Source organism: Pelecanus crispus, chromosome 6 (genome assembly GCF_030463565.1).
Source record: "Pelecanus crispus isolate bPelCri1 chromosome 6, bPelCri1.pri, whole genome shotgun sequence".
NCBI lineage: Eukaryota > Metazoa > Chordata > Aves > Pelecaniformes > Pelecanidae > Pelecanus > Pelecanus crispus.
In genome coordinates, this window is record NC_134648.1 from 61,546,635 (window position 1) to 61,783,628 (window position 236,994).

Genomic DNA, 236,994 nt, shown 5'->3' on the forward strand with positions numbered 1-236,994 from the left:
ACGCCCCCCCCCCCCAGCTCTGCCAGCGCAGGAACCCACCCACCAGGAGCTGCCCGCTGGGTCATCGTGTCCCCCCCCCCCGCTTTACTCCAGCAACAAGAAAATATAAAAAAAAATATGCGGACTTCGGAGACATGGGCACCTTGCCCCCTCTCAGCCCCAGACTCCCAGACCCAACATCGCTCCGAGCCCCCCGCACCTTTAGCGGGGACCAGAGGAGGAATGGGGGAAGGCACGTCCTGCACCACGCGGTCACCCCGCACCCCCAGCAGCAGCACCACGCGGAGGCACCCACCAACCGCTGGGATCTGAGGGGAAACGGCTCCCTCGGAAGAGCCACCCCTCGCGTACAACCGCCTACCGCCACAGCCGCCTCCACCGCTCACCTTTGCAAGGGTGAAGGGCTGCTGCTCTCCTCACTGAAGCTGCGAACGTACTCTACCCGCACGGCCGTGCCTCCACTAGTGCGCGCTCCCCGCCGCCCGCTCGGCTTATATACCCTCGGCGCCGCCTCCTTCCAGAACCATCGGGAACCTTCACTGACAGGCACGGGGGAGGGGGCGGCGCGGCGGTGGGGGGCGACGGGGGGAATGGGGGCGGAGACGCCCGGCCACGCCGCGAAGGGGCGGGCTCGAGCCTCTCGCAGCCAATAGCCGCCGTCCGCGAACGGTGCCCGTCAGAGCGCGAGTCCCGCGCAGGCGCCCTCCGCGGCCGCCGCGGCCCGGGCGGGGCTGGGCTCTGCGCACGGGCGCCGGCGGCTGAGCGAGCGCGCGCGCGCGCCCCGTCTGTCCAACCGCCGGCTCGGCCGGGGAGTGCGGGGGTGGGGGTGGGGGGAGGGCAGGCGGGCGCATGCGCGCTGGCCGCTCGGGGGTGGCGGTTGGGCGCGCGCGCGGCGCTGAGGAGGAGGGGTCCGGGGGGATTGCGCAAGCGGCGGGTGGCGTCATTAGCTGTCCTGCGCCGCTCAGAACGTCCTAGAAGCGGGCGGGGCCGGGGCGGCTGCCCCCCGCCTACCCCCTCCCCCCGCGCCGGTGCTGAGAAGGGCCTGGAAAGCGGGGGGTGCCCCCCCGCCCCGGAGGGGGGCCCGGCACCGGGGTGCGGGGCGGGAGCCGCCGGGCCTCCTCTCAGCCCCCGGCTCCGCTCCGTGGCCGCAGCGGCCGGGCGGGCCGGGCGGCTCCCTGCGGGCCCGTTGTGCAGGTGGCTGCTTCCACAGCTTCCTCTGCTTCGCCCCCAGGCCCGGGCGGGCTGGGGAGGCTGCGGGAGGGCCGGGCGCCGCGTCCCTGCCCTGCTCGCCGGGCGGGAGCCGTCTGCTCTGCCAGGCGTAGCTGGATGAATCACGGCTCAGGGATGCTGTGGTGAAGTGTTTCGCCTAATCGGGGGAAAACAAAATCGCTTCTCACGCAGCAAGTATCGGTCTGCAAGTTGAACAAAACCATGCATCTTAGTCTATGTGTTTGTTCAGGATGAAAAGAGTCAAGGGATAAAATCCAAGAAGCTCAGAAGACTTACATAGCTCTGCAGTTACTTAAGGATTTAAGTGCTAATAGTAGACATGAGATGGGTGCCAATGCTGTTCAGTTTGTTAACGGCCCAAAGCCTGAAACCTGCTGGGATTCTCGGCCTGAATGTGGCTTTTGCCATCTAATCTGTGGGAAATCTCAGCTGATGTTTAAAGGGCACAGCTACAGACGTCTCCATACATACATTTACACGTCTTGCATAAAGGCTTTGATAAGTACATGTCTCATTATACGCAGTAGCTCTGTGATTACGGCATTTAACAGGGGGGTTATTTTTATATCCTGAACGACCTGATTGGGAGCAGGGAGTTAAATGCAGGTGTTCCATGTCTCAGGAGAATGATCTGCATCACGTGTTCCAGAGCAGGCTTCTGAAACTTTCTTCTTGGAGCTGATCCACTTTTTGGGATATAAATACCAAATGAAGCTACATGTTACAGCTGTACACTGATGTAAGCATGAATCTAGACAATCTCCCTGCTCTAAAGAATAGCTATTTATTTATTTGAGGAATAAAAAGGGTGGTGGTTCTGTAGCAAAAATTCATCCCAGGTGCAACTTCTTGGCATTTTCTGTTGGCTGTTAGACGTACCCCAGACTGCTGTCTCGTTCACTGTCTGACTGACTGGAATCAAATTTTTAATAAGCCTAACCTGCCCTTCTCCCAGTTAAGCATCCTAATTTACACTGGGTAGCGTGCCCTGTGAATTAGATATTACAGTACTTAGGTCCATTAATGCATTAACCAGCGATCCTTATGCTGAATCTAACATTCTTAGCATCCATTATCCTGCAGTTTGACCTAGACAAGCAAATCTGTTTGAATCAGGGCCTACAGACTTGATTTTGTTGCAACATTATGTCTTTCAGGGAGTTTTCAGTACTTGTCAGTATCTAACAAGAAGATACATAAGTATGTGTCTAAGACATCATGTAGGACCCGTCAAGGAATTAAAATTACAGCTTGTTTCATAGAATCATAGAATCATAGAATTGTTTAGGTTGGAAAAGACCTTTAAGATCATCCAGTCCAACCATTAACCTACACTACCAAGTCCACACTAAACCAATCAAGGGTAGACTAGACTAAACCATGTCCCAAAGTGCCACATCTACCCCTTTTTTGAACACTTCCAGGGCTGGTGACTCCACCACCTCTCTGGGCAGCCTGTTCCAATGCTTGACCACTCTTTCCGTAAAGAAATTTTTCCTAATTTCCAACCTAAACCTCCCCTGGCGCAGCTTGAGCCCATTTCCTCTCGTCCTATCGCTAACTACATGGGAGAAGAGCCCAACACCCACCTCACTACAACCTCCTTTCAGGTACTTGTAGAGAGCGATAAGGTCTCCCCTCAGCCTCCTCTTCTCCAGGCTAAATAATCCCAGTTCCCTCAGCCGCTCCTCATAAGGCCTGTGCTCCAGACCCTTCACCAGCTTCGTTGCCCTTCTCTGAACACAGTCCAGCACCTCAATGTCTTTCTTGTACTGAGGGGCCCAAAACTGGACACAGTATTCCAGGTGCGGCCTCACCAGTGCCAAGTACAGGGGGACAATCACCTCCCTGCTCCTGCTGGCCACACTATTCCTGATACAAGCCAGGATGCTGTTGGCCTTCTTGGCCACCTGGGCACACTGCTGGCTCATGTTCAGCCGGCTGTCAACCAGCACCCCCAGATCCTTTTCAGCCAGGCAGCTTTCCAGCCACTCCTCCCCAAGCCTGTAGCGTTGCATGGGGTTGTTGTGCCCGAAGCGCAGGACCCAGCACTTGGCCTTGTTGAACCTCATACAGCTGGCCACGGCCCATGGGTCCAGCCTGTCCAGGTCCCTCTGCAGGGCCATCCTACCCTCCAGCAGATCGACACTCCCGCCCAACTTGGTGTCATCTGCAAACTTACTGAGGGTGCACTCAATCCCCTCATCCAGTTCATCGATAAAGATATTAAACAAGGCTGGACCCAAAATGGAGCCCTGGGGAACACCACTCGTGACCGGCTGCCAACTGGACTTAACTCCATTTACCACAACCCTCTGGGCTCGGCCACCCAACCAGTTTTTTTACCCAGCAAAGACTACGCCCGTCCAAGCCATGAGCTGCCAGCTTCCCAAGGAGAATATTATGGGAGATGGTGTCAAAAGCTTTGCTAAAGTCCAGGTAAATGACATCCACAGCCTTTCCATCATCTACCAGGCGGGTCACCAGGTCATAAAAGGAGATCAGGTTGGTCAAGCAGGACCTGTATCTGGATCGGTATCTGCATTGGTGCAATGATTTACAGGACTCTGCCCTTGTAAATAGCGGTGTTACAGCTCTGACCCAAGCAGTTGGCCAAAATACAGGGTCCTGTGGTTTATTTTAATTAGAAGGAAAAATTAATTGTGGTATCAACAATAACGTAAGAAGGTGTATAGATGAGCCGCTACTCAGCATACGGGAGAAACCAAAGTGTAAGAGTAAGTTATTTGCTCACAGTTCTAAGACCACTGAAAAAGCTGAATTTCAGCCAATGCTCAGCCTAGAAAGTTCTGTGGTTCTGTCTAGGTCACCTTTTTGGTGCTTACTCTGGCTGGTGGTTTTCTGTACCTTCTTCGAGTCTGATTTTATGGTGCTTCGCAATGCATTTCTTTTCCTTTCTCTCAAACACATATGCTTCTGCAAAATAATATGCACCAAAATCCTTTCTTGAGTATGATGTGTTCCTTTCCTTGCATAGTGACTATGATTTCAGTGGTCCTACAGCTGCTTTGGTTGTCTCCTTCTGTAAAGCAGCTTAGTGGCTTTTTACCACTATCCTAAGAAAGTGTGGCAGTTATACCCAAGCATAACAATGTAACTTCCATGTTTTTCTTAGATTAAAAATAGTCCTGGTATAGTATAAATTCTATAGGACGTGCCTTTTAGGCTGAAACCCTCTTACATTCAGATTGCATTAACTGAAATGTTTTCTAACATTTGTTTGGGTCAAAATAACTTCTGTATTTTAGAGAACTGCTAAGCTATTACAATTTATGGAAATCTGTCTAAGCATTTTTTCCCAGTAATATCCTACTAAAATTATTTGTGTGCTCTCCTTTCAAGATGTCCAAAATTTTAAGAGTGCCACTTCTATCAAAATATTCAAGATGTTTTTCTTAAGGAAATCCTTTCCTTTCTAATCTCTTGATTAATGTGGATTCAGTCATTCAGACTTAGGGATAGATGTAATTTTAAGCATGTGAAGACCTACGGAAGGTTTTGCATATGTCTGCAGGATGACGCGCCTTTATACTGTCTAATGTAGCAGTCACATCATTCTGTTTCTCTTTTGTGATCGTGTTATTCAGCTTTCAAAAGCAGTCTTCAAAAGCAGACTGATTTCTTTTGTCAAAATTGTTTTACAAGTGTACTAGGAGAAGGTAATCTCATACCAAACCACCTAAGTTTTCCCAGCTCTGCTTGACCCAAATTCCTGTGTGCCTGTGTAAAGCAAATATTTTCTTCATAACTTGTGAATAATCTATATGCCTTTTGTTCTGTTATGCAGTAAAGGGCTAGGGAAAGTAGACACTTTTTTTCCTATGGCTACCCTGTTTTAACTGATCCACATTTTGTATCGCTTCAGTTTTAGGCTGCAAAGACTGGTTCCAGACTTGGTTTCTGGCAGAGTTAATTTGGGGGGAAAATCTGAGGAAAACAGTTCCATTTTTTCAACCAAGAGATTAATATACTTTCATATTTTAACAAACAGTTCTATTAACGGGGGAAATGCTGAAGCCTGGTATTTTCAAGTCCTACATTCACACACACTTGTTCCCTCCCATATCCCCTGCATGCCCCGACCCCTCTCCTCATCTTCCCAAGACCCATGCATCCTTCATCTGCCTTCCTTCCCTTTTCCGTGTGGGCGAGAAGCAGCACGTACTAGGGCTGGTGCACACAGATGTGCTCAGCGAAGGGCTAGCCATTGTCTCCTAGCAGTTAGGCCAGCCAAGCAGGGAGGATAAAGCTGAATTCTCCCTGCCCCTTCCTTCAAAAGAGGCAACAAGAGCACACGTCTCTGCTGCCCACCTATTGATTTCTGCAGACCTTAATATCTCTGTGATCTCTATTCCTTTGTTAACGTTGATTGAATTGGTTAAATAGGTCAAAATTATTAGGGAGGGACTGATGGACAACAGCCACATTATTGCATGTGCTTCATTTCCTTAGGAAACTAGACTAAAAACATTCTTCCATTTTTTTTAACAACTGTCGTAGCCAGTGTCTGAGGGATGGTTACATGGGATTTCATTTTTTTCTGATGATACAGTATTAAAATAAATAACATGGGGCAACTGCCATTTATTCAGTGAGATTTACTACTTCAAACATTACTGTAAATGCAAAGGTAAAAAAACCCAACAACTATAATATTCAATTCTAATTCCAAATTCGAAGCTGAGGCAGGTAGTTGATTTGCCATTTTCTTGTCAGAATCTGAGCAACTTTTTCTTTCAGAAAATTCAGATTTGAATCAAATGTTGAAGAACAGCTAGGTCTTCTTTAACCAGAAACTGTTCCATACCAACACCACCTGCTAGGAAGTTAGATACATTGCTGCACTAACTGTGTGGGCCTCAGTCTTGCATTTGATGATTTCCTAAGGATGAGTCCCATACTGGTTCCCCATATACATTTGCATTGTAATAGAGTCTTTAATTACACAATTTCATAGAACTCCTTGCAATATGAAAGTTACAAAATTAAAAAAGAACAAAGTAAAAGATGGCTGGAAGAAAGTTACTTAATGTTCAAAGCATTGAAATAACACCCAGGAAAACTGGCTTTTATTCTTGATTCCATCAAAGGCTTCCTCAGTGTTGCTGAATAAGACTTTTTTATTATTATTTTTATAAGCCACGAAGAAATTAAATGGCATTTGCATAGAGAATTCTAATTCCAGCATTTAACTAACTTTCGAGTGCTTGCTGTTGTAGCCTTAATGCTTTTATAATACTGCTTTAAAATTCATCCTGTTGGAGTTCTAACACAGATTTCTTATGTTGTGATCTCAGTGCTTCGGGGTTTACTTAATGAAATCAGAACAGCAGCAACTGAAATTACCTAAACGGCAGATTTCAGAAGACTGACATAAGTAGAAAGATGTGGTAATATGTGTCTAGTTTGCTTTAACACATGGAATTATGCATGTAAAATCCGTGTTATCATAATGAAATGTAAAGCCGGCTGGGGATCTCTGACTGAACAAAGCTTCATGCTTTCTTAAAACTGTTCCTTAGGCGGTCTTGTTTCCTACTTTCTCATGTCTTACTGGAAGGTGACGTGATCATAAGATCTTCCGGTCACAAAAAAAGTGATTCATACTAGAAATGGGATCGATAGTCACTTAAGAGGAATATTTTTGCGGTGAAAAGGTACTTCAACGGCAGAGAACAAAATCGATCTCATAAAATGCAGTTGTACTTTTGAACTGTAGGTGGCAGCAGTAATTGCATGGACCAAGGGCAATATGTATGCATGTATGCATCTTTTTTTCCAAGAGTTTATGGTTCTTGAACTATGTGTTAGGGAGTGTGACAACTGTCGGAGTCATTGCTCTCAGAAGGAATTCTGAAGGGACTTAAACTGTTGAACAAGAATATATTTGTTACAGCAAAAATCACCAATTCTACTACTAACAAATCATAGAATCATAGAATCATAGATGTCAAGTATAATTTATAATAAAAGCTCAGCTGCACAGAAAGGCTGAGAGAACGAGCATGGAGAGGCCTGGATTCATGGAATGTTAACAAGGCCCCAGAATAATTGTTTAATCTTATCATAAATTACTTTATATGCTGTTTGTTACAAAATTAATAGACTAGGTTAAGTTTACAACCAGTACAATTTGGTATTTTAAATTGGTCTTCATCTTAATGTTCCCTTGTGACTGGAACAAGTGATACTGTCTTTATAGTTTTTTACCTTATATCATGATTTACACTTTCCTAGAATAAATGCATAATGGTGCACTTCTTAGCTGAAATTATATGTACAAAGCAAGAATTATACCTACACAGACTTAGCAATGCAGGACACTTAGTCTTCCAAAGAGTTGCAAGTGTTTCTTTCCAATATCTGGTTCTGCTTTTTGCTTTAAGAGCATTGCAAGATGACTGCAGTACCTGCTGAAATGTGTGCTGTCTTTGTCTAGCATGGTACCAATAAAACTGTACATGTGGTTATTTGGTTTGGAGAATGACAGTAGAATAATGTCATGCCCATCAGAACCCTCTTAAATCAGGAATAGTTACATAAAAATGTTAGCGTTGGAGGAAGAACAATAGGTATGGTGGCAGCTGTAACTTTCATTGTCTATAGCTAAGAGCTTTTTTCCATTCATAGGCATAAGTTTCAATAGATCCTAATTCACAAGGAGAAGAAACTTGGAGAAAAAGCTCTTCCAGAGAGCAGGAGGTGTAACTAAAAAGCCCCCAGACAAACAAAATCCTAGATTTCCCATGAAGACGTTAAAAAATTATAGTGATGGTAAAGTTACATTACTAGAAAAATAACTTAATAGAGCCTCAGCATCAATGAGCATGGAAATAAACCTGATACTTTTTTGCCTGATACATGTAACACCTAAACACTGTTGCATATTTACTAGCAGGTATGGGTATGTATGGAGCACTTACATACCTTATTTTGTCACTTACATACCTTATTTTGTGTGCGTGGTAGATTTGGTGACAAAACTATCCTTCAAGCCACCTTCAAAACAGTACAACTAAAGACTCTAAAATCTTAAATTAAATCTAAATTAATTAAAACCAGGAAGCTATATACTATTCGAATTTATGTCACAAAGCATGTATTCTGTACTTCAGTAACTTATTCTTGATACAATAGTATTTATTTTTCAAATTACTGAACACAGATGCCATTTCAGAGTTGAGTTAGATAATTGGGACATGGCAGAAGAGTTGATAGTAGGAAATAAATTTTGGATTTGTTTTAAATAGACACACGGAAGGTAAGTTCTAGTCCTGGATTTTAAGCAGGTAGGCAGATGCTGAGGGAAGTAGTTCATGCAGTCACCTGTACGAGAAAGATAACATTTTTGGATAAAGAAGATTTTATACAAAAAGAAGATATTACTTTATATAAAGAAGACATCTTTGGGATCAAATTGTTCTAGTGCCTTCAGCAAAAGCAAGAAGAAGAATTTTTGGAAAGGCCTTCATACTTCAGGAACACTTCCAAAGTGTCTACTTCTTAATAAGCACAGTTCCTAGACACAAAGAAAAAAACCTTCAAAGAAAGGTTTGCCTTAGAAATCAGAGGATTCAGGGAATGAGTGAGAGCAATCTGATGTGGAGATCACTTACATTCAGATTTAGTTGTGAATGGAATTTTAGTTGTTTAAAGAGTTGAGAAAGTAGGTTTACTAAGCAGCGATGAGTGGAATCAGGGTAAACGAGGTTAAAAAAAATCAATTACACATTTTTTTCGAGGATACTGAGCATGCAATAACCTCGACCATCCCACTTTGAAGAGGGCACAGAAATGGGAAGAACTGAAGAATCTTGCAGAACTTCTTCTTAAATTGGCACAGAAATGAATCTGATAAACGTGGTTCTAGAAAGAATTTGCAGTGAGGACTTTTAGTTAATTATTAAGTTTGAATTACAGCTCAAAACTAGCTCTGATATCATGCAGCCAAGTGACCTTGGATCTGACCACTATGAAAGGAGCAATGTGAGAAAGAGCTGTAAGAAGTCTTGGCTGGGGGTTTCCCATCTTAGCTTAGGAGCTGCATTTAAGCCTAGGCCCTTGGCTTTGATCCTTGCCTCAGCTATGCTCTACCTGTGCCTGGGTTCAGCCTTGTACTTTGCTGATCCCAGCCTTGTCTCGCTGACCTGACTTCTTGGCTTGTCCTTGGACCTACTTCATTATTACAGATTTGTGTGGCAATCATTGAGCTATTGGCTGAAACATCACTGGAGCAATTCTCTTCTTGTTCGGGTTCCGTGGGATTATGACCCTTGTCAGCATGCTCACGGCCCCTGCCTGCCTTGTTTTTACCCTTGGCTCCTGGCTCACCCTCCCTTGTGCAGCAACCTACTCTTTTACACACTGACAGTCCGGTCCCTCCTTCAAAGAGGTGTCCAGGCAGAACACCTCATATTCTGGAAAATTGCTTACAAAACTTGTTATAACTCTTCTTTCCTTCTGATGGTCAAGGAAAACTTTGAAGGATTTTATTATGACAGTTTTTCTTGTCACCTTCGTAATTTTGCTCTCCTGCAATATCTGTGTAGAAATATTTAAAGTCAGCTTTTCAGAATTCAATACATACTGGACTATACTGAGTCTGCTACATGCCGACAAGCTTCAAATTTCATCATGAAGCATGTTTCAACAAATGTTTTAGAAGTCATAGGAATTTAAAAAATCTGCAAGTTCAAATTCCACATTTTTCAGAAAGGGAGATTATTAGCATTTAAAATAGATGTCCATGAAGCTGATTCTTTCTAGTATTTCAAACATAGGATACAGTCTTTTCTTCGGCACTCTATCGTTGTAAGAAAAGGCAAGAAATTAGTTTAAATCTGTCCATATGTTCTGGGTAGACTCTTTAGTACATGGGAGGTAGTTTTTTAATTTTTTTTTTCATATTTCAGACAGTACTTTCATTTTATTAGAGAGATACTGTTAAGGAAAAAGCAAGGTACTAAAATTATAGAGTACTTTCAGATAATCACAGATTAAGGCTTCACAGCTATCCATGATGAACACTGCTTAGGCACAGTTTAATGTTGTTTTCCTGCTGTGTCAGACAGATCATAAGATTCATTTCTTGTGAAAAACCAGGAGAGGCCTGAATCCCAGCTTTCTCTCAAAAAAAGAATGCTGAAAAAAGAATAGTAGCAGTTAGATAATTCTGATTAAAGCTGACTATGAGTAGGTACTTTGAGAAATTTTGTCAAGAGCTACAGAAGTATGTACTTGATTAATCATATACAAATCTATCTGTATTCTTAGCCAGTTAATATGCATATCAGTATAATGCAGCTGTTCTGCAGCACTTTACATTGTAAAAGTAGGCCAGACTAGAGTTACTGGAAGTCACCAGGTTATTTCTTAATCAGAGTGGTCCTGGTTAGTACTTGCCAGGAGATATTTCTGCCTTTTTTCTCGCATCATTGACAAAACAAAAGAGAGAGGAAAAACCTTCCAGAATGGCTCTTTCAGCTGGGTGGGAGTCACATTGACTCCCGTGATTGACAAAACTGTCTCAGACACTGACAGCCCAGGGTATCTGCAGCTCCACTTATTTGTATTAGATACCTCTGGAATAGTGAAAGTACCTGTATTTTGTCAAATTTGAGTTACTTTTAAATGTCTAGTGTTTAAAATAAAAGCAGCAAGTTCACTCTAACCAGAAAAGTTCTTTATTATAAAATAAAACTATAAAAAACTGATGACGGAATGCACTTTCTGTGCCTTGTTCTTTCTGCCATTCACAGTAGATCTACAAAGCTAAGTTGCAGGAAGGGGCAGTAAAGGATTGGGATAGTAAAAGAAGGGATTTTTCAGCTTTTCTTCCTCAGGGCATAGCTGCTCTTTCTAATGACTTACCTAAAATTGTATTTCCTCAGACCATTTGTTCAAAATGAAATATGTCTCTTACCCGTAGTTCTGTAGAACTGTTCCAAGTTTGTTTCATCTGAGAGAAATACAGTTCTGAATTTATGCCAAATATAACCATGATGACTTGGCTTACTTCTCCTTAGTTGTCTGAGACAGAAAATTACAGTGGGCCATTCTTTTCTCTAGTAACCTCTGCGTTCACAGTCCTATTCTTTAATTTGCATGTTATTTCCATCTTCACTGACTTCCCTGCATGTCACTGTTTTTTTAAGAGTAAAGGTCATTATAGGTCAAACGAGAAGTATTTCCAACTCTGCTTTGTAGTTTTGTAGAATTCATTCATAGAATCATTTAGGTTGGAAAAGACATTTAAGATCATCAAGTCCAACTGTAAAAAATTCATGAAATAATACTGATACGTCTGGCATTCAAAGTACCTTTCTAAATTGCCTTCCACTCATCTGCTCTCAGTTTTGGAACTAGAGCCATAATACCTAGCGCCTAAAAGCCAGAATTACTGATTAGTCAGTGCCAACCAGACCTCCTTCAGAAGCATATCTAAATATGTCACGAGATTTCTTTGGCCCCAGGTGTACAACTTTAGGATGTATCAGTATAAAATACACATTCAGAGTTCATTGCTTCACCTGCTTAGCTAGTAAGCTTCAGCTACAAACATGTATTCTCATTGTCAAGTAGTCCACATTTTAACAAAAGCACGAACTGTGCCTTACTACATTCACTAACATAAATGTTAGCTTTATAATAAGTCCTCTGGGTTGGTGAATGAGAAGCTCAGCATCTAGATTTGACTGATGTGTGGTATAACTCTATCCTACATAGATAGTACTCTTAAAGAGATAATTCGGAAAATAAACTGAGAAATTATCACACAACGTAATGCAGAGGCCTTCTCATAAATGTTAATGCTAACAGTACAAAGACAGCTTAGTTAATGTTGTGCTAGCAGCATCTGGGAATGATGCAAGAACATTAGGTATGCAGCTAGTGTTTCAAAGCATGTACTATTAGCATCTCAAACAAGGCACTTACAAAGAGTGTAATTGGATAGCTGATGAATTGAGAATGCTTCTTCACAATTTCTTTGATTTGCCTTTCTTCCAAATATTCTCTTTGGTCTTCCTTCAGATTTAGGATAATCTTTGTTCAACAGCTATGGGGTTCCCCTTGATTGAAACCTGAGAGTTTTAGTGGCTGCAGAAATGGCTAAATAGCAAGCCTTTTCTGAAATTAAGAGTTAATATAATTGTACTAAGAAATTCTTAATCATCATTGACTACCTGATAATGATGAACTGGTGCTTTATACCTATTCTGTGCTCCAGAAAATGCAGGAACTACAGCAATTGTACCATTTCAATGTGTATTTCCCCCAACTTTCAAAACCCTGATGGAGCACAGCAGTACACAGCAACATATGAACTGCAAGAGGGAGTTTATAATGCAGGCATTCATTAAGTTTGACCTTTTTCCTTAAATGTTATACATACTAAAAATGAAATGCAGCAGTGGTGCTGTATTATGTGATACCATCTTTATTCTCTTGCTATACAAAGTTCAGACAATGGTTGTTACCCAGCCAGGGCAAATTTGCTGCTGAAGTTAGAGGTGGTATTATATCAGATTGTGCACCGGTGCTCCTGCTGCTGTTCTGCAATACGTTCACTTGACATTAGCCCAGCTACAAGAGGGAGAACAGCGAATTCCATTCACAAACATACATCATTATCAACAGCAGCAAGAGTTGAATTGAAGATGACATATACACTGCCTGTCTTTTTGCTTTGTGAGTACAGTCACATTTGCAATCGGGTGGGCAGAGAAGAAGCTGACCCCAAACTGACCAATCCTGGAGACACCGTCAGGAGCCATGTTTATTAAAGCTCCACTGCTGGACCTCACCGTAGTAATGGGGTCAGCTTTGGTCATCCTGTGTCTGAATCCATGGTGGTCAGAGTGCAATTGTGCTTGTCGGGTCAGTCATTCCCAGGATCCAGCTTGTTTGGATCAGTCACAGTCTCGAGTCTGATTTTGTCCAGAGACCACACCAGAAGACTTGAGCATTCTCAGGATATACTTAAGAATTCAGGCAGTGTTTTACTGGCTGAGTCACATTAATAGCCAGATTACTTGCAAACTGGCTCCCTCACAAAGGTTTTCTTGCTGGAATAAAAAGTGTTGATAAGCAACTATTTCAGCCTGGAAGGCAAGAGTAGTCTTCTCCTCTGCATCCATGGGCTGACCTTCAGTTTGCCCAGATTCAGTGTTACTAAGGACAAATAGAGCTGAAATCTTACTGCATGTATATTTATATACACACACACTTGACTGTGGCATATGGCTTTTTAAACTGAGTGAAAAAAGACAAATAATTGTGGATATATGTCTTAAGAACAAAGGACAGAGAAATGTAATTATTGTTTCAGATGTATCATTAATACTCCAGTGCATATTTTGGATTTTTACTTCTCTCTGATTTCTGATTTCTTGCTTAAGATGAAGATAGTGTAGGATGAATAGTTGTTTAATCAAGAGAAATTTAGTAGGCTTTTTAATGTAGTTATGTTAGATTGTATTACAAAGCAAGCAAAGTCATCAGAAGATTTGAATTATTATCATTAATTAATTTCCCATTTACATTCTGGGATATCTCAGAGTTTAAATTTTACAGTTAGACAAAATAACAAAGACTGGAGATTCTCACTCTTCTTTAACTGAACCGCTACCTGTATAGGAACATTCTGAGGTAATTATTTAATTTTAAGAATAAGGTTGACATTGCTCTGGGAGAATGAGAGATATTGACTTAGTTGATGTAATGATGAGACTAATATGGACTTGCTCATAATCCATTCAAGTCAGAAGAATACTGCAAAGAAACACATTTTACTGAAGGGACATGTTACAGTGTGAAGTCCCTCCTGTTGATCATTTAATGGTAACCAAGACTGAAACCACCTAAAGATGTAGAGTTCCTATTTAAGATATGCTACTATTTAATGTTCCTATTTAAGTTATGCTTAAACAGCCCCCTTTATTCACCTGTTTTGAATAAAGACCATGAAAGCCTGGTGTCTTGCTACTAGCTGGTTTTATTTTGCCCACCGTTCTCTCCTGGCACAGCTGTGGGAAGGAAAGAAGACAAGAAACAGAATAAATTATAATTTAGACTGACTAGTATGATTTAGAAGATTATGGCAAGATTATGTTTGAATTTTCCAAAGGGAAATGATGGAAAGAAACATACTGTAGCCACATTTCAGCTTACCTTAGCAGAGCAACTAATCTTCATCAGCTAAGTCTGGCAGTAAAAGAATCACCGTCATCACTCATCTTTCTGCAGCATTTACTCTATGTAGGTAACATTCACACCACACTTTTTAAAAAAATCAGCTCATCACGTGGTTTAGACATGCAGCAGGAGGAGAGTAGGGAGAAACTGAGCAAAACTCCTTAGGCATGAAGCAAGTCAAGACAGGCACCGAGAGTGTATTATTCTGACATATCACATATCAAAGGCTGACTGAGTTTGCTAACCCATGTATTAGAGGCAAGCAGCCTCCTCGTTTGTTGTTTAGAAACTATGACCCTGCACTTTGAAAGAGCTTTTATAATAATTTATTCTTACAGAAGGTAAGTAAAAGGCTACCTACTCAAAATAGTGTTGACTTATATTGATATTGCACAAATATAAATAATAAGGGTAAACTCACAGAATCACAGAGCATTTGAGGATGGAAGGAACCTCTGGAGGTCATCTCATCCAACCCCTCTGCTCAAGGGCCACCTAAAGCAGGTTGCCCATGACTATGTCCATTAACAGCTGCTCTGAAACAAACTCATTGATGGGTGACAGCCCTTTGCAATTACACAAAGTGGACCACAGCCATCTCTCAGAAAGAATCTTAAAGCTAAATTTTATACAGGAGCAGCTGATTCCACCCCGTCACACATGGCCTCAGTTCAAAGAGCACTGAAGAACAGAAATGGAGGATATCTCTATTTATGAATGGGGGTGGAGGGGTGGCTGAAGTGCATTAATGGACTGTTCATGTTTCTGAATGCAAATGAAGATAGTGGCACCCTAACTAGTAAGATTAATCCATTAAAGCAAAAGAGAAGCTTAGAAACTATGTTAATAATATACTAATGAGGATTCCTCCTCCGTGCTTGTGCTATTGCTGCAGTGGGCAAAGGGAGGAATATGGGTCTCTGTGTATGCCCTACTACCCATCTAAAAGCTGGGACATTAGAGTTCAGTGTGAAGTCTGTTGAGTTTGCAGTGCTGTTAGAATTCACCAGATGGAGCTAATACAGCAAATATAAATAGTCTCTATAGCAGTCATACTGAACAAATATAGATAGGTAGAGAGAGCAATATATATTTGTATATTTGGCATAGGAATTTTAACCTTCTAAAAGTTGTCTTTTTTTTAAGTTAACTCCCTCAATGAGTCCATTATTTATAATAGATACCTTGTTTCAATAATTTTCTATGAATTATGTGTTTAAACATTCAACCATTCACCACCACCCCACAAACCAATAGCTGTCTCAGGAAATCTGTAGGTTAAATCAGGCTTGCTTATTTTAAATTTTTTAAAAAATCTCTAAACAACTATAAAACCACATATATAAACCCAGAAGGGTGTATGTTGTCTTCCAATTCCTACATATTATGCTTTTTCCAATGTTGAAATAAAAATACAAATAAAATTTGTAAAAACTAGTTTAAGCTTATAAATGTGTATGGCTTTCCCTTTTCATATGGTACACTGATACAGAGACTGATCCTGTCTCCTAAGTCCATACCCCAGATTTAGTTTCATGTAGAGACTCTGAACATATTTAGCCATTGCAGTAGTTTTAGCTCACTGATTTTAAAAAAAGAAAATCCCTGCATGCCAGTGCATCTATCAAATGTCCTTGTCTGTGTCAAATCACTGAATCGGCAAGTTAGCATTTGAAAATTGAAAGTAATTGCCTGTGAAAGATGTCAGACTGACACTCTCTATATTCTACCATGTCTTTAATAAGCAATTCTATCATTACTACTATCAAAGGGGATGAAAATACATTAAAATTTAGTATGTATCTACCCTATATTTGATTTTAGCACATTATACCTACTTATGAAAACAAAACTAACAGTGAACAGACATCAGATGGCATTTAACCAACTGAACAGCTATTGGGAAATAACATCAATCATGTTATACCTAGCACTTGGTCATAGAAAGATGGAGGCAAAAGAGAAGGAATGTCACACTAACGTGCATACTTGATTAAATGATTACTGGTAAGTATATGTTACATAAGAACATAATATTGTATGAGCTGGATAAGGGTGATAGTTTCAGGTAAACCAGAAAAGCAGGGACCCAAGAGCCTACTCTACATAGGTAATCTTCAAACCGCACTTTTCTTTAGTAATCCCATCACTTGTTTTATATATGGAGCAAGAGAAAGAGAGTAGAGAGAAACTGAACAAGTCTCATTAGTCATGGAGGAAGTCACACCTCCAGTTAGACAGGTACTTAGACTGCTGAAAGTCTGAGTGCTGATAATTTTTTATGATGAATTAATTTTTTTTGTGTGATGAAATTATAAGGTGCATATGATAATGATATAAGAATATATGTGTCATAGCAATAAATCCCCATTCTCCTCAGCCAATCTCTCTTTGTCTTGTAGATGACAAGATCCCCATCATAAAAAAAATTGTCCCACTTTGATGGAAAAATTGTGTTGGGAAGTTTTGTCTAAACAGTTACACAGTTTCACTCACCAGTCTTCCAGTTCCTAGATTTGAGTAAGTTCTGGACACCAGATGGCTGGCGAAGACTTGTGAATTTAACTTATGCCCTTCTTGACCTGCAAACAAAAGTCACGAGCATGACCATAATGATGACCATAATGAAGCCAGCACATAATTCAGAGAAATAAGCTCTCCTTTCTTTAAATGTGCAATGATTCAAGTAGAACTGAACAAACAGCCTGTGCTCTGCAGCATCCAAAGCTCCTGTGCTTCAGTGAGCTCATAGAAAAACTCATTAAAAGTCCCATTAGAAGATCATCTATCTAAAAATTCAATGCTTCATCTACCACAGTTTGGAGATGGTCATTCGGGCCATGGAACTGAAATGACGCTTATGACTCTGATGGAGAATCTCCTCCCATGACTAGACAGAAAGCAGGTAGCCATTCTTCTTCTGAAGCTCTCTGCAACATGTTTCAGATAATATTGCCTCATGTGAGAAAGGTGATAAGGGAATGTAGAATGTGTTAACAAGTTTTCAGTCCCTCTTTGAGAAATACACCAAAGCAACAAAGAAAGATCTCACGATCAGTTAGGTAGATGACCTGAGGGAGACTGAGGAACCTACAATAAATTTAAGTCATCCATGCACCTACCTGTCTTAAGTGCAAAATGTTCAGAGGCTCGTGATTCTGGTCACCTTTCAGAACTTTCTCACTTCTTTGGTTTAGGCTGGTAATGCTTCCCTTTCCTTGGCTAGGAAAGAAAGTCCATTCTTTCCAAGGACACCTTTCTCAGCTTTCCTTATTTCCTGTTCTGCTTAGGGAGTCCTAAGTCACACAATGGCAGCCACTTCTCTTATATGATGACTGTTAACTAACTGTTGCTCACACGAACTACAGGTTGCTTGGCTGACCTGCAACACCTATCAATAACGATGAATTATCATAACACGGTAACATGAGCTTCCCAATGAAAACCAGCTGAATGAAATAGCTGATTCTGATGGAAGAGAAAATGATTTTAAAGCATTTATGTACTGAGTCTTTTGTTGCTTAAGTTACAAACACACAAGAGTCTATTGCAGACTGCAGTTTAGGAGTGTTCCTGGCCTTCTCGATGGCACTACATTCTCACACTGCAGCACTGATAAGCATCACCGTCTAGAAATTCCAGTTTTGTAAGAAACTCAGTCATCACTGCTGGCCAACAATCAGACCTTACTTATTCACAGGTTTGTCATTCCTCAGCTGGATTACAGCAACATCGTATGTATGGATGTCTTCCATATTTAGGAATTTTGGGAAGTACATAATGCTGTAGCACATCTTAGAAACACAAGCTATTTGTAGGCATATCAAACCAATCGCTCTGGCTTTCCATAGAATTTAAATTAAATTCATTATCTCCATCTTATCTTCAGAGAACGTAATTTCCAGGACAGCTACGGCTTCAAGATAAGAACTGTTGTTGACAAGAACAGCATTCCTTGCTATGGAGGTAAGGTAGTCTGTTCAGGAGACAGCTTACAGAGAGCTGATTGCAAACAGCAAAATGAAATCTTCCAAAGACACAACAGAGTTCACTGTCATCCAATCCCAACGGCAAAGCAGATTTCTTTTACCTTGCCTTCTTCAATGCAGATGCTTGTTGTTAAAAATAGCCATTTATTTTTAAGTAATAAACCCCTCCAACTATGAAAACAAGATGTTTCACATGCTCTTGCTCTTGAGAAGGGATGAGAGTATGTCGTGGTTTAGCCCCAGCCAGCAACTCAGCACCACGCAGCCGCTCGCTCACTCCCCCTACCCCGATGGGATGGGGGAGAGAATCAGAGGAGTAAGAGTGAGAAAACACTCCTGGGTTGAGATAAGAACAGTTTAATAATTGAAATAAAGTAAAATAGTAATGCTAATAGTAACAGTGTAATAATGATAATAATAATAATGATATACAAAGCAAGTGATGCACAATGCAATTGCTCACCACCCACCGACCGATACCCAGACAGTTCCTGAGCAGTGATCGCTGCTCCCTGGCCAACCCCCCCTCCCCCCAGTTTCTATACTGAGCATGACGTCATATGGTATGGAATAGCCCTTTGGTCAGTTTGGATCAACTATTCTGGCTGTGCCCCCTCCCAGTTTCTTGTGCACCTGGCAGAGCATGGGAAGCTGAAAAGTCCTTGACTAGCATAAGCAGTACTGAGCAACAACTAAAACATCAGCGTGTTATCAACATTCTTCTCCTACTAAATCCAAAACACAGCACTATGCCTGCTACTAGGATGAAAATTAACTCTATTCCAGCCGAAACCAGGACAGAGTACAAACAACATGCAATGTATTCTAGCATAGCAGAAACTTACTTGATAAGACCCTTTCACTTTGTAATACATATCATAATGCATTATCTCATGTATTTAGTGTTAAATGTATGAGTGGTTAGGAAGAGATTCTTAATGCAAATAAGGAGTTATGAAACTATGCCATAAACAGTATTTTCTCATGATGAAAGCAACTTCAAACTCCATGTAAGCCATTGGAAACATATTTCCAACTGTCATTCTTTTTCTTCTCCTCATATTAAATGGAATATGCATGCCATTCTCCTCACCAGCACCAATCTTTTGGCTAGTTCAGATGTGTTGCTTACATATCTCTGTACGCCTCTGTCTGTTAGCAATTCACACACATTCATAATTTGTTAAAGTTTGACACATCACAGAACTTTTGACTCTTAAGCCAGTCACCCACTAAATGCCTAAATTGGTTTTGGCATCAGAAGTCTAAGCAAGACTTGATAGACCTACTATAGTTAACAGACACTGCAGAGATGGTTTCCCGATTCCTGCATCATAATTTGCAGGCAGTGCACGCTAGAATAGATACTGTTTGTATGATGGAATATGGGTGTGCTCACCACCCTCTTTTTTTTTTGTTTGTTTTTTTGGCTCATAAGAGTGGTAAAAGCATTACTAATATCAGTTGTTGCACTTTTAGGGAAGTAACAGATGGCATTCAAATTCAAGCATTGAAGTTTTGTTGATAACTGTACTTGTATTGCATAAGTTTTAAGGCTGCAGTTTCCTCATGGCCAGCAAAAGCACTATTAATACTACATCCTGAAAAGCTGCAGGACCAATTTATGCTCTGCATAAATCAATCTGAAAGGACCATGCTATTTTATTAACGTTAGTGAATTTTGCTCATATCTGTTTTCCAATTTGCCAAAATATTTGCAAGAAGTAAAGGCACGATACAGCAGTGATTCTGACTGATTTCAATTTATTGGTTGTGCAGTGCATACAAAACACCACATTGAAGGGTGTCCTCATGGGATCATTTCAGAACTCTCATCTTTGGTTAGCTTGAAACAGAAGAATTTACAAGTGGTACAGAGAATTTTTTCATAAGGCTTATCTCTGTAATCTCTTTTTTCCCATTTTTTTAACCAAGCATTTGATGAGTATTGTTGATGGAGCTGTACAATAGCGTTCCTGTGACTTGCAGCTGTGTTTTTCAAATGAATATTTGTCTTGGATTCTCTGTGGAATCTCTCAGCAGCTTTCATTGATGTTTCTTGGTAAATGTTAAACACTACATCAATTCTTTGACTTTCTGCACCATCATGCACTGCTGATGACCAGGTACTTGTTAACTTTGTTTATTCTTTGGATGACACTCATTCCATCAGTGACAGACGGCCTGCTGTGCTTTCAGTACAATTTGCATTCCACGTGGTCCCTCTACCAAAGTTGCCTGCTTTGTTCTTCAAAGTGATCTATCCAATGTTGTCAGTGTGTAACAAATAAGACATACTGAGTATGCTTGCTTGCAGCAACTCTTTTTGGTTAAATCCTTGTCTGTTTTGAATATTATTATTATTTAGAGATCCTTGCATTTCCTGCTCTTCTTTTGGTGGCTGAAAACATTCTGACCTTCTCTCTGGAAGTCCATTCATGAAATTTCTGCATGAAAGAACCGCTCTTGAGATGATTCTTAAAATAATTGCAGGTCTGCTCACCTACTTTATGTGCTTTTAGGAGGTCATCAATACCATCTGGCAGGGCTGGCTGATAAGCTGTCAAAATCTATTGGTCATTATTGATTGGCTTTATCGCAAGAATTTCAAGCAAGGCTTCAATACCTGGTCTTTTGGAAGTTTGATTAGCTGCACTTGTTCAGATATTCACTGATACATACTCTGTTCTGCATGAGTTAACCTGGAGATCTTCAGCTGTTTCATGTCTCTCAGCTACCTTCTATTAATATTTTGATGGTGAGCAGCAAGATAGTATTTAGCTGCAAACTAAATCTCTTTGAACTAAATTGATTTGAAGGTAAATCCCTTTAACCCCCTGGAGTCTGAGTGGACTTCTGTGTTTAAGCTGATCTAGTGGAAAGAAAGGGAGGTCCTGCTTCCCTCCAGCTCTGCTGTGCATTCCTGTCCCCTCCCTTGCACAGTCAGTGTTTTTCATTTAACCCTATTAATTTCACATGTGCAGGGAGTTTAATTGTCTATCCATTTATCTTTTATAAATGGCTCATCATGAGGTCAGATGAGCACTGCAGCTGCTGAAGGAAGCAGCACAGTCACAGTCAAGAAACAAGACAGCCCCTTGGTAGCAGCCACATTAGAGCAACACAGCTACAGCATGAAACTATACCTTAAAGTGTGTTTTTTATTGTTACTATAAGATGATCTAACTCTGTGCTGCTAATCTTCCCCTAGCTGCACATTCCCAACGCCCTCCTTATTTTGGCTCTAGCAATTCTGTGATGAGTTCGTTCAGCCTGGTTGCTGATCAACAGTTTGCTTACCTGAGAACCTGTCATTTCTTTGTGTGTGTTAGTTTTCAAGCGGATCTGACTCACCCTTTGGTTGCATGATCGCTAGAACTGATGCAAGGGAGGTAATGGAAATACATACCTGAAGATAGAGCAGAGGTCAAAGCCGTTTTTTTACAGTTGGAGATCAGTCTTAGATTAGTTTGAGTCAATCATGAGGCTGTAGTTAGACAAACTCTTTCGGCAGCAGTTTCAGCTTAAGAAACAGTCCTGCCTCCCTGCCCAGTGAAAACAATCCTTTCCAACCCTATGCCACTTCCTTCTCACATTGATCTGGTTCACTGTGCAACACAGCTGGTTGTATAGCTGCACGATGGTCAGAACAATAAAGGGACTTATCTGACAACCAGTTTTTCAGGTTAACATTTCAGGTCAACTCCCCAGCCTGGCTCTGTGTGCAGCTGACAGCTTAGAGGCTGGCGCAGAGCTGGAGGGATGGTGGTGCCGTCTCCTTCAGAGGCAGCGTGGCCTTGACGCAAAGCGTCAAAGTACAGCTGCACACTTGTATTTGCTGTCTCTTAACCGACTTACCCATGGGACTCTCCCAGCAGGGTTTAGCAACCCCATCTGACCAGGCTTTCAGGGGCTGGCAGCCGCGCCGGCAGTAACCTGCGGACAAAGCTGGCCAGGGCCAAGGCAAACGAGCCTATGAACGTAGCCAGGGTGGGGGCACCCCATTCTGGTTGCCCCGTGGTGGAGGCTCTCGCCTGGGAGCCATGACCCCTACAAAACGGCGCTGCCCCAGCGCACGCCGACACCTGGCCGGCTCCCCTTCGGCGGCTCAGGCGCTGGCGGTTACACATCACCCCACGCGCTGCCAGCGGCAGACACCCACGTACTGAGGCGACGGCTCCCTGCGGGCCCGAAAAGCCTCTCCTCGCACCCACCAGCCGGAGCCCGGCCCCCTTCCCTCCCCATCCCCCGCAGCAGCCGCTCTGCAGCGCGACCCCCTCCGCGCTCCGCCGCCATCTTGAGCGACCCCCGCTGCGGGCCGCCCCCGGTGCCCCGCCCCCACCCGCAGGCCCCGCCCCCTCCCCGAGAGGGCCCGGCCAGGGCAGGCGGCCCGGCGCGTGCGCAGACGCGCAGTAAACAGGCGCCGCCGCTCCGCCCCCTTACGCCGTTTGCGTGGCCGCCTCCGCGCGAGCGCCGGCGGCGGCGGCGGTTGCGCAGTGGCGCTACATCCGGGCACTGGGGCAGGATGAATGCTCCTTTCCAAGATGGCGGCGGAGGGAGGAGGGAAGGAGATGAACGAGATTAAGACCCAGTTCACCACCCGGGAGGGGCTGTACAAGCTGCTGAGCCACTCGGAGTACAGCCGGCCTAACCGGGTGCCCTTCAACTCGCAGGGCTCCAACCCGGTCCGCGTTTCCTTCGTCAACGTCAACGATCAGAGCGGCAACGGGGACCGGCTCTGCTTCAATGTGGGCCGGGAGCTCTACTTCTACATCTACAAGGGGGTCCGCAAGGTACCGGGGATTGGCCGCTGGGCTGCGGGGGAGTGGCGGGGGCTTCGCGTCGGCGCCCGTCGAGGGTCCGCCGGCTGCCAGTGGGGTGTGGGAGCTCTGCCGCGGGGTCTGCGCCGTGGGCGGGGGGCAGAGGCCGCCCCGCCGGGCCGCTTCTCCTTCGCCTCCCCCGCGGCGGCCTTGGGACTGGCAGCTTCTCGGTTGGGGCCTGCTTGTGGCAGGGACTTCAGTCGATTAACTGGTCTGTGGGGTAGCGGTTAGGGTAGGGAGAGCGTAGGCCTGGACTGGAGGGGCTGGGTGAGGGGACCGGCGCTGGCTCGGTACTAGTGGGCTACGTCAAATACGGTGTCACCAGTGGTAGGGGTGTGTGGGGGCCCTGTGGAGGGATGTGATTGCTTGGGCCCTCTTTGGCGTGCAGGAATGAGGGTTGGCTTTTCATTGGCAAGACAACCCTGGGCCTCCTTCACCTGCTGCTTCAGGTCTGAGTTTGCTGGACACTAATGCCTGGTGTCATTATGATGGTGTCAAATCCCTGCTTCCAGGATCTTTCTAGCTTTGACTGAATGGCTAATGTAATTTTAGGCCTTTATCGTGACTTTGAAGCGTGGACTGATTTTAGGATTGTTTCTAAATGGAAGCAGGGTAATGAGCAGAGTTTTAAATATCAGATAATTAACACAGAGAAAGTTGCTTTTACAGGAAAAAAACATTGATGCACTTGAGAAAGACTCCTTACCTGTCATTATTTGATGTAGGACTAACAGTGCATGCATTTGCTCTCTTGGGTCACCATATTTATGGACAAACCCTTTCTACTTGTTTCTTGAGGCCCTTCGTTTTATGGGATTTAGAGAAGGATTCAGGATTTGTCATGCCGAGTGAATGTGTGTCACTCCTAATACATGTAAACACAGATATAATGATTGTCAACTTCCTATTTTATGTTTCAAAAAAGTGGGTGTTTGTTATCTTACATACTTGGGACTCGGCTGCCATAATGTGAGTACCTTGAAATCTTCCTGCTCTTGGCCCACCATTCAACATGGGATGAAGGCACAGAGAACTAGTGACATATGCAAGGCTGTGCAGGAAGCTTGTAGATGAGCAAGGAATTGTACCTGAATCTGCTATGTCCTGAGCTAGTGCCCGTATCACTTCCTCCTCTGTATAAAATGTAAGCACCAACTGGAGAATAAAGCCTGCGTGGTTATCTGTTCACTGTGACTTAACAGATCTGATATGTCCTGTATAATTACATGGAAAAGTGTACGTATGGATTTTAGTTTCACCATTTAATGAATTTTAATAATCTAGTTATGTTTTAAATAATATTTGGACAATATTTTCTTTAAGCATGCGATGAATATTTTGTATCAAACAGTATTTGCTATTTTTAAACAGTTGCTATCTTTACTGTTTACAAGGTATTGTGGGTGGCAATATCTCTGAAAATCTGTATCCTAAATTATTACCATGTTTGGATTCTGATATCTTATGTTCATTTTTTCCATACAAAGTAGCTGCAGAGTTCTCTCACTTAGCCTACAGAGCAGGCCTTTGTGTAGTTTAGTAATGGTACATGTGATTCTTGCAAGTTGTCTTAGTCATCTCTTGCCACACTTCTGAAAAATGAAAATCTAAAGCCTGTAACTTCATTGAGGATAGTGAACTGAATAACTTTTTCAAATTATAAAAATTGTTTTGAGCTGAGTATTTTAATTTTTTTTTTTAGATGCTAAAAGCTGCTGGTGTGCTACACAGTAACTGAGAAAATTTTAGATTGTCGGATTGTTAACGTGAGCTTTGAAGCATACCTGTTACGGTGTTAAGTACTTTTTTCTCAGAGTAGTGTAAAACATACACATTGTTAGAACAGAATTAATTTAAATGACCTTTTACAGTGTTAACAATTTCAAATACACTGTATATTCTACATGTATAATACATTAACTTTAGTAAAGTGAACCTAGAGAAAGAGCTGAAATAGATTGAAACACACTTAAGGAAAATGCTTTATATAAGAATGGGGAAGATGGTCTGTCTTAAACTTTTAATACTTGCTTCTTTGGAATTTATTTTGAAACTATTCAATTGGAAGTCATTGTTTTGTCTATGTCCAGAGTTGACAGAAGAACAGGCTGACTGTCTTTCAACTGATTATTTGAGCTTTTCGTAATTAAAAGTTGTATCTTGTGGCTACGGTAAGAGGGAGAGAGCTGTTGTTACCTAAATTGATAGTATGTAATTCTGGGTTAAACTGGACAAACTATGAAACTCTGCATGCCTTCCTGTTCTTGGGGACAGGAGGGGGAGAGGGGCTGTGTCTGTTGAAGACCAACCTATTTGTGATAATAATACAGATGCTAATAACTTCAATTTTAACTGTTAGGTCATAATTATCTAAGTATCCCTTTAAAAAAATTTCCCTAATTACTTTCAGGCTATAATTTTCATTTTGGCTAAGTCATATTAGAATATTAGAGTATGAGTTGAATTTAGTGAAGCTGTGCTGTGTGTATATATCAGGTAGCTATGATTTTGTCTTTTTTTAAGGTCTGCTTCTTTTCTTGCTAAGAAAATGCTGTATTTTTGCTACAATGAGTGAAAGAACCACCAGGACTTTAAGTACCCATGTCTGTCTGATACTGAGATAATTCTTGCATCAGTAATCCATTGCAGATCAGTACACATCAAGTAAGAGTCACACTTAAGCCGTGAATGATACTTAAGAATAAATAATGTAACATTGAGCCAAAGATACCACTTGAAAGGATATTTCTTGAAATCAATGATGCTAAGCTTTCTTCTTTAGTTTCCCTTAAATCTTAAATACATTGCATCTGCTACATTTAGTTTGTAAGTTACCTTTTTAAGTAGACTGCTAATGTATGTGTTCTGTTTAGGATATTTAACCTATATAAAGAAAAAATGTTTCCAGGGATGTTTCTTGAACTTTGATCCTTCTTCCAAGAAACTTAGTTGGAAAGTTAGGTCTAGTGTCCAGGACAGTGGTGTGGAGATTGGAGTACTAATAGACAATGATAATAGTTTGGTAGAGAGAGTTTTGGACAGCATTTCAAGCTGTCTTAGAGACTTTTTGAAGCAAAAAGGTATTTTCTCCCAACTTTGTTCTTTGCCTCTTTTAAAAGGAAGCCGAGTATTTACTGTTTCATGTTACCATGTTACTGCTAAACTTTATCACTACCATGAAACATGTTACCATGTTTTCTATGTCATAGAAAGCACATTAGTTATGAGCCAGTGCATTGTTGGTTTTATAATGAAACTTATGCAGCTCTCTTTGTGTTAATAAGGCAATGTGGGCTTCCGGAAAAATACTGCTTTCTGATTTGGATTCACTGAAAAGAGAAATAAACCCATAGTTTAGTAAGGAGAAATTAAACTGTGATGGAATGAGATGTCGTTGCTTTACTTATGTAAGTGTGTAGTTATTCTCAAGTGTCTTGAGTGTCAGTGGGCTTTCCCTTTCAGCTCTCCTTAACTTGGGCTTTAAGGTTAGATGTGTATAGTGATCTCTTGTTAAACAGAAGGGGTAAATTTTCATGAAATCAACTGATCTAGTGACAGCTGAAAATGATGGTCTAGCAGTATAGTATCCTCTTGGCAGCATGCTCCTATCTCCTTGCTGTCTGGGCAGTGCTCAACCTCTGGTTGAGCTAGTTCAGCTTGCTAAACCAGCAGCAAAATACTTGCTTTTTTTCTGGGCAGATTTTCTCTTGATTTGGAGAGCTGAACTGTCTCATCTTGGGGTCAGGTATTAGCAGGCACAGTGAGAGCAAAGGAAGGGGGGTGGAGGGGTGGGGAGGAAGGAACAAAGCTACCCCTGTCAGTGGCCTGGGCTGTCAGATTGGATCCACTGCCTTCTGAGGTGTCACCTGAATAAAGCTTCGGCCTTAAGTCAGATTCGGAATGACCTGCTCTTGGGGGATTGTTGACTTAATTTTGATTAAGCAATTTAGAGGTTATTATTTTAGGGGTTTGCTTCTTCATGGAGTAGGGTTGGTTATAAGTTAATAATTCAAAAGTTATTGCTCAAACTATGATGCATTGATGCTTTGGATAGGTTGCCTTTTCCTGCAGCCTCAAATCTGGACTGAGAGCTGTTACTTGATTCTTGCTTATGAGACAGTCTTGGGGTACTTTAAGATGGTTTGTGGTTAGCTTTGCAAAATAATTTATTAGTTGATTTATTCGTCTTGAAAAAGAGAGCACTATTTCATCTTCCTTGCCTTAGGAATGACTGACAAAACAAGGCTTTCTAGATTGTCACTGACATTAACCATCAAATTTGTTTCCCTTCCTACTAGGAAGCTCATGCATTTTCATTTTAAAAAAATGTGTGTATGAAAATTAATGTATTATTCTCTGTATTTTGTAAAGGTTTCTGGGCAAGTTAGTCTGCAACCATCACTACAATACAGTCATACACAGGTACATATTAGCAATAGTGTCACAAGGTACACAGTCTTAGTTTTTACATAATGTATTTGGAAGTTACGAAATTCGAATGTGTAGTTTAACTTATTACATTATATTAAGCTTTTTGCACTGTATTTAAATTCTGACTACCTACTCTCTTTGTTAACTTGTGACAGACTTTTCTAACATTGGTTGTTTTGGGGGGGTGGTTTGTTGTTTTTTTTTTTTTTTTGGAACTTCTTTCTCACAAAAAGCAGCATTGTCTTCAGTTCTACTTTTTTCTGCAGCTACCTAAAGCAGCAGTCTGTCAATAGCTATAGAATATTACAGTATATTGGAATAGAAACAGATGAAGGTGGTAAGCACAGGTTGGTGGAGGCATGGTGGGCAGAATCTGTTTACTATCATTTTAACCTTATGGGGAGCAAGTGGCTTAGAAATAATTATATTTGTACTAAGATGAAAGTAATCTCATATCTCAGCTTCTTTTATTAAGAGTTAGCATACTGACAGTTCCTGGTTGTCAGTAAAAATACTAATGACATGTAGGATTCCTTCCTTTGCAGTTCTCTAAATTACCTTTCTTTATGTCTGGCTTGATACTGGAGTCTTTTTCCAGTTGAGAGATGTTGTCCTTGGTGTGATGGCTTTCATTCTGTAGACTGTTCATCTAGGATCCTGTCTCAACGACAGAATAATAATGGGTGGCATTTGTCACTGTGCTTAATGTATTGCTCTGGGAAGAGTAGGGCAATACAATTCTGGATTGAAAGCTGGAATCTGTGGAGAAAACCAGCAGATTTCCTCAAGATGTGGTGGGAAGGTGAGTTTATATTACTGTATATTTAGAGATCGCTAAGTTGTGTCAGGCCTCCAAAAATACATATGTTTTAATAGCATATATGAGCTATAAACATGCTGAGATTTGTAAAGATCTTTGAAGATACGCTTGCTCTGAAGTAGTGTGAAGTATACCTACATCTTTGCGACCAGTTCTTAAACCTGCAGTAACAAGAATGCCACAGCACCCCTAAAGTACACGTTTTGGTGCTTAGTTTTCTTCCCCATCCCCTGCAATATCTAGCTAAACTTCTTGTTCAAGGAGAAAAAGAAAACAGGCTCAATGCGGTTCTTTACTCTGGACACAGAGAACAGTTGACTATTGCCTTTGGCTTCTACATATTTGAAAACTTGTCAGTTTGTCCTCTCATTTTTCCTAAGGTAAATAAATCTAGTTCTTTTAACCTTTCTTCTCAGATCTTGGGTTCCAAATGTTTGATTGCTCCCCTCTATATTGTCTTCTGTTAGCTTGCATATGTGGTACCTAAACTAGATACAGTACTTCCACTGTGACTTCAGTGCAGAGTGAGGGAGAATTATTGCCTGCTGTGTCTGTCTTCTAATATTCTTGCTAACATACTGAATAATGTTGACATTTTTGAATCCTGCTCATAGTGTTGACCCACTTGGATTGTTTCTTATATTGCTGCTTTTTTTCCATTTTTATCCGTGCTTTGATTTTTTTGTTGTTGTTGTTTATAAATGCTATGTAGCATCTTCATTGAATTTTATTCTAAGTTTATTAGTGAGTGTTTTATTTCCAGTTCTGTGCTGCATACTGAAAAAAATCCTTCCAGTCTTGATGTAATTCACAAGTTTGTGTACTCTCATCCATTAACAAAAGTATCTCATAAAACTTAAAAACCACAAGTTGCATTTGCTGCTGAGCTTTTTCTCTAGTCCAATTATTTTTTCAGAAGACAATTAGATTAGCTTGGTGCTTGCTTTTAGCAAGTTTACCTTGTGTGCTTTTTTTGCTTTTGTCTAGGTGCTTACAGTCTGTTTTGTTTCAGTGGTTTTGATGCTAAAGAAAGGTTTACTGCTATGACTGTCGAATTCTACTACAAAGTGTTCTGCACTTAAATATTTATGTATACCAGAATCAAACATCACTCTTATTGTCAAAGAGATGACAGGCAAAGGTGGCTAATGTAAGTACCACAGTAAAGTCAGCAGAACTTTTCTCACAGGTATCTGCTGCCATCCTGCAACTGGGATGATGCTCTTTTTCTGTGCCGGAGGAATTTGTGTAGTCCACTTTTTTCGGGTGTGGTGTACCTCTTCAAAAGGGTGTTGTAGATTTCTTCTGTTGTAGATTTCTTTTTTTCAAGAAATCCCTTAATTTCTTGCTGAGTTTTTTCTTCTCTGTCTTGTAGAGAGTAGTTGTTATGTTGGGACTGCATTCACCAGTCCTGTGGAGGTATTGTGGCTAGATCAGTAGTACTTTACCTGTCGATCTGTGCTTGTGAAGGTATTTTAAAGTCTCTCGGAAATTTGTTTCAAGTGTTTAATGGATGGATATACTTACCAGCTCAAGTTTTATGATGTAGATAGGTGTTTTCTTTCTTAATTCTAGCTGGGCTGTATTAAGGACTGCCAAGACACGTTACAAAATGTTCCTGTAGAGTTTTCTGAAGGGTGTGGTTTTTTGGTAACCCTTTTCTTTCAGTGGCACTTCTGAAGGAAATAGTGAAGAGCTAATGTGGATTACAGGACCATAGGTATTTAAGTGTTTAACTCCGAGGAAATCTAAAGACTTAAAGGCTGTTTTAAAATGACACTGTTGCAGTGTTAAATGTTTCTTGCTGTGGGAGAGAATGCAATATGTGCACTTGATGGAGCTTGCAAGATGATTATTATCTGGGGGCTACTTCTGAGTTGTAGATAGTAACATTAGTCTGTAGTGCTTTTACCTCTCCTAGTCTGTGCTTCAAGCCTATATCACGTCTGTTTGACTTCAGTAAGCTATTGCAGTATATCCTCTGAAGGATTGCTCTCTGAGGTAATATTCATTTATCTATGGCTGCCTGTTTGGCTGGCGTGTTTGAGAGTGAATACTGGGCTATGCTGGCCAAACCCCCAAATTAGTATGCAGTATTTTATAGGTAGTGAATTATTTTTTTGTGCGTGTGTGGTTGGTTAGGGGCTTTTTGCCACTGCAGGTATAATTTGGTTTTTATTTTGTGTTGAAATATATTTGTAGTAATATTGCACTTACATTAATTTAGTTGGGGGAGTTTAAATTAGTGTAAAACCGTTAATTGTCACATTTATTCTTTGCACACTGACAAAATTTTAGTCATAATGCCTCACAGATGCAAATAATGGTCATTTGTAAAAAACACTTCTGTGTCTGTAGTGAGTTTTGTGGGCCAGCTTTGTCAGAATATTTACAAAAGGGTTGTGCTATATGTTTAAATTACAAGGAGTTTGCATTATGCTTTGACATTTGAGTCTGCAAAACAGGTAACTAGTTAATCATTAATAGTTAAAATGTACATTGAAGATGCTTCAAACTCTATTTAAACATTGCCTAGACCCATCTCTGAGGGTATTGCAAGCCATAATTGTTGTTTGACATTCTAGAATCGCATTTAATGCCCTAGTTTGAAGTATTATTGTAGTTCTCTGGCTAAAGGGAACCATCTGAAATACCTTCTTTTGAAGGACATGTATCCAAAGGCCACTTGCTGTCCAGTTGTCATGACTATAAATTGACACACTTGGACAAATTACTGTTTGAAAACAATACCATTTAGTGCCAATAGTGCCCAATAATGCCGTTGTCCTCTTAGAAAGCTTAAGGACACTAAACAGTAACATTAAATATGCCATACTGTAAGTTAAAGTAATGATATTCTGTTGTGTTCTTTGCAGAAATTGAGTATTTTTCCTTCCTTACCTCACCCCACTTGTAAGTCCAAATGTATATGCAGTCCATGTTCTAGCATCTACATACCCATTTCTTGTCCCCTGCTACTTAAAATAAAGCAGCTGCTTTTGCTTGTTCCAGCTTCTGTTTAGCAGACTGTTGGTAGACTACATGTAGCCCTGTAGTCTTTGTGGGCATGACCACCAGCCGCTACAATTGACATCTTGCCAGTGGCAGTGTCGTAACGTGTGTTGGGATTTTTCTCTTGCATTATTCAGTAAAGCTGTTCATAATGGGATGATAGATCTCTAATAGATGCTTTCTGCAAATTGTTTTCAGTTTGGTTTACCAACTATAATTGGTCTTTAATTTCATGAGTTAATCATAAGGTTCTCATGTGGCTGTAATGGTCAAAGAAATAATACTCTTTTTTTTGTTTCCATTTTTAATTCTGTGTGGATTGGAAGGTGGCTGTACTAAGCAGTTCTTGGTTTAATAATGCCTAATTTTTGTACACCTAGAGAATGTGAAGTGCCATGTTAGACTAAATGCTAGTCTAAGCAAGAACTTTAACTTAAAAATGCCCTGGAGTAGGGAGAAAACATTGGATATTATGAACAAACTTAATTATCCCCAGTCTCCTAGGCATAAAAAAAAAAGTAATTCTTACTATCTTAGAGGAAGTTTACATACATTTTGTCAGGAAAGTGATACCACATAAAACTTTGAGAGGACTCTGGTTTATGGCTTTAATGCTCCCTTTCAGCTAAAGGAAGGGGGAACAGTGACAACAGGAGATGGAATGGATGCCAATAGATATTGAAACTATCTGTTAAAAATCCATGAGTGCCGAAATAAACTATTGGAATGATGCCTTAACGACACTTTAGCCTGCACAGTCACAAGGATAACTCAGTAAATCTGAGTAACGTAAATAAAAAAAGTCTTCTGTTCCTAACTTACAAGTGTAACCATAACAAATATGTAATTCTGTGAGTCATGGTCTTGTCATATTTTAACTGTGACAATTTATTTCTAAGGATATTTTTTTTTTGGTCACAGTTCTTGTAACTGAGACTTCTACAAAAGTTGTGCACGTTTTCTTTAGATTTGAAGTGGATATTGGAACATGACCCTGATACAAGTTTGAAGCTGTCATTGAAATGAAATTTTGGTAGAAGTTGTTGTAAAATATTTTTTTGTTGTTGTCTTGATTTTTCTGGTTTTCTATTAGTTACTGTCCTTAGTATTACAGAAAAATAGTTACACTTTTTTTGATGTTGTTGTTAAATCATGTTAATAAGATTTAAATTATAGTTTAGATGTTTGGATTTATATAATTCAGTGGTCTGAATGGGGAAGACTAGCTTTAAAAGTAAATTTTAATACTTTGTTGTGAAGCCATAGATAGAGGCTTAGTGTGCATTTTCTTTCAAATTTCTACCTTTCCTACTAGGATCTGTATAGCACACAGTTGGATTTATTTTTCGGACTTTCTTTTTAAATGGAAGTATTTTTAGACATTGGGTTTTTTGGTTGTTATGTTTTGTTGTTCGGGGTTTTTTTGAGCCTTTGTAATAGGAGAGTGGGCCAGAGACCTTCAATAGCTACCTTTTTACACGTAGGCTGTCAGGAGGATCTATCTTTAAAAAATAATTTGCGAGTGCAGGAATAGTTGCATGGTTAGGCAATACCACTTTTGAAGTTTGATACCGTGTATACTGCAGAATGCAATATTTCTTACCTGTATTACAGGTATAGCCCATCTTGCATGTGTTGGTATGTGTCAGTTCAAATTACTACTCTATTGCTTATAAATAACAAAAGTTGTTTGGTGGTTTTTTTTGTTTGTTTGTGTCTTGTGTGTGTGTGTTTGCTTGTTTTTTAAAGTGTGGTGTTCAGTGTGATACATTGATCCAGGAGGAGGTTTTTTTTCCCATAGAAGACTTTCAGAAATACAGTGTGGAGCTTGTAAAGGAAAGATGCTTGGGTTGACTAGGGAATTATTGCTGTTTAATAGCATTAGCTATATATCTCAACAGGTGACTTCTAGCAAAATCTTGCTGTTACTACAGAATGTGATCTTATGCTCTATCCCCTCTAAAGGCAGCCATCCAGTTATGTTCGCAACAGTTTACCACATGGGAATGGCTTGCCCTTCTCACAGTGAAACTGTGGTCCCTTGTACAGAGTAACTTCTGTCTCTGTGTCATGTAAACACCTGCAAAGTTTTAAGAGGCTGTTCTAGATGAAGTTTCCAACCTGCTAACAGTGTAGCCAGAATAAACTCTGTGCTAATGAAGTGACTGTTCAAGTGTAGTTCTGTGTTTTACCCAAAATACAGCCTCTATGTCTGTGTAAATGCACTGGGCTGAACTGGGATGGAAGCATGAGCACATGTTACCACTTTTGAATCAGAGAGATGGGGCAAACAACTGTTCTGAACAATTCAGATAGATGCCCAGATGAAGCTGCCTTTAGCGATGCTCAAGATGATTCATACTTTTCCTCATTGTTAGGGTAACAAAGTGCTCGTTGTCAATTAAGTTAGCACAGCAGTCTAGAGGCAGCTTGCTTAGCTGCTCTAACTCTGTGTTGCACTGTAGCAGCATGCATGTCTGTTACCTCTGAACAGGTAACCCCTTTTGCAAAAAAGTATTGGGCTGGCATTGATCTGGTTGATCTGTGTATTGTTTTTTGTTAGTCCTAAATTGGTAAAGGTTTTGCTTGTACGTAAGAGAGAGCCAAAGGGGAATGCTAGTAAGATCAGTGCTCTTCAATCATTTGGGAACTCTTTCTTCACTTGTATGACCTCTGATTAGTAGGCATCTTGCAGCTGTGGCACTTGCAGTGCACATTGATATGACTGAGAATTTAGATTTGGACAGTCTGCTGATACCAGTGCTGGCTAAAGGTATGATTATTTTGGACAGCAGAAATCCCTAGCGTGCATAGTATTAGTATGCCCATATCAATGGGAGGAATGATTTAATAGCTGGGCTGTGTGCTGTCAGTAGCCTGACTGTGTTCAGTTCTGTGCCCTCATATAGGCTTCTGTTAGGACCTTTAGCAAAATGCTTAAGATGTGGGCAGTTTACTCAGTAGCCGGCACTACTGTCTGCAGGAAGATCGGTAGGTGACAATAGATAGACTGATCACTCCTTCCTACTCTTGAGGAAAGCCTGAGGAAAGAGAATGTTATGTGACTATTGGTACATTAAATCCTTTTAGCCTTTTAATTTTTAAAGAAAGTGATTAATAGCAGGCAAAAGGGTTCTTTTTCCACATAATATCTGCACCAGTGAAGCTGTCAGCACTTACTATTACTTAAAGTGTCTTAATACTTTGCTTACTTTAATGCTATTGGGAAAGCTAGTGCTGAAATTGGGAACATGCTGCCTTTTGCTCTAAAACTTCTGAAGCGGGATTCTGGTTTGCAGACTAGGTGATATCCTAGACCTTGTATGTATGGGATTGTGAGAATCTGAGTTCACTGCAGTGTATCTGTGTTAGGGATTTGGTCCTTGATACTTGTTTTCTAGTAGCCTGTGCTCCTATTCTTGTTCTGTAACACTTTTTGCCTAGCTGGGTTGGGTTGTTATGAAATGTCTTCAGCTCCAGAAGGAAGATGCATTGCAAATTAACAACTTCAGGACAAGAGTTAGGGCAAATATGTTATTTCATCTGTCTGTTACTAAATATGACCACAAAAAGCATAAACCAATGGGCCTCATTCTGGTTTTGGAGCGTAGGTTATACATTCGGTCAACAATTTATTCACAAAACTTTCTGTAGGACTGTTCTGGGGCTCTTGGAATAACATCCAGTTACATCTTATTTTTAGTACAAAAGTAATTAGGGCTTTGTTCTAGTAATATTTTGTTAACATGCTGCAACATGATGGAGTTATGGGCTTAATAAAAATACTGTATCAAAACGTCTGGCATTCCTGTAGAGCTTGCAAAATCCAATAGTAGCCAGAAAAGACATGATTCCGACTTGCTGGACAGACATTACTGTGTTGTATTTGACTCTTATGGAGCTTTGTAATGCAAAAAATATAAATTGATTAACAATTAACTGCTACAGTGAAATAAGTTTCTATAGCAACAGGGCAATGCAGGGTACAATTATTCAGGCTGCTTTTCTGTAACAGATAATTTTTTCTTACAAGCAGTGAATTTACACTGTTGGACTAAAACATTGTTTTGTTATAGCAACGGATAATCCTGAGCTCTTTTGCGGCTGTCTTCCCACCCCGCCGAAGAAATAACTTTTCCTCTTATGTGCTGAAAAGGGGATGGGGGAAACTTTCAAAGATAAATACCGGGGTGGCAGACTGGTGGAAACTCAACCTACTACTACTTGCCTACATGTTATTTAGTATAATGGAGTTGTACTGGATATGTTATTATGCAGTATAAATTTATACTTTGCTTCTACCTGTTGACAAGTCTACATGAAACTGAACTTGCTGTATTTTAGTACTAAGGATCACATAGTAGCTTGCAAATTTCAAGTAAATCAATTAATAAAGTTAGGCCTAATGCTGATTCCCTGAATCAGGCTTTTTGGTTATTTGTTCTTTGTATGTTTCAAGTCTCTGTATATTTTGTTTGTTTCAATACTTCTGAACACCCTTAGAGAGGAATGTTCTACTTTAAGCTTTACTGTTAAAATCGGAAAAGATTAGGATATTGTCAAGGGAGTGCAGGTGGTGGGGGTTTTTTTGCCATAAAACACACTTGTAAAGCCAACTACTTAATGTTACTATGTTTTGATCTTTTTAAAGTTAGAAGAAGTGAAATTTGAACAATTTCAGTGATGAAGCTATAGCAACCTTAGTCTTTCAACAGGGAACTTAATTTTCAGTGATGTATTTTAAGGATACTTTGTGGATGTCTGATCACTTGAAAGAAAAAACAAAAGCAGCAATTCTGTGTCTGGCAAGCTGTATATACAGTCAACCTCAAAGGATGCTATTGATAGGTGTGCATGTATTGTTAAAGTGCATTTTTCTGGTATCACAACAAAACCATACCAGTGTATTAGAGAAGAAAAGTCAAAGCTAAAGTGAAAGTAATTGTGTTGAAGGTGTGACTGACTAGAACACTAGTCCAACAGGTCAGGTAACTTTGTGTGTGTGTGCACGGGGAGGAGATGAACAACTCAGAGATGACGCTATCATTAAGTCATGCAATGTTGCCAGTTTGTTCCATGTTTTGGGGGCCATCTAAAAGCAGCCTGCCAGCTCTGATTTTAAATGTGTCACCTTTAACAGGTGTAATTTTCTAACCAGTTTTACTTACAGAGCTGAGCCAATTTAAACCATTTCCCAGTGAAAGTAACTGACTAAATGTTTTATAAGTATCCCAACTGAGCCCGTGAACTGAATGACAACATTTGCTGAATTGTGCCAGAATGTGTGGTTTTACTTGGAATCCGTTTGATATTTACATACCTATGTTCCTTATTTTAATTTGTATCTTATATCTAGCATATGTATCTATCTTTCTTCAGCTCATCTGAATCATGCCTCATTCAGCATTAAAAACAGGTGAGAAAGGACTGATTATAAGTGTAGGCAACAGTGTGACTAGACTGTAGGAGTAGGAGGAAATGAAAGGATCCACTGGAGGATAAGGAACAAGTAGATCAGAAAGATAACTGTTACTTTTTTACTGTACAGCTATGAATCTGTTATAACTTAATAGACTGTAACTATTGGCAAAGGAGTTAGAGTTAACTAAGCATGAATCTTAAGTGAACCTTGTAGAACTTAATTATGAAGTGTAGTTAAGGAAGGAGATACTTCTTATAGTACGCTTCACTTCTGAGGAACTGAGAAAATTAAGAGACTAAAATAGGTGTTTCAGTGTATTCGAAGCTTTACAGAAGATGGTACATTCTTTACGCAATATGTGATAGTCCATAAGGAGTATTGCAGCATGAACTTTATTCAATGCCTGTGAATATTTGGTATGCTCTCTACTATTGTGAAATCAGTTGCTTTTTAATTCACCATATTCCTAACAGTGAAAACTTCTGCTAAAAACCCTTTGGCTGCCTGTGACTTCAGTGACAGGCAGATATTTTCTTAAGGCTTATTCTTGATTGTATTTATGTAGATAAAAACATTCAAGACTACTACTTACCCCCGCTGCCCCCCTCCAAAAAAACCCCCAACAAAACCAAAACAACAAAACACCCCACCACAACAACAAATGAACCCTCAAAGAACTGTGAAGAATTCTCAACTGCTTCAAGTTACTTTCAGTTTTAGCTTTTGAAATTCTGAGGTAGCAGACTTCTGTGTTAGTTTGTTTGGCTTAAAGTAAAACACTGTCTCCCTGTGGTATAGGCTGAAGCAAAATGTTAATGTATTAACATGTATTACATAAACAGCTTTATTTGAAGTTCAGGTGCTCAGCCTTTCTAGTCTAATACTCTGGTAGTAAGGGGAATTAAAACTTAAGTTCACATCCTTGTATGAACTAGCAATTTTAGATTGGTATAATAGATATTTTAACTGAAGGAGTTCTAGAACCTTAAACTCATTCTGTTCTGAAATGGGAAGAGGATTAAAATGCTTAGTTCTTGATATCTTTTTACATATTTTACTGATTACAAGGACTGTGACAACTGTTGAGAAGGGAGCTTCAAGTTGAGGTTTCCTAGGAGTGGTTTTGGAAACAGTTAATATTTTCATTGGTAATGTTAGGACAAAGAATTAAGAGCATGTACATGATGGCGAAGTTCTCATAACAAAGTTGGGAGGCATCACTGTTCATATTCAGAGTATTTTATAACGAGAAACAAGGTGATATCAGAACAGTAACTAAAGTGAAACTTTATTGAAAAAATACATAGTTAGGGAATTTTTGCTTCAGCCATAAAACTTTGAAAAGATGATAACCAGGGTGTAATGTTGATTACAAGCTGAGCCAGCTTGTGATACAGCTGTTGAAGGCAGGAAGAGAGAAATGCAATTCAAAGATGTATCAAATGAGGTTTGCCAATAGAAATAAGGAAGTGTCTTTAGTGCCATTGTACAAGGCATTGAAAAGATGGCTTTAATATTGTATGAAATTCTAGTTGCTTGTGTTGATGAAGGTGATTTTCAACTCCTGCTACTAGGAGAAGATAGTGTCTAATGTAAAACTGGAGAAAGAGTGTGATTTTAATTATCTGAGCAAAGCAATCACTATTTCTTAAAGCTCTAAAGGAGTGTGAAGAAAGAAGGGAGAGAATAAATAAACCAAACCTTTCCTAGATGGATGAGACACATTGCCAGATCCCCCACGAATCCCAATCATGCAAAATTCATGATCAGTTCAGAAGGATCATGCTTTTTGACTAGTCCTGCTATAAGCTATTGCTAATAGTTGAACTGCATAACGAAAATACTGTGGTGTCATAGGCTACAGACTCTATGGGAATGTATTGGGTTTGCATGGCAAGGTTTTGGTAGCAGGGGGGCTACAGGTTTCTCTGAGAAGCTGCTAGAAGCTTCCCCTGTGTCCGATGGAGCCAATGCCAGCTGGCTCCAAGATGGACCTGCCGCTGGCCAAGGCCAAGCCCATTAGTGACAGTGGTGGCACCTCTGGGATGACATATTTAAAAAGGAAGGGAAAGAAAAAAAAAAAAACAACGGGACTCACACTGCAGCTGGAGTGAGGAGTGAGAATATGTGAGAGCAACGACCATGCAGACACCAAGGTCAGTGAAGAAGGAGGGGGAGGAGGTGCTCCTGGCGCCAGAGCAGAGATTCCCCTGCAGCCTGTGGTGTAGACCACGGTGAGGCAGCTGTGCCCCTGCAGCCTGTGGAGGACCCCACAACGGAACAGGGAGATGTGCCCAAAGGAGTCTGTGACCCTGTGGGAAGCCCACGCTGGCGCGCACTCCTGGCAGGACCTGCAGCCCTGTGGAGAGAGGAGTCCAGGCTGGAGCAGGTTTGGTGGCAGGACTTGTGATCCTGTGGGGGACACACGCTGGAGGAGTCTGCTCCTGAAGGATTGCACCCCGTGGGAGGGACCCATGCTGGAGCAGATTGTGAAGAACTGCAGCCTGTGGGATGGACTCAGTTGGATAAGTTCGTGGAGGACTGTCTCCTGTGGGAAGGACCCCGTGCTGGAACAGGGGAAGAGTGTGAGGAGTCCTCCCCTGAGGAGGAAGGAGCAACAGAGACAATGCGTGATGAACTGACCGCAACCCCCATTCTCTGTCCCTCTGCACTGCTCAGGGGGAGGAGGTAGAGCAAATCAGGAGTAAGGTTAAGCCTGGGAGGAAGGGAAGGGTGGGGGGAAGGTGCTTTAAGATTTGGCTTTTATTTGTCATTGCCCTACTCTGATTTGATTGGCAATAAATTAAACTAATTTCCCCAAGTCACGTCAGTTTTGCCCATGATGGTAATTGGTGAACGATCTCCCTGTCCTTATCTTGACCCAGGAGCCTTTCGTTACATTTTCTCTCCCCTGTCCAGCTGAGGAGGGGAGTGATAGAGCAGCTTTGGTGGCACCTGGTGTCCAGCCAGGGTCAACCCACCACAGCGAAGTACAGAACAGGTTTTATGAAGAGGCAGAGCATTTCATCCAGAAACTTCTTAGAGATGAGCCAGATGAACAGAATGAAGATAATGTGTTTATAATGATACGAATCCAACTGTCTGTATGTATGGTACCCAGTGAGGCTACCTTACTGGCTTTTAGATCCAGAAGAGGAAATGAAGTGCACGATATTGAGGAGCTGGAGACACTAAAGTCCAATGAAAGAATGGAAGTACAGCTGACTCAGCATGCTCTTTCCATGATATCTGCAATGTTTTGTGGTAACAGTATCTCAGTAGTTTTGTAAGGAAGCTTCAGGTGGTTTTGTTTTGGGTTTTAGATTTTCTTAGAGATGGTTCTCTGTATTGTAAATCTGCATTTATATAGCAGTCATTGAAGGTCAGAACTATTTCATCCCATCTTTAACCATGAGTGGAGGTAGAGATTTTGTTGAATAATTACGTCGGGTAATAGTGGGTGCATTAATTTATTAGAAAAAGAGGTGACCAGCCAACCTTTACTTCTTTTTTTATCACATGGGGTAGTGAGACTGAAAAAAAAAAAAAAACCTAAGCAGTAAACCTTCTTTTGTTTCAAGTTTTCCAAATCTGTTCTTTATTTACTTTTATATAAATTTGAGTATGCTGAGGTATTTGGTATGTTTTCTGGGAATTAGGAAAGATTCTATGTGCTTAAAACAGATGTTTTCTTATTCATGATCCTGTATTTGAGCTGAATGTTTGAAGAAAGATCTTTCTTCAAAATGGAAACTAAGAAAAGCTAGCAACTGTGGCTTGCCTTTGCCCTGCTAATGTTAATCCTAGAACTTCAAGTAAGTTAGCCCATTACCTGGCCCCTCTTGCACCAGAAGGTTTTCTACCAGGATACAAGCTTTAATGCATGAAACTGTCTTTCTCATTTAAATACACTCTTGGAACAAATTTTCTTTTCTGCTGTGAATGCAAAGTCTTGATTTGCAGGAGAGAACATAGTGTCAAATAGAGACTCTTTGCCATTCTAGTGTAGCTCCTTATATAGTGAATATACCTTGTTCCTCACATCTGAGTGCATTCTCTTTATTTGGTTGCTATTTATGCACGTCTTTGGCAATGAAGTTTCCCCATTACCATCCCATCTTAAACAACAAAAATCCTTTGAGGTTTGTAATAGTTAATAAGGTGATTCCTCCAGTATGAGAATTGCTTGCTTCGCTCTTTGGAATGCATTAGGATGTTAATGTATCTTGGTCAATACACAGCACTAAACAGTTAAACAGAATTTCAAGTAGAGACTCAGGCTGCTTGGTTACCATGGCAAACACAGTAGGAAATTCATGCCAAAGTTTGGAAACTAAGATACACAAAAGAAAACTTGTAAACTGAAATAATCCCTTTGGAGAACAAATGTAGTTGTTTATAATTTATTAGAGTCCCTTTTCCAAAGAATACTGTTTTAAAATCCTATTTTATCTAGCAAATCTTAATTGCCAGTTTAGAGTTTTGCACAAAGCAGGCAATATTCACAAGCAGGGAAGAGTGACATTCTTTGTTGGCTTGCCCTCTTAACTGTACGGGCATTGAGTGAATAGAATAGCCTCTTGGAGATAGATAAATTGCTTAAGTACTGTAGTCAAAGTTGACATTTTCTGTGTGCTATGTCTTGTTTAACTGATGTGATCAGTATAGTGTGTGTGTGTGTGTATATAAAAAATGATTTGTCTATGTTAATAATTATATGTATGTTAGATCATATATCATATATGATCTATATATATTTAATGATTTGTGTATGTTAAAGATCTGGAAGTATTTCATTCACTTTCCTACAGTTGTTTGTCTTAAAGTTTGCTAACTGTGACAAAGATCTATATGTTGGTGTTTTAATGGGGTGATTCTCAGTTTGATGTTTTCCCTGTTTAATCAGTTGTCTTTGAACTGTCTGTGAACACAGTATTTCATGTTGCAGTCCTGTCAGTATATTGTGGCAAAATCCGGTATTATTGCATGTGACTTGCTGTACAGTTTTCCATAGGTGTATTAATGTAAAATGTAATGTAAAATGTGTATTTACATGCATGTTTTCCAAAATCTAATCTGCCAGAGGGGAAGCTATTATGTAGAAAGGTCAGTCTGTGGCTTGAGAGAGGCACTACTTCTAAAAACTTCCTGAAGATCAAGGCTAGAGTCGTAGTTGGACACTGAGATTGTGTGCACCTACCTTGACATGTGACTCAGCCTCATCACTTTATGCATTGCATCATCTGGATTGGAGATTATGTTAGATCGTGGGAGGCTGAGGGAAAGCAGTTTAGATTATTATTGAGAAACTACGATTAATTTACCTCAGCCTTTGTAGCACGTGGTGTCTTGGGAAGGAAGGCTTGATGTCATGATAACTAGGAAGTGGTGTTACTGGAACGTACAGTGTCGGAGCTGGTGAAACAAGCAGTGTAGTATCAGGCTGAAACGGTGTTCAGGAGTTCTCCTGAGTTTTAAGTGTAAAGAGGTTGAGCTTCAGACTTGTTACAAATAGTAACTGTTATATTGAATTACAGGTTAGTCTGTGCTTTTTGCTGACCTCTTGAAAAAGGACTTACTGATCACTTCATAATTAAAACAGAAGTAGAATGTGAAAACATCTGGAAGATTATACTAGGTTTTAATTCAAAGGAAAGTAAGAATTTAGTCACAGGAAGTGAAGAACTGTGCCATTGATTAGCCACAGTGAATAAAACTTTAAATAGCTTTCACCCCACTAAGTTTAACATATGGTAATTTATAGTTCTGTGGTAGAATGTAACTTCAGGAAAAGAAATAAAGGAGAAAAGCCACAGAAATTGAAGGTGGACAAATTTGACTAACTGTCAAGGCAAGAGGCATTTGTAAGAAACTTGGGAGATGCAGTTATGTTAGGTGAATGAGCAGGAGTGTTTGTTCCCACTAATCTTTTGGTAGCACACACTGGAGGAAAAAAGCTTGGGTCAGTTTGGAACCACTACATAAAAAGAGGGGATTGCTATCAATGACTGCCTTAATTGATCAATACTTGAGTCCTAATTTTTCTTTATTGTAAGAAATGGAATGAGGAAGAATATTAGAAACAAGAATGGAGTAAATCATATTGCATTGTATAAATCAGTAGATCCATCTGTAAGTGTTCATACAGGTAAAAAAAAAAAAAAAGATTATTACATAGAGATTCAGAGAAATGGTGAAAATTGTGGTAACTGAAAACTTCCATGGAAAGACTGAAAAGGATGGGACTGCTTATTCTAGGAAGCAGTATAAGTGCTGTGTATATAAGGAATGTTAGACGTCATTGTCTCTTCCTGGGAACAAGAAGGTATTCAGTAAAATCAGAGGGGAACAAAATTCAGAACTCATACTTCTTTCTGCATATTTAACTTTATCAGGATGTCTTACTGCTTGGGAACTGGCTGGGTATCGGTCAGCAGGTGATGAGCAATTGCATCGTGCATCACTTATTTTGTATATTATTGTTATTTTCCCTTCCCTTTTCTGTCCTATTAAACTGTCTTTATCTCAACCCACGAATTTTACTCCCCCCCCCCAACCCCCCTGATTCTCTCCCCATCCCACTGGGGAGGGGGAGAGTGAGTGAATGGCTGTGTGGTGTTTAGCTGCCTGCTAAACACTTGCTTCAACCATCTAATAATGAACAGAAAGTGGGTGTTAAAATCTGGCAATATTTGCAGTTCCATGCAGTAGTTAATGCAAAAAAATCCTGTAAAGGGTTATTAAACTCCCATATTTGCAGTTTAAATGGCTTCCTGAAAGAAATCTAGGATGGACAATAACCCATTAATGCAGCTAACTTCTTGAACTTCAAGAACATGTATCTGCCCACTGTTGAAGAAATGGTATTGGAGTAAAAAGTCTTGGATTGTGGTCCAGTTCTGCATGTGCCAGTATGTGTGTGCCCTGACTTGTTAAATCTGTGTCTTTTTAAGCCAGCGAGGGAGAGACTAGTATAAAAATGTGACCTGTCACCCATGGTTTATTAATAGCCCTGAGAGATCATTGTTTTGAACTTAAAACTGCACAGTGAGATCTCTTTCTTACATATCTCCTTAAAAAGAGCTGAGTAGGGGGAGAAGAGGAGGAAGGTGTCTGCATTGCATGCAGAACATACGTGACTCTGAATTAGGTTTCTGTTGGAGAGGTTTTTATCCAGCAGGCTGAGCTACAGTTGAGCCAAAATTCTGTAGACCAGCCACTGGGAAGAGACAATAATACTGATATCATGTCTTATTTTCCCTTCTTCCTTTTGAAAAGAAAGGGGGGGGGGGGGGGAGGCAACTAATTGCTTAAACCAAAATAGAATATCTAATTCAGTTCATGTCTGTTGGGAGTGTGTGATACAGTGACTATATTCAGAGTTGTTTGAGTTTAACCAGCCTGTTTACAGATTTAGTGTGGCCAAGCACCTAACACTGAAGTCAAAGTCTCAATTTTTATCTGAATTGGTCATGTCATTAGCTGACACCCACAATAAGGTGAACTTTGCAAAAGGAACTGTGAAATACTGCTTTTGTTAGCTGTTCTTCAGTGTGGGTTTCTGAGTAATCACTCAATGCTCAAGATGTTTAGATGCTCAAGAACAACTTAAAGCTCTTGTGCTCTTTCTCTATCATAGTAAAGCAGTATTGTGCAAAGCGTGATGTAAAGGATTGGAGTGCTTCTAGGGAGGAAAGGGACATGTTTTCCTTAACATAATAAAAATTAATGTTAAATGCGTAGAAACAAACACCTTTTGAAACGTTAAGTTACAATGTCATGTCACTTCCCTGAAGTTTTAGTGATTTGATTATAGTGCAGCTGAAGATTGCTTGAGTTACTTGGAGTGCTGCGAGTCAGCTTCCTTGGAGTGAGCAGACTGTTCACTTTCTTTCAGAGATGCTAAGCACTGCTCACAGACCTTTTCAGGACTGACCAGGACTTGCTCTGGAGACCTGTGCTGAGGGTTGTGCTCAGTTCATTAGAACACTTCGGGTCTGACCTGACTCTTTGACCAGCACTGTCACAAGTTGTATGTTTTGGTCCTCCACGCAAAAGGAGCAGTGTCTGCATGGGTGTAAATTTTACCAAAAAAGTAACATGTTGAATTGAAAATGCTTTAAGTTTCTAAAGGAACAATTTCAGTGACTTGAGACCTCTGTTGCATTGCGACAGATGGAGGCAGCAGCAGTGTTCTCTGCTCAGAAGACAGAGGAGGTATTTTTGTGTGGAGGGGTTCAAAACCTTGTTTCAATTTCCCTAAACCTCCCTGGCCTACAGTAGTTCAAATGTGTTAACATTCCTGGCCTACTTTAAAGCCATTTGCCCAGTCTTGTAGAGAAAGAAAGGGTAAGCTGATTCTATATGCACCTGTGAAATGAATGGGGATTTTTTGATGAATATGAAATGAAACTTTTTTTTTTTGATGAAATGAAAAAATGAATATTTGGGGGGGGGGGGGAGGAGTCTACTGTTCTGGGTTTTTGAACTCTTTTTAATGTCTACTTTTTCTACAGTTATTGGTAGACTGGTGCTTCTACCTTAGATAACTTCCAATAGGATGTAATTATCTATACTGTAACCAGATAAATATTTTGATTTATAGCACTACTAAAATGGAGTTAACACTGTTATGGTAAATTGTAAATCAAACAGTCCTTTATGTGTGTTCTTTATGGTGTTCACATCCACTTTCTTGATCTTGCCAATTATATAACTGTTGGTTCAGGTAGTACCACGTAGATTTATCTCAAACCTGTGTGTGTGTGCTCTTTGCTCTGCTTGAGTGCTTAGAATAATTCTTCTGGAAACAGAATATGATTATTTTATCGGATGCTTCAGAAGACTAAACTGATCTTTGCCTAAATATGGATTTATGTCCAGTTGTCTGGACTAGAGCTTTTATCTTAATGTATGTGGTCACAGTTGTCTGCTGTATGAATAAATGCTGAAATCTTGTTAAGTAATGCTTTTCTCCTTTCAAAAGTCATGTATGTCTTGTATGGCTCCAAGTGGAAGTTAAATCTAGAAGGGAGCAGAATATTAAGTAGCTTCCCAAATTTGCAAGCAGCTTTGTACAAAATTAATCTTTAAGACTTTGCTATGGATGAATTGTGTGGAACACTCAAAAAATTAGGTTAAATAAAATTACTTGGTGTCCCTGTTTTACTAGCAGAGCTGTTCTTATACAGTATCCTAGAAACTCTGTCACGTGCCTTAAGTGTTCCTGTTCAGCATTTAATGAAGTGCTTTGTAACTTATAAAAAACCTTCTGCAAAGATACAGGAACCCATTTATGAGGAACAGTGTTGTTCAGGAGAGTAAACATTCCGTTGAGTGGAAATAAATCTCAAAATGTTTTTGTTGGGAGCAGGTATAAATGCAATTTATTTTAAACTTTAAGTGAGATAATTCAAAATATTTATGTATTAGAAAAAGTACATCAGAAGATATGCCACTGAAGCCAAATTAATAATGATCATGTCTTGAAGATCAGAATCTTAAGATTATGAAAGTGAAGCTGGTGCGAATTGGCAGCTACACTTCCTGGAGACTTTCTAGAGAAAGGAAGCTATAGAGAGATGCCTTAATGGAAAGTCATTGAGGCAGTAAGTTAAAAGTAGCAGATTCGTTTTCCTGCCTGCTAATTGTTTTTGTCCCAATTCCTTATTTTTCAATTTTCAAAATTCATGTTGTCCAGTGCAACTTTCATCCCTTTCTCGTAGGTTATCTTATGTTCAATTAGAGAGGAATAAGGGAAAGTGAACGCGTGTGCTTATTTTTAGTGTTAGTTCATACTTGCCCTTATATTAATTGGCAGCAAATCTAGCACTGGTTGCGCTCTTGCGAGTGTTAAGCTATTGGTGCTTCAATTCATAGAGTTGAAAGTTCAGCCAAATTTTAAAAGCAAACTAAAAATGAAATAATAGTTTTCTTGAGGTTTACAAATGTGACTTTTATATTAAGCAGGTGCATTGAATGCAATGTTGCAAAAGAAAGACCTAAAATTTCCCTAGTGTTAATGGCTTTGCAAGGCTTAGGACACACTTAAAACTAGTCTGTGTGTACACACAAAACACTTACTACGCAACCCTTTAAGCTAAGCTTATCACTCAGGTATGGAAAAAGCAGCTCTTACTTATTTAAGAAACTGTCCTTATGTTTAAGAAACCTATTGTAGCTATCTGTAAATAGGGCAGCTTTACAAATGGTAATTGTCTGCTGGCTTTTTATAGAATCCTAAAGAGAATTTATAGTCTTTAGTTTTTAAGTGTTCCCAGAAGCTTTCAAACTGGTTTATAAGTCTTCTGGGGACTTCTGAAGTGGCTCTGAGTGTGTGTTCACCTGTACACTACCTGAAAGGTTTGTGCTGTTGAATGTGAAGAGATCCTGGGACTGATGTGAGTTCTTGGCTCGACTTTAAACTTCCTACCAGGAAAGCTAAGGCATTAGTAAGCGGTCTGTCAGCTTATGTGCAGTTATGTTTGTAGAAGCCAGTTTAATACTGATTGGCTATGGCACTGTCAACTGCACTGAAGAGTGTTTTATTAGGGCTTTATAGTTGCAGGAAGCGTTGCCTGGACTTTCTGTTGTGTATCTTGTATAAATTAAGTACAACTTTTGCTCTACATCAGTGTACTTCATAGGGAAAGACAACTAACTTGTTCCTGTAGTTTTCTTCCAGGGTGAAGTTCCTTTAAGACATAAACCAGACCTGTTAAGTAAGCGGGGAGTGGCCATGTTGCTGCTGCTGGTTTCGTTGATCCTAAGTTTAGGATCTGTTGTGGTTTAACCTGACAGCTAAACACCACACAGCCTTTGGCTCACTCTGTCCCCAGTGGGATGGGGGAGAGAATCGGGGGGGTAGGGGGGGAAGTGTCAAATTTGTGGGATGAGATAAAGGCAGTTTAACAGGACAGAAAAGGAAGGGAAAGTAATAATGGTAATAATGATAAAAGAATATACAAAGCAAGTGATGCACAATGCAATTGCTCACCACCCGCCAACTGATGCCCAGCCAGATCCCAAGCAGCGATTGCTGCCCCCCGGCCAACTCCCCCCAGTTTCTATACTGAGCATGATGTCATATGGTATGGAATAGCCCTTTGGGCAGTTTGGATCAGCTGTCCCGGCTGTGCCCCCTCCCAGCTTCTTGCTGGCAGGGCATGAGAAGCTGAAAAGTCTTTGACTAGTGTAAGCACTACTTAGCAACAATTAAAACATCAGTGTGTTACCAACACTATTCTCATATTAAATCCAAAACACAGCACTATACTAGCTGCTAGGGAAAAAAAAAAAACAAACCAAAACCTATATCCCAGCCGAAACCAGGACAGATCTCAGGGTCATTCAGGTTGGAAGGGACCTCTGAGAGTCTCTAGTCTAACCTCCTGCAACAGTGCAGTAACTACAAATGAGTCTATTACTAATATTGTGAGCTGTATTTGGGCTCTAAAAAAAAAAAAAAAAAATCTGGAAATCTACTGTGATAAAGAAGTAATTAGAGGGATTTCCAGTGTAAAATATTAAAGCTAGTATTTCTGGCAGAAACAGTTGTGTACAAAAACAATGAACAGTGTTTGCTAGAAAAATCTACAAAAGTTCCTTGGATAACTGAGCTTTCTTGCTGTGTTCCTCAACTTTCTCTGTCCTTGAGCTAGCTCTGCGGGAAAGAGAGGGAGACCAGCACAGACACGGAGGAAGAATAAATAAGCTGTAAGGGCCTGCTGGTTTAGTTTTCCCTGTACTTGCTAATACAGTTAGCAAGCCTGTCCTGGAAAACCCTGCCCTGTTTGCTAGGGGATACCGTAAGGCAAAGTGCTGCAGCAAGGGTTAACTTGTCTCTTTTTTTTTTTTTTTTTTTTTTTTTTTTCAGCTAGGATCTAAAGAGCATCTGTGAAGTTCAGTAAACTTAACTTAGTAATAATTCTAAGAGTTGATTTCTCATGTTACTTGTATAGCATTATAACAAGCACAGCTTTCTCAAGTTGTTCTGTTTCTGTTTATAGACCAGGGATCATTAAATCCCTGGATGGCAAGAGATATCAAGCTACAGGTAATAAGCTGTGAATTCCAAGCTCCAGAAATGCTAACGAAATTGTTTTCAAAAGTATAATATCTTGGTTCTTTGTGTCTTCTCTTTTATTTTGCGCTGGAGCTCTGCATACATAGCCAATCTGTAATCTGCCATTCAAGATCAATTAATTCTCTAGACAAGAGAGATTTTTTTAAAGAGGATTTTTGGAAGTAAAATTTTTATTAAATGTTTGTCCTTGCTTTCAAGCTTAAAGACCTAATATTCTGTCTCAATCTCACTTACAGCTATGACCCATTGAAAACCAGTCTCCTGGCAAATGTGATATTAAATACTATTAAGTATCTAAAGGAAGCATTTTGATGACAGTTGAAATTATCTGAGATAAATTAATAAGTAACTCCTTTCTGATCTCGGAGATGTTTTTTACCTTGGAAGGAATTGTAGCATTCATGATACATTTCATTCAGCTAAAATTTGCAGGAAGCTGCAGATGTAAGTTAGGAAAAGAAAAGATACAGGAAGAAATCACATCTGTCAAGGAGCATGATTAAATGCTGACTTGAAATAATGTGATTCACTGTTTGGGAAATCTTAGTATGAAAGCTCTAAGTCTTGGATCAATAGTACATAAAAAGACTGAATCTTGGACAGATATTAAGCTGTCTTTGACCTTAGAATTATATACAGCTACTGAACCAAGGCTGTTGATGCCCATCATAATCAGATATTTCAAACATCAGAATCTGAAAACTTAAATATTTGCTTCAGCCTGAGGTAACTGATTTCCACCACCACCCCCCATTTTCTTCCTAGTGTTTCTTCCTAGTGTTTAGGTACTTAAAGCTGTGGTTAAGATGTTCCACTTGACTGCTTTTCTGCTGGAAGTCATGATTCAGGGTCAATAGGCAACTGCTAGACTGTTAGATTTCCCCCCCAACTCCCCCCACCCCAGCAGAGAGGGGGTAATTTTGCTAAAATAGCATGCTGTGAGAGTTAACTAAATGGGACTAGGAAGTCCCCAAAACAGTTACATGGTCCATATTGTATTTCTAGGGTATGAATTCATCACAAAGAACTAAATGGCAAAGTTGGTCAATTTTTCTTCTGTAAGCGTAAGGTTCTCCAGAGAGTTTTAACCTGTTCAAAGACAGGACTTGGAAGCTGTTGATGCCCAAGGTACACCTGTTTTGTTCAGCTGCATCACTGACTTTAGACAGGTGTAGTGTGAGATTCCTCTCATTCTTGCTGCCTGATAATGATTATTCTTTGTTCCTTTGCGCAAGGGGTACTTGAAATACTGCTGTATGTTGGAAGGAGCAGACTTCTAACGCAGGCATCGGTTGGCCGAGGTGCTAATACCAGAGTCTTGATTAGCAAAGACGTACTTCAATGGCTGGCACAGATTTTTATTCAAAGGGAGGATGGTATTGATTCTTAACCTTGCATTAGATGCCCCAACCTTCTTTTATTTATGATTAGAATTAAGTTTTTAATTACAAAGTGTCACTCTCATCATGAGTCGTCCACAATGGAGTAAGTTTCTAAAAGTGGACAGGCTGGAATAGTGCTGAGTGTCTTCCAGAAGAAAATATTAAAGGAACTGAGACAGGAAGCATGCAAATAGCTTGCTACCAGCTCAAGCAGAGGTGTGGGTACCTTATCCTGTGCTTTTAGCCTCCATGTTTGGTAACATTTAATCCCAAGATCTTTCTGTTCTCTTTCAAAGTACATCACTGTTCTTCTGAGGGGGGCAGTTCACATCACCTTGTTCAGTAAATAGTGTCATGTCCTAGGATTTGGCAGTTGTAAACTCAGATCTCATGTAAAAGCTCTTTTCTGAGAATCAGATCTTCCACAAAATAGCCATAGCAAATGGATTTAGTGGTGAGCTAATGAAATGCTGAGTCCCAGGCGCGATTGAATTTTATGAGTAAGCTCTTTTCTTGTTCTTACCAAAATCCAATACTGACCTTCAACTGTGCAGAAATAAAGAAAATGTCTCCTAGTTCTTATGCTCGTTGATTCTATCCTGTCTTTCAGTTAAGAGAGATCAAGACCAAAAGAGTACTTTTGTGCTTGTAGATTAGACTTATCTCCATGAGACAACTATATTATAACTGAAAACACTAGCTGCATGTAAATAAAAGGCGGGGCATCCCTGTCAGTAGAAGCCTGGTAATTCTGGGTTGAATTAGTTTATTTATATTCCATTTAAGTTCAGACAGATTGTCACTGCCATCTGGTTCCCAGAGAACAGCTAGAACAAGCACAGTGAAGTCTGTGCTTAGATTTAATTTATCAGAATTTCATGTCTTGCTAGATCTGTTATCACATAATTTCAGAAGATGGGGAATTTCAGTCACACCAAATTTGTCAGACAACAAAAACAAAAGCTAGTGATATAAAACCTCAGCCAGGCAAAAGAGCAAGGTATAGTTCAAATCTGAAAATAGCCGCCTCTTGATTCTTTGCTGCTTAAAATGATAGTGAGGATTCAGAAGAAGAACCTGTGAATACCTGTGTTTTCTGCTGGCTGGGAGAGTCTGTGGTTCTCTGATCATTCTGCATGATTCAGGCTGAGTTCTATTTACTTTAAAAGAGATCTTCCTTCTTAGGCATTGGGTCTTGCTGGAACTGTTGTCCAGAGGACACAACCTCAAGTCTCAGAGGAAAGAGATCATAGATGTGGTACCTTGTTAACTCTGCAGTTCTTTGAGGTACGGAGGGATACATCTCCATTTTTCTGTAGAATAGATATAGAAATAGATAGAAATGCTACCTCAATTTTGAGAGTTATCCCTTGATATCACTTATTTTGTAGTGACCCAGGACAAGGGAATCTTGCACAATATAAGGAGATAACTACATGGCCTCTAGGATTTGATCTTTCAGCTTCAAATTACAGATTTACATGTGTCTGTGAATGCTCCTGGTAGGCGTGCGCCTTATCCTATGATCTCCCAGTAGAGCTAGTATTCTATTTAAGTTCTCCTTGAAGAGGTATTGCTAATATTCTTTTTTAGCTTATAATGGATCTCTGGGCTCTGGAGAATAACTTTTTAATCTGCTGACTTTAGAAGTTGGATTACATCGTCTCATTTTTAAATTTTCAACCAAGAGGCCATATGCCTGATTAAACTGGTTTATAGTAGGTGCTCTAAAACATAAGCGTAACTTTAATACTGTTGTGTATATATGCTTATCATGCGTATCCCGTAGTTAAATTTGCCTTGGAAATGGCTCACCTGACATGATTCACTGTGAGGCTGGTTACGATTTTTCCCTACTGACAGGTCTAGTTTCTGTCTCCATGCACACCAAGGATTTGCTGCTCTTTAGACCTCATCCTCAAAGGTTTAATACAGTGGAGCAGTTTTCTTTTATGTGAAGCTTGTCCTCTTCCTCAAGGAAGTTTTATTTCTTACATTGCTGGCCCGATTGACTAAAAATACTTTAAAAGTATATATCAAAATTAGAATCCGAGTCCCAAATCACAGCTACATCTCAGGTCTGTAATATTGTTGAGTATCTGCAGCTTTCTAATTTCTAATTACAGACTCTGAACCTAGTAAATAGGGAGTTTAAAAAAAAAAAAAGTTGAACCTGATGTATGATCTTGCATATTAAATGTGTCGGTTTTAATCTCTGGATGATGAAAGACTGGGTTGTCTGTTCAGAAGTGGTATGGGGATAAACGTGGGTTACACAATTGAGAGGGTATTTTAAATTGCTTTTCTGTTCCTTCTGATTCTTCTGACACTTTAGTGCTACATCTTCAGTTGTTTATATTAAAGTTTCTCAGTTTTGTTAGCACTTATTTTGTCTGAGCTATATTTGAATTCTGTGTTCAGTGTCAGAAGCACAATTACTTTGTAGCTTAATGGCTTAAAATGTATTTTATAATCACAGTATCAGTACCTTGAAAATGCCTCTCCTAGGATCTAGTTGATAATTTTTTTTTAATTATTGAGCCAAATATCATATGCTTTCCTGTTATAAAAGGATAGACTTACAGTATGAGAATCAGGTGATTGAGAATACACTATTTTTAATCCAAAATTTGATGTACTCAATATTGAGAAAGCTGCTACTAGGAAAGTAGAAGATACCTTGTCTCTGTGTGATGGAATGCCTCTTCTGGCAGGAGAAACCTTCTGGGAAGAGGTTGATCTTGAGGACTCACTGGAGCCTTTTTGTTACTGAATGCTTGTCATTGGTTTGTCATGTGGTGTGGTTGCAAAGGCTAGGGTAGGTATAGTGTTCAGCAAAATTGAAAAACACAAGTATTGTATTATATGAAAAGATAAACCTTTTGACAAGATCTTGGATGTCTTTGATAAATACAAAGCTGCTTTTTAAAAGTAGGGTTTTGTGACTGCATAAATTGTTGCTTAGTATAAACATTATTTGCAAATAGAGCTGGTTATATGCGCACATTGTGATAAACTGTCTTAATTCTGTTTGCTCTCTTTGCAGGCTGCGGACTTGAGTAAACCAATAGACAAAAGGATATACAAAGGAACACAACCTACATGCCATGACTTCAATCACTTAACAGCCACAGCAGAAAGTGTGTCTCTTCTAGTGGGCTTCTCTGCAGGCCAGGTCCAACTTATAGACCCTATTAAAAAAGAAACTAGCAAATTATTTAATGAGGAAGTAAGTAGAAATCTTACCATTGTTGCATGCAGTGTATTTGTGATATTAAAGATCCTAGATTCTCAAAGTGCTGTAGATGGCTCCATTTGCCTATATAGTTTATCATTCAGTCGCTACCTTTGTTTTTCAGCTGTTTCATTGGCTTGGCATACCTACACAAGAATGCTATTCATGAAGGAATCTTTCAGGTTTAAGATTAAAAAGTAGGACTTCTAGTTTGGGTAATACTGTAACTACAGTTAATGACAGTTAACTGATGGAAAAGAAGTCTACAAATGTAAATGTTGCTGCATGTGCTCTGCAGTCAGTTGTCTCTGAGGCTTCTGGTTCCAAATGAAGAAGAAAACCTTTAAGCCCCTATTTAACTAATATATTATGGTCCAAATATTAAATAAGGTAAATGACCAATTTTTATGGTCAGGATGTTACAGCAGAAGCTAACTGTATCAAGGATTCCTAAAGGCTTGCTTGGGGAAGACTAGAATATCAAGCTGAATGCTGCATAGAAAAAGCTGAAGGCTTATGAGGTCTTGGCCATGTGATGTTCCAGAAAGAAACTCTACACCTGCATTTTCTGCTGCTGTGCAACAAGGAAAGATAGAAGGGAGTAGTACTATGTGGGGGACTAATGCCAAATTACAAGACCATTGGCTCTGATTATCTGGTAGTATTGGCATTCTTAGAAGATTAAGTGTCTGAATGCTAACAAGGAAAGAAATCTGGTAACTGGTATAACTTTTGACAGCATTTTCTTCAGAGGATAAGCTACAGAAATTTGGGTAGTTTGGGGGGGATGTTTTTTTGCTCCTTTTTGTTTTAATCCAGCTACAGGTGAATTGGGAGGGGTCATAGCGAAGAGCTTTGCAGGTTTTGGGGGGGTGGTTTGGGGTGTTTTGGGTTGTTCTGTTTTGTTTTTGGGGGGGTGGTGTGGGGTCTGTGGTTTGGTTTGGTGCTTTTTTTTTTTTTTTTTTTTTTAGAAATTTCAAATCTGGGTAAGAGCTTTGCAGATGAAGTTAAGCCTTGCTCAGCTTTCAAACTGAGCAAGCATATCTTTCCTGCCTCAGAGATATGCATTGCCTTGCTCTGTCTTTGTGCAAAGAAGATTGAAGTATTGTTCTCAATGGGGATGTTTTATAATTAGAACTAATTCCTCCTCAGCTTTCTAAAAGTAGCTACATCTAGATCAGAAGAAGGGCATTTTTCTTCTTACCTAGCCTTTTCCCACCTGCTCTATCTCTCTGCTTGTGTTGAGTGGGAAACAGTGCTGGAGAATCTCTTAATGTTGCACGGAATACTCTGGTAGAAACCTCTGTGTAAGTAGTTGAAATGTTCATTTTAGCATTATCCTAACACACCTCCCTCTGAATGTTGTCATTGGTGCAACTTCACCACTGGGAATGCTAGTCTGGATGTGAAAAAGTTACTTGCGTAAGTACAGCTCTGATTTAATCTTGTATGATAGTAGTGTAAGTACTACAAATGGTAGTAGAAATACTATAAACAGCTCGAGTTTCATATCACAGAGCAGTTCCTACTCTTATAGCTGAACTATAGTTGTTTTGAGAAAAACTTCTGTTGAAATACTTACATAAAGTATACATAAAGGTCCAATGCATGTTTACATGCCTTGATGTTGTTTACTGTCTAGTGTCTACAGTGCAAAGCTGCATTGCAGGCTGCGTAGTTCTTGTGGTAGTCCACAAATGATGGAAGCACTGACGCCACTTTCCATTAGACAGTGTTGTCTTTTCTCTGTGCTATAACCAGCATTGCTTCACTGTGGTGGGAGTACATTCTTTGACAGTTTGGTGGAAATTAAATGGAATGATCTATTTTCTACAAAGCTAACACAAGGATTTGCTCAGTGCTACCAACACTGTGCACAGTAGGTTAGAGTTAAGTGGCAAATTCTTGTTTCCTACATTGATCTTACCTGTAGTTACAACCAATTCTAAAACTTTTATATATTTTTAATCTGTCAATTACAGTACTGAAGTTTGCCCTGGACGTGTTTGGAAGTTCTGGCTTATATCTAAAAGCCATTTCAGAGAAACATCAGTGAGCATTGATGTCTGAGCCAGTTCGTTTGCTTCAAGATGAAGGTGCCTCTTGGGTTTGAATATGTTTAGATAGTGTTTGAGAATAAACATGTCTTCATAGGCAGAAGGTGGTCTAAATGAGTGTTTACATCTTTTGAGAGATTTAGTGCTAGTGCTAGAGGTAGTAGAATTCACCACCTGTCCTGTTAGTAATTTGGTGATTCAGGTAGCCCAAAGCTCTGTTTTGACTATCACCTGTGATAAAGCAATCAGGATAGCACTTAATCATATGTGATATATGAAATAACTTAACCTGTTATGACACAGAAGGTTATGTTGAGCTTCAAATGCAATAGTCTTAATGCAGTCTAACTTGTTACTCTTCCTTTTTTTTTTTTTTTTCTTTTGTAAATTGATGTAGAAGACAATAGGGACTTGACAGGCTGAGGTGAGTGATACTATGCGGCTTGTGGCTGCCTACCTAAATCAGTCTGTATCAACAGCTTTCTAGCTTTGTCAGAATTAAATTAGTGATACTTTCTTATTCCCCAAAACAAGCAAGTATACCTCACAGGTTCAGCTGTTTCAGGTGATAGTTGGTTATTCTCAAGCTAGATAGATGTTTCTTTCATCTTACTTTTTTTATTCTTTTTTAATTTAAACTAAAGACTTAAGCTGCATTTTTTTTTCTCAATAAACTTTTCCTGTACCTGTGTTGACAAAGCTCTTTGTCAGACATTAATACATATTCCTTGATTGCCTCAGTTTTTTCACTCCTTTGTGGCCTATGCCTATAATCTTGTCCCTTCAAGATTGTTCAAAGCATGGCTACCAAGATAATCTTACTTGGCTTGTCTTCCTGGCTGGTGACTGAAGTTCCTTCTCTTACTATTCTTTCACCAAACTGAACATAAGCTACTTATCCCAGCTACTCCACTGATTTGCATGATACGGCATTCAGTCTGTTCTGGTAATGCATCTGCCAGTCATATTGCCTTCAAGTCTTGTTTTGTTGTGCTGCAGAAGTGTGTGAGCCCAGTTGAAAGTTTTTAAAACTTCAGAGTTGCAACTTCAGAGTTTTTATCTTCCTGCTGAATTTAAAGCTCTGCTGGTTGAGAAGGGGATGAGTTGTAGTCACTTGCTACATATCAGCTTAAAGTCTCTCTGCATCTTGTCTCTTTGAGCTAATCTGTTCTCATTGCAGATTGCAATCCTCTGTTCTGTTTGTAGCCTCCTTGAGGTAAAGATCAGATTTGCAGGATTTCTGTACAGTATTTAAAATCGTGTAGCTCGACATGACTATAGACTTAAAATGCCATTTCTACTATAAAAGTTGAGCAACTGCTCTTATGAGCAGAGGTTGTATGTCAGGTTGAGCTGCTCTAGTAGAGGAGAGCAAGTAATTTTCGCTTTGTCGCCGTATTAGTGGTAGTTTTGTAATGAGAAAACTGTTGCCTATCACAGACCGGCTGGGCTGATGTTCTCTGTCCATGTTCCCTTGGTGTGTACCAGGTAACTTTCTGTCTATTATTTCTGATATCATCATTACTGAGACATGAATGATACATATCAATGAACACATGACACACTGTTTAAAATATCGCAACAGAAGCTAAGAATGTTATTTTAAAGCTACTGTATTTGAGGAGAAGTTCCCAGATTAAGTTACATCTCTTAGCCATTTGGTACTTGAGAGCTAATTTAGCCAATGAGAAATTGCAGAGGAGAGGCTTCCTGGTCTTACACTGAGGTTGACAGCAGCAAAAGTATATGCTAAAGTATAACCTAAAATGACTAGGTGCTGCTTTCCAGTGATAGTTACAGTCCCAGAATGGATAACAGTCAATGTATTATACGTTAGTTTGGGTTTTTTTGTTTGTGATGAACAGTGTAGCAAGTTTTTTTTGGAGGTTTTTTTTGCTGCTTTGTTCTTTAATGCTTTTGTAACTTGTTTGAGTATTTCCTTAGGCTCACTGTATTTGCATTCTTGCTTTTTGTGTAGCTCAGCTCTTCTTTCAGCCTATAATCAGTCTATGCCAAATACAAATCTTGAATGTGCATGTAAAGAATTACTTGTCTCCAAGTTGCAATTGAGTGATGCTGTGGGCGACTTGGTAAGTTTTAGAAGTCCACCAGAACTACACTAGCAAACTCAAGGAGTGAAACTTTATCTCTCAGTTCTTACAGCATTGAAGACTTTATGATCAGGAATGTTTGTTTAATATGTGTGTGTTCATTCTTTTGCAATGATGGACTCTATTAAAATGCTTTTCTTTAAAGGAAACTTCTTAATCAGGTGGTAACTGAGAGTGTTGACAGGTCCTTGGTCACTGTGCATGTAGCTTTTGCTCCCTGAATCAGTAAAAGCTGGTAAAGGTCCTAAAGCCTCTTTTTTTGTTTCTTTCAGAGGATGGATTTTATTTGTGGTTTCAGATAAAACCAGAGTCTATACTTATGTTGTTGATTTTGTAACTTGTTTGCTATGTAGTACAGATGAGTAACTGCCTTTTTTCCCTTTAGCTCATTCTGTGTTTTCTTGATTGTTTCCTTTTTGTGCTCTTCAACCTATACAGTGAAAAATAAACCTAAGACCACTACCTTTAGATTCATAACAACAGATTGGCTTGACTGAAGTATGTTCTTTGTAGAATGTGACTGGACCATAATAATAACAACCTTTGGTAGCACTTTGTCTAAAAATAATTTCTTCTTTACTGCCTGATAAGTTTTTGCAAATACAGTAACATAGCTCCTTTCTAGAAAGTTGAGTTCACTTTGCTTAAGTATCGTTCCCCATCCCCCCAGACAGCTCAGATTTACAGTTAATCATTAAAACTTTAATTTTCAGATTTTCTGATGTGTATCTTCTTTGTTTTTCACAGAGACTAATAGACAAGTCCAGAGTAACCTGTGTAAAATGGGTACCAGGTTCGGAAAGCCTTTTCCTAGTAGCTCATTCCAGTGGCAATATGTACTTGTATAACGTGGAGCACACTTGTGGTACCACAGCCCCGCACTACCAGCTACTTAAACAAGGAGAAAGTTTTGCAGTTCACACTTGCAAGAGTAAATCCACAAGAAACCCTCTGCTTAAATGGACAGTAGGTGAGGGTGCCCTGAATGAATTTGCCTTTTCCCCAGATGGGAAGTTCTTGGCGTGTGTGAGCCAGGATGGTTTTCTTCGTGTGTTTAACTTTGATTCAGTGGAATTGCATGGTACAATGAAAAGCTACTTTGGAGGACTGCTGTGTGTGTGTTGGAGTCCCGATGGGAAATACATAGTGACAGGTGGAGAGGATGACTTGGTAACAGTTTGGTCTTTCGTGGACTGTCGAGTAATAGCGAGAGGCCACGGACATAAATCGTGGGTTAGTGTTGTTGCGTTTGATCCATATACCACTAGTGTAGAAGAGAGTGACCCAATGGAATTTAGCGGAAGTGATGAGGATTTCCAAGATCTTCATTTTGGCAGAGATCGAGCAAATAGTACACAATCTAGGCTGTCCAAAAGGAACTCTACAGACAGTCGTCCAGTAAGTGTTACGTATAGATTTGGTTCAGTAGGCCAGGACACACAGCTCTGTTTGTGGGATCTTACAGAAGATATCCTCTTCCCCCACCAACCTCTCTCAAGAGCAAGGACACATACAAATGTCATGAATGCCACAAGTCCACCTGCTGGAAGTGGTGGAACTAACCCAGGAAGTAATGGAAACAGTATCACAACACCTGGAAACTCTGTACCCCCTCCTCTTCCACGGTCAAACAGCCTTCCACACTCTGCAGTCTCAAATGCTGGCAGTAAAAGCAGTGTCATGGATGGTGCCATTGCTTCTGGTGTTAGTAAATTTGCAACCTTATCGCTACACGATCGGAAGGAAAGACACCATGAAAAAGATCACAAGAGAAATCATAGCATGGGACATATATCTAGCAAGAGCAGTGACAAACTGAACCTAGTTACTAAAACCAAAACGGACCCAGCTAAAACTTTGGGAACACCTCTCTGTCCCCGAATGGAAGATGTTCCCTTGTTAGAGCCTCTTATCTGTAAAAAGATAGCACATGAAAGACTGACTGTGTTAATTTTTCTTGAAGACTGTATAGTCACTGCTTGTCAGGAGGGATTTATTTGCACATGGGCAAGGCCTGGTAAAGTGGTAAGTTTTAATCCTTAATGCTGCATCAAAGAACTAGAACTCTGAATAGGTAGTTTTCTTGAAATATAAATGAATGTTGAATATAAAATTTCTTTATGCTTAATGTAAAAAAAAAAATCCTCAGAGCCATACTTTTGGATACTGCATGCCATATTTCTGAATGACTTGAAGTGTCTTGGATACAATTATTAAGTATAGTTGCCTTCCAGCAGAAGAAATAAATACTGTGCATCTAAACTATTGATCAGTGTTCTTATACTTAAGCATAATCACAATATGGTGAAAGTTATTTATGTAAAAATTGAAGTAAAACCTGTCAATCACTAAAATAATTATAATCCTTCTAATGTTTTCTACAAAATACAGCACTCCCAATGAGACTAGCTTATGAAAAGCTGCTGCTTTTAAGTCTAATGAGAAATGTGAGCCTCTGAAAAAACCAAAGTCTTTTGTTCCTCCATACTTTTCTGTGGTGGCCTGCCATTAATGTAAAACCACTTATTAAAATGTCAGCCATTTTATGCACAGATTTGTGAGCCCTTCACTGGCTGTTAGTTTATGCTCTTGAAATTGTGAATCAGTATTATCAAGGAACTCTAATTTTTGATTTATGTTAAGTTAGGGAAAATCATGCAAGCTTTCTCTAAGTAGTTTCAGTGTTACGTTACTGTCAGTTTTGTTAGGCAATTTGATCATCGACAAGCTCATGCTTTTTGATAGCATCTGTTCTATCAGTTGAACCTTCATTAAAATATATTACTAGTTTTAACTCTTGTTGTTAATGCACTTGAACACAGGTGAAACTTTATTTTTCTTCTGTCCAATGTATAGCAAGCTAAATTTTGAATGAAGCTAAACGTGGTGATTATTTTATTAAAAAGTACGTTGTGCTACAATAGCTTTGTTTGCCACGAACATTTTAAAGGAATACAGCTATGAAAACATTACCAGAGTTGATCTAGCAAAAAGGACCATTATTTTTGTGAAAAATTCTGAAAGGGGATGTAGGTTATCACCTGAAAAAAAAGAAATAATCTGGTAATACCTGAATATTGCCGCATTGGGCAACCTAAATGAAAATCTGATGTTCATTAGGTTTTAACCATTTGGTTCAGAAGTCTGACTTTTGAAGTAGAGGTACTGTATATATTTATATACCACATCTTCATTGCTATAAACTTTTAAGTAAAACTCAATAATTTTTCTTAAAACTGTTTGTATAATGTAAGTTTCTTTGACATGTTAACAAATTTGTCACAACATGGGTATGTATAGAGAGCTATGTCCGCTCTGCATCTTAATGCATATTTAAAGGTTGAATCTAAAACTACAAACTGTAAACCCTTTTCCGGGGAGAAGGGAGGAGAGTGTTACCTAAAAGTATTTTTTGCCTAAAAACTACAGATGCAGCATTAATTAAAAAAAAAAGTGCAACACCCCCCCCCCCCAAACACTAAACTATTTAAAGTGTTTGTCCTAAGTGAAAATACTAAAGCAGTTATCACTTCTGTGACTCAGTGCAATTCACACATCTTACGAATTAACTTTATACACCTACAGCAGTGCCTCAGATTTCTATTGTGACCCATATTTTCTTTTTGTTCTAAAACTCCTTGGCATACTAGTAAACACTACACTTAAATTTATTTTCAGTGGCTGAGGTGGGTTTTGTTAGACTGGGTGTAACTTAAATATTTTTGTGTATTGACTTTGATTTGGAACATGACATTTCAAATATTTCAGAGGTAAAGTATGCAGTACCAAAAAATCAGGATTTATGTATTGGCCAATATGGAAAACTTTAATTACAGGTAAGTAATTTTCATGCTGAAGTTATCACTTTCAAAATTAATATATTGCACACTGATGTAAATGCCATATTGTTTAGGAAGTATTTACTTAGAAATTTTCAGATTAATTTGTTTTCCTGATTTCACTTGCATTTCTAGTGAGCTCACTCTGCTGGTAAAAACTAAATTTTGGTGGCGTGTTTACAGGGCTTTGATAGGAAAATATTTGTGCCAGAAGGACGTTATAAGCATCCTTTTTGTTTATAGGAAAGCACTTAATTTTATTTAATGAAAATTGTCAAAGTATAAAACACTCATGGTAATGTCTTTCTTACTGGGTTATATACTGTTCATTTCTGTTTTGCCAGCTGTTTTATCCTAGGCTATCCCATTACTCTGGGGTTTAAAGCTGCTATTACTAGTCTTCCGTTTTGAAATATGGGTCCCCAAGTGATCTTAAAACTCAGTCACGTTTTTGTCTGCCAACTCTAGAGTGAAAGCCTCTGAATCTTGCTGCTTCTTCCATCATTGCCTCAAAAGGCCTTCATTAAATTCATGCCACTGCCAGCCTAAAGAAAGAATTGAATGGAAGACTGAAGCAGGCTTGCAGTGTCTAACATAATTTCCATTGAGCCAGTGCTACCTTTCCCTCTCATTTTTAATAGTCATCAAAAGACGCGCTGGATAATTGGACCGCGTATGACAAATTCTCTTCATTTTTCTGGTTGGGCTGGTGCTGCCCTTAGAGGAAAAAGAAATCCAGAAATGTCTCTTCGGCTGTGTTCCTTATGATAGCTGATAGGCTGTACAGTGCTTACAGAGTGTCCTGACTGTTTGTTTATAAACTTTCCAAATTACTACTTCACTGTATACATAGTCATACCTTGAGCTTCCTCACTGGATATACCATTCTTGCATTGCACTTCCAGAACTGTTGTACTAACTCCCAGTCAGAGTGAGGTCAAGTGAATGGCAAAATTCAGTAAGAAACAAGTTGAATGAGGCTTAGGATTCATTCATTTCAATTTTTTACTCTCACATTTTATTAGCCTGTTTCTGAGGAAGAAGGTTCAGGGTGGTGAGAAAAATAGGTTGCCTTAACAAGAGTATGAACTTTCTTCTCAACATGGTGACAGTTAGCTGTCTCCTCTCCCTGCCTGTCTTTCCCAGCCCCTGATGGGAAACCGAAATGGGACTATAGAACTGTTGTATTAATCTGAAAATGCAGAAAAAGAATTGTAAAGGAACCAAGGTAAACTTCATGTGTTATCTGTATAGCTATTTCAAATGGAATTATGGGACCTGCAGAAGCCATTTAAAAACAAACAAACAAACAAACAAACCCCGAACCCACCCAACCCAACAAAACCCCCCAAAACCAAAGTGGTACCTGGATATGCAAACCAAGTTTTCTCTGAACTTAGTGGTCAGAGAAACTATATGATTTCTGTGTTTGAATTAACAGTTCGCCATCTTGTACAGTGACTCCATTTTATCTAAGTAAAAGTTGCTGATGAGTTGTTTCCTTTGTAAGAAAGCTCAAGGTAAGATTGGCCAGAAGTATGAACAGGTGAAATGGCAGTGTATAACCTAGCAAGATAAACATGCTACCATTTTGTAAAACAAATGCACATGAACTTTATTTATTTGACTTATTGTACAGGAAAACGTAGACTTAAATTATAACATCCTTGAATTTTCTAGTTAACTACAATTGTAGTACAGTATCATGTTTTAGTATGACTTCTGTTTTAGTGAAAGTACTTAAACATTCATGTACTATATTTGAGTGAGATGAGCAGCTATACATACTAATTCTTCCTCAATGGAAAGGAGCATTTCATCATTACAATTGAAGTTCAATTGCTGGTATTTAAGTACTATCAAATAGATTTCTTTCAACGTGATACGGTATCTGTATAAACTTCAGGGATGATTATAGTAAAACTGAAATACAGCTATATGACTTCAGGTTACCATGCTGAAATTTGAAGCTTTCTGTAATGTGCATAACAGCAAAGTTGCACATAGCATACCCGCGTTATCAGGGTGAATTTAAACCTAGTACACTGGTGTGATATTTATAGCAAGGTATGTGTGTTTGCGCGTGTGCGTGTGTGAGGAGGTTTGACTAGTGGCTCCGGTAAAGCCAGGAGAGATCATAACCCTGTAAAGGCTTTATGATGAGGATGTCTGGATTAGGAAATAACATGACTTTTACTAAACACTTTTTAGAAAACCCATGTTCTGAATTATCACCTCTTAAAATTTGATTATGTACTTGGAATGACTGTATATGTCTGCCCCTTTAACAACATAAAGCTACTAAATTAATATTTAAAACGCTGGCCTGCTTATGTTACAATAATAAAATTTGTGTCAGTTAATTTGCTGTCAATTTACATGTAAAGATTAAAAAATACTTTTTCTGCATTTTATGAATTCTGTATACTGGAGTTTGTTAAAGATTGACATGTTAGGTGATACTGTACAAAATTGTATTGACTACCTTTAGTGAAAATCAAAAGTAAAATTCATATGTATTTCCTTTTTACACTTCCATCTAATTTCTTGACAACTTGAATAAATTTCATAGAGCCTTTCTAACATGAACTATTGTTAATTTAACTGTTGCAATAATTAAGCTTTAAGAAGTATTGTTGGTATATTTATAATTTTAAGAAGATCATGTTTGTTTCATACTGCTTATTTTTAGCTGTTCTGTTGTCACTGTTACAGCTGAAGAACTTTACTAAATACTTGACATTACAAAATAACTTGCTGGGGTTGTCCTCTGTATACTGATGTTAAATAAAAATGTGTGATTGAACTGTAAATGTAGATAACTTTCAATAGTCCTTTCCACATTTGAGTTTTAATTTATCTTGCAGTCCTTAGGTGGTCTTATGCTATCATACTGTGCTAACAAATGGCCACAATGAAAGCTATTAACTTGCCATATTTTAAAGTAAGAAGTTGATCGCATCCTGTAACCTGCTCTGAGTATATGTTTCACTTCATCTCAAGACGATGCATACATTTTGATGTTTAAATCTTGCTGATAAGGTCATGTCTCATGATTTTTTTTTTAGGACTAGAGTAATATGAAATAGAATACTTACCAAACCACTTAACAAACTTGTTTAAACTCAGATTCAGTAAAATCACGGACACGGATATATTTAGATTCTCTCTGCCTACTTGTCAAATAGGAGCTGGGGCAGAGCGTTGTTCCTTCTAGGACTCTACAGGAGCTCTTTCCTCTATGGACTCTGGCACAGGGTATGTTCTTTGTTACAGCTTTAGATCTTGACGTTTGCCTAATGAATGCTGAATTTACAGCCCTGAGGATATGGCTCACTCAGGTGATTCAAGCGTTTTCTCTCTAGAGAAACTGTGGCTAGTCTAGAACTAAACTCGTCTGAACTAGAACTAAACTAGTCTAAAACTTTGGCTGCAGAATTTCTTGGAACCAATTTAGGCAAAGACTTTTAAGATGTTGCCCTTCCATCTGAGCACTAGGGATTGCATCACCCTTTGCAGCAGTGGTTCTGTGTTAACCAGTGAAGGAGACAAACAAATGATTTTTACTAAAGTGTTTCCAAGGCACTTTTGAGAAATTTCAGTGAAAAAGTTAGTCACTTTGGGCCCAGTCTAATTGTGGAAGGACTCTGTCTCTTGGGCAAAAATACTCTGTAGACTAAAGCTGAGGAAATCATCTTACGTGAACTTGAGAACTTTCTGGTACTTTGGAAGATCCTGATTGACCACTGTTGTGGTCTATATACATAACACATATGTATATTTAAGAATGGGTGCCAACGGAGGAACAAAATGAAATCAGTCCTCACAGCTTCTGGGAACATCCAGTTACATCAAATGATGCAAGAACTGTTTGGTCAAACCAGTTTCTCAACAGTCAGTGTGAACATGAAACAAATCTAACTTCCATGAGTTCTGTGGTCATGGAAGATACTTTGGCAAAAGATGTCTTGGAACATGAAAGTGTCGTCTTGCTTGTCTTTATTTAATAATGTTGCGCAAACTTCTCAAGGAAATAACTTGTATGATCGCATTATTTTCTGGTTTTTGAAGTTGGATTTTAGGTAGGTGCTGATCAACCTTACCAAAATAATTTCACTCATTTCTTCTCCTGCTATTTTAACTCCACACATATTTTACAGCTAACCCAAATGGGGTTGCCTGAAGTCATACGCTTTTCCCTGAGGTTTTCCCTTGTTTATCTCAATTTCATTATTTTCTATTTTAAACCTTACAGACTTTTGTAGTTTGAGGAAGCGAAAGAAACAACTGTTCTTTAAGGGCAAGTGAGCCCTTACTACCTAAATGAAGCTTAAGGTCCTATTGCTCGAGCTAAATCAGGTTTCTGCTGGCAAAAGACTTTTGTGCTTTTCCCAGCGCATAAGTAGTTGCATCTTAAATAATTTTTTTTCTCTTGGACATGCATATCTTCCATTTGCCAGTCATATACTAGTCTTGAAGTAATCTTGCCTAATACCACTAGACAGATTTTTAGTTAGTCTTAGTCTGCTGGTTTTCTAGCAGCCTTGACTTCTCTTTTTGTTGACAATGAGTAAAATGGTGATACACCTCTGTTAGGAGAAAAACTTTATGTACACAGAGGAGAAGTTGCAAGTGAAACGTCCTTGATGCTACTACATGCTTTTACAAGATCTGGTGTCAAATGGTTTAAGCGTTTATACTTTTCTGTAATGCTACTAGAACAAAGGAAAAACACAAAAGCAAACTGAAGACAAATAATATATTTAAAGCTCTGTTTAGTGAACATACAGACTGTGTAAAGATAGGTATCAGCTTTGCTGTATCCCCCTAAATCCCATACAAAATATTCCTCTGTAGTATGTTATGTGAATGTTCAGAGTGTGCTTCCTTGAGCATTCTCAGTTAATTAATTTTATGACTCCATTAGAGATTAATATCTGGTTTAGTAAGTATATGCAGTTCAGAGATTTATGCTAATAAATGCTGATTCATTTGGATAAGAAACTGTTGGAGATTTTGTTCATGCAAATCTTAAAACCAGTTCAGCTGATTTGACTACAGAATTTTAAACAAATGTGAAAAATCTCATTCCGCTTTGGCATATTATTATTGCTCAAATACTGTTTTGGACCATGGGCTCTTTTGTCAAGCAAAGGTCTCGGTCCAGATTACTTTTTCAAATTACTCCAGGAATATCACAGTTCTGGACAAGAATAAGCTACCCATGGAATATTCTTCAAATAATAAATTCCGATTATTTCATATACTGGCAGTAGCAGAAAGGGTTTAACAAATCAATAGCATTTTCGAATGGGCATTCATTACTTCAGCCATTTTTTTAATTGGTTCAGTTGCATTAATGAAGTGTACTATGAGACCAATTAAACTATATATGCCCAAAAGGGTTTTGGTTTTGGTTTTTTTTACATTGGTTGGTTGTTACATTGGACCCTTTGCTTTGTTTTTTCTACCTTTCAATTTCAAAACAGAAAGTAGGAAAGACCTGCAGCGTTCTGACACCAGCCACTTACTGAGAGTCAGCTGAGCTGTGACCGAAGGAGCGCGCTCCTGTCCGGGGCGAAGGCTGAGCACAGAGGTTAACTTCCCATGTCCTGCTTATGCATCCAAACTTGCAGTTTATTATCTAGATTAGTGAAACTACGTACAATTGCATCTTTGGCTTCAATTAATCCTGTTCTAATTTACACTGAGTCGCCATCCCTGGAGTTATTTAAAAGACGTGTAGGTGTGGTGCTTAGGGACATGGTTTAGTGGTGGACTTGGCAGTGCTAGATTAATGGTTGGACTCGATGATCTTAAAGGTCTTTTCCAACCTGAGTAATTCTGTTATTCTACATGAAGAAAATATTAACTCAGTAGTTACTGATGGCTTTTTTCCTACTTAGTAGTATCTTCCTGTTTTGGGTTTGGTTTTTTTTTTTATACAGCAATTACATGGTGATCTTTCATAAAATTAGTATCTGTTGTGAAACCTTGTGTTTCATATCTTTGGAAAAAACCCGAACTTTTGGCTGGAGCATATGTGGACTTTTTTTACAAAATACCCTCCCCCCCGCAATCTCATGAATTATGAGGAGGGTTAGTCTAAACAGTGCTGCAGGCCTTTCTGAACAGACCACAGCTATGAGTGCCATGAACCGTGGGTGGAAATGACCTGACTGATCGTATTTGTTACGGCTTTCCGTTCCTACCCATGCAAGCCTATTTTTACCAAATATGCAAAGTCCTCTGTGTTTTGGGGAGTCAGAGAATGCCTAGACAAACATGGAGTAGCCCTAGCGACTAGTGCTGAAACAGTTTGTGCTCAGTACTCTCACATTGCTAATTGACATTAAGAAAAATGACACTGTCCTCTGCAGAAGCAGCCCATTTCGGCCGTACAGTATTCTGTTGAGCTGGCAGATGATGTAGCACCTATTTGGAGGACCCTCTCTGAGCTTGTGATGAAGGTTGTTTTATCAAATTCCTGACTTGGGTCTCAGAACTGTTCCATTTCCCACCCCCTGCTAGACCCACATGCTGACAAAATAATACTACTAATAAAAGACTACATTTATTTTCAAAACTTTTTGAACGGTCTCTTAATTTGTTTCTGCTGCTTGCTCAGTATGATGTTTGGTCTTAAATTTTAAGCTGACGCACTGTACCGCACGGCAGATCTGCACTTGTCATGTCTCAATTCTTCTGTGTTTTCTGTCGCAGCTGTTAAACTCTGCAGCTTTGCTGTTGCCCTAATAAGTGGCTGCAGCTTTGTTCCATCTTTTACCACCTGGTTGACTAGACTGGGTGGTTTAATCACAAAAAGCACTGTGGTCTAATTTCTTTATTCTTTCTTTACAGGCAGGAGATTTCTATTTTTTTTTTTTTTTTTATAACCTTATCCATCGTATTATTCTCAGAGAATGCGATGACGAATATTTTAGTCTTCCAGCATTTGTATTACAGATCAGACTGTTACAGGGTAACTTTTGTATCAAAACTGTAACTACTTTTGAGCCCTCACTTGCTTTTCTAATGTGGCTTTCTAAAGTTGCCTATGCTACACCCAGTGTAACTTCTTAAATGGCCTTGCTTGAAAGGCTCTGATATAATGGCGAAATTCTGTATAATCTTTTTTGTTACTTGGGATCCACTGAGAACACTCACCACTAAAGTAAAACTTCCATGCCTAAAAACCAAATTCTTACTCTTCTTTTCTTGTATGAACATCTACGGTCTAAGATGTCTTCTGAAATTAAGTACCTGGAAGAACTCACAAAATTTCTGATCTCTGTCACAGAAGTGAAGTTCTGGAAATGCCGCCGTAGCCTGGTCAAGTTTTAAGGCAGTACTGCGAAGTTCTTGAAATGTCTGTCTGCAGTAGCACAAGGATATCGATCTTGAGATTCTTTCCACTTTGGCGTTCCTCTGGCTTTCCTACTCAGAGTTGCAGAATTAATTCAGAGCAAGGATTGAAATAATGAGGAGTTCCTAGTATTCACTTACTCAGAGCCACCTGCACTGCACTTCTGCTCTTTAAAGCAGGGACTACTCATGGCCTGGGAGATGAAACCAGGACTGAGTGACTCCTTGTTCCTCGTCTTGGAACTCGAATTCCAGAGTGTCTGGTAGTTCACAGGGAACAAGGCACTGCACTGAATTTCAGTGTGTACCTGTTTCTAGAGGAGTTGTAGGAAAACTAATGACTCTTGATTTTGTTACCCAGTTGCATTACAGTGTAAATCTGATACTAGAATAGAGCTTGTTTCTCTTCCTCTGTATAGCATCATTATGAGCCTGTTGAAAAAGACTTTCTATTATGCCATCCCTAGTACTTTCTATGTGCTTATAAAGCACTTATTTGCATATGAACAGTTTGGATCACTGATTTATTAAAGACTGAAAAATAATACCTTTGGACGTCTTTTTACCGCCGTACTTGCAAGTTGCTTAGTGGATGTAATCTTCTGGCAAGAAAGGCCTTCAGTTGCTGCTGGATTTAATAGACATCTGAAGAATGTTTCAGTAATGAACTATAGAGTTGTGATTCATCTTTGTCACTTTCAAACAAAACTTTCTTGTTAAAAATTTTCAGAAGTGCTTCAGTTGTTTGCTCTAAAATTCTGCCTTTTTTCACTATCTATTCCTTAATTAATAACTAGGAAACCTTTTGTTCTCTTCCTGTGAAATACGCAGTATCTTTGCACATCCTGAATGTCCATCAAGTTTAAAGACCAGCCCACTTCAGTCTACCTCAACGGTGTTTAACTCCGATTACCAGTATGTAAACAAGTAAAAAGGAAGTGTTCTAGTTCCTGCAGGTGTGATCTATGGTGGGCACCAAATGAAGCACCACATAATTTATTATATATAAATGTAATATGTGTGCACGCACATATACACACACACGCGTGCACACGCAGTCTGCCATAAATCCTACCAATGTATCGAGATTGGTGATGTGTCTGAACTGGTAGATCAGACGTTTTTAAAAAGGAAGGGCTATGGTTTAGTAGAAACTTGATGATCTGAATGCAGCCAGTCCAGCCCTCCTTCCACCTCTTCTGCCTACGGTCAGGGTTTTTTCCATCAGTCATCACCTTTCAGTTCTTGGATCCAAGCAAGAAAGAGCTCCTGTAGATTCTGGAGATGTGACCTGATTCTGCATTGGGTGCTAATTGCTGCCTGAGCTTGTCTAGTTTGATGGATCTGAGTCACAGGATCTTTATTTTGAGGTAAGAACCTAAGCTGGTAGCTGTTCCAAGGAATTGCTTTTTAGCAATTTTTGCGTTTATCGTGCCTACGTAGTAAGGAGTTGCACAGCCATACTCCTTGGTGTGCTTCCAGCTTAGCTGCCGTTGTGCTCCTCAGCCTGCTGGCACTTGTTATAACTAAATAACGACCTTGCAAAAAGACTAAGTTGTATTTTGATATTAAGCCTTTCCTAAGTAAGTTTGATATACAGTTACTTTTATGTGGATGATTAAAAAGGGGCTACTCCACATAAATCTGAAGTGGAATCTATCCGTTGAGATCTATCTGTGAGGTGTAGTTGCCTTAATCCGGAACAGTAGCCTCTGTCTAGCAAGGGGTGCCGCGCAGTCGCGGGATTATGGCCGAAGTGAAGTAAGTCTCATTTTATTTGAATAGCGATATAGTTAAACGAGCTGGTAAAAAACGTTTTCTTGAATGCAAGCTTAAATTGTAATGGGAAATCTTTACTGAAATCTTGCTCAGTGTATCATTCTCTTTTAAAATTACCAAAATAAATATTTGGTTAGATAATCTATTTTTCTATTCAAAGCTTGTAATATTCAATAGCATATAAGAGATGGAGCGTTCCCCTGTATCAGGTTAGGTGTCAAACTTGTTAATATTGGAATAGGTTTGTTTGTTGCTACCCTAATAAAATGCTGATCACTTTCTTGGTGTATGATTTTTAAAGTTTCACACAGTTCACAATGGTTCAAAATGCAAGGTAGATTAAACCAAATGCTGGGATCAGATTCATCATGTGTCATAAACGCACACACTTTCTTACTTGCTGAAAGCTCTTCTGTGCGCTGCTTGACTGATACAATAGCGGCTTAGATTCTTTTGTAGGAAAGAAGGTGCTGATGTCTAAAGTAAGCAAGTGGTGGTAAAAATAAATTGTACTCATTTTAGCTTCAGGCTAAGAACTTTATAAAATTAATGTCAGGTTCTCTTGCTGGATTAATGTAAACTGCTTTGTTTGCAGGGTTTATTGTCATCCCAAAACCAGGCCAATTCTCCAAGTGGAACTGTAGTATAGCCATCACACTACTGCTAGCAAATCTCTGAACACAGGACAAGAAGTAATGACAGTGGAACCAGGAGCTGTTCTTCAGGCAAAGAGCATCACAAATTAAAATGTGGCAGAGTGTAAACATGGAATTATGTGAATCACATAGTAATTTGCAAAGGAATAATGTAATGAGTTCTTATTACAGCTAATACTGCTAGGCTGCTCGCCCAAGGAAGAGTTTTCATTTAAAAAAAAAAAAGAAAAGCTTCCTTTGGTGCTGCAGGAAAAAATAGCAACATTTTTGGTTTTCTTTATACTTTTCAAGTCCAGTGTAATTTAATCTCTCTATATAAATATATAAATAAAATATATATATAGTGTAAAATAAAGTATGTTTCTTAAATTCAAGTAAGTTCAATGGTTAAACTAGTACTTCACCATTGTTTATTTTGCACTGATTTTTTTAACCAGAGATGGCTAGAAGACAGCCTGGAATGTACTCATGGGAAATGAAAGGCGTTACTTTCTGGCTTCAAAATGTTATTCAGGAAGATGGATGCTGCAATTGTAGATTTTTAAAACAAAATTGTTTTGCACTTAAATAGTTTAATGCTAATAGAGAATTACTTTAAAGTTGGTGTCCAGGCACCAGAAAAAACTATGTTGTGGAGAAAAGATCCTTTGTATCTATTAAACATTTATTTTAATATTGTTGTTTCCAACTGCAATCGGCTCTGTATTATATGTATAAATAATGTAATTCAGTGATGGGGGAGGGGAGTAATGGATCATTACAGTAGAAATTCTCAATCATTTAAGAAAGTGATATTTCTAATTCAGAAAATACATATTAAACTATATTGAATATGCATTTTTGTTTACTTTCTGTTCAAATTCGATCCCTTTTGATGTAATCAATCCTTTGTTGAATTAAATGTTTGGTACAGAAATATCATCTAAACTTTGTAGAACAAATTCCTTTAAAAAATATCTCATCTAGAGCATTGCTTCATATTTAATATAGTTGAATTTCAATTAGGAACATGAAATAACATTGTTCCATTCTCGTTCTTTATCTCTAAAGACATCATACAGCAGAAATCTTGCAGACAGACAACTTTGCGGGGTAAGGATTTTGTAATCACGTAGTCCCAGGCATTGGTCTTGGGAGCTGTGAAGTGAAAGATCCAGCAGTAGCAGTACACACTTTCTGACTTGGCAATCTAAAATTAGGTCAATATATTGGAGTAGATGCATTTCTGAGACAACTTTTTTGTCTTAAATCAGGCATCTCATTTATAATTCAACACTCGTAAACTGCTAAGTGTTATGGAGGTAGACATATCCATGTACTTGTATAGTTTAATGCTGCTTGTCTCAACACACGTTATTTTTAATCAGTCAGCAACAGAACATTTAAATTGTTTTCAGTAGTTCTTGCAAAGATTAAGCCCCGCCAAGAGATGTTGCCCCACGTCAAGCCCCAGCATGACAGAGGACAGAAGCATCCGCCACATCTTCCCCTTTGTCCGATGTAGCGATATTCACAGTTGGGCTTTTGCCGAATCTTGCAGCCGGGCATCAGGCAGGCAGAGTGGAACGGAGGCCACGAGCCTGGGAATGTGGAGCTGGCCCGAGCGCGCGCGCACTGTACCTGGGGGCACGCGTTAATGCCCTTCCTGCTCTCCCAACAATACAGCTGGGTAGAATTTTTTAAATTGCAAGTAAACGTTGGACATTTTCAGGCCTGATAAGTTAATTTTTTTCAGGAAATGAATGAAGATTCGGGGAGAAACAACTGCAGTAGCTACTGGTAACTAGGTCTTAAATTCTTGTCATACAGCTAGCATGTAGAAAACTGCCAGATACATTTATAAGCTGGCATTTAGATTGTCTGCTTTATTAACGATGGAGCTGTACTTTACAATCCTTACCTACTTATGTTCTTCTAAAATATGAGGAATGGGGAAAATACTGAAACTGAGCAGGATTATTGTTCAGAAGTTTTGTTTTATTAATATAGTGGGTTTAACTGTTAAAATACAGATAAACCTCGTCACTGAAAACTAGTGCAGTTATCTCCCTGTAGACTTCTTTTATACAAGTGCCTCATATGGTCTGAGTCAAAATGAAACAGTTGAGAAAATGTGTAATAACTTTAAGATTTTTTTTTCCTTCAGCTAGAAAAAACACAAAACCAGTACGGGAAGGACTGTAGTACCCGACATTGGGCTAGCAGCTACTTGCATATCCATATGCGGAGTATGTCCCTGCTACAGGTCAGAGTTAAACAGCATACAAGGAGTGAGTGTCTGTGGTTTTTCCTTTTTCAGCCTCTTCTTTACTATTAGGCAATCATCTAGAAGCTTGAACTGCCCATCCCACCCTTCATTCCATATGGAAAAAAAATATTTTAGGAAGAAAAGGGACACTCATAACTTACCTGGAAAGAACTTAGAAGTTTTCTACTATAGATATAGCTCTTAATAAATAACTTTTTCCTACTATGTTAAAAAAAATGTAAAAGTGAGTGGAACACAGATCATCTCAATATGGAATTTTAGCAGGAAGAATGAGGGCAGAAACAATACTTGGCAGTTTGTAGTTTAAAGTTGAGTGTATTTTAACTACAAAGCAGGTGGGAAATCTTGAGTTTGCCTACTAATCCAACAGCCAGAGAAGTTGTCTCCAGAAGTGTAACAGCAAAGAACTTGTTACGAACTAAATACCCACGAAGCGCCGTATGTGCCAAACTGTAAGATCCACTTAAAAGCGTAAAAAAAATGAGGACGATATTCCAATGTGGTCCCTCACTTCAAATTTCCGATTTTCATAGCAAAAACAACCTGCTGAATGGGAAATTGTCTTTTTCATTATAAAAGCCTGACAGCCCCAGATACAGAGTATGTGAGAGAGAGTTACTGGTAACATACAAGATATTGTGCAGAGCAAGATCCCTCAGATACAGTAAGTTACCTATTTTTAGACCATCATTTTTACTGCTGCACACCATGCTCAACTCCAAATATATTAGCACCAAGCAACTCACCGTCTTCCTCTCTGGAAAAAACACTGGATAAGCTCATGGCACCTTTTGCTCAGAGTTCCAAAGGTACGAAGTCAGAGGTTACTGTTAACACTGTGTTGCCTGTAGAGCTGCAGTCCTTAATTCTGTTTCCTAAGCTTAGCCTCACACCTTTCTTTATATATATATCTAAACCTATGCTAGGTATTCAAACAAATACTGGCTTGCCTTACTGTTGAAGTTCTCTCTCTGTTCCATCAGTATGAGCTGCTAACATGACCGCGTGACGAAGTGGGGAGATGATTAACTGTGACAGAGCAGTAAAAGTCAGCCAGTCACTCTGTCTTTATGTACGCCCCACTGCACTTTGAGGTGCCATGGTCAGGGGCGTATTCTCTGCTCAGAACTCAAGGTAAGGCAGCATCCATCCAGTATGAGTTTCAATCAAAGGAGAAAGAGCAGTTAGCTATACCGTTATGTTCTGTTTAATTCTCCCTTTATTATGACGTTCTCGCTCTACTGGTGTAGAACACTTCCTCCATTAAAATTCTGCTTACATGTTTGTTCAATCCTAGTAACAGAAATCTGCTATTCCTCTGGCATACCTGGATGAGTAACAGCAATACAGGTTTCCCTGCAGAGCCTTGTTCATGTGCTATAGCCCTATTTTACAAGAATTCTTGCCAGGGCTGGGATGTTTTTCCATTCTTGCTATTGAGATTCTGAAAGTTTGCTATGAAGAAATGGAATAAAATGAGCAAAGGTACAGCGGGCCATGATGCGGGTGCAAGATATTCAACTTCGAGAGCCAAATTTGAATCAATACCAAAAAATTACTCCCACGGTACACACCACAAACACTTAGCCTGCTAATATTTTCACATTTAAAAAAAAAACCTGCTAGTAAATGTCATGTTGATCCTCAGTACAGTATGTGAAAATAATATCTTCTTCAAACCATGAAGATAAACATAAGATAGACAAGTGCTTTTAAGCAGTAGCTCTCAAAAGGATTCATAAAGAACTTGAGTCTCATGAGCTTCCCCACACTGAAAAGCTACAATGTAAAATTTGGGCATGCTCAAAGTTATCCAGGAGCTGAATGGTAGAACAAGGAAGAGGATTCAGTGCAGCCACAACAGAATCCTTCAAGTGTTGAGGCGCCGATTCTTAAAAGAACAACCAACCAACCAAAGTAACACAACAAAAAAGCCACCTACTGGAAAACCTCTAATTGAGTGAGAAGAATCAGTGTTTCCACAAATGCATAGCCTAATAAAATCTCCAAAGGAGAGCATAATGGTCATAACTTTTATTCTAGATGACTAGTATTTTTACAAAATCTTTATGTTAACATGTATTTTACTGCCTTGGTTGAGCTGCATCTTAACTGATTAGAATAAACAGTTTGTCTGGATTTAGAGCATCAATCTCAAATTGATGCTTAAGGGTTGGCTTAGTAACTTTAACGTGATCTGCTACCCAGCGTGTTTTTTGTAGTGCTTCATGCGCAGCAGTGACTTCTAACACAACATGCCCCTTGCCTGCCCTCTCATTGCTTGGTTTTTTACTTTTTTGTTGCACAGAAAGTTTTGAACAGCAGCAGCAGTCCCAGGAGTGTTTGGTTACTGGAAAAAAAGCTGGTCACTTCCCAATTATTAGAAGAGTAACTTTTAGAGCTATTAAAAAAACCAAAGAAAAAGTTATTTGCAAAACCTGTCTTGCATGCATCCTTGGTAGGCAGAAGATTTTTAAACCCTCAGCTAAGTATGGCTTGCACAAATTCGTTTATTTTTTAAGTAGCAAAATTGTTTTGTAACACATCACCAAATTTAAGGATTGCAAATCGTTGCAAATTTTTAGGAGATCTCGGCAGTTTTAAAATCAATGGTATCAAATCGCAATAACTACTCTTTCCAAGTAAGATATAACTCTTACCTTTTATAGCACTAGGAAACAGTAACATTATATTAAGTTGTTACTAATGATCTGCCTGCAAAATTTCTGAAACATAAGATACATGCCTTGACTGCTCTTTTAAGCAACTAGCTGCAATATCAGTCACTGTTAAAACTCTTGATTAATATTAAAATCAATGGCTTGAAGAAAACTACGACTAAATTTTATTTGCTTTTGAATCAGATAAGAAGTTGCTTTAGCTTTTAGCTAGATTATAGTTATATAAAAGTATTCAGCAGTTACAGAAACTGCATTAAAATCAAGTATCTCATATGATCGCATAATCTGCACATTCTCAGTAAAACTTGAGGTTGAACTTATTGAATACAGGAGGTGAATACTTTCCAGAGTTGACTGAAAAATAAAAATTTTTTACATCTAAAAAATATACAAAGGTTAGCTGTCAATTATAATATAATATGAAAACTTGTATTTTGTAGATAACATTTCATTCCTAATAGTGAAGCTCAAAGAATCCTTTCATGTTATTTTTAACCAACCTCCTCCGCCATCAGGTTCTAAGAGTCAAAAATACTTAGAAAGTTCAATACAGAGTGCTCTCTAAGCATTGCCAGAACAATTTAGTTGAATATTGAAACCCTTCAGGAACAGAATACCAAAATGGGAGGTAAGCAGCCTCTATAACCTTGTGGGGTTTTCCTACAAATTGTCAGAGAAACACAAAATAAGGCACTGCCGTTCTTGTTAGATCTCTAACAACGGAAGTATGGTCGGCTCTCGCACCGCATAGTCGTGCTTTTCCTCACACTCCAAATACTTTACAAGGTGGTCAGTGACCTCCTCTTCGTTCAATAGCAGGTAAGTGGAAATGTTTTGGGGAAGACTTAAGCGCCTTCTGTTTCTCACACTGTTGAGGAAACAACAGAAGTTTGAAACATTCTCTGTAAAACACATTTTACTATTACACTTTAATGAGCAAGTTAGAGTTGATACCCCAATATTTGATCCAATAAATCTAACAGACTGTAACACAGGGGTTTCACCACTTTCCTTAGGTGCCTGGAAAAGGGAAAGCAATGAACGAATAGGACAGGAAGTCAATTTCGCTACTCCAGAAAGATTTAATTTTGGTAATTCTCCACAAAGAGGTCCATGTTGTTTTGTTTTTTTCCTGGACTTCCCTAAGAGAATGCTTTTAAAATAAATAAACAAGATTCAATTTCTTTCTGAAAACATCACAAGGAATAACATTAAAAGAGAAAATCCAAATAATAATAATAAAAAAAACCAGTCAAATACTACTTCAGCTAATTCTCTTTTAAAAATTACCACCTCACTTGATGTTTCTTGCAATTTCTCCTGAAGGAACTTCTTACAAAGCCCACACTGATGAACCCCAGAACTAAACTGGTGGAAAAAGTAGCTGCTCCTATGGAAGGAGAATTCATACTTTCAAGGTTAAATGCACAGCAAAAAATAATTTATAATTTTTTTTTGCTACCATAATTTGGTTTTTTTGAGAAAAACCTGTATTTGAGGTACTTCTATCTCACCTTGCTGATATAACACTCTTAAGAGTGAACATGTTGAGTATTTTTCACATAGCTTGACTATAAACAAAGTTTTAGTTGGCCAGAATTTTTAATCAGATTTTAATTTTTTCAATTTCCAGTGTCAAATATAAGTTTAGGATTTTCCCAGATATCATCTAAATACAGGATAATTAAGGATTAAAAAAAAAAATGTTATTTGTTCAAAATATAGACTGAAGGGCTGAAAAGGCAAAAGCATGCTTTCTGTCTCTGCTACAACTTCATCTGTACAACTTTTTCACTCAAAGGCAAACAGCAAAAGAAGAGGATGAAGATACTTAAAGAAAAAGTGGAACTGACCCTCTAAGTAATAGCAGCTACTACAGCTGTCTACTGAAGGGATTATGTGGTGTCACAGCTTCTAAATTCTAACTCATGATTTTCATGGCTTGTGGGGGGTGGAACTGCATCAGACCCAGTGAAGATCAGTGTTTAGGCAGACTTAATAAACCCAAGTAATCAGCTTAAGTAAAACATTTGTTTCTAGCTAACAAGCTCAGTGTCACAAATTACTTTCTCTAAATGGGCTGACAATTCTGCCACTTAGATATTACCTGTCTTTGACTTTCCTTTGAAATTTGCAACAAATGCAGAGGTACTTGCCCTGCTGTATTTCCTAGTAATTTTAATTTTTTGTGCATGGACAAAGCTTGTGCCCTGAGAAGTTTGGTGAAAAAAGAAAAAAAGAAGAGAAAACCAGCAGTTGTGCTTTAGGTGAAGTTTGACTCAATGCAAAGGTTTATGTTGAATGAATTATGTTCATTGTATTGCAAGCTAAGTGCTAGCACTGTAAGCAAACTTCATTTCAGTCCACTTTAAATAATAAGCACACAGCGCTCTCCCCCCACTTTTTAATTTTAGTCTTCCAGACTGACGTGATTTGAAGGCACTTGCCAGAGTTCTTGAAAATAAGGGTGCTGTAATGCTTGATGGACAGCAATTCTCTCATAAGGATCATATTTTATCATTGCATAAAGGAGAGAGAAGCCTTTGGGAGACAAACTATGCACAAGAGGAGGTTTCCTTTTTTAAAGGGGAAATCAAAACTCGCAATTCTTGACCTGTATTAAGCAAGTTAAGAACAAACAGTTATTCATGCATGTTCAGAGAGAATTACAGTTTACTGAAAAAAATTATTCTCATCTGATTTAGGTAATCATTTATTAGGGACAAGTAAGTAATACCTGGAAAAAAAATGTTTTCTTTCCTAACACGTTATGTCATCGGCCTTAAAGATACTATGGAAATAAAAGGCCAAATAAGATTGATTCTCAGGCTTTCCTGAGACTGATGGCTCAGGTTTCCTCTGCTCTGCCTACAAGGATCGTGAATGCGTGACTATCTCTGGGGATAGGGACAGAAGACACTGCTCTTCGGTCAGCAGCCGTCATAACAGTATTAGATTTTTGTGGTGGTTCCCCAAGCAGAAATTGCACACAGCTGTACAGTTATATTGTGGATATTTAAACAGTGAGATTAGTAACTATGGGAGTGCATACTTACTGCTTGAACTTGTTAAGAGTTTTGTTAGCAGGAATGCCTATAACATCATGGATTTTTGAAATTGGGTCCGACTCATTAGATCCAGGAAAGAGAGGCTGAAAACTGCAAGGTAAGAGACGGTATTAGCACTAGGGAAGACACAATTAAAATTGTTTAAATGGCATAGCTGCTGCTTCCATTAAAAAAAAATTAATTTACAAGGAAGATACATTTTAGAATTATTCATCTGTGGACAGTTTAATATCAACCAACAACTGAAGAATAACATGTGAGGAGCAGATTCATACAACTGCATGTTTGGATGGAAAGAGCAGATTGGGTTATTAAACAGAAACCTGTAGTTGCCCTCTCCTCACAGGTTTGAGGTAAAATACATGAAGATAACATCGCTCCAGGTGAAAGGCAATGGATACAGGATTGTGTTTTCTCCTAGTGAAGTAGCAGATCCCAGAAGACAATGTGTTTTCCTCATTTTAAGACAGCAGAGTCAAGCAGTCCCTCTTGTTGTGCATGCACATAGAAATAAATATTTATAAGAAACATTCCATTCCTAACACACAGGTTCTTTGCAATCAGCGATACTGGAAAGATGGTAATTTGAACTGCATTCCTGAGCTTGATCTTCAGTTAATATAAAACTTGCATAAAGTCCTTGAAAACACTGTTATCAATAGAGCAATCTGACTGAACAAGTTAGGTCCACTAACATTTGTTTCTTGCACGTTGCCTTTTTCCATGTTAGCAGAGCATTTACTTGGGCTTATAATTTAAGAAACACTTCAGTAGCACCACATGATTCTTGAAAGCAATACATTCAACCCTCTTTGTAGAAGGGAGAAACTTCTTTTAACTGTTTGCAAATTCAATCAGACAGCCGGCTGCACACTTCTCTGAATGTCTTTATAAAGCTTTGAGTAGAGGAAGGAGAGAAAAGAGATCTGATTCATGTTGTGCAGCTATATCAAGATGAGCAGTTTGGAGCAGCTTTTGTGTGAACTACAAAAATGTGCTGTCGCTAAATGTAAAGCTGTAACTTAGGGAAGAACAACTGTGCAATCCACAAAAAATGTAATCCAGGAACCATGATTTATAAGGAACAGAAAGAGGGAGAGCAATATTTCAAAGATAAGCATGGCTGAGTAAAAGACTAAAAATTCTTAGACAATATGGCGTAAAGCATAAAGGCTTACACAAATGTTCAACAGCAAAAACTGCAAGATGCACTTAAAAAGAAACAAACCTGTCCATAACCTCCTTTAGCTTGGCAAGGCTGTATCATTTTTAATTCGGTAATTTCCAATAAACATCCCTCATTTCTCTCGGAACACATCTATCAGGTCTCTGAAAATGGGCAGTGGTTGCAAAGAATGAAATTTGTTACATTAAGCTAAAATTATGAGGAAGTGTCTGTAAGGTTTTTTGCCCTAAGAAAACTTACATTTGCAGCATGTAATTTTCTTGCCAAACTTCAAAGCCCACCTGATTGAAATTGAAATGGAAAAATACAGCGTTTTTAAAGCTGTTGGTCCCAATTTACTTTGCAAGAGAATGGCCACATTTGGGATTTTTCTGTTAACAGTTTTCTGACCGAAGTAGAACTGTTTCTACAAGTTAGCAGGCAAAGCATACGGGTTGTCATTTAATGTGATGGTGATGGCAGCAGCTGCACTTGCCATGTGGAGGAGGAGAAAAGAAGCAAAGCAAATGTTATCACTCCTGGTTGCATATCAGACAGCAGTGTGGGAGGAGAATAAAGAAGAACTACTGCTGTTGCTAGGGCACAAAGATATTGGAGAAATACTCATGGTGGTTATTTTTCCATTTTTCTTGAAGACCAGTGATGAATTTTTTGAGTTATAATTTCATCATCATCAAAAAGCTTAAAGGAATTTAATCCGGATTTTCCTGAACTCTTCCTTCATCAGACTTTAAAATATTCCAGGACATAAGGTCCTGGCACAAAGGTCTTACACACTATATTATAAATCAAAGTAGTAAATCAGAGGGAGTGTCTTCTCTAATCTCCTCTGGTTTTGCAGAATAGCAAGTCAAAAAAAAGAGGGAAAAATTTTAACATCAAGTGTATTAACAAGATTGAGGATAGTTAGTGATGCTCATGACAGGAAATGACCCATACTCTATTCAGAGATAAAGCAGAGAAAACACATTTTTACCACACTCAAATATGAAGCCAATGGGAAAAAAAAACCCCAAAACCCAACAAAACAACCAACTGTTCAAAAACATTATTTTACTTGTAAACAATATTTGTTGGTACTGTGTTCTCTTGAACATCCCACTGCTTTATTACTAACCTGCCACAGGGTGAGGGGAGTGCCAGACAAGACAGGATTACTGCCTCATGAACCCTGCAGACTAATCACAGAAGCAGCTTCCACAAAACCATGGAAAGAAAGATCGTATTTCCCATACCATATGCTCCTTATTTGAGTTATTGACCTTTGATTTTCTTGATTAATAATAAGCAAGACCTTCCATTCAACACTGTACCTTGTGATTTCATAGAAAACACAGCCAGCACTCCACATACCAATTTTTTAACTATGGTAGCCATTTCTAAGTAAGCATTCAGGTGCTCGGTACCAGCGTGTAGAGATATATTCTGTATGTGGCTGCTTAGAATAGATACTCCTACAAGATCCAAAATCTCCTAACTTCAGACTATTCTGCTGCAAAAATAAATAAAGGACAAATTAGAAAAACTGAAATATTCAAGCAAAGATTTTCCTTAAACGTGTGAAGTAGTCATCATCAAAGAAATCACAGATTACTTTAAGAATAAACTTTCAGAAATCCCAGGGGTAGTATTACAGCAGTACAACTGCAGTTAAATAGCAAGTAGCTCCAGGCTTGAAGATATCTGTGTCCCATGATATGTGCAAATACTGTTTTGTACATCATTAAAAGAAAGAGCTAAGAGTTAATTGAAAAGCATTTGGACTATTACTGAAGGGAAGACTGCTAAATAGGACATCTGGATTAAGTTATTTCCTTAGAGTTCTTGTGTTTAGCAGTGCTATAATAGGTGGATGTGGCTTCTCTTTGTAATGGCTTCTCCTGTACACTTCTAAGACTTAAAAGAAAAAATTATCTCCAGAAAATAAAATTTCATAAACTGAATTTTGAAATCCTTGCTTTTCAGACATTAGCAAAATAACATTCTGCAACTGTCAGGAGAACAGATTTCAACGAAGAAATCTTCTGAAAGCTAATACCTTCTGCTCTCTTTTGTATGAATGACTTCCACTAAACGTAGGAATTGAATGTAGAAAGGGCTGCAGAACTGAACCCTATAGCGTGTTTCTAGGTTAACACAGAAAGGAAAATATAAATTAACAGAGGATAAAGAACAGATTTTTAGATTGGAACACATGCAGGCTGTAATGCATCTGATTCATTCCAGGTTTTAGTCAATAACAAACTTGCTTGTACATTCCTCTAGATCAGGAATATGGTATTAGAAGTAACTGTCTATATATTTTTTAAAAGCTGTGCTTTTATTCATGAAGAAGCATTACCTTACCAGAGTAAAGAGAAAAATCCTGATATACTTCACTTTCAGTTAAATATTCTCACATAAGCATGAATTACTTTTATTAATATGTTTTCTGGTTTCACATCTCTGTGAAATATCCCATTTCTGTACCAATATAAATGCACCAGAGAAGAGTTCAGTAAAAAGATAAACATTATCAGTTTTTCCAGTTACTTGTAAAAAAAATACTTACAGAAACTAACACTTTTTTCAAACTTATCAACAGCACAGTAAAAAAACCCTGAATTTTGCCACCATGGCGAGACAACTGCTAGAGGTATGGGAATGGGGAAAGGGCAAGTCCAGGAAGGGGAGGCCAGGCTTTCTGCTTTTGCTCTCTCCAGGGTTAGCAAAGGATTGCAAGGGCCACCAGCCCCTCCCCGGAGGGCTTCCCGCAGCAGGTACCAGCGCTCCTTTGGGATGCTGGCCTGCTGCCTGCCAGGGCTCTGCTATAGCCAAAGACGCCTCCGGGCAATGGCCTTTTTTCTCCCTGCAGCAGTCTGCTGCCCCAGACAATTGTATGTCTCTGCTTAGAGATGGCCCTGAAACAAATGTGTCATACATTTACTGTAAAGCTGTTGCTGAACCAGGTCCCTTACCTATGTATGTAATGAAGAGATTTGCATAACTGGTACATGCAGTTCTTAATTTCTTTTTCAGGTAATGGCTTTCTCCTTCCTAGAATTAAATTTCAAGTTGTGCAAGTCCCTTTTAGCAAACAACAGAATATAAAAAAAAAAAATTGCTCTTCAGCTTCCAATAGTGCATTGATACTACCTTTTTCAATTATACTATTTCGGTCATTTATAGCTAGCTTTGTAATCCATTTTCCACTCAGCTTCAGACAATTTTGATTTCAGTATGCACCAGAATAGCTCAGCTAACAACCGTCATTTCAACAGTCTGTAATCTGCCTTAGCTTTTACTGCATGCTTTTCTTGCAGTATCTGTTTCCCCAAGTTCTAACAGAACTGCAATATTTCACTTGTAAACATCTAATTTCCTCTCTAAACAAAGTAACTGTCCTTAAGGTTCAGGATCCGTATCAGTCACCTCAAATTACTGCAACACTTAAATGACTGTGATACACAGCTGACTTGCAAATTAAAGTTTAACCTATGGAGTTTAGCTTGCTATTGCCATTGCGCAATGACAGCTATAACATTTATCTATTTTTCAGAGCCATTCAGTAACTACTCAGCTTTTTTCTTTTATAGGCTCCAAAGGCCTTTTAATCTTGCTGTAATGCCTTTATGTAATGCTGCAATGTCATCAACGGAGGCAGAAATGATCACATTTTTGAAAAACAAAGCAGGTACTGATCTGCCTGATGACAGTAGTATGAGTAATTGGCTGGGGAGGAGGAGGGAGATTATCAGGACACTAACTCATTGAGTTGCTGCAAGTCCTAGCAGCTAGCAGGACTCGTGTTCCCAGCTGATGCCAGCGCTCCTCCAGTCCGCCACATAATCCACTGTGCAGGATTAGATAACAAAGCACTTGAAACAGAGTACCATTTACACTGGGAATTGTAGTAGTATTGCCCCAGTAGACATAAATGGTGTTTTCAACATCAGGATTTTTGTCATTTATAGTGGAAAAGATTTTCTAAAATGCAGCTAACCAACTGCAATTCAAACCAACTCAGATTATTAGCAGTATTTAAAAAAATCAGGCCTTCATAAAAAGAAGTCATGCACAATTGTTTTTTCATTACAGGTCACTAGTAAAATCTGGAGCAGATGCTCTTCTACTTCCCAATTTATCACTAGAGAAACCTTAGCTGGAAGTAATGATGAAGCAAATCATAAGGCAGCAGCACTTGAGGCTACAATTTTTTCGCTTGAGGCATCTTCCCCACCTCTCTCTGAGCCATATTTTTTCCATCACTTCAAATGACCAAACTGTTCCCAATTAAACAAAAGGCAAGACTGTTTTTCAGTTATTAAATGACTTGTGATACCATTATAAATGAATAGCAAGAGTATTATGACTTAGTGTAAAGACAAATAGCCTTGTCTTGATTGAAATAACACAAACCTGTCAGTTTATTAAAGGAAAAAAGAAAATCAACTTTCTACATTAGCAGTATTACAGTGAACTGTTCTTCTAACTACAGAAGTGTCTCCATACACCTTGTTAAGTTAGAAATTAATTTTCAGTCAACCCCTGCTTCAAGTTTTTCTTCATTACAAAATTTCATACAAACCATGCGTGCCTCTAAATTTTTCTAACTTAAAGCTTTTTTACGTTGTTTTGCACCTATATTAAACTTAATTTTGCAAGATTCATAGTCAGAAAATGACAAGAATTTGTATTACTATACACTGTAGAAATTTACAAAAGGCTACAAATCATCTGAAATGTAACTCCTTTTGTACACTCTGCAAAGTGTTTTGTGACAGAGCATCGCTAATGAACACAGTTTAATTGTTCTACAAATTAGTAATGCACTCCTTCAAATCACAACGCTGAAAATCCAAAAGGATCTCCTTCTACTTGCCATTGTTATCTAGATATAGTCAGTCAATAAGTGTTCTGGCTCAGAACTAAGATTAATTTTCCAATTTAATTATGTACTTGGAATTTTTGCCATATTTATTGTTTGAAATGACTGCCACATGTTACATTTCTTGACTGTGGAATAAGCCACAAGCAGAGCTGTTTGGGGGAGAAAACAAACAACTATTTGTGCCCCACAGGAAATTGTGGTATCGACACGTCTACTTTGAAACTCCAAAATTAATTGCTGAAAAATGCAAAATACTTGACACAAATTAAATACTTTAATATTTCAAAATATCAAAATACTTTTTGTTTTATTTATGATAATCTCCATAGGAATCTGTTGTTCCCATTTTATTCTATGATTTGACAAGCTCCACCCCATGTGCCACCACCTTGTACAAGGTGAGAAAAAGACATTGTATCATGGGAAACACAGTCCAGACACAAAATCCAGACCATAAAGAAGAACCAGCAATTCACAGATGATCAGGTGGACCCAGATGAATGTTTAGATAACTCCTAACTGCAGCATTTCAGATTACAATTGAACACAGATTTCATTTTGAACTGATTCACCATGCCATAAAAAAGGAGGTTTTTAAAACTAAGTGGCAGGAAAACAATCTTCTTACAGAAAACCTGAATTTGATAAAAACTGTATTTTAAAATACAAAAACCCATAGCACAACATACTAAAACTATTAGACTAATTTCCATCTGTACACAATGCTTAATATAGCAGACTTTTTCACATGAAAAGAATGACAGAAACACTGAGAACTGTAACCAAATGAAAGCAAATACTCTGAGGTTAAAAAAAAAAAGGCAGTTAAAGAACAAACCTAAACATTCTGATTTTTCATAACTGAAGTACAGTATCTTTCCTGGAAGGAAAAGATGCGGGATTGTTTTTAATGCACTGGACTAACTTACTATCCAATGAAGACTCCTTCCTATATGCTATTACTCTGACTTTACAATTTAACAAATTTGCCCTGGAAAAATAAAATGTCTTATTAAAACCAGCAAATGTTCATGTCTGCTTCAGTGATCAGCAAACAACTGTATTTTATCCTCAAATTCTTATCTAGGTCAGGAACAGGGTTACTCCTTTTGTTAGAGATCTGAATACTCAGTGTCATTAATGTAATGTTTGGGAGCAAGTCTTTTATCTGTTCTATTACACTGAATGACAGTTGCATGCTCAGTTATTTAAATTAATCCCCCACCTGTTAAGACATTACAAATTTTTAATTATTCAGAAAAAAATCCGCTTTTAATATTGACTTATAAGTAAGTGCCCGTTCATTTGCTGTATCCAACTCCTTTGGTGTCTGTATGAGATCTGGTTTTAAATCAGCTTTTCTTCTAAACTTATTTGTAGGAATTCTTCCTTAAGCTTTATGGTCTCCCATCTGCTTCAACAAACAGCTCCAGAATTTTTAAATATAGGAGGTTTCAGGGAACAATGTTATTTTACAGAGAAAACTTGGTAAAAGGCATTTTTACTAGATAAAAAAACTGAAAATCATTATTCATTGATTCAATAGTTTTTGAAACAAATGGGAATAATTTTCTTGTTATATCATTACAAAGAACCTATTTAAGTTGTACTTTTTGTTACATAAAGCAATTATTTTGTGCTTTGCAGTCAAGGTTGTTGTAAAGTTTGACTGTAGAAAGAGATGGCCATTGACCTGACTCATCAGAAATCTTCTGCATGCATCCATGCCTTAAACAAGTGGGTTTACTGCACTGGAAAGAAAGTGTAAAGCAGTATGGCACAAAATTTCCCTATGAATTTTATAATATGTAATGGTGAACAACCCATTGAAAAATAATTAATTCCACTTTGTGATCTATACAAGAAGGGTTTGTGTGTTTCTTAAGCATATGCTACATACCTTTTATCAGCTCATAAATATTCATGTCCATAAGTTCACATATCAGTGAAAGGAGACAGCTTTTTTATCACTGAAGAAACAAGTAAGGAGACTTTAAGCTAGAAATTTTGATTTCTACACAGCACAGAAAAAAGTACTTAGTTTAACAAATATTCAAATGGATATTTTCATGTTTAATTGATACTTTCTCATAGAACTTTTTCAGCTTAGGGTCTGAGGTATCATATTTCTAGTTTATACTATCCAAAGTGTTGCAAAAGTTAACTGATTTACTCTGTTAAGTTATTTGAAGGCACGTTTTCTGGGCATATCACACTGTTCAGTATCAAGAAATTTCCAGTAAATTAACTGATACTTTCTTACAATAGAAGATCGGAAAGCCGTTACGCCATATATGAAAATACTTTCTAGTTAGGTCACCAGTAGTGTTCTATTGCATAGAAATGAGTATCTGACTGGCATCTGTGTTTTGCTGACAACAGCTGTTTTAAGTACTATCACGACATGATAATACATCTGACACTTTATTTTCCATTTCACTGCCCTGCAGAGGCAGACGCCTTTAGGTCTTCAGTTTTTCTTAGAAGATAATTGCATTAAGTACCTCCCCTCTGCAATGTTCCATTAACCCAGACAGCAAAAGGTTGAGGGTACAATCTGCAATTCAGTTTGCAGACAGACTGCGAAAGAGCTAGGCGAGCTGGCTGGCCATCTGGATTACACTTTGTTAACAACACAGCAGCTGAAGCTGAGAATTCCAGAAAGCTAAGCTGCTGACATCATTACCGGCTTTCCATATATTCGTAGAAAACGGGCCTGTCAATAACATTATAGAACCAGAGCCTTGAGCAGAGGAATAAGACAGCCTGAAGAGCAAGAAAAAAGTATTTCAGAGCAGTCAACAAGTTTTGTGTCGAGTATTTGAATAATGAAGTATATGTCTGCTGTTGCATAGTGATGAAGTGTAGCACACAGTAATGGAGTAAATGCTGTTGTAAAATGTGATCCCTTTGTGAGACAGAACATGTCCCCAAAAGACACTTAAGTATCTAACGAGGCTAATGAACCCAACTTCATCACTGATTGATCTCTTTCCAAATTCATAGCTCAGCTGCTGCCTAATTCAGAGGTCTAAACTTCTATTATTTGCAAAGGGTTGTCTGTAAAGTTGCCTATGAAATGATACTGCCAAATAGTTTGCTTGGATCCCTAGTTCAAACTGACAAGTCAAACCAAGATCCTTGAAGTACCAGAGCCTATTCCAGCAGATGAGCTCTGAGTGTGCCTTACCAAAATACTGTCTCCAGTAGACATGATGTTGTGCAGTTAAAGCACTCACTGGATATGGGACATGGGTTGACATCACCAGCAAGTATTACATATTATGATATGAAGTTTAGCTATGCTTAAAATATATCTAGTCTATAATTTTAATACTGATGTTGAAATATTTTTGGTCTGCTGCAAAAGAGCCAGAGAAAGTGAGAGCTACATCAGATTTTCTTAACAAAAAAGGCATGAAGACTTCAGAATTTGACAAATTAGTTGTTTTTCTGTTGGAATAAAAAGTTGGCTAAGTGCCTACAGGTTGCCTCTAGACCCAAAAGTTACTCAATAGCATTCAAATAAAGGAATAAGGAAGAAAGAAATGAATGCACCATACTTACAAAACGACTTAATGTAACAGAAGGATATTAAGATGCAGACTCAGCCTCCTTAGCGCTTGTATTTCTCTCAGATTATTTACTTGTTCCACACTAAAGTTGAATTAAAAAGAAAAGAGGAAGGACCCACTTGCAATCAGGGATTGCATTATAATTGTCTTTCTTCCCTGCCATAAGACTGTGAGAATCTACTCCACTTTAGTCTGTAACTGAAGTTTCAAATGCAGGACCTGATAAACTGTTTGCCTGCCTTGTTTCTTTATAGAGCAAATCAGTAAACAGGAGAATGGCTTTATTCCTTCTTGCAGTCTGGAGTAGCTGGACTTACCCAAACAAGATAAGTAGCAAGGTATTGTGCTCCAGACATCAGTTACCATGCCAAGGAGCTATCTGGGAGGAATTTTGTGCTGCATAATAGCGTGTATGATCCTGTTTATTCTGCGCTGGTGTAGCATACATTCGGCATGATGCTGAAAGTGGCAATCTAGCCTTGCCAAATTTAACATTTAAAATTATATTTGGTAACCTCTTACATGTAAAATAGACACTATTGAACTGTTGTTTAATTGTTATGTTAACAAAACTACATGCTACAGCAACTCTGGGGAGAAAGCAGGAAACAAATGGCTTTGCACACTATTTAATGGATCGGAACAGGACACATATGCCTTTTCACAGCCTGACTTCAAGCGAAACACCAAAATAGTATTTTCCAATTTGAAACTAGGAGAAATACCTTGTGTGGGCAGGTTCTGTTTAAAACACTGTTATCTGTTGCTAAAAGAGTTCATCAAAAGAATTTGTCAGTCAATTTATCAAAGGGTTAAAGGCCTAAAAGATGTTTTAAACATGCTACATGAAAAAAGAGTCTGCTTGTTACGCCCTACACCCTACCACTGAATTGTTTACCATCTGCCCTTGATGTAGTTAAGTTACTTTAAATACTCTTTTGATCATAAATCAAAATGGACAATTTGGTCAGTTGTAGGTCATGTGTAAATGGACCAACAGTTCTTTAACAACACAATAGAGAATCAAAAGCCACATTTCTTGAAGATATTTGAGTTGTCTCTCTCTTTTTTTTAAACTTACAGTAATTTTTTCAGAGCTTCACTTTTCCTTAGTCTTTGAGTTACATTGTGAAATCTCACCTAAGAGCGAAATGTCCCATTTTACTTCGTATGTACAAATGTGCCACTCCCACTGATTTCACTACGAAATTAATATATTTAACTGACAATACACAGTCAGTGACCCAAAAGGCATTGTTTGGCACTTATATATTTGGAGGAGAATGTCAAGTCTATGTCTACTTCCACACAGCCCTCTCCTCTATTTTCCTAACCGATAAAAAGCACCTATTTTGTGACCAAGTAGCATCTTGCCGATAGATGTAATTAAATATAAATGCAAATTTGAAGTAGAACTAATGCTATACATGGACTAAGGATAAATACAGTGTTTTTAAGTTGCATTAAAACAGTATTTAAAGTAAGACGGAAAAAAGTATTGTCTAGGGGGGGGGAAGACAGACACATTTCCTCCTATTATTATTTACAGCAAAAATAAGAACAGCACAAGTATATTCAGTGCATTTGGAAAAGCAGAAATCAACTATTTAGTCCTCATTCTTCTCATTTCACCCTCGACCCAGTGGCCAGGCAGCATTTAGTACAGTGGATGACATCAATGAGAGTACTCAAGGAAATAACCCCAATGCCGAACAGGAAGGCCCTGCATAATCAGCAGCAAAGTTCCCTTTCTGTACTACATACAAACCTTTTTAATACATGTGTATTCAAAAAACGTCACTTAGTCTTAATTTCACATTTCCCCACTGAATTTAAATAAGATTTTCTGTAGAACGATGATTAATTTTGCATACCTTTCAAAACGTTGCTTCATGTGTTTACATGCATAGTACTTTCCATCCCTAAGACTCAAGTGTCTTCAGAACATCAGAAAATGTTCCCTCTCCTATCTTACCAACTGGTTTATATTCTAAAACCAAAAATATACCATTTCAGTATGTTTAAAATAGAAATTGTTACGAAGACTGCATATTAATCCAACTTGATTTGTTAAATTCTAATGGAAAACTTCTAAAGAGAAGTGGGTTTTGTTAACACATAAGTTATTTGAGAGAAAATATAATGAATAACAGCAAATGAAGTTTTGCTGCACATATTACAGAAATCTATATTTCTGAAAGTAAAATACAGTAATTCAATCTTAGACAATAAACTACTACCTCCTTGCTCAGAGACATGATGCCTCTGCACACAGCACTTCATACCTTTTTTCTGCTGCAGCACATTAGCAACTTACACCTGAACTTATTCTTTGCTTCTTTCACCAAAAAAAAACCCCTTTATTTACATTGTACTGGAAACATAAAATGATCTTGAAAAGCAAGTGTATCTTGTCATTGTTCCAACATGGGTTTTCTGGTTGTTTTGGTGGGATTTATTTTTTTTTCTCTGTTTTGTTTTGGGATGCATTTTTTTGGGGGGGGGTTGGTTTTTGTTTTTTTTTTTTAAGTAAAGCAGTTGCTGATTTTAAAGCTTTATTCCTATATTAAATTCAGATATGAGTTTTGCACCAGGGCAAAAATAATGCTTGGCTTTAATAATGAAGTGCACCAAACAAAAGGATGTGAAAATCAGTCAATTTAGTTCTGCAGAATTTTAAGAGAAAAAGCAGATAACATAAGGGTTATGAAGAAAGCTGTATTTATATACATTTCTGAGTCTTTTCCTAATTTACTTCAGAATTGACGTTTCTTTTCTTTCCTCCTTTATTCTCCTTCAGCTTTGTGATTAACTGTTCCTTACCAATCCCACTGCCTGCTTGTCTTCACCCACTTTGTCCTCCTGTTTCCTTTTATTTTTAGCACCTACAGATTCTATCCTTGATAATTCTTCCAGTAATTTCATCTGAGCAAAAACCAATTCTGGTTAGCTTTATGCTGCTGTTGCTTTTGACACAGTCTTACTATTTAAGAAAGATCCAAACCCAGTCATTTTGAGGGAGGCAGAGCAGGAAACCTCTTTTATCATATTCAACCCTTTATGGGAATCAGAATGACTGTAGGAGTCTTAAGCTATGCCGATAGCAGTAAATACAATGAAGTGTAGTTGTCTGTATTAGTTACTGTGACAACAGACCCTGGCATGGATTTGGCCTGTGACAACCACCGCTCTCCTAGGCACCTTCTCAGCCTGATGTGAGGGCTCCTTCTAAGGTCATTCCTCGAGCAGATTCTGTCCTACTGCCTTGTTTTGGAAGATAAGAGAATTTATTAGCATAGATGTGGGCCATTTCATGCCAGTTGCTCTTTGTGTCCAAGAAGACTTCCAGATATGTTTAACTTCAAGTATAAATACAGCCTCACAGTGGAGAAAGCCTGCCAAGAAATTTTGCGGAGGAAAAGTTACTTAGGCAGGGACATTCTAATGCTGTCTTCCAACTAGCAATCAATTTGTGTTGTCGTCTTCTCTTTTCTCCTCCCCAACTTTCACACTTACTCCTGGTAAAAAAAAAAAAAAGAAAAAAAAAGGCTTTCCTTTCCTTGTGATCCAAATGCTTATATTGTAATTAGTAGAAACCTTCCCCTTGCAAATCCCTCTTTCTCCAATACAGTAGCAGCACTTCTCTGAGAATTGTCAGTCACGTTTTTATCACCTGCTGCTTAGGTTTTCTGATCATTATCCATCATGCTGGATCATAAACTAACTAATTAGGCCATCTAAATTTGAAAAATAGGAAAAAGCAGGGTAAGTTAAAATCAATGACACCATCTAATACATTCCATATAGACAATTTACACGTAGAACTATTTTAAAAGCAGAAACAGAATTTGAAAATCATTATGGGTAAAGGAGGCAATCTCTAACAGAGACTCCAAAATAGGGAAGAGACCATGAAACTGTTTAACTCACGTGGCTATTATTTGATAACTGGTCAATTAGTGCTTTAAGCAAGGTGATCCCTAGCCTTCAGTGTTCACCAAGCAGCTGACTGAGCAAGTAACATGCTTTGTCAGCAGAAATCACACTTTGCACTGTGCTCTCTACCCCCACCTTAAGTTTTAATTTGCCATCTAAATAGCTAAATATAAGATGGAGATAGGAAATTTGGAATACTTCAATCCCACTCTTACAGAATTCCAAAGAAAAAGTGTCAACAGACTTTTCTGGTAGCAAGTGATACTCTCCAAACAGTCAGATACACACTGGCTACATTATATGTTCATATAATGTCAGAGCCTGTGGCAAAAAATATTGGAGGCAGATACAAAAAAAATTAGCTATTTGTTGAGCTACTCTTTGATGCTAATAAATGGCAATCCCATATTTTTCTTTTCTTAAATTCAAGCAATTGATTCTCTGGCATAAAAAAAGAAATTCAAATCATATGATCTGAAAATAAGATCTTAATATCTATGGTATACCAGCCATAGGTGTTAATGTACTTGGGCAGAGAAACACAGGGAAAGCATTACTGTACGAATTTATTGAAAATATTTTTAGATATATAAAGAAGTCAGATAGTATATGTTTATATAAACTTCTGTTTGAATTTTCTTCTATACATGTATTTTGCTCCTACAAGAAAAGTCCATATGACAGTGGAAGGCTCAAAAGAATTTGATTTTTTAAAAAATTTTAAACCAAGGAGTTCTAATAGTGTAAAAAGAGCTAATTCTTTACACACTTTAAAACATTCTTACAGCACTAAAGATTTTTTTCATGTAAGCATGTAAGGTTTGTTATTCTAATTTTTTACAATAGAGTGCTATATATACAAAATAAGAATCCCACACATAACAAACAAGTGAGGCTTTAACTTGGCACTTAAGAGAGAGAGAGCCATCCAGTGAAAAGAAAGAGAACAAAGACCTGAATAATTCCAATTGATGGAATAAAGTGCAGAATCAGGAATGAAAATTACATTATTTTAGATGTCTCTGATGCATAAATCAACCTGTAAACTCTCAATAGAACAGGTCACTGAAGATGAGATAGCTTTTCTCCTAGGGAGAAAATGAGAATCATCATGTGACAAGTTAGTTATCATTTAAGGAGAAGCTGAAAGGAACTCAGACATTGAAAGAATAACAGCATAAAAGTTTATATAGAATAAGAAGAAACAAAATTTAGACTTCAAATGTACTAACAATTTAATACAAATTTTGAATTTGTGTCCACAAGCCAAGATTTCTGGAGATTCTTAAAAATGCACTTCGGTACCACATAACTGTACCTTTGAAAGTGACCAGGTGGCAAAAAAACCCTACCAAAACAACAGACTTCAAACACACACTTGAAAGAGAAGAGTCAGGTCAAAGCGTGTGGATTTTAAGCTATGAAACTTACAAAAGAAAACTAATTACCAGTTAGTTTACCCGAATTTGTGGTACTAAAAGATGAAGACTGACAGAAGTGTTAAAAATTTTATCAGCATTTTAAGACTGAAAGCTTTGAGGATTAAATTAAATAAGCAGTGTTTTAATTACACTTGCATATAACATTAAAGAATAAAGAAGACCTAATCACTGGTTTGCAGTTCTTTCATGGCATCTATAACAAGCTAGATATTACCTAACCTCTTCCTTCCCTCCCCTCTGTTTCAGCACAGATGTCCAGGCTTAGAACAGCTAGCAGAAAGGCAGATAAAGGTTAGGAGGAACAAGCTGCAGCAATCTGAACTAGTCTAAGACCAGAAAAGCGATCATGAAAATGGCAGAGAGGTAATCATTCAATAGGACAGTTTAATGTGCAAGAAGCTACAGGACCCAGGAAATTAAGAACAGTGTAAGTTAAAATTATGGGCAAGTGATGGAATTCAAAGACTACACCTGTATTACTGTAACTAGAGAGCACAGAAAATCAATCATCATTTGGAATTAAAGAATACAATGCAAAATGACAGAAAAGATAGCACTACAATAGAATACTATAAAACCTTAAAGCAGATACTTTGTTGCGAAGATGCGGAGATGCTGAGGAAGAAAAAGCCATGGCATTTAAATACGACATTTATGCACGTGGAAAGAGACAAATAACCAAAAAAAAAAAAATGAAGACAGCAACAAGAAGTTATGCTTCAGCCACAGTGACAAGGCCATGGCACATAATTATTGCATTCAGAAACGTGCCAAATGTGTAGGATGTGACATGAGATGACCGAAGAAGGATGCTAAGTAATGGAAGGAAAGGCTTGCAGAACAAAGGAGAAAACTTAGCAATTTCGGAGAAAGTACTTAGAGAGAACAGAAGACAGACAGGCTACTGCTTCACAGGAGTGGGAGAAAGATTTATCAGCAGAGGAGGACTAGCATGCAGAGAGAGAGCAGCATGTACATGTGCGGTCTCGGTAGGGAGATCTAGGAGCTGGCAACGGGCTGCAGTGACGGCAGTTTCCAGGGACTACAAAAGCACCCACGACCACCTCAGCCCGGGTGCTCCGCGCTCGGCCCTGGTCCGCGCTCCCCTGGGGCCAGGGTCGCCGGTGACGGGCGGCCTCCTCAGAGGCTCCCGGGCCCACTGCCGCCCCTGAGGAAGGGCCCTCTGCCCGCCGCCTCCGCACCGCGCAGGGCCCGCTGCTTTCCCCCGCACCCCCTTACTGTTCATCCTGCGCTCGCCTGCAGGTCTCGGGGTGAGCGAGAGAGCGGCCGGGCCCCCTCCCGACCGCCGAACGCCTGCCGGCCCAGCCCTCAGGGCGCCATGTTGTATCCCCGTCACCCTGGCAACCGCGCAGGCTCCGGCTCCCCGCCCCAGGCGCCGGCCCCGCCCCCGCGGCGGCACGCCACGCCCCCCGCCGCGCGCCGCGCCGAGCCACGCAGGCGCACTGCAGCCGCCCGGCCGGGGGAGGGGAGGGGGGAGGAGGTAGCGCACGCGCAGTGGGCGCCCCGCCTCCGCTCACCGAGCATGCGCGGTGCGCCCCTGCTCCGGCGGCGCGGCGGGCCCTGGCGGCCCCCCCTCTCGGCCACCGAGCGTGCGGCGGGCCCGCCGCCTTCGCGCCTCTGCCTGCGTGGAGCGAGTCTGCTCCGCGGGAGCCCGTCTTTCCTGGGACGGCGGCGTGGGGCCTTGCCTTGGCGAGGGCTGGCGTGTGCGGCCCTCGGCCGAAGTCACGGGCGAGCGCTCCGGAAAACCGCCGGCGGCGGCGGCGGCCCTGGCTTGCGTCAGTCACTCGTACACAGGCGGCCGGTGCAGACGCTCGATGCCGGCGGCGCTGCGGCGAGCCGGGGTTTATCTTCGGTGATCTCCTGGTCCCTAGCGGGTTCCGTGTGCCAGTGCAGGCTGGAGGGGCGCCAGCCGTGTTTGCGGCCCGGCGGGTGAGTGCGGGGCGCGTCGCCGGCTGCCGGCTCGCAGGAGGAGCCGCGGGGCAGCCGCGGATCCCGCCCCGCTCCGCCTGAACCGTGTTCTCCTCGCCCAGCTGTGGTCAGCCGGTCTCCAAAAAACTGCGCTGTGGGGAGGTGTCCCCCGCCCCACCTGCGTGGCGTCTGCCTTTTGCTAAAGGCACATGATGTGTTTTAATGGAGGCTTCAAAGCTGAGAAGGAAAGGTGTCTTTTAAGTGCTGCGTATGTAGTAAAAAGCAAAAGACTAGGGAAAGGTGAAGCATTTGTCTATGCGAACCAAGACCCTGCATTAAACAGCCAGAAGAGTAAATGCTTTAAAATAAATGCCCCAAATAAATACTTCGTTTAATTAAATTCAATTGGAATGACCCTAGAAAACCTGTGGAAGTATTAGCCTATCGACTGAGGGGGGAAGTCGCCCCCTGAACGTGTCCTGTGGTGGTTGTGACCTCCCAGGCGCTGCCTCTGTAGGCGAGGCCGAGCGCTTTCTGGCTGAGCTGAGGAGCTGAGGGTGCGCTCCCACCCGTGGGGGCCCGGCTCACCCGTGGCGGCCCGGCTCTGGCCCTCCAAGGGGCGAGGGGGGTCCCTCGCCCGCCTGTCAGCTCCTGTGCCCGCCGCCCGGCGGCGGTGCGAACCGTTATCTAGCCGCGGGGAGAGAGTGTGGCCGTCGGCGGGCCGGTTAGCTCAGTTGGTTAGAGCGTGGTGCTAATAACGCCAAGGTCGCGGGTTCGATCCCCGTACGGGCCAAGCAGCGACTTCTTTTTTTTCCCCCCTCCTCACAGCGTCCCGGCGATGCCCGCCCCGCCGCCGCACCCGTTTGCTGCCCAGACACGCGTGTTCCTCTGCACCAGGACACGGCCGCGGGGGTCCGCCCACGGCGGCAGCGCTGGCCGCGCTCCTGCGGCTGACGGAGCCCGGGCCGGCGCCGGCAGAGCGCGGGTTCCTCTCTCCGCCAGGGCGGCTGCCACGCCGGCCGGCCTGCAGCGTGCCCGGGTCGCGCCCTCGGGCGCGTTTTCTTCCGCACCTGTTTCACTTCACGCGTGGCACACGCCCACTTGCCGCCTGCTCGCTCGCCTTACTCCCCGCGGGCCTGCGCACCGCCCCCCGCAAGGACGAGCGGCGAGCCGCGGAGTGCGCGCTTTGCCTGAAGAGAGGGAAGCCGAGCCCGCCTGGATTCCCCCCGGCCGGTTTCCATCACCCGTGGGTGCCAGCCCCACCAGGGGCCGGGCGCGCCCCGCCGCCCCCCCCCCCCCCCCCCCCCCGAAGGCTTTTGCCCCCGCGAGGCCGCCGTCGGTGCGGGGCGGCCCCGCCTCAGGGGCGCGGCGGGCGCCGCCGGGGGCGCCATTGCCCGCGTGCCGCCGGTGCCCCTGGCCTGGCCCCGCGCCTCCGGGCCCTCCCCGGGGGCTGATGCGGCGCCCGCCCGCTGACGCCCGCCAAGATGGCGGCTCCTGAGGAGGGGGGCACAGAGGCGGCGCCGCCGCCCCCTCCTCCCGCTGAAGACGAGCCCCCCGGAGGGGCGGCCGCCGCCGCCGCCTGCGGGGCTCCCCGCAGCGCGGCGGCGGGCAGGGCCGCCCGGCCGGCGGAGAAGGAGAGCGGGGGCGCGGGGGCGCCCGGCGGCCCGCCGCCCCCCGCGGCGGGCCCGGAGCTGCTGGCGGTGCCGGAGGAGCTGGCGCAGAGCTTGGCCGCCCTGGAAGCCGGCGCGGCAGCCGGCACCGTGCTCTACCTGCAGGCGGACGGGAGCCTGGTGGAGGGCGCGGGGCTGGGCGCCGAGGAGCAGCGGCGGCTGCTGGGGCGGCTGCTGGCCGCCGCCGGGAGCCAGGGGCCGGGCCCCGCGGAGCCGCCGCCCCCGCCTCGGCACGCTGCCACGCCGCTGGCCCCCGCGGAGCTCCAGCGGGTCATCGAGCAAGTGAGCAAGGCCCAGGAGCAGCAGAAGCCGCCGGCAGCCGCCCCGCTGGAGCCCTGCCCGGGGCCGCCGCCCTGCCGCGGCGGGGGGTGCCCGCCGCCCCGGGACTCCGGCCCGCCGCCGGCCAGCATCATGCACAACGCCGCCCGGCAGCTGCAGAGCGTGGCCCAGCAGGTCGCCCTGCAGCAGGGCAAGGCCATGGCGGCCGCCCGGCTCCTCCCGCAGAAGGTAACCGAGGCGGGGGCTGCGGAGGGAGGGAGCCTGCGGCGCCCGTTCGGTGATGAAATCCACCGCCGAGGGCAGGTCTCGGGGCGGGGGGGTGTGTGTGTGTGTGTGTGTGTGTGTGTGTAATGCTTTTGAATTCTTTTTTTTTTTGCCTTCCTCTGCAGTCACACCTGCCCTTGGGTGTAGACTGGAGCCTCGCAGCTGAAAGACACAACTTCCAGCGTGGGTTAGAAAAATCCGCCTTTCAATGTAGATACTAGTTGCTGCGGCCAGTATTTCGGTCCGACTACACGTGCAGCTACAACAGCTGCTTCATAGTGCTTAAGTGGCGATGCACGGGTGGATAATGCGTGTCCCTCTTACAGAAGGTGACAGTACCCTGGGCTTTAAGCCCATGTTTTGGGGTGCAGGGGTTGTCGAGGGATTAGTTCGAGCTGAGGCAGAAATTTGGATGACGAGGAGAGACTGTGAGGGAGGTGAACAGTAACACATACCTCCTCTTCATTGTCATTGCGAAGCTTTTTTTGAACTGAGGACTTCTTTCAGTATGTCCTGGATCTGGTGGTTGGTCTGTGTCATTTAGCAGACTGCCGTAATCCTGCGTTTGGTTTGCTGAAGGTTATGAATCTGCCTAGGTGACAGCATTGACTGTGCTATTTCAGAACAGGCCTGCTAGCAGGAAACAAAGCTGTGATATGGCCTAAGAGCAAACTTTAGAGGCTTTAGTTGAACAGCAGTCACATCAGTAAATGTGCAGGAAAGCCCATAGCTTGAAGGAAGGGAATCTGTGCTTTGATGTTAAATCTGTGCTTTGATGCATTAAAATGGAAAACTAATGATGTGCATTGGTTTCTTGGTGCTTTGCTTTAAGGGCATGTGTATGTATCATCTTGACAAGTGTTGTCTTTATGTATAAAGACTGTATCTGTGTAATCTCAACTCTTCCTTTTTTCCACAAAAGCAGCTGGAAGCCATTTGTGTCCAAGTTCAGCCAGGACAGATGAAGGAAACTGAAAGGCCAGTGCCATCGTTGGCACCAGTCCAGTCCAAAACTGTAACGCTGAGTCAGCCGGTTGGTAGAAATTCTAGCGTACCAGGACTTGGCATTATTAATCCCCAGATAATTAGGATACAGCCTGTTACAGGAACTGAGCAGCAGCAGCAGCAGCTATTCCTGCATAGTTCTTCCGAGTCTCCAATTCAGCTGCTTATGCAGAGACCTTTATCATCTCATGGATCAGTGTCTGTGAACAAGATTCCCACATCTAAGATGCTAAATGGACAGAAAGCTACATGTGCCACAGTATCGGCTACAAGGTCTCCAAATAGTACCATGGTTGCAGCCAGTTCAGTGAATACTGTGATGCCATGCCTTGAAAAAAAACAAAAAGATGACAAGTTAAAAAAATCCTTGAAAGTGAAAACTCGTTCTGGACGGATTTCACGCCCCCCCAAATACAAAGCTAAAGATTATAAATTCATTAAAATGGAGGATTTGGCTGATGGTCATCAGTCTGATTCTGATGACTATTGTGAGCTGAGTATCGAAGATGATGAAGAAGGAAAGGTGAAGGGAAAGGATGCATTATTCAGTTCTTCAAATTATAATCTGAAACCCAAAACATTTAAATGTCAGACTTGTGAAAAATCCTATATAGGAAAAGGAGGATTAGCAAGACATTATAAACTTAACCCAGGCCATGGACAGCTGGAGTCTTCACCTCAAAAAATACCTTTAAATAAGCCTAATGGAAGTATATTTGTGGACAGTGCCTGTGGAATAAGAGAGGAAACGATGAGTCCAGCACATTTGGATTCAGTTGCTGTCACTTTAAATAATGAAAATGCACTAACGACCAATCTGGAAGAAACTGTTGATTCAAAGGCTGGAGAACAGGTAAAGCATGTTCCTTAGAAAAGCTGTCGGTTCTGTAGAAAGTAGAATAGCAGTTTTGTAGCCATGAGTAGTGTACTCATTCATCTGAGTTCCTGTTGACAAGGGTGTAAGTATTTTTGAGAAGACTGAAGGTAGGGATTTAAACGCATGCCAGTTCAGTAGGGCATGTCATTAGTAAAATGTAGAAGTCTTGTACTGCTCAGAAATACCCACTGATACACTAAATTTAAACAAATTTCCCATTGAAGTGCTTTAAAAATCAAATTATTGTCTCTTGCAATGTTGCAAGAATAGTATTCTTGCACAGGCACATAAAATGTTCACTGAGTGTTCATTTGTTACTGGTTTTCTGACATGCAGTGTTTGGCTTGAAAAAACCTTGTCTGTGTAAATAGCATTCTTGTCTGCATTCGGCTAAGAATGCTGTGTTACTCGGTTGCAGCGTTTAGCATGACAGACAGCAAGACATCATCTGCTTTATCAATTTCTGTTACTGAAATAGAGATTTTTCTGTGATGACACTTACTTGGAACCCAACACTGGACCGCAGCTTTTCCTAGGGCAGGTTTTGAAAGTGTGGCTTAGCTGCCCCCGCAAACCAAACACTTTGGTGAAACTTGATTCTTTGGTTTGGAAGCTACTTTAGCTGCACATTTTTTTCTGTGAGGTTTTAGTCTGGTCACTTCAAAGTAAAGTTTCTCTTTTAATATTAAAATGGCTCTAACCTCTTGCAGCAAGAGCGGGTACAGCTGCTGTCTAGGAAAAAATACTCTTTTAGATGTAGCAGTGTCACATTACTTTTATTTGTAAATGTGAAGTTGTTCTCAGAAACGCAAAAATTTACAGCAGAAGATGCCAATGCAGTGAACAGACCTCCCCCATGCTCTACACTCTTCTATCATCTTTGGAAAAAGAGAACTGCAGAATACTGAAGTCTGCTATCTGTATGATATAGTTGTTACTTCCCTGTACATCCTTGTTTTACCAAGGATGATGGGGAATTTAGAAAAATTTGAGTCTCATACATAATAGTACTACTGATTGCTAGATTGCTATTGGACCTGCTTACTTTTAACTAGCAAATACGGATTCTACAAATTTGCACTTTAACTCATGGATTTGTTACAGTTTTTGGCCAGGTAAATACTTTCTAGAAGAATAGCAGGATTATTAAAACTGGTACGTTGATACAGACAGGAAGGCAATCAAGATCCCCATGCTCAACCTAGTCTTATGTCGTATTTAGAACTAATTTAGTAATTTAATCCCTGGATAGAACTGACATAAATTTGCCCTTTTTAGAGCTTTCCTAATCACTAGAATAGTAGGGAGCTACTGAACATTGGGATGAAAATGTACTGATTGTGAAAAGAATCCTGATATACCTCAGTACTATTGTAAACTCCTCTCTTAAAAAATACTGGGACATTCTTAGAAATTCTAGCTTGGAAGGGAAGACAAGATGTGTTCAGTAAGAAATCACTGCTTTGATCAGTAAAAAAAAAATTTGCACTGAAATCACAATGATAACAATAGAAAATGTACTTTGAGTTTGCCATGTGGTCTTATAACAGGAGCTACTTCTTAGCTGTGTTCTTAAGGAAGACTAAGGATTTTGAAACATGGAAACTGAGCAGTATATTTTGATGTTTAGTTACCGGGCTTGTCACTGTTCGTGGCTGTTCGGAGTTTTTGTCTTTCATATAAAGTCTTCATGCTTCGACATAGTTACAATGAAACCCAAATTTTTCTTTGGGTGTGTTTTACTGCTAATTAAGATTTATTTTTACATCCTCTTTAGTTGAAGAGGATGTATTTTACTTCAAAAATATTAAACATATTTAACTGACATAAAACAGCTCTTTAATTATGTTCCCTTAATCTCTGTATTTTGTATGACATTTTGTGGATCACAAATGCTGACTTTGCAAATAATGGCATATATGTGTTGCGGAAGTAGCAGTCTTACTAATTGTTGTGTTGGACTTATTCCACAACTTTCTTTGCAGTTATGCTTGGATCCAGCTTTGCATTTATTTAATATGGTATTTATTGTTTTCATAGATGAAGAACTTAATTATAAAATTGTCTTCCTCAAGACACTGTTTAAAATAGTGAATAAACACTTTTCTCTTTCTTTTAATTAAGACTTGTAAGTCTGCAGAAAGCAGACACTTGTTGGCAGAACAACAAAATGAAACCAGTTCAGTGCACCGGGGACCCATAACACCAAAAGGACCTGGAAGACCCAGACGATCAAAGAGACGTGGTCGACCAAGGATGGGTGGAAGATCTAGGTGTTCTGGAAGGCTTAGCAGACCTGGTCAGTCCCCTTCAAAGTCACTTAGTAGTGTGTCAGCAGAACACAATGTATTCAGAAGAAAAGCTAGGTTAAAAGAGGTATGGTTCTCTTCTGCAATTACTTCACAAGTATCTTCCCCCCGCCCTCTTTTTTTTTTTTTTTTTTCCTGGATCACTTACTTTCAAGGAATCAATTTTCAAAAAGACTGAGTTCTTTACATCCTTGTGTACTGACAAGATGAAAGCCTAAGACGTCTTCTAAGAAGAAAACACTAAGTTGTCTTTAAGGAAAAAATACTTCTAGCAGAACATGGGACAAAGGGAAAATGGGAACTGAGTCTGGAAAGGGACTTTTGACGTGTAGATGTCCTCTTGCTATGCTTTTTCTGGAGAAGGAAAGTTACTAGCTACTGTTACGTATCTCCTTCAACACAGTAAAAAGAAATAAACCCAACTGAAGTTGGGCAACATCAAAAATGAAAAGAAAAAAAAAAACCCAAACCACAAAGAAGCTCTTGGGGGAGGATAGAATGGGGATTAAAATCCATGCAACTAACACAATTTTTTGTTTGTTTCCTGTGTATTGTGGAAGATGGCTACTAAATCTGCTGATGTTACTCTTCTTTCTATGAGTTGGCAACATTTGTGAGGCTGAGTTTTGTCTGTATATGGGTAGTAACTGTTTTGATGTTTTCTAATTTATCTCCTCTTTTGGTGTTATGTTTGCATCTATTCTCAAAGCTGCTTAAACATATAGTGTATCTTTCAAAAAAAGTAGTGATATTTTATGTTCTGAATGTGGGATGCATAACTTCTGTGGGCTACTTTGCTCTAATAAACTCATTCTGGCTTTTGACAGCTAATACAACAATGTGATAATGAAGACTTAATGGAGCTGGCTCTCCCACGTCTTACAAAGCTTGTTACAGTATATGAATTTCTGTTGATGAAGGTGAGTTTTTCTTTTAATGTAAAAATGTTAAATTATTTTAGGGAGACTTCCATTAGTATACATAAAAAGACTCCTTTAGAGATGTATCTGAATTTCCTAAGTTAGAATTGTGCAGAATGTAGATGTTCTGCATATCACTTCAGTCTTACACAGGCAAAACTCTGATACCTCTGGTAGTAGATTGAAAGCCTTGCTTTTTGCTGCGTAGTTCAGTGGCATTTTTGAATATTCCGTAATCTTTTGTCTTGAATGTTTCTATTTTAAAATGTTGAACAAAACAAACTGACAGATTTAAGCTTTTTTAAAATATAGGGAGGGGGAAACAAACCCTTTTTTCCCTTCTTATTTCTAGGTTAAAAAAGGGTATCCAGCCAAAGCTTACTTCCCGGATGTGTATAGGGAATTTGAAGACTTGCATTATATGGTAAAGAAAATGGCTTGTGATCACCTCAGTAATTCTGATTTGTTGAGTCGCCAGCAGCCTGTTGAAATAAAAGATGCTAAGGTAAAACAGCACTCTATTTAGAACTCTGATTTTTTTGTTTTGTTTTATTTATTTTAGATGCTTTGCATTTTTATTTTTCTCTGATAAACTTTGTCATCCTGGTGAAGTTATTTGAAGAAAACATGTTTTTTGATGAGCAAAAATAGACATTGTAAAAAAGTCCAACAACTAACCGAAGAGAAACAGAAATCTGTAATAAAACTACAATTCTAGTTTACGGCAGTAGATACAACTAGAAATATATATATAAAAAAAATTCTAGCAGCTCTGATACCTGTCTTGCAGCTTCATACTACCCTAGATACGCATGTCACTGCAAGGTGTACTTAGCATTAACTGCTAATAAAAGTACATCTTGATGTTTGATTAGGAAGGAGGGGTCTGTTTTTAAAATGAGTGGCCTTGATTTAAAGGGATAAGTGGTTTCATTACAAAATGAGGACAAACTGAATGCATCTATGCAGTTCACAGTCACACTAACAAATATGAAATGTCGTTAATATGTTAATAAAACTGCAAGCTATTATTTCAATGATTCTTCAGATTCATTGTTTATGCAGCTGTATCTAGAAAGACAATGTAGGTTTGGTTTTCTGGTTGTTTTTTGTTTGGTTGGGTTTTTTTCAATGTGGATCTGTTTAGCCTTATGGATCCTTATCGATTTATGTTCCCCGTGCTTAAAATAAAAGAGCTCTTTGTACATAACATACTTTTGTGTTTCCCTTCTGTGTTTCCAGTAATGAAAACACTATTTTGTATACTATCTCCACCAAAATTTCTAAACGATGTGCTCATTAAGGTACATCAGCACTGAACTTGCAATTATTATGAGAGGGAAGCATACCAGAAAACTCAAGAGTAGGGATGGTGGAGATAAGATTTTGGTTCTTATAATAATCCTGGTTTAAAAAATGAAGTCCTGTATGGACTGTTAGCAGTGGTTAATATTTATTTTTCAGAATAAATTGTGATGTTCACTGTACATACTAAAAAACTTTCTAGAATTACTGTGTGCTCATCTGGCTATTTTGTAATTAACACTGATGTTTCCCTTTGGAGAAATTAAGTTGCACCAAGTAAAGGGATGCTGTTGATACTGGCAGTCCCAAAATGGAACCTCTTTCTTGCTTCTCTTCAGTGTTAATGTGCTTCCTTAATATAGAATTATGCTCTTTTAAAAACCAAAACCCCAAAACCACTCCAAAACCGAAAACAAACAGACAAACAGACCAACCCAGCCTGGAGAAGTTGTATAATAGCACACCTACATAAGGATGAAGCACAGGAATGGAATGGGGGGGTGAGGGTGGGAGGGGAAGTCCTTAACTACTTAAGAGATACTCTGAAACAGGAAGACCTAAATGTTTTTTAAATAATGGAGAGCCTTGACAGTGGTTCTTTATTAAACTCTGCTCTTAATAACTGTCTCTGGATTCTATATATAACCATTGTACTCCTAATTCTTTTGAGTTTGCCTGTTACTATTCACCTTCACATGAAGGTCGTGTTCTATTAATATGGAGGCTAGTAGAAAACATGGGAGTCTAAATACGTCATTGATCTGTGATGATGGATTATTAAACTAGAGCCTGTGTAGTTGTAGTTCAGTTTTAAGAAAATGAATCAGTATTTCAGCACCCATGTGTTCAGACTGGAGAGGCTAACTTTTACTTTTTTTCCTGTAACTGTTTTTAAAGGTTGCTGAATCACTAGGAATTACCGAAATACTCACTGGAGAACAAAAGATGCAAGGTGTAGACTCTTGTTCACAATGTATAATTAAAATGGTTAGTGAGCAAGTGCCTGTGGAGATACTGGGACAAAAACGTTTAGCTGAGGTATGGAATACCTTTGTGAAAATTAAAAAAGAAACTAAGACAAATGAAAACTTGTTAAAACAGATAATTATTCCTTACAAAATCTAGCTAGGATTATCTGACTCATGTTAAAGTGGGGCTTTCATGGTGTTTGGAGTTTGGAAATACTTAAAAGAAGTACTCTCTACTGTGGTATCATAGCAGAGCATATGAACTAGCACGCTAAAGATGCACTTTGGGAAGACACTTGGTAGCATTCAGGACAATCTCAAAGGCTTACAGGTAATCCCATGATACAAGGAAGAAAGAATTTTGTTGAGGTGCTAGTAAATGGGGGCCCCGCAGTTGAGAAGGATGCCCAGATTCTAATAACTTGTGTTGGAGTAAATGAGCTAACCTACAGCAGGCTGGGACATTGGAGAAATGGTTGCTCTGCTCACTGGTGGTAGGTAGAGGTGCATGAAAACAGTTCCTTTCTTTCTGACAAGTCAGCTGACCAGATTCAGTCTGTTTACAGCTGTAGCAGGGAGCTGCGTTTCCTCTTCTTGAAAGTCACATCTCTGTGGTCTGTCCCCATAACTGTTCTACTTTTTTTTTACTCCAGGGTTGTTGCTGTTGGTGGATAAATAAGACTAGTGTGTTTCTATTTTCTGCCTGTGGTTAAATTTAAAGAGCTGATCAGTCTTTCTTCATTAACCAAACAATGCTGGGCAGGCTGTTCACAGCCCTTTACTGAAGTTGGAGAGAGAGCTTATAGCAGGTTTCATGCCATACAGCTCATCACAGAGGCTCAGAGAGAAGCTTTGATGTTGAAGCAAAGGCAGATTGTTTCAACCAAGTACCAAAAGTAATCAGTGGCATTTTGGCGAAGTGTGAGGGGTGTGTTTAAATCCTTGCCTTTTAGGAAGACCGTTAGTATAAAAGCCTGTTTTCAAGGACAGTATCCGTTCACTGCCATGAAGCGCCCACAGTTAGTTTGTGATCTTTTCCAATATTGTCAGCTGTTATGGTGGCAGCCAGTTAATTATCTCTTGTATTGACAGAGCTCAGGGGAGGAACTGTTGCCATCAGCCAAAAGGACCAAGTTAGAAGACGTAATGGAGAATGTGAATAATGCTTATGCCAGTCAAGATGAAGTGAAAGAAAGGAGTGGGAATTTGTGTACACTCTTTGAAAAAGATGGTAACCTCTTCAGATTTTCCAATTCTGTTCTGTTTGTGGAGGAGCTGAACAAATCTCATTGTTCTTCAAGCTACTGTGGTTTTGTCTTAAGGTTTCATTTCTTAAGTTGCTTCCCAGGTCCTTCAAAAGCAGCTGTTGAACTGGAAAGGCCTCGTGGGCGGGGGAGTTATGGATGATGCAGACCACAGCAGGAGCTTAATTCTGAATGCATGATAATCCAGTTATTGATGCTACTGCAGTACTATGAGAATAGTACTGTCGTCTACTGTGTGCTCCCTGAATGCTTCCTGTCTGCCCTATTCCTTATAGTGGAGATGGTGCATGACCTTTGTGTCAGCAGAGGAAGAGGAAGCAGCGTGCGTGTCCTTCCTCTTTGCCCCAGCAGGCTGCAATAGCAGAATCATCAGAGCTTTGTGGATCCTGGGAGAGGGGGAGAGCTGGTGCAGGCTGTCCTTTACCCCAGGGGAGGTGCGGGACCTGAAGATTGGAACTGAGGCACCATTTTGCACCACAGTCTTTGGGTGGTTGCTTTTCTTTTTATCCCTTCTTTGTCTTTATTCTGCCTGCCCCTCAGATTGGGAGGGTAACAGTGGATTAGAAAGGAAAGTGAGATGGGTCCCCACCTGTAATCTCCCAAAACTCCACTGGTCTTTTATGCGAAAGTGCTGCAGTAATTCAGTGGTGTTACAATCCCTTTTGTGAAAGATTCCGGCCCTTACCCATCTCTGATAAGATGTGTATATCGGTACCATCCTCTTGCTTTGTAAATACCTTTTTTTGGTGTTGCTGTAAGCTGCTTTGCTTTTGCCCTTTGCACATCTTTCTGTCAACAGCTGTGTTTTTATTTTCTCCCTTAGTTTATTTTTCTTTCTCTTGAAAGGCTCTCTGTGTGACCATGATTATTTCTTGTTGTATTATGATTTTCTTCTGGGCTATAAGTTTTTTAAATCTTGTTTCACTTGCACCTGCTAGTAGGGCTTTTGCTAGTCTACAGTACAAAAATGGTCCCTTCTGCAGTGTTAGGCCTCCTTTGTTGTGCAGTGGTATCTTTCATAACAACAAAAAAACCCCTCAACCTACTTGTTCCTTTTGATCTTCAATAATAAAAACTGACAACTCATGCTCCTGTAGCTTAGTAGTTACTGTTCAACCACCTACTGGGTTTGTGACCTGGCTCTTGGTCCAGGTCAAATAGCTGGTAAAACACACTAAATTCCTAGTGTTTTTTACCTTTTCTGTCACAGGACAAAAATGCTCCTGGGGCTGTTAGCACAGCTAATTAGATATGTACTAACTTGATGACGTGCCTGGGTCCAGGATGAGCTTGATTATCAACACAAATTTTATCTCAAGTTTAAGTGCTTCTGTCAATTTACTAATGGTAATGGGGATGAGCAGCTGACGACTTTGTGCCTGGTATATTCTTTATCTTTTAATGTTATTGGCTGTATGCCAGATGGAAAAAATTGAGTTTGACTTTTCAGCGCAGGTTGTTTTCAGGATTAACAGAAAAATGCTGCTTCTAATGTAAGGTCCCTTGGTACGGAAATATACAAAAATATTTCACTATCCAAAAGTTCCTTAAGTATTTTTATACTGGCTTTCTCACTGGGAAGTGCTGTGAAACTTTTGTAAGGTGCTTCAGGTTTGCTAATTTGGGTGAAGAAAGCAGGGAAGTAGTCTAGCTTTTCCTCCAGAATTACTGCTGAAAAATAATTTTTGGACATGCAATATTAGATTGCCCAACAAAATTATATTTCTTTCACCTTTTCAGGTTTTAATCCATTAAATGGAGAAATTCTGCTTTCAGAAGATAGGCGTATCACTTGCTGCACAACTGGAAGTACATTACCGACAGCAGAGGAACATAATTCACTTGCTGATTCAGGAGTTAGAATCAATGCTGAAAATTCAGGTACCTTCTCCCAGACTGTGAAAATGAGGATAGAGTATTCCCAACCTGTGAACGTACAGGGACCAGATATGGCAGGTGACGTATCTCTGCTACATACTGAAGTTGTATTGCCCGTTGAAGCCGATGGCTCACCTGAATTAGTTCAAGCGCACTTTGTGAGTGAGAATACAGCAGGTGGACTGTCAGCTCCTGAACTTTGCAACTCTGTGTCGCAGAACGTAATGGGCAGTCAGAGCACTAACTTACCAATGGGTGAAGAAAATGGTCACAATCAAAAATATCAGAAACTGCAAGAAGAAAACCATAATTTTGCAATTAAAGAACATTCTGAACAACTTCCTAATGCTGATATGACTGATGAGATGCAGAAATTTGAAAAAGTTTTTTCAACAAACATTGTGCCAATAAACTACCCACACAGTGCTCAGACTGAGTCGCACCAGAACCCTGTCCAGGAAGCCTCCCTGTCTGCTCATGTGAACCATGAAAACTCTTTTAAAAATGCGAATGAATTTTCTTGTGGGATGGAGGAACAGCATGAGCTGGAGAATACAGTTACTGTAGATGAAACTGTAGCCTTTGAGATTACTGATGAGAGCCATGATTTTTTGTCTCAGGGACATGAACAGATTTTTATTCAGACTTCAGATGGGCTTATCCTGTCTCATCCAGATACTGCTGTTTTGTCTCAGGCAGAAGGTATCGTTATTGTAACCGATTCCAGTGGTACTACAATGCACATTCGCACACCTGAGGGGATACCTTTGGAAACCGTGGAAGCACTACTGGCAATGGAAGCAGATGGCCAAAGTGAAGATATTTTGCTCTCGCAAAGTGAATTGGAGCCATAAATCAGAAAATTGTATATGCTTTCTTCTGGGAAAGACTGACTCTATAAAATGTATATTTTTCTAATGTGAATACGGAAATAATTGAAATTTAACTTATTTGTAAACTGTTTCTATGCCCTGTACTTTTTATAACTTATGTTTATATAAATCTAGCAGCATTGCAACCAAAAATTCTAGAATTAACATCATTCTATTTGCTTTATATGTTGGGGGTGGGTGGAAAGTGGAAATCTGTCAACCCTAAAACTGTTGCACTATTTCTTTTCGTTACATAATTCCTTTTCTCTCTAGCCATCTAAAAATGCAGTAAGTTCTACTGCTGTTCAGCAGTGATGTGCTGTGTGCTGGCAAGCTGTATATGGGTAAAATAAAAACTGTATTAAAAATGTCTTTTCTGTGCCATTGAGTTTACAAAACACTTCGTTATTGCACTTTCTTAAAGCTAGCTTGAATATTCATTAGCATCTAGACTAGATGTGGAGAAATCTGCCTGGAAAAAGGGGCAGTTTTAAATATAATCCACACTTGTGCATTCTGGGAACAATGTGGCAGCCTAGCTGATCCTTACTTAAATAAGCATCTATTGAGTTAGAGACAAAAATAGCCTCAAACAAGATCTGGTTTGTACTGAACTGTTGGAAATGTATTTGAGTATGCTTGTCTAATGTTCAGCCACATCTTTAAAAATTGCTGTTACTTGGACAGAAATGGGAAGGTGCATAAGTAGTGATCTGATTTTCCTTAATGAGATACCAAATTCTTTTTTTACTTAGTCTGTGATGGTCTATTTTTGTTACACTTGTATTATACTTTTTTCTTTCAGATGATGTATCCTTTATCAGTTCTAAGCTTTGACCTTCCTAGTAACTCCACACTGCCCTGTACTAGTTAATCATAATAAAAAGATATCCTTGACTATAATCCCTGGTTCTCTGTACAGACAGAAGACTTACCAAATTACTTATCTGCTGCTATCTTGTCTTTTTGTTGTACTTGCAGTATGTTGCTTGGATTATATAATTTTTGTGGAGTCTTCCTAGCAGCTTCTTGTCCAAGGCACTGGCTGGTCTTTCAAGTTTAGCAGGTGAAAAAGAACAGCCTTAAATGACCAGGATCTTTATTTTGTTCATGACCTATTGCAGACATTACCGGAAACTGGTAAAATACCTTTTAAAATGTGTGTGTTGCCTTATTGCTAAATACACAAGACTACCGAGAGAACTGGACAAATCAGCTGAAAGGACCAGTAATGTGCAGGAGAACTGTTCTTAAATCAGGTATGAACGTTGATTTTTCATGTGTTTGCTACTGGGGAAAAACTTCCACTAAAACTGAATCTAAACAAGAGAGAGGACAATTTAGAGATGAAACAATCTGCTCTACTGTACCTCTTCAACAGAGCTGGTTTTGTTTGTTCGTTTTTTGCTGTTGTTTTTTTTTTTTCTTGGTTGCCCAAGTAGAGGATTAATTTGATTAGCCAAAACACTGCATTTTATGTGTGGATGTGAAACATGTCATTGTATGTTAGTAAGCTCCTGTCTGGTGGTTGGCTTTATGGTGTAGTTTTTGTTTTGGGTTTTTTCTCCTCTTTTTTTTTAGGAGGTGGTAATGGTCAGAGGATACAGGCCTTCCTTATGAATGAAGATACCGTACAAAGCAAGGTTCTGCTGGTCTTTCAAAGTCTTTGATTGCAGAGAGCAATTCTTTATTACACTCTTTTGTACTGACTGTCTAATAGCTACATCTGAGGGTTTCAAATATAACAATCAACTGCTTAGAGCTATAATGGCAAAACATCTCTGCAATGATTTTGCAGTAATCTTCCTGTGCCTGATAGCAATCAATGAGCAAGGGGGTCTGTGAATGTGAAGACGCCTTCCTGAAGAGCTTATTTCCTCTAAGAAAGAAGAACAAACCACGATTTCCACCTGTGCAGAAAATGAAAATTTGCTTCAGTTCTGCCTTCCCTATTGATTTGCACATACTGGGAAATACAATACACCTACTCTCACCTTAAAAGAGCAATTCTCTAAGTCAACTAACGTCTTCTCCTTGGAAAATATTTTTCAAGTATGAAGGTGTTTCCATAGTCCCTTACCAAGCTTAGAGGGTTTCAGCTTGAAACTAGTTAAGTAAGTGACCCTACTTTTCCTATCAGAAATCTGTTCCAGAATCTCTCACTGTTTTAATTAGCTGCTTCTAGTGTCAAACCACAGCCATTCTGGTCATTTCATAGCAGTGTGCATTTCATGTTACTGTCTTTTAGTTCAAATAGTTGTTTCAAGGAGAATCAAGGGTAAACATCTGTCAGGGCACAACAATGAGTCAACAGCACTTAGAAACACTACATAATTGTGTGAAATAGGAGATCTAAATCAATAGTTTATATAGGAGCAGGTCACACAGACAATCAGTAAGTGGGAGGAATTTAGATTATTAATCATAATGAACGAAGCAGAAGCCCTAAATTCACTACACATTAGGGACTTAACTAAAAATTTGACGACACAGCTGCATAGTTTCCACATTGTAATACACTTTTCTGAAAAGTGATAATTTGCAATAGCAGCTAACAGTTATTAAAGGCTGGGTAAGTGTAGCAGCTTCTCCATGCTACCCAGGTCTGACATAACGGTATGCTATGGTAATTATTGTGTCTTTAGGAGTGAAAGCAAATTAAGGGTATTGAATTCCACTTCAGCATTTAGCCTTTGCATTAACTGTTTCCCCTGAACACACTTTCTACTCTCTTTTCCAAGAAAGCAGCATGAAAAAGAAAAGAATTTGAGGCACCGATTCTTGTCATGTAAACTACTAACCAAAAATACAGAGGGGGCATACTTTTAAACCAAAACCACTTGACATCAGAAACAGTAATCCAAGGAAAAACTCGCTCAGCCCTATGACAGGAAGCAAACAATAGAGGATAAGGACATGACTGAAGCAGGTCTTGTTTTTATTCAACAGATGCTTTCATGAAACATCTCTAAAAGAAAACAATTACAATGAATTAGAAGAGACAAGACCTTCTCATATAACGACTGTGGAATGGTGAGTTGTACTAAACCTTCCCAGTGTGCTAGTTCAGGCTTCGATCACTCTTCAAGGGTGATGTACCTAACCACCCTATAGCCAAAACCAAACCAGAATTTACACTAGTTTCTGCGACAGCATTTCAGAACCACATACCAAACTATGTGGATCCTTTTGGATCCACTTTGGATCCTGCCTTTTGTGGTTTCCTTTCCTTTTCCCCCATTTATAAAGCAAGTACAAAAGCACTAGACCTGTTAAGTCATGCAAAAAAAACCCCACGAAAGATCAAGAAGTGCTGAATTTCTATGGTGAAAGGGACAATGTAGGTATTTTAGACTGTCAAGACTTGGAAAGTAGTTAAATTCTTTGCTGTAGGTGTCTATGTGCATTGAACCCCCCCCAACCAAGTAGTGCTTACCTCTTTCTTATTACAGGGGACTTGGCCTCCTACCTGTAGCCTCTCTATTGCGCTTAAAATGGATAAAACAACCAAAACCAGATTGTCCCATGAAGAAAAAGGAGTATCAGCTGAGACAAAATAATAAATGTTTTTAATAAGCGTTACAAGAATTCAACTTACTTGCTAAGTCTTGCAATTTGCCATTTCAGTTTCGTGTAAGCATCACTAGAAGCAAGCCATGTAACATTTGAAATTCTAGCACTGTCTATGTCCTGTTTCCAGCAGCATGGCTTCAAGTAGTAGTTTGCTGCTGTTCTCAATGTAAGGCTGGTATAACCATGATGATAAATAGACCATCATCAGATCCTGGTCAGCAGAATGAGCAATTTCTTGTACAATTGTTTGCTTGAGTTGTAGTTCTTTCTTGTACATCTCAGAGAGCTTCAGAGAAACCTCATCTGAAATGGATTGAAAAACCAAGCACATTGACCAGAATACTTCAGCTATTCTCTAAAAGTTAAATTATACTTGTAATACATTGATCATTAAAAAAAAAACCCCTACCTTACATAAGCTATTCCCCATATTTAGACATCTTGTTTTTTACAGCATTAATAATGTTTGTACACTAGAATATAAAACACTAAACAATTTCTTTGGCTTTTGGATATATTTTATACACTTGTGATTTTGATATGAATCCCCTTTTAATTCTAGAATAAGCACTGGTATTGATTCTCAGCACCCACTGTAAAACTAGCAATTATAGCTATTCTTTCAAATAACTGAAATTAGATTTTAAAATTTGGTAATGCTGCCTTGAAATAAAAGCTTCACATTTTAGAGTCACTGTTGATTTTAGCTTATCTAAAGGATGTCCTCACATGCTGTCAGGCACTCTAGCAATACATGATCACCAGTAAGTGACACCAATAGTGAAAAGTAACAGTAAAACAAAACAACAGACAAAACCTGAAATGTGTAACGTAAAAACTAATATTGTTGCTAGTTATGTTAGTGATACTGGTGGGGGGGTTACAATATATTTATGTAATAATCTGTAATTGTTTGACTTTCTAAAAAATAACCACACAAATTATTTTTGAAGAGACTGATCTTGTGTTTCTAACTTAGCCTGAACTATCACTGCCTTCAGGAGGATTTAGTCTTTCATGGAGTAGAGAGCATCACTAAATGATTCAGTCACAACAAGCGTTTTGACAGCAGTTGTCTTTGTCATTCTTACCCTTTTAAGCTGGCAGAAACTAATACATAAAATTCCCGCTAACTTGTGGTAGCGAAGTAAGAAGCAGGGCTTCACAAAGGTATGACTTTCACTTCATAAAGAAGGCAGTTGGTTTGCATGCAATCAGGCTTCTCTTGAATTCAAACAGTTTTAATACCACGGCAATATGAGTTGGGAGGCAGTACCTTTTGCCATCAAGTGAATGCTAAAAGGATTGATATTAACAGTAGACAGAAACTGAACATTTCTTTACTTGTCTTGACTGACATTGAGATCAGAGAAATTTTTCTTTGGCTGAGAATTAACTGAGATATAGCTTGTTCTTTGCATTCAAGGATTTCATTTCAGTGTCAAGTATCAGTGTCAAGTAACAAGTCAAGTCAGTTAAGCCTATGGCTTAACACTACCAAGTTGCAAATATGCCTCTTTCTACAAAGGATGTGGCTGTTGCAGCTTGGGCACTGTAAGCTGCTGACAAGCTTAGTTTTATGCTATAATTGTTGCATGTCGGACAACACTTGGCAATTCATACAAGCAGTCATCAGCAGTAACCCTAAGCCAAGTGGTGCATTCATGTGTTTATCGATTAGGAGGATATATATTATATCCTATTATAAAGGAGACAGATATACTCTCTCTAAGGCAAGACATCTAGATAAAAGGGTTTACTTTCCAGTCCTAAGTTAGATGACATCAACAACACAATGTAATTAGCTAAGATAATCAATATTTTACTTACAGAAGTATGGTGTGGGCCATGTATGAAAGAAGGGTACTGTGCAATTCCCAGCTCCATGGTGGTATGTTTCCAAGTCACAGATTGCTTTAGTAGTTGAAGTAAGCTTTTCCATTTTCAGTTGTATTTTTGTCTGAAAATTATGAACATCTAATGTTAACGAACATCTCAGGAACATTAGGCTACTTATAATCTTAAACATTTTTTTAAAACACACCATTTCTGAAGATTATTTAGTCTTAACATTTCTAACTCACTTTTTTAACTCCAGACAGGGATCAAAGCTGGAATTTATATACAGATTTAATATGAGATACCCTAAAATTTTGAACACTGCAGATATGACTTACTGACTCTGATTTTGCATAATTATTTTGTTTCCCCCATGTAGAAATATATTAAAGCGCTCTCTCATTTTTTCTATGGGTTTTCCCTATAGCAATTTAGTACTGGAGAAAAACATCAGACTGTCTATGAACAAGTGTGGCACAAGCCCAATAAACATATGTTTTCTTACATTCCATGTCAAGATGACTTAAATATGATTTCAAAAGATTAGCGGCAGGTGAGAAAAGCAGCTCAAGCTATGACTGACAATATATTTAGGCTGATTTAATGGCTTGCTTTGAAAAACAGGTCGTTCCATCCACTTCCTTCATGTTTGCCTGAGTCTGTGCATTACTGATGGCGACTAATATTTCCAACAAAATGGAGCTTGCAAGCAGTATCTTTAAGTCAAGAAGCTAAAATACAGATATTTCTATAAACTTGTAAGCTGGTACAAACTCATAAGGAATGAAAAATAAAATATGTCTGTAGTAGCTATGTTTAGTATCCAATCTAACACTGGCTGCTTAGACTCCTGTTACTCAGGAGTAATAAAAAATCGCATCAACACACTCAGTAGTCTGAATACAAAACTACCTCAAGGAAAAAAAAAACCCCAAACCCAAATTACTGTTATTTTTTCCCACAGAGCAAAATTTGAGAAAAATCTAGCTGCTTTCCTGCTTATTCTAAATACTGGACTAGTATCCCATCTATAAAAAACAGATCTATTGTCTTTTTAATGGGCCTCCACTACAGCAGAAGGCTGTAAAAGTTATTTTTAATAAGAATTTTAAATTACAGTATCAGGCAAAGAAAATTATTTCTTGTTTTCTGTCAAACTGACAGGTGACATTAATTCCTAGCAATGTATCCAGAAAAAAGGTGGGTTACATAATAATTATCTTACTCTACTCTCTAGAGATGGCGTTCTGCACAGAAAACGCAGGTAGGCAAACTAAAAATATAACTGCATTATGTCTGATCAAAGATAGCTGCAAGGATATGATGGCAGGTAAAGCATTGCTTTATGCTTTGTTTATTTTGTTCTAAACAGAGGGAATATTCAGGATGAGAAAACAGAAAACAGGTGCAGTTTTAAAATGCATTTTTTGTACGACTAATTTCCAGAAGACCACTTTGTAAAGGAAGGAGTAGAATTATAAGCAGAAGGTGGACATAAAACTAACTTTCTAATTTACCAATCAAGCAAATAAATGGCACACGCTGGATTTATAATCATTGAGGTCTGAAGCCAAAGAACTATGAATAAAAATTCCAATTTTCTGTTTACAACAAATACTTGAGGACATTTGCTTATGTCATACGTGAACACACTTGGAATTGATTCGTATTGACTAAGATTGAAAAATGAGCACTACCATATGCTTTAAGGTCTCAAGTAATTCTGCACAGCAATTGTCCAGTTCTTCATTGTATTTTGGAATTGGCTTTTCAGATTCTGTGGCACTGTTGTCACATGCTATCTCCAGTTTGTTGTCTTGAAATCTAAAATAGAAACATAAGGCAGAGTAAACAACTGCACATAGGTTTACTCGAGCTGTGCAGATTTAAAATCCATGTGGTCTGATCCTACAAAATCTCTCTCTCACAGGGTGTTCAAGAGAATTCCCACATACAAATAGTAAGAGACATAGCTAGCCATGTGAGCAATTGGGGCTGGTACCATAATCTTCACAGGAATCTTCAGGTACTGTAATTTCAGAGGAATTACTCTACCTTAGAGCATGTGCTTGAAAAAACAGTTGCAGGTGTTAAGATAACACCTCTTCCCATTTTACCTTGCCCCTATGTTGGAGGTTATTCTCTCACAATGGACAAGGTATGCCCAGGGTTCAGCTGCTCCAGCTGACAATCTGGTGCCTCACCACAAACTCACCTTCATGCACAATTTAAGCTAAGACATTTAACTGTGAACCCAGAGCAGCTGATGTGCAGACACCTATCCTGTCTTGCTGACTTTCCCACAGAAGCTGTAAACTTAAGACAGGGGAGAGGGAGTTGCTAGAGAGCGAAAGCAGCATCTGACACCATCGCAGCAAAATATTCCTGAGCTTGTACCTGTCAGAACCCTGTCAGACAAACCCAGTTCAGGACTCTGGCGAAGTTTTTTCTCAAAACCTGGTTAGTTATAGGTTTTTCTTTACAGCATGAAGATAATAGCTCTACCAAAGTGGGTTTTGTTGGGTTTTTTTTTTAATCATCACTGTTACAACTTTTTGTCTATATAAATCACTAATTCTTTCTTAAAATCTGCTGAAATTTGGCTTTAGTGAAATTTGGTAATACTGGCCTCAGTATAAATATGCAAAAGACTAAGGGAACTCACATGGGCTGAGATCTATACGATTAGATTCTAACTTTGTATATTATATAAGTATTTTAAATATCCATTATGCTTAACTATGTATAATAAGCGTTTTCCATTTCTTGCAAATATCATTACTTTATGAGATTATTTTAATCTTTATGAGACAATTATTTGAATGTAAATAGTTTATGTAACCAAAAAAGTGCAACTGCGGAGTTTGATCTAAGAGCTAGCTTATCCACTCTGACATGTTCTCTCCCCCATCTCCAAAAAGAACTTTCTAGTGAAGAAAACAGTTTAATTTCTTAATAAAGGCAATCTTTATGCTGTCTTTACTTGTATGTGCTATTAGCATACTTACTGCTCACTGATCTTCATGTTGACTATTTTGTTTGCCGTAGTAAATCCATTATCATTCAGTCTCTCCCATTTCATCATTAAATTATGCCAGTCTGCTGCATTATCTTTGATTTTTCTTGCACTGACAGACAAAACAGGTCGTCTTGGAGTACTATCAGCAGGACTTTTTGCTATATGAGAAAATAAAGACATTCAAGCCATTTAAAGCATACCAAAACAAATCAGTGTGCTGTCTGGCAGCTGTTTGTATGAACGATTTCCTTGCTTTACTGCTGAACGTTGATTAAAGTAAAATGGAATTTACATTAACTGTCTTCAGTGATGAAATCTAAGTCCTCACCTATCGGCCTTGTTACAAGAAAATCACATTATTAAAAAATGCAAGCATGTTCATAGAATCATAGAATGCTTTGGGTTGGAAGGGACCTTTAGAGGTCATCTAGCCCAGCCCCCCACAGTGAGCAGGGACAGCTTTAACCAGATCAGGGTGCTCAGAGCCCCATCCAACCTGACCTTGAAGGTTTCCAGGGATGGGGCCTCTACCACCTCTCTAGGCAACCTGTTCCAGTGCTTGACCACCCTCATTGTAAAAAATTTCTCTCTTATGTCTAGTCTAAATCTATTCTTCTTTAGTTTAAATCCATTATTCCTTGAATTTATTCCTTGAATAAAGTAGTGGCTTTACAGTACTGACCAATCTACCAGGCTTCTGTCAATGTACGACAGTCAAATGCTAACACAGCGTATGATGACAAGAAATCACAGCAACGATTCCTGTACGCGTGCAGCGTTCGTGCCATGAACGTCTGAATTAATTCACGCCTACAAGTGAGCTCGAAGTGTTTGGGAGAAAGCTGGGTCCTACTGGAGAGGGTGTGACGGGTCATGAGGGGACCACACAGCAAGGGGAACCCGCCATACATCACTCCGTTTACCCACGAGCATCACCTCAGGGAGAGGGCTGCGAGCGCCCTTTCTGCCCAGCACCTGGAGCCGCAGCCCCACCTTCACACCTCGGGCCCTGCCCCAGGAAGCACGGGGGCTGCAAGGCCGGCTCCACGCTAAGCAGCAGCACCCGCTGCTCTGCCCGCACGTTTGCTGGTTTTAACTTTTATTCACGGGGACGCCCGAAACGCGGTCACAAACGCGCAGCCCACGCACAGGGCGAGACACGGGTGTCCCTTCTCCTGGGGGGACGAGCCAGGTGCTGGGCGCCTTCCTGGCCCGCACCCACGTCCATGCGCGACAGTAACACGCCGGCGGGCGGGCAGGGCACGCCAGGCACAGGCACCTTATTCATTTATTTAGGAAGAGCCAGGGTCAGGGCCCGACCCCCAGCTGCTCCCCATTGCCCCGCCCGCCGCCGCCCCTCGCTCCCACCCAGGGGGAGCGGCCGGCCCCGCGGCTCGGCGGGGCGGGGGGGGGGGAACCCCCGGGCCGCCCTCACTCACCCGCCATGGCGGCGCCCCGCGGAAGTGCGCTCACGTCCGGCCCCGCCCAGGCCCGGCCCCGCCGAGCGGCGCAGGCAGCCGGGGCCGCCGCCGCTGCCTCGGGGCCCAGGCGACGCCGCGCATCCCTCCCTCCGCCCCGCCGCCGGCAGCCACGGCCGCCCCGCGCCCCTGAGGAGGTGAGTGGAGCCGCGTCTCCGTGGAGGCGGCTGGGAGCCGCCCGAGGGGCCGCCCCGGTTCTCGCTGCCCTCCCCGGTCGCTGCAAGCGGGGCCTGCCGCGGCCGCCTGTTGCGGCCGGGCTGAGCGCGGCGCGGCGAGGGGGAGCGGGCCGGCCCTCCCGGCCGTCTCCTGGAGGCTCGCCTTCGGAGAGCGCCGGCCTGAGGCTGCGCTCTGGCGTCTGGGGGGCGGCGGGCGCCGGCGGGGGCGAGGCGGCCGTTACCCCCCGCGGAGCGGCTGGAGGGGCTCCGCCGGCCCCCCGGCCCGGCTGCGGCTCGGGGCCTGGGTCTGGGTGGTAAATCCGGCATAAGCTGAGGTAACGACAGCGGGAAAGCGAGGCGGTGTTGCCCGCTGTCCGCCCGGGAGCCGCCGGCTGTAGCCTTCCTCCCCTGTCAGGAACCTCTCAGGTGGTAGAAAGCAGCGTACGAGGAAGGAACGGCTTGAAACATCTGCCAGAAGATAGAAACGCGTTTAGGGAGGGCAGGTTTCCTGGAGAAACTGGGGTCCCGAGCCCATCAGAGTGAGTAAAGCCTGGTCTCCCCTGCCCCCCTTGGCGCACCTGCATGCGCAGCGGCCTCAGGCGCTCCTTTTTCTGTCCTTTCCGCCTCTGTCACCTAGGTTTTGGGTTGTGGGGCTTTTTTTGGTTAGGTTTGGGTTTTTTTTTTCCTTTCAGAAGAAACTCTTCGGAGCCAAAAATGCACCGTTTCATGAGTCATGTAGAGCGACAGGCATGTTAATCGGGTAATCGCAGCCCCTGTGCTGGCTGGTCCTCTGCCTGCAAACGGGGTGCATGAAAGCAGGGCTCCTCCTTTCAGTGGGGTATGGATCCCTGTTCTCCCCTCAGCTTGGTGGCTGTTTGCTGTGAAAAGCTCTGGAGATGTGGTAGTCAGGTAGCCTGCTCCTTAGGCTAAAAATGTGAGAAGTAGTAGAAAATAAAACCACTTTTCTTTTCAGTTGGCAGGATCTAGCTGAGATCAGAGACTGTTGTGTTTAGCTGTGGTCATATATATGAGTTTGCCCATATGCTGAAGACCTTAAATTTAAGTTTTTATGCCAAAGAATAAAAAAACCACAGATCTGTTATCCTTCTTGTACAGGCAGGACACTTGGGCTCAGAGAAATGCAGTGACAGCTTTAGTCTCCTGCAGTCAATCTGTGGCATACCCTGGCGCTGAACCTTTAGCTGCTGCCTATCTGTTTAACCGTGGGATTATCTCTCGCTTTAGTTGCCTCTGTTAGGCAACACTGAGCCTTATTCCTGTTTCTGAGACGAGAGAAAATTAAAAGAAGTTTGCTTTTCAAAACATGGCCTTGAATGCAGTGTTTAAAAGCTTGTTGTGAACTGCGTGAATTGACAAGGAAGGACTCTTTTTGTCTGGCGATTGGTTTTGATGTGCAACATAAGGTATTTTTCTCTGCTTTATCTCTGCTGCAGGATAGCTGCTTAGCAGAAGCTGATTTGCCCTGTACAGCTGTTATGTACTTCAGAATAACTGTGGCTGACACAGTGAATATGCGTGTCTGATTTGAAAACCTGTCTGAGAAAATAGATTCTATCCACTGTTTGCCTTTGATTAATGAAGTAGAAAAAACAGATAACATATAATCCTAAAGCTGTTAATAAAGAGACTACATGTGATACACAACTGTGATTAGGGGGTTGTTGAAGACTTTACGTTCAAAAGCAGAGAACTGTGGTGTTTGTGCAGAGTTTTTTAATATATAGGCCACATTGCAATTCTCTAGTCCTTTATACATTTGTTTTGTGTAGATAAAATTACTTAATTAGCAGTACTTTTCATAAAATGATGATTTGAGCTTTCAGTTATATGTTTTCACACAAGCAGTGCAAGTCTTTTGTTAGTCTGTAAACCGCTCAAGATGAAGCTAATTTATGTATGATGGCAAGAAATTATAGTTTATTAATACATTTTTTGATTGTACAGGGTGAATGGGTCATAGAGAACAAAATTAATTTCACTTTTTTACAACTTTGCCATCAGAGAAGATTGAAATAAGGTATTTATATGTATATAAATTTTATGAAGAGTGAGAACCCTAACATGGTCGCAGGTTTTTTTTTTAATTTAACTTGGTATATGACAAGAAATAATTCCTCCCAGTGTTTTCTGTGGGGGAAAAAAACCTGATCAAACTCTCTTTCTCATTTTTCCCTCTCCTTTTTTCTCTTTTTAAATTAAGTATAAACTTACAAAACATGCATCAGGTTGCAGATAGGGTTGTTGTAGAGGAAAGAGTAACAGTCTTTTTCTGGATAATAGAAATATCCATAATTCCATAGTTTATAATGAATTATTATGTTTTGAACAGTTTAGCTGAGCTGGAAGGATAAGTGATGGAACCTAGGAGAGAGAAAATGAATTTTGAGGCCTTGCAAGGTCCTCTGCCAACTGGGGAGTGTGAGCTGGTTCCAGCTACGAGAGCAGCTTGGGATGGTGACAGATGTGAACTGTAGGAGTGACAAAGGGGACTTAAAAAACAAAATATGTGAAATTCTTGAGGCAGTAGCTGGGGAATGGTAGAAGTTGCGATTAGACAGAAGAAGATTTGTACATGTGAGACTCAGGACAAAGAATGGATTTTATTTTATCAGAAAAAAGAAAGAAAGGAAAAAAGACCAAAAGCTAGTAAAATTATGAAGCTGGCAAAGAAGCATGTTTAGAACAGCAAACAGGAGGCTTCAGCAGTGAGTTCTCTTTTTTGTTTAGTTGACTGTAGGTAGAAGGTAGTACATGCTGAAGGAAAGGGCAGGAGACCTAAAATATAGGCTAGGAAATAGATGGTGTGTGAAAATATTGGAAAAGAATGGTGATGCACTGAGGTTATCTATTAACTTAGTAAACAACTTTGGAAGGAATTCTTCATTCAAAAATAGTTTGGACACATTAATCAGCTAATCCTTGTGATATTTTATGAAATAGGTGTCATGACAGGTAGTAAACACTGGAGGAGAGTGGAATTAATTTCTAAGCTCTAGCACGCAATAAAATTTATCACAATTAAGAACATCTAATATCTGTTGCTAGCTTATTTACTGGCAGTTTTTGTAACACAGATAAAATACCAGTCCAGTAGCCAGTCTTTATTTCTGTGGTCTTGTCTAACATGGGCTTGAATGGGTAACATCATGCAAGTAATCCCTTTGGATTTAGTGGAATTGCATGTTGACAGCAAGTGTTGCAGGGCCCAATGCCAGTGTGCTGAATCCTCTTGCACAGTAACTGAAATAGTTTGAAAATTGAGACATCAGAGCTTTTCACCATAATGGAGATACTAAACTAGAGCAGCTATGTTTTTTCTAATTTAGTTGATATACACTGTAATCAATGTGTGAAGCTGCCAAACAAATAGCATTTTCCATCCTTAGAGAAATAAAACTAGGCACAATAGGACATATCACACAAATTGCAGTAGGAATACTTTACAGAATAATTTTGAGCATTTGGGAAGTGTTTCTAACGTCAATTGGCATATTTCTGTTTTTCATTTCTCTAAGGAAGTTATAACTCTGCTGAAGTTCAAGAAAATCTTGAATGTTACAGGCTTAAACAACCACAGAAAACTCTTCTTTATAGAAATCCAAAATCCTTGTGTTGGAAAACTGCAGGTATTTTTGGCAGATTCTAAACCATTCTGTTAATCAGACTTGCTCATGGCAAAATAAAATTCAGGAAGTGAAGCTTTTCTTCCTTTTCTGTGTTCTGAAGTCATCCATGAGGAGAATAGCTACTGCTGCAAAATGTTCTTGTCAAGGCTGTCGCTCCATGATGAGAAACAGTACTGGGTTTAATTACATTTTTAAAATATTTTTACGTATGTCATGGTCATATCAGCTTTTTCTGAAGATTCCAGTACGTTGTTACTACGATGAGCTCTGACTACATTTTTTTTCTTGAAGGTGGAAAACAGAATCTTTGTTTCTGTTATTCTTAGAAGGATACCAGAATTGTCCCCTAAGTATATTTACAGTGTCACTCATCAGCATGAAATTATTTGTTAACCACAAAGGGAAACATTGGCATATGGTACTTTTTTCTGTTTGCTCCTTATCTTTCTAAATTCAGTTGCTACATAGATATTTTCCTGTGTCTGTCAAACTGTGATGTCTTCCATTTTTGCATTGCCCCTTTCTTCCCATGCTATTCTTTTTTGGTTTGGTTGTTATTTGATCATATAGCAGATGTAGCTGTAACTGAATTGTTTCTCAACCATGTGTTTCTTGGGGTGCAGGGCATTAAGGAGTTGAGCATAAATACTAGTTTGACACTGATCTTTAGCACTGTCTAACATAGTGAACATCCCATGCTCTCAATGCTGGGAGGATTGAGGGTAGAGTTTGCAAATAGATGAAGAAACATGGATTGTTCACTGTCAGAGCCCTTATGGTTCTTTCACTAGCCAGATGAGAAGAAATACTGCATTTGAACTCAACTTTGATGAGTTCACAGCTGCAAGAAATGGTGGTTATCCCATATTTAGTGGTTACCATAAATCCTTAGATATTGGCTGAACCTAAGAAATAAGGTTACTCTTAAGAAAAAGGTCATTCTCAGAGTAACTTACATTCACTAGAAGAGTTTAACTTGCTTTTTCTTTATACAAAACAAAACCTGAGAATTTTTGCATCCCTACTTGCTAAATGATGGCTTTCTGTTAACCATTTACTCTTTCCAAGAAGTTAATGACACGTCTTTTGCTTTGTCTTTCAGATTTCCTTATGTGGTCAAGTAGATGTGTTTATTTCAGCCTTAAAATTGCTGATGCCAATGCTTGCTATGGCATCTGTGGCTTCACCGGTTGTATTTAAGGAGTTTTGTCCCTTATATTATCTTCTCAATGCCATTCCTACAAAGGTCCAAAAAGGATTTCGCTCTATTGTGGTATACCTCACAGCACTTGATACCAATGGAGACTACATTGCTGTGGGGAGCAGCATTGGAATGCTTTACCTCTACTGCAGACATTTAAACCAGATGAAAAAATATAATTTTGAGGTAAATACTTTTGTCTCTTCTAATGAAGCTGAGTTGCTCAGAATTGAGCTGCTGTTTGTCGCTCATTAACTTTGAGAGTTTTATGTATGGTTTGTTTCAACAGGGGAAGTGTGAATCTATTACTTTTGTAAAGCTGTTGAGTTGTTTCGATGATCTGGTTGCCGTTGGTACAGCCTCAGGTCGGGTTGCAGTTTTTCAGCTTGTGTCTTCATTACCTGGAAGAAACAAACAGGTAAATCTTTACATTTGGCTAAACTTCTGTGAGGTTTAGTATGGCGAATCCTAGTACAGTGTTACTGTGATTCTTTAAAATAGTGAAAAACAGAGAATTTTGCCTGATGAAATATCTGTGAATATGTTTTAGGCTTCATATGTTAAGCTTATAAAAGCAATAATCTCAAAGTATGCTTTTCATTACAAAAGATATATTTAATCAAAAATACTTTTGAGACATTACTCATTTATAACAACTGGCTGAGCTATTTGGTGGTGGATTTTTTTGATTATTTGTTTAGGTTTTTTGTGCTAAATAAAAATTAGAACGACCTGGACTTTTGTACTTGATCTCCAATTTATCAGTCAGTCACTGAATAGGCTTTGTGTCTCTCTTTCCTCCTCCCCTCATTCTTGTATTGTTTTGATATTGTTTCACAGCTTCGGAGATTTGACGTTGCTGGTATCCATAAAAGTAGCATTACAGCTTTAGCTTGGAGTCCCAATGGAATGAAATTATTCTCTGGAGATGACAAAGGGAAGATTGTCTACTCTGCCCTGGACCTAGACCAGGTGAGCATTTATTATAGAGACCTTAATTCCCATTTACAATTTTCTGAAAGAATGCTTGTGTGTTTAAATATTACCAGATAGTTAATTGCTTAGTATTAGGTATTTAGTTGGACTGCTTTCTTGGTATGTGTACGCTTGGCCAAGTGTGCACACACCCAGCAAGACACCATTGGATATCCTTCACAACTGCCTTATTTTTTTTAAAAAGGTCATACATAAAAAAACCAGTGGTGATCCTTCTCATTTTGTCACATTTCTGTATGAAATAACTATCATATCTTCCTTCAGCTTTCAGCCAGTACTTTCTCTTTTATTTGGAAAGGGTACTTTTGAATGATGTGACATTGCTGATTCACTATATTGGTGAAGTACATTCTTTAGAATTGTTCAGCGTCTCAGTCTAGAGTGTAGAATGAAAGTAATATTTCGGTTCTACTGGGTGACTAGCATGTTGCCAGTAAATGGAATTTTTCTAATGTCTTGTTAATTAATACAGACCTGGGATGTCAGCAAAATAAATACTAACTTGAATTTCTATATGGGAGAAAAGTTTAAACAACAGCCATCCTGATTTACCTGTGACTGTCCCTCACTTGTTTTGACAGAAAGGTTTAACATCTCCAAATGTAACAATTATCTCAGCATTGTATGACTGGGCAGTGAGAAGAAGGAAGAAAATGTGTCCTAGAGTTTCTGTTGATTTCAAGTGAAATGTGTTGGCTAATATTCCAAGAGAAATTGAATTTCATAGTGTGCCACTGTGGTACGCACAATCTAACTCCCCTGTTGTCTGCATAAAGGAGCTCTACATTCATTAAGTGAACTTCATGCAACAGTGTCCTGGTTTCAGCTGGGATAGAGTTAATTTTCTTCCTAGTATCTGGTATAGTGCTGTATTTTGCATTTAGTATGAGAATAATGCTGATAGCAACAACTAAAACATCAGTGTGTTAAGTAGTGTCTATGCTAGTCAAGGACTTTTCAGCTTCCCATGCTCTGCCAGGTGCACAAGAAGCTGGGAGGGGGCACAGCCAGGACAGCTGACCCAAACTGGCCAAAGGACTATTCCATACCATAAGAGGTCATGCCCAGTATATAAACTGGGGGCGGGGGGGTTGGCCATGGGGCAGCGATCGCTGCTCGGGGGCTGGCTGGGTATTGGTCAGCAGGTGGTGAGCAATTGCATTGTGCATCACTTGCTTTCTATATTCTTTTATCATTATTATTGTTATTATTATTACTTTCTCTTCCTCTGCTGTCCTATTAAATTGCCTTTATCTCAGCCACGGGTTTTACTTTCTTTTTTTTCCCCGCTTCTCTCCCCCATCCAGCCGAGGTGGGGAGGGTGAGCGAGTGGCTGTGTGGTGCTTAGTTGCCAACTGGGGTTAAACCACGGCAAACAGTAGTTCAAAAGCTTTTGTTTGTTTATTTGTTTTCTCTTTCTTGGGCTTACTAATTTCTCTGAAATGTTAGTCATTACCTTCTATTTTTAGAAAGGTTGACTCTTGTTAATTGCATGTATCTTTAAAAGGGTATTTGCAACTCCAGCCTTGTATTGGAAGAGCCATCTTCGATTGTCCAGTTGGATTACAACCAGAAAGTGCTGCTTGTCTCTACTTTACAACGGACTCTACTTTTTTACACAGAAGAGAAATCTGTAAAGCAAGTTGGAACACAGCCCAGAAAAAAGTAACCCTCGTAAAATCTTGATGCAGGCACATCTATTAATTCTAGCTTTTCAGAGTGGATTACAGAGAGAGTGATCTAAGCAGTGAAATTAATACAACACAACAGTCCACTTATAGCTACTGTAACTAACGTTTTACGTGTGCTCAGACATGAAATGACAATTCTACCTACTTAAAAAGTACATGGTTGCGAATATGTTACAATCATATTTTCAGGGCACTATTATGCAAGAATATTTAAGATGTTTTCTCATTGTTTAAACTGAAATCACTGCCAAACTTCCTCTGCAGTCCCTCTTGGTGTACTGAGTCTTGGTGTAAACAAGCATTGTAATCAGGCCTATCTAATGGGTGATGGATCTGATGCAAAAATAAGTCAGCATCCCAATTTTTCTTATACACTTAAGTGAATTAAAAGGGAAAATGTATAGCAAGCACTTGAAGGCTAGGAACTTCTTGTGTGACCTTCTGGCATCTTCTGTTTTGTAATCTCTCTCAGATATGAAGGAAGAGGGAACCCAGTCTTAGAGCAGCAGGAGTTACTATATCTGGAAGTAGAGGAAATTGGCTCTTGAAAGAAGGTTTATAATGTATCTTTCAGGGATGTGAATAGTAAGAGGAATACAAGGACCATCTTATGTACGAGGGGTTTTCTTGGGTGCTAGCAATGGTGGTTTTATGCTTGAGATGAAGATTTTAACAGTTGAGGCCTGTTCCTTGCTTATTGCAAGCAGAGGTTGTCAGTTTCTTAGCATTAGTTTGTAGTGTTTTGCTTGTTTTTTATTAATTCTGGGAGAAGGGTGACAGCATAGTAGGACCTTTCTGAGATGGACAGAGAGTACCATTAAGGCTATGAAGCTTGTTAGGAGGAGTCATTTAACTTTGCCTGGTAGATGTAGTGTCTGACATCTAAAGCTGAAGGAAACCTGTTGTTATTTGGAAGCACTGTTCTTGTCTTACTGTAACCAAATTTGTACTTCAGACATTTGACTGAATACTTTAATCGAAGAGCAAAACTTTTATAATTTGCAGCAGTAAATTTGTACCATTAGTTTTAAAAATTATTTCTATGTTGAGTATATAGCTTCTAAAATAAATTCTTCTTTTGCATTTTAGCACTGGCAAATTTGGAGCATGTTTTATACCTGGCCTATGTAAACAGAGTGACCTGACGCTGTTTGCTGCCAGACCTGGGCTTCGTCTCTGGAAATCTGATGTTCACGGAACTGTTCAGGCCACATTCATATTGAAAGATGTATTTGCTGGAGGAATAAAAACTTTTGAACTGTATCCTCGTTTGGAACCACCTGACAGAGGAAGTTACAGTTCCCCAGAAAAACACCTTGGTCTTGTTTCATGCTTTTTCCGAGAAGGATGGGTGCTGACCTGGAATGAATACAGCATCTACTTACTAGACACTGTGAACCAGGTAGATAAATCTTGTGGGTGCATATTTTGTTTCTTACTTGTTCTTGTTCATGCTAAGCTGTGAGATTCTCTTTGGGTTATCCATTACACTTCTATGATTTAAATCCATATTTAAACCTAACAAAGAAAACTTTATTCTCTCCCTCTTCAAGTTGTCATTGCAATGATATACTCACAAACTAGCTCGATATATTGTATATAAAAATTAAATATATTTAAATCTTTCAGTCCAGATGTTAACATCATAATCAATTCTGCTACTTAGCAAAGCATGTGTAAATCTAAAATCTAGTAATTAATGCAAAAAGAAATTTTAGGCCTATAAAATGTGCCTGGAACTATTTATTGTTTCCCTTCTACTACTGTTGGTGTTTGCAAAAAAGCAAGTATTACATTTTATTCGGTACAGAGTGAGCTGTTAGCTATTTTGTCATCTTAAAATTGGCTATAAAAGTGAATACAAGGTAATGTCTTTTTGTCTAGCTGGTATTAAACCATTTGGTGGCTCTTTTCTGTGACCAAATTGTGTATTGTTTAAGTTGTTGTTATATTGTTGCTGCTAGTTTGGACAGAGAAAATGAATAGATCTATGGAACTAAAATTAGTATAGAAATGAGCTACATAATGATTAAAGGGTGCTTTCCTGTTTCTTTTTTCTTGCTTTTTAGTAAGATAGAATCTTTAACTATACATAAGTTGATGAAATTCCAGTGAACGCTTTTGTTAAGAGCAGCATCTTGTCCAAACAGTGTGTTGCCAGTTATTTCTTTCTGTGTTGACTCTTTATAGGCTTTGATTGGTGGCTTGGAAGGATGTGGTGATATTGTGTCTGTGTCCTGTACCAGCAATGAGATTTTCCTCTTAAAGGGAGATAGAGACATAATAAGAATTTCAAGTAGACCTGAAGGACTGTCATCAATAGGTTTGTATAGATAGCAAACTATAGTATGTACGTCATGGAACATGGTGCCTATCGTACTTTTTTAATATTAAAAAAACCAAACAAACAAAAAAACCCCCACCCAAACCCCAAAACAAACCTCACACAAAAACCTTCAGGTTATTGCAAAAACCTACCAGGTTCTGTAGAGTTACTTATCTGTTTCTACAGGTTATATTTAGAGATCTGATTTATCTGCTCATCTGAGCTTCTGTTTTGGCTGCAGTGAGAATGGGGGCATTAAGAAATTAATTATGGTTCCCTTTTTTTGAGAGTGGATCAGCATTATCCTAGCCAGGCATCTCCAATCTGTGCATTTGAGACCTTATTCTAAACCATGATGCTGAAGCAGTCTGGATTCCCAATCATGGTTATCTCTTTACTGATCAGTCTCAATTGTCTGGGTTGGAGATACCTGAATGTGTTGATTCTGTGCCACCTGTCACCACCCACATTCCAGAGGAAATCTCAGCCTTCCCAGCAACAAAAAAGAACTGGCAAAAAACCCAAAGAACACTCACTAAAATTCCAAAAAGAGTTTGAGAGTTTATTTTCTTATTTGTTGCCATCAGAGTTCAGCATCTACGTTACTAGAACCCTCTAAAAGGGATTAATAATACTTCCTTAATGATGGTGCTGGCTGATTTCTCAATCATAAAGATTGTAAACACCATTATCCAGCATATATTATGCTCACAGAAGGACTACTTATGCATTTAAAATACTCCATCTTAGCTTTGTATTAACAAAATGTTAGTAAATATGCTATGAAATCTCAATGAATGCTAGAGAACTTAACTTTCTTATCATTGCATATTAGCCATAGCTTTAGTCATGTAAGCAGTTCTTTACTCACAAACTTCTAGGGGGTGTTTATTATTTTAATCTTAACTTCCAAATATAGTTTGAAAGGACCTTTCTTGAAGTATATTTTCTTCTAATTACCACAGTAGTTTATCTGGTAAATTTTCCTTGATTTATTCAGGATACTGAATGTTTGAATGAAGAGGTTGAAGATACAGGGTGGCACTTCAGTGTGTCATACAGTTGGGTCTTCCAAGCTAAAGACCTGTACTATTCTTCATACATAAACATAAATTCAGAATTTTCCTAACAGAAGTTTGATACAGGCTTTGGGGGATTGATTTTATTAAAATATAGATTTATTTACATGAAGTTTACATTGTGTGCATATATATATTTGAAATGTTGTGAACAGATAGAATATTGTTCGATTGCATAAAGCTTCTTTTCTTTCAGTACTGTCCAAGAACTATGCTCCTACTCACTTGACACGCTAGTATTTATACTTTTACTTTTCTTTTGGTCGGTTTCAGATGTGAATTCGAAATTGCCGAATCCTTTAACAGATCCGAGTCCTAAATTGCTGACCCCATTATCAGTAACTGCATCTGTATCATCTAGCCCTTCAGTGGAAACAAATAAAAAAATGGTTACTTCCCCTTCAGTTATTGGTGATAAAAATGACTCTTATTCTTTAGCGAAACATGATCTGGAAGCTCCAATGCTATCGGAGAAAAGTTTTGATAGAGTGGGAGACTTGAGCGATGAAACAAGAAAAAGGGGCTGCTCTGTAGTAAGTGAATCAAGAAGCAGGAGCAGTTCAGTAAATTCTGTGGACAGTGGCTCTAGCTTTATGGTATGTGCAGACCAACTTCCAGAAGCTCAGAGAGAAGGTCGGCTTTCTTCACAACGGTTCAGCACAATCAGCTCTGAAGATTTTGATCAAGAACTCATTGTAAAGCCAATTAAAGTGAAAAAGAAAAAAAAGAAGAAACAAGGTAAGTCTAGCAGAACTTTCCCTGCCACTGCTCATTATCAGAATGTGTCACTTCTGATGTTTCACACAAGAGTGTGTGTTTGACATACTTTGTCTATGTTATATTGTCATGCTTTTGAGATATTTGAGTGGTTGTGGTAAGCAATTTATGTTTAAGATGAAAGCCTGTTTTGAAAGTGATAAATTGATTAAGTCTTTTTAGATATATTTGTTTTATTCTTTTAACTTTGTTTTGCTTTATGTAAACATGCTTAAGGTTCTAATGTACAGGTTAATGGTAACATACAGTGGACTCTGCTTCCAGTTTTATGTTGGAATTGTATAATATCTATTAATTCTATTTAGAATATTTGACAGTGTCTTTCTTAGCCATGCTTTTTAGTTTGTTAAAATAGAGTACTTGATTATTCTAATGATTTACTATATTGGTATTACAACTTTAAAATGTTTTGCTATTAAGACTTTTTTGGCTTTATATTTATCATTCAGTGTTGAAGTTGAAAAAAATCAGTATGTTAGAATTTATATTTAACCCTATTCTTCCCCCAGTGATAAAATATTTTAATTTCTTATGTTACATTGTAATTTAATAATTTTATTAATATTGCCCCCCCCCCCATTTTTTTTCCTTTGTGAGAACAGAAAGTGGGACCAGGAAAAACCACAGCTCTTTGGAAGGTACACCAATTTATGAGCGTCAGCTTTCTGGTGATAGTCCGCATTCATTGAATGCAGACTCCTTTTCCATGACTTCCAGCCTAATGAGTGGCAGCATTGATCATCTGAGTACTGGATCTCCAGATCAGGAAAGCATGTTCAGTGTGGAGTCCCATACGATCTTGCAAGAAGATAATGGTTCAGAAACTTTCAGCATCCTACAATCTCCTGAGTCTGCAACTGTACTAATTAATGAAGAAAATGGAGATATGGTTGATTTACAGAAACTTCCAAACAGTGACAGTGGCATGGGTACTTCAACTGTTACAGATACTTTGACATCTGTGTCTCCTCTAATCCTCACAGAAGACTTGACAAGCAGTGGTGATGGGGAATATAATGGTAGTGTGATTTCTGCAAGCAATGAATACTGTCTTGGAAAACTGAGCCAAGAGGAGGAGCAGGATTTTCCTGCATTGTGTAAAATAGATGAAAATTTAGATGAAATGAAGCTGCAGGATACTGAAAAATCTTTTGAAGAGCCAGATCTTACAGACCAAATGTTTTTGGAATGTGACGGTGTACTTGGTGTTCAGTCCTTGCTGACACCAAAGGGAAGTGATGAAACTGGTAGGGAAGACCAGCAGCAGCTCTCTCTAATACACAGCGCTCTGTCAGATCCTTCTGTGCTCCACTTTGACATTTCCAACGATGTCTATTCAGATAACGCTTCCATTTCTGGATGGAATTTTGAAAGTGCAATCAAAGCTAAATCTAGTACTAGCACTGCTGAATGGGTAACAGACACTCATGAAAGTAAGACTGAGAAATTTGCCTCAAGTGATGAAGAGGATATTTATGGACATGGATTACCGTATTCGTCCTCGGAGACTAGCATGCCTGAAGTTGGTGCTGGGCCTGGTTCCCAGGATGTGGCCAAGATAAGCCTAGATGAAACGGGTCTGTTAAAATCTGATCAGGTATATGTTTTCAATTTAGTTAAAATACTTAATTGCAGCATTTCTAAAGAAACATTCATGTAATTATTATCCTTTGCTACTTTAGCAAAGCAATTTTTTTCTTACTTGATTCAAGTAAACAAGTAAAGCATAAAGCCAAATGGCAGTATGTGTTGTAATGTGATGTATCAGACTTCACAATAGTTGATGTGTGCTTACAATGTGGAGAAGCTGCACTGGCTGTGTTATTCCCAGCTTAACAAAAATGCTGTCGTAAACGTGTCCATTAAAGAGTGAACAGTAAAACCAAGTCATGCTCAAAGGCTGCTCCTTGTAGGGGTCTTCAGTAGCCCAAATTCTGCACGGTGCCGTTTCCAACTTCAGCTGACTTCACAGGGAATTAATGCTGATTATCTCATGTGGCTGGCCTCTAGTTAAGGATCGTTTTAACTGTAAATACTCAGAATGAGGATTAGTCTTCCTTTTTGTCCTAGACAGCAGTTAGTACTATTTAAAGTGTTGACATTTTTCCTTTGTTATTTTGTGGGTGAACATTTCCAGAAATAGTAATTCTCAAATAGACTGTAGAAAAGAAGTACTAAAATTAATTGTAAAATCTGCAAAATTGCCGAAATTACTGGAAGTTTTAGCAGAAGTCTTAAGAAGAAGGAAATGCAGTTGTTCTAGGTGGGGGGTTTTGGTTTTGGTTTTGGTTTGGGTGGGGGCTTTTTTTGTGGTGGTTTTTTTTTTTTTTTTTAAATCTATAACACGGTTGTATTGAGATCAACCAAATATTTGTTGATAAAGGTTGAGTTATAAGTTGATGGTGTCCTATTTAGTAGCAACTGCCGACTGAAGTGTAGAAGGCTTTTAGTTTCAGGTTATGACATTCTTACACTCTGGAATGTTTAGTAAAGCTCCACAGATATTGACATTATAGGTCATGTGTGCAGTGCTTGGGGTCACCTCATGCAAGCTATCAACATTTAAGATGGCAGTCTGTAAACCAAATTTCTGCAATACATGGCTCCTGTACCATATGGAGAGTATCAGAGTTGGATATTTAGCTGTCTTTGTGCTCCAGCTATCTTGTTCCCTTTGCTCATCACTTCATAGACAATAAATAATTTCCTGGACTACAGACAGACTGTACATTTTATGTATTCCTTTTGGAATCTGCCATTTCCTTTAAGTATGTGTTCTTTAATTAATAAGAGAGGATTTTTCCACTTTTTGGAAGTGGATGACAGTGTCCGTGTTTCCCATTCCTCCCCACCCCAGCTTCTGTTCTAGCAGTCTTATTTTGCAGTACATACTATCTTAGAGAACACAGACAGATACAGTTTTATTTTACACAAGGTAAATTTATTCCTTGATTAAGGTACTTAAGAATGATAAGTTTAGCTTTTTTAATCAAAATATGGGAGCTGCTGTGCTTATATAGCCATTTTCTTGTGCAGTTTGAAGTTGCCTGACACTGTTCTGACTCTACAGTTTTTAGTTTGCAGAGAGCTGGATGGGATATTCTGGCCCTGGTTATGGCATCCTGAGCCTGGTTGTTTCAGAAAAGTATATTTGGTGCCTGGACTACAGAGGCAGCCTGTACTGCAGCGCTCTTCCCGCAGCAGGGCTGCGGTGGCAGAAATTTGAAGATGGTGTGCAGCAGGTGGCAGTTTCCCCCTCAGGTTGGTTAGCTTCTGCTTCCCTGTAACCCCATAAATAGAAAACTTGCCTAGACTTGTGCATTTTCTTTTGTTTTTCTTACTTTTTTAATAACAGCTATTATTTAAGTACGTGAAACTTGTCATTCTTCTGAGATTGCAAATACAGTTCAGTGCATATGTAATTTCCATGTAGGCAATGTATTATTTTTTTTTTAATATAGTAATTCCACAAACTTGGTTGTTTTGGACTTGTTTCATGTAAAAGTAGTGTGTTTAAAAAAAAAAAAAAAAGTGTAAAAGGGTTTTTTTGGTTGTGGTTTTTTGTTTGTTTTTTGGGTTTATTTTTAAAAGTCATATTGGGTGATATGACTGCATCTTCACTACCTCTGCATACCATGTTCTAATTTAAGTGGCTGTCCTTGTAACAGGTTCACATAGCATTTTGGGAATTTTTCAACATAGGCTGTCTGATTGAAGTGAACTTCAGAAGTAGCAGTTCAGTGGTAGGCAGAGGTGACTGAAGGGGTCCTTGTCTATACAAACCCTTGGTTTTTGATAGAGAACTGCTTATGATTCCCAAATATAAAATTCTTTTTGTTGTAAATGTAGAATTGGTTTTGTGTATGGGTTGGTTTGTTGATATTTTTTTTTTTTTTTTTTTTTAATACTAAAGGGAAAAAAAAAACCTTTTAATTTTTGGTGCATATACATATAAATTTGTTCTGGATGGTTGGGAATGAGGGTTATGTTGGATTAAAATTAAATGGGTTTTGGTTAAGTACTTGCATCACTTTTGGCCTTCCAGATTGTTCCAGGACCGGTGTGAAAATCCAAGTTTCTCAGACATTTTCTTTACTTAGTCTCCTGCCTTGCCGCTATTTTTCTTCCCCTGTCATCTCTAAAAGCACATGTCAATCTTCCATTCTCTCTGTAGGGGAAGATTTGCTATCTGTTTTAAGAAGAAAGACGTTCTGTTTGATCTGTAGCTGATCTTTGTTACGGACAAAAAAAATTAAGAGTAGCTGTACTAGCTGAGATTGTAGGTTCATCCAGCTCAGTATTTTGTCCTTTACAGTGGCCAAAAGCAGATGCCTGCAGAAAAGTGAAAGGAATGGGCTAGCAGGTATGACGTTTGCCCTTGGTAATTGCAGACTGCAGCTGTTGGTGGCTCGGAGATTTCCTGGGCAAAAGGTTGTTTCTCTGCATTTATTATCCCTCAATTCCAGGAACTCGCCCATTTTTTTTATTGAATCCATACAAATTTCTAGCATCCACAGTTTCCCATGGATGTATTAACACAAGAGCATGTTAACCACAAATGTCAAAATGGAATCAAATGCTACTTTGTGGAATTGTTCAAAGGAAGTTAATGTGACAATGTACTGCCCTGGTACGAACCAGCATGGATGCTAATCAGCAGTTAAATTTGGAATTCCATTTGGTTTTCTTTTTCTGAGTTATCCTTGCTAATTTGAGTGAGGGAAAAAGTTCTTAAGATGCATTTGTGCAGTTGCGTTTCTGAGTTTTGTCCGCTCGTGACGTGCTACATAACAAGCAGGTAATAGCACTGCCCCCTGCGGTGTGGGACACAACATGTGTTCAGGTGTTTGTCACTCATGACTGGTCCACAAAAATTATGATTTACTACTAGTATTTGTAAAAGGTGATAGTACTACAATTAACCCTTTTTCCTTTATGTACTGAGGATGTCCCAAACTAGTACAGAAGCAAGCCATGGACTTCAGTCTCTTAATAGTAGGCTTATTTGGCCCTGACATGGAACTTGTTTTGTTAGTGTTCAGTGTATAACTAAGGAGAAGTGACTTGCATTTGAACATTTAAAAATTGCACATACTCTAATGATAAATGCATTTCAGCAGTTCCTAGAGAAGTTGGCCACTGTTCCGGTCTTGCTTTTTAAATAAAAATTACAAGCGTTTTTAAATCTTGCATTTTTGTTCAGTGCTACGGGTTTGCCTTTCCCCTCACGTTAGTTTAGGTGTAGGTAGGACAAGTCAGCTCTCTCTGCTACAGTAATTGCTAAGTGATACTATGTTCTCTCTTAATGCTTCATACAGGGGCTCTTCTCTGGAAGATTGAACAGAAGACTAACAAAGCGTTTGCTTGCGGAAAAGTAACTATAAAAGGAAAACGCCACTGGTATGAGGCTTTACCCCAGGCTGTATTTGTAGCTTTAAGTGATGACACTGCCTGGATTATCAGAACAAATGGAGATCTGTATCTGCAAACAGGTACCTGAATTAATTGCAGGCTCTTTGAATTTTTGCAGGCTAAGATTATTAGAGTTCAAGTCTATGGAATGATCGCAATTTGTTTTAAACTTTTATCCACAGCCAGGACATAGGGAAATATTTTTATCTTGGGAAATGATTGGAAACAGTTGTGAGATTCTGTGTAATTAGGAGACTAGAAAAAAAAACAGTTCCTGGCCACTTAATTTTTTGTGCCAAGAGGAGTACATACAATATAGAGAATTTATGACATGGGACAGATATGAGATGGATGCAGATAAATGGAAAAGGATTGCAGAAAATATTGAAATAATATTCTTGCCTTGAAAATGGTATGGTGTACTGAAACAACTGAGCCTTAAGTGGGTTTTCTTGCTTTAAGGATTTCAACAAAGTTTTAAGAAAGGCTTTGAAAGACGATGAGATGAGTGTGTGGCTGTTCAGAAGAAATTCAGGTACGGGCAGGCAGAGTAGGGGAAAGTAGAAGCTGTGTGTTTTGAAAAGCACAGATCTGTTGGAGGTAAGAGTTATGACTTGATAGTGAAAGGAAGGTATTCTGAGACAGAAGATCGTAAAGTGCTTTGGAAGTATAGGCAAGTGCTATCTATTTTATGTGATAGAGAAAGAAAGCAAAGCCAGTGGAGGAATGGAACGGGCTGTGGAGCAGGAATCTTTACAGCTGCCTTCTCACTGGATGTGAATGAAGCAAGAATCAGAAGAAGGGATAGTACAGTGGCAACTTTGAAGTCATGGCCTTAGTTTTATCTGCTTCAGTGAATAGAAGAGGATGTATTCGGATGGTGTTATGCGAACTTTATTCAGGCTAAATACGAGGAGCTAGGATGAAGGATGGAGCTCCAAGTTCTAGAGTTAAGGGAGAAGAGTATCAAGGAATCTTGGGCATGCGGGCTTAGCACAGAGAGCCGAGTTGGTAAGGAAAAATTACAAATAACATGATGAAGGAATTACTGGAGAAGTAAGAGGAGGACTGGGTAAGGGGGAAACAGACACACTAAAGCAGGACAACATTTCAGAGTGGCTATCAAAATTCTTAATTATTTTCCATTTAATACTGGTATTCTCATAATTTCTGTTGTAGATTTAATTGCTCTAGCACAAAGTAGAAATTCTTTGTCGTTAAGAAAACTGTTTAAATACACAAATTGTTTCAAAAATACTGTTAAATTATTTCCTTTTAATTAAGTGTAGTAGTTACAGAGAAATCAAGTGGCCTGCCCAAGGTCACATGCATATTTCCAACAAGCGTGGGTAGTAGTGATAAAGAGTGGACTTTTGATGCCAATCGTGCAGGACTCTGTGGAGGTTTGAATCAGTATTTTTCTTCCCTGGGAGACATTGGTTTGATTACATCAGCTTACATTCTGCTGTTCTTAGGCTTCTAAATTTGTCTTTGGTGTCAAAAATAAATTATCAGTATATCTGCCTTGTTAATATAAGGCAACCAGTGATAGTTGTTTCTCCAGGATCTTTTAATTCCCTCCACTGTCCTGTCTAACTTGTGTAACAAAAGTGTGTGCCCAGAGGTTTGGAAATGAGCATTCTTGTTATTTTAGAATACCATACAGATGAATCTGTTCATACTTGCTTTGGCAGTGTGAGAAGATTAAGCAAAAGCTATGTCTCTTGAGGTGTTTCACATGCAGCCATGCAAATCAAGCTTCAGTGTAATTGTGAAGAAGACATGTTCCTCTAGATTATGTGTATAAATGTGTGCAAACTACCTGTAAATCTACCAGAACCTCTCTCCTTCTTTCAGTACTACACACTGTGGCATGCTCTTTTGTAATTGCTCTGCTGCCACTATTCAGGTCAGGTTACCTCACTCCCTGGCGTGTTTTGGGCAAAAGTTCTTCCATTGCTGCCTTTTCCTTTGATGCTTCTGCCAAGTCTAATCCAGATTTTATAAATGGAGATTCCCGATATTGACACTAGAGGGAGAAAAGGAACAGAAATGACATGACAGGACTTAGGCGCTCTGCCTATATATCTTGAAGGATATACAGTGTTTTACTTCTTAAAATGTAAATTCAGCTATATTAGAGGAAATTATTAACAGTTTGTAGAAAAAACAGTCAATCAAGGAAATAGCGATCAAATGAAGAGTGTTAGGATGTCAGGGATATTGCCCTCCTCATTTTCTTTTGTTGGGTAGCTTTGTGTCTTTTCTTTTAGTTGTGAAAAAACAAAGTTTGTAAAGCAGTCGTCCTTTTTTGATTTCTAGGCCTGAGTGTGGATCGTCCTTGCGCCCGAGCAGTAAAGGTTGACTGCCCCTATCCACTGTCGCAGGTTACATCCAGAAATAATGTTGTGTGGGCACTGAGTGAGCAGCGGGCCCTGCTGTACCGGGAGGGAGTACGCAGCTTTTGTCCTGAAGGAGAACAATGGAAGAGTGATATTGTCAGGTAATGACACTGTGGTGGGACAGCGTCATAACCAGAATGACACAAATAATTGTTTTCAGTGCTGGAGCATCTTGATGTTTGAAAAAGTATTAACTGAACTCACGTGTATACATACATATATGTATGTGTGTGCACGCACATGTGTATATGCATATATGCCCTTTAGTCTTTGTCCAGACATATTCAGATTAACTGGTGTTTTTCTGTCTGATGAATGGCTGCTAGGTAATGAAAGAAATTGCCATAAAGAGAAGTGGTAACACAGTTAAAGTGAGTTTAAGAAAGCGAGAACAGCTTTTACAAGATCTTTATATAATGCCTGTCAGTATGACTTTTTTGATTAAATACTGTTTTTTAATCTGTGCCATAATGGCTTTAATGAGCTCTCCAGATACTTGAGTGAATTTTTTCTGAGATTAAGTCTCAGCATGTTCTTGGTCATCCATACAGCTCGATAATACTTTCCACTTCACAGTCACAGATTTTTATAAATATTCTGGGTAATTGGTATTTAGCTTTGTAGTTGATCTTACGCTCGTGGTAGTTAGTTTGTGATAAAGTTAAAAGCACTGAGTGTTTACTGCTGGCTTTAAGAATCTAGAATATAGTCTCTCTTGTGACATCAGCCTGAAGCAAGTATAGGAAGAAATTCCAGTTCCTGTCATCATATGATTTTATCTTCTACTGACTATCCTATGTGAAGCTTTAACTTGTGTTACCTCCCAGCCTGGTATTTGGCTCTTGAAAAGTCTAAGGAAATAGTCAGTGTCTTGTTCAAATTTGAAATTTGCATGTACTTTAGTTTATTTAATGAAAATATCTGCTTGACCTATGCCTTAGGTACACTTAATGTTCTTGGGCTTTGTATTAAAGCTGCAGAAACCAACCCCTATTTGTTCTTAAATTGTTGAGAAAAGTTCTCTAAAAGAAATAGCATTCTTGTCTACCTTTTAAATGTCTGATATGATCACCTGGTCCTGTTGACTTTCTGAGCTTGAAAGTTGTTTACTTATGCAGGAAACTTGTAGTCCTAAACTCGACATTTATCTTTGCCGTATAGTTAGGTTGAGTTTTCTATTTACAGTCCCTGAACTGCTAGTATTGTTCTCAGAGTAGGTCAAGGAAGTTGGAGGAGATACATTTATGAAGCTGCTTTATCAAAACCTTAAAGAACACAGCTCTCTATTTCTTATTTACTGAACAAATTTGTTTAGTTTTATTGTTACGTATCCAAGTTTCGAATCTCAAGTGACCTTTGAAGGACTTATTTTTTGTTGTTGAATGTTTTTTACTTATGCAAACTAATAAAATTTGAATTACTGAATAACTGTAAAATTTGAAATCAAATGTGTTTGAGCTTGGCCATGCTGAGTTTGATCATTTTGAACTGCTGTTAGCGTTGTAACAGCTTCCTTAAAATACCGTAAGCATAAATTTGAAGCAAGGTTTTTAATTTTTTTTTACTTGTTTGCATTTCCAGTGAAATGCAAGCTTTGGAACCAGTGTGCATAACCCTTGGAGATCAGCAGACATTGTGGGCTTTGGATATCCATGGAAATCTGTGGTTCAGAACTGGTATAGTTTCAAAGAAACCACAAGGAGATGATAACCATTGGTGGCAAGTAGGCATTTTTTAATTTTGCTTTCAGTTTAGTCTTTTACCTTGGGTGTATTATTTGCATTGTTTTCCCATGAGATTCTAAGATAAAATTCAATTAATTGTTTGATATATTATAGCACTCTTTATTCAATGTATTAAAACCACAGTGTGGCTATGGCTGAAATCCCTTTTCACGTCTGCTATAAAAAAGGGGGAAAAAACCCATCCCATGGTCATCCAGAGCAGCATCACAGCAGTTTCCAAGAACACAACAAATGCTCTACCAGGTCATATCAATGGTGCATGTAGCTTGGTATCTTAACAGTGGCAATAGGACATGCTGTTTAGGCAGAGTGTTCAAGTCTGGCTGCTGAATGCAGTCTCTTCTCTTGTCTTCCGGGACCCATCCTTTTCCTTAGCTAGATGAAATAAACAATAGGTAACCTTGCAAAAATGCTTTCATTATGCATTTTTCCATTCAGTTGAGGTTTCTTTGAACCATATGGGGCTGCTTGCTTCAGTCACGGATCATGTGGGTAAAAACAAAGTTCCTGCAAGTACTCGCTGGTATTGATTTAGAATTCCCAACTCTTTGTTTTCCCCATCTTTTCTTATTTTCCCCAGAGATAGATGTGGGGGTGAAGGAGGTGCAAAAGCAGTTATACAGAAAATTTGTTTGTGTACATGTCTACCTAAGTTAAAAGAATTTAAGTTTATGTGCATATATAATGTCTTCTTTCATATAGGCATGATGGATAGCTTGGCTTTGAGGTTATTGGCAAACTGGTTTTCTTTTTGTGCTCTTAAGCATTTCCTTCCTTTCTAGGAGTATCCCAGAGTGTTGCCAACCTAGTTGTCCATGACAGAACTTGGGCAATTGGTTATTTAGATCTCCTGCCTCATGAATTAAAAGGCCCATGAGGTTGTTGTAAATGAGTACTACATACAAGTTTTTGCAATGTGATTTGAATTGCTATGCTATGCAAGTTTCTCTCTTCCTTTGGGAAACTGAGAATTCACCTCTTAGTTCGCAGAGTTCAGCATGCTTTTAGGGGGAGAGAATAGTCATCCCAAAACAAAGGGCTTTCTTAAAATGCAGAATTCAAAGTGGATTGTTGGGTAGGGAGGGAGTTGTAAGCTGATGTTTAATATTGGTTCTGGTTTATTATCAAGACTCTTACTCAAAATGTACCAGTTTTATTTTTCCCTTCCTACATTTTGAAGGTTTCTAAACTCTTGGTAGGTTTCCTGTACATAAAGCACACACACAGAGAAAAGCTTCTGATGAAAGATTCTGCAGTTCACCCAAAAGCTTAACTAATTATCAAGAATGTTTTTTTTTTTTCTCTTCTTTCCCCCCCAGGTAAGCATCACTGATTATGTAGTGTTTGACCAGTGCAGCCTGTTCCAGACGATAATCCAGGCAACTCATACAGTGGCAACAGCAGCTCAGGCACCTGTGGAGAAGGTGGCCGATAAACTTCGAATGGCATTTTGGTCACAGCAGCTTCAGTGTCAGCCCAGCCTCCTTGGAGTTAATGGCAGCGGAGTCTGGATCTCTTCAGGCAAAAATGAATTCCATGTGGCAAAGGGAAACTTAATAGGTTGGTGTGCTTTTACATCTAATGTTTTTAAGTTAAGAAAAATAAATAGGAGAAAGTAACTAACTACAGTTCTGTCACCACAAAAATTATCCATGGTGAGTGACAGTGAGTCAGGGCAGCTTTAAGAAACAATTCCACGTTTAAAAATGAAATTAAATGATTTCTTAGCATTTGGTCTTAAATACTTTCCCACTTAAAGGGAAATATTTTTATGGGAAATTCATTGTCCACAAGTGAACTGTGCACGTGTTACTCCTTTTAGTACCTACACTTGTCTCTTCTCTGGGGTGAGAAGCAATCTTAACCTATTGTACCTGTTATATCTGGCACAATGGAGTCTGGTTCATGATCGGCATCACTGTGCAAAACAGTGATGTTATAGTTTTACAGTGATAATAGAGGAATTGCTTTACGTTTCTTGCTATGTTTCTCAAAATAGAATTTTGATTTAGTACGTCTCTTTGATCAGGTAAACGCTAAGAATAGGCCTGGAACATTGTCTGTTCAACCTCATCACCAAATTGGTCTCCTGTTGAAGACCATCAGTCTCCTCCCTTCTCCTCATTTTCTGCATTCCCAATTATCTCTGTGTGTGTGTGTGTGTGTACATAACATGTATGTATGTGTCAGAAGGAGGTCCCCTTCCCCCCTGCTATAGTTTCTTAAAAGATTTACATAGAAAATCTTGTCTAGATTATATTTAATAATTGATTACAATAGAATTTCTTTAAAATGGTAACATTTTAAATAATAAGAAATTTTAATAGAAAATTAAGTTTCATACTAATACCACTCTGTTCTTTCTTTCAAGGCACTTACTGGAATAATATTGTGCCTCGTGGTACTGCTTCTGCCACCAAATGGATTTTTGTGTTGGCTTCCACAGCTTCATCTAAAGAAGGTTAGTGAATCAACCATGCAGGCATATAATAACTGATTTTTAAATAGAGTGGAATTGATGGTGTATGTAATTAAATATCCTGAATTACTTCAGATTTTGCATTCCTTTTCTGTATGCAGGGATCTAAAATGTTTGAAGTAAGGTGGAAATACCTCTGTGAAACTACTGGAGATAAAAAAAAGCGTATCATTCACTCTGCCACCCTTGGTGTGGAGTGGCATCCAACAGAGAAACGGGTAGTCCTTTAGGAGCAGTAACTTCCTAAATTGCCGCAGCATGAATTGCCAGAATTTGTAATATGAAATCTTGGAGTGTGCTTTGCTGGAATGCCTATACTAACCAAGTACTTCTCCTGTCAGAGCAGTTATTGCAGCAAAATTGCACATTTTATCAGTAAAAGTGCGACGACGCTAAAGAATTCAACTGCTAGTTACAATAGTTGGTAATTGCGTTGTCAAAGTACACTAGCTTTATTGGCAAAAAAGTGTGATTTAGTGCTGAAAAGGAGTACTGTTCTCCAAAGGCAATTATCAAGGATAAAGAAGAGCAAAAGAGTAAAGAGAAGTGCTAGTGCACTGTTATATATGTCTTTTCTCTATTAGTTTCTCTAAATGAGATGTTTCTTCAAATAAGATCACTTACTCCCTTTCTCAAATCAAGTAAGTAGTATTCAGGTGCCTAAATAAGGGCTTGGGATGCATTATTTGTACTTCAAAATCTTACCCTATGAACATAGCCAAGAAGCTTTAGTTTTGTCTTCAAATGTACTGATCACTTTTTCAGAAGAAGCAGATGTGTAAGCTGTTTCAGAGTGGATTAGGAATGATTTTAGTAACAGAAATGTCCTTTCCATAGGAAGCTTTCTGTGGCTGTGCCAAAGCAACAAGGATCTGTTTTGTGTCAGTGATCAGAATCCTCAGTTTCATCCTTCTACGGTGCAGCTGCCACCCGATGCTGAAATGGTGCATTACTCTGCGTGCCAGGATGCCATCTGGGGTTTGGATAGTCTTGGGCAGATATTTATCAGAACACTTTCATCCAGCTGTCCAACAGGAATGCATTGGACAAAACTGGATCTCTCTCAACTAGGTATGACATTTTTATTGAGTAGACTGTCTCTTAACTATCTTAGCAGACAGTCAATATTTTCCTTCAGAAGTATCTTTTGGTTTACCGATACGGAATATTACATTTACTGGCTTAAATAGTACCTTACAATAATGGACCTCACAGCAGAGGACCGCAGAACATCAGGAACAACTATGGCTTTCAAAGAATGTCTCCAGCAAAAGGCTAAATGAAACAGTATGTTTGCTGTTTGCAAGATACTTTATATGTGTATGTGCTTCTTACAGTTTGTCAGTCTGAGACAACTCAGCCTGACACAGTGCTGTGCATGTGTGCCAGTAGCTTTAACTAGTCTAGTTCTTGTACTACAGTGTAAACATAATCGCGTGATCCTGGGCAGTTCCATACACAAGGCCCTGAATTTTGTGGTTAAATGCGTTCTTAACAGAGTGGTCAAAGCTTCGTTAGGATCCTGTCAAGGAAAAATTATGCTGCAAGAGTTGCATCATCCATAAGTGATGCAACTGATAACACTCTTATGTCCAGGTTTACACAGATCTAATGATTCACCATAACGTTAAGAAGTGCTGCCACTTAACTCTTCTTTTTACTTGGTTAGGCATAAGACCAAGGTTGTTGACCATGTTTTGATCATGAAAATATCCTACTAGTTTGGCTCTGGCGTAATAAGGCCACTTGTCAGCTCCATCAGTAATATTCTGATTAGATTTGTTTCTTTGATAGTCTGACTGTTAGAACATTCTTATCTTCATGCTAACCTGCATTCCTGTCTCAAGAGAAGATAAAAGAAATTGAGACTATGCACCATTCTCACCATTTTAAAAATAATTCAACTGTTCTGCAATTTTTCCATTTTTAATGGCAATGTTCATGGCTGGTCTGAGAACAGACAAGCAATGTTAACTTCATGGTTAAGGAAGGGCAGACACAGCTGGCAGACTAAGCCTCATGTACAATTTTAGTGTACAATTTGTAATACTTCATGGAAAACCTTTTAAAATGTGTCTTTTAAAATTAATTTGTTTGCCAGTTATACACCAGGCTTTCTAGATCTGATGAATTGGTTCCAAATCACTAATCATACCATAGTTTAAGCACTTGCTTGAGGCCTTTTACCTTCACTGATGCTACAGGATAGGTTTGTCCACACTCTTCTTCTCATGTTGCTTAGTAGAGTTTGAGGCTTTTCTTATTATACCATTGCTTTCCAGCAGTTTAGATAATAACTGTTTAACTGAAATAATAACTTCTTGCTATTGTTTGAAAATCTCAAAGCATTCATAAAGGAAATCAGTGTAATTGGTGCTAGCTGGCTGTAATACCTGGCTTGTGAACTTCAGCAGTTCAGAAGTTCAACCTTCAGCTGTTCCTGTTAGCTTCATGGCACCCTGTGGTGGTATTGCAGATATCTGGGGTCAGGAAATACTTCAAACACTCCACTTTACCTGTCACTGTAGGTTAATATTTAAGTATGAAAATGTTTTAGTCATTTTTCCTCCAGTGAAATGCATATGGTAGATCACTGCTGACAAGACAGTGCGTATCTATGATTATAGTATAAGAGCTCTAATCGGGCTGAAGAAATTGGAGAACTATTGTTATTGTTCCAGTGTATGTTTAAGTTTACTCCTGAAACATTAGGACTGTAATTTGTGGGGGGGAGGGGAACAAGTTGCTGTAAAATGTAGTTCAGAATTCTGTATGGAAGTGATGGGGTTGCCAACATTAATGCTAAAATATTCATATTATGTTGGTAGTATCTTCCTCTTGCCTTTACACTATGTACTGGGAGTAGTATCTAGTAAACTCTTTTGATTAGGGTTCTGCTATTGGTATCAAGGTTTCTAAACACAGTAGAATGACCTTTAGGTTTCAACAATAAACAATGCCTCTGAATCATGCTACGTTCTCTAAACAGTAGACAAATGTCATTAGCATGACCTTCTCCTAAGATAAAAACAGTAAGTGGGAGGAGGGCAAAACCCCAAAATATTTACATAAGGGCTGCATTTTTAAATATCAAATTGTACTGTAGATGTAAATAATATCAGCTATGCCGAGTAGGTGATATGTGATTCCATGTTTGAGTGCTCTGATGCTTGTTTGGATCAGAACATTTCAACAGCTGAGACATCATGTGACAAAGCCATTAGTTCAACTCATACTTTGTTAGAAGGAATAATGAGGTTTTAAGTAAGATTTTGACTTTGTAGCTGAATCTTAAGCCCCTGTCTGCAAAAGAAAGTTGTTCTAGACTTTCTTATCCCAAGCCATAGAATTTTTGTGTATTTTTTTGTCATTTGTTTTTAATGTGAAGCTGCATGATTAAAGGAAGTTTTGGGGTGAGATTAATTAATTCGAATTCCTGTGATTCAGAAAGTTAAATAATTTTGGTTAATGAGAAGATCTGTTTACTGTTACAGATAACTAAAAGATAAAGCTGTGTAGTCCTGTTGTCCCCGTTCTTTCCCCCAGCAAGCCTTAATGACAGGGAATATTGCCTGATGCAGGAATAAATGCTTTGAACTTGCACTCTGTGGGATAAAATTGCATCCCCCTCTTTAAGGAACGCTGTATATGATGCACTTTATGAGGATTTGTTGCCAGATTTCACATCACTGAAGAGAGAACTGTTACCAAGAATGGGATATCCCAAGTAGCGCTGGCATGTTCAATCAACCAGTGAGGCCTATTTTTAGAGTCTTTAGTTTGGAGTCTGACCAGAGCATTCCTTCTGTAGTGTATCTGTACTGATTGGATCCCTCTTTCTGTAGAACATGTTTTCCATTACTTAGTATTGTGTTGTCCCAACACTGGGAGAAAAAAAAAAAATTGTTATGTATACGACATCACATGGCTAATTTAAAGCGAATGTGAAAGAGTAAGAGTTCCGGTTGACAGTTAACTAGCAGTTCTTTTTAGTCTAAAATATCAGGTATGCTTCTCTACTATCTTTGCGAACTTTTAATAGCAAGATTGGTGGGTGCAATTGGGTATGCAAAAAAAAAACCCCAAACCTCCCCCCAAAACCAAAACAAAAAAACCCATCCCAAAATTCTAAAACATACTTATTTGGCAGCTTTGTTTTCATTGTGCTGACTTACATAGGGTTAAAATACTGTTGCACTTTTGAGATAGGTGTAATAAATACATGCACTGTTGAATAGAAATATATTTGAAAATCAGCTCCTTTATTTACAGATGTGACACTGGTATGCTAACACTGAAATGCATAATCCGTATGCTCTCATATTTTTAAAGTGCTGGTAGCATTAGGAATGTTCTTTGCTGAATGTATTAGCAGATCAACACCTTTAAAAGTCTACATGCATGGCCAGCTACAGTGAAAAGTTCACATTAGGTCATGTGAAAGTTTCTCTAGGCACTGATAATATTTGTCACAGAATGCTTCCCTGCTTGAATTCAGTTATTTTAATAGCATATTTTTAGTGTGCTTTAGAAATTGCAGTATCCTATGACTAAAACATTTATTTTTAGATTTAAAACAGAAATACCTCATGTATACTACCTGTTGGTTTTATTCATTGTATCCAGTGATTTTTTTTTTTTCCTCTCCCAGGTTGTATTAACTTTTAATTATTTTTGTGTGACTGTGTTTAAAGCTAGTTTAATACAATCAAGTCTAAATAAAAGTTCTCATTATTAGTTGAATTTGAAAGGAAAATGCCAGGTTGCTAATAATCTCTTTGTTACTAGGTGCTGTAAAGCTGATCAGCTTGACCTGTGGAAATCAGCATGTTTGGGCCTGTGACACCAGTGGTGGCATTTATTTCCGTGTAGGAACTCAACCTCTTAACCCAAGTTTGATGCTTCCTGCGTGGATAATGATTGAGCCACCTATACAGGTAAAATGTAGATTACAATTCTTTGTAACCCAGTGGTTTAGCGCTCTGCATTTGAAAAAGAGTAATTGTAACACTCATGGAAAACAGTAGAGCCAGATTTTAAATGTGTAGCTTAAAACTTTGTCCCACATGTTTGAATTCTACATGATTTCTTTCTCAACCCTTGTCCACCCCCCAACCCCCACCCCCAAAAAAACCCCACACAAACAAAAAAACCCCAGAGTCTGTATATTGTACTCTGAATATGCTGCCTTATCACCATAAGTCATCCCAAACTCATCTAATCATTACAAATAACTTTTTTTTTTTCAAAAGTGGAAGGTTTTGGTTTCCTTTCTATCCTTAACGAAAGTTTACTCTTCTCATAACACAGCAGCTAGAATGCAGCCTTGAACCATATACTGAATACCTGCTGTAAGCCAGGTATTCAGTATATGTGAATACCAAGAGGCTGGAGTGGCAAACAGCAGAAAGCAGAGGGTGTGAGAAGGCTCTGCTCAGGTGGCATGGTGCTGAAGTTCCTGCCTCCCTCTTCTGTTATCCTCACTGTTGTGAGCCTGGGATGCTTGCCAGGTTGCTGTGCCTGGATTTAGGGACTTTCCTTACAATTGCAGCTCTTCTCCTTTGTTCCCAGAATGGGCAAACTTTATATCCTTTCTACCTACCAGCTGGGAGGATCAGAGTGGGAAAAAAGCCTCCTAAAGTACCCTGGGAGCATCTTTTCTGAATATAGAGAATGGACAAAATGTGTGTCTCCAGTGTCTGGTTTCTTTTTTAATCCCTCCTTAAACCTCAGTGCTTGCTTTCGTTGCTGCTCTAATAGCGTGCAAGTTAAACTATGAAATGAGTGTAATTTCTGTGTCATGAGTTGGGACTGCTCTATCGGAGCTGACCTCTGACTACTGATTTCATTGTTTGCTCCTTGGCATGAAATCACTTGAACTGTCTGCTGATCTAGCATAGTAGCACTGGATGGGTTTGCATACTTGATTTACATTTTATAATGTTACAGAATTTCTGTTGAAGATTTTGAAATGCGTGGTACTTTTGAAAGGACATATTAAGAAATAAAAGTAAATCTCTGGTAGTGGAGTTGCAAGAGTTTATTTGTTTTTTACATCATTTGCTTTTAGTTCTGCTTATCTCTCATCAGCCAATTATTAGCTCCTTCTGTGAATCTCAGGGTGTAACAGCAAAGAAGGGCAGGGAAACAGGGAAATGAAACTGCAGATTTGCATCTCATGAGTTAGCACAGCACTGGTTAGACTTGTTCTTCTGTGCTGGGAATGTGGTCAGTCAGGCCTGGAGAAATGGCGCCTTGTTTTGCAGAATAGCAGAACAGACTGATAAATAAGTACCAATACTGCTTGCAACAAGGGCTAGATTACACTGCTCATTCATTGTGTGCTGCAAGTGGGTCTTTCTGGTGTAATCCATAAGAGACAAATTTTTCCTGCTAACAGGGGGTAGGGCAGCAGGAAGAGGAGACTGAGGATATTGGTGATGATGTTTTCCATAAGGGTAGTATTCTTAAAAAGGGGGGAAAATGCATTCTAGGAAGTGTTCCACTTAAACTGAGTTTACCAAGAGATAGAGGATTGAACTTGTGTAGTATCTTCTTACCAAAGATTTGTCTATCCAGGAGAATAGCCCGAAAAGCTGTTTCTCTACACTGGTACTGTTTTGTCTGTACTAAGTGCATCCTCTACTCCTCCAATGAAGTAGATTAAACTACTCAATACAAAGGTGTTTACAAGAAATTGGGATTTGCCATGGCTCTTTATTTAGCAGTGACTTCCTTATGTAGAAAGTCTTTAATTGGACAAGGTTGAAAATCAAATTATTTCCTATTAGCTTATTGAGGAAGCTGGATGATGTTGCCTTCCAAAATGATAACCTTCTGATACCCAGAGCAGTGTCATTATCTTTCCTGTTACCTTGCCAACACCTGACATTGCAAATTTAATGAGTCAATATGGAAGGGCAAAAATTCAACCATTGTTTGCAGAGAAGATGAAAACTCGTGGGTTACATGCTCATTTTGAGACAATTCCAGCATGCTAAAACAAGTCATTAAAGTACTAAAGGAGCAGCCATTCATGCTTTTACAAAAGCTTAATGCAAAGTAAGAAAATATGTCAACTTTAAAATTATTTTCAAATGCTAGCTTAGTGTTTGGATAACAAATATAACATGATGGCTGAAAAAGTGGACTATTCCGTGAATGATATTTGCTTATTAGCCGCATCTGTTATCTGTCCTTTAATTGACTTTGACACAGTTCATGCTGCATCACTTTATCTTCAGAACAACAGAAATACTGTAAGAAGTAATTGTGAATGATTCAGTCACTTTCTGTTTGAAGGAGGAAATCAAAATTGCCTTTCACTTGCTTTAAGTACAGGAGCATTCTCAAATAATGTAATTTAAAACCAACTATGGATATTTCATTCCCTAGTAAATGTCAGAGCCAATACGACTTGCCATATCCCAGATCTCATGACTCATGAGCAGCTCGTGAGCAGCTCCAGTCTCTGCTTTTATGGTGTCACTCCTCATTAAAGGAGTGCTGCAGTTGCACAGCATCCATCTTTGCGCAACTTCACAAAGGTATTCAGAGACAATAGTTTTGATGTTTTACTCATGCTAATATTGGTGAATGTAATTTAAGTTCAGTCTTTGCTCTGTGATGCTGTATTTTTTTTTTAATCTAGACTAAAACCATTCTCATCTGTTACTCTTCCCTTTGTAACCAGTATCTCCTGAGATGAAAAATAACACTTCATGTTGTCTGCCCTCCCTCTTCTTTATTTTATCAAACACTTCAGAGGTGGTTGATAACATCATTACAGTACCTTGAGTAGTAAGTAGTAGTTTACATGTAGCATGTTTTCTGTGCTTCATTCATTCTGTTCTGCAGTCTTAGAAGTCAAAATAATTATGTAGGTAAGCAGCTTTTTGGAAGCTGCTTTAAGGACATTGACAAGGCCAATCAAAATTCTTTGATGAAATGATTTTAGTCCAGGAAATAGAAAGTGTTTTTCATTCTATTGTTAATATATAGGATAAAACTATTGTCTGCTGTAAACATTAAATTTAATTCAAAAAAATTAGCAAGAAATATAAATATTATTTATGTAGATCCTATAGAATATGTTTCTATATGAGTGTGCATGTATATTTATGAAGATTTAATGCTTTTCAGATTTCTGGCCTAAAGAAATAATAATTTTAAAACAAATATAAAATTAATATAGTCAATAAGACTAATTTGGATGATTATGGAGTAGAAGTTGATCAAAAGTTAAAAATCATCAAATTGCTTTAAAAAGTCCCCAGAAGTTGAATGCTTGTTTGAAAAGAATTCTTTCAACATTTCAGCTTTTGATTTTCGGTACCTTTTGAAAAAGATGCAGAGACAAAATCTGTTCTTGAGAAATGCTCACTTCCTACAAGTACTACTTAACATAAAAACTGGCCTTAAGAATCACCTTCTCAGATTTACGTTAAGGGATCTATAAGATAAACAGAACTTTATTTAAAGAGGATTAAAGGAAACAAAGGTCAGGACAAGCATTTGTAATGAGTGACCAATCATCTGTTGCTTGATCTTATTCTAAAAATAGATTAAACGTTTTATTAATTGCCATTTGCTTAATTAGAATCATAGAACGATTTAGGTTGGAAAAGACCTTTAAGATCCTCAAGTCCAGCTGCAAACCTAACAGTGCCAAGTCCAGCACTAAATGTCCCTAAGCGCCACATCTACATGTCTTTTTAAATACCTCCAGGGATGGTGACTCAACCACCTCCCTGGGCAGCCTGTTCCAAATTGAAAAAGCAATTTTTTTTAAATTGAGAGGTTTGTTTAAATATCTGTATCGCTTGTCCAAACTGTGGAGTAAAGGGGGCTTATTTAAGGAGATGTTTACTGTTCGGCTACTGTATAAAGCTTTCATTGATGCTTTGTAGTTCCTAGGGTCTCAGCAGAAGAGTACCACTTAGTTTGCCATAAAATGATCTCTTGCAGTATGTGCATTTCAAGTTAGAGAAACTTTTGATTTACTACTCTTCCCATAAACACCCTAGTAATTGTTTCTTTATATTTTAAGCTTCATATTGTAGGTAAGAGAAGATAGTCAAAATTCTTACTGATCTAGGAGGAGCTATTTTTTTCTCATGCACACGAAAAAAATTTAAGGCTGTTCACACTTTACTGTCTTTCAAAAATTGTTAAAATACAAGGCAAATGGTAGTTAAAAATTTCTCTGTAATTCTCTAAGATCAATACATGGTAAATTTCATTTCTTTTCAATACCTTCCTTTCTTAATCTGCGTTCAGTGTAAGGAGGTTGGTTGTGCCTTACGGATGAGTGGTGACTTGTTAGAAATGGTTGTCATGATCTTTGTTTCCTTTCCTCTCTTTAAATAAAGCTCTGCTTACCTTACAGACCACTTAATGCAAATCTGGAGACTTTCTTCCTCTGCCGTCTGCCTTGCCTTTGCATTTTTCAGTGAGGTAAGGCCGGTTTTGTGTTGAGTGGTACTTAGAGGAGGAAGCAGTGAGCACTCCTCAAGATCAGGTTTTGTCATTACATCTTTTGTGGTAGGTGACAAAATTAAAGCTGAAATGTAGGAAGGGTTTGTTTGAAATGATCATCAAGGATTGGATATTTGGAGGGGGAGTGATTTTTCTGTTGGAAATGCTTCATAACTTTTACTTCAGAATCATCCGTGCTACTTTTGAAAGTACTTGCTGTGGAAAACTGTTCTTTCTAATGCACAATCCACATCACTGTTCTTTTCAAGTCTGATTGTTTTCTAATGAAACACAGACTAGCTTTCATTACCTAGCTGTTGCACAGATATCTTCCTGAGTTGCTCCGAGTTCTACTTTGGAGTACTAAGATGAGATGCAGAGGAAGTTATCTTTCATTAGACCGATTCTGCTTAGGTTGGAGAGGTAAAACACTCATTAAACCTTCTGGTTATCTATAGACCAGACTAGCTAGTCTATTGTTCCTCCATTGTGAGGCCTCCTTGAAGACATTCATAGGGAGAGGATTTTCCTGGAGGTGTGCACTTTTCAAGATGATGTAGAGAAAAAAACTATGTTTGGCAGCAGTCAGAGTAGCTGTATCAAGGTGGGTTGCAAATAAGTGTAAGAGATCAGAGCTCCTGCTGCAGTGTATTTGGTTTAGCTGATTTAGAATGCCATAATATTTAAGTTCAAATGTGTACTATTCTTCACAGGTGTGCTTTTCTTAAGAAATCGTTAAGCTACATAAAAGGTGCTTTAGATACTGAAAAAATGCAATTCCAGCACTTTTACTAAAGTTGCCTCACACCGATTCCATTGCTCAGTTCAGTGCTTATTATATTCCTTTTTGTTGCTAGTTAAGAAAACTGCTGTCACTGTATTTCATTGTATTTTTCTGCATTGGAGCTTTAGCCTTCTGATATTTGTTTTAAGGCACTGCTATCACCATGTTCAGAAAAGTGTATGTGTAGCCTGTCACATTAGATAGCAATTATTATCAGTAGCAGAAGCTTCAGATCACAAAAAGTGCACAAAATGAGATACACCCAGAAAACTGAGCAGACAATCCTTCCATATGCTTTTGAAATGTGATCTCAAGGTGGTGTATTTGCTTTTTGACAGGACTAGCTTACACTGAAAACAAAAATTGTGGGAAGGAGAGCCTTCTGTTTTCGTACTTTCATTTATTCAGTACTAGAAACATCCTCACATCTGCACTCTTTCCAATGTGCCCATATTTTGGTTAGCTCACACAGAATTATATAATTAATAATTTTTCAGAGAGGTTAAGAAATATATTTAACATTCAGTTGGGTAAATAAAATAACTACAATGATCATTGAGTTTTGAGAGTTTTTCAGAATTATTCGATTTAAAAATAAAAATGTAATGGTGTAAAAATTCGTGGGTAAAGGAGACACGTCTTGATTTAGCAAGCATGTGCCTTGGTTTCAGTTGAACTGTTCACGTGCTTGCTGGTAGTGATAGCCTGAAGTATTTAATAAATAGGAGTCCTTGAAAAGTGATTTTGAGAGACAGTCATAAAAAAATTACTTGTGCTAGTATAAAGTAAGAGTTTGGGGGATTTTTTTGTTTTGTTTCATTTTCATTAAAGCTACATCTGCATTTTCTGAATTCTGGTTAGAGCCGTTTTTATTGTTGGGTTTTTTTGTGACTGAACTTCAGCTTGCTTGATTTTAAAAGCTGTGGGGGGCTGGATCCAGCTGACAGGTTTGTAATTGAGGGCTTAGCTTTTGTGAAGTAAATTGGAGCAGCAAAGGTGGGTGCTAAGCTCAGAGTGTACAGTCAGCGAAGAGAACTTCAGTGAGCCAACAAGTCCACACGGAGTAAGGAGACACCCTGGGATAACTGATGGGCACATCAAACCCTTTGACCTTGAATGAGGAGCTTGGAGGCCCCTCCCCATGGTGTATTACTGTCTCCCTATTTTATAATGATGTTGTAAGCAGACGAGGTGCTGATACCTCTCTTTGCAGACCAGCCTAGCGATCAGTTGCCTTCCCAGGGAGCTGGAGGGCTGGATTGTAGTGTGTATCCTGCTCGGATGGCCCTTCCTACAGAACTACTGAACCCAAGTCTAATGAAGCTAAGAAATAAGCAAGGCAGAGGAGACTGGACTATATGGATCATCTAGCTGGGAGGCAGTGACTTCATTTCTGATCCCTAACCCGTGGAGTATTACCGCTTTTATCCAGTAGCACAGCACAGTGCATAGCCTTGTATTTAGAGGCCACGCTTTACCTGAGACGGTACTTAGTCCAGAGCTGTGGCACTGGATGAGTACTACTAGATGAGTAGTAATTGTGGTATCCTGAGTGCATTTCCAGTGTTCCTGTGGCTTAAAGGATGTATTTGGCATCCTGACAGATTGTAACTTTTCACATTTGTTGATTTGCACCACCACCACCACCCCCCCCCCCCCCCCCGAGTTTGTGGGGTTTTCTTTTAGGGGTGCTTTGGGGTTTGTTTCCCCCCCCCGGTTATGTAAATGAATTGTAACACATACAGGTTCTATGCATTTGTTCACAAAGCAGTGCAGTAATGAAATGGGAATTTCTGTTGCTATCAAAGGTGTGTGGTGTTTTCATCACAATCATGTTAAATAACATGGATAAACATTAAAAAACAAAATGGCAGAAAAAGCAACAGTTTAATAACTGTTTAAAATTGTCAGAGCAAAGCAGAGCTGAGGCTGAACTTAAAAATGTATGGGTGTTTTTACCTTGCAAAAATGCTTTACTTTCCTTGGTAAGGTATTTAAGTTTCAAAAACTAGAGGTGCACTTTACTGGCGTAGCCTGCATGAGAGGGTGTTTTACTGATGCTCATTAAAGGTGTGGTTTCTAAAAACACAACAAAAAAATGCCTTGGTTACTCAGAGCCTTGCTTATACAAGGTTTTTATTACCTCATACTAAATTATGTTCTGTTTCATGGGAAGTTGTTGCACTTAGTGTTTACTTAACATACATTTCTGTAAAAACTTAGTTGTTCTTGTCCTAATAGTTCAATTTTTCAGTATGTTATTAAAAATAACTGTAGTGGTAATTACAGACAGCTTATCAACTCCTACACTACAGTTTATAATCTTAAGTATAAGACAGTGTGACCAGAAGACAGTTGGGCAAACCTGAGTAGGTCTGTAGTTTGTATGGTCTTTAAAGTGATTGCATTAAATTTAATTAAAAAAAAAAAAAAATTAATGGCTTGTAAGGAACAGTTGTACTTAGTATTTTGGAAGTATTTTATAGTTCTGTTGAGCTTTATCATTTTGAACGGTTGCATGGGTTTGGTATGACCTTTCCTAGGATTTGATGCCATATGTTGAGTCTGTCCCATGTTTCTGCGAGAAAAACCCTTGGAATAAAAAATTTAGAGTTGACCAAGGAGAGGTCAAGGAATTGACTCCTTGGCTTTGTCTTTTATTCCTGATTGTGCTAGCCACAGACTGGAGATATCCAACTAAGGCCCTTGTCTGTTTATTCGCTGAAGGCAGAAAGTGGGGGAAAGGGTCATGTTGTTCTAAGGCTTCTGAGGAAAATAGTGCTCCAGTTTTTTTTAGTCAATAAATAATAATCTTTCTCTGACAATTCAGTGGCAACATTACGGAAGAACACATGGCTTCCAGGAAGACTAAACATAGATTCATCTTTCCTGCTCTTGTATATTGCCTTGAACTTCTCTGCAGAGAAAAAAGGGGCACTTAATTTAGCAAGCTGTTCTCTTCAAAAGTCTGAATGCAAAACATTCTGGTCAATACTGCTCTTACCTTGCTTGTGCTTTCTTGATCTCTAATGCTGAAAGTGCTTTACAACCTTCATTCAAATGGAGCTCAGAAAATAATACATGAATAGTTAGGCCTATATTAGGAGAGAGTCTCTCTAAGTTGCATTCTTTGTTTGTTGTACTAGTTAATAGGGTCTGGATGTCTGCTAACCATGAAAGCAGTCAGATCAGTCTGATATACAGGTAATGCTCAACAGTGTGAGAAGTATCTCTGATCTGACCTTCTTACAGCCTGGCCTGGACCAGCTGATAGTGCTTCTGATTTGTCTCTTGAAGGTGAGGAGAACATTTGTGCTGCTTGTAGCCACCAACCTGCTATAAAAAGGATTGGGCTTGGACAGACTGAGAATGTTATGGTTAGTCTTCCTCATCCTGGATATTTGCAGCAGAACAGAGATAGTGGAGGTCTGCTGATAAATGGACTCTGTGCTCCCGAAAAGTGATGTGGAAAATGTTCTGATGCCTTTTTTGTGTGCGTGTGTGTTTGTCCTTTCCTCCTTGACAAGGAAGTTGAACCACTGTGTTTTGGGTTCAGCCATGACTGAAGTAGTTACACTAAGACAAAACTTTTGAGTAGTAGGTCAGGGGAGGGGGAGGGAACAGCATTAGTTTTTACTTTGGATTTTGTTTGATACTATTGTTTAAGTTCTTAAGTTCTTACACTGAAGCTCATTTCTCCATGGTTAGCAGAAAGAAAGGAAATTATTTGCACAGAATTATAAAGCTAATGGACAACTTCATAATTTAAATAAGTTTAGCACAGACACTATTTCTTGCTATAATTTAACAATTTGTCGGTTAAGTGCTTCCTTCAAGTTTATTTCATTTTTTTCACCACTGTTTTCTCATCAGACACGTGGGTGCTAGCAAACTATTTTTCATTGTTTTTATTTGTAGCAGACAATAAAGGTATTCACAGCTCTTAGTATGTAGTTTTAAATGTTGAAAAGTACATAGTTGTTATGTGTTGCAGTCCATGGTTGTAGTGGGAAATCCTCAAACGACAGAGAGCAACTGAGGGTTTTGTAGCTGAAGTGCAAGAGCAGAGGGCAGGAGGATCTGCACTCTGTTCTTGGCTAAAACAGTCAGTGTCCTGAGATTTTTTTGAGTTTAGAAATTTGACTTGGCAAATTGGTAATTTGGTACAATGACAAATAAAATGTCAGTTAAATTTCTTCCTGTCTTTAGTATCTGGTAAATATTTTACTTCTCTTGCATACTTCTGTGAAGAACAAGTAATACAGTAGTACAAAGTTTAAATACTGTGTTTAATTTTTATAGCCAGTAGGAGTCAACTTGGTCAGCATTCATTCAAGTCCAAATGATCAGATGTTGTGGGCAATTGATAGCAAATGGAATGTCCACGTACGGGTTGGAATTACAGATGAAATGCCTGTAGGCACTGACTGGGAACATGTACCAGGTAAAAATTAATGCATCAGTTCCTTGTTCTTTCTGCCATTTTTTTCAGTGTTGGGTTTTTTTTGTTTTCTTTTTTTTTCCCCCCTTGTTGTTTTTTAAATTGGATACCAATGCTTAAATCAAATATTTTTCTCAGCAATCAAGTGTGCTTATTTATAGGAACATAGTGAAGTATTTGATAAGGCTTATCTTTTAAAGAGGACCTTGTTTTGCCTAAAAACATTTAGTTAACTGAAGAGAAATCTGATTTTTTTTTTGATGAATTTCTGTTGTGTGTTATTTCAGGCTGCTGCCACTGAATTAATAAATAGTATAGTTCCCTTTCAGTTAGAACTAAAGCAATATTCCTAACCAATAGCAGTCTACTGGGCTGTGGGAAGTTTTGTATTTAAATGTGATACATCCTATTTAGATGTGGCTAAAAAAACCCTAATGCTATTTTGCACATCTTTCTATTAATCCTGCGTGCTGGATGCATTCTAGATTAGGTAATCACATTTTTGCCTTGCCTGTAAATAAAACTAAATTTTAGTTGTTTCTTTCTAAATAACTGTGTATGCTGTCTGCTTTTTAAAGACTTTTTCACTGCATAAATGCATGGCACTTAGTTGTGGAGCACTTGCTTTCTTGTGAAGAGGAAGAAACAAAAAGTCCCCAATGTCTATAATGTTAACCATTTTTAGACAAACTAAAGTTAAAACTGTTGGATTATTCCCCTTGTGGTAGTAAAATACAGCAGAGGCTCCAAAAGTACGTTTTCAAGATCCTCTAATTGGTTGTTGCTTGTGGCTGTGGCCACATAACAAAATGTGGTTACATTTTGTGATATCCTTATGGTCAATAGATGCACTGAGTACAAAGTCCGCAATTAAAAAAGCTTTTTTGTTCACCAGTGCTTCACGTGCTGCAAGTGGCCTACTTTCTGGTGTTCTGCTTACACAGGGCCAGAAGCTCAGGTTCGAAGAGCATCTACTCTGTTCAACTCCCCTAAAGTCAGTGTAAGGAAATACGTAGTCCTAAATTGTCATCTTGGCAATCTTTTCTTAGAAAGCCTCCTGGAAAACTAGGTATTTCTTTGTGCCTTTTATAATGGAGAGTTCTCTAGTATTAATATAAGAATATACAAAAACTGTTATAGTCTTGCTGTCTTCTCTTAATAAACTTCTCTGCAAGTGTATTTAGTACACAAGAAAGCCTGTGACTATTCCCCTTTCATGTCCAATTATGTTTTAGGTTTGCAGGCTTGTCAGCTGGCTATAAGTACAAGGACCGTTTGGGCACGCTGTCCAAATGGAGACGTCGCTCGTCGATACGGCATTACTGACAAGAATCCAGCAGGAGACTACTGGAAGAAGATTCCTGGAAATGTCTCACGTTTAACAGGCAAGTTGGTTCTGCATGACAGTCCAAAACATTGTGATGCCTGCTCTGGCTTCTGCCTGATGGCACTCAAGCTGACCATGTGCAGGGAGAGCTCCATACTCTAAATGCTTTGTTGACTGTGAGAATTTCACCAAGGGTGCTTTTATCACATTAGTAAAAACCTTCTGTGAGTATAATTAGGAAAATAAATGCAAATATTATTTATTTAATGTTTATAATTGGAACCTGCTACCTTAATTAAAAGAAGGATAATTTATGCTTTGCAGTGACCCCTCTAGATGAACTGTGGGCGATCAGTACTTCAGGATCCCTTCTCCAGCGCCTCACTAAGACCTTTAGCCATTCCCATAGTTTGCAGAAAAATAATGACACTTCTGTTCTGCTTCACCCTGATGATTTTGAAGATGAATGGGAAGTGATATGAAGTCTCTCAAGCTTGTGAAGCAGTGAAAAAAACAGAAGGACAGAATTTCTGTAATGTATGTACAGAATGTTGGATCTAAAAGCCACTCATATTGGACCTGTGATATTAGCACTTTTGTATTGGAAAAATTGACCTGTTAAATAGCCCTCAAGCTGTGAGTTCTGATGTTTGTTCCGTTATCTCTTGGGAGACTCTTTAGGTGTGGCATACTGCAATTGTTATACCGTACTACTGTAGAAGCTCCTTTGGAAATATAACTCTTAAGTTAATCTTACTAGCAATGAAAGTGACTATTTCACAACAGCATGCAGACTAATACATGTGTACTTATTTTGAGAAGGAATTCTGTTGCATTAAATATTTCTCTACAGCAGAAACATTAAGCATTTCTCAATTTCTTCTTGTACTTGGAACTCCAAACTGATGGGAACGTTCTCTGACTATTGTACATATATTTAGAATTATTTTCCCTTGCAGCATGGAAGAAAATATGGCAAAGTCTTTCTTAGTAAGATTTCAGAACATCATTATTACACAGGATCGGTGTTGAAATGAACTTTTTTGGATCCATTTCCATATAAATATCTGCAAGGCTATACTAACCTTCCATTTCTAGAAATTTGGTTCATAATTTGGCTTCATTCACAAGGGAGAAGCTTGGGTTACACCTAATATCAGGGGGACTTTTGCCCATTTCACCCAGCCATCAGGAAACTGACAGATTTTGGGGGGTAAGTCCCACTTTGGAATAGGAGGAAGTTGCATGTTGGGTTTGTACTACAAAGCAGGAATGTACAAGGCAGCTTTCATAATTCCTGCCGTGCTGTATTTGTGCCTCCAGCCAGTGCTTTAACATTTGGACTCAAATTGTTTTGAGTACCAAACTTAGATGTATTTAAAGGAAAAATGGTAATTGATAGAATTACCTATATATCCCCTTAAAAATTGTGATATTGTGAGAAAATACTTAACAATATTCTGATTTTTAGCTATGTTAGCTAAATTTTGAAGTGTCTTATACTTAACAGATGTTGCAGCAGAGGTATGTGATGAACTGGGAAGTAACCTAAGTTAATCATTGCAGTTTATTTTTCTTTAAACTCTAAATCTTCTTTGAAAGATACCTCATCTTTTTTAAGCAATAGAAATATAGATGAGAGAAGCTGAGTTCAGTATGTAGGCAGAGGAGTTATTTTGTGTTTGTTCTAAGCTTGTTAATCATCAGAATGTTTTAAGCAGCTGCTAACCAATACTATAAAAGAGCCAGCTTCAGAAAAGACCGGGAGTTGAAAAGTGGGGATGTTTCTGTTTTGAGAACTTAATACATACGGAAAAGGATGTGTTTTCTTTTTAACCTCTGTTCTCTTTCAGAATAATTCATGTGCGTACTGCACTAAACTTGGAACAAACATGGTGCAAGGTGAGAATGTGAGTCGGTGGAGAGAGAACCAAGTTATGTCACTTTTTTAGTAGCACTTGTGATACTGGCTGTCAGTTCTCAGTCTGATCTTTCAGTCTTACAGGGAGGACAGATTTGTTTCCCTTTTACAGATGGTATTTTTGCTTCATTGCTATCTCATCCGTATATGGAGATTACCCCAGAGGGTTTTTTTAGCCTGTCTGGCAGTGGATTGTAATGGAATCAGTTTGTGAAGTAACCCAGTCTGTTTTACGCAAGCATAGCTTGGTATCTTGAGGACCCCAAAGAAGCTGAAATTCAGCTTGAAAGTGTCTTGTGGCAGCTCCCGAGTCAGTCAGTTTGGAGAAGGGACATGAGTACTTCTCTGCACCCTGCCAAGCACCAGATGCTCAAGTACAATGGCATTATTTAATAGTGACACTTTTGTATTACATTTTTCAAAGTCATCTTAGTAATGGCTTGAGCTTGCTAGTTGTTTGTTTACTGTATAATACTGTACCTTGCTATGGTCGTTAATATTAAATCGGTGTCAAGAGCTCTTATCACACTACTTTTTAGGGTAGTTTTAATGAAATTAGGATGGGTTTTTTACTTTTATTTCTGTATTTAGGTTTTTGGTTTTGTTTGTGCTTTGAGACAAGTGCAATAAACTAGATTTTTAAGAAATAAATTACTGTGGTAAGACTGATCTGTTGTATGATTCACAAGAGCGTTCTCTGTGTCTGGAAATTGTCTTGATGTGGAAGACAGGCATGCTTATGAAACCCCTACTATTACCCCAGACAATATGCTAATGACAATATAAGGACCTGGATATTGTAAAGTTTATTTCATATATTTTTTTAGTTGTGACAGGTGTGTCAAACCAGCAAAATGGTCATCTTCCAAGCAAAGACAATTAAACACTTCTCATATTTGAATATTAAGCTTATTGCCTCCATATTAAGATGTTTATTTCTATTACAGCAAGACCAAGTTTCTTTCCTTAAATACTAAACAAAAATTGCACTTGTATGTTAAATATTTTAGCTTTCAGTGAAGAATATGCATGTGCAGTCACAGCTAGAAAATGTTCAAGCAGAAAATAGGTGATTGTACCACGTGCTCTAACTGCACCCTTCCTTGCATTTTAAAATATCTGAGCTCATCTAAAGACTTCCTGTGTTTCTGGCCTCTAACTGTAACTGCAGCTGAGGCTTACGGAGCACCTTGGCTTCGCTTCCCAGAGGGTTGAACTGTTTCCTGACAGAGTTGCAACCTGGGTAACTTCACACAAAAAAAAGCGTAGCAATGATTAATGATGCTTCTGACACTTAAACACACTTCCAGCCACAGAAGTCCTGTTCAGATTGAGATGGCAGTGTCCTTGCTAATTATCATAGCTTTTATCTTGACAAACCGGTTCAGCTGCTTCTGCTGGTTTCTGCAGGGAAATGGTAGGCTCCTTACAGCACCAGCCCGTTGCCATTATGCAGGAGTAATCCTTATGTTACAGTTTAAGGAAGCTCAGGAGACTGTGATGAGTTGGTGTGAAACAGCCATCTTAGATATCTAAGTAACTCTTGTTTTTCTTTGTCTTGCACCAATAAAAAGGAATAGGATCGTGTTCAATGGTACAAAGAAAATCTTTCTCTAACAAGTGTCAAAGAAAATACATTAATTGCTTAAGTAAGATAGAACTGTTGTAAGGCAACAGTTACCACTGAGAAAGTGATAATGAGGAACACTTAATTATGGACTTGTGTCATTGTCTAAACATAGCTTTATAGAGGTACGAAGAGTCACATTTATTCCAAACTCTTCGTACCTGTACAAAGAATGTCTTTGATGTGATGGACAAGAATCCCCCCTCTTTCCCCCCACACGCATGTGGACATCAGAAGGTCTGAACCCTGTAACTCCTCTAAATTACTTCTCAATAGATGAGTCCTGCCAAGTATCTCGAAGGCACTTGTGGGTTATTTCAGACTAGCATGGCATTCTGGCTTATCCTTTTGCTTCTCTTATAAAACTCGCTTTAGTAAGTGAGCTGTTAGTTGTTTCTGCTAGAGTTCTGGACAGATTCCAAGGAACAACCTTGAGACAACTTTTCAGTAAATGCTGTTCTGAGTGTAAAGGCTTGACATTCAAGTGCCTGTATGCCTATGGCTTTGCCTTGTTAACTAGCAATTAGAAAAGCATAAATCATAAATGAAGATACGGAGATCTGCTCATTACCTTGGTGAAAAATCCCTGGTCTTCAGTTTTTACATTAACCAGCCCTAACCACATCCCATCCTTATCGTCAGGAGTAGAGAAAGAAGATCTGGATTGAGGATTTCTAGCTGTAAAATGCGAGAGGCAGGCTTTATTCCTCTTACAGCCTTCCTGAAAGTGAAAGTTGCATGTTGGAAATGGTATTATGGTGGCAAGTAGCCAGCAAAGAAAGCTGATGTATCCCTTGCCAAACAAAGTAGATCATCCCGATCATTTGTTAATGAGTTATTGTAGTTAAAAATACCCGCTCTCACATCAGCAGAACAGAAGAGAACTTGTAACACGGAAGACTAGATTTCAATGACTGGAAAGTGAAAGTTGAGTTGCAGTCATTATCTTTTACGAATTATTACAGCCAGAGCTCCACCGATAAAGATTAAAATATCTTGATAACTGAAATGATCTCCCTTAGGCTGCTGAATGGTGATATCTAGGTTTATCACATAAATAGCTATGGATTTCTCATCACTTGAAATCAATCAAGATGGGAAGTGAGGTTTTGGGTTCAGTGCAGGAAATGTAGATAATACTGTGGCTGGAGTCATACTGGAAGCTGGGTGAAATTACCATGATGATTCCTTTGGTCTTCAAGTTTATCTGACTGGAAATCTATTTGAATAGGTCTATCAAAGTTGTTATATGAGCCATAAAGTTAAAATCCTGCTTGATACTAGTGAGGAAAAAAAGCTGTAGAAAAAAGATCTGTCTGAGAAACATTACGTTCTTACCTATTGTGGACTTTTTACATATATATATATACACACACACATATATAAAAGCTTTGATTTCTGTTCTCTAAAAGTTAGTACAATGATAATAACATACCAAAAAATACTAAATCCTCCAAACTGAAAAATGCCATTTCTGCCTTGGCCCTCAGAAATTATTAAAATATACTGATTTTTATAGCCTGTCATTCTCTGACAGAGGCACTGAATAGTGCACAACTCAGTAGCACTGAGTGGAGCTGTAGTTATGAATTAATCTTTCAAACATTATTCACTATTTCTGTCCAATGTAGAAGAAACCAGTGACTTATTTTTCCCTTTTTAATGTACCTTTCTCATAACCTCAGCTGAGATTCACTTACAGCAGATAAAGGAAGGAGACTTCAATTTACAACAGTTGTGTTTTGAATCTCATATCCAAAGAAAATATACCTAAAGATGTGTACAGAATTGTATTAACATCCTGTACTTACCATTCTGATTTGCACAAGTTGACCGCATGCTTTATTTGTATTCAGTGGACCTGCAGTCTAATCAGTATAGCGAGTCTTTGCCAGGAGGAGCTCTCTGTTATGAGTGTGCATAGGTATCTTGTATATAGAATGGAGGAGTGGTATAGATGTTATGTCTGTTAAAGCATGAAATAAGAATACTCAATAGGTGACGCCTTGCTGAAGTTGTTACACTGCTGTATTTTGCCTAACCATGGGCTGGATGAATTTAGCAAAGCTCCCCTGGGTCAGGTGATCAAGCTATAATTAGACCTCTCCCAGAAAAAATAAAAGACTGGAAAGACTGGGAGGAAAGTCCCAGGGAAGCCCTCCCAGCAGGCTGCCTGGTACCTGTGCCTGGCTACACAGCAGGGGGCTGTAAAAAAAAAAAAAAAATAAAAAAAAAAATTTGCTTGAGCTGCAGGGGGAAGAATGCAACTGCCAACAAGAAAGCCCACAATCCCTGGTTTTTATAGGGGACAGGCCAGCCAGCTGATCATGGGAAGTGCAAAGTAAGTAGGGTAATTGCTAGGATGACTGAGATTTTACTTGCTCAGCTCCCACGCTTGTCTTGCTAAATCCATTCTCTGCCTCAACAGATGGGCTATAGTCTGTGCCCTCCGTGAGCTGCACTCGGCGCTCCAAATTGGGAATAACAAACATGTGAAGCGGTGCCTCTGCACTTCATTCCATGGTGCTGTGGTGAAAGTCAGTCCTTCTAAGTTAAGGAGTACATGGTAAATGATCAGTGTAACACTTTGAAATAACAGGTTTAGCACTGTTAATTCACTTCATAATTACTGTAATAACAGTGCTGACCTTAAATACTAACATTGATGCCATAGGTACTTGTGTAGGAGATCTATTGGGCTTCGGGTCTAATTAGCTGGTTACTTAAAAAACTATCAGCACGGGGTGGGAGGGTGTTTAAAACAACAACAAAAAAATCTGAAATACATGTTTGTACTAAGAACAGATACGTTGCAGAGCTGATTCCTGTTGCTTTTAAGGCCTGCTGACTTCTTTTCATACTGTTCTTTGCTTAGTGGAGAGATCTTTCACCTGTTCTTCCATGCACAACTACATGATCACATGGTGCCCCTATAGAGCATTCCTGGGAAGAAAACACAGGACTTGCAGAGGCAATTCTGAGTGTTTTGTATGTCACCTTCTTTCATTCCTCCCCATCTTGCCACTTCTAATTGCTCTAGGACAAGAGTTGAGGTCCAGGGAGGTAGCGAAGCAGCTCCTTCTACTTAAGCTTTGGTATTTTATTAAAACTGAAGTTAAAGCCGGTAGGTTTTGTGTTACTTTTAACCTTGTCTGTAGTCCTTTGCGGTGTGTTTTTCACCATTGCTGGCTGCTTGCAATGTGATAACTTCTTAAACCTGATTTTAATAGAAGACTTTCAAGATGGAAGGTGACAGATGGTTGGTTGTGGATTTTGTGGTTTGGGTTTTTTTTTTTTTTTTTTTTTTTGTTAATGGGCAAGAGATGCTGTATCTTGCCAGATGCGTTTTCAAAGCATACTGAGCAAGGTGAGCTCAGCTTTCACTTTAAAGGCCATGCTTCATTCAATCCCAAAGTTTCGCAGTTGTTCATCCAGTGATTTCTGAAAGCCAGTTTTAGGAGCAGGTTGGCATCTATCTTACTGTCAGGTTCAGGGACATAAAGAAGAATATTGTCTCTGCAGAACTGTACTAAGAGCTAGACTTCAGTGTCTCCCATGGCACATTTGTTCTGGGCAGCATGGACAGGCTCACAGCATACACATGATTCCCTACCTTGTGAGTTTTGCCAGCTGCCATGGTGGATAACAGGAATCTTTTGCAGATCTTGGCAAACCTGTGGTTTCTTAGGTCTGTCTCTAAGGATTCTTGCTGTAGGTCTAGGGTTCCCTGCTACAGTTCCTAAAGTCAGACAAGGTGGAACATGTCAGCATAACACAGACATAAATCGCGTCCTTAATCAATTGTTACAAAAGAAACTTCCTTCGTGCTCTCTTCATGCTGAATTTCATCGAATTTCATGCAGTTTTTCATTTTAAAAGTTAGCATTGTGGGGAGTAGCACAGCTCTTGTATCTACCATCTACAATTTTTTGAGGACCTTAATGGGTCACAGTGACTTTCAACTTGAGCTGGGTATTTTTGAAATCCATTGTCAACAATTAGACCTGTCTCTGTTTACCCAGATGATTTGCATATCATTATCCTGTTTGCTTTCTGCATTCAAGATTCTCATCTTTCATTATTGATCTCTGTTAGTTTTACAAGTACCAACTTGTACAGAGTGAGTAAATTTAAAATAGTGATTTCCAAACTCGAGTGGGTTGACCTGGGTCACTACTAAAACTTCCTTGCAGATATTCCTGTGCTTTTTCCATCCGGCTTTTAATAAAAAGCACTACAGAAGTTGTACACTTCTGTAAACCAAATATGGTCCACTTGTCAGTGCCTGATGGACCATTGTTTGAGAATCACTGCTCCAGAAACAGTGCTGCAGTAGAAACATGTACATATTCTTGCTTTCCCAAAAAGAATAAATAATCTACAGCTATTGAAAATTAGTTTATTTTTGTTTATTAACATTGGTATCATTGATCTCTTGGCTTATATTTAGCTGGTTTCCCAACAGCAGATTTACAATATCTGAATTCAGTTGTCATGTTAAGCTCAAGAAATACTGGTAACAATTATACCATGGTGACTAGAAAAAAAAAAATCTTTTTATTATTTTGAAAAATTATTTTGTGAAAACACAGCCAGGTAAGCAGGGAATATTGGAATGCTTGTCTTTCATATTTAGTCCTATATGAATCCATGGCAAAGCTTTCACTACAACGGATCTGGATATGGCTTCAGGAATATTATTAGTAGGATGTAAGGCTTTGCCATATGACATCTCTAGAGGCAGCTCTGCTTCTGTTCAGCCAAGTAAGGGATGTTTTTGGAAGCCATCCCAGGCAAGTGATTTTGCAAAATAAACGCATCTACTTTGTATGAAGTGATAGCCAGGTACTGAGTGTCTGTCTTCCTTGGCAGTGACTCATAAAGTTTTAACATGGATGACACTTGGGGAAGGAACCATCTTTTTTTCCCCCCTCTTTATCCCAGTGTCTCTGCTGTAGTCCCGATAAGTAAGGAGTATCTTTGGAAGCCATTCTATGCCACTGGTTGGGAAACGGGCACATATCTTTTCAAAAGATAGTCAAGTCACAGAGGGACCTGTGTAGTAGGTTTTATATAATATTTGCAGTTTTGGTCCTGGTTCAGGGTGAAGCTCTTTTGCATTGCATAGCGTTAACATAGTTTTGTTTCCCTCTGATATTGATTTGTTCACATCTAGGTTACTACAAACAGCTGGAAGCACCTGAATTTCCGAAAAGAAGTTCTGAGAAAACCAGTATTAATAATGAACTGAGCAGGGATAAGGACTGGGGGAGGGGGGCAGGAATAAAAATCAAAGAGCCTATAAAGAATACCTGCCTTAATCCATGGTTGCTAGGGTGAGTACAGGTAATATGATGATTTCAGGAAATGCTGAAAAAAATAATTCTGACCTATTGGAAGAAGAATGAGGAAAGGAGAATCAGGCTTAATGGCAGGAAACATTTCCTCACAATAAGGCTTATTAGGTTGTGCTGTTGTCAGGAAATGGTGGCAGTCCCATTCTATGAAGCATTTAAGACTGGACAAAGGCAACAATCCCTGTAATGACATAAAGGGATGAAAACATCTGTCGGAGCCATTTAATGTTTTGTTGCTTTGCTTGATTCTTCTATGTAGCTGGTATCACCTTGTTTTCACTTTAAGTACTCTTATGTCCTTTTGTGTTCTGCTTGGTAGAGCTAAATGGCATTAGCAGAAGTCAGGGCTTTCGAAGGTGCAGAACACGTGCGTCTTCCATTGATGTCATTTGGTGCTGTGGATGCTCAGCATTTCTGCAAATCGGTCCTCCAGCTATTTTGGTTTATATGTGAGAATATTCAGGGCTTATTGATAGCCTGTGTGAAGACAGTGCTCTTGATTGTAGAGGAGGCATGAAAGCAACCAGCTGGCTAGTAATACATGTAACATCACCTGTAATAGCTGTAGCATAAGTAGGGTTTTCTTTTGTTGTTTTTATTTTCAAAATGAGTATGTCGAGCATAAGATGAAAGGGATTCGTTTGACCACTGATGATTTGACATTACAACAATATCGCAGATTTATAAGAGGAAAATGGTTAGACTTATGAAGTAAATCCATTTTCATCAAGCTCTAGGTGCTGGTTTCTGTAACCTTTCTTCCCAGAAGTGATCCCTCCACAAGTGGGTGCTCACGTTTAGTATCAGCCTTTGTCTTCAACAGGTCTGAGCTGTGTGGTGTAACCCTTTTATTTCTTTTTTTTTTTTTAACCTTGTAATTTTTCCCCAAAGCCAGCCATCTCATGTATTTCTCCATGTTTTCCTGTGGTAGCAGCACTTTCTGAAGGGATGATCAGCAGTAAACTGCCAGAGCCATCGGTCTTTACCTGTGGGCAGATGAAGGAGGGCAGGCAAACAAGAAACAGGAGTTGAAGGTTTGCTGCTGACAGACTTGCTGTGCTTAGGAGCAGTTTCCAAATGCTCCTCAGAAAGGAGTAAACCTGAGTGGTGAGCAGGGTGGGGTGACCCTTGGTAACCGGAAGCTCAGCAGGGTGTCAGGCTTGGACTTTACAATGAGGGCATGGGCTTGAGAGCAGCACGATGGTCAGGGCGAGTACATCCTACAGTAATAGAAAACTGAGCATCAAACGAATAAAGAATTATGTTTTCCCATTGCAGAGCTGGGGAACTAGGAAGGTGGGCAAAAATGCCATGATCATTGTGCTAGAGTTTCGTGTTTTGATACCACAAAGAATACAGGTTCTCCATAGGCTCTGAGCTAGAGACTTGCTATCACGGTGCATGCAGCCCTTTTGGCAGCTGAGCTAAAAGCCATTGGCTCAGATAGCCAAACTGGCTTGCTTTCTTCACAGATGTCAGCTAATAGAGAGAGGTAGGACACGCGTCTTTGTGCCACACTATATTTAATGCCTAGGTCATCAAGGCCAGTTGTGGTCAACATCGCATTAAAACAGCATGTTCGGTATGCATCCCATCAGGAAGGGTGGCTCCTGCAGAGTCAGCTGCATCAGTGTCAGGTTTGGATCTGAGCAAAGCTTCAGTGTCACCTAATTAATGAATAGGGCCTGGTAAGGTCACAGTCCAAAGCAGGGATTTGGTTGCATAAATTTCTGTGCTTTTGTTTTAACAGGGAGTCTACACAAGATTTGTTTGGTATCTGAGCAACCAGTTTCTAAAGCATCAAATCCCAAGCAGGAGGCAGGAAAGGCTTCTTTTTTTCTGGAACAAAAGACTTCCGAATACCCTCCCAGCTCTGTATCCTAGGTTTGGTACAGTACAGGCCACTTCTCCATGCATGAACTGCAAATGCTGAAAAGGTGGAGAGATGCAGATCCGGACTAGTGGCTGGGACTTGTCACCTCCCAAAGCGAATGCTCGGTGCTGCTTAGCACCCTCTGAAAGGCCCAGCATTTGCTAAGCAGAGCTTTTCCTTTTGAGTTGGAGGCAGGCAGAGCCAAGCTCTGTGTTACTCCTCCCCTCTTCTGCCTGGCTTTATCTTGGAAAGTTACTCCCTCGCTATCGGAGGCAGCAAGGCAATTTGCTCCCCCTTTTTTGTCCTCCCATCATTCAGCAAAAGTGGAAAGAGGATGGGAACACAGCAGAGTCCTGCGGTTTGAGCAGAGCACAGAAGATTGTGGTTCTCTTTTTGGCCCCAGCAGGCTTAGCTGCTCAGTAGAGAGAAACATTTGCCTGATAACTCCCTGGCTTGTACAAGCAAAAATGCTGTTTGCAGGGGCAGTGTGGACTGTTGCAGGACAAGGTATGCTGCTAGCTGGCTTGTGTTGAGTGAGTGCCTGTGAGACTTGAAGAGTTAAAGGCCACTGCTGTGGCCACTGCAGGGCAATATTGAGCCAGAGACCTCTGGTGATAAGAATATTTACTGATACCACCTGAGGAAAAAACTCCAGCTCAGAAGCTGGCATTTAACTGCTCTATGTCTCTCTAAACTGGAAAGGGGAGGAGACGTGATGTGAGTTGGCTGTTCGTCATGAGGGCAATGCATCGGCACCACAGGCATATTGTTGCTAGGCATATCTAAGCACGTGCATAAGCGTAGCTGATACCATGTTGTACCCAAGAATTAGGACCTCAAGTTCTCACAGCATTCGTGACACAAGTGTTGTGGTGCTTGGCCCCACCGTCTGCATGGCTGCGCTGTCCTCCCCAACCCCCAGGTGCCTCGTACTCTGTGCTTCCCCAGGGGTCTGATCTCACTGGGGAGCCGGGACTTACCGAGTCTCTTCAACAGTGAAGGATAGCTTGGATGCTGACCATGCTTTTCGCTCATCACCATCCTGGTAGTGTGCTTCCCCTGCGCCCTCGGAGCAGGGGTGTAAGGAGTGCTGGAAGAGGCCAGTGGCAGACAAGAGTCTCAGGACAGGCTGTGCTGAGGGAGAGGGCTTTATTCCTGAGAGAAGGAATGGAGGCTGGAGTGTCTCCCACTGCACACCCAGTCTGAGGTGACAACCCTCAGGAGAAGCCGTAGTCTCCCGAGCGATCAGACTGGCTGGAGCAAAGGGTTGTGAGGAGATACACCTGAGTCTTTCACCTAGAGCTTGGTGCCATGGCCATGGCTGATGGGGTGATAGCTTGCTGACCCATCTATCAGGAAGGTTGGGATGATGTTGCTGGATGTGAACTGGCTGTCTCTGGCCAGCACGTTGTGCAGAGCTCCACCACCAGTGTTCTCCACAGTGAAGGCAACCTGGGCGATGTGTGCACTACTTCAGCTGTGCAGCTGGCATTTCACTTTGAAGGAAACGATCTGGTTTTATCCTTCAAAATATTCTACCTGAAGAGTGACTTGATGACTCGAGTGACTCACCCGGTCTGCCCTCCTGGCAGCTCTTGCCTCAGGGCTGTCTCAGAAGGTGTTTTTCTGCCAGGGCATTCTTGGCCTAACCATAGCCCCGGTGCTGCTACTGGCAGGGAAGGTGAGGTGGCACCAAAGCTGAGTCAAACCTTGGCCATCTGAACGAGGAGGCAAACCTGAGGGACTGCCACGCTGTTCCTGATGGCATGTGCGTGTTTCCCCTCACTTGTGCTGGGAGCTCTGTGGTGGCTCTTGTCAGGCGGCCATGGCCCTATGGCGCTCTCAGTACTTTTCCTAAGCTCTGTGGTCCCTAAGGTCCCAGCATCCCTCGTGCTGGGCAAGCCTGCGGATATGTTATCAGTGAAAGCAGCAATGTGCCCTTCTCCTCGCAGAAGCAGTGGACAAGCAGTCGCTCAGGTCACTTCCATTACTAGTTCAAGACTTTTGTTCAGCCTCCCTTTGGCCGTAGCCCTGTCTCTGCATGTCGTTAACGAAGGACTGAAATCAGCTGGAGAGTCTGCATCCTTCTGTCTTGTCACTTTGAGTCACTACTCATCAATAGCTTTCCTTATTGCAGGAGTGGGAGAGAGCAGGAGAGCACTAGCAGATGGTTTTGGAGGAAAGGACGTTCAAAAACTCAAGTTCCTCAAGGGACTTCGTTCTCTCTCTTAGTGTGAGTTAGAAATTACTTATCCTTTTAGGCTTTGCTCTAAAATGCTGCCTCAAACATTGTCAGGGGAATGACACTGCATTAGAAATATGAATGTGATGTAGTATAATGTGTTTACTATCATTTACTTGCACCATTAAAAAGAACCACCCTAATGATTATAAAACAAAGCCTATTAAGAGCATAATGCCAAAAAAACCACCCTTACATCAAAACAGTAATTACCACTGGGGCTGGAACAAAGGAGGGGAGGGACAATTACGGGCCCGGGAGAGAGAAGCTGGGGCTGCCCAGTCTTCCAAACAGAGTCCGGGACTGCGGACGCTGCCTGGTCACTGGTGTGTGAGCAGGAGGACAGGCAAGCTGCCCTCCGAGCCGTGAGGCTGTGGGAGAGGAGCCGTGGTGCTGGTGGCGAATGGGGCAGACATCGGGGAGCCGAGCGGCAAGGAGGATGCCGTCCGCCGCAAAGCTGGAAGCTGCTCCCTGTCCTGGCTGAGGCGTGCAGCCAAGTGCTTTCTGCCTGGAAGCCTCTCTCTTCCCTTGGCCTCCTTCCATTGCTTTCCACAGAGGAGCCTAAGGGAAGGGCTTGGCTGGCCCTGATGTCTCGCTCGCCTCCCTGTTGGGATCCACGGAGCTCCCTGCCCTTGTGTTTGCCGTAGGTGGGGAATGCAGGGAAGGGGAGACTGGCCCGTGGTCTCCCCTCATATCCCAGGCATGCAGGTGTCTCGCAATGGCTCAGAATGGGCTGCATCAGGCCTAAATTTGGGAATCGAACTTTTTGGGCCCAATATTCTTTCCTTGAAGGAGAAGGGTTGATTTGCACTGTGTTTCCCATGAGACTTGTAGTACGGGGAACATAACCTTACAGTGGCTGGTGTGACTGGAGCTCACCCAGGGCCCTGGCTTACTGGCTCAGAGTCTTGCTGAAACCTTGCTCGCAGAGCTGAAGCCAAGGCGTGGGACAGATCAAAGCCCCTTTCTGCCTTCCCTGCTTCTCTGAAGTGGGTCTCTGCTTCCCTCCTTGCTGACTCGGGTCCATTCTGGTCAACTCTTGCGTTTGCATTAGGAAGGGATTAATTTTTCCTGCAGAAGGAGGAGGCAGGGTTGATGGCAGGGGATGTTTTGTGGTTTAGGGACAGATGAGAGATTGAGGTGATCTGGATGGGACCTTTGCTTGGCTCAGCCACAAGTTCCTCCGAGAGCCTGGGATGCTCCACTGTTTATAACATCAGGATGGACTTAAAGCAGATGCTGCAAATCAGTCAGATGTGATAGTTCCAACATGGGAATTGCTGACCTGTGCCATACACAATTTAAACTAGATGACTAGACTCTTTTGACTTCAGCAATAATTCCTAAACGTGATGAGTTTCTCATTGTTTGAGGCTTCTAAATATTTGCTTTGTTGATTTATGTGGTCTTTCCATTTATCAACTAAACCACTGGGCAAACAGATACCGTTCCTTTCAGAGGTCATCAGGGCAAATAGGGGGAACCTTTTTATCCCAGCTGAACTTAGATCCATTTCTTTTAGCAGCAGTGAGGGATGTCTGATGTTTTTGCAAACTGTATTTCTGTTTTCTGCTATGACTGATGAGTTATGCTTTGCAAGAGAGTTCTGCTCCTTCTGTTCTTGTGCTACACATGCATGTGTACCTGCTTGGAGGAAAGAGCTGGAGCAAATCAGTGCAAGCAGCAGCCTCGCAAACCGTAGATGTGGTTCTTGTGTGTGGTAATAGAGGACAGTTTGATGTGGTCCGAGCAAATAATAGGCAGAGTTTCTTTTTCACACATTGTAGGTGGAGGAGAGACCACCGAAGCCAGGCTGGGAATTAATGGTGATCTCACCTCAGCCAGCTGCTGACACCAACCAGCGATGGAAGTACTGTTATTAACACAGGTGTTACAAAAGTTGGTTTGCAAGGATTTACAGTGCAGTTTAAATATTAAGCACATGGCATGGGTGCTTTGTTTGTCTAGTTGGGAACATTGATCTGAAGATGAGGTGATGCAATGCACAATGATCTGCTGATGTCAATAGATTTGTTATATTGCAAGTCAAAAACCCATACGACTTGAACACCAGACATAGGACAAGTAGGGCATAAGAGATGAACCTGGCACCCTGGCCCATTTCTAGTCTCTGTCTTTCCATGCCTCTGTGCCGGATCTTTGTCCTTGCTATTTTCAACTTCATTTTCAAACCGGCCTGTAAGTGCAGCCGTACCTATAGCCAAGGCCTCCTCTCCCGGCAGGTCTTGCTCTCGGTGTTTCCTGCTTCCTTTTCTCCTTAACTTAATGCCTGCCTGTTTGGTTTAGTTTGCAAGACTTGTCCACGTGAAGGAGGCAGCCCTCTCAAGCTGTATGAAGCCTTTACCTATTTGCAGCAGATATTCTTTGTGCGGTGCTGCTGAGTGTCAAACTGATGTTAGGCTTGATATTCCATATCTATACATATTTATGAAGGGAGTGGTTTTCAGGTGTACTTAATACCTGCATCTTCTGCTAAATTTAAGGTGCCCACCCCTGGCAATGCTCATACCAGGCTGCGACCATGGTAAGAACAAGGACGCAGCTTTTATGGCAGGACAGTACATCAGAGAGCAAGAGTGAGACAAATGTTACAGTAAGGGATTTTTAAGACTATTTAAACCACCTAGTTTGGTGTTCATGTCAATTTAAATTCTTTAACTACTCCATATTTCGGGTAAAAAAAGACTGTTAAAGATCCCAAATCCATCTTTTAAATGAGTTACTCAAAATTACAATAGACTTCATCTCCTTCAGCAGACTCGAGACAGGCTAAACTTTGTAAGTCCTGAAATATTTAAGGGAGCTGCAGAGAGGAGTCAATTGCAAAGAGTAAAAAATAAAAGTAACCCAGTACTTATTCTCTCCACTTTCTTTCCGAATGAAAGTGTTTCAGGCCTTCTTTACCTGTCACAGCAAATAAACCCACTCTACTAAAAGGTGGGTAGTATATGAATGTTTTGTTTTGAAAGTGCTTGAGCAATACATGGGAAATATTTATTATATTTCATCACTGTTTCATGATAGAAAGTAGCCTTTTAGAGGAACTAAGCATTTCAGGAATGCTGGCTCTATATACTGCATTATATGCTTTTGAAAGCATTTTGTACAGATGAGTAATTCGCCTCCTGTGACTAGATTAACCTGTGCAGGTAAGACAGAAGCCTTTAAGTATATATCCTTACCCTGGTGCTCTCATGTGTTAGGACTTGGTGAATCTTCTTTCCCACACCTTTGTGGCCAGCTCCCTGACTCTAGCACTGGTAGTCCTCTTCGGCAGAGACATAATGGCTGTCCATGTTTGCTTTATTAAGCTTGTCAATGGTGTTGCAACTGGCACTAATTGGCATTTTTGCTGTCAGCCTTCGCCAAGAGACGGAGAACCGAATGGGCTGTGGAGCCTGCACTCCACTGTGCTCCAAAGGTGGCAAAGGACAGAGACACGCTGGCAAGTCAGTCTGAGGAAAGCTGATGCCACTATTGCTTGGTCTATAAACAAAGGACTTCTGTTTCCAAAGCCGGGAAGCCCCAGCCACACCTTGCCAAGCTGTGGCTCTGTTTGAAAAACAAGCCTGGATCCAGTTGGGTGAGTGATCTGTGTAGTCACTGGTGTAGTTTGCCCACGGTTCCTCTCAGCCTCTCCAGATTAAGCATCTCAGACACATCAACGAGCCACGCGTAGCGAGGCCCGCCAGTGACCTTCAGAAGAGCGATCCCAGCATGGGCTGGGCAATAGGCTTGACTTCTGTCCTAGAATAACAGGAGGGGCACAGCAGTTAGCTGACTTTGGACCCATCACAACGTATTGAGGGGACCCTTTCTGTTTGCTCCAGTGAATTACCGGAGAGCTGGTGGGAGGGAATCCCCTCCCTGTAGGGAATCACAAGGGCAGCTTTGGCCTTGAATTCTTGTTTGGTTAACGGGCTTGTTAAGGTATAGGATGTCCTCCTGCTCAGCCTGTCATGTTGTTCCAATGTGTAATTACCCTCACAGCTTGGGAGCTGGAGCATCTTCCAGTGCTCAGTTCGACTGACCAACTCCCTGCTGCTGAATCTCATTATGTCTTTGTCAGCAAGGCTGATAAGCCTTTCCTCCCACCCCCAGCTCTGTCTCTTCCCCCACCTCAAGACACTTTTCCATGTGCAAGTTAGACCTGACTGCTTTACTTCTCATCTGTTTTGGAAGATGGGTCCACACCATTATTACAGAAACAATGGGGAAAATGTACTCAAATAAAGAATTTAGCAACATAGATAACAGAATTTTAATTTTTTTAAATTATTATTAAGCAGCTAAGCAAGGGATTGGTTCTTTGGATTTCTGTGTTTTTATTATCAACAAGGTAGCTGAAGAGAACAGTTAAGAGTTGTTCTATGCTTTCTAGCAAGGGACCTAAATTTCCCATGGTAATTAGTTTGAGCACCGATAAGCTTGGTTTCTTGCGAAAAAGGAACATTTGCTCTTCTAGGAAACATTTTCAGTGCCATCAGTCTAAGAATAGCAATCTTCTTTCTGTTGCATCTCAAATTTCAGAAGTATGGCTTATCTTTTATTGTGTGTGCAGTATGGAGATTATTTTAGATGAAATACCACTCTGTTCTGCTGAAGCATGAACAGCGTATAGTGCCTCATTCTGTGTTTTTTTTTTTTCCCCAACCAAAATTAATTCACGAATAAAGAAATTTGTGCCTTGAACAGAGCCTCTTCTCTCTGAGCACATCAGTTCCTTGATGACCCCAAAGGGAACAACAGTGCTGAAATAGTTCAAGTGGCAAACAACTCCCTGGCTACACATTTAAGCACGGAAACAAAACCCTACAGTTTCACTGGCAACTTCCAGCAACAGAGGCAAAGCTACAGCGCTGTGGCCTAGGAGATTTCTATCACTGCAATGCTGGTGGAGCCGGCGCAGCTCGCTCCCTGCAGAGCAGGCAGGGGCAGCGCTAGTTTTACAGGGAACCAAGCAGCGTGACTGCCTGGAACGCTGTAGAGTAAAGGTTGCAGAGCAAAGAACTGAAGCTGTACCCTTTGCTTGGGACTTTGATGCGTCTAAACACGAGTGTTGGATGGAGGCAGGATGTTACCCCTAAAGAGCTTTTCGATCTGCAGCAGCTGTGAAGATGTTTTGCGTACCTTGGAGCATCTCGGAAGGGATAGTTGGGGGAAGGCTGGATATCTAAGCTACTCCTCTGGACACTGAGACTGGCATAGCTCTCTCAGCCGAACCTAAGCCATCACATCCTGCTGGGGACTGGCAGCAGAGGGGCCAAAATCCATCAAAAAAAAAAGCTGCTCTGGGATCCTGGGCCATTGCCATACCTACATCAATCCTCTGGGCATAGCAGAGGGCAGGCACAGGGAGGCCAGCCCGCCCGCTCCGTGCTACCCTCCTCGCACCTCAGCCCTGCAGCAGCCACCCCGCGCGGCTGCAGGGCCCGATCCTGCCAGAGCAGCACACGTACTCCTGCTCTCCTCTGCCTGGCAGCAGGCACCCGGGCCCTCCGAGGGCAACAAGCGCTTTGCAAGGAAACCAACTGTTATTTGTGCATATTTGAAAATATATTTTGTTCAGCTGCGCATCCCTGTCAGCCTTGTTCAGAGAAGTTTGAATAGTATCTGGCTTCTCTGGTCTTGTGTACAAGATGAGGAAGTTTTCATCTGTGCCTTTAAAAAAAAAAAATCCACATCCCTGCCAAGATGTATTAGGAGAGCGGTAAAAAAGGAGTCATCCTGTTCCAGGACCGCAACACTTATGCAACAGGGAAATCCGAACGAGAAGATACTCCCCCACCCCGCACACACTTTTCCAAGGCACATGCCGCTTCAGGGTTTTCAGGCGCTCAATTTGTATTTTGATCACATCTGCCACTGGTTTATTCAGATGTATTTACAAATACGTTCTCCCACATACCCTCATTTGTACATGCCATAGAATCTTTTTATAAAATGCAGTGCGGACCTCACCTCACTGCAAGGATCTTTAAATAAAAGATACTGTAAAGTGCCAGATACAGTTCTTTTAAAAAATACAGTTCTAATTAAAACAGATACTTGGCCGCCACATTAGCGGCTTCATGTACTGATACATTTTTAGCACAAGTCTATTTCTGTCAGGTGAGCGGGAGGCTCTCGTACCACCCCTCTAGCTCTCCAGTTTCAAGTCCAAAGGCTTTAGAAAATGAGGCAGAGGCAGATTGTCCAGTGCCTCCGGGAAATGCTCGGGTGAAATGGTCCTGATCAAGACACGCATGGCTCCGACAAACAGCGATGGGGGTGCCAAGCCCAGCAGGCACTGGAACCTGTTCTCCCCCAGGAGGTCCTGCCACCGCTGCCGGTTGTCCAACAGTTGCTGTTTCATCGCGAACTGGACGTCCTGAGGCACGAAGAAGAAGAGGCAGTCGAGGCAGAGGAGCTTGGCACGCATGTTAGCTGCCGGCGTGTGGGAAATCTGCTGCAGCAAGGTGTCGAGGGGGGTATTCCCGGCGCTGTCCTGCAAGCAGGGCGACGCGCCGTGCCCGAGCAGCAGGAGCAAGCACTCGGGTCGCACCAGTTCGCAGGCCACGTGCAAGGCCGTCTTGCCGCCCTCCACGCGGCTGCAGCCCCGGCGGTCCAGGTGGCCGGCTCTGTCGCTCGGCGGGAAGGCCTGGATGGCCTTCAGGATTCGGAAGAGGACCCGGACCCGGTTGTAGCGGACAGCCATGGCCAGGTGCGGGGCCGAGGACTGGCAGCAGCTGAAGCTTTGGCTGGGCACGGCCAGGGCGCTCTGGGGGAACTTAGTCAGCAGGTGCCGGGCGTAGGGCTGGTGGTCGTGCACCAGCGCGTAGAGCAGGGCCTCCGAGGGCGAGTACGCGCTCACCTTGCCCCCGTCCTCCCAGTGGAAGACCTCCATGGTCCGCATGTCCTCCAGGAACCAGACGGGCAGCAGGTCCCGCACCGCCTGGTAGAAGGCGAAGGAGGATTTCTTGCACTGCTTCTGGGACTGGGCGCCGCGGCCGCCGACCCACCGGACGCTCCAGGGCATGGCGGGCGGCCGGGCTCCGCCGGGGGCTGCCTCCCACCCCGGCGCGCAGAGCCCGCATCGGGCCCGGACCTGCGGGAGCGGAACAGCGCTCAGCACCGTGCGGCCGGGGCTCCCCGGGCTGCGCCGCCTCCCCGCCGGCGGGGGGGGGGAGGGGGGCAGCGAGCCGCGGCGGCCCCGCCGCACCGGACACAGCCCCCGCCCCCGGTGCGGGGACACCCAGGCGCCGGTGCGCTGCAGCGCCCTTCCCCCGGTGCACGGGAACGGCCTCCCCTCGGCGCACGGGACAGCCGTACCCCGCTGCACGGCAACCCGCCGCTGCACGGCAACCCGCCGCTGCACGGCACCGACCGACCGACCGACCCAGCCCCGCCGTGCGCGGCCGCCCGGCTCCCGGCTCCCGCCCGGCTCCCCTCGCCCCGGCGCTCACCTCCCCGCCGGCCCCGCCGTGCCGCTGCCCGCGGCCGCCGCAGCGCAGTGGAGGGGCGGGGGGCGGGGGCGCGGCGCGGCCCTTTTATCCCCACCCCCGGCCGGGCGGTGAAGGTCGGTCAGGACCGGGGAACTGTCCAGCCGCCGCCGATTGGCCGCCGCCCCGGCTCCGCCGGGCGCCCATTGGCTGAGCCGAGAGGACGGGGCCCGGCGCCATCGTGTGCGTCACGGGAGGCAAAGTTCCAAGAAACTTGGCTGCCGGCTCGGAGTCCCGGGGGGGCGGGGCGGGGACTGCCGGGGGGCCCGAGGGTACGGGGGTGTGGGGGCATGGGGTCCCGGGGGCGTGGGGTCCTGGTGGCATGGGGTCCAGCGCACATGGGGGGTCCAGGGCACATGGGGGGTCCAGCGCACATGGGGGGTCCAGGGCACATGGGGGGTCCAGCGCACATGGGGGGTCCAGGGCACATGGGGGGTCCAGCGCACATGGGGGGTCCAGGGCACATGGGGGGTCCAGGGCACATGGGGTCCAGCGCACATGGGGTCCAGGGCACATGGGGTCCAGGGCACATGGGGGGTCCAGCGCACATGGGGTGCAGGGCACATGGGGGGTCCAGGGCACATGGGGTGCAGGGCACATGGGGGGTCCAGCGCACATGGGGTCCAGGGCACATGGGGGGTCCAGGGCACATGGGGTCCAGCGCACATGGGGTCCAGGGCACATGGGGTCCAGGGCACATGGGGGGTCCAGCGCACATGGGGTCCAGGGCACATGGGGGGTCCAGGGCACATGGGGGGTTCAGCGCACATGGGGGGTCCAGGGCACATGGGGTCCAGGGCACATGGGGGGTCCAGCGCACATGGGGTCCAGGGCACATGGGGTCCAGGGCACATGGGGGGTCCAGGGCACATGGGGGGTTCAGCGCACATGGGGGGTCCAGGGCACATGGGGTCCAGGGCACATGGGGGGTCCAGCGCACATGGGGGGTCCAGGGCACATGGGGTCCAGGGCACATGGGGGGTCCAGGGCACATGGGGGGTCCAGCGCACATGGGGTCCAGCGCACATGGGGGGTCCAGGGCACATGGGGGGTCCAGCGCACATGGGGTCCAGGGCACATGGGGGGTTCAGCGCACATGGGGGGTTCAGCGCACATGGGGGGTCCAGGGCACATGGGGTCCAGCGCACATGGGGTCCAGGGCACATGGGGTCCAGGGCACATGGGGGGTCCAGGGCACATGGGGGGTCCAGCGCACATGGGGTCCAGGGCACATGGGGGGTTCAGCGCACATGGGGTCCAGGGCACGTGGGGGGTCCAGGGCACATGGGGGGTCCAGCGCACATGGGGTCGAGGGCACATGGGGGGTCCAGGGCACATGGGGGGTCCAGCGCACATGGGGGGTCCAGGGCACATGGGGTCCAGGGCACATGGGGGGTTCAGCGCACATGGGGTCCAGGGCACATGGGGTCCAGGGCACATGGGGGGTCCAGGGCACATGGGGGGTCCAGCGCACATGGGGTCCAGGGCACATGGGGGGTCCAGGGCACATGGGGGGTCCAGCGCACATGGGGTGCAGGGCACATGGGGGGTCCAGGGCACATGGGGTCCAGGGCACATGGGGTCCTGGGGATATGGGGTGCAGAGAGCACAGGGTGCCAGGGGCATGAGGTCCCGGGGGTATGGGATCCCAGGGGCATGGGGTCCCAGGGGCATGGGGTCCCAGGGGTACAGGGTGCTGGTGGCATGGGGTCCCAGGGGTATGGAATCCCAGTGGCATGGGGTTCTGTGGGTATGGGGTCCCAGGGGTATGGGGTCCGGTAGGTATGGAGTCCATGGGGCCAGGCGCACATGGGGTCCAGCGCACATGGGGTCCAGGGCACATGGGGTCCAGGGCACATGGGGTCCTGGGGATATGGGGTCCAGAGAGCACAGGGTCCCAGGGGCATGAGGTCCCAGGGGTATGGGATCCCAGGGGCATGGGGTCCCAGGGGCATGGGATCCCAGGGGTACAGGGTGCTGGGGGCATGGGGTCCCAGGGGTATGGAATCCCAGTGGCGTGGGGTTCTGTGGGTATGGGGTCCCAGGGGTATGGGGTCCTGTGGGTATGGAGTCCATGGGGTCAGGCACATGGGGTCAGGCACACATGGGGTCCAGGGCACCTGGGGTCCTGGGGGTATGGGGTGCAGAGAGCATAGGGTCCTGGGGGCATGGGGGTATGGAGTCCTGAGTCTATGGGGTGTGGGGCACACAGCGGCCTGGATGCGTGGTCCGGGGGTCATGGTGTCCGGGGCACGGGGAGACCTGTGCACAGTGACTTTGGGGCACCCGGGCTCCTGGGCGCAGGAGGCCGCAGACACGCAGTACCCCGGGCACACGGGGTCCCGGGCAGGCGGTGTCACACCTCCCTGCCTGCCCCGGCAGGCCCACGGCAGTTCTCGGCTTGCCCCCTGCCCGCCCCCGCGGGGGCTCTGGCCGGAGGCTGGCGCTGCCCTTCAGCAGGCGCCGGCCGTGGCTCCCACGTGTGCGCGCACACGTGCTTGCTGCAAAACTCATGGCTCTCGCTTCTCTCCTGGACAGTGACATTTGCCTGCAGCCCTTCCCGCTGACAGTCACACCTTAGGTTTTGGCTACAGAAGAGCGAGATGGTTGTGGCGTGGGGTGAGCCCGACACTGCCGGCAGCCCTGCACCAGGGACTCCCTCCCTCGGGCGCCTGCAGTCCCTTGGCCCTAAAATGCGTGTGTGCAGGTAACAGCCACGCACTGGTAAAGCAAGTGCCATCGTTGCTGGGATCTGCTCTCTCATAAGGCCTCCTTACTGACAGCAAATCCTGGGATCTGCTCCATCCTTATCCCCCCCAAGCAGGTTCTGAGCATTTCTCTCTTTCGCACTGTGTGTTTGACCCCCAGCATCTCCCCCACTTGCAGCCATCGCCCTCTCAGTCAGGAGGGTGTGATCAGACTCTCCGCAGCTGGGCAATGCCGGTCGCTGTCGGGTTCATGGCCAACAGCTCTGGTTTTTCTGTCCTCGGGGTTCCCCAGCCTTCTCCTGGCCAGCACGGAAGCACAGCTTCTGCTGATCACTGCTGGAACAGGCGATGCTTTCCGTGTGTCCCAGCATGGCACACGTGCATGCACACCGGGGGGGATCGCCAGGCGTCTGCCGAAACGCTCCGCTTCCTTGCAGCCCTCTCTGCGAAGCCGCTCGGGGCGGCGGGGAGGGAGCCCGCGGCGTGCTGCCAACCCTCCCCTTGACCCCGCCGAGAATGAAGCTGGCGAGGAACAACCAGTGCCTTTGTCGCGCCTCTTCTGAACCGCCATTCAGCCAGGGAAACAATGCTTAAACTGTGCTCGGCTTGCTTTGTAACTTCTTCCCTGCCACGCAGTGCTCACACCAAAACCCGGGGGTCCGTGCAGGGGGATGCAGGCAGGTGGGCGAGCCGGGCAGGATGCTGCACACCACTGTCACGCTCAGAAACTCTCGGTGATCACATCCCAGGGAAAAGAAATCAGGATAACGTGCGCTGAGCTGCTTTGCAGGAGAGAATTACGCCCAGCGTTTGTCCGTGCGATTCGTCACCCAAGGATCCCCGCAGCTCCACCGCAGCTCCTGGCGTCTTGGATGTCAGCCGCGGCACGGAAAATCCTTTTTCATCACTCATGTCCGATTCCAGATGAAAACTCATTAAAGGCAGCCGCTTCCGCCACTCCCTGCTGTTGCTGGGGCACTTGCCTTTCAGTTGCATTCTGTTACTGCAGGCACAGGATAATTTGTACCAAAGTGCAGGATCAAAAGAAATGGTTTAAAAATAGCTAATTCTGTAGCCCTTCCTTTGTGACCAGCGGAGCCTCACCTGCCCGTGCCTCGCCGCCCGTCGCTGATGGCAGCAGTACCCACCGCATCTCCGCCTGCCGCCTACGCCGGGAGACGGCCCCGCCAGACCACGAATCCCAGATCCTTTGCCTGCCATCGCCGGGACATTGCCATTGATTTGGATGTCCAGCCTGGTGACGAGCCAGGTTGCCCAGTCCTTTCTACTCATCTCCCACACATGCCTGGGTAAGCCAAGTGGTGTCGGAGCCCATAGGCAGGGGATTAGCATAGTTGCAAAGCCAAATTGGCTTTTGGGTAGGAAATTAGTGTCTTTGGCATGGAAGTGGGACTGTTTTTCTCAGGCCAAGCTCTCCTATGGGGGCGGGGGGACCATCTCAACCAGTCCGTGCTTTGGGCCCCAGCACTGGCTTAAAAATAGGCCAGAGCGTGCTGAGTCCTCTCAGCCTCACAGCCGATGGATAACCCCGAGGCTGGCCCATTTGCAAAATGTATTTGTCACATACAGTCAAAGCAGGAGCCTGCCTGTAGGAAAAGCAGCCTGTTTGTGGGCTGCACGGGATAAAAAGTATTGCATTTGCTCCCAAAATTGTTTATAGTGTGCCCAGTAGTAGTGACAAAACACGATATCCCGGAAAGGTTTTATTTTTGCGATGATACATATTTTACGTGCAGACCCACGGACATGACTTGATTGTTTGCAGCGCAGCCTGGTTTTAATCATTTTGAATTAAGTAACTGATCTTATTACTGATCCGACTATGAGAGGGCTTATCACAGGTTCCTTGGCACATGATGAAGATTACTGTGTCAGTGCGACCACATCTGAGTAATGCGATGTGTCCTTTCGGAGCTATTTTTTTCTTCACCCTCCTCCAGGATGTTGATCCCTTGGTTTCTCCAGCCAGCGATCAACTAAAACCCACTTAACACTACCAAAAGCCAGCCACGTAATGGGAAAAAGCTCTGCTATTTCTTGTAGCAGACGTCATTTGTTTCCTGAGGTTTTCATTAAATTGAGGGCAGGATCATATTGACTTAATGGACATGATTGTGGGTGTAATTAAAAGCAATATGAAAATAGGCAGTATTGGTGAGCACATTGAACATAGTTAATGCTTAGTGCTGGTTTTGAGCATGAAATAAAAGATGGGCAAATAGTGCATCGCTCATTTTTGGAAAGGGCTGAAAGATACGGGTTTTACTCCAGTCCTTGCAAGGATTTTGTGCATCGGTTTGACTCTGAACATTTACTGCTCTCCTCTCTCGAAAGCAGGCTTGGGGCCAAAGGTCAGCAGAGTTTGAACAGCCCCAGACCCGTGGTGAGCTGGAGCTGCAGAGCTGCTGCTTTGCTTTAAGCCGCTGGCTCTGGGGTCTTCATAAGCAAGGTGGATAGAAACGCCTAATGTCCTATTTAGCTAAAATTAAACATCTTCAGAGAGAAGCAATGAGTGAGGAGAGTGGGGGTTGCAGCAGAGGCGCTGGGCTGGAACACACACACTGTACGTCCCCCTCCCACCACGGGTGTGTCACTGACCTCCAGTTTAATCTCACTGTGCCCCCAGCAACCCGTCTGCAGCACGGGTGCAGTAACACCACTTCGACCATCCTGTCCTAGCTGGCGAGCTCTTTGGGTCAGGGATAATATGCAGGTACATCGATTTGGTCCTTGGGGTCCAGGCCCTGCATGGGGGCCCCTCTGCTCCACTGTCACTAGGGGACACAGGTTGGTCATCTGGTGCTGGCCTGTGGGGAGACAGGAGGGCAGAGCTGCTGGCAGTCACTGCATGGGACATGTTCTTCTTTCGTGAGGACATGCCAGGCGAAGAGGCGGATGGCAGTCCCAGGCACCGCTGTTTAGCTGTGATGAATAATAGCTGCTGCTGACACCTCGTGGAAGCCTTAGATAAACATTTTCTGCAGAAACCTGTTTTGTTTCCTCCACTGCTGCTGGTTCCCTGCCTGAGGAGCTCACCCTTCATTTCTGTCATCTCCAGAGCACCCGGCTGGGAAGCCAGCAGCAGGCCCTTGGCTGGCTGCAGGACCAGGGATGGGAGGGCAGCCGAAGGAGGCTGCCCGGGGACTGTCCTTTCGCTCCCCAAGAAGGAGGAGGGCACATGTCCTCCTTGCATGGTGGTGAGGGAAACTCACCATGGGTGCGTGTTGCACATCAGATGCAGAGAGGAAAGCATCCCCCTCCTGTATCCACCTCTGAGTCTGTAATGTCCATTGCGTACATGCCTTTTGTGTGCCTGTTTTGCCCATCTCCGTTTTTCAAGGGGGCGTATTGGCAAATGGCTGTTACAAATCACTCTGTCCTTTCATTTCAGAATCTCAAATCGCTTTGGGAAAAAAGACACAGAAGTTTTCCTGGGAAGTGGGAAAATATTTCCATTTGAGAAACAAGACCGCTGAAGATGCTGCAGTGAATCAGCGGTGATCTGGGTTGGGGCATTGCTCCCGGCTCCCTTGCTGGAGCCATCGGACAAGATCACACTGTCCAGGGGAGGAGTCGCGGCCTTGAAACCTGTTCTCACTGCTCACCCCCGCACTGTCCCTCTCAACACCCACCTCTTCTACCTCCTCAGTCTTCTTTTGTATTACAGGCGCTCTCTACTTGCCTGACTTGGTGTGAGTCATCATTTCACGTCGCGCCTGAGCTGCCCGTAACCCTGGCTGGTTTGCTTTCTCTGCTGCGTTATAGGGTCAGCTCCATCCTGACCCACAGCATGAAAGAAAAGCTGCTTTGGAAACAGCAAAGCGAACAAGCCTTCCCTTGTTACTCTTGTTTCCTGGCTGCTGAATGTGACACCCTTCCAAAAATCTGCATCCCAAATGACGCTTGGGAGCCCAAGTGAAGCTCTGAAACACTTCGTTTTGGAAAGGAAATCTTTCCACCGGCTCTTGAGGAAGTATGTAGCGTGAGGGTTGACCACTGCCGAGCGTCAGTGCCAGCTGATGGGAGGCAAATATCTCAGCGTGTGTCATGGATCTGTTGAGTTTGTCAGTGTCCACTGGTGGGATAACCCAATTTTTAAGGCTTTGAAACTTATTTTTTATTCTGGTTCCTTGACAGAGAAAAGTGGTCTGGCAGAAGTGAGGTGGGCAGCAAGGTTATATGGACCTTCAGCTGTAGGTGTCCCACAAGCCCTCAGGAATGGTCACAGGCTATCATCAGTGTCCTCTTTATTTTGGCTAGGTTCTCAGGCCACCCCTCATTAAGCCTTGATTTTGGCACCTGTAATAAATGACCTACATTCACCCTTTTGGAAACCTAGGGAAACTCCCAGAGCTGCAGCAGAAATTAAATTTGATCCAGTATGTTACAGGAGGGAAGCTGAAAAGTCTACTTCTCCCTTGAAAGATGAAAAGGTGCCTTTGGGGGAGCCTTTCTGTTTTGTAAGCAAGCAGATGAGAGGGGTCAGAGAGCTCCTGGCACCGGCAGACGACTGTGGCCTTCAGCTTGATGTTGGTTGTTAAAAATATTATCCCAGATGTATTAATACGACCAGACTGGATTGCATCTGAGCCGAACATTGTGAGCCTCAGGCAGGACATAAATATAGAAGCAAAACAGCCTGACATAAGAGTCATCTGTCCTCTTCTACACAAGAAGTGAAGGGGAAAGAGAGGGAACTTACTCTGCTGCAATTTTTAGATGCTTCCAGGCATTAGCCTGAGCCTCGGAGAGTGCTTGCACCGGGGTCCTGGGGCACAGAAGACCCCTGCATATCCCTTGCTCAGCCCTAGCATGCTGTGCCACAGGACTGCACACTCAGCACATTTTTAAGCCGGGGTTAGATTTGCCTAGACAAGGTCTGCAATCAGGAGTGACTATTTGTTTGATGTGTTTGCCTAACAGGATTATCCTTATCATAATGATATAGCAACCCGGCCTTGGCAGAGAAAACCCCCAGGGCTCGAAGGGTCAAACCCTCGCCTCCCTTGCCCCAAATATGCACAGCATAGCTTGGCTCTGTTATCATGCAATATCCAGCTGGTGCTTCGGTTGGCATTCAGTGCTCCACTTTTGGAAAGAGCAGTTGTACCACTGCCTGCTGACATCACGCTTGGCATTTCTCTCTCCGCACCTGAAAAAAAAAAAAATCAATAATATTCAAAGGTTAGAAAAATGATGTGGTGTTTTACAATTAGGGAATGAGATGCCTTCCCTGTTGGGAATTGTTCCTGATTCAATTCAGTGTGAATTTGTTGCCCTCTGGCTCCCCAAGAATAGAGCTATAGGTAATGAACCAATGAGTTGTCTGCTTTTTGCATTGTATATCATGAATGTGCCTAAAATCGCTACAAAAGCATGCGTTTGTCTATAAAAGTATATCTGTAATTATTAAAGTTTGCTGATTTAAAAGACTCGAGGAAGGCGTAGGATGAAAGCTCCATTTTCCTGCAGATCAGTAGGATAAAGGTTTGCTAAAGCAGAGCCTGACTCTGATGATGATGATCAGCGCCCAGGCTTGTCCACCCCAGTTTCTGGCCGGGGTAGGGGGCACCTCCTTGCCCCCCGGCAGTGTCATTTTAACCCCAGCACTTCTCAGGCCAGCTGATGTGAACCTGGCCTTGCCAGCTCCCCAGGCTATTTGCAGAAGCAGAACCTGCCTCTTGCTATTTGCCAGTTCCAAAACAAGCAGGATCCTCTATTTATAATGCGCTATAATTGGCTTGAAGGAAACTTGCGGTTCTCTGGGATTTAGGGCCCCAGGGCTGCTGGTGCAGCAGCACCCTAATTCCAGGGGACGCTGCCGGGGATCCTTAGATGTCTCTGCATAAAGCTGAGGGATGTGTAGGTACATAGCGCGAGCCGTACGTTCACAAGCTCCTGGTTTCTGGAGCAGGCTGTACTTGTCAGGGCTCTGTAGGTGCCCGTCTCTAGATGAGGTTTGGGGGGACAGAGCCTCTTCGGAGCAAGGCAGAGAGAAATCTTCCCGCTGCAGCAACATCACCGTGGAGATGCTCGGGTTGCTGCAGGGAACATTACCCTAACCATCCTTTTTGGTCCCCAAGGCATTTATAGCTGGGACGTGAGCAGGGCTCTGCAACTCAGAAATTACCTATTCAAGCATCAGGCCTGAATGATTCAAGTTCATCTGTGTATATTTAACTTTGGTGGCATGTGTGGCTGGTCACACCCCGCAGTTCAGAGTGGAACTGTTCTGACCCCATAGCTGATCGCAGGGTGAACTCCTCCTATCTAAGAAAAAGCAAAGCAGCCACCTCACTTTTATTCAGAAGCAGGAACACATAGTATAATGCTTACCCAAGGGCTGTATTTGATCTGGTTTTGCTGTATAAATCCCTCTGCCATTTGAATCGTAAACCACGATAGATACATGGCCAAGCAGAAAGATTAAAAAAAAAAAAATTGGCGAATACTTTGCATGTCTTTGAGGACCTATTTTTATTCCCATTTGTTCGTTCTCTCTGCTCTTGGCTGCCGCTAGGTCTGTTGAAATAACAAACAGGGATGAGGAAAGAGGGCAGCTCTGTCATGAGCTTCCTTCGGTGGGAAGCAGCTGCGTTACAGGAGTTAACTCTAATGGCAGCTGCCGCCTCCAGCAGGCAGATGTTCATGTCGCCTACGTCCCAATAGGAAACCTGGGTTTTTTTTCTGAAAAAGATTGGATTATCAGTCAAAAGCCCTTTTGCTGCAAAGTGGTGTTTAGAAAGAGTCTGTCTTTCCCTTTCGCTTTGTAAAAACATAGTCAGAAGTCTTCTAGTGCTGCCTGATGCTGCTCTGCTGCCAACAAAACCTCCCGGGTCTGGTGATGAGGCCTCCGTAATATTTCCGGTTTCTCTGTAATTATTTTCTAATGAAATTTTCAAATCCACGTATAATCAGGAGGTTAGACCATAGCAAGTTCACAGTAGGGTTTTTCAGTTTGCTTTTCTTTTTTTCTAACTCAGTAGCTATCCTCTACATAGAGGCAATAAGATCATTTTGTGCATGTAAAGGTGCCTAAAATCAGGGTGGCAATACATTTTACCTGCAGGACTCAGCACTAGCATTGCTTTATGCAATTCTCCATTTGGGAGCGTTGCTTTTGCCACTGAAATTATTGTAACTGCCTGATCAGATTTGTCCATTAGTATGTCTTTTCATGGTTTAGTAAGTGGCTGGGGGATTAGGGTGCAGGTCCTTTTGCTGGGATTTCCCTCGGCTCCTGCATATGCGATTTAGGGAATTTCCAAGGTGTTGCCAGTATTTTGTGATGCCTCCAGCCCAGAAAACAGAAATAAAAAAGGGCTAAAAAGATGATGTGAGGTAACGGGGAGACGAGATGCGTGACAAAAACAAACCAGGTATAAATAGCGAGGCTGGTATAAATAGTGAGGCTGAGAAATGCCCGAGCCCAGCTGCTAAGCACATCGGAAAGGTCGGCTGCTCCCTGCCGCTGCCTGAGCCACGCGGGGTGAGCGCGGGGGCCCCGGTGGGCTGTTCCCCTTCGGCTCTGCTCTCTGGACCTCTCCTGCAGCCCTGCATGGATGCCAGGACTGGGATGGGCTCACCGGGCTCACCATTGCCTTCCTTCTCGGCAGTGGGTCTGCCAGCGGTGGAGCTGGAGCAGCAGCCACCGGTGACATGAACAGCACGTTTGGAGCACACGCATGTATTTTATTGCAGAAAAGTGTGAAGCGCACCTGGACAAGGTCTTGGGCTCCTTCAGACATTTTCCCAGAGCCTGGTGCTGCTGGGGCTGTGGAGCACGGCGTGCCGCAGAGGCTGGGCAGGGCTGGTGCCCGCACCGGCCACACAGCCCCAGTGCAGTCCATCTCAGACGAGGGTTGTTTGATGGGCTCTTGGGAGTGCTGCCATTTGGCAGGTCACCCAGAGCTGGGTACGGCAGCATCTCCCAAAGCGCTTGACAATGCGGGCAGGAATTTCACTTCAATAAAATGGGAATATTTACTAAATCCAGTAGGAAGGCAGGTAACACAAGCAGGAGGAAAGGTCTATGCATGGTGAGTTACAGGTCCAGGGGCTGGAAATGTGTATGAATAATGAACCTTTCCAGAATTTTATATCTCCTACTAAGAAGTGTTGTGGGAGACAGACAAAATACTCAGGCTCCCCTCTCCACATCTCTGCTTTGATGCTGCCAGCCTTTAGCCCCACTCTTCTGCCCCAAACCCAGGGATGACAGAATAAGAAGTGCCTGTGTCCCAGTTTGCAGCCAGGTGTTTCAGCTTAAACCACTGAGGAAAGTGGGTGGGGCTAATATATCAGTGTAGTGTGATAAAGGGATGCAGGTCTTGGAGTAGTGCCTGTGCTTGGGAAAGGTAATGCTGTTGGGTTGGGTTTTTTTTTAAATGGTGTCAGTATTTGAGATCCCTTATACTTGTAATTGGGTTTAGACCACAAGAAACATAAGATTTCATATCAGTTTACCCTGGAAATCTTGCTGCTGTCTCTGAGGCACAAGTATTCCTGGAGACAGGCTGCTCTTGCAATTCATGTGTTCTGTGAAGCAGAAAGAAAAACATTTTGGCCAGGGTTCAAGCACCTTTCTGTGTTGTCCTGGTGATAAGTGCCTGATAAGAGTTCAGGGTCTTTGCTTGCTTTTACAGCATAAAAAGCAGCTTTCCTTAAGTTGCTGCTGGCATCTGTGGGATCCCTGAGGGTCCTGGTCTGTTGTTCCCAATGTCTGGGCTGTTCTTGGTAAGAGAAGGTTGTGCTGTGTGGGTTGTAGTTTGTCCTACAGCAGAGGTGAGCTTCCAGGTTTTCAGTCTCTGACAGGCTGCAGTGGCTGTGCCACGGCAACCATTTGGGGTAAGCTGGATGTTCCCTCTGAGGGGCTGGGGCTCCATGGAAGGAGTACGGGATGGTGGCACAAGCACACTGCAGCTGGTAGCCTGTTGCCATGGTCCCTGGAAGCAAGCTAAGGCAGGTGGCTGTTTTAGCACCATCATTAGGTTTCAGAGTTGACAGCCTGTGGAGATGTAAAGGCAAGGCAAGCCTTCTTGGTGCTGCTGCTTCCAGGTTTTTGTTGTCTGGGGAAGATGGGACTGGTTCTCTGATGCTTGGTTTGTGCTTTCAAAGACAAGGTGTGTCTGAGGGCTGGATTTTTTTAGCAGGAGTGTAAGGATGGTGGGGTGGGGAGAGGTGAGGTGAGTTCAGTGCAACGGGATACGACATCCAGGCTTGCTCTCGGGGCGCCGGTGGGCTGGACCAGATGTCAGGACCTGAACTCCTTGGGTCACCTGCAGTGGTGAGGATGGAGCTGCATCCACTCTGCTCTGCTGCCATCCAGCCCCTGCTCTCATGGGGCTTCCCCTGCTCCATCTGCCTGATGCCATGGGTAACTTCCCAAAGCTGGAGCCTCAACTGCCTTCACTTCTGCAAAGGTCTGTTAGTCATTTCCCACTCATAAACAAACATTTTAGAGACACTGGAGAAGCTGAGCCACCAAGAGGACAAAGCTCTGTTGCTTTTAATGTAGCTCATTCATCAGTGGGTTTTTGTGCAACAGCTCAGCCACTGATGAATTGAAATCGCCCTCTGCTTGTTGTACAGGGAACAGGAAAATATGCTTCTTGTGCAGGCCAGTCTTTCAATCTTCAGCTTGACTTCCATTTTAAAAGTATTGTAGATGAGGTGGCTTTGTTCTGAGATTTTATTTTAACAATTTTTTTAAAAAATATATTTATTTATTTTCCCCCTTTCTTTTGCAGCAAGGCCTGGCTTTGTCTCCCTACTTTTCCGCTGATAAGCCCATGCTGTCTTGAGACCTTTCTTTCTTCCTTACATCCAGAGGTCTCCCCGCGTTTCTCAGAGGACAGTTGCATTGGTAGGACAACAGGGATCTCGGGCATGGTTGTTGCTGCAGACTAAAGGCAAATGATTCAAATCAATCCTTGCAAAAGGAAGAATCTGCTCACCTGTGTTTCACTGCTGTCTGGCTTTGGCACTTTTCTAACCTTCCTTTCCACTTGTGTGACCGGCCCGTAGGTGTGGGTTCACACATTCCTCCTGCTAACCTGGGCAGGGCATCAGGCGCCTGACACACGGTTCCATGCTGACATGTTTCTTGAAAATCTGATGTGATTGAGGGCACACACAGTTTGAGCGTGAATTATTGCCAGGTCTGCAGCATTACCAAGCAGTGCTGGTAATTCCCTGGGGAACAGCACTCTTGCAAATGATCAGCCAGCCCCTTCCTTGAAGAGCTCCTCGGAAGAAAATGTTTGTAGGGCTTAAAAGGGAAAATTGCTTCACCAAAAAAATTCCCACAGAGAGGGCCAAGTATTATAAAAACAGTGGGAAACATTTAAATAAAATTTTTAACAGCATATTAGATGTTTTAGTTAAGAGATTTATTCTTGACTCATTAAAAAGAAGAGTCCAGCTTAATCATTTACCTCAATGCTGTATCACGAGCAGCGGAGGCTGCAAGCATGAGGCAGGCAGACCTGAGAGCTGTGGGGCTGAGCAGGAGCTGCTGGGTCTCACCTCCCAGCAGGTCCCGCGGCCGCCGTCCCGCTCTGCCTGGCCGGCCCTGCGCTGGCATGGCCAGGAGAACCCCTGCCCACCGCCAGCCTTGCAAACACGGACTGGCTGGTGCTTGCTGCTGAGCACTAGCCGGGTCAAACTCCTGCTAAATCAAAGCCAAAACCATAGTGCGTTTGGCTGCTGGGGATGGACCTGCCATCAATTTCTTTATTTTTCTCAGCTCAGCAGAATTTCACCCTGAGATCTCCATCAATGAACAGATGCACTGTCCTGCCTTAGCTCCCCATTTCAGGAGGTGTGTGCAGCATCCTTGGGCTGGCCCTGAGGGATGTGTGGCCTCCAATGGCCATCCAGAGCAGCAGCTTGGGACCTCAGCATTTAGCTTAACTCCCATCAAAGCTGCTGGGGTTCACTTCAAAGCTCAGTGTGAGCCAAGTGCTCGCTGAACTGCGATGCCTCTTTGGCTGCCGGTGTGAAGAGTATGTTGCTCTGTTCTGTAAGCCTTCTAGGTTCCCTCTGGTTTACTGTACTTCATTAGGAGCTAGAAAAGAACATTTTCTGCTGGATTTCCCCCTCTGCAGTGATGGCCTGGCTCTGTGTCCGTGAGGCGGATTCAGGTGTTCAATTTGGGTATCTCTAGTGACATTGTTAACAAACAGAGAAGGACTTGTGGGAGATGTTGTGGTTGGAGGCCGTCTTGGGCTTAGCAACCATGATATGACTGAGTTTTCAATTAGAATTCTTGGCAATGTAAGGAGGAGGGTCGGAAAAACCACTACCATGGACTTCTGAAGGGCAGACTTTGGCCTGTTCAGGACAGTGGTTGGGAAAGTCCCTTGGGAGACAGTCCTGAAGGGCAAAAGGGTCCAGGAAGGCTGGGCACCCTTCAAGAAGGAAGTCTTAAGGGCGCAGGAGGGGGCTGTCCCCATGTGCCATAAGACAAACCAGCGGGGAAGATGACTGGCCTGGCTGAACAGGGAGCTTTTGCTGGGACTCAGGAGAAAAAGGAGAGTTTACCACCTTTGGAAGAAGGGGCAGGCAACTCAGGAAGGGTACAGGGATCTCGCCAGGTCATGCAGAGAGGAAATTAGGCAAAAGCCCAGCCAGAACTCAATCTGGCCACTGTTGTAAGAGATAATAAAAAATGTTTCTACAAATACATTAACAACAAAAAGAGAGCCAAGGAGAATCTCCATCCTTTATTGGATGTGGGGGGGAACATTGCCACCAAGGATGAGGAAAAGTACTTAATGCCTTCTTTGTCTCAGTCTTTAATAGCCAGACCCATTATCCTCAGGGTATTCAGCCCCCTGAGCTGGAAGGCAGGGATGGAGAGCAGGATGAAGCCCCCATAATCCAGGAGACCTGCTATGCCACCTGGACACTCACAAGTCTATGGGGCCAGATGGGATCCACCTGACTACTGAGGGAACTGGCGAGGGAGCTTGCCAAGCCACTCTCCATCATCTACCAGCAGTCCTGGTTAACAGGGGAGGTCCCTGATGACTGGAGGCTTGCCAATGTGACGCCCATCTACAAGAAGGGCCGGAAGGAGGATCCAGGGAACTACAGGCCTGTCAGCCTGACCTCAGTGCTGGGGAAGATTATGGAGCGGTTCATATTGAGTGAGCTCAACAGACACGTGCAGGTCAACCAGGGGATCAGGCCCAGCCAGCATGATTTCATGAAAGGCAGGTCCTTCTTGACCAACCTGATCTCCTTCTATGACCTGGTGACCTGCCTAGTGGATGAGGGAAAGACTGTGGATGTTGTCTGCCTGGACTTTAGTAAAGCCTTTGACACCGACTCCCACAGTATTCTCGTAAGGAAGCTGGCAGCTCATGGCCTAGGCAGGTGTATTCTTCGCTGGGTAAAAAAACTGGCTGGGTGGCTGAGCCCAGAGAGTTGTGGTGAACGGAGTTAAGTCCAGTTGGCAACCAGTCACAAGCGGTGTTCTCTGGGGCTCAGTACTGGGGCCAGCCTTGTTTAATATCTTTATCGATGATCTGGATGAGGGGATTGAGTGCACCCTCAGTAAGTTTGCAGATGACACCAAACTGGGTGGGAGTGTTGATCTGCTGGAGGGTAGGATGGCCCTGTAGAGGGACCTGGACAGGCTGGACCGATGGGCCGAGGCCAACTGTATGAGGTTCAACAAGGCCAAGTGCCGGGTTCTGCACTTTGGTCACAACAACCCCATGCAACGCTACAGGCCTGGAGAAGAGTGGCTGGAAAGCTGCCTGGCTGAAAAGGACCTGGGGATGCTGGTTGACAGCCGGCTGAATAGGAGCCAGCAGTGTGCCCAGGTGGCCAAGAAGGCCAACAGCATCCTGGCCTGTATCAGGAATAGTGTGGCCAGCAGGAGCAGGGAGGTGATTGTTCCCCTGTACTTGGTGCTGGTGAGGCCACACCTGGAATACTGTGTCCAGTTTTGGGCCCCCTCAATACAAGAAAGACATTGAGGTGCTGGAGTGTGTTCAGAGAAGGGCAACAAAGCTGGTGAAGGGTCTGGAGCACAGGCCTTATGAGGAGCGGCTGAGGGAACTGGGGTTGTTTAGTCTGGAGAAGAGGAGGCTGAGGGGAGACCTTATCGCTCTCTACAACTTCCTGAAAAGAAGTTGTAGTGAGGTGGGTGTTGGTCTCTTCGCCCATGTAGTTAGTGATAGGACGAGAGGAAATGGGCTCAAGCTGTGCCAGGGGAGGTTTGGATTGGATATTAGGAAAAATTTCTTTACGGAAAGGGTGGTCAAGTATTGGAACAGGCTGCCCAGAGAGGTGGTAGAGTCACCATTGCTGGAGGTGTTCAAAAAACGGGTAGATGTGGCACTTGGGGACATAGTTTAGTAGGCATGGTGGTGTTGGGTTGATGGTTGGACTGATGATCTCAGAGATCCTTTCCAACCTTAATGATTCCTAGTTTTTACTTTCATTAAAAAATAATCCAGCCACCAAGCCAGAAGACATGAAATTATTACTCTACCCTTAATTGGTTTAGTAGTGGACTTGGTAATGTTAGGTTAATGGTTGGACTGGATGATCTTAAAGGTCTTTTCCAACCTAAACAATTCTATGATTGGTCAGGCATAAAAATCATGCCATCTGAGAGAAGCAAAATAATAATTTTATCTACCTTACCCCCAAATGTCAGATTCTTTCTATCTATTTTTTTATGTTGTTTTATTTTTAGGGCTCTTTTTCCTAAGTTATTTAAATGTAGGAAAACCAGAAGCTTGCTATAATTAAATTGGGACCATGGTATAAATCACCAGGGCTCTTGCCATCTGAGTTTCCTCTCGGCCAAAGCTGACTGGTGGTGCCTGTTCCAGTTCGCCTTGCTGCAGCAGCGAATGTATCAGCAGCCAAAGGTTACCCCCTGCAGTACATCTAAAGCTACTGCAGGTATAACATGAGCTGGATTTAATTTGTCGGTGTGGGTTTTCATGTTAAAAGAAAAAAAAAGGCTGAAAAAAAGCAGTGTGCTCCACTAAAATCCAGAGTCAATTCTACTGACTTCAGCAAAGGTAGACGGGGTTGTTAACGGCATGAAGGAATCAGCAATTATTGGCACTTTTCTTCTTCATGGGACCCAACTGGCAGAGTTTCCTGGGGAGATGTGTTAGGCCAAGGATCATGGTATAACAACTAAATCCACAGGTCAGCTCCAGATGTAGTTTTGCCCCTCGCCTGTGACTAGGCACGAAGAAAAAAGGGGCTAAAACTTTACATGGTTCAAGGGAAAACAGAAAATTCATGGGGAAACGTGCTGAGGGATGCTAAGGCTACACAGCAGCCCAAGGACACACCTAAGAATCAAACTGTTGGAGGCAGTGGGGGTTTTTTGGGGAAGCATTTCAGTCAATTCTCTGTTCTTGTGGTAACCCCTCCTCCAGGTGCACCCGGGACCGATGGAGCTTGACATGATCCAGCCCCGTGGCTCCTGTTCTCTCATGGGCATCTGCCAGCGCTTCCCAAAGCAGTTTGGGCTTGCTGTTGCTGCAGACTCTTTCCAAATTTAGGCAAATGCAGCTGAATGTATTACACAGAGGTCACAGCTGAAATGTCCTTTCCAGCTTTATCTGGTTAGATTCTTTTCCAGAGGAAAATTGAGCTCCTGAAGAATGTGCTGGCCTTGTGCATCACCAAGGTCTGCCCGTGCTTCAGGGGCATCTACCCCAGTATATTAGAGTCATAGAATCATAGAATGCTTTGGGTTGGAAGGGACCTTTAGAGGTCACCTAGCTCAACCGCCTGCAGCGAGCAGGGACAGCTTTAACCAGATCAGGGTGCTCAGAGCCCCGTCCAACCTGACCTTGAATGTTGCCAGGGATGGGGCCTCTACCACCTCTCTGGGCAACCTGTTCCAGTGCTTGACCACCCTCACTGTAAAAAATTTCTTCCTTATATCCAGTCTAAATCTATCCTCCTTTAGTTTAAAATCATTACTCCTTGTCCTGTCACAACAGGCCTTGCTAAAAAGATTGTCCCCATCTTTCCTATAGGCCCCCTTTCAGTACTGAAAGGCTGCAATAAGGTCTCCCTGCAGCCTTCTCTTCTCCAGGCTGAACAACCCCAACTCCCTCAGCCTGGCCTCGTAGGAGAGGTGCTCCAGCCCTCGGATCATTTTGACCTGCCTTGTTTCAGGGATGCAGTGGGGCTTGGCCAGCAGTTGGCAGGGGCTCACAAAGCAGTTGGGGCACTTTGTCCCCCTCTAGCATGCACATACGGACCGCCTGAGCTCTTAGCTGGGCACTGGCACAGCCCTCAGTGTGGCACAGCCTGTGTTTTCTCATGTGAAATTCAATAAATTCAGCATTTTCAGGACCTTGGCATAATCAGGGTTTTCAATCTTCTCCTTCATTGCCTTCTAATATACCCTCCTAACAATTAACTCTGTGTGTTGGGAGAATGCCAAATGCAGGGTAAAAGACTTCGTTTTTCTTTCCCATAATTAAATGTCGTGTTCACTGCTGTCTCTCCCACTCGATTAAGTGTCCGTGTATGGTCTAAAATGCTCTTTGGTGAATTAGCATAAGGTCTATCAGGATTCGACCAATATTCTCCCTCCCGCTGCATCTGTGCAGCTTACAAAGAGCAGTGTTGGCCAGCGTCAGGGGCCTGGAAATGGGCTGTTCCCCCGGCCTTTTGTGGGGGGGACGGGCTGAGGCTGGGGGGAGCGCTGCGAGGCTGTGTGCCCACCTCCCCGCGCCCCCTGCCCAAAGCAGTCATGCCTGGAGATGCAGCCTGCGACCCTCCGCATGGCATCGTGGCTGCGCCTGGCTTGCTCCCTCAGGAAACGTTTTGGATGTCAAAAGAAACAGCTTTTTACTGCAGTTCTGTAAAAAACACTTGCAAAACCTCTCCCCAGTCTCCATCCGTGCTGCAGGCTAATTAGGGCAGCCAGCTGAAAAAAAGAGTCCTTTTTTTAATTACATCTAAAGACATACTGGAGAAACATTCCCCAAGCTGGACTCTGGCAACATCTAAAGCACTGCAAGTGATGGCTGAAAAATCTAGTAGGGCGTCACTGACGAATAGAGGTGTGAGTGATGGGCTGGGAGGCACAGTAAGTGTAATAACTTTTTATCAGTTCAGGATGATCTGGAAGTGAGATGATGGCCGGTGTTCTCAGCAGAAGATGAGCAGCGTGGTTGCTCCGGCTGGCAGCCCTGTCCTGGGGAACAGCTCGTCTCTACTTGGAGCGTTTCCCCAAAAAGCATTCCCTGGAACTAGTGCCCCTGTTGCCACATCTCCCAGGGCTGTTCTGTGCCACCAAACTCGAGATAGAGGGTGCTGGTCCGTACCTGGGCGGTACAGCATTTCAAAGAGGCAGCATACTTCTGCTCAACTTTTTGGCACGGCTCCAGCTCCCGCCAGGAGTCTGTCCCTGTCTCCATTACACCCTGCAGTGCCCAGCCCGGTTCTTTCACCTCCAAAATGTTCCTAGAGCCTTCCTCCCGCACTGTGATCATTCACTTGCTTAACTCTTTAATTTTTATAATTCTTCACTTTTCACAACTTCAGTTTCATTACCAATTTCAGAAGTGGTCTTTCTGATATGGGAGGATGGGTCGTTCTAAGTTGGGAGAAGACTTGGTGGTGAGGGGAACAGAGCTGGCAGACAGACCTGGGATGTGGCTGTGAGTCCCAAGCCCTCCTTCCCCGGAGGTACCTCTGCTCCCGGAGGAGGGACCTTGCTGGGTGGGATCTCGGACCACTGCTGCTTCCTCACCTCCTCCCGCATCCCTCTCTATGTCCTTCGGATAAACAGCTGCAAAAAGGGAGCCTTTGTTTCCAGCAGCGTTAGGGGAATGGCTCGTGGTGGTACAGATAACCCTGCCTGCAAACAGGCAGAGAGGCTGCAGTACAACCGGGAGGGTACACGATGAATTATTCACCAGCTGTTTCCTCTCCTTTTGAGACCTTTGCTGTAAAACCACGGGCCAGAAGTGGTGCATGTGAGATGTGTAATCAACCACACAGAAGGAGTTGGAGCTTTTGGCTCGCTGGGTACTCAGTCTATCCTGGTAACGGGCACCTGGTCTGTGCAAATCTGTGTCTGGATCTCCGTGGTGTTTGACTGTGGGTGGCCCATAACTGTGTTTTCTTTGCACTCTGGATGCCTGCTGAAGACCTGAAAATCTGATTTACAGAAGTGCCAGGTGCCCGCAGCTTTGCCAGGCGTTAGCAGGAGCGATGCTTTAAACATACAGCAAGAGTCACAGTGCCACGCACCCCAGTGACTCGGGTCTTGGGGCTTTCCGCTTGGGCCCCTGCAATTAATGGCTGTTTGCAGCCTCTCCTTTGCATGCCCCAGTCCCTAAGGCGGGGATAGCGACAGCCCTCTCCACCTCGGGCTGCAGCGAAAGTAGATGCTCTCACATCGGTGGAGCGCTGGGCTTCATTGGCGAAGTGCTCTGGAGAAAAGCCCGTGAGAAAAAAATACAGGTCTCCATGCCTGAGTCCAGCACTGAGGAAAAATGATGCTGAGCTCAGGCTGAGCAAGTACTGCTCAGTCTAAAGGCTCTCTCTGTATTTTAATTTCTACCTTCGGCTGAAAACCGCTGGCTAAGATGTGAATAAAAAGCATTGCTGTTTTTTTTTCCTTTTCTTCAACGTGGCTATTCAAACTGCCATGAAAAATATGTCCTTTCTTTTCTTTTATAACCTCTTATAAGCTCTCAATTTTAGCCTTCAGTCCCCAGAGCCCATAAAATAAATGGGTAGAAACACCATAAAAAATGAACAAAATCCCCAAACACAGCCAGTTCATATTCTGAGTGTCTTATTAAATGTGTATTAAAAAAAAAAAAATTCCCTCTCCTTACATAAATATGTAATGGTTTATAAATCTGTAACTAATTTTAAGCTATTTGAAACAGCCTTATAGTAGAATGACCTTCTAGAAATAGAGCTTTACAATGGGGTGCCAGATGACTGCACTAAAGGATGAGAACAGATGTGAAATACCTGTATTTTAATATATTCAGAAAAGTTTTGCCTAGAAAACTTACAGGTTTCTAAGGAGAAAAAAAAAAAAGTAAAATTGTTCATTTATTTAATGTATTTGGCTTTAAATAATGAGACTAGTTTCCCCCTAGGTGTTCAGCACCCTGCCTTTCACCTTCTAGCAGCGGGTACCCCAGCCTGCTCTCTGCCAACACCTCCACCTTTACAGAACAGCAGCAGAGACCTGAGCGAGGTTATTGGAAAAGGACAGTATCCTCTTGTACTGCCTTGTCTGTTTGCATAACAGCTATCTCGGAGCTGGAAAGCAAAGTCTTTTGTGCCTGCAGTTTCAAGGGAAACTCATGGTGGTGGTGAATAGAAGAGCAGACATAAAAACAAATGGACAAGCTGTTCCTTGTGCTGCACAGCGATGCACGGTGCATCGAAAACCTGGCCTGCGTGGCCAAGTCCTACCTGATCCTCTGGCTCTGCTGGATGCGGGTGGTGAGAAGTGCTTCCCAGCCTCCCGGCTCGTATGCTGACAAGGTCTGGGCATGAAGCTGAGACTGGTCCAGCCATTCCCCAGCCCCGGCCAAGTCCTATTCCAAGGTGAGAAGAGCAAGGTTAAGTTCTGGATCCTCCTTCATCATTGCCCCCCCCAGGACAGGAGCATCCTTCGCTGGTGCCCTCCTGCTCCCAAGTGTACCTTTGTCATTAAACCGGGGGGTGGCTCCAGGCTTGACCTCAGCCTGCCTGGGAAGAGAGGAAAAGGGAGCCTGTCTCCCAAGGGAAGGTGGAAACAGCTGAGCTGGTAAGCAGAAAATCCAGCCCTGTACTGGCTGTGCCCGGGCTCTGGCACCCATACCCTCTGCAAGTCCCTTGGGTGAGGGTTAAAATGCTGCTTCCCCTTTGGTGGAGACTGAGCCGGCCCCAAAGCGGGGCTGAGCTCCTGCTGCTGCTGCTGACGGTGGGTGCACGATGACAACCTACATGATTACGTTCCCAGCAGTGGGTATAGCGAAGTGTTGCCAGATGATGAGACCTCACACAGTCTCAGGGATGCTTTTAGATTCATCTATTAATAACTCTCTATGTTTTCATTTCTGGGAACATAAATATGTATCCCCAAATGCTCCTGATCGTCACAGGCCTCATCAGGCTGGGAGTCAGTAAATCAGTGACTGATTTCAATTCTGCCCAACGTAAAGCTTTGTGATTCATCAGCATGGCCAGAGCCGTCCTCGCCTCACCTCTGTGCCAAAATCCTGGGTGCGTGCGCTCATTACAGTGACAGGCTGGGAACAAAGCTCAGGAGAAAAGCTGCAGGACCTGGGCCAGTCCTGGAGCAGGCTGGCATAACTTCAACTGATTTGAATGTGAATTACATCCATGTAGGCCAGGCCTGGAATTTGCCCTTGGCATGGGCTGGCTCTCTGCAGCTTTACTACACCGGGTGGTTTGTGCCCCAAAGTGCTCTTTGTGGGAAAAGAGCTGAGCAAAAGCAGACCCTGGTGCCAGCCTGAGCTGTGATTTTGCCTATGAAAAATGTGACTAATATGAGCAATTCTTTTTTCTTGTGATCTAACTTAAATTTTAACTTTTGTTAAAAATTAGTTAACGAGCGCATACAAATGTGTGTGCATGGAATGCAAATACATAAACTCCCACCCGTGAACACACACTCTGCTGACTGATTCTAGTATAAGTGTTTTGTTTCTGGATTTAAACTTTCTCCAGATTTAGTACTTTTGGAGTTGAGATTTTGTCACGCTGTACACAGGCCTGCTGAGATGCTCAGTGCAAATGTTGGATTTGATCTGGTTGATGCCAGTTTCTTTGGCGATTTGGGTTCCGGACTTTGTCATGTAGTCCCGTCTCTGACCCCAAAAGTCTCTTTGGGCCCTGGACTACCTGAGCTGCTGGTTTTGGGGTACATGGCTATGTTGGTAGGGGACCCCCAGACTGGAGACTGGCATTTCCACTTCCCCCAAGGGTCACTTTCTAGTGTCTTTTAGCTGTTGGGTGACTAAATTAAAGTGTTCAACCTAGTGGCAGCATAGGAGGGACACCAGCAACCCCACTGATGGGAACACGTGTGCATATGCATGTGTAAGATGAAATGCAGCACAATGTCTATTAAGAACATATTTATTTGCAGGTGACAAATTAGATCTGCTGAGACAAGAGCTGCCCCGGTCCCTCCGCAGCTGGCGGGACCGTGTCCCTGTGCGCAGCGCTGCCTCTCCATCCTCTGGAAACACGAAAATCACCTGGGCCGAGCTGCCGCCTCCCTGCCAGCTCAGCATGGATCTGCCAGCTTCAAATATCACCCTGAGCCGTTATCTGTTACAAACACAGCTCTTCCTGGGATCAAAGAGAGCAACCGGCATCGGAAAAGACTTATCAGAGCTTTGACTCCGTCCCCCCTGCTCCGGGCAGGACAGCCATCCCCCGGAGCGACAGAGCCACAGCCGTGCCCCGCAGAGGTCACGCTTCACTCCAGAAGCAAATGGCACTTCTGGGCACTCTCCGGCCACTTTTAGAAGTCTTAATAATTTTAAATCCCACATTTGGACTAAGGTGAAACAAATCGCAATTTAGGGAGTCTGTATTCCAGTCACTTACATGAGAATTCTTTTAGGACAAAGAGCAGTGGCATTTGCAGTCTGGTGCAACACTATTTGCAAGTATTGATTTGGTCTTGTTGCTGGGGGGACTTTCTGGAGAAAGGAATGGCGAGAAGAGAAACAATGTAAAGAAAGCGGGGAAGGAAACTGGAAAGCGAAGGTCTTGTCTCCCCTGGTGTGTTAGAACCAGTGTCCCGTCTGGAGATGGTCTTCACCGATGGTGGTGAAATGTCCCTGTCTAGAGCTCCGTGCCTGAGCACAGAACGGGAGAGGAGAGCAGCTTTAGCCCCAAAAATACAGAAATAGGAGGGTGAAATTATGCTTTCCCGCTGCAAAGCGTGGCAGCCACCCGGCCTCACGTGGAGTCACCCAAAAGCCTATTGCAGTGAAGAGCAACATGTGGCTGTAGCGAGCCGACTGCTTACTGAGCTGGGGAGGGCCTGAAGTCAGCTAATTTGGTAACAGCATGTTTGTGTAGTCAAATCCCGTGTTAGTCTTTAAAATGCTAAATCAGGAGTGAAATCAAGATTTTTCCCACCGCTGGATTCAGCCTTTCCAAATGGAATAACACAGCGGAGAGCCACATTCACTGGAGTTGTTATATTTCATCCCATTTGGTTTCCTAGTTTGTCTTGAATAGCTGAGGACTTTCCAATAAAATAGTTCTGTGCTCTGCAGGCTGCTCAGAGCAGGTCACATTAACGAACCATGAATAATGTTTCAGAGAGCACCTCAGAACCGAGAGGGTGTACCCCAAACCTGGGCTGCAAGCCCCTGGGCTATCAAACGTCAGGCTTCCTGTTCTAGCACTGGTTTTCCCCAGCAGGACTGGGGCTGTAGGAAACAAGCTATCGGTGAGATTACTGCGCAGCTGGGCTCTGCTTTTAGGGGCCAAGAAACTCCATTAAAGAACCAGTGCAAGTTGCAGGGCAGAATGTGCACTGTGCTGAACTGGGTGGCACTGGTTTGGAGGCTACTGATACACAGGGAACAGTGGGATATGGTGTTTCCTAATGTTTAGTCCCCATGTGCAAAGGCTGTCACAGGATGCGTGACTCAACTGTTTTTGTTCATGCTGCAGCCCCAAATGGCCTGGGAAAGGCTCGTCAGGAGAGATCCCATGGCGGGCAGTCCATGCGCCGCAGGGCTGGAGGGAGGCTGCTCCTGAGGGAGGGCAGCAGCTCAGGGGCCATGTCCACCCTTTCCTGCCTCTGCCTGACTTGCTCCAGGAGGCATCCTGTCCCCGAGGTGGGAGAAATGCACGCATGCATTGGGACAACTTTTTGGGGAATCTTTTGCCGTTGGGGAAATCCCCCTGGTTTCCGCTAGCCAGGCGCAGGATAGCCTTGGGAGCAAATGAGGGCTTCCCAGCCCGTTCCTTCGGACAGGTCGGACGGAGACATCCTGTGAGCAGTGTTGTGAAATTGGATCTGGTTTTTTTCTGTGACAAAGATCTCATTGTACCTTCCCGTTTCCTACCCACCAGCAGCTCAAGGAGCTGTCTGTGTCTTATGTTGAGCCCTTGCTTGAAGTCAGCGGTGTTTCCACAGCTTTCAGTCGCAGATCTGAGTGCGCCGATGACTAACAGCTTCCAAGGACCCCTCCATGCATGCTGTCTTCTCTGTCCTTTGTGAAACAGAGAGGTGTGAACAGAGAAGGAAATCAGGTAAGTGACAACGATGACAGAATCCGTCACAAACTGGATGAATCAGCAGACACCCTGTTTTCAGTTATTTACATTCAATAAACAAAATCTTCAGGGTTGAATTTCTCTTGTTCAGTTCCCCTCGGGTGCTCAAATCACACGCAATACTTTGCAAATATAGATTTCCACACTGTAAAAACAGTGAGATGAATAGTTTTAGCACAGCTGGTTCTTGTAATACTGTTCTGGTTTCAAATATTCAAGGATCCTTTTAGAGCCCCAGGTCCTTGTTCCTAGTATTAGAGTCAAACCTTAGCTTTTATTTTATTTTAAATTCTATTCCAGCTCTCAACTTCCAGCTTATAATTTTGCCCCAGAAAGGCTTAGGAAAATGAAGAAATTAAAAGACACTCTCAAATGCATTGTTTTTAAGACCACTCATGAGTTTTACATTAGATAATTTAAGCCTGGTGTTATCTTTAAGTGCTGGCATCACAGCTGATAATGTCAAAAATGGGGTATTCAAGATAAGGTCCCTTTTAAACAAATAGTACATAAGGAGCTGACCAATATTAAAACCTCTTGAAAAAACCCTGTGACACAAAGAAAAATAGGTGGTGTGAGTGCAACCCAGCATGGTTTCTGCCTGGTTCCACAAGATGCTGGGTGGGTGCAGGCCCAGCACAACTCACTTGCCTCTGACCCCTTGTCCACCATCAATGCCCAGATACCCACAGAAACCACCTGGATCGTGAAACCCCTCACCAGGTGGGTGGTTAAAGCTTTCATTTAGGCAGAAGAAAACCCTCAACAACCTACAGCTCCTACAGATTGGCCTTCAGGTGATTGCTGTTAGCTGTTCACGCTGGCTATAGAGGGCACCTGGAAGGCAGGGGCTCTAGGCTGGGAATCCTGGAGAGGAGGTGCTGCCCTGGGGCTTTGCTCATTGCTGGTACGTTCACGAGCGGTGTGGCAGTCCAGGTAAGTGGGCGGGAGGGAAGCTTGTTTTGTTAAGCTTTCTATCAGGGGCTGAGCAGTGCCTACAGGGAGCCTTCCTCTGCCTTGGAAGATGAAGGTGGGCTCCTGCCTCCCTGGCGGGTGTAAGAGCTGGGCTGGGGGCTTGTGCTGGTTTTGGCTGGGATAGAGTTAATTTTCTTCATATAAGCTAATATGAGGCTATGTTTTGGATTTGTGCTGAAAACAGTGTTGATAATACAGGGATTTTTTTGTTACTGCTGAGCAGTGCTTACACAGAGTCAAGGCCTTTTCTGCTTCTCGCACCGCCCCACCAGCGGGCAGGCTGGGGGTGCACAAGATGCTGGGAGCGGGGACAGCCAGGACAGCTGACCCCAGCTGACCAAAGGGATATCCTACATCATATGATGTCATGCCTAGCAATAAAAAGCTGGGGGAAGGAGAAGGAAGGGGGGGGGGATGTTTGGAGTGATGGCTTTTGTCCTCCCAAGTAACTGTTACGTGTGACGGAGCCCTGCTTTCCTGGAGATGGCTGAACACCTGCCTGCTGATGGGAAGCAGTGAATGAATTCCTGATTTTGCTTTGCTTGCATGTGTGGCTTTTGGCTTACCTATTAAACCATTTTTATCTCAACCCATGAGTTTTCTCACTTTTACCCTTCTGATTCTCTCCTCTATCTCACCAGTGGGGAGTGAGCAAGCAGCTGTGTGGGGCTCAGTTGCTAGCTGGGGTTAAGCCATGACAGGGCTAATGAGTCTTGTGTGTGTTTTGGAGGCTGGAAAAGCGGTGGCTGTGTGATGTTCAAGGGTTGGAGAGCTCTGTGTGCCTTAAGGATGGTGAATTCAGTGTGGGCTGCTCTCTGGTATGGGAAAACCTGCCTATCTAAATTATTCAGAGCTGGGACCCAAGGGGCAGGTGGGTCCTGGGGTGGAGGGTGGGAGTTTGCAGGGTGAGGCTGGAGGAAGGCACATCTGCAGGCAGCTGGCCACAGGGGACATCTCCCTGAGGTCCCCCGATAACTAGTCAGTGCTTCTACGGTGTTGGTGATGCACACGGGAGCAACAGTTGCTGCACTGCTCTGAGTCTCCCTGGCCAAAGTAATTATTTCTCTCGGAAGTATTGTCTTGCCACTTCGGATGTGTTGCTTTCAGGCTGATTTGTGGCTGGCTCTGGCCCTTCCAACAGCAGCTGAACATTAACAGCTGAAGGCTTAACAGTAATATGCTTAGTGTAATAAGATTTATTATTTCAAATGCCCGATTAGGAGCCCTAGGGACTGGAATCCTCCCTCTCGCCAGGGCACCGGCAAGCACCCTGGCGCTGGTGGGTGAGGCTTCCTCTCCTCCAGCAGCCACTGGTGTTGTACACCTCACTACCACGTCCAGCCTGCTTCTAGGTGTAAAAAGGCATTTTGTTCTGTTCCTACCACCTTTCACTCCTGGTGCAGGTTGTGTCAGGGACTCCTCTCGCGTGGGTTTCAGCCCTTTGAGCTGGATGGCCATCGCTGAGTTGCTTCATCCTGGCTGGAAAACAGGCTGTATGTGAGGGCACTTGTAATGTGGAGCTCTGGGGTGCAGACATTTGCATCTGAGCAGCTGTGCTCACACAGGGAGTGGTGCTACAAAGCACCTGTGCATTGCAAAATTAGCTTTACATGTAGCAGTGCCACATGTGATATGCCCCAGACAAGGGAAATAGGCTCAGAGTGAGGTGGGAAGGAAAATATCTTTCTACTTCTAGCAGCTCAGCCTTCAAGGTCCCAGACAAAATATAAATTGCAGGTTGACAATAAAGTATGTTCTACTAAATGTCTTCAACTATATATTCAATCTATACCAGAGAGTCAGACCAGAAATTTCAAAGAGAACTGAATCTGAATATTAAACCAGTGATTCCCCAGAGGGAAATTTTCTCAACTTGTCTGATTCTCCAAGGAGACAGTATTCCCAAAGAACTAATTTGGTAACTAATGATCAGATGAAATAAGGCTCTATCGATGGTTTAGAAGACCTAACTCGGCACCAGTTGAATGCATATGGAATTTGTCATTAGTAATAATGAAAAAATTGAAATTTTTTCATTGAACACAATGAACTTGTATCTAAAACCATTTTTCCTCTTAATCTGTGAGGTTGGTAAGTTATGATTATGCCCTCTGTAACCTTATCAAAGGGGCTACCCTACCTTTCTACAGCCTTTTCCTCTTATTTGAAGACCTTTTACAGCAGCTGATTTTAAGTTGTCACGACTTGAGCGAGAGACCGAAAAGTTGCCAAATGTCTTGGAAACACAGGCAGCTACTTCTGGGAAAGCGGATGGCTAAGGGCTAACAGGAAGGTGACTGCTTGATTCCAAATTTAGATTCAGTGTCCCAAATAGCATAAGTCTGCTGAATTCCTTCTCTGTTCAGGACCTCTTAAAAACCTTGCCCTCAGGATGCTGTGTCTCAGGACATTTGAAGATAAATGCTGTCCCCATTTGGCACTAGCAGAATGGATGAGCAGATCAGGGATTATTTATTCTTTATTATTAGCATGTGTTGGAAAATATACTAGTATTTCAATGGGCTCTGCCCCAGGGAGTGGAGGAGCATGCAGAGCACGGCAGCTTTGGGCCAGGGTGGGTGAAGGAGTCGGGGAGAGAGGGCTGGGGGAGGATGGGGGTGCTGCTGCGGAGAGGTTGGTGCTGTTCCTCTCATGGATGGACTTTCTGGCAGAGGAGAAGGGGCTCTGCTTCCTTCCTTGCTCAGCAGGAGCAGATGTGCTGGTCCAGCAGGCTGGACTGTCGGGTGCCAGTGAGGGACTTGCCATGTGCGTGGCTGTCCCTGGAGGGGCACGGCATCTGTCAAGGAGCAATAGTGAATGAGGTACCAGAGGGTCAAGTGCTGCTGCTTTTCCTTCAGTGACAATGGGGTGTGATGCCATTCCTAAGAAGGAAGAATGGTCTTGGCACTGACATTCAGTTCCCAACACAGCAAGGGAGCTGTCAGAAGTGGGGAGATGCTTGAAATGAGCCATTGCCTGGTGGGTGTTTGTTGGCTGATGACTGGGAGGACCTGGGTGGATGTGTGAGAAAGGGATAGGAGTAAAATTGGAAAAAGAGTGGGAAAGACTAGGATCTGCCTAATGGGCCTGTGTCTGAGGGGTGTGTGAAATGTGCTGTAGAGTCTGATAGTACACCCTCCCCAAAGGTTGCAGGATCAGCTGTATCCCACTGCCTGGCAGAAGGCAGTGCTAAGCAAGGGTTGTGAACTTCAGTCCAGTGGCCTGCACAACATCTGCTCCCCTTTGAAATAAAAAGATGGATTAGCTCCATAAGACATACTACAGACGGCCTATAATATATTCCTGCACCTACGTGTTGGCTGAGCAAAGCTTGTTTAGCCTTGTGAACCAGGCGAGCGTGCACAAGTACTCACGAGAAATTATGGAAATGCTGATTGTTGACAGAGCAATGTGAGCAGAAGTATTGGGGGAAAAAGAGTGCTGTTTGCCTCCACAGCTCTCTCCTCAACAGGGACAGCTGGGCTGTTATCCACTGACCCACGCTTGGAGGAAGGAGCACCTCCTGTGCCCTGACCTCCTTTTCCCTTCCTTTTCTGCCCCATCTTGGGTGGTTTTGGTGCTGCTCTGGGCATGTCCTGCAAGAGCTGTGTACACCTCTGGTGACAGGACCTCTCCTGCAGGGCCTTCACACCTGAGCCATGGTTGTAAGGGACACAGAAGGAGAAACCAAACCCAAAAAGCACCTATGGACACTGCGTGCCCAACCCTCACTGAGCGTTGGTGGCATAGGGACACCTGAAACTCCTGCATGGAGAGATATCGGCTAACTGGGAGGGTGTGAGCCTTCCTGGTTGAGGTGGATCAAGAGAGGGGGAAGACTTTTGCTGCCCTCTGCATGTGGGTCCCTGCTTCCTTGTCCTGATGGGGTGCAATGATCTGCCCTGCATCCTGACCAGGTGCCGCTGGCTGGGAGATGTGAGGGTCAGTGTGCTTCAACCCACAAAGCTGCCCTGCCCAGTGGTTGGGGATGCCCAGAGTCACCTCAGGAAGAGCGTGGGGGGATGTCCTCATGTGGGGGTGAGTGCCCAAAGTGGGCACCAGCCCTGGGAGGGTCCAGTCAGCGTCTGAGCCCAGATGAGCTTCCCCTCAGCAAATGCTCACACTGGATGACTCTGCGGCGCAGTCATGCGGTGGCAGCCGTCCAGCCCCCTAAACCACAAAGCAACAGAAACTTTAAACAGAAGTTGCTGAACAGCACGTAGGGGGAGGCCTGCACAAGGCCCAAATTGCTCTGCTTGGGACCATCTCTTCGAGGCAAAGTGGGACAATGCCCCAACCCGATATGGCCCCAAACTCCCCGTGCAGCTGGTGGCATCCTGGGGTGGGTGAGACCTGCTAGGGAGCACAAGGTGACTGTGGTCTGTGCTGACCTGTAAGGCAAAAATGTTTCTTTTCACTTTAATTATTTTTATGGGGGGGAGTGGCAAGAAAGTCCAATTCTTTTCTCGTTTCTGCTGGTTTTCCACCAAACCCCTGCAAGAGTCTGGCTCATGCTGGTGCAGTGGAAGAGCTGATGTTGGCCCGAGCTGCTGTGCTAAAGCCCTCAGAGTTATTGCAATGAACATACCAGGTGTTGCACTGATCCTCCCTTACTGGATTTGGAGTCAGGTTGCCAAAGAAAATCAACCCCTTGGGAAGGTGGGCAGCTTTCGCAGCAGTTGACAATGTCTCTTGGGTTTTGTGGCTCCCCTCAAAGCTTCTCCTGTGTCTTTGCCCTGTGGGATGTGGTAGGGATTCACCCTGAAACCACTGCTGGGAAAAGGGGCTGCTCCAGCCTCCCCTGAGCTTTGTGGGGTGCCTGTGTCTCAAGACTGAACTGCGGCTTCAGGGCTTGGCCCCAGCCTTGGGGCGTAGGGTGCCCTGTTTGTCACTGGCAAGGCCAGCGGCTCCCAGCTGTGCTGCCCTTCCTTCTGAGGTGACGGGCTGCTGTCCTGATAGTTCACAGGTCCTGCAAGATGCTCTGACATCTTGTTGCAAATGGGGATATTTGATCTTGCTTTTCTCATCGGATGTCAGTGCGGGAGCGATGCAGTTAGCCCGCTGGCAGGCTGGAGCAGCTCGCAGCAATTGCTTCGTTCCTAACCCGGCACCTTGGTTGAACAGTTGGAGTGTGTCCCTCTCAAAAGCATCTGCATTTTAGAGGTTGGTAACTGTTGCCTTAAATTCCTCCCTCGTGAGAGGAGAGACCTCTCTTGAAGGCGCCTCTTGTTGCTCGTTTGTACAAAACGCAGCAGGCTGCGGATAACGCAGGCTTCAGCCCTGGGTACTAAGGGGAACCAGATGGTGTGTAAAAGGCCCTGGCCTTGTCTTGTGGGATGGCTGTAAACTGTGCTCGCAGGCTCTGCAAAGCCTGCTTTGCTTTTCACGGGACTGAGAGGCACGGAAGGGCAGGCGCTTGGCTCTGGTGTTCCTGATTACAGGGCCAGCAGCTCCCTGGGCTGGGGGGCTGCGATACCCCCCACGGCTCAGCGCGGCATGCACGGGGGGTGCAGCATGTTGGATCGTCTCGTCTTCGGAGAGCGGCTCCTCATGCATGGGGGGAGCTTGGTTAGGAGCTGCTCGGATTGGTTTGGAGTTTTTTCTTCTTTTTATTTTTTTTTTTTAATTTCCCCAGCCGTTGTCACTGCTGGCTGATGGCTTTTTATAAATTCAACTCCACTAGAGGGCAATGTGATCTGGCCTGGGAAAGGGAGCGAGCCGGCGAGGAAATGCCACCATGTGCGCGTAGGGATGTGATGGTGATGGGCGACCGGGGGCCTGGCATGGGCCTGGGCAAAGGGCTCAGCTCATCCCTGAGCAGGACCCCAGTGCTGGGTGAGGGCACCTCTCGCGTTGCTGCTAACACACCCGGTGTGAGGCTCGCTGGTCGGTGCAGAGGCAGGGAAGAACTTGACAGTCAATGAATGTCACCGAAAAGGCGGGGGGGGAAAGGCCAAGGTAACACTGAGCACTTCTTAAATGGCAAAGAAAATGTGTGGGTGGGGGGATGGATGACATGCACAAGTACGAGTTCCTGCTGTGAGCAGAGGAGCCTGCTCTGGACACATCTTTCTCTTCCTTGGAGATGTTGGGGATGATTGCTCTGTGCTTTGAGCACTGTCCAGTGTGGTGGGAGGTGACGGTACCTGTCATGAGTTGTCTGTTCTCTTGTCCCCCCCGTGGGGTGTGGGGGAAGTTGGTGCAGGGGGCACTTTGTTTCCATAGGACCTGGGGGATTGTATTTTACTCAATATATTGAATGTCAAAGAGAGGGTCAGCTTCCTTCCCTGGTCTGGGTCGGTAAGGTTTGTTATAACATCACACCACTTGGTTTTGACAAGGTGTATGATGCAGCGTAGCTTCTGCTGGGGGCCCAGAAAGCTGTGAAAACTGAGTTTCATTGTGTTTTTTTCTGTTTGGTTTTTAAAGGCGTGGAGGTTAGCTGATGATCTGTGCTTTGTTACACAATCAGGCGCAACAAAACCTGCAGGAATGGGCCCAGAGAGGGACGGAGGCAGGGGGATGCTCCAGCCAGGTGACCAGACCAACCGTGGGGTAGAGGACTGGGGGTGCACAGGACTGACTGGGTGGAGAGGTGGGGGTGATGGGGTGCCTTCATTGAATAAAAGCTCTGGGCTTTGCCAACACCGAGGGCAGACTTGGTAAGCGGCTGTGGCAGCTGGCCAGCAGCTGTGCAGTGTGGCTACGAAGTGCATACACCTTCAAACATGGCTTGTTGGCTGCAAGCTGATCACTCCCATGCCCTGTTCTCTGCAGAGGGCCCTATTCTTCCAGGGCTAAACGCTGTCCCAAATGCTTTGTGTCCCAACTGCTATGGTGGCTGAGCAACACATCCCTTGTCTGTAGGGAGAAGTGAGGAGGAAAATGACCTGAGGGAGTCTTGATCTGCTCCAGATGTGGTTCTGGGGTTTAAGGCCAGCTCTCTACACAGATTTCAGGGGGATGTGCTTTGGCAGTAGACGCTAATGCTCCAACAGTGACTCTTGGCTTTGGCATTCTTGCTGTTCTGTCAAAGCCCCTGCTGTGGGCTGTCCATGCTGGGCTGACTGCTGTCCCCAGGGAAGACTGTGGTGCAGTGTGAGTGGTGCTGGGGGGCCTGTGGGATCCTACCCCCCTCCACAGCTCTTGGTGGCCAAATACCTCTCGAGTGCAGGGTGGCCCTGGCTCTGCCCCGGGCTGGGCTCCCTGCAGGGGAGGTGACACACCACAACAGCTGTCTGCCCTGCTGGAAATTGCACCCGTTAAATTTAATGTGGAACCTGCTGCAAGGTGGCACATCAATAAAAAAAAAAAAAAGTGAATTGCTGACTTTGACAGTCTCTCACAGGAAAACTGACCTTGGGAGATGATAAAATGCAGCTGTACTGTGGAGTTACCTAATGAAGTTTGACTTTAGTTATTCTAGGTTTTCTTCAACTTTTGGTAGATGGTCTTCACTGCATTAACACTGTAGTAGCTCTCCTCTCCTCCTGCTCGACACCTTGGGCACAGGCATGTGGGACTTGGTGACTACTTCCAGAAGGCTGGCAAGAAAACAAAATCAGTTCCAGTTCAGTACATTATGTCACTTTGTTTTTCTTCTGTGGTTTATTTTTCTTTAATTTCATCTGCTCCAAATTTGGCTGGGCAGAAATTTCCACTTCAACCCAACCTGTGAGCTCTTGACAGACAGGATTATTTAAGACCTACAGCTGGAAGAAGTAATTAAGGTTCCACTGAAAATGCAACCTCTTGAACTAAGACAAAAGTACTAAATTTCAACTTAGTCTTTCTTTATAATCTCAGATTCAGCTTCATAGGTATGTAACATTTTACTGGTGATTGTGGAACTAGGGTGCTTGAATTCTCCTTTTCTTTTTGTGGTGGAAGCTCACAAAGGCATAAAAAGCCCCTGAAAATGCATTTCCCTCCCTTCACAAACCAAAGCCTACCACAGGTGTCTGCCAGTGGCAGGGGGGGCATTATTTTTTGTTATCTGCTAATCTTTAGTATTGGAGGTGCTGGGCAGGGTGGGATAGTTCTCAGCCCAAAAACCATAGGGAAAGGGTAAGTGGAGGAATGTGGTTAGCAGAGGGTGCGGCGAGAGCCCGCCGTGCCCACAGCCCTGTGGTTGTTGGATGCTCAAAGCCTGTGGGTGGCAGAGGAAGCCAGCCCAACGGGTGATGTTTCAGTGGGCGTTCAGTGCGTAGGGTATAGGTGGCAAGTGATGGGTGTGCAGGTGATGAAGGGGATAGATGAGGAGCAAACTTCAGCTTCCCTTCTAGGAGCCTGGTCCAGGCTCGGTTTGCACCAGCCATGTGGAGAGCTGGAGGGGATGCAATGAATCAGACCCACCATGGGAAGCCTGATTATTTCCTCAAGTGGGTTTCCACCTCTAACCTTGAGTCCTTGCTCTTCCATTCCTACCTCCACGGGCTGCCAGTGTAACTTGGGGAGCATTTGGGCATCTGTCCTCTTCAGCAGCCCCTTGGGACAGAGCTGCCAGCAGCCCAGGTGGGCCTTTGCAGTCAGGAGGCATGAGGGGTTGGCAGCACAAGGAGCTGTGGGGACCCTCTGCTTACAAATACGCCCAGCCCCTCTGCAGAGCAGCACAGAGAGGCAAGGAGAAAGCCACTGGGCTGAGAGGTGCTTTATCTAAGCTGGTGTGGGGTATTCACCCTCTGTCCAGGCTCGGAGGGGAGAAACCTGCTTCCTCAGTGTTCCCCTTGTGAAGCAAGGTGCAGCCTGTTGGGTTTTAGGAGTCTGATTTAAAAGCTGTGCTTTTGTGTTCAGGGCCTGCTGTTGCCTGCCGTTGGAATGGGAAGCCCGTGTCAGTTGTGACTTGACAGCAGTGATTCTAACTCCACGTCTGTCCTGTTCATAGAATCATAGAATGCTTTGGGTTGGAAGGGACCTTTAGAGGTCATCTAGCCCAACCCCAACAACAGGCCTTATTAAAAACATTCTCCCCATCTTTTCTGTAGGCCCCCTTTAAGTATTGGAAGGTCGCAATAAGGTCTCCTCGCAGCCTTCTCTTCTCTAGGCTGAACAATCCCAACTCTCTCAGCCTGGCCTCATAGGAGAGGTGCTCCAGCCCTCGGATCATTTTGGTGGCCCTCTTCTGGACCCGCTCCAGCAGGTCCATGTCCTTCTTGTGCTGAGGGCCCCAGAGCTGGATGCAGCACTCCAGGTGAGGTCTCACCAGAGCAGAGCAGAGGGGCAGAATCACCTCCCTCGACCTGCTGGCCATGCTTCTTTTGATGCAGCCCAGGATATGGTTGGCTTTCTGGGTTGCGAGCACACATTGCCAGCTCATGTCCAGCTTTTCATCCACCAGTACCCCCAAGTCCTTCTCTGCAGGGCTGCTCTCAATGTCTTCATCCCCCAACCTGTACTGATACTGGGGGTTGCCCCGTCCCAGGTGCAGGACCTTGCACTTGGCCTTGTTGAACCTCATGAGGTTCACACAGGCCCACCTCTCTAGCTTGTCCAGGTCCCTCTGGATGACATCTCGTCCTCCTGGTGTGTCAACGGCACCACTCAGCTTGGTGTTGTCTGCAAACTTGCTGAGGGTGCGCTCAACTGTTCCTCTACTCCAAACGGTGTCAGGGCTCAGGCAGCATTTGGCAGAGCACAGCAGGGAGCAAGTGTTTTAAAAGCTTCAGCAAACACATATTAAATGATTTTTTTTTTTATTTTATTTTTAGGGTGCAGCAAAGAAAAGAGGCACTTCTAAATGTTCACTTCCATTGCAGGGCTGGTGTTGCAGGAGCCAGGGGTTGTCCTTGTTTCACCAGGACTGGCATGAGTGGCCTCTCCATGCCTGGCTCTTGCACTGCTGACCTGAGCTTTGGAGCTTCCAGCCCTGAGACCCTCTTGGGCGATACCTGCTCCAGGTCAGTTATGGCCCTCAGAGCCCTAAACGTGCTACCAGCCCCTCACCCAGTGCTGGCCATGGGGATGGGAGGGGAAGCGGTGCCTTGCCTGCATCTCCCCAAGAGCAATTTCCATGCCAGAGGGTGGAAGTTTAGGCCTGGCTCAGGGAAAGGATATGTAAAACTAACACTGCAGCTGCCTGGAAATATGCCGAAATGGAAATATGTACGAATTTCTTAAAAATCAATAAAGCAAAAAAGTATTGTGGAATCCTTAGAAAATCGGATGATCAAATTTTTGTCACAGAACAGCACTCCATGCTGATTTTTTGTTTATTAACTCGCAGGCATCCTTGAACAGCCTTCTCCTGTCATCCCTCCTTCTTCCTCCTCAACATTTCTAAAGGTTTTCCTGGCAAGAGCAGCCAAGGAAACCGCTGATGCTCAATGGAAAATTTAGAAACAACTCTTTTTGAGAGAAGACTTTTTAAATAATTTCAGGGACAAACCTTGTTCTGTTTTCTGAAAAACTTTACTCGGCTAACTTTCTTGGATGAATCACTGCTGTTCAGAGGAAAGCGCTGCTGGTCTTGTCCCTATTGCTTCCTCTTACACCAGTACCAGTACCTCATCTCCAGAATGTGTGCTGTTAATCCTGTCCAAAGCCAGTCGCTGCCTTAAATTTCTCCCTTTTTGGCTGGCCGGGGCTGTTGCTACTGTTTATCTGCGAGCACAGTTAAAATGTGCTGCTGCTTTTTGCTTCATGCCATGATGCAGATTTGTCTAACTTCAACATTAGGAGCTGGATGAGAGGAAAACCATGAGCTTGGTTTGCTGGTGCAGTGAATACCTGCTCCTGGAGACTGGATTGCTGCCATCATAACCACCTTGCTGCAGAGCCTTGGTGCAGCATGAGCTCCCGCTGCATGTTCAAATGGGCTTAAAACATTCTGACAAGTAAACTGTATTGGTTGGCTTGATGCAACATCAGATAGTGTTTGTCAAGGCTGCTCCAGCTGCACGGTTCACTGGAGATTACCCGTCTTCCCACAGCTGGCATGGCCCTGGCACGTAGCACCCAGCTAATTGCAGTGCTCGGGGGTAATTCAGTCTCCCTGTGCTCATACCTGACCAGGACCGATTTTGCACTGCGGGTGAGCTTCTGGTGTTCACCTCCGTCAAGGGTGATGGTGAAGCCATGGCTGGAGACAGGCATGCTTGTTCCACCCTGCAGCTGGTGAATACTGGCGAAAGAAAAATGTTTTAGGTGGGCAGGGCCACAGATGCTAGGGGACTGCCAATGTGCTCTGGTAACCCAGTCCAGGCAAAGCTCTGCTGTGGGATGGACCGCTGGCCCTGACCTGGGGAGGGGCTGGGATGATCCTCAACATCTGTAAACCCAGAGGCAGCTAAGAGGGCACAGCCCAAGCCCGGAGGGTTTATCCTTGCTGCATATGGAAGTGCGATGTTTGGGGAAGTGGAATGGTCTGTGTTTGCTCAGCGGACCCAGGGGAAGCCGTGTCCTGGGCAGCAGGCAGTGGGAGGTGGAGGCAAAAGTGGAGAGCAATTTAAAGGAGTCCTCTACTATTCATTCACCTGCCTGTGCTGCGAGGTTAATGAGGCTGTCTGGGAGCTTACAGCACTGCTGCTGCATTGTGGTATTTGCTAACACAGCTTTTAAATCAAAGGGGAGAGAAAGAAATCAACTGAAATTTTTTTAAAATTTAAAATAAAATCCTTTTGATTTGGTGATGCAAAAAAAATGTGACTAACTTCATCCCTGTCAAAATATTTTTTTAAGAAGGTTTCATGTGCAAACTGCCTCATTTTCATCGATTTCGCAATAAAAAGCACCCGACTTCTCACCGGGGTTGGCTTGGGCAGTGTCCCTCAGTGACGCATTTGCAGTTGGCAGGGGGAGGAGGGAGAAGTTCATGTGGGGTCAAGCACATCCCAAGCGGGTGTTCCTCCAAGCGGGGAGAGCTGCAGCGCAGAGATGCATCTGCCGAGGCTCACTGTCCTTGGAAAGGCCCTGCAGGGCTGGGGAGGGACAGTAGTGTCCCTGTGCCAGATCTCATATGTGTTCAGCAGAGCCCTTCTCCGGTCCTTGGTCCCACTGGCTCCACATGGTCTCCTCATGGTTTGAGGAGGGGCTGTGATGAGCTGGAGCAAATCCTCCAAAGCATCTATACAGCTTGGTGCTTGCAGCAGCGAGTTTCTGAAGGTGCGGGTCTGCTGGGGCTACTCTCAGCAAAACTGCTTTGGGTGTCACTTCGGTAGAGCTGACCACGCATTTACATGCCTCAACTCCCAGTTCCTCAGTTATGTCCTGTAAGAGACATACCTGCTATCCCGTATAGCCTTCATGGGCATCCTGGAAAGAGGGAAAGTCTGGGTGTTACAGGCAGTGCTGGCCAAAAACCAGCTTTGCGCTAAGTGCCGGCGTTCGCCTCCCGCATCCTCCAGTGGATCGCGTGTATGAGCAACGTGACTGGAGAACTCCTGCTACTGGCAGATAAGTGATGTCTCGATGTTTTCAAAGTTTAAAAAAATCTATTTCCAATCTTGTTTCAAATTATTTTAAAAAGTGAGCTAATTGTCTAGATGATTGCCCTTGTGCCAGAGAGTTCATCTTTCCATGTTTGGCAGTCGGGGTCTAGCCCAGTAGCAGGGCTTTGGTTGCTCTCATGGTACAGACAAACAGTGATGATCAGGAAGAAAAATGACAGTGATGCTGAAACGAAATATACTGAGCGCTATACTGATTTTCTTTGCAAGCATTTTGTTTTCTGACAGTTGCAGAAATTTTTGCCTGGGGATCCTGTGCTGGGACAAATATCCCTGGGACAAGCAGCTCGAAGGCATTTTTGGGAGGGAAAACTTTCTTCCAGCCCAGCTTTGGCAAAAGCACACATAAGTGCAGGAGTACAGAGCAAAACCCTCTGACCTCTCCCTCCAACTCTCAGCAATGGGCTGGGTTCCTCGGGAGCCACAAGCCCTCCTCTCCTCCCTTCTTGACTAGAGCTGTCCCGGATACCGGGGTTTTGGCATCTGAATCATACAATTTGTCAGTGACCTGAGCTATTTGGAGACTTGGGAAATTGCCACCAGGATGCAGAGCAAGACTCTGTTTATAAGTTATGCTGCTGCTATAACATATGTCCTTGAGGGCAAGCGGCATGAATAGCAGCCCTGACATGAGACGTTCCTGTGCGGCTCTGTTCCTCTCTGCAGTGAGAACCGTGTGTGCCTCAGCAGCCCTTCCTGGCAGCCGGCATTCTGGGTGCAGTCCAGCCATGCATGTCCAATCCTGGATGGCTGTGATTTGGGACTGTGGTGCAGGAATTTGCATGCGGAGCTGGGGATGCTTCAGGAGGAAGGTAGCCGGCACGGCTGCACTTGCAGAGCTGGTGTTGGCAGGCTGACCTGCTGGTAATGATTTGACCTCTTTCTCTTAATTGGTGGGCCCCGGTTGGGGCGATCGTAATTATGGGGGCTCCTCGCTGATGCTGAGCTGCGCAGGGTGGCAGACACGCACGTAGCATGGGGCCGGGGCTGGGTCAGCTTTCTGAGCAAGGTTGTTTTCATGTGGGTTGCCAGAGCCCATGCAGACCTCTGGAAGTGCTGGGTGGCCTCTTTATTCCAGGAGGGTATTAAAGGCAACCCCGGAGGGGAAAATGCCAGGACGGGGGGGTTAGGAAGGCATGGAAAGGGAGCGAGGGAGAAGGGAGGCAGAGATGTTTGCCAAGGGCCTAATTAGCATGAGTGAAAAAATGATGATAGGGTGAACAGAGAAGAGGGGCTGGGAAGGGAGAGCTGTGTGTATGGGGAGAGCAGCTGCTGGAGAGAAACCAGATGAAAGGCATGAAACCTGAAGCAGGAGAGGAGCAGGGATGGGGAAACAGGAGGTGGGAGGGAGAGGGGGAGGGCAGGAGGATTAGTTGTTTTGAGGGACTTTTTCAGCAGAAGAAAATTAGGGTTAGGGGAAATGGAAATCTGTGGAAAGTAGAGATGAGAGATGAACCAAGGGAGGAGAATCTACGCTTTTATATTTCTCCTTTCCCGTGAGAGGAGGAATTGGTTTCAGGATAGCTGTGCACTTAGTTACACTGAGAGGAAAACCCAGACAGTCAAAGCAAAGAAAAAGAGGACCAAGGTCCATAAGGAATGGAAAAAGAGCAAAGGAGCAAAAGCAAACTGTAGAGCTGTTTATTGCAGAGACTGCAATTGGATTTTCTTTTCCCTGTTAAGCAGGGTAGAAGTGAGTTCAGCTCCCCTTCTCCCTCTGGAGCAACCCTGGGGCAACTGTTTTGCTGTTTCTCTGCTGGTTACGCTGCTGTTGGGTTACATCCATGCTGTGCACATATGAGCAGGGTTTATCCATGGAGCTGGTTTTTTGTTCCCAGGCCCGTCCCGAGGGCTTCCTTTGCAGTGCTGGGTATGGGCAGTGGCCATGCCTGGGGTCTGCAGCCCTGATGCCGGGCACAGGGCTCAGAAAGCAGCATGGTGGGGGGGTGCTGTCCCTTGTGAGCTGCACCCCAAGGAAGATAAATCTCTGCAGAAGCCTCCCTCCCCTGCTCCATCTAGCTGTGTGCCAGGTGAGCGCTCAGTTTTAATTACTGAGCAATGAACTTTTTCACATCCCCTTTGGAGCCACCTCTGTTAAGCTGTGCTGGCGTGCAGTGCTCAGGATGCTGAGCCCCTGGGTGCATCTGTGATACCCAGAATATGCAGCTGGGAAAGAAACTCAGACCAGGGAGAAGCCCAAACCACGGCATCAATGGCAACCCTTTGGACGTGGCTGTGGTGGGACCGTCTCTACCATTGGGCAGAGGAAAGACCAGGGTGCACGTAGGCCTTCTCCTGCTTCTTGGTTTCTTTCTGCAATATCCACCCTCTACAACTCTGGTTACACGGGTGTATCATGTATAGAGGTCTCTGTTGCTGTTCTTGCCCAGTTTGTACAGCAATACCAGTGTGCTGCCATAGGCAGAGGAAATTCAGATCTGATTCAAGAAAAAGTTATTGGCTGAACAGTACAGGCTATGCCCATACCTAACGGCTGGGTGCATGCAAAACAGCACTGAGTAGCCTGGGAACTGGATTGTAGGGTTTTTTTAAGTGTCTGTGTGTGGGTTTTTTTGCAACTTCATTTTATGTATGTGAATTTTTGACAGACCTGGTAAAAACATTTAACAGCTTTCACAATCACTTGAAACACATCCCCCTTTTCTCTCACCACAATGGGGTCTTAGGTAAAATAAAAGGAGAACTATCCATGTAGCCTATCAAAGGAACTCATGGGAAGGGTCCTTCTAAATAGTTTTGCATTTTAATGTACTTCTGATTTTGGTTCAGTGTGAGGCTTGCACTCAGCAGAGAGGAAAAAAATGTCTGTTAAGCAGAAGTCATTGTCAAAATAATGACACCATAAACCAGGCCCAAATCCTGTTCTTTGTCACCACCCAAGCAGTGTTGCTGGACCAAATGCAACCAGGAGTAAACTGCTATTCCTGCAGAAATCTCTAAATCAGCTGTAGTGGTGGCGTAAATCAGGAGTGACTCCAAAACAGCTGCCAGCATCACCCCCCCGCGCTTGTCCTTCAGCGAGTGTTTCCGAAAAGGGGGAAGGCACACTATGGGCTGTGAAGCTGGGGATGTGAGTACAGTGTGGTCCTACATATGCCAGTGCCCTGGGCAGGACTGGCAGCTGAGGGGGAATTGCTCCCAGGCGGCGTTTGTCCCCAGCAGGATGGCAGGGGTGGGTGGTCCCTGCGCCCTTGCAGCCAGCCCCCAGCAAAGTGATGCTGTTTTGCTGTCCTTGTTGCTTGCCCTTGATGCAAACGCCACAGTACACCACTGTGCAAACAGGGGTTTGCCTTTGATGGGGGAAGGAAAAATCCAGGACTAGGAAAAACAGAAAGCAAGGCGATCCTGGATGAGTAAAGCGAATCCTGTCTGAGGACATAAGTGATAGTGATGGCCGTGGGTGTTATGAGAAAATCTTTCTTACATGGGCATCTCTGCCGTAATATAACTGTGCTTCAGGCAAAAGGCACAGTCTGATTTGGCAACAGATAAAGGCTAAGTGAAACTTTTCTTGTTTATTTTTCTTAGCTTTACAGCTCATAACTGGAATGGCTGGGTTTCTTCCACAAAAAACACAAAAATTCAATGACATTGAAACAGCTGAAAGCTAAAGAAAATTAAAACTGAACAGTTTCCTGCTTTTCTAAAACTTTCAAACAACACTTTGCGTCAAACTTTTCTTCCATTTTTGTTCAATTTTAATTAATTTTAATTAAAAAACTTAACACCGTGGTTCAGTACCAAGCTAGGTGTTTAATTTCACACCAAACTGAAGCACTAGTAGGAGTAATACTCATATTAATAGCCACTTTGATAATACAAAGAAAGGGAAACGCTGAGGCTGGAGATCTTGTTTGGAAGGGAAGACTCGGCGGACACCCTGGTGACAGCAGCAAGAACACAAGTGCGGGTGCTGGTCCGTCCCTCTCTTTGACAGAGTAAGATCATACAGGCAAAGAGTACAGCCGCTGGCCTTACGGACAGCATGGCCCTTCTGGGATGGAATAAGGAAACTACAGTCCCTCCTTTTCTGCCTTTAGCAGGGGTTCAAGACTCTGGATGACACTGATCCCCCCTCCCTTCTTCCCCTCCAATTATAGGAGGCCAAACTGACTTTGCTTGGTGAAAAAAAGAAGGGAAAAAAACCAACCCCAAAACTTCAGAAAAAATATCAAACTCTATCCCCTAGCCGAATTAGGTTTTTTTCAATAAGGTGACATTTTGAGGAAGGCAAACATCATCAGAGAGAGTGAGGACCAAGAGGGCTGTGCGTGATACGTGATAAACTGAGATCGTACCGGTTTGGGCGGTTTAACCGTTTTAGCACCAGCAGGCAGAGGCAGAGGGGTGGAAGGACGTGGGGGTGTACCTACAGCCCTGCTGCCCGCAAGGGCCGAGCCTGCCATCAGCGTGACGAGCCGGTGGCTCGGACCTCCTCTGCCCGCGGGCGCGCGCAGGGAGCGGCGACGGGCGGCACTCTCGCCCCCGGCTCTGCCCGCTGGCTCCGCTTTTAACGTTTTTGTTTCCTGTGTTGTGGTGGACGGGTTCACAGGCGGCGCTTCCTGTCAGACATCAGTTGGGGACCACAAAGCGAGCTGGATCACTCGTCTCGCACCTGTGATGTCCTTTTGATTAGCGCGGTGTCTCGGTGGCCGGATCCCGGTGTCGTACCAGCTGCCCTTGGCTGGAGGTATCAGACTGAGTCAGGCTCGGCCTGTCTCGGAAGCGACAAGGTTTCCTATGCCATCCCGTTATTGGCAACTTCTACTTTGTGTTGGGCACAGACAATAGACTTGTCGGTTTTCATCTGCTGGAGGAGAAGCGGCTATAGATATCTCCCCTATGCAAATCTGTGCAGCCAAGCGAAGAGTGCAGCCGCTCACGGGGTGTCAGGGTCCCCTCCTGGCTGCCCAAAGACCTCTCTGGTTTTCTGGTCAAGAATCATTGTAAAACACATTTGCTTTACTCTTCCCACCCTATCTTTAGAAGGAAAATAATTTGTAAAGGCCAAAACACACTTCCAAGTCCTTCTCTGCACATTGTGGGTTTGAACTGTGAGGTTACACTTGGGTTGTTCTCTGGCTTTTCCTGGGAGCACAATGTTTATGGAAAGCTTAGTTATCACATGTGCATTTCAGATACAAGACCTGAAGAAAAAAAACCACCCAGCATTGCAAAACATACGAAGAAGCTACAGGAATTATCCGCCTGGGCCCAGCTGCCATGCTGGCATGGGAGCTGGGGCAGAGCCCCCGCCTCGCTGCCCTCGGCCCGGCCGGGCTTGGTGTTGGGAGGGTGCTTCCCCATCCATTTTATAACTAAAACCTGAACCATTACGTCCAGCCTTTGACTATCCAGTCCCCTTTCTCCACTCCTTCAGTGTCGCTCCTGCCTGCCTCAAACTGCTGGCTGGGCTGGATCCCTCTCAAACACTGGATGAGTAACGATGGATAGATAGACTGTTCCCAGCCTTATAAGGAAAAAAAAAAAAAAAAAGATTTTCACTGCGCTGCTTATTTTTATTTTTGTCGTTACCTTTGCAAGCACGCGGGGCCACGGGGCACTATGACAGGACACAGACTGAGCTGCGAGGCGCGGCTTTTAAACTGCTCAAAATAGGGCGCCTTTCATCATTTTGATTAAAAGCATTGTTAAAAGTGAGGAAAACCTCAGCACTGGCTTAAAGCACAGAGCATTTTACGTTTCAGTTTGCCCCTGAGGCCACCTTGGAGGCCAGCCGGCCCCGCAGCAGAGGCGGGTCGGGGCTGCCCGCCTCTGGCGACGCCAAGAGCCCCGCAGGGCAGACGTCGGGAGCCGCAAGCCCCGCTGCTGCACAGCCCCCTCCGCTACCAGAATTTGCTGGCATGCCCTGATAATCCCATCTGTTAAAAATGCTTGATGTAATTAAGGAAAAATGCTGTATTTATGTTTTGCTCATCTTAACTCTATTTGAAGAAAAGGCTCTGCTCTCGTTGCTTGGCAAGGATGTTGGCCAGAAAGGTTAATGATAGAGGATGTTTAAATGGGGACGGAGTTTCCCAAGGAGGGAGCTGGGTGGAGGGGATGTCTCCTCCAGCTGTCATTTTAATTTCCTGTTTTTAAATGATCGGTCTCAGCCTTTTAGACAGAATGCAGGGGCGAGCCGTGTTGGATGTGTGCTTTGCCATCGTGGCGGTGTGACGTGAATAAACTGATGTCCCTGGCCCCACTCGTGGAGGCCCTCACGGCTCACAAGCCCAGCATCTGCCGTGGGTTGGGTGGTCCTGTCTTTGGAAAACAGCCACCCGCTGGGGGGGCCCTTCGTTTAACAGCGGGGAGGGGTGTATCAGCCACGCGAGGGATTTGTTCCACCTTTAGTGCTGCCTCGTGTGATACGTGCCCCATAAGAGCTATAGGGCGCTTGATGTGGTTACCCCATGGGCTCCTGGACCTTCTTCCCCGCTCACATCCATGTGGCGGCTGCACCCAGCCCTGTAGCAGCACCCAAACCTCCTATGGGTCTCCAGTGGTGTCAAGTCAACCTGCTAGCCAGGAACATGGATGCACAAAGAGATGCTGGCCATCTTGCTGGAGGTAGGGGCTAGAATAGTGCTGTTTTGCCTCCAGATGCCCAGCCAAATTTATGCATCGGCACAGCCTCTTTCCCCATGCTGAAAGCCCTAAAGAAATGGCTCCGTAGCTCTTCTGCAGAAGGCACCGTGGAGAGGTGGGGACCTAAGCAGTTTGGGGCACAATTCCCTGTGCAAAGACACCAGCAATGGTTTGGAAGACAGGTGTGAGCTGGTAGAGTGGAAGGGTCATTGCTGCTGCCCATGGTACCAGACTGAAGTTGGAAATACTGATGGACCAGGGTCACTTGTACCAGCGAGGGCTGCATTATAAAGGTGCTAGTGGATGGGTGCCTAGCACAAAGGACTGAATTCAGTCAGCGTTGACCTGCAGGTGGGCTGACGCGGGGTGTCAGTCAGCTCTCAGTCTGTCCCCAGTGAAGCTGCTGTTCTAGTCAGACTCTATTATATGGCATGGGGTTTGCTGTGTTAGTGGGAATGGGATCAGAAACACCTATATAGGAGACACTGCACACAAACAAAAGTAATTTTTCAGTTTTTCACAATTTGACTAGTGTTTCTGGGGAAAAAAAAGGCTCCTGATGGTGATTCGTGTCATGGTTTAGCCCCAGCCAGCAACTCAGCACCACGCAGCCGCTCACTCACTCCCCCTACCCCGATGGGATGGGGGAGAGAATCGGAGGAGTAAGAGTGAGAAACACTCCTGGGTTGAGATAAGAACAGTTTAATAATTGAAATAAAGTAAAAGAGTAATGCTAATAGTAACAGTATAATAATGATAATAATAATAATGATATACAAAGCAAGTGATGCACAATGCAATTGCTCACCACCCACCGACCGATACCCAGACAGTTCCTGAGCAGCGATTGCTGCTCCCCGGCCAACCCCCCCCCAGTTTCTATACTGAGCATGACGTCATATGGTATGGAATAGCCCTTTGGTCAGTTTGGATCAACTATTCTGGCCGTGCTGCCTCCCAGTTTCTTGTGCACCTGGCAGAGCATGGGAAGCTGAAAAGTCCTTAACTAGCATAAGCAGTACTGAGCAACAACTAAAACATCAGCGTGTTATCAACATTCTTCTCCTACTAAATCCAAAACACAGCACTATGCCTGCTACTAGGAAGAAAATTAACTCTATCCCAGCCGAAACCAGGACAGTTTGTATCTGAAATTTCTGCTAGGTAGCTGCATCCTGCTGTGTCCTGCCCTGACCCTACATCGTTTTCTGCTGTCACTGGCTGTCCCTTGCTTTTGCCTTGTGAACTATGTGAAACAAGCCAAGAACAAGTACAGCGTGAAAGCGTGAACGGCCCGCGCTGCAGACCTCCCTCGGGCTCTCTCTGAGGACAGAGGCCGGGAGTCAGAGGCGCTGGAGACGTTCCCTGGGCGAGCGCGCCAGCAAACAGCCCCCCACCTGCACGGCTGAGGAGCACCAAGCTCCTGGCGCTCGCTAAAGCAGCCGGTGTGGGGTCAGGGCACAGAAAGGCAGAGCCTGAAGGTCCCTTTGTGGTTTCCAAAAAGGGTGGGCTGGACTTCTGGGCAAGCAGCACCTCTTCTGCTCCTGCCCGCTGAGCAGCCTGCCTTCCTCTTCCCAGGGAAGCACAGGGATGGGGAAGCTCCTCCTTCACTTTCTCATGTAACGCAGCAGAAAGTCTGCTATTGCTGCTCAGCCTGGACCTCTGACAAGCTACTCAAAGTCTGAGTCTGGCTGATTGCAAAAAGTGTTACCCAGCTTTTGGTCACTTGGCTTTGCTTTCCCTTTCCCCCCGCCCCCGCCTCTTATTTTTCTTCATACTGGGTAGGGGGAGCATTTAGCGCAAGACAGATTTTTAGCACAACCTAACATATCCACTGCTCTCCTGCAGTCAGAAGATGCCAGCAGAAGAACCGTTCTGAACTGCAGTGGCTCGGGGTGCTTTATCACCTGCGTACACCGCGGTCGGAGCCGGCGGCCTGCAGGCAGCGAGAGCAGCCGCTCGTCCTCCCGCCTGCTGCAGCCGACTCGGGCGCCCTGTGCTTGCGCTCCCTCTGCCTCTTCCTCTCCGGCAGAGGCCTGGGTTTCTGCCCAGATATATATATATTTAATGTGTGGCAGCAGCGGCGTTAGGCTTACCTTTGGGTGACGGCGGGTCTTTTGGCACGGCGATCGTTCGACCTCTCTCCCTGCTCTGCAACAGAGAGGAAGTTGACTGGATGTTTATTACATTTTGTAGATTACATATGCCCATCTACAGCATATGTTTACGACGAATTTATAGACCCCTATAAAGGGGCTTACAGGCATTATATTTAATTAAAGTGGCAGAAATTACATCATTGTAATAACTGCCTGGCCTTTAGAGGTAAAACTCAGCACCAAGGATTCCCAGATGAATCATCTCTGATAAGAACCAGAAATGACACAGGCCATATATTGTATGGTGAATTTGTTTGGATTGGTACCTTTAGGGTATTCAGCCTTGCCAAGTCTCTGCGGTGCTGACACAGTTTATTACACATTTTCATTTATTAAGAGATTATTTGACTGCAGTTTGTTGTTTTATTGTACAGCAGGTGATAATTTTACACTAAATTAACTGTAACATCTCTGTTAGGAACAGGCCGAAGAGGCTTCTTGCTATGATGCTAAATACTAAGTAATGGATTTATTCATCAAGGGAGTAATTTACTCTCATGTGCAGGGCTTGAATAAGACTCTCCACCAACCTGTTATTAGTCTGTTTGTGTGTGCGGTTCAGGTTAGGGTTAATGGGTCTTGTGCCAACGCAGGCTGCCTCTCAAAGCCAGATCTCTGTGCTAGCATCAAACAGCTCGCTACTTTGAGGCTTGACGAAAAAATGGTTCGAGGCTACCAAATCTGCACATGGGCAGACAAATGGCCACCGAGGTCTGGAGGTCAGGAGCCCGGCTTTTAGCATCAGAAGAGGTTGCAGCTAGGCAGGCAAAAAAGTGAAAGCTCCTAGCACAATTTGACTCTTCAGTAAAATAAAAAGATGCTGTTTCCATTCTTGGCTTAAATATTTGTTATTTCAACCAAAGAAATAATTCAACCAGAAAATAATTCTCAAACCTTTTATAAAAAACAAAGGAAAAAATGAGCAACAAAACCCATCCCCCTTTTCCCACAGAAATTAATAACTTTTGAAGGAAAAATATTTATTCAAAAGCCCTTTTTTCCATTTGAAATAGATTACAGATGAAAATAATTTGCCTATCCCTTAATGAAGTCCATTACACCAGACTAGTTTCATAGTCTGTCTCGCACAGATACCGTCAAGTTAAGCTTTGTGTTGGGAGATGGGAATTCCATACCAAATTGAATTGGAGACTGAAGCAGGAACAATTATGGCTGCAAATTATTAAAGCTTTGCTATATTGGAAATTCACAGCATGCGAATAGTGGTAACTTACTATTAAGAAGAACCATACTACAAAGCTAAAAATAGAGGAAAAAAATCAGAACCATGTTGCTTTGACCACAATTCCATGTTTAAAGGAAGTAATCATTGGCAAAATAATCCCCTTCCCAACTGCGCCATGGATTAGCTTTGGTTAATGCTAACATTTCCTTTATACGGAGCACATCAAGGGAAAAATTATCAATTAAAATCTAGGGCTGGGTAAATAATTCATAGTAAATAATTTAGTCGAGGGAACACCCTGACACACACATGCTCCTTCTCACTTATGACTTTTCTGCAAGCAAACCCTGACTTTTCAGCACATGATATTGGTGAGTGATAACTTACCGAGCGGTTAGCCGTGAGTTATACACATTTGTTCTGACTGGACAAGCAGATGAAGTGTTATATTTCTAGCTGCTGAAGGGATGATCAGAGCTCCTAAATTAGGTGTCCAGTGTGGGGTTTTTTATGATTAGTTATTCCAAGTTGTCTTCTGGGGAATATTTTCTAGCGCTTATTTTAAAATTGGCTGCTCAAAGATCATTCTGCAGCAAGCTTGTTAGCTGGAGCACTTGCAGAAAGCTGCTACCAAAGCAATGTGCGCCCACACTCGGAGAATATGAAAAATTATTTCTAACTATTTTTTTTCAGTATTCCCCAGATCTAAAAGCATTGTACGGGCTTGTCTGGTTTATTTATTTTGGGGTGTTTGTTATAATTTTCAGATGAGGGAATGTGAGACCATGTAAATGGCTGTTGTCTGTTGCCTTTTGGGAATGACATTTGGTTTTCTGCCCTCTCCCCAACTTTTTGGAGTCCCTGTTTTCTGCAAAGGGAACGTACAGCAAATTTCCAGCTCATCCTTCATGTGGGTTTGTTTTTTTTTTTAAGGGCAAGGGCAACGCCAGCCTATGAAACAAAACTCCCCTGGGCGCCAGGCCTGGGAATTAAGTGCTTGCGAGTGGGAGGCTCTGCCCGTACATCACAGCTGAGGTGCGAACATTCGGGGAGAAAACCTGCACACTTGTCAGTGGAGGAGGCGCATGGCACCCTATGGATACCAAAGGTACCCCTGCACAGAAGCTACGCTTGAGAACGAATCCTTTGCTGGATAGCTTACAAAAGCTGCTGCTCCTGAAGCCACCAGCAAAATGAAGAAGACGAAAAAAAATTGGGAATAAACTGAGATTCAAACAATTCCTTTGTGCATATTCAACATACCTTTTGTGCATAGTTGAGAATTTAAATGCATTTGATCCGTTGAAGGAAGTTTCAGTCGGTGCATTTTTAGAGGGATGTGGTCTTGCGCCTGGACTGGAACTTGCAGGTGCCTTCTGCTCTTGCCTCTGTAAGAGCCCAGTGATGCACATCTCCATGGTTTTTAGCTATTTCATACCTAGAGCTGGCACACAGCAGCGTAGCGTGGGCTTGTAAAGCCCTGGGAGATCTCTAAATGAGGGCTGTTTTACAAGGCCCCATTGAGATGACAAAGTCTTGTTGTGGTCAGACAGGATTGCAAACAGTGAGGTGAGCTGGCATGAGTGACATGAACGCTGACTAGATCATGCCTATTTTTAACATCCAGCAAAATTATTAGAACCACTACTGTTATCATCAGCAACAGTCATCATCAAAAACCCTAAAAGGATAGGGCTACTGTGGGACATCCCACACAACACGATGCTTGGAAGCTGCGCCCCAGTACATGCTATTATGTTGCATTTCTACCCATCTAGCATCCCTGCAGCCCGTTGAAAGAACTGTAAGTAAAACCTGAGCTGCTGATAACCACTTTACAAATGAAAACCTTGATTTTATTTGATGGCGTAAGACTTGAGAAGAAAATGGGGGGAAAAACACTGAGCAGAATAAATTTTATTAGTAGAGTAGATATGGCAGAATAATCACAATTTCTGGGAGACTGTTGGGAGCAGCGTAAGAAGGCTGGAAAAGAAATGGCAGCTTAAATTTTGATTGTCTGTTTGGGGTGATAGTAAAGTCAAGAGTGCCGTTTCCAGTCTAAAATCCCTATATCCAATACTAAAAAGCATTAGAGCCTAAATAAGGATTTGAATACCAATGTCTTCAACTCTGTCTCACCACAAAATTAAAGGATCTGTTCCAGGAAATACAGTATCCGCATGAAGAGACCCCCCTAGATCTATGCCTTTGAAGCTTAAGTTTTAATTCGGGATTAAAAAAAAAAAAAAAAAACCAACTCGCACAAGGCCGTGCAGAAGTCTGACATGGCATCCGGGAAGAGATCCTGCACCGCTGCCGGCCCGAGTGGAGCTGGGCTGGAGGTCTCGCCACTTGCCCGCCCCGGAGAGGGAACGCTACCCACAGTGATGCTGCTGATGCAAGAGTGATTCAGCTGCAAACAGAGAGAAATACCGAATCCAGGAGAGAAGCACTGAATCCAGGACAGGCGGGATGGCACGCAGCCTGGCTGAGCTGCGATGATGCTGGTGTTAAAGGCAAACGCACATGGTTTGAGTTAGGGCTGGCCTCTCTCCGTCCAAATGCGTTGCATATTATAGATGACGTGGGCTTCGCATGGGTAATTTTTTCTTTTTCATCTTGGTGTAAGGCAGCCCAGGAGACACTATCATGTATGACGTGTGCATTTTTCTTGTGTTCTGTGTTTCATTTACTCAGAAGTGCTTCTTAGCAGCCCAGATACAGTGGGTGACCACTTCTATTATTCTCAGCATTGTGCAACGTTATTATTTTGCCTGTCCTCTTATGTGCAGGCTTGAGTACACTTGGAAGCACCAGGCAGAGCTCACTCATTTAGGGACATCTGAAATGAGATAAAATAAGATTTCCAGTAGCTTTTACCATCATGCCTTTACCTCCTAGTGTAGACAGAGCTGGCAGTAGGGTCATCTTCAATAGATGCCCATGGGTGGCCCTACCAAAGAAGACACCTCAGGGCTGGAAGTACCGTGTCCCCAGCAGCAGCGATGGCAGGGGCCCGGGGTGCAGGGGATGCTGTTAGGTGAGCTGCTTTATAGCTGGGGCTGGCCCACGGCTCCAGCGCTGGGCAAGCTGGCTCTGGGGTTTGTGGCCTCTGAGGTGTTTTCTCTGGGCGGGTGTCGCAGACGCGGCAGCACCGGGAGGCTCTGCCTTGGGGTGACAGTGGGGAGCCACTGACCAGCCTCACTGATATTCTGCCAGCTGCTCTGTAAGCAATTCTGAGGCTGGGCTTTGTTTTTATTTACTCCATTACATAAAATATTCACATCTCAAAAAAACTCAAAACCCCAGAACACCCAAAGATATTTCCAGAGAACAATATTTTCCATTTTATTCCAAGGGGCAGGGTCCCTGGCCCTTTGGCCTGTGGTGCGGCAGTTTCCATTCTGAGCTCCGATGTTCCCGGGTCAGCCCTGGCTACAGGAGCCTGTCCAAAATAGGGGCCTCCTCAGCCTGCTTTGTGGGCCACTTGCAAGCTCTACTCTAAGGCGAGTGCATACAAATTCACTGGCTGTATTCCTTGTCCTGGAGCTTGTTGCGCAACTAAAGACTGGTTTCTGCGTGATCCCACTGTGCATGCCGAGTCCTGCAGGGTGACATGCCAGTACGAGCCCTGTTAGCAAAAAGATCTAGTAAAAGGGTAGATGACTTCATTTTGGCCAGGGAGAGAATACGTGTCTCGCAGCTGAGCTGTGTGCTTGGAGGGCACGGAGACCTTTGGCAAGGGGCTGCTGCTTGTCCGACAAGGGTTATAATCTCTTCACCTGGAAGAGATGCATCTTCCCAAAGAGAAAAGAGCCTCCGAATCCCTCCTTTGAGCTCTGGAAAACATTTTGAAAAATTTTTCCTTCTTCAGCTAAAGAACTCATTAAGTTTTCTGTTCCTCTGAGTCCCCGTGCTTCCCATTCCCAGAGGCATAACATTGAGCCTAATCACTAACTAGAACAACTGAGGCCTTCATTTTGGTGTAAAGCTGCATGAAAAAAAGGAAGTCGCCTGTGGATACAGCTGTAACACTTGCATGATTGTAAGAAAAAATGGAGGAACCCACAAGTGATTTCCAAATCCGCGTCTTCCTTTTTCCTATAATGAGTGCGATGCATAACTTACACAGGCGAGAAAACACATGAAGCGTATTATTTTTGTCTTTCTGTTTGTTTTCATTCAGTTGCAGAAAGGCTGGAACTCCAGAAAGCTGAGATAAGAGCCCTACCCTTTCCTGGACGCGGTGAGTGTGAGAGCACGGAGAGGAACGCTAGTGCTCAAGGTACAACCAGGAGGACTCAGCTGGGTTTTCCCAGCAGCTATCAAAAAAAGACGTCTCGTCCCTTTCCTGTTTTGAAAAGGAGGAGCATGAGAGCCATGGTGTGAAACGCTCAGTGGCGTCGGGGGCAGTCCCAGTCCCAGTCACTGGGGTACTTGCCCACACCCAGGACTGCGGCAATGAACTGCTGACTACCACCAATATTATAAAATTCCTCCCTGGATGCTGTAGACACACGGATGGTTTTGCGTATCTGGAAGACTCACTGGGCGATGACATATTTCCTCTTTGGGTTGACTCATGAGCTGCTCCTTCTGGTTGCTATGAAAGTTGGAAGCATTTTAACGTTGCCTGCTGCAAGTGCATTTCATGAAAAGAGAGAAAATCTCAGTATTATTTCTGGATTCACTGGTCTGACCCTTTCACTTTGCAGTTGGTAAGCTTTGACATTTATTAAATAGCTTGTTAGTGGCAGAAGCAACAACAATATAATTTGTGTGTATAATTTAAAGCAAACAATCTCCTCTCTTAATCCGGCCTTCAAGGCCTGAAGTAAACAACTGCATTTCAAGAGAACACTAGTAAGAAAAGAAAAGTCTGTTGGGTGCTACTTTTTTTTAAAAAGTGAGAGAAAATGTCTAACAGTCTAAAAGCTCTAAGCCCCGAGTTCTTATAGGGAGATACAGCTCTGTTAATTAGATGATCAAATATTACCTTATTAGTAAATTCTTGTATTGGTCTGGCATGACTTGTGCTCATTTATGATACATGCGACTCTTCTTTTGAGCGTTTATAATGAATTTTTTCCAGTAAGTTATTTAATGTAATCGCTGTAATTCTCTAATCTGTATATTTGCATCAATGTTGTATGTTGCTTATGACCTGGCTCAGGGTATTTACCTGTGCTGATTTTCAGCAGCTCTTGGGGGAAAAAATAAAAGGTCTTTTCACGATGTGCAAGTTTGCCACCGTTTCAGACCTTGCTTTCTGTCTCTCACCAGGAGAGGTACTTGTACGGTGTGCTTGAGCTTATCCCGAGTTAGCACCGCGCCAGCACGTGGGCAGAGGGGAAAGCGAGAGGGAAGAGGCTGGATGAAGCCATTAGGGCACCTGGCAGGGACACCACGAGCCAACCTAGCTCCCCCACCACTGACCCCCGAGCAGGGGCAGTTTATGTGGGGATGGACAACATCTGCTGCTGCATCTGCCTGCCCTGCCGCACAATGGTTAAATCGCCTGCAAGCTGCTGATGGCCAGAGCTCACAACCTGGTGGTGTAAGGGAAACTAAAAATCACTGCTGATCCACCTTGAAACACGGGCTGTAGGCAGAGCGTTCAGGGATGTGGCAAGAGCCAGCGTGGGGAGCCGGAGGGACGGCGGCAGAGCTCTGCCAGCAGAAGTCACCCAGCCCTTGAGTCAGCGCCAGGCCGTCTTGCGGGGACGCCTTGCCGATTGAATCATAGAATCATAGAATCATAGAATCATCTAGGTTGGAAAAGACCTTTAAGATCATCCAGTCCAACCATTAACCTACACTACCAAGCCCACTCTAGACTAATCAAGGGTAGACCAGACTAAACCATATCCCGAAGTGCCACATCTACTCGTTTTTTAAACGCCTCCAGGGATGGTGACTCCACCACCTCTCTGGGCAGCCTGTTCCAATACTTGACCACCCTTTCCGTAAAGAAATTTTTCCTAATTTCCAGTCTAAACCTCCCCTGGCGCAGCTTAAGCCCATTTCCTCTTGTCTTATCGCTAGCTACTTGGGAGAAGAGACCAACACCCACCTCACTACAACCTCCTTTCAGGTAGTTGTAGAGAGCGATAAGGTCTCCCCTCAGCCTCCTCTTTTCCAGGCTAAACAACCCCAGTTCCCTCAGCCGCTCCTCATAAGACCTGTGCTCCAGACCCTTCACCAGCTTCGTTGCCCGCCTCTGAACACGCTCCAGCACCTCAATGTCTTTCTTGTAGTGAGGGGCCCAAAACTGGACACAGTATTCCAGGTGCGGCCTCACCAGCGCCGAGTACAGGGGGACAATCACCTCCCTGCTGATTTAATCCCTTGCGGATTTAAATCAGACATAGCATTTCACCACGCAATCTCTCCCTGTAGTTCCCTACACAGGGCCCATATACATTTGTATATTGTATAGCTCCTTCACAGCCTGCAGTGCTTTCGACACGTAATATGCATGTTTATCTCAATGCGGGATAGACACCAATTAACACTGCTCGTTAATGAGGGCACAATCAACTTGCATAACCTTGAACCGCGGAGTGCACACAGTGATGTATGAATGGGAGGTTAACTGCAGATGACAGCTCATTTCTTTTTGTTCTTCTGCCCAGAACATCCTGCCAATACACACATTATAAATACTGTGTTCGTGTGATGGTAAGGGGGGGCATTTCAGAAGTGAGTGTCGCCTCTTTGTTTTAGGAGCAATTGCATGACATCCGGGGTTTCAGCCTTAATACCATCTATCGCCTCGGCTGCTGGATCAGCTGTTTCCCCCCCAGCATCTCCACTGCTGGTATCCCTAACCACAGCCCGGTTCTGCTTTCTGAATTAGAAAGCTGAATGTGACACGGATTAACTTAAAAACCTACAGAAAAGGGCAAGTGGCATTTTTGATGTGCCTGAGACACTCGTGTCCATCTGACTCACAGTTTACAACTCGTGGAGCCTCATAGTTCACAACTCACTGAGCGGTATTATTCGTAATTTGGGTAAATGCTCACTTGCTCACCCACCCACAGCCGTGTTATATACTGCTTTTCCATGCAAAACGCTCAGCCAGCGATAAAGCCCCGTTAGCATCACGCTATCTCTGCTTTCGCACAGATTATGCCACATCAGTGTTCCTTCTGTGGGGAATATATTTACTTGCTGTAAGGAGCCATCTAGTGAGGGTTTACTGCACGTGAAATCAGAGTAACCATTTCTTTACTGTTTCCAGGCAATACCGAAAGAAAAAGTGCTATTTTTTTTTTCCTCTCCCCCCCACCGCCATGTGCTCCTGCTGCACTCGAGCCGCAGCTGAAGCAAACGGATCGAGCAGGTGAGGTTGTGCGGGGCTGAATGCCCGTTCCTCTGGCCTTCCCTTTACAAAAACCGGGGAGCACACGTGCTCGCCCTCGCCCAGCTCTGCTCTTGAGGCACCCACAGGGAGTAAGGAAGAGTCCCGAAGGACCTGCCCTCTGCCCTGGCAAGAGCGAAAGCAAAGTGAGTGGGTGGAGAACAGAGGGAAGGGCAGGGCGGCCCTGGGCAGAAGTGAAGGGCCTTAAAGCTGGTCCCGCTTTGGTGTACGGGGAACGGAAGAACAGAGCCAGCCGGTGAAATGCCCCTCGTCACGCCGGCAGCGGTGGCATAGCCGGGAACTGAATTCCATTTACAGAAGGCTAAGCCAGAGCCTCAGTCAGCAGACAGATAAAGAGAGTGGCGTTTGAATGGTGGGCACCTCTGTGCTAGTTTGCTTTTTTTGTTGTTTTGTTCTTTAAAGAACGATGAACTTCAGCAGATGAAAACGTGAGAGTAGAGTTGAGAGTGTCTGTGCACTACAGAGATTTGAAGCTACCGCTCCTGGAGCATCAAAAGCATGGCTACATTGCAAAATCTATGTTTTTAGGAATTTTATAGTCTGCCAAAGGTACTGAACACACTGACTTAAATATTAAGCATTCAGTCAGGGAAATGACAGCAGCTTTTCTACAGGTTAGAAGTAAGATTTGGTGTTGTGCTCTGAAACTATACTCAGCGACGGTGGCTGGGTGGAGGGAGGGGGTGCAAGGGGCGGCATCATTCATTTTGGTTGTACTGAAGCAGTCTCCAGGCTAAATCCGAGCAGCTGCAGGCAGCGGGGTCTCCATCGGGCGTGCCTGGGATGCTCCACAGCAGGCGATATGCCGGAGTCTTCACTGTGAC

General features: G+C 42.5%; 7 protein-coding genes and 1 non-coding gene across 23 annotated transcripts in view; 4 read left to right on the forward strand and 4 right to left on the reverse strand.

Moving 5' to 3' along the window:
* Window positions 1-480, reverse strand: part of HSP90AA1 (heat shock protein 90 alpha family class A member 1) — an 8,534-nt gene extending 8,054 nt beyond the window's left edge. Inside the window, exon 1 of one of the 3 annotated variants that reach the window (XM_075711830.1) lies at window positions 387-480. The gene's annotated coding sequence lies outside the window, so the exon portion shown is untranslated. Of the gene's footprint in view, window positions 1-125; window positions 148-199; window positions 239-386 lie in introns of those variants that run through there. The other 2 variants (XM_075711831.1, XM_075711833.1) reach the window with 2 other exon arrangements.
* A 22,483-nt stretch (window positions 481-22,963) lies between these two features.
* On the forward strand, window positions 22,964-72,250 carry WDR20 (WD repeat domain 20). 10 transcript variants are annotated; one of them, XM_075713350.1, is made up of 4 exons: window positions 22,964-23,227; window positions 53,453-53,635; window positions 58,557-59,834; window positions 71,388-72,250. In XM_075713350.1, exons 1-4 carry the CDS (start codon window positions 22,964-22,966, stop codon window positions 71,439-71,441), a joined length of 1,779 nt encoding a protein of 592 aa, XP_075569465.1. In that variant the 3' UTR covers window positions 71,442-72,250. The 10 variants fall into 10 exon arrangements, 9 of the variants coding, with proteins under 9 accessions (XP_075569465.1, XP_075569464.1, XP_075569467.1 ...); XM_075713349.1 differs by lacking the exon at window positions 71,388-72,250 and adding an exon at window positions 64,790-65,881 and having other exon boundaries at window positions 58,557-59,845; XR_012831156.1 differs by lacking the exons at window positions 58,557-59,834; window positions 71,388-72,250 and adding exons at window positions 55,624-55,737; window positions 56,096-56,114 and having other exon boundaries at window positions 22,973-23,227.
* A 4,793-nt stretch (window positions 72,251-77,043) lies between these two features.
* MOK (MOK protein kinase) lies at window positions 77,044-95,721 on the reverse strand. The gene is given in 16 exon segments (XM_075712696.1): window positions 77,044-77,310; window positions 77,313-77,518; window positions 77,520-77,551; window positions 78,506-78,608; window positions 78,846-78,972; window positions 78,975-79,012; window positions 79,455-79,556; window positions 81,966-82,144; window positions 83,067-83,115; window positions 83,610-83,688; window positions 87,423-87,479; window positions 87,482-87,492; window positions 89,090-89,179; window positions 90,972-91,030; window positions 91,032-91,087; window positions 95,715-95,721. Coding segments are annotated over 16 exon segments (1,317 nt in total). The 3' UTR covers window positions 77,044-77,188.
* A 1,402-nt stretch (window positions 95,722-97,123) lies between these two features.
* Window positions 97,124-97,197, forward strand: TRNAI-AAU (transfer RNA isoleucine (anticodon AAU)). Its single transcript has one exon. It is a non-coding gene; the product is annotated as a tRNA-Ile (tRNA).
* A 688-nt stretch (window positions 97,198-97,885) lies between these two features.
* On the forward strand, window positions 97,886-110,212 carry ZNF839 (zinc finger protein 839). The gene is made up of 8 exons (XM_075712386.1): window positions 97,886-98,581; window positions 99,540-100,475; window positions 102,624-102,875; window positions 103,636-103,728; window positions 104,081-104,233; window positions 105,931-106,071; window positions 107,094-107,232; window positions 109,007-110,212. The coding sequence occupies exons 1-8, from the start codon at window positions 97,889-97,891 to the stop codon at window positions 109,996-109,998; spliced, it is 3,399 nt and encodes a 1,132-aa protein (XP_075568501.1). The 5' UTR covers window positions 97,886-97,888; the 3' UTR covers window positions 109,999-110,212.
* A 3,427-nt stretch (window positions 110,213-113,639) lies between these two features.
* On the reverse strand, window positions 113,640-119,915 carry CINP (cyclin dependent kinase 2 interacting protein). The gene is made up of 5 exons (XM_075712954.1): window positions 119,887-119,915; window positions 118,437-118,605; window positions 117,126-117,252; window positions 115,420-115,549; window positions 113,640-113,892 (listed from the first exon to the last, which is right to left on the reverse strand). Exons 1-5 carry the CDS (start codon window positions 119,891-119,893, stop codon window positions 113,690-113,692), a joined length of 636 nt encoding a protein of 211 aa, XP_075569069.1. The 5' UTR covers window positions 119,894-119,915; the 3' UTR covers window positions 113,640-113,689.
* A 119-nt stretch (window positions 119,916-120,034) lies between these two features.
* TECPR2 (tectonin beta-propeller repeat containing 2) lies at window positions 120,035-162,389 on the forward strand. 5 transcript variants are annotated; one of them, XM_075712248.1, is made up of 21 exons: window positions 120,035-120,062; window positions 124,830-125,114; window positions 125,218-125,346; window positions 125,769-125,900; window positions 127,432-127,589; window positions 128,705-129,017; window positions 129,806-129,938; window positions 131,294-131,758; window positions 132,400-133,394; window positions 134,875-135,058; window positions 136,113-136,160; window positions 137,116-137,289; window positions 139,532-139,712; window positions 141,193-141,334; window positions 142,676-142,916; window positions 143,728-143,817; window positions 144,673-144,906; window positions 148,624-148,772; window positions 158,399-158,540; window positions 159,773-159,922; window positions 160,189-162,389. In XM_075712248.1, the coding sequence occupies exons 2-21, from the start codon at window positions 124,881-124,883 to the stop codon at window positions 160,344-160,346; spliced, it is 4,452 nt and encodes a 1,483-aa protein (XP_075568363.1). In that variant the 5' UTR covers window positions 120,035-120,062; window positions 124,830-124,880; the 3' UTR covers window positions 160,347-162,389. The 5 variants fall into 5 exon arrangements, 4 of the variants coding, with proteins under 4 accessions (XP_075568363.1, XP_075568360.1, XP_075568361.1 ...); XM_075712245.1 differs by lacking the exon at window positions 120,035-120,062 and adding an exon at window positions 122,094-122,118; XR_012831124.1 differs by lacking the exons at window positions 120,035-120,062; window positions 159,773-159,922; window positions 160,189-162,389 and adding exons at window positions 122,094-122,118; window positions 153,224-153,291 and having other exon boundaries at window positions 158,399-158,433.
* Window positions 162,390-178,713: 16,324 nt separating this feature from the next.
* ANKRD9 (ankyrin repeat domain 9) lies at window positions 178,714-179,923 on the reverse strand. The gene has a single exon (XM_009482922.2). It carries the CDS (start codon window positions 179,921-179,923, stop codon window positions 179,045-179,047), a length of 879 nt encoding a protein of 292 aa, XP_009481197.2. The 3' UTR covers window positions 178,714-179,044.
* Window positions 179,924-236,994: the final 57,071 nt, after the last annotated feature.

Bases quoted from the DNA above. Each gene is read 5' to 3' on its own strand.
- WDR20 (XM_075713349.1), top strand. From the start codon at position 22,964: ATGCTCCTTTCCAAGATGGCGGCGGAGGGAGGAGGGAAGGAGATGAAC. The intron at 23,228-53,452 runs GTACCGGGGATT...CTCTCTTTGCAG, and splicing joins TCTACAAGGGGGTCCGCAAG to GCTGCGGACTTGAGTAAACC. The intron at 53,636-58,556 runs GTAAGTAGAAAT...TGTTTTTCACAG, and splicing joins GCAAATTATTTAATGAGGAA to AGACTAATAGACAAGTCCAG.
- ZNF839 (XM_075712386.1), top strand. From the start codon at position 97,889: ATGGCGGCTCCTGAGGAGGGGGGCACAGAGGCGGCGCCGCCGCCCCCT. The intron at 102,876-103,635 runs GTATGGTTCTCT...GGCTTTTGACAG, and splicing joins GAAAAGCTAGGTTAAAAGAG to CTAATACAACAATGTGATAA. The intron at 104,234-105,930 runs GTAAAACAGCAC...CTGTTTTTAAAG, and splicing joins TTGAAATAAAAGATGCTAAG to GTTGCTGAATCACTAGGAAT.
- CINP (XM_075712954.1), bottom strand. The intron at 117,253-118,436 runs GTAAGTATGCTA...TTTCTATTTTAG, and splicing joins AACATGAAGATCAGTGAGCA to ATTTCAAGACAACAAACTGG. The intron at 113,893-115,419 runs GTAAGTAAAATA...AATCCATTTCAG, and splicing joins ATGGCCCACACCATACTTCT to ATGAGGTTTCTCTGAAGCTC.
- TECPR2 (XM_075712248.1), top strand. From the start codon at position 124,881: ATGCCAATGCTTGCTATGGCATCTGTGGCTTCACCGGTTGTATTTAAG. The intron at 133,395-134,874 runs GTATATGTTTTC...TACAGTTTTTAG, and splicing joins GTCTGTTAAAATCTGATCAG to TTTGCAGAGAGCTGGATGGG. The intron at 158,541-159,772 runs GTAAAAATTAAT...ATTATGTTTTAG, and splicing joins TGACTGGGAACATGTACCAG to GTTTGCAGGCTTGTCAGCTG.
- ANKRD9 (XM_009482922.2), bottom strand. From the start codon at position 179,923: ATGCCCTGGAGCGTCCGGTGGGTCGGCGGCCGCGGCGCCCAGTCCCAG.